This window comes from Ammospiza nelsoni, chromosome 5 (assembly GCF_027579445.1).
Source record: "Ammospiza nelsoni isolate bAmmNel1 chromosome 5, bAmmNel1.pri, whole genome shotgun sequence".
NCBI lineage: Eukaryota > Metazoa > Chordata > Aves > Passeriformes > Passerellidae > Ammospiza > Ammospiza nelsoni.
In genome coordinates, this window is record NC_080637.1 from 40,968,594 (window position 1) to 41,256,951 (window position 288,358).

Below are 288,358 nucleotides of genomic sequence, written 5' to 3' on the forward strand. Positions count from 1 at the left end.
GCCATCAACCAGGACTACCAGGTCGTTTGCTGTGGTGCTGCTTTCCAGTAACCCCTTCTGGATGGATTAATGGATTTCCTGACTGCATCACCTAGTTTTTTGTTCTGGAGACACTGAGAAAGGTGCCTGATTCTTCTCAGACTGGGGCAAATCGAGTACATTCAAGATTGGCCCAGTCTGTCCATATATCCAAGGCTGCCCTATCCCAGGTGCAGAATCTGACACTTGGGCCTTTTGCATGCAGGTATCATTGATATTCTCAGTGCATATAAATGACACTTTTTCACATGCTGCATAAATGTAGAATTAGTATTGCATCTTATACCTTTTGAGCCTGTCACTGTTATTAATATTCTGTCTTAATGTTAGCTCAGCGCTGAATTTTACCTTAAAATATTGCACTCTAGAATATGGTAGATTATAAACTCAGTGATACCAGTAATTAACAGCTATACTAGTTTGTGTATCAAACAGCCATTACTATTTTTTCCATATTTTTCAAAAGGTTTCATGATTTAGTAATTCTAAATCACTTATGATCCTTTTCAACATTTTTTTCCATTTTATTAAATGTAACCTCTTTAGTTAAAAACTGTAGTAATCTATTCAAGAAAACAAAAATATGCTGTTTCCAAGACTAGCAGTAGGATTAATTAAAAAGACAGAGAGTAAAGATGTTTTATATAAGTTGCCTATTATTACTGATTTTATGATAATGAATATGTTGAGGAACTTCAGCTGAACAGAACAGAGCCACTGGCAGTCACTGTGACTTCATATTGCTGCATCATTCTGGCTGCTCTTAGTTCTCTAAGAGATGGCATCTGGTCAAGGTTCTGAAGGAGATTTTGCCTTATTGCTCAAGACACAAATTATTCCTTTGGACATAGCAAGCATAGTAAGCATGGATTTCCTGACTGCAACACTAAGAAAGGCACCTTCTTCTTCCAAGACTGGGGCAAATCGAGTACATCACAAGCATTGGGCCAGTACAGAGATTAAAATAGTTCCAGGGACACTGTCGTTTGAGGGTATGGCTGGTTAGGGTTTGAGATTGGTGTTTGAAATTAAATTTTCACTAAATTGAAAGTTTAGATATAATTAATGGAATGGTATAGTGACCATAATTTCTTCAGCAGAATAAATTAAATAAGTACCTTATTTTACTCAGAGAAGAAAGAAATAGCATTCAAAATATTTAGATAGATACAAAGTATCACATAAAGTATAAGTGTAGCCATAAACTTACGAATTTTGGTTTAGAAAGTAATACAGAACCTACTGCTTGCTAAGGAATGCTTCCATGTGTTGTATTCCTCTATGTAACACATTTTGAGAACCTTAGAAGCTATAATCTCCTCTGAGACCCAGTGCTTACCATAAAGTCATAGCAATAAAATCATACCCATGGGAAGTTCTTTCCAACCCCCAGAATTCACTGAGACTAGAAGAAAAAGATTATAGCAACTCAAAACTCTGCATGAGTAAAAAATAATTTCCTCTCATGATGTGCTCTATCTGAGATGATCAGTTTTCCAGAAAATTGTTAAGGATGTAGTTTTTTAAATAACTTAATACTTCTATGATAGAATGAAACAAGTAGGAACTATTATTTCGATTACTACAATTCAGAATACCATGTAAATAACAGAAACTAATATTAAGACAAAAGAAGAGCATTTATTTTCAGAAATCCCCAAAAGACTTTTACAGATTTAATCAATGATAAAATAATTTCTGTGACAGCAAGGAATAAAAAGCATAGGATGTTCAATAGCAAGCCATCCATGAGAGATACTTAAATGTATTTAGGCATGTGAATGGATGTTTCTATAGTGTGTTTGAGACCATCAAAGGAACCTTTGAAACTGTGCTAGGGCACATGGAAAATAAGGAGATTATTGGTAAAGGCCAACATGACTTCACTAAGGGCCAATTGTGCCTGATATCACCTACCTGTAACTGGTATTCCTCCTGGAACTGTACAAAGCATTTGAAACTGTCCTGCATGAATTCTGCTCTCCAGACTGGAGAGACAGATTTGGTGATGGAATACTCTGTGGATAAGGAATTGGCTGCCCAGAGCTGCAGCCAACAGCTTGATGTCCAAGTGGAGACCAGCGGTGAGTGGGGCACCTCAGGGGTTGGTTTTGGGACTGACGCTGCTTAAAATCTTTGCTGGTGGCATGGACAGTGAGATCAAGTGCACCCTCAGCAAGTCTGCAGATGACAGCAAGCTGTGTGGTGTGATGGACATGCTGGAGAGATGGGATGCCATCCAGAGGGACCTGGACAGGTGTGACAAGTGGGCCAATGCAAACCTTGTGAAGTTCAACAAGGCCGGTACAAGGTCTTGCACCAGGGTCAGTACATGGCAATCCAAAGCACAAATACAGGCTGGCTGGAGAATGGATCAAGATGAGCCCCAGAGAAAGGACTTGGGGGTGTTTGTGGATGAGGAGAGTGACATAAATTGGCAATGTGAGTTTGCAGCCCGAAGGCCAACTGCATCCCAGGCTGTATCCAAAGCAGTGTGGCCAGCAGGGTGAGGAGGTGCTCCTGACCCACTCCTCGGTTCTCATGAGACCCCACCTGGAGGGCTGCATCCAGATCTGCAGTCTCCAACATGAGGAAGACTGTTCCATGTAGGGAGATGTCAGGAAAATGACAGGATGTTGGGAGAATAGCAAGTGCTCTGCTCCAGAAAATAGAAGAAAAACAAGACCTCAGCCATGGGTGTCATTGCTACAGCTGTGCTAAAAAATACTTACCTTGAAAATTAGGAAGCCAGCAGTTTACTGAGTTGTTTTCTTTACATCAAAAATAGATATGTATTGCAACACAGCATTCAAAAAAGAAAATGTTTACATGGAAGTCTAATATTTTCAAATTGTCATATACTCAGTTTTAACACATTTTAAATTAATATAAACCATTATATATGCACACACATAGACATCACATAATAGTTCAACATACAGCTGAGCTATGTATGTACTGTCCTGAATGAAGGGAAAATGATGTCAGGAAGTGTGTTCTTTTTTTTTTAAGCTTGGAGAGCAGTCATCTAAAAATTATCATTGTTTGTAGAAAAATGCGTCCCATTTTAGGTATTATATTGAGGTCGCAGTTCAGAATGGCCTTCAGGTTAAATTCCTGCTTAAAAGTGCACATGGTACTTAGAATTGTTCCTTAATGTTTGAGCCAGTTACATTTTTTTAAATATAAAGTTTTGCTATGTTTTGGGGGTTTTTTATCATTGCATAAGGACATGAGCCAGAATGGAATCGTGGTGTCCTCAAAATGAATTGTAAAATTCTTGGATCTAAGATAACGTGAGCTGTGTTAATCTGTGCATTGCATGAAGAAAAGTGGTTTGAAGAGAAAAGTGGTTTAAAAAAGGTTGCAAAATGTCTCTTGTCTCATGAGATTTCAGAGCAATCCAGTTTGCCAGTATATTTTAACATATGTCCTGTGATGACAGGTTCTGGGCTTAGAAAACCCAAGCATATTTCTTAATCCCAGGACTGGCAGGGGCAAAATGTAAGGCTCCACTAATGTGTGCAATCCTGTGAGTCATTACTGCCCACAGAAGCTATAGTTCTCTACTTGCAGCCTAATAACTGGGTTATTCCATAATAATATAAAATCCATGTTAGATTTTGCCCATGTCTTACACACACTGTGTCATTTTTAGTTATTGATGGGCAAGGATAGAAATTACTTTTTCCTCCTGCATGGAATTTTGTTTAAAATCTGTTTACAAGGGACTGGTGTTTTCCATGTGCCTCGATCTGAATCCCTTATGAATCAACCACAGCTTGACCCTTGTGTCAAAAGACACAAGCAATTCATGTGAAATAATTTTATTTCAGTACATTTCAGTCATAAAGCAATGAGGATATGTAAGCCTATCGTACATTAATAGAATTAGAATTTAATTGTTGACTATCAGTTAAAGCCAGGGAGTGAGGATCAGGATGTGTGTTCATTCACAGGACTAAGAGACTGGAGGGAACAACTGGCATTAGCAAATCTAGATCTGTGATATCCTAGTTAACCTGCCTGGATAAACCTGCCCAAATTTATCATGTTCATTCTTAAAACTACTTTGGTTTCACCACTGCATCTTGCTGAAGTTTCTCTAGAACTTCTCTCCTGTGATGGTTTGAAACCTTTGAACAGTCACAGCTTATTCATCATTATTTTTTCTTGTGCCAAAAGGTTATTAAACTGCTTTCTGCCTTTCTATTTTATGTATCATTATGTATTTTTGGAGGGTCGCTGCATCGTTCCCTCCCTTTGTTTTCGAAGAGTAAAAACCTGAGGGTTTTTAGAACAACGAAAGATGATGCAAAACTAGCCTCATGCATATTAGTCATGCAGATCATGAAAAGATATTAGCTTGAGTCTTAAAAGGAGCAGGCATGTGATAGTTTACTCCAATATTGTGATGGAGAAGTGTTTGTCCTGAGTTGATCTGCTACATCTGTGTGGAACAACGAGTAGCTCCCCTGTAGCAGAGTACAGTGCTCATGCAGCACACATTGTTTCCAGTTAAATACAGGACCAGAACAAAGGTCCACCTGCACAGTATCTGCCTTCAGCAGCTAGATGTTTGCAGAAAAGCATGAGAAACAGTGCAAGTAGGACTTCTGATATTATAGCAAATGTTTAATAAGTTTCTGACAGCATTTCCTACAATTAAAGTAAAATACTAGTTTACTCAATAAAAAATATGAAGGTAGTATGCATGAATTATCCTTAGCAAATCCACAGAGCTTACCAATTTTTATTTCTCTTTGACTACGTTTTCTTTCAATTTGATTGAAAAATCAGCATATGATTTAAGTCAAATAAGTAGTCTCACTGTTTATCTTAAATATATATATTTTCAGACATATTTACTATTCTTAATTTATTCATTGTCAAAAATTACTAAGGAAAGTCTTAGAAACATGTATGAGAATCTATCATGCATAGTACTTCTTGGTATTCTGGGATGGAAATAATTTGGCTTTTTCCTCCCTTGGCTGTCTCCAGCTACACTTCCAGAAATGGAAGTTTTATTATTGAGATGTGCTCAATTTTAATCATTCTCATTAGCGACGCTGCCTTTGCCACCAAGAGTTGCACCACCAATTTTGCTGGAAGACTCTAGCAAGCTATCTAAATTTTTTGCATATTTTACTTCAGTACACCCTGTACGTACTCATTGCAAAAGTCCACAAACTTCTGTAATAAGTTTCCTAACTTCTTACTCTTGGCTCCTCTGAAACTCAAATGTTAGTTACGGAATTACTTAACCTCTGTGTTTATGTAGACCAAGTTAAAATTTTCAGTGGTGCCTTTAGTTTAGACTAGAAATTCTGTTTGGACTCCTAATTCCTTCAAATATCAAACTAGCTCACTCATGAAATTGAGATGTTGATTTGGTTTTTTTGGTTAGGTTTGGTTTTAGGGGGTTTGGTTTGTTTGTTGGTTTTGCTGTACTAAATGCAAAAATACCTATTGGTGTATCACAATTTCTTCACAGACATGATTTACCTAACACAGTGTCATCCAGCCCAATATCATTGTTATTTAGATTCCTCTGGGGGGATGTGATAAGTTTGGTTGTGGATACCTGTTCTTCCAGCATCTGAAAAGAAGAACCTTAGTTTAATCCAGACTCCTTATTTTGCGGCAGCTGGAAAAATTCTATTTCTCGCTCAGGCATTTTACATAGGTAGAGATATGAGATCCCAAGTTGTTAAAATGGTCTCATTATGACAGAAATATTTTGACATGAGTTTGAAATTCAAGCTAACTGGTTGTACACTTTGACTAAATCCATATTAATAGAATTTGTGATGAAGAAATGTTTGAAAATGACAGTGTTTGAATGACAATTTACTGCTAGGCTATGTAAAAATTCTAGTTTAAAAATAACAGGCTGTAGAAAAATAGACTTTGGATTCTAGATATTATTTTGCATCCTAAGTACTATATGAATACTAGAAAAAGACCAATTCAATTTGGGCATAAAACTTTCTCAAATTATATTTTTCTGAATATGCATTTACAAATGCTGGAAATTTTAAACTCTTATTTGCCTGAAAATAAGCACTATTTTCTGTACACAGAAATCAATATATGCAATATTTACACTGATGATATTGTAGAATGCTTTTTTTACAGAATACTCTAAATTAGTTTCCCCTTACTAGTAGACAAATGATGTATCAAGGAAGGCATTCAGCTATACAGGGTTTGGGACTCAAAAGCAAACCTTAAATGCACTTTTCAGAGGTGATAGTGAAATTTGTAGGGACTGAGGTGCCAGACCAAGATTTGGTGGCTGTGGAGACCTTGTTAGGTTAGTTCTTTCTAGTTCTTTCTTCAGGGCTGTTGCTTTAGCTTGGACATTACTCTGCACCTGAGAGCAGTGTGGGGTGTTCTGCTGTGGAATTGAAATCATCAACTAATGAGTAGATTGTTAGCTTAATTCTCTGTACATGTGCTTTTCGGTTCAGGCCTATGGCAGCTGGGATTGATCCTGTTCCTGGCAAAGTCACTGGCAAAATTTCCATGGTAAGTAGCAACTAGAGTTTCCCAATCCTTGACAGTGTTAAAATACACTTGAACAAAAGCTTTACTCTGCTGCAGGTATGAACTAGCAAGAAGCAAGTCCCCAGAGTAAGAGAAGTAGGCAGGAATGAGTGCCTCAGGGCAGACAGACACTGTACTTGTAAGTTCTGCTGCTTTGGGCACCAGACTTGCTTTAAGCCAAAAGCTCTCAGGAAGTCAGCACATGTAACCAACATTTCAAGTGGTAACTGGGAAACTTTGCTAAGGTTGACGTCTGTATAATCATATACAGGTGAATCATATACTTCAGGTGAAGTATATGATTAAAAAGACAGAAAGCTTCCTCATATTTACACGTTTTATTCACAAAAATAGTGTGTTCAAAATAATGAATCTCTTGCAAAAATGTACAAAGAGACAATTAATACTGAATGCATTACATGAAAGCACCAGTTAGAAAGCTGATTTTCCTGGTGTCTTATCTTTAAAATGCAGTGGCCCTATTTAAACATGACAAATGAGGACAAAACCCTGCAAAACAAGCCTTGTCTAGTTCGTAGGGCTGATATCATTGTTTAATCAATGAAAAGAATGAATTTTATTTTAAAAAGTGGAAATATATCATGGATTTCCGAAGGGATCCCAGTGAAAAAGCATGCATATAATATTGTTATTTAACCTGTAAAAGTAAACTGAATACAAAAAATCAAACTTTAGTTCTTAATTATGGGAAATGCTTATTCATATTGGGGCAGAGAATTACGATCATGTTTACCCAATAGAACTGATAAATGCTGCTGAATTCAACTGGGTATTTTTCCAGCTGTTTTACAGAGGATTATTTTCAAAAGCTTTTCATAAATCTGTCAAAATAAGCAAAAAAGTTAATGGAGGACAGAGTGTCTTGCTAAATAAATAAGCTCATTGATACGGCAAAAGTTGGGAGGATGAGGTTGGCTACATACTTCATGGTGGCAACTTGAGTGTTGTGTAATTTTGGCAACCAGATTCACATATGCATAAGAACTCTGGTGTTTGCTGGAGAATTAGCACAAATTGTGGATTTGGAGAAGCAGCAGCACCAAGAGTTAAGCCGAGCATATAGTGAAAGAGTCAAGAGTGGACTATGTTGAAAAAGGTGATTTAGTGTAGCAATTAAAGTTCTTCAAGTATATGTTTACGTGTTTCCACTTTTGGGTAAGTACCCAGAGCCCAGTTTTATTCCCTTCTGTGACAATATTGGAGGAATAGAAATGCTCCAATAGAGTGGGTACATCATCCTTTAGACCAGAAAGGAGGTCCAGAATTTAATTTTCAGCTGCCAGGTACAGGGTCCTGAACAAGGACTCTGGCAGGGTGCACACATTCTGCAGTGCCATGCAGAAGCAAGTAGAAGTTTCAAGTAGATAGCAAGCAGAAGGCTCACTTTGTGGTACCAAAGAATGTAGACACCTTCCTCACCTGTTTGCTCACCACTGGCTCATAACATGTCTTTAATGATCAGTTAGGAGTGGGAAAATGTTCGGTTTTTATTCAATAGAAATTATATGCTCATTTTTTGAAAACAGAGAATTGTTAAAAATCAAAAATTTAAAGACAATGCTTTAAAAATCTTAGATCATTTAAAACTGTTAATATTTTAGCCTAATTATTTTCTGAGCCCGTAGAATATTTATATATTTGACAATTTGACTTTGTATTTTAAAAAGCAAATTATCTGTTGTATAACTTCATTAAGCCAGCTCTCTTGTTCATGTGGTTTGAATTTGGCTAGGGTTACAGTACAGTAAATACTTGAGGGATTGGCATTGGAAACTAAAATGGGGTCAGAGGAGGGAAAGATGGCTTCAGACATTTTAGCTTTGCATATTTAGAAAGTTTATTTTTAAAAAAAGACTATTTAAAAAAAAGACAAACAGATATTCTTGTTTTCATTTTGCAGTGATTTAGCAGATTTTATGTTTAGTTTCTTTAAAATTTTCTCGCTTATATCTGAGCCAAAACACTGAAATCTCTTCTATGTCATCGCCTTTGATGTGAGAAATAGAAGGATTATAAATCACAAAATCCCTGTGAACAGAGTCTACTAAGTCTCTTGGAAAAATTGTGTAAATTAATTCGGACACACCACTGGGAAATCCAAACTGAAACAGCTTTTGTTGTAGGAAGAAAAAAAGATAGCTCTCACTACCTCACATGAGCCAAAGGAGGATAGCTATTTTGTGCAGAATGCTTGGTGGGAAAGAGTTAGCCATAGTTTATGAGTTAGCCATAGTTTTTATGCAGACTAGCAGGTAAAGGGAAAAATAGAAGATAGCAGGTAAAGGGAAAAATAGAAGAAAAGTGTTGTTTCTAAATGCTTCTGTATAAAATAAAACACCTGTGGTTCATATTCAAGTTCATGGAAAACAAATGAGCTAGTAAACATGTAGTGTTTGAATTTAGCAAAAGGATTTTGTTTTACCATAGGAGAAGAAAGAGTATGACTCTACATTTGTGGTACTTAGATGGATAGTGCTTATATTACTCATCATTGCACCATTTGCTTTTTTATTGCAAGTCTGGCAAAAATAAGATCAATCATCCCACAAATGATGGACTAACATGAAAACAGCTTCAAAATGTAACTCTTTTTGACCAACAGGTGTTCTTATCAGATAATACTTATAAAATTATACACATTTCGACTGGAGCTGACATATATTCTCTTTCTGTAAGACTGCACGCATTGTTCACCCACGTATACACCTGTACATACACATTTTCAGGTTTATGGATATCTGTGTCTGGGGTTGTACATACATACACTAACCTATGGATAGACCGTACGTTAGAGAGAGAATGAGAGAAAGGGGGTAGGAGGAGGCAGAGACAGATCCATCTGTCAGGTCCACCAACTCCTGCAGCTCAGCGCTGCTTGCCTGTGTAGACTGGGGCTGACAAAATGCTGTTTCTAAGCACAGAATGGATTTGCTTCAGGAATTATGTGCTGACACTCAGTGGTGACCGGAGACCAGCCAGGCCTGAAAGTGTGATCAGTGGAGAGAGTTATTCCAAGGATGGCATCAAATCAGGAACTTTGTGTCTCCTGGACGAACACCTTTCCATCCATAGCTACAGGGAGAGGCTGTGCCTCCCAAAAAGGGCATCAGGATCAAGAAGTGCATGATAGAAATGCTATTTGCTTTCCATATCTGCATGAGTGAATTCTTGTGGGAATTACTTAAAAACAGGTCAAAGGAGAGTGATGGTAAAACAACATGCAGAAAATCTACTTTATTGATATTTTTACTTATTTTATTTGATTGACATAATTCAGCAGCTAATGACAGATTCTAGACCATATATTGGATGACATTGTGTCTGTTGCATATAATCAAAAGAACGATATCCTGCCAGCTTCCCAGTTGTAAGCCACAAAATTTGTCTTCTGGCTACACAAATCTCAAATTTAAAATGTTGCCCTAACTTGCAAATATGCAGAAATTTTGCATCTTGTTGGACTAAATATAACATGTAACATTTATTGTTCATTATCCAGTTATTTCTTTTCCTGAGGAGTAGAGGAAAGTAATTCTGAAAGCTATTGGGGGTGAAGATCAGTGCCAAATTAAATCTGAAATAAAATCATCTGAAACAACCAGCAAAGTTGTACATTCCTCTGCCATATTTTGGTATACAGATAATAATCCTTTCCCTTAGGATATAACCCTGTTCTCTTAACAATAGGTATTTGCTTCTGGCTATGATTTCTAAAATCACAAGTGAGTAAGTTACTTCAAAGTATGATTTTTATCAGTCTGAAATGGAGGTATGCTTCTGAATTATAGATTCTTTAAAATAGATACTAAATTATAGATACTTTAAAATTGGTTGCCTTTCATGTAGTGAAATGTACTCAGATTCCCTAATATATGGACACAGACCGCTTTTTATCTTTTTACCTTTCTGTATATGAGAAAGAATATCCTGTCTGTCTGTCTGTCTGTTTGTTTGTTTGTTTGTTTGTTTGTTTTGGGTGATATTTCATTTAGATGATAGTGTAGGGAATATTCCAACTCACCCATAGGAAAAAATATACTTTCTGTCACATCTCAGATAAAACAGTGATAACAGTAAAATGAAAATATTACTCAGCCTCTTATTTAAATGACTGAATTGTCCAATAACCTAAAAGCAGGTTGCATATATGATTTAAAACAGACACAGGTTTCTGACCATGGAAACTTCTGAACTCTCTTTTATTATAACAATCAATTTCAAAATTAATTCAGCATTCAGGGTATGAGGAGTAGGAAACATTTTAAAAGTCAACTTGAATATACTATATTTTATTTTTATATAATTCAATATTTTTCCTTCTTTCTTATTTTTAAGTTGACCACTGGGCTATGAAATTGAAAAATATACTGCAAATACATTCTGAAGAAATGGGCAATGAGGGACTGCCTTAGAGTTACAGCTCTGTGGGATGAATAAGGCAATCCACAACAGGTTGGGAAACCTTGGAAGTATAGACTAGTCAAAACAGTTTGCCTCCCTGATGATTTCCATATACTCTGCAATAAAACAGTTATTACTCAGAGCCCAGTTTTATTCTCTTCTGTGAGTGACAATATGGAGGGAATGGAAAAGCATCAACAAAGTTGGATACATCATCCTTTAGACATATGATAACCAGAAAGGAGATAACCAGAATTTAAATTTCAGCTGCCAGGTTCAAGATCCTTAGCAAGGACTCTGGCAGGGTACACCCATTGTGCAGGGACAGCAAGAACAAGGTTCCCTTTGTGGTGCTAAAGAAGGTAGTCACCTTCCTCATCTGTTTACTCACCCACCACTGGCTCACAACACGTGTTTAGGGATCCCTTAAGAGCTGGAAAATTCACCAGTGCTTTGTGCTTTAGTTGGTTGGGGCTTTTTTCTGCTTTAACATCTTGTTAGGAGTATTTCATCATGTTCAAAGCTCTGGGCAGCATCACATGTTACTCTGCATGTCTTAGCTTGGCTGAAAGAGCTTTTTGTCTACCTTTTTTTTGCCTCCCAGCTAAGAGAAATTGCTCTGGCTCCTCTTTTCCATAACTGAAAGTTTGTTTATGTTTGGCTGGTGCTGTGCATTTTGTCAGCAAGAGTAAACTGCTTTCTTTTACATCTCCATTATTAGTACAATACCAGATGGATGTGTGTTCCTCCTGTCTCATCCTCCTCTCTTTCATTCTTTTTCCTCTGCTTATTACACAATTTATTTTTCATAGATTATCTTGATGTTCAGCCTCTGATGTTCAAGTCAAAATGAGTAGTTAGAGCACTTTCTGCTAGCTGCTTGATACTAAGTGTGTATTGAGAAATGATGCCCAAAATGTTACTAGAATAAAATTTTGCAAGTTCAGGGGTTTATAGGAAGGGAGAGATCTGAAATCTAGAAATAAAACCAAACCATGAGAGATTTCCCTGCCAAGGTGATGATAGTACATATGAAAAACAAATCTCAGTATACAACCCTAAAGTGTGCTACTTCTAGCTCATTTACAACACACCAGTACTCACTATGAGTAATATTGCTTGGCAGTGAAGAGAAACAACTGAAGTATAACCTTAGAGGATAATTAAGAAATAACGTTGGTTTTTTTCTTTTGCTTTCCTTGACATATTTTTTTTACGAGACTCTATTCAAGTTTAATTAAGTTTTGCTTTGAGGCTCTGGACCTGGAACAGTGCATTTTTATTTTCCTTGTAATATAACCTTTACCTTGCAGGTAACAAAAAAAATGAAGTCTTGGGGCTATAATCATCAGATCATAGAATGAAAGGATAAGTTTTATACAGGCTAAAAAATAAAACCTTTGATTTAATTAGCATTTTATGAGTTTCAGGTATCTGTGAAATATCAAATTAATAGGGTTTTATTCTATTCTTATTAGGTGTTAGAAGAATATTAAGTGAGAAAATGTAACTCGTTCAATTTAAGAGCTCTTCAAACTAGGAAGATGTTGGAAAGTGATTAAAACATAGACTCTGAAAGCTTCACCAACTTTAATAGTTTAAACTACTATAAGCCAAAGGTTTGGGGGGGTTAACCTGAATAAGATGAATAAAAATTCTACATCAAAAAAAACACCCTTTTAAACTGAAATATCTTGTCTTCAAAGTTACTTTTATATCTCTGATATGAGCACTATAATTTCTAATCTTTCTTTTAAATGTAGGATTACAAAGCCTATACTTCTGCTCGTTATCTAATCCTTTGAGAGATGCAATCGAAGCAAGTGAACTAATCAGTCAAAGGTAGATGAAGTTGCAGCTCTGAAAGATCACAGAGCATGAAAAATTAGTAATGAAGCACACATTCTCTTGTATATTTAACAGGCAAATCATTCTCATTTATACTATATATACATGTCAGGCATTTTAAAGACAGTATCAAAATTGTAATCTAATTTTGATCATGAAATATGTTAAGCATTTCTGCAGTTTTATTTTCTGCAGGTTTGTTGGTTTTTTTTTTTGAGTCACAACAATATTATCTTCTCTCATTGTTCCAACAAGCAAATATGAGTTTTCAACACTCAGAGAGACTTATCTCAATCCAGGTATGAGAATCAGAGATAAAGGTTTCACTGTCCAAAGCACAATCTATTCTAAATTCCTGTGCTGAAAATGCAAATAAGGAAATATTCACTGTACATGGTCAGAAACTCAAACTGATGTTATAGTTTTTCTACTATGGGTATTATAAGTGGCCTTTTCATGTGATTTCTGGAACAATATCCCATTAGCATCCTATTGCTTAAATGAAAAACATGAACAGATAGTGATCATTCCAAAAATAAAAAGCCAAACTACAAAATGGTCACTTGAAGGGGTGCGGGAATGTCAAAATCAACATTGATTTCAGAGAATAGGTAAAAATTGTTAAGAGAAATTAATTAGCACAATCCACGCATAGACAGTGTTACTTCATCAATGTAATTTTGATTTCCTGCTAAAGCCCTTGCTCTGAGACAGAAATTTTGTCAGAAACAATGACACTAACTTAGCTTTGTGCCCTTGTGCTCTGTTACTCATGAATTTAGCTTCATGATCCACCAGCCAACTTTTCTTTCAGTGCAGCAGCTTGCTACAGCTTCCTTTGTGAGGGGAAGGTAGAGATTGTGGAACAAGGTAAGGGCTTGGAAAAAATTGCAAGCTCACACAAACAGGAGAATCCTTCAATATTTCAGTGTTTTATCTGGTCAGCTACACAGATTTCAGAATCTTGCTGACACGTTAAAGAGGCCTATTTCTATATGAATTTATGACTACAGGCTATGTTTTGAACTGTTAAAACTATTCCACAGTTGAATGCCGATAAATATTCATCTGTAATTTACACATTATTTCCTCTGTGAAGATCAGCTATTATGCTGGTGCTGACTTTGTTTAAAAGGTAAAGTCATCCTCCTTTTTGTTCACTCCTCCGATCTCATTTGGTTTCCTTATGTGACTGTGAAAACTTACTCTGACCTGAACATTACAATAACATTTGAGTAAGACACATTTTGAGTAAGGGTTTAATATTGTTTGATCAAACATCAAGATGTGATAATAAGCACCTTTTAATGCAGATTTCTTCAGTGTAGTCCATGCCCCTTGACTTTCTCCTTTACTAATCCATGAGGCACTATACACTCTGCTGCATGTTGTTTGCTCAGTCAGGGAACCCTGTGCAGCTGGGGGAACAGAACCATAGCTCCAAACACCTCCTTGACCTCTTTCAGGATGCTGCTGATCAGATCCATCTGCACCACAGGACTGCAAAAGCACTGAATCTTGCAGAGTCCAGGACAATATCCTCATCAGCATCTGAAGAAGGCTAACCCATATTTCCCCTTCTTTGTTCAGAGCTGTTTCTACAAAGGGCAGTCAACAACAATCCATGCATTTGCTCAGCAGCCCTGCTATCCTTTTATCAAAGTGCTTTTCAGTTCGTAGCTTCCTCTCCAATTTGCTGCAATGGCAGCACGTGCATAAAGTAGGAATGGAAATTTGGAGACACGTGGTGAGGAAAGGACCATGGTAAAGCAGTGTGCTGTTCCACAGCATAAAGCAGCACGAGCACAAATTGCAGGACATTTTATAAAATGGCAGCAGATGTTTATCTTGACTACACAGACTAAGGTGGGTTTTTCCCCTAGCCATATAAAATCAGTATTAAACAGCAGAATGCGACATCAAATTGTACAAATTAATATGACCTTCTACACAGAGTTGAAGAAAAAGGACTGTCTTTCAAAGTGTTCAAGCAAAGAGAAGATGGATTATTTTAATAACAGTATCATGCAGGTTCTTGTCCTGTTAAAATATTTTTATTACTACTAATTACTTATGTTCTAAGGGGAAAACAATGGTTTCTCTGTTCATTCTTAGTCTATTTCACAGCCAGAGTGCACATGAGCCAGCTTATATTTCTTAAACCAAGTAAGTGCAAGCTGTAGTCTTGATGATAATTAAGGTGCAAGACAGACTGAAGATTCAACTAGTTCTATATGGTTTTCTCTGTAAGAAATGTGTCCTATGACATTTTAAATTTTTTATTTATACATTTCACATTGTCTTAATAACAAATTCATATTTTTACAAATTGTATGTATTTTCCAATAGGCTCATAAGGCTAGATCTAGATATACTTAACTTTCTCCATAAGGATATAAGAATTTCTGAAATCAGTTTTATTTGGTTAAAGTGACAATAGAAATTCAATTTTGAAACTAGATGTGCAGATTTCAATTGGAGAAAAACCAAATTAGGGGCTTTAGCATTCCTATCTTTCTGCCATCTGTGTTCTTGAAGGTCAGACCTTCATCCCTCAGTGTTTTTTACTGAATGTCAGTGATTTCTCAGTGACACCACCTCTGGCAGGTCCCTAGAAACACAATCTGGCAAGGCTGACGTCTGTCTGTCCTTGCTGCCCACTGCACTCCTTAGTGTCTATGTGAGACTGAGCAGTTCTTGCTGTTGCCATTTCCCCTCTATAGTTTCCACAGGAAAGATGCAACATCCCTCCAGACATCCCACTTGATCTCATCTTGTCAACTATAAATAAGGTCTCTTCAGACCAAGACAGAGAAGCCAATGTTTATCATTATTATTAATTATTTTTACTTATTTATTATCATTATTATTGTCTGTATTTGCCAGTTTTTTTTACCTTGTTACCACTTAAAAACAAGTCTTGGTCTCATTGTGCTAAACACTGCACGAACATAACTAATGAGATAGTCTGTGTCCCTAAAAGCTTTCAGTCTGAAGGATAGGACATAAATAGCAGATGAAACAATCAAGTCAACTGGACAAAAGGAAAACATGCTCAAAAAACCCCCAACAATCCCCAGTTTAATGTATTCTGCATCGCGGCCACAATTTTCCCATCTGTTTCTGACTGATAAGAGGCTGAGAGATACCATTTCCCCTGTTACTGCTTAATTTAGTAAAACATTACGTTCAAAAGATGCCTCTCTGAGGGACATTAGTGAAAGGAATACAAGTGAATACAAAGCTTAAGAGGTTTTGGCCTCCCAGTCATTCCAAAGGAAAATAAATGCAGTAAGCATCAAGGTGATTCTTTGCTGCCCTATACTGACAACAAAACTGGTGGTTCAAATAGCAGGCAAGTCAGAGAAGCAGGTACTCCTCAGTCTTTCAGCCTTTCTGAGTGTAATCCCACCAAAGACAAGAGCTGTACGGGACAGGATTCAGTCATAAGAGGTTGAAAATTAGTTTCAATTCAGGAAACAGATGTAAATAAACCAAATCAGAGTGTAAAGAAGGAAGAGATTTCTTTTTCCTTTATCTTTTCAGAGGAAGGAAAAAATGTTTTAAATGGTACCATCTAGCAAAAGTAAATCTGAGCAACTTTTGGTTAAAATAGCAAAATGTATCATATATTTGAAACCTTTTACCTGTCATTTAATAAATACCCATAGTTTTTTCATCAGTGGAAGCCACCAACTTATGTCCATTATAATTATGATTCACAGTAATTTGTTGCCTTAAAGAATTTTGGCAAAATTTGCAAAGGAAAGAAAGCTAAAAGAAAAATTAAAGGCAATATTTTTATATTTATTCACCTTTGAAAAAAGATTAATTTTGATATAGTAACGACATCTAGACAATATTCTTTTTAACATAAATCTTAAATTTTAGATTTATATTCCAATGTAAAGGCTGCGATGTAGAGAATTTGAGTCTTGTTTAGCTTCATAAGCAATATTTAAAGGTTCAGTTTTATTTATCAAACTGATTTTCATTGATTTTTTTTCTTTTGCCATGCAGCTTATTGATTTATTTCTTTCTACTGAAAATTGTCTGTCAGCTGTTCGATTTGGCCACATGACTTTTCAAAAACTTGATTAGGAAGCAAACACTCCATCCTGGGTTATGGATGTGAGAACTTCTGGCAGAGGCAGAGGCACACACACATCTGGGGCAACGGCTGTTTGCGAAGTGAGCTGTGCCCAAGCCCAAGAGCGCTGTGTGCCTCTGCTGCCACTGAAATTCTTCCCTTCCCTCAACCAGTCATGTAAAGATGAATCAAGCTCCTCTGTCTTACATTGTGATCATGATAGTTATAATATATTGCACAATAATTTACGATCGTTTTGGCGCAATAATTTATCTGCATCTCAGAGGACTAGGTTGCTTTTGTGGTTCTCTCATAGGTAAGAAGAAAAATGTAATCCAATCTAGTAATGAATTTTATAGCAAACAAGTTTTCTGGCTGCATTTTGATGTGTCTTCACTTTTTCTTTTCTTTCTTTTCTCTCACCTGATCAATAGTCTTTGATTTGCCAGTCAGGCCATCTCGTACTTGGCTGCTAATTTAGAAACTTCCGGAAACAGAATTTTTCACCTTCAATTTTCTATTTAACACATTCCAAGCACCACTTCTCAGGTAAGATGAAAGATAATTTCCTTCTCATCATAGGAAAAAAGGAAACTTCTAGCTATCTTCAAAATTATTCTGAAAGGATGGAAGCTTTCTGCAATTTCTTTCTGACTGCATTTCTTTCTTTTTGCTGGTTTGAGAGTTTTTTCTTTTTTTTTTTTTTTCTCAGAAGTCCCAAAACTGATTAAAATTCAAGCTATTGAGACAAATTTTGAAAGATTAATTTGATGTCTTATATTTCTTTAGTATCCTTTAACCAATCTTGGTAATTAAAGGATTCTAAAGAAATATAAGACACAACTTACCCAATAATATACTGAATAGCATAAACTACACCCATAGGAAACCTATGAAGAAATTGTGCTCCTTGCTTCATTTAATTTTTTTTTTTGCTTTTAAATATAGGCAGGGTGAAGACACAAATATTTGTGTAGTTTATAAATAATTACAATTTTCAGGACTAATTTTTTTCAAGATTTTGCTCCCAATACCAGAAAAACAGGATAAAAATCATAAGGTGAATAAATATCAGAACTTCTGACCAAAAAATCGCTGCTAAAATGCCATGAGAAAAGAAATAATAAAAGATGCAGAAGGGATAGAAGGAAAGGAAAATCAGAAACTGAAGAAGTGAGCTAAAACACTAAGAGAATAAAAGAATGGTACAAGAATAAACTTGCCTGTAATTTCTTCTCAGTCTTGGCTTACAAAGTTTACTTTTAAATACTATTCCAAACATAATGATTTAAATATATCAGATTATGGTCTCAACAGATAATGAGATTACCATATACCATTTCACACATCAACTGTTAATTTCCTAGTCAGTATAGATCTTCTAGTTTAAAATGATTCACTGATCTTAAAAGATCTTAAGTAGAGATTCAACATACAATTAAACAAGCATACAATTAAATTCTGGTCCCTGTTTTCTTTTACTGATGCTACTACCCTCTCCCTATGTTTTAGTAGATTTGACTGTGTTACTCAGTGTATTTTATTTTGTTGGTAAAATATATAGGTACATATCTATTGCTTTTCCCTGTATGCATTTTCTTGAGAAATAAGAGAAATTGCATTTTTATGGGAAATTCATTATGAATTGGTAAACATTTTCCTTTATGGTTGTGCTGTCTTTTTGTGCTATATGCTTATATGGAACTTGCTTATTGTTATACAGAATTCAGAAGTAATTGAATTCTGTAAAACACATCATATACTTTAAGGACAACAAGAGGAGAATATTTAGCTATACAGTTTATCCAAAATGTAAGTAAAAGGATCTCTGATGAGTTGTTTTAAATATATCACATTTTCAAGGTAAAAAATGTGAATCTTTATTTGGTATTAGATTATTTTGTAAAACCTTACTGGAATCTTTATTTCTGCTAATAATCATAACTCTTTTGAATTCCTTGTCACTATCATATAAAGGAAATTATTTCCTTTTCACAGAAATATATACCAAAGCCTACAAAAACACCTTAGTGTGAGGCAAAATTAATAGCAGTGACCAGTAGCAATATTTCAGCCTCTTGTCAGCTTGTAGCTGATAAAATATTAATTCTTATGTCTGTCACAGAGAATTGAGATTACTGATCTACCACACTTGTCAGCCATTATCAACTACTAAATATTTCATTAAAATTATGTAGCAAATCAGTGCTCTTAGGTGTTGTTGTGGGTTTTTTAGGCATTGCATATCAATATATCAATACTCCTAAAGAGGCCAAGAAGTTCCACACTAGGACACGTGCAACCCACAGCATTCTGCCACTTAATGCTAAACCACGGGTATGGGTGCACTGCTCAGACAGCTGCTTTTGAATTGCCACAAAAGACAATCTGACATATTACAGAAAACTGGAATTGATGGCAGTCTATTTTAAGATGTCAGACTGTAATCTGCTGTGGTCATTAAACTGAAAGAAACTAGATTTAGATTCTTTACTGAGGGTGGTGAGGCTCTGGAACAGGTTGCCCAGAGATATTGTGAATGTCCAGCAGAGGAAGCATTCAAGGCCAGGTTGGATGGGGCTTTGAGCAACCTCGTCTAGTGGCAGGTGTCCCTGCCCACAGCAAGGGGCTTCAGAGCAGATAATATTTACGGTCCCTTCAAACTCAAACCATTTTGTGGTTCTACAGAAGCAGCTGAGCAGCCCCAGAACCTGTCTGGTTCCTGACAGGAGCAGAGAGAGGCGGGTTAAGCCCAAAGCTTCCACCATGGGAGACAAAGAGCAGAAACTGGGAGGATGTCTGGGACTCTGACACTCCTCTGTGGAAATGTGTATTTCCTGTGTCCTTTCCCTCTTCCCCAGATAGCCACTTGTGGCTACTATCGCAGGAATGTACTTACTCTTCTGTTACCACCTCTTTCAAGTATAGTTAAGGAACTGCAACAATACTCCCACTAAGTACTACAGGAATAGGGTTAACATTAAACTTGATTCCTGGGAACTGAAAACTGTAAGAAATTACTGTTTCTGTGACCTGAAAACCTTGATATTTTAATTACAATCCTTCTAATTTCTGCTTTCATTCTGACCATAACATGAGTCACATGCCTTTCTGATAATTCAGTCTCTGCTAGCTCTATTCTGCTTCTCTGCACACTGTGATTTCTGTGTGCTTACTTATGTCATGCCAGTGATTTCATACACTAACTGAATTGCTTATTGAATGGAGACATCTTTTCTTTCCTGTTGTTTTCCCCTTCACTCAGGCCTACAAACTTCACAAGAAAGGCTGCTGTGTTCCATGAACCCCACAGATGGTGCACATGGTGGTCTCTGAAATTATATTCAAGTACAATTGGGTCCTTGAAGAATATTTCTCAATCAGGAAATATCTTTCAGATTAGGTATTATGTTGCTGAGATTTTTGAATTATACTTGTGATAGCCTCATTTCTAAAAGTGACCGGGCTTCTGCAATTCTAGAATTCAGAAGAGTATATATCCATTGAAAAACTACACATGATGTCCACTGCATGTGACTTTGCTCCTAAACTGAACAAACTCAAAAGAAGATTGTCCATTTCCATAGAGTTTTATGTGTTGGTACTGCTATATCTCTCCTCCACAGAAAGCCAGCATTTCAGCCATCATGAATGGCTTGTACACACATGATTTGGTCTTTGAATTCATCCATTCTCTTTACAATGGAGACTGGAGCTGAGGTGTTTTAATGCCGTCCTATATGCATAGTTATACACAGATGATGGATAGATAGATAGATAGATAGATAGATAGATAGATAGATAGATACATACATACATACATACATACATACATACATAGATGCATCGATAGATACATAGATAGAAAAATAGATAGATAGAGCAAAACAAACAAAAAACCCCCCTTTTGTTGAGTCAAGTGTTTCTCCCCTGTAGAAAAATACCAATGCACAAATTCAAATCTTCATTTCCTGTATATATATTTGCATGTTGCCATTTCCTGAAGAAAGACTTTTCTATCTGTTCATGAGCCATCAGTCCTTTAAAAAGGAATTCCCTTCTCTGTAAAATTATGAATAATTGCATTCACATAAATATGGTTTCGCAATTTTTTCTAATTATGATAACTCATTATATTAAAATATTGAGGTGAATATTAAATTTTCTGTACTACAAAGGAGAAATAATTTGAAATTGTACACAGAAAAGGATTTGAGGCCCAGATTCATTCACAGTGCTTCAATTACTTCTTACGATAGGAAATCATGGGAAGGAATGGTATGTAATAGTGCATATGGAGTTGGATCTCCCTTTTGTTCTCTTCTTGTAGCATTAGATGAAGGTATATCATACACGACAAATTACAATTTTAATCCTATTTTTTATGAAAAAGACTTGATTTTGTGGAAAATTTAAGTGCTGTCCAAAATCCCATACAAATTTTCCAGCTTTTCTGCTACAGAATGTTTTAAAAAGATTACCCACGTGTGCTGAAAGGACCAAAAAACCTGAAAAGCAGAGACTGAAATAAAAAATAGAAGAAGAACTTTAAAACTAATTGTAATTTTTTTTTGGCTAGTTATTTGTTTGCAAACATTTATGGCTTTTTAAAATAATTTTTGCAATTAAAATATTTATGTTTATGGGAATAAAAGCAATCCTGATTCTTAACTGTTTGGACTAATATGCAGAAAAAAATACATATATATGCAATATACACTATGGTCTCATATGTTTTTAATATATCTATATTGTCACAAGTATTGTGTTGTGTTTATTTTCAGATTTGCCTTTAGTTGTCAGACAAGTTCATTCCAAGATGTAACTTCCATCACCTTCCTGTCATAAAAACCCTGACCCCAACAGAGCTTTCAGGAGCATGTCCCTCCACTGTAGAACTAAAAAGAATTAAGAATTGTTAGGATTTGCATGAATTGTTTTGTATGGCTGACAAAAAAAGGGCAGGAATGCCATTCACTGTACCACATATGACCCCAATAAATTGAAAAAATCCATAAAACAATTACATTGAAAATATTTAGGGGAAAAAAAACAATGAAAAAAAGCCCGAGATGAAGATAGTAAATATATCTCTTCAGTTGGAAAGAAATCTGTCATTTCATCTTTAAACTTGTATAAGAATGTAAATTTGCAAGGAATGAAATAAACTTAATGATCACTACACAGAAGCCGAACAGGAACATGACTAGGATCTGTCTCACCACTATCCTTTAAAGGTCATCTTGACCTCATACAAATTTATCTTTTTTATTCTTCACCCTAATTCAGTTCTCTCAGACTTCACAAATATATAAGTTCATACAAATGGTGTCATCTCTGACACCAAATCGCACACTTACTGCAGTTCTGAGACAGAGGTGTTTATGTGCCATGACAACGCTTGGTTTTGATTTAGTAATGCCTGATTGGGACACATAAAATACTTATCTGCAATAGTTTTATCTGTGAGATTTTAATTACATTACATTCATATCTAGGCCAACTTTGCTCAATATTCACATGGCGATGTCATTTTAATTTCATATTACGTAAAAGTGCATTGAGTATTTTGAATGAGAACAGAATACACATTTTCATCATTCACTCACAAAATGTTTATTCCTTTATTATGTCTCCATGACTCATGCTGAATTGTATATTATCCCTCAATGAGTTCTATAGCAAGCCTTTAGCACCTTGCAGAAAGAAGAAATTTAAAGATGCATAAAATATTTTGAAATGTCTGCATTTCTTATTTTCTTAATGTTTGTACCAAAATGTACAAGCTATGAAGTACAGCGACCTGGCAAGAGCCAGGCCAGAACTCACTCTGGTTACCCATGTTAATAGTTCTTTTGGTGTTTCCCGGGCTCTGTCCATGCCTGTATGTATGCAAGTAGATACACATAACTGTAAAAACTGCCAGGCTGTTCTGTTTGCCCGCTACATGTTTAAAGATCACCTAGGTTTTTCTTTACTCAGCAAGCTGGAATTGATTCATATGCATTTCAGTTTAGTTAGTGTTGAACAATCCAGAAAGTCTAATTACTTTTCCAAGAAGTCATTTGAACAGAAATTCATGAAATGAAATTAAATACGTTCATCCAGGTATTTCTTGGAGAGGTTTTTAGAACCACCAGGAAACTTTTTGTGTAGATCGACTAAAATTTGTGATGAAGGCCTGGCACACATGAGGCTGCTTGGTTAACCTGTTTTAGAAGGAATGCCACTGCATTCCTACAGGCATTTTATTCACTTTTGGTTAAACTTTGGAAAAGGCATGCTAAAGGCTGTTGGTTACATGGTATCATGCTAGGGAGGGGGGAAGATGGTCTTAAGTGGTGTTCGGTTTGTTTTTTGATTTTCCATTGCTGATTTGTAGTCCTATTCAATATTGCTGGGGAGCAGTATTTATATAATTTTCTCTGACTTTGTTACTCTTTTTCAGGAAATGTCCTAAATACAATATTCATGTGTCACTCACTTTCTATAGCAAATGTCTGCTAACTGACTTCTCAGAAATATTTACACAGATCTGTAGCCTAACGTGGATTAAATGTACAAAAGGTAATTGCGATTAATTACAATACATTCTTGCTGCATGAAGATACATGTTCAGGTAAATTTGTCTGCCAAAATAATTGAATGTTTCTTCTTTTATGAATTTTTAATTGAACATAATTTTCAGCATCTTAATATGGCTACAGTTCTTGAAAAGTTGCAGCTATACTTGTACACATAACATAGAAAAAGGAACTATTTTTAAACTATCTCAACATTATGGTATAAATTTTATTCCATTGCTTGATGTCAAGATGGCAAGAAGCTGAACTTTTTACATCCATAAATACTCTGAGTACCTTAAAAAAATCTTGCAGATAAATCTCTTTCATCCTGCTTCCTCTTATAAAAATTATACCTATGCAAATGCTAAAAGAATTAAATGTAGAAAAAAAACTGATCATCTTGTTGCAAACTTCAAAAATAATCTGTGTTTTGTTGAGCTGTCAGAGAAGAGCACCCAGCTTTCAGGGACAGAAATGTTTTCTGTTATACTGACAGTCCATTAGCAATCTCCATTCTATCAGACTCTTTCTTTTTTTCCTCTGCTCAGAAACATGATACAAATGTTATTGTGTCAAACTGTGTTTATGACACAAGCTGCGGCAGAAAAAAAAAGTTAGTTGTTTTAATTTTTGGAGGGAGGAGTGGATGTCTTTAACAAAAATGTTAGAATTGATCCATGGGCCATCACGTTTTAAACAGATTTTTCAGCACACAACTTATTTCATTTGGGAAGCTGTTATAAAAACAGCAGAAAAAGCTTGGGTTTGGGTGGGGTTTTTTGTTTGGTTGGTGTTTTTCGGTTTGGTTTATTTTTTTGTTTTTTGCTGTAGCAATGCAGATTTGAATGTTACAGTACAGCTCTCATTTCCACTCCAGACATCACTGTATTCTGATGTGTTGTGCAGGTATAAAATTATAAAGTCAAGAATATACTCTGAGTGCCTTTCCATTTAGGTTACTTTACTTTACTTCCCTCAGATTCAGTGGCTGGCCTGCTGTTGAGCTAGTAGTCTGAAATACTCACATGTAAACCCTGTGAAGTTGACTAGAGGCATAAATCTTGCTAAGCTGGACACTCCCTTTTTACCCTTAAGAAGCTTTTGTTGATGGTGGAACCTCTAGCCACTTGGGATCTCATTTGCCAGAAGAGAAGCACATGGTAACTATACCTACCTTATAGCTGAGCAGTGAAGAAGTTAGAGCACTTTCTTGGGAAGTGAGAGGCCTGGCTTGTAGATATTACAGAATCTACAGGTCAAGCTTCATCTTCCCCCCAGCAGATGAATGGTAGCCCATGAAATATCTTTGGTATGGATGCTGTGGGGCATTCCTTCTGAACTTGATGCACTACACTTAAGATTTGAGGGTGATGTTCCCCAATTGAGTAACAAGAGCAAGTTTCTCAGGAAATTCTCAACTGAAATGCCATCCTAATTCCCAGACCTTTCATTAATCATCTGTACAATAGTCACATAGGGAAAGTCTCCCAAGAAGCAAAGTGAATATCCTGCCACTGTGTTCACCTGCTGCACGGGTGCGCTGCCAGCAGGGCCTCAGCCACAGAGTCTCAACCCAAGACCAGACACACTTAAAGTGGTCCTCTGTGCTGTTAGTTTGAGATATATAAGGACATGATGCAGTCATGTAAAAGCAGGCATGTCCAGAACTTTGTAGTAGAAATTATTGAATTAATTTTTTTTACAGATGGCTTTCTCAAATTTTGTGGTTCTCTGTATGGCATTCTTTAGTAAACACACTTAATGTCATTTAGAAGACTCCTATTTTCAAGTTTCAATAGCGCTATTTAATGTCAAAAGTGTTTGCATCTTTCAATAATATGATGAACTAAGAACACATTTGCAGCATATGTGGTGAATTATGCTATCACGTGTGTTTACAGTAGCTCTCTCTCTTTAGGGGACATCTGTAAATCAAAGGTGCTTATTACTTCTTTCAGCCATTTGAGTTCATAAGTTGGACATAAACTGTTTGTTCTCTTTTGAGTATTTTGAGCTGATTCCAGCCATTTCTGTCATGCTGGACTCTTAATTTTTTTTATCATTTTCCCTGCAACACAATGAGTTAAACATTTTCAGAGAGTGTGTTCACAGAAAACTCTAATTCTTTAGCAGATTTTTTTAAAGTGCTCCCCTAAGGTCATCTTAATAATTCTTCATCCACAGTGTGGATATTCACATGATGTTCAACATTCCTCTGAGAGACCACAATTTAATCTCTCTCATTTGTTCCTCTGTGCCATTTTAAAATATTTATCTTGAATAGTCATACAAGAAGGTTGAAAATATGTGATACCATAGCAATCTTGGAGAACAAATAACAAAAACAGTTATACTCTTTGAAACTGCATTTGAAAGACAGAGAACTAAAACTTTTCCATCAGTATCTTACATTTTAATCCATGACCATGAAACTATTTTCCTGGAGAAAAGGAAAAGGGGCAGACATTGATCTCTGTGGTGGCAATAACAGGACTTGAGGGAAGTTGTGTCACGGGAGGTTTAGGCTGAATAGTAGAAAAAGGTTCTTTACCCAGAGTGTGGTTGGAACAGACTCCCTGGGAAATGGTCACAGCACCAACCTCACAGAGTTCAAGAAGAGTTTGGACTATGCTCACAGGCACTGGTGTGATGCTTGGGGATAGTCTGTGCAGGGCTGGGAGTTGGCCTTGGTGATCCTTGTGGGTCCCTTCCAATTCAGCTGATTCTGTGATTCTGTAATTCTTATTTAAAAGAAATGTGGAAGTGTTTTTATGTTCTCACTAATCTTCATAGATTAATAGCTCTGTCTACATTCTGCTGATGCACTTATCATCCAGTGAAACAGCCCAGCAAGAGGAACCAAGAGCAGGTCACTGTTCCTCAGTCTAGGATAATCCCTGTGGTTGTACCGTAGAGAAAAGAGAGGCTTTATACTATAGATAGCAGATAGGCTTCTTTTGCCACTGGTGATCAGTTACTGTATTTTTAAAAAAGTGAAGACATAACCAAATCATTAAAACAGAACTCATAATAAACATATGCAGAGAGTTTTTGTTTTCAAATCCAAACTCGCATCTTCTTGGATATTTTACACTGCCTCTTTTAAGAGGAGATTTGCAATTAGTAAAAATTAAATCCAATTGAATCAAAAGATTTATTTTTAATACCTAGCTAATATAAACTATTTCTGTCAAGTCTCCTTATACAGCCTGAGCGGCTCAGACATAACCACAAAAAATCCCTTTTGGAGACTAATTTATAATCTGGTCTGGTGTGTGCATATGCATCTGTCAAAGGATATTTGTCACCTGATCACCAGGTTTCAGCAACAGACTAAGAGCCATGTTTTCAGTTCTGTCTTGAAAGCTTCAGACATATTTCCATGTCAATATTATTGCCATAAACTTTGTAAAATATGAAGAAAAAAAAAGGTGCAGAACAAAAACCAAAAAACAGTTATGCAACTCAGTTGTCCCAAGGCTTCTCAATAATGAGGGCAGAAGAATTTTATCACTGCAGAAATGAGGGACTACGATGAGGATGGATATGCCATGGCAAGGAGAGGAAACATGGGAGGAGAGGAAAAGGAGTAGGCATTGATACACTGTCCTTTGAAGCATGGGAATTTTGGACTGGATGACTACAGAAAATCCCCCTTCTCTGGTCTGGCAGATTTCTTCAGCAATTTTCCATCCCACTTCCTCCTTTCATAGCTTACACAACAAGTAAAGTAGAAGTAAAGATTGTTTTCTGACAGTTGAACACTGATCACTTAAAAAAAAAAGTCAAATCCCACAGGTTTTATCAGAAAATAAGTTAGTAAATCTGCATTCTGAATTATTCCCAGGATAAAGAATATCTTTTCGTCCTGTCCCAGTCCCACTGAACTCAAATAGCAAAATTCCCATCAGATTAATGGAAAATAGTTCCAGAGTCTATTTAATGAGACAAGTAAGTGTGTTGTATTGAAATGATGAATTTTGAATCAGGATGAATTTTCAAATATAACATCAAAAATTAGTTCTGCTATTGCAGATTGTAAGGTTATATGAACACTCAGAAAGCTTATAATTGGGGGCTATTGAAAAATATTTGAAAAAGATAATTTAATGACCACGTAATTTTACTCAGATGCTCCAGAGAAAAGAAATGAGTCAGCGTTGTAGTTGTTAAGAGACACAGGAAGTATCAGATATACATTATAGATGGTGTACAATGAATGTTACTCTATTTTATCTCAGTAATAAGATTAGATAATATAAAAAAAAAATTAGCCTTCAGAGAGCTCTTTAGCAATAGAGAAAGGTCATTTTCACTTTGAGCAATGTGGAGAAAACAGAGACCCACTGCTTTTTAACCTTTTGTTTTGTTTTTTTTTGTTTTGTTTTGTTTTTTTCCCAGAACCTGGTGAAAAATCACCACATGCAGGCTCTTTATGAAACAATTTTCTGACAAAACAGCTGCCTTTGCCTCACTTTAACCAAGGTACTGATCTGGGCCTTCTAATACCAAAGGTTTTAGACAGCCAGTGGAAACCCCAGATCTGGAGCTTATTTTACCTTACCAACAACTGTGTCTGAGAAATCACATTCCAAAATATGAGTGCGATTTATTTTTTAAAACACGCTTTAAATTTTGGGAAATTCAATTATTTTTGAAAACAGGCTTGGGGTTGTAAAACTTGTCTTAGCCAAGCAAAGATAATGATTCTCTGGTTAACAGGAAAAGATGTGTATATTATGGACATGTAATATGATCTTCTTATTGAGAAGACTTCTTTGACCCTCAAGAGAGAGGAAAGTAGAAGTAAGTGCATGTGCACTCCTCCTTCATTTCTGTGGGGAAGAGAGGTGAGGGGAAGGGAGGAGAGAGTTCTTTTTCTCTCCCTTCTCTTGAAGCAAGCAGTTCTTTTGTCTTCCTCGTCCTTAAAAAAAATTCATGCCTTCTAACAAAGTGCACAGACTTACACAAAAATGTCTCAGCAGTCTCATACCTATAGGTTGCTGCTGATGTATGCTGAAAGCAACAGTTAAAGGAAACACCTGTTTTTTATATCCAAAACCTCAGCTATTAACTGACTCTGCTTGAGTCAACAAAGGATTTATTCCTTGGGGCCATTGGGATTTAGAGGACACAAGCAAAATCTAGTGGAATATCCAGTTCACAAGGGACTTAAGTTTAACTCTAAAATTTAAATTCTTAGTGATCAAGTTTGAATTTAAGGGAAAAAAGGTCTTGTACTGCCTGGCTAAAGGATTTCTTCAGTATCTCTGTTTTCCTTTAAACATTCACAGGCAAGCCTAATTTTTCTTCTATAACTAGAAATAGCAAAAATAATAATGAGTCTGATCTAGGTCTGCCAGCAAGCCTGGTCTAAATGAGGCTTTCATGCAGCGATCAGGATTTTTGACTGTTTTATCTCTAGTCTTGCCCTTGGCATTTGAAACGCTGCCAAATGGACCCTGACAAGGCTTCATGGCCCCTCTGCACTCATACGCTCAGCTCTCTGTGAAACTGGGCCGTAATTAAATCTGTCTCCATCAACAGTCATAAGAGATTTTCTTTGGCTGTGGGGCAGGATGAAACATTTCTGGCTTCTAGTCTGTTTATATAATGATCACAGGTTGAAATTAGAAGTCTCAAAGATTTCCCTTTCTCTTGCTTACACAGAATCTTAAATTCACCAGAAAATGAAACAGAAGATAGCAAATTTTGATCAAAATTAATACAAAAGCACCAAATAAAAAGGAATGTGCAGAAAATTAAGGTGAAATCCTAGTTCTGTTAGAGTTTAAAGCAAAATACATAGCTGTCACAATTGAACTAATTTTTTTTAAAATACTACAAGTGAAAATGCAAATAACGAATCTGTACATTTGCAAAGTGTGGGGTTTTTTATCACATGCTAGAGAAAATTTTTCTTGAGATGGACAGCTGAACAAAATATCCAGTTAATGCCAACAGGTGACTGTAATCTGAGCAATCAATAACTAATTTCAGCTGTAACTGAATGACCATCTCATGTAGTAGGATGTCATATACACCCATTTTCCTCTTTATCAAAAATCACATTTTTCTCTGCCTTTTCTTCTTTATTTCTTTTTCCCCCCTCTTTCTTGCACACAATTTTCTAACTGGTAGTACTCCTAGGGTAATTTTACTTGAATTATGACTAATGTTTTGTTTGTGTTCACACTCTCAGATTGCTATCAGTCTGCAACTCTTAATAGTTTATTTCCCTAGATGGGGTTTTGCAAAAAAGGTAATTCTACACTTTTGATTTATTCTTATACTGTATAACTTTGAACATAAAAACTTTTAGAACTACAGTGAACTCATTACTTTGGGACAGAGCAAATATCCATCACAGATCTCAAAATTACGATTTTGTTTAGTCAGGGTAGAAAATATTTAACTCACTTTTCCCATGGACTTTTATTAAGCAGATAACACAACCATTTGAAAACCTTCACCACTGCCAGTGCTTGTCATCTCCAGGCTGCATTGGTATAAAGCATCATATCTCTGGTTTTGGCTGGGATCAGGACAGAGCTCCAGCTAGGTGATATGGGACAGGCATTTCCTCAATTAGCTGAGCCACTACATTTACCTCTAATACATCCATCAGGTCCCAATCACCTCCCATTCCCTATGCAAGATGCTGCATTGCTCAGCCTCCTAACAAACTCAAGAATGTATCAACACTTTGCCTCCAGCAACAGTTTTTCCAGATTTGCAGCGCATTTCATGATTCCAGAAGGAATTAAACCTGTATTTGGAGAGAATTTCTGGGGGGTGATGGGTGGTGGGGAGGGGGATTGTCTTGTAATGAATAAATACTATCCTTCCTCTCCATTTAAAAAGGAATAATTTTATAATTATGACCTTCTCTTGCTCATAGGGTCAGGGCTTGCAATTCTGTTCTTTCCAATTCAGATTATAAAGGTAGTTCCCCAGTTTCTCAGGCTACATACATAACTGGTTTTCAGAAGGATACTGTTCATAAGATACTGAGATGGAAGAAATACAGGCTTATGTCCTCATTTGAAATCATTACACTAAGATTTAAACTTGGGAATCCTGTTGTGTAGTTTGTGGCTTTTACCACATGTCCATGGTCTGTAGGTTGTGAGCATATATATAAATCTATATTTCTCCATCATATACAGAGAGGATCTAGGTAAATCAGTGACTGTACCTTCCCCTATGATCTATCTCAACAAGAAGGAAGTACAGTTAACTACAGTAAGCACAAAATAACAGCAACTTGGACAAATTATTCTCTATAACTGCTCAAAGGCATGGGACTTCCACAGCATATTCACATAACTGATGAAGGGGTAGATGCCTCCTCAGCAAGTTTGCTGACAACTCACAAGGCTGGGAGGAGTGGCCAATACTGCCCTTCAGATACCCCAACCACTGAGGAGGGCCCCACCAGGCTAGAAAGATGGACAGCAAAGAACCCTCTAGAATTCAACAAAGGCAAATGCAGCATCTTGCACCTGGGAAGCAATAATCTCATAAGCCAGCACAGGCTGGGCTGACCCGCTGGAAAGCTGCTCTGCAGAGAAGGACCTGGTGAACAGCAAACCCTCCATGAGCCAGCAGTGCCCTGGGGGCCAATGGTATCCTGGGGTGCATTAGGAAGAGCACTGCCGGCAGGTGAAGGGAGGTGATCCTGCCCCTCAACTCAGCCTTAGTGAGGCTCATCTGGAGTGCTGTGTCCAGGTCTGGGCTCCTCAGGACAAGAAAGGCACAGAGCTCCTGGAGCAGGTCCAGCAGACGGCCATGTAGGTGATAGAGGGAATGAATGGAGCTTCTCTCTTATGAGAAAAGGCAGAGGAAGCTGGGCCTGTTCAGCCACAACAGGTGACTGAGAAGACACCTCATCAATCTATTCAGGCATCTGAAAGGACCTGTCAGACGAGGTTTCCAGGCTCTGCTCAGTGGTACCAAGCAATAGGACAAGAGACAATGGGCAGAAACAGATTCACAGAAAGTTCCACCTGAATATGAGGAAGAACTTCTTTACTGTGCATGTGACTGAGCACTGGAACAGATCGTGCAGAGAGGTTCTGGAGTCTCCCTCACTGGACAACAGTCTGATCACAGTCCTGTGCCATGTGCTGTAGGGTAACCCTGCTTGGGCAGGGAGGCTGGACCAGATGACCCACTGTGTTCCTTTCCAGCCTTACACATTCTGTGATTCTGTGAAATTATTTGAATGCTGGCAAATTTGGGTCGTGCAGATACAGAATAAAAGTAACATTCTTCCTTTCCTGGAGTCTCAGCAATTTCTTTAACTGGGTTATAAAAGTTGCATTCCAGGGGCTCTGGAAAGTATTTCACTCACATCTTTATCAAAAGAGCATCTTGATAGAGAAATGGAATTACTTGCATGAAATAAAACATGAAAGATCACAAAAAACTTGGGCCTCTGAATGTAAAGTTCATAATGTGTGGTTTGTTATGGAAAGGGTATTTTCTTTCTACATTTTGTTCTCTTTTTATTGGAAGCTTGCTGAGTGAATTGTAAGTATAATGGAGATAAATAGTTTTCACAAGTCCTGGCATGCAGCAGGAATGATTAAAAGTACTCAAATTTAACCAACAAAGTTTCTGTATTTTGGAGAGCAATTATTTTAATTGGTGATTGAAAATAAGAATTTGTTTGTTTTCCAAATCCAGGCCTATGGCATAATTCAGAGACTCTGCAACTATTTAACAATTTCCCACTTTTGTCTTGAAGTGAAAAAGTCCTTTTTATACATTCTTGCCCCAAGGTAAGTGTACATATCCTGTGTAGTTCAGCTACAGAAAGAATACAGGGGATGTTTTTACACATGAAATGAGATGACTGTAACATTTCAGTGTGACTAGTCCTCTACTCTTCCTGCTGTCACATACCCAATCTTACCTCTAGCCACTGGTCAGAAGTGCAGGCTCAAATCTATACTGACATTTCCATCCAGGCATTTGAAAAGACAGGCTATAAGGACTTATTTTATGCTGATTATTAGATGTGATTAATTATGGTGAGGTGTTCAGCTCTTTTGATAAGCATTTATTGAAAAGCAGTTTCACATTCAGATCATGCTCTCATTACTTGAAATGAGAGCAGAACTCAAAATATACTTAATATTCACTCCCTCTAAAGAAAAAGAATAAATACTTCTCGTTTCTGTATTTTTCTACAGGTTTCCAGCATTCTGGAATCTATGTTTAGTATCCTAATTGAAATTGCATAAACCCAGCTGCCAGCAGCTCCTATCCTAATCTAGGTCAAACCCTTTTGCCCTCCACAAGGAGAACCAGATCTTCTGGGACCCCCATACCAGAAGTCACCTGCTGGGATGTCTTTGAGTGTCACTAGATTTACTAGAAGTTGGTGAACCTGAAGATAGTTTGGATAAAGTGTTTCAAAGGAGCCAGTACTAACAAATGAAATCTGATTTATTTATTTATTTATTTGTTTGTTTGTTTATTTAGAGAAAATCTCTAACCAACTCAAACAGTAAACATAAATATTTACTGATATATCAGATGTTGGATTTTACTTATGCTCTTATGCCTTTTTGTGGAACACAAGAAAGTAAATCTGAAAACCAGATTTTTATCCAAAAATACTCACTGTAATTTTCATGGTGCTGACAGAAGCTCATCTCAAAACTGGGTCTTGTATTTCTGCCAACACACAGCATGCTTGACCTGCAAAGCCCTTGCTATTCCAGAGCTAAGCCTCCACTGAGAGAACTCTGACAGTCATGCAGACCATGGCAATGTGAATCTGTAGCCAGTTAACAGGAAAGTAACATCAACAAATTATTTGTGATTTGTGACATGGAGCAGTTCTCCAGATAAGCTAGCAGAGAGGCACAACTTAGTGTTCCCCAACTTATAACACCAGTGCCTAATAACTGGCGTTCAGCTGGCTGCAACTTTGAAGTGAATACTCGAAAAATTTGATTTGATGATGAAACCAAAATGACATACCTTCACAGCATGAATAATACATTTAAAGCAGGACAATAAATTTTGATTAGTTGGTTACCCCTTCCTTTTAGCCGAAAAAGTCAGTTGTATTTGGTGCAGTTCCTAAGCAAGTACATCACGTTAAGGAGGAAAATATTTTACTTTTGACTGGCACCGGTACAGTTCTTGGGAGAGCATGTGCTCATGACATCAGCTGAAGCAATTCAAGGCGAGGCCATGGCAGCCTGTGGTGTGTGGGGCTGGCCAGTGAGAGTGATGGCCCCAGTGTGTGACAGCAGCCAGGGCAGCCAGAGCCGCCTCTGAAAGGCTGCGCTGCACATATCGGTCTGGACAGCTGGAGAGCTTCCCCCGGCCTCGCAGTAGTATTGATTGATAATTCTGGTGGAAAAGAGGACAAGTACAAAATAACCAATCCTACTGGCAGAAGTTCTAATTAATTTTTTCGGTGTCCTTCCAAGAATTATTTATTAAAAAAAAAAAAAAAATCACCAGGCATACTTATCTAACATTAGAAACATTAGCTTGGGTTTTGTTTTTTTTTTTTCTTTTTCTTTTTGACTACTATACGATAATGTAAGAAAAAAGAATGACCAAAACATTTAACAGAGAAATTATAATATATTTATTTTTAATTTTCTTTATCTTATTTATTTAAAGTACATTTACATTTACATTTTTATTTATATTTCTAAATTAAAGAATGAAGTAGAATGTATAAAGATGTAGGATTTATTAGTTTTCCAATATCCTTTTATCCTCAGGCACTGAAATACTGATTCCGAACAATGCTGAGAAACCGTGCTCATAGGCTGCAAATCAATTATTATTGATATGATATTATTCAGATATAATATAGATATATTATTATTCAGATAATAAATGTGCATTAGCCCACTGTGCATGCCATACATCTGCAGCTTGGCACAATGGCATGCTCCAGTCATATCCCAGAAACTCAAAATGATCAATTCCATTTTCATTCATCTTAAATAGGTAGGTCTCTAGAAGCATTATGTAAGCAGAAAGTTTAAAATCTTGAAGTATAATAATGTTATAGCAGAAAATTCTATGCATTATATTTTTGATGAGGCATCATTTGCAATATAAGAAGTCAGGGTGGTCACACAAGCTGGACATTTTTTCCATGTTGCATGTTTCAGTGTTTTGATTTTTTTCCTCTGATAATTGAATTTTTAAATTTGTTTCTAAAAGTTATCAGTCCTTGTTCAAAATATTTTTAGATATTTTAGTAAATTATTTATTATTTATAAATAATTTTAAATTTAATTTCATATCATTTAATTAGTTTTTAAACACAAAAGTAAGATTGCCAAACATCAGCAGAAATTATATTTCTTTTCTGCTCATAACCTTATGCTTGCAGCAAAAATTTACCTGTTAGTTTACAAAACAGAATAATATGTTTTCTTTTTGCTCTATTATTTCTGCCAATGTATATAGTTGACAGATATACTTAACCCTACACCTCTGCAGTTCTTATGACTATATGCCACTAAGTATATATTACAGTAATTAATTATGGACTGTGTTCAAATAGCAAAAGAAGAAAAATCTCTTGGATATCTGATGGATAAAGCACTTAAAGTAAATTTCTCTGAAGCATTTTATTGGAGCAACTTTAGTTTTTGTATTCATCAGAGTCATTTCTAATAGTAACAGCTTCTTTTTTAGACTTATGTATATTTTATTTTAAAATTAGAATATTCCCTGAGGAAATGCATTTTTTGACAGAAATATATTTTGCAAGAACAGAAATAAATGCAAATCCTAGAAACCTATGGTATCTGACCATTACACTGTACAAGTATTCATCAACTTGACTCAGTCCTCAACAGGATTTTTCCATTAGATGTAGCAGAGGACCTAAGCAGGCAGATCTGAGATGCCTAAGCCAAAAAAATTTCCCTTATACTGCCCACTCAATGGTGTCTGAACCTGAAAGCTGTTAAGATCAGTTGGTTTCTCCCTGGTTGATTTTAGCGTTCTCTAAACTCTTAAAATTTTGTTCCAGTGAATCCCCAGGGCTTCCCCAGCCCCAGGAGATCCTTATCTCACTCCTAAACCTGATGCAGATGTGAAAAAAAGGCATTTGTCTCCCAGGCTTCTGCAGGGTCTGACACAGGCTGACACAGGCTCACAAAAATGTTGTGGCTGCTTTCCTTCCCTTGCAGCTGAGGGGAAGTGCAGTGGCCACAGACATTGCAGCGTTCACCAGGAAAGAGACACTCTGGATCAAGTTCTCTCCTTTGCCTGAGGGATTCAAACTGACAAAACCTACCTCCCAGGAGGGTCATGTAAGAACTAAGCTGTAGGTTGTTTGAGGGAACAGAAGCAAAGCAAGTATGTGAAGATGTGCTCTTGAAATATTCTGGCTGCATTTTACTGCCAAGGGTTAAAAACAGAAGGCAGATGAATTTATGGGTTCTTCATCTGAGCAAAGCAAGTGTGTGTCATGTTTGATTAAGAGTACAGGAAAAACCTTTGGAGAACAAACCCACAAAATCCTCCAGCACATCAGCTTACAGCACCAAGTCCCTCTTTCGTTTATGAATTTCAGTACTAACACAGGACAGGGACAGTGAAATGGGATCTAACCACGTACATTAATCATTGCTCACTGAATGTATGGCCTTGCTGCCTTATAAGGAAACTTTATGGCTTTAAACCTCTCTTAGTAAGGAGAACTTTGGACCCAAGCAGGCCACATTTTCTAAAAGATATGTAAAATACCACCTCTCCATCTTTCTTCCTTCTCTTTTTTTCCCTACCACTCTCTCCCCTTCTCTTTCTTTTAATGAACAGTAAACCCCACAGCCATATAAAAGACTGAATAGAATTTTCTGCCGCCATTTATATGTACTCACCTGGAACTTCTGAAAACAAATTATTCTTGTGGAGCCACTGTTCTTCAGCAAACCTCTATTTCAAATGTACTGTTCCTCAGTGTGCTGTACAGACTTGTGCTTCACCAGTGTCTTTTCCTTTCTGGATCCTATTCTGAAACAGCTTATTCTCCTCTTCATCTTTATTGGAAGCCTAAGTGTCTCACTCAGAACTTAATTTCCACCAGGATAAAAATGCCTAAAACATAATTAAACATGCATATTTTTAGCTATTAAACACAGTTCTTCATTAAATGCAGAAATTCAAGAAGTGGAAAGAACCTGGCTTAATGCTTCAAAGCATGTAAGTAATTAGAAAAAAAAAAACCCAGAACATTATTTCACATCAAAGCTAAATATTTGTGATATGAAAAGACTTGCATTACTTTATAAATTAGATAGCTTTCTCATGAGGCTTGCTTTCTTGGTCCCATCATTACTGGAAATCACCTGTAAGAGAAATTTGGATGCTGCACATCCAGCCAGTTGCACTCAAAAGGATGGTAAGGGTGAAAATGAGATATCAGGTTGAAACTGAATTATTATGGCTTTTCCCCACTCCACACTCACTCAATGCGATCATATTATGCAGTTTAATTCTGTGAATTTTCATATAACTCATCTCAGTGTTCCTCTCTGATTGCTTGCAGAGCAGCAAAGAGGGAACCTATAATGCTTTGGTTTCAATATACCATCACCACTTTCTGGACATTTTCCCTGCTACATGGTATCACATGATTGGGAAATTCATTGAAGGAGGAAAAGAGATTATGGTTATAGTAAGTCCAATAGTTATAAAAGTTCTGCACAGTTTAGCACCAGGAGGCTGCAATAATTTCACTGGTAGAAAATTACAGTGGATAGCAACAGGTGCAGATCTATATATATATATATATATATATATATATATATATACAGTGATATGAATATATAAGTACCTATTCCATACAAAGAAATGTAACAAAAAGGATTGTGACAAATGTACTTGCTTTACATGACAGATAGTTTCTTCCTGCTTTTCTGTTTCTGTAACTTCATATCCTTACTTCATATCCTTAAATAGTCTCATCACTGAGGTTCCTATAGACAAAATTTTGGTCAACACCCAAATTTATAGTTGAATCTTGACTTTTGGCTTGCCTAGTGTAAGTGGCATTGTGTACCTTTGGGTTGTTGTTTCCCTGAAAAATAATGTTCATAATGAATGAACAAAAATAAAAAATATTTGTAGAGTCTACTGCTAGGCAGAATGATGTCATTAAGTCTTTTATCATTTAGCCTAGTTTATTGGAAAGCCTACAGGTAAGGGAATATTATAAAATAATTTACCTGAACATTCTGTGACATGTGTTCTGAAAATATTTCTCATAGCTTAAGAATTTTAAACTGTAGCAGATCTGGTCCAAAGAACCTAACATAACTGTGATTTGTATTTATATAGGCAAAGTACAGGTCAGTAGACTTTGAGAAAATAATCATAATTGTTGATACTTAGGACCAACTTATGCCGAATTTTTGGAGGGGCTTAAGAACTAGATTTATGGTAAAGTATAAGTTAAAAAAAAAAAAAAAAAATTAAAAAAAAAAATTTAAAAATAAAAGGACTTTACACCCAGAGTTCTAATTCCAATTCAGACTTTCTACATCTTCTCTAGATACACAAGATACAGTATCAAAAAAACTTGATTTTGTTCTAAATTCTACAAATTATTCCAAATGCGTGTAATGTAAGAAATTGCCAAAATGGATAAAAACCAATTAATTTCCTTAACCTGTTCTGATAACATTTCTACGTCCTCTAATGCTCTTTAATGCTTTTCAGAGATGCAGCAGAGTTCATAGGCTGAGAAGAGGCAGCCAAAGCAGTTCAAACCCCTGGACTTCAAAAAGGCATTTAATGCTGTTTGCCACAGCCTCCTCCTATACAAGCTGGCAAGATACTGACTGGGCAGGTGGTCAGTGGGATGCACTGCAAGCCGGCTCACAGGCTGGAATCAGAGGGTGCTCATTGATGCTTTTTTTTTGCTCAGCCTGGCTGCCTGTCACACACAGGTCCCACAGGGATCAATACTTGCCCCCACCCCATCCAACATCTCCATAAATTATCTGGACAGTAAGTTTGGAAGCACCCTCACTAAGTTAGCTGATGGCACGTGTAGAGTATTTATTGCTCCAGGAAGTTAAATTTCTTATTGTAAGTGTTCGATAGAGTACTTTTTGTGCTGTTTTTTTATGTCCAGCTACTTCTTTAGCTACTTCCATCACTCCCAAGTAGTAAAGTTGCTACCCACATTTAGTCAGCGCTGCTTTTCAGATTTTGATGTTGCATAAAATCTGCTCAGTGGTGGTGGAGAAAGGGAGCAACAAAGAAAGCAGTTGTGTTCTATTTTTTCACCAAAAAACCCGTTTTTGATGGTTTTGTAGTAGCTCTTAATATTTTATCTGAGTCAGAAATTATGGAGCCAATTTTCCTGTGTAATTTTGTATGAGAATCAGATTCTTTGGTGTCTACTTAGGAGTGTATGTAGAGTTTGGAGAAACTTTCCTCTGTGAAAGTTGTGTATTTTCAGAAAAGTTCAATTTCTATGAATATAACTGTTTTGAAGCTTCTGTTTCACTTTCATATTTGGTACTTTCAAATGGCTTCAAAAGAAGGGAACATGCCTCCATAAGAACTCACACATTAGGTATGACTGCCTAGAACTCTTTTTCTTAAGGAAGGGATTTCTGAAATCCCTTTGGAGTAACAGTAGAAGAAACATAGAAATACTTTTTATAAATATTATTTTCATTGTAAAATATATAATCTCTTATGAAGCAGTTACTTTTTTAAAACACAGTTTATCCATAAATGTTGCCAGAAGTCAAACTCAAGTCTTCAGAAAGGTGTTATGTCTGATTAGAAATCAGGACTGCAAAAGATGCTGTTTTATTTATGGATGACCTGAAGAGTTCACCCAGTGAGAATCACTTCTCACCATGCAAGAGCTGCAAATTGTATCTGAAAGTAGTGTTTCTGATTTAAATTGGCACTTCTGAGCCTCCTGTTGACTAACTTCTGTTTTCTTAAGCAGTAGCTTTATTTCAGCTGAAAATATCCTCAGCAGACATGCTTTCAAGTTCTGTACCTCATGGTGCTCTAATATTGCAGGAGGAATCTCAAACACTTATCCCAGACACAGCCACCAAGCTATGGAAGTGCCTTGACTTTTTTCCTGCCATTTTTGCAGCTGCTGTGCTGAAAGAGTAGTCAGTGTAGTAACTGAAAATTTCTGCTTTCTTCTCAGTCAGTGTCTCTTGCGATTTTTTGATTACCTGCTCTTTTACTACTGGCTTGTGACCACTGGCCTTTCCAATGCCAGCCCTACTATTTTATCTTATGACACCATTCTGATACATTTCTACAATTTCTGAGAAGCGTTTTAAGATACAGCAGCAGCCAAGCTACCATTGAACTATTCATCTTTGGACTAAGGATCATGTCTTCCTGCGGTTTCAAAGCACGAACTCATGAAGTCAAATCAAATATTCTTCTAGGGATGAAAAGGCAATTGATAGTATATGTTGTTGGATATACTCCCACTCCTTGCAGAAAAATATCTACATTCACATATATTTTTTCTGCATTTGTTTATGCAACAAAGTAATATTGTAAATAATTTTTGTATTTTGAACATAGAGAAATCTCTGCATCTTTCAGAGAGAATAGTTTTATTTAAAATAAGGCATTCTGAAAGTGCTGGTTTAAGAAAGCTTTCATTAGGAAAAGGAAATTTTGCCACTACATTTTTTTTTAGTAATTGATTCAAAATACTTTTGTAATTAGGATAATGAATAATACTTTCTTATGTATTTTTCCTGTAAATATGGGGGGCAATACATAATAAAAAGAATATTCAAATTCTACCACAAGCTGAATTCACTGATTTAAAGTTCAATCTGTTCGGTTGTGCTGCTGGAAGTGATTACTCTGATACATAAGGTAGCAGAGAATAAGGCATACGTCTTCCTCTGCTGTGCTCTGGCTTACAGAAGCAGATGTGTTTGGTGCTCTGTTCCCTGCTGCAGCTGATGGGGACAGTGTAGGGGACAGCCTCAGGAGGGGAGCAGGAAGTGTGCTGGTCCCAGATTCCATGTCCTGTTCTCTGCTGGGTCTGCTCTAAGCACAGGCATGTGCAGCAAACCGCAGCACAGCTGCCAACACCTCAGGAACTCCAGCATGCAGACAATGATATCTGACCTGTTTCCTGTGCTGCAGCCGTGGGGCAAGAGCTCAGGCTGAGCACAGGGGTGGGCACCAGCGAGCTGGCTTGTAATGAACACAGATAGCTGGTTATGAAAATAGTTTTTTCTTTTGATTTTGCAGAATTTCCTCTAATAGTTACAAGCATATCTTTCCACATCTCCCTTTTTCTGAGACATCAGTGTACATCAATGTGGCAGGGACAAATTGTCCCCTTTTCTAGACATTTTAGTTTGATTGGCACCCTCTTGGTCCATCACCTCCATGTTGGTGGTTCCCATACCTTATTGCAAACTTCATGTATTTTCTACTTTTTAAGTTTTTTTCTCTCCAACACTTTATGATAAGTTGAGAATTTAAACTTTTTTTTTTTTTTAATCATGTGAGCATCAAGTCAGACAAATGATATTTTCAGGCCTCACTCATGATTTCATATGCTTGGAGACAGCACAATTAACCTCTCTTGCCACCTACCCACTTCCTGATCAGCTGCATCAGCAGAACAAGGGAGACAGAGGTATAATGCTCCTGTTATCTCCCAGACCCAGCGTTATCTGCCTTGCAGGACCAAAGTGAGGTTCAACTTCTTTTCCTGGTGTCAAGTGAGTACAGATTTCCTAAAATGGAGGCTACCTTTAAAATATGAGCAGAGGCAGAGAATACGGTTTAGTCAGAGATTATTCAAATTATTGAGCATTACTGCTTTCTTATTTTTACAGGAATAGCTCCTGCTTCAGAAACTAAACAAGTCTATAACTTTTCCTTAGACTCATTCTACAGATAAAAAACTGCAAAGTTAACATTTGCAACTCCAATTTTGTTACTCAAAACTGTAACCCCTCACAGTAAAATCTTGAAACACTGTGCAGGAAAGTGAAATGGCCAAAGCTGGGAGGCTGAGCGGCTATTTTTTACCTTAATTAACACTATCAGAATGTGCTTTCTTTCTCTTGGGAGACAATGCTTCTGAATCCTTTCCTAAAGGGTGTTACCTCTGTCCTTCTGTCAAAGATGAAACAGAGGTTGTTCCTGCCTTCCAAAATCCTGCTGTAGATGGTGATAATTCAGTGGTTTGAACATTTAGACTGGCTTGCCTGAGGGCTGTCTTATAGCCTACCAATCCTCCAGCTGCGTCTGGGCCCTGCCCGCCACACATGGAGCTTCCAAGTGTGTGCAAGAGGGCAAACTTCACCTCCACCTTTGGAATAGCAATGCTCTGTAACAAAATGACACAATATTCGGGGAGCACAAGCAGGAGACAAGGGAAGGCTGTTGCACCTACTTATTTGCTTCCACCTACTGCGGTGTCTTATTCCAGAAGTATGCACCACGTCTGTGTATTCAAACACATAAAGAACTGCTGCTGCTCTTCTCCTCCTTTCAGTCATAAAGAGAAAATACAAAATTAGCCATTCAAGGTGATCAAACCTCTTCAGCTGAAAATGAAAATGTTTATTCTTTTTATCCTTCTCTTCCCCTATTTGAGTTCTGTTGCACTTGCTTGTATGGCCCTAACTCTTGAGTCTGACATTATTTCTTCCCTTCCTTTTCAGATGCCATTCTGTCATAGTAAGAGGGAAAGCAAAGAAGAGAAAGGAGAAAGTTGCTTCTTTGGTGCAAAAAAACCCCAGAGCCATGACCTCGCTGCTTTTCTCTGTCCCATTTTTGCAGAGCTCCATTTCCTGGTCCTGTCTCCACCACATCCAAATGCAAGGGCCCAAAAGTCCTTCCTGTGCTGGATAACTGTGTAAATGCACCCAAAAATGTCCTTGTATGGTGTCCCACATGATCCATGAGAGTTAACCAATTAACTTCTTAACTGACTGGGTTGAGCCAAGCTAATGTACAAGACGTCCCTGGTGAATTCTGGTCAAGGTTAGAGAAAAGCAACAATCTGAGCTTTGGTCATGGAGATGGATGCACCTTGTAAGTTCTCAGTTCAACAAATGATAGCAAGAAGGATTTTCCAGACCCATGGCTTTGGTTTTCTATACTGCTTATGTTTCCTATTTTTCCTGATATTGACTTTTGCTATAGATTCTATCTGTTTAAAATTTGGATTATCATGTTAACCTGAGGGTACTCAGACACTCCTGTAAGTTTGGTTATTGCTTGATCTGTTCAAAAGAACACCACTTTTCCTTTACTTGCAAATATTATCATTGTCAAATATTAAATGATTTCCTGAACCATTGTGTAACAACATCCTATAATGTGTTTGTCAGTGGATATATTTAGCTGGTATGGCCATTGTATTTTAACAAATAAATTACATATCCTATTTCTTTTAAACTGAAAATATTTGAATTTAAATTAAGCCTTATCAAGCTGCTACATGTATAGATATGAAGAGGCTCCTAAAATACCTTTTAAAAACATGCAGAAACTGCAGTAATAGGAGAATGGCATTCATTCTTTGAAGAATAGGAGTAGCATCAGCTAGTAAAGCTATGAGCCTCCTATTTGACCTTCAAAAATCAATCAAATGTTTGTTTTGGTCTTCTAAATAATTTGGAAATAAATTTGTAGATGTTGATGTAGATGAAAGTTGATGTTAGGTATTTTAATAATTTTGTTTTTAGTTTTACATCTCAAGATTTGTCTCCATGAAATGGCAAAATTTCTGGATTTTTACTTGTTTTGAATCTACTGAAGATATGTAACACTACTGAAATCAAAAGTAGAACTTTTCCCCAACTAAATTAAGTCCGTGATTCCCCACTCAACTATTTATGTCCTTACATTTTATGTTCTTAGTTAAGCATAAATTTTTATCCTCATCTCTTAAACATGAGGAAATTTCTTGTTGACCTCTGATCTGATGGTGTGTAGATTCCAGGACTGTGTGTGTATATTACACACTGTGTGACACAGAGAAAAATGTCCATGCAGACATGATTCAAATGTGTTTTACAAACACATTGGGGGTTTATCGGAACTTCTGGGAGAAATTCAGCTTATTATTCAATATTTAAGAAACTTTGAGGATCTAAACTTTTTCAGTAGATATCCAGAGATAAATGAAACATTCAGTTTTAATGTCTAAGCAGTTTGTTGGAGAAAAATCTTGTTCACTGTTATCAGATTTTTCCATCAGTCATTTATGAATGTCAGAATCCAAAGGCATCACTGCACAAGTAAGTCATCTATTCAGGTTCAACAAAATGTAGCAGACATCAATCTTGTTTTAGTGCATAGGACAGGTATAGTGCAAATACATTGCCAAGTGATATCTAGCAAAGCTTCAATTCTTTAAGGTGCCTTTAATGGCAAAGAATCATCAGCACTGTGGTGAGTCATCCATGTAAATAGAAATCATGCAGGAATCTTAAACCTCTGCATTACAAAGCACAGAAGAAAAATGGTCCTGTTTGGGAAAATTACTTGAAGTTAGAGCAAAATCTTATAGATACTTCTCTGTTAAACATGAAGCCTGAGCTGAATGCGGCCTCATTTATTTCAGTGGAGTTGACCTTCTCATCCTGGAGTTTCAATGTGTTTCTTTAGCTGCTGATGCAAGAAAATCATCGGGAGATGCTGTTAGTCAGCTGCCCTTAAGGCTGGTTTATAATTACTGAAGACAATTACAAGATATGTCAAACTATTATACGATGTTATCTGAACAGGTTAAAACTCATTAGAAACCACATAAAATATTTTTTCATTAATGCCATAAAACAGTCCGGTACCTCATTTTTGTGTCATAGGCAAATTTCTCTGCTTTTTGGAACACACCCTCCCCTGTACAGTATTGGCCTGCAATCATGGCCAAGTAGATTAAGTATAAATTCAAAATCATTAGATTTGGGTTATAATTCCTTTCCCTACCATTAAGGTGTAGGTTAAGAAACAAACTTTCATAGGGATGGTCTGAGTCTTTTGCTTCTTCACTCCGTGTTCAAACCTGCTTGCTCTTGCTGCCTCGTTGCTTGCTGCACTCTGCCAGCTGCAGTTTCTTGCATAATGTACCCATGACCTGGGTCTCTGTGTGTGATCTTACAGACATAATTTACACTCTCAGAAATACAGTTGATAGTCATCAGGGAGTGCAGGGAAATTTATTTTTGTTATGTGTATTTACAATTTGTCTGCAAGTTTGGTCTTAGTGGATGACTATTGAGTGCCTGGCGGGGCTGAACTTCCAGCACAGCTCAATAAACTGTCCTGTTGAGTTAGTTGCTGGCTGATGATTTTTCTCACATTTGGAAACTCTACTTCACACAGATTTCACAGATGTTTTCTTTCATTTTGCACAAAGTAAAAGTTTGTAGGTTAAACACGTTTTTTTATTTTTTCTATGGAACCGCATGCTTAGGTGCATTTAAATTACAAAAGGTAAAATAAAGATTTTAGGTGGAAAAAAATTAAAAATAGGTGTCTCCATTTCCTAAACAGAAGAATTTTAAAAATAATTAAAACCCAGTCATGCCATGAATTACAGTAAAGAAGCTGAAGGTACAGAGCTAAGGAATATAATATTAACACAACTTTGATTTGGGAAATATTTGTGCTAACATACCACTTGGCACACTCAAGTAAGCAAGGTAAAAAGTACCTGAGTGAGCTTATAGGACTCCATTAGCTCTACAAGTCTTAGACCTGAGATTGTGGCAATAAGCAGGTTTTAAATAAAAATTTCAATTTTTTTTTCAAATTTTAAGTAAAATTTCATCAGGATTCCAGTTCCTATGTTTCTTAGTTGAGTGCTTGTTTATCTTCACCTTGTATTAGATAAGTAGAAAGCAAAAAAAAAAAAAGTGTTTGCAATTTCTTCCTCAAAAATGGCAGAGTTGAGCTGCAGCTTTCTATTTCCTTCATGAAAATGGAGGATAACAAGATAAGGGCAAGAAAGTAATTGTTTGTTTGAGGGACTTTCTGGGGTCATCTCTTTTTCTGGCTGTGGAGAAAAAAAAACCTGATTAAAAATTAAGAAAAAACATCCAGAGAACTTCAAAAATAGTGTCAAAGCTTTTCTGACTTGAACCAAATCTCGCCACTATTTATGGAATAATTTTATGGGATTATGAAAGAACATGATAGAAAGTAGTATATATGAAAGAATTTCCCAGTTTGTCAGTGTTCATACTTCCAGAGGAGTTCTCATGACACAGCTATTGTCTAGAAAATTTCTGTAAACTTAATTAGCTATGAAAATCTTTTAAAATTGCATTTTAGGCAGCTTGCTGACCCAGTTCCCCCATACTTGAGGTGAACTTGTAAAAACATTTAATAATTTCTATGAAACATAAGGTCACAAGTCTGACTTAGATTGTGAAAAGGCAAGAGTTGAGATTTTCAGATCTGTGCCCAGGTTAGTTAAACATCCAGATGATCTCTTTCACCAGAATACTCTCTCAGCAATATCTCAGGGATACTGAAATTAATAATCTCTACTGAAAAAGTTCTTTAAAGGCGCTTTAACAGGACAAAGCAAAAATAAACAGCCAGACTGCTAAAAAACCTAGACCTTCCAAACAGGAACCATAACATTATCTCAGCATTTTCTCCAGTGTACTATATCTGGCAGTAGATATCTCAGAAGAAGTATTTTATTTTCTGAACCTTCATTTAACTACTTGTTTTTCTGTGCCTGATGCTAATGAAAATGTCTACAATAATTTACCCAAATAGAGCAGCAGTAAAATACATTTGATAGCAATACCTTGTTAATATAAACAGAAATGCTATTCGAACTTGTGCTTTTTTAGAATTATTATTGATGGTATAAGCTTTGTGCAAATCTGTGGATGAAGCTGTCTGGCCTTTGTCTGGATTTAACTGGATTGAAAAAAAGAGCTGAACACCTTTCTCCCTGCAAGAGAGGAGAAGCACTGATTATTGCTGACATTATTATATCTGACAGGAGCAGATACAACTTGCTGGATTTTAGGCAGCTTCATTTCAATTTTATAAATTACTTTATTGTGATCCTTGCATGTGAATTTTGACTTTTACCATTGGATAACCTGACCCAAGTTGCCTTTTGGGCAACAGTGAAACTTCTATCTATTATAGTAGTGCCCAGCGACTCCCAACAAAGACCACTAAACAAATATACAGAGTTAAAAAGAAAGCCACATATTCAAAAGACATAACATTTCAAGCAAATAAGTCATGTGAAGACAAAGAGGAAGTGTTCTTTTGCCATTTGGTGGCTTTGGAACAAAAAGAGATGAAAAGATTTGCCAACAGTGACCTAGTGTGTCAACGGCAGAAAAAACCTCAAACCTAGAATTTCTGAATCTCTGTCTATTGCCCTAAGTGCAGCACTTCAAAGATGCTTTCAATAGTTTATTTCTGAATCAAGATTCACTGGTGGTCTCAAATAACTTTTTTAGTTTGGTTTAGTTTTTAAAGCTTTTTTGAATGTCTCTTTCAATTTACAATTATCATAATCCTCACAATTGTTCATCCTTTATATACATAACCCATTAAGTATATTACATGACGCATTTTATACGAAACATTATCTCATCTCAATATGAACATGAACAAATAATCATCTCGTGAAGGCAACCAAGGGAATACATATCTTCAGTTTATTAGAGATCTCTTGTCTCTAAAAATAAAAAAGAAAGCTGGAGAAAGAAAGCTTTGTGATTTCAGGTTTGTCCTTGCTCACGCTATTTTCCATCTTGAGGAATGCCACTAAATGTGATGGAGTAAGATGTGTGTGAACTTGGGTGAAGAAGAGAAAAACCTGGCCTTTCTTTCCTGAAAAATTCCTCTTTGTGTATAGGACACAATGAAATGCATGCAATGCAAATGAGCCAAGCACAGCATTATGTGAAAAATATTTTTTTATATATTCGTGACACACTTAATATGTTTTGATGGGAGAGGAAGTTGAAAAGGATGTAAATAAATATGGAGAAATACTCCAGTGTTTATTTTCTTGTTTGCAGAGTCATGCCAACATACTAAATATGTTTGTTCTTAGATTTTTGCATTTGCGATTATTATTTCTGTAAAACATAATAAGTATGTGCAGAAAAAAAATATCACCACTTGGAGGTTTTCAGCTAGTGCACTGAAGAAAGAATCACTGAGAAATCTATGATCTTCAGCAGTGACATGACACAGCACTTTGTAAAGAGAATACCAGTGACTCTGTTACTTGCTTTTAAGTAATTAATTTTAGTTTCTCTAAAATATAATTACTTTCTAATATATTAATGAGACCCTTAGCTATTGTAAACTTCACAGGATATTTAACTTACCAGGGCTATGTTGAGGATTTGAAAATTATTAGTGCGCACAGCTATCTTTCAGAAGTAATGAAAAAGAATAGTTTCCTTTCTGGTAAAGGAAAATATCGTGGCTATTTCAGGCTGCTGCCACACAGTCATCGCCAGCGTGATGAGCGTGGGAATCACATCATGCAGAGGTGCAGGGCAGCAGATGGAGGTGTGCTAACAGTGCCATGCCTTAGGAGCAGGAGACCTGCTTGCAGAGCCCTGCAGTGATGGCGTGAGGGCGTGCGGGCACTGGTGGGCAGGCAGGGACAGGCAGATACGTCCTTGCCTGAGTGCCCATCTGTCATTCCTTCCCCAGACCTTTAGCATCTGTCACCACTCTCAAACGTACTTACCAGAGGAAGGTCTGAAAGGTTTGACAATCTTAATGCTCTTGCTAGAGTAATGAACATGGATGACTGACTAGCAGTCCCCTCGAGGAAGGGCTGCCATGTAAACACACCCTGCATTAGAAACATAAAGCTTGATCCAGACAAGAAATGGTCACAATGACTAAGCACAAGAAAAGCTACAACTAGGCTTGTTTAGGACTAGCAAAATGCTTTCAAGACTGAGGCTAGGAAAATTTCAACTTCTTGTTGTTTTTACTTCCTGCAGTGAATGTAGGGATATAACCAAATATTTTTATTCCATTCCTCTGAGCTTGTTGATGATTTATAAGTACCTGTGTCTGAACTAGTAAAGGAAGTAAGATGTTGTCACAGAAATATTAAAAGTGTATCTAATCCACCCAAACATATGAACTATCACTCTGCTAGTGACTGATGAATGGAACTATTTATAAATAAGAGCATGATGGACGTGACACGAGAAGAGGTACCAGCCCAGAGATATTGGAGGTGAGGTACTGAAGGTTGTACCAGTCATGCTGATCAAATAATTAAATCTGAAATTTGTCCAGACTCAAGAACCATTAAGAAATTCTTCCTTCACATTCTGCCTTTTTTTTTTTTCCCTGAAATTGTAGCTATTAAATGAAGCAATACAATACTAAGGTGTGCTGGAGACTTTGAAGAACCATAACTAATTTAAGTGTAGCCATTCAAATAGAGGAGTGTTGCCATTGATAGTCAGACTAGAATGATGTTGTCCAGGATCATGCACTCATTCTCAATTCATGGTGTTTACAAATAACATTGTGCCTAAAAATCATGTGTTGTACTAGACTTCAATACTTTATGCCAACATGTGCAATCTCTATTAAAATAGGACAGAGAGCCAGATAGTAAACTTGTGACTTCTGCAATACTGGGAAAGTGTGGAATTACAGGCAGAGATCTATGTGGTACTAGGTAGGCTGTCTAGGGAAGTGGCTGAGTCCCCAACCCTAGAATTATATAAAACACATGTAGATGTTGCACTTGGGGATATGGTTTAGTGGTGGACTTGGCAGTGCTTGGTTAATGATGAGACTCAGTGATCTAAAGGTTTTTTCCAATATAAACAATTCAATTACACTGTGATTCTAAGTCTCAAAAAAGTGTAAACCACTGGCATTTATTTCATAGAGTGAAGAGGTTGGGGGTGCACCTTCCAGACATTTGGCACATCATTATATTCTTTATTCTACACTCAACAAAAAGAGGAGACTTCCCTCACTACACTTGTCTCACTTCCCATGGACATCATAAATGCCTAATATTAGCAACCTGTTCCTCCAAAGCTGTCATGACTTTTACCTGCCCTGGGAAGCCCTTTAAGTTTGCCCTACACTTCATAATCTCTGGTCACACCAGAATGGAATTGCATTTGGGTAAATGTATACTAATTTTGCAGTTACTTCCCAATGATTTAAGATTTTGACTACCAGCGCATAAGAACACTGATTTTTATTCACAAAAATATTTTAGGTGGTCATTTTTGGAGTAACAAATTCCAGTAAGTTTCAGGGGGCAAAAAATCATGTCTTTTCACAATGTTTAAATGCTTTATCTGGTTGATCAGTAAATACTGACATTAAATCTTTAGAAACTCTTTATTTAATTCAACATAAAACAAATTAAATTTTGTTTAAAATATTTCAAGCTGGGAAAAATTGAACTGTAAACATGTACTGTTCCCATCACTACATGACGGGAATCTAGCTGGGGAGATTTTTTTAGAAACATGAAATATACAGATCTGATATTCTAATCACCTTATTGTCATAAGGAATAAATGCCATGAGTTGTGTGATCAAAGAATTATACAAGACTGTCTGCATTTGTATTTAGCATAATTGAGGCTTAAGAATGTTCTTTAAAGAAACAAAGGTCACCTTTTCTTTTGAAACATCATTAGATCACTGGGATCATATGTCAATGTCGCCACATCTGTTAAAGCAAAAGGGATATTATTTACTGTACTCCTCTTGGAATTCTAGATCTTTTTATAAGAATGGAGAATGGGAGCTTGGCTAGTGATTCTTGAAAGATCTAGCAAGCTTGACTTATTAAAAAAAAGATGTTCTCATTTTCTCATCTTACTTTTCTCCTTTGTGTTTTGATGCTAAGTATTCCTTTTTTGGGTTGGGGCTTTGTTTTTCTGTTTTTGGTTTTTTTGTTGTTGTTAGTTTTATTTTGGGGGGGGGGGATTTTTTTGCTTGTTTTGGTTTTGTTTTTTTTCTGTTAGTGCATAATAGTTTTCCTACTATTAGTATTCATATAATAAAAAGTGGTTTCAAATTTTCATTACAAAGAGTCATCCTAGACAAATTATCTCTTTAATCTGTCCTGTTCTTTTGAGTTGGGATGCTCAAATTCTTGGATGTCATACCTGAAATCATCCAACAGGTTCTACACCAAACTAGTATTTGAAATAGGTAAAGCTCTTCACCTCTTCTCCATGACTTTTCTGCTGAAGTAGCTCTATCGACAGTGTTTTGGGAGCTTCCCATTCAGAACACACACATGACATTCACAGAACTGACATTGATTACATTAGCTTTGGAAAAGTACCAAACACAAATTACAAATGTCCTGCGGGAACTGCAGATTCTGTTCCCTCAGGAACTGAGCAGTATGAGCAATATAATTGCAAACCAAATAACTACAATTTCTATTTCTTTCAGAATATGAAAACAAAATAACCAGGTGGCAATCACACCACTGTTTTTCTAGGGCTGCCTAGCCTTGTAGACAGGCATATAGTTAATTTGTGCCTAACTTGTCCAAAAATTTTCTCAGAGCTTCAGTGACCATGCAGTTTTAAAGCGCCTGCTACATTTCTCCATGTCAGCTAGCTTGTACCTGTATCCCTATAAAAATTCAAGTCTTAACAGAGCAGTTTAGGATTTATTCAGAGGCACCTGAACTCTTCTTATGCCCCCAGGAGAATTCTGCAAACATTAGTCACAGTGAACACCACGACTATTTATTTAATGTGATGCTGACACTGATCCCATTACCTTATATTATCTAATGTTATAAAAACTGGAGAACCAATTACAGAGATAGACAACGTGTGAAATTTCAGTCTCATTATCCTCAAAAGGTTTAAATCATTTTAAAATTTCAAGTCATGAGACACTGAGAGTGCACTCAGAGTAAGATTCAGTGCTCTTTTACTGAAGATTAACCATTGTGCACCCAGGCATATAACAAGATGGGGCAGATATTAAGAAAACCAGACTCTAATTTTAGGATAGGATTTAGAGCACACTATGTACAGAGAGGACGAACAAAAATTCGAATCCCTGCAATGTATATATATTTTACACTGAACAAGTATATATAAACTATATATATTTTACATTGACCCAACAAACCAACCAACAAACAAGCAAACAAACTACAGAATCCAAACCCAAAATAGGTAACCAAAACAAACAAAAAATTGAATAAGTGGCTACTTTATTGCAGAATTTTTTTTTTTTTGACCCATCAGAGCCTTGGATCAGTACCTCGCAGAGCTGCATGGATACAAGTGCCAGTGCCCAGCCAGGTCTTGAAGGCAGTGGGACCACCCTGCAGCAGAAGAGTGCTTTTTAGCCAAAGGAAAGTGGCTGTGCAACCACAGTCTCTGTTTTCTCTCTTTACTTTGTATAGAGCATTTATGCAGTTATGATTTCTACCTGCTCACTTGTACTAATAATTCCTTTAAGGACATCTCCTCATTTTAGTGACATAGCTTCTTAATTAGATGAGTTGGACCCACTCATTAGCTTACAGAGCTTTAACACAGCTACTGAGAGTTGTTCGCCATGCCATTCCTTTGAAGCACAGTCTTTCAAAATAATTTTCTCTGTTATACAGTACCATGTGGCCACTAGCTTCAGACTTATTCAATTTGTTTTTAAGTGTGAACTATGTATAAATTGTGTATTTATGGCATCTGCAAATCTTATTTTTGTCTATCTATCACCTGCATTATTCCTAAGCTCCCTGTGTCCTCTAGTGGCTACCTATCACAACTGCATAAATTGGCAAATACTTTTTTCCATTTTCGTATCTCAAAATATTAACAAGAATAATTAGCTTTCCATCCAATAAATTTTATTCCTTTTTTACTAAATTTTACATTAAAAGTGATGTTTTATAGTTATTCCTCATAAGCATCAGCAGTATATGTGGCAGTACTGACAAATTTATATATAATTTTCTTGCACACACACCTTTGTCTATTGTCTAGTTATCTGTGTGCTTGCTGGAGATTTTAGCACCAATTATGAATTTTTAATGGTTATACGGGTCTTATCAGGTATTGTGCAGCATTTATTTACATACAGAATATATGTACACACATACATTCTTCTCTCATTTGGGCATGCCAAGTTTTTCCTTAGGACTCTAGAAGTCACGTTAGTCCATCCTAAGACAATATTTGTGTACAAACCACAGTACTCTTATAAATAATTTGTATTTCAGCCTACTGTGAAAAGCCAATAAGTGAGCACATAATTCACAAACATTCTAGAATAAAGATACTTTAGGGACAAATGCAAATTTCACATGTAACTTTATTTGGGAATTTCTGAATTCTTGACTACATATTATCAAAGTGGAATCCAGTTCATTTACTGTTAACCATTTTAAGTTGTAAAAGCTGTAAGTTAGGGCAAGTAGGCTCCCACTCGAGCCAGCAGAATAATGGTACTTCTAAGAGGATGTCATTCTATAACATTTACCTAGGAAAAAGGATTAATTGCTGCTCTACAGGAGTACCTTGCACTTCCCATGCACTAGAATATTTGTCCAGCTTTACATGGCTGCACTTAGCCAGGTAATCTCATCCTCAATACCCTTTTGAAACGAGGGACATGATTGATTCTTTTAAGTGTAACAAACCAGTGAGACATGAATAGGTATTTATTAGATTTGGATGTAATTTACTGTGCTAGAATAGTGAAGAACCCTCCCATGTGGACTGAATAGAAGTATTTGTACATTTGCAGAAGCTGCTTGACTGAAGTATTGTATACTTCCCAAAATGTAACTCTTGAAGGGAAGGAGGCACTTCTTTGAATTTGATGTTCTCTATGTAGAAAAATCTAGCACTTGAAGTGGAATTATTTTCATTCTAAATAAAAAGAAGATACCAAATTTATAAGGGTCAGAAAATTGATTACTGAAAGGGAAGTTTTAGAGAAAAAAAAAATGCTACCACATATGCTTGCAATACTACACCTTCCTCTGTTCCCAAGATGTTTCAGGTCACCTCATTGATCAGAGGATAAAAAATGTTTTATGGTTTCAAGACCACTCCACTCTGAACCACTAAATCCATTTGATTAAATTATTGGTAAGAGACACTGAGTAAAAAAAAAAAGATGTCAGCAACAACACCCCTTAGGAAAGACCTGAGGACTTCAATATTTATAAGACTCAGGGAAATTTTGTGAGATTAAATTACACAACAGATAAGGACAAAACACAGAAAGACTGGAAGGAAAAGCAAAGGCCTAAGGAAGCAACATTTAGTAAATTTTTTTCTTGACCAAATCTGATAAAGGGCTCCTTCTATTTCAAAGTGCAATGTATTACATAGTACTATTTACATCGCTTTGAACAAGTTGATCCAGGCATTCAAGAAACTAATATTGAGCTAATCAGGAAGATTTGTTAACTAGCTAGTGAATAACATAGTACTTCAAACTTTAACACCAAAAAATTGTGTAGCATACTACCATAACCATAGGCATGAGCAAAACTCAAACATATTAAAGTACAAATGTTAGTATGATCACGACTACAACAAGTAAAGACTAATCCCAATTGTAGTGGAACTAATTTCAGAGACTGTCATAAGAATGGATCAGAGAATTATTGCACCACTGCAATGCTCAGGAGAGTTCATGATTCATTTGCCCAAATATTAGTCTTCCTGGCTTTTTTAGATAGCCAGTGAGTGCAATCAAAAAATCTGGGAAAGGAAAAAGGGTGAGATAAAAACAGCAAAGAAAGTGTTCAAACTCACTCATGAGTGAGCCAAACTGACAGCCAACTGGGCTCCTATAAATAACAATGCAGAGGATATAAAGGAGAATTATCACAATGTCTAAAGACACAAGCTGAATTTTCTGCATCAGTACAGACCTCCTATATGATGTCCAGAAAGTGACTTGGGTCCACATTTCCAGAAGTATCTTGAAAGCTATTTCAGGGGACACGTAATTCAGTGTTATTAAAGGTTTAACTACCCCATGAATCCAAATATGGTTGAATTAAATGACCTTAAAGGTCTTTCCCAAACTAAATGATTCTATGATTCTTGGTCTCAGCTCTTGAATGGGGATAATAGATCTTTGCCATCTGACAAGAATGTGTCAGTGATAGTATATTGAGGATCGTGAGACAGTCATGATCTGTGCTAGTGAGGATTAGGTGAGTATGAAAAAGAAATTTTTCATTATTGAACTGCCTCACTTCATAGTCCAAATATTTTTACTACATATATCTATAGGAAGCTAGACATATGGAGGAGGTAAAATAGGCCATGCTTTTAATTGTCTTAGTAAAAATGCACTGATTTCATATTCAACATCACAATTTTGGATATTATTAAAAATCCTTCTTCCTGCCTTCTGCCTACCTTCAGGGTATCTGTAGAGTGAACAATCAATTCTTTTTGCCTTTATTCATGTGATTTTGTTCTGATATTGAAAGCGATGCTTTTTGTCAAAGAAAATTTTCTCATAGATGTGGGAGAGGAGATTTCTTTGTTTTGTCTTGTTTGATTTAGTACACTCATGAGTAGGTTCTGTACAAACAGAGGACAAAAGAGGTCTTGGTGCAGAGATTTGACACACTTCTTTAACCACTTCCTGGCCTTGAAATGCTGTTTGCTTTCAGAAGCCTGGTCATTTGCTTCATTTTACAGGCTTTGGACAACATAATCTCTGATAGTGTTTGAATATATGGCAGATTGTTGGTAAACAGTGCTTTATCTTTCTTCTAATTAAAATTGATGGAAATATTATAAAAATTTGTAGAGCACATCAAAACCAAATGGCACTGGATTGATTTTTAATCCCAGTAAAAATACCAGCATTTTGTGGGTCTTTTTGCTTAGAAGCAGTCTTACCTGTGTGGTTAGGAGGCTGATAGTAATTTTGATTAAGGTAAGAGCATTGTTTCCAAACTATGTGTTTAAATGTTCTTCACATCCCTAGGCAAACACATAAAAAGGGATGTAAAGAAAAATCACGTCAGTTTTGGAACTTATATTGCATCTTAATAAGAACATACTTTTAAAATATATGGAATAGTGCCTTTCTGTATGGTATGATGGGTTCTTGTATTTACTTGCCAGAAAGCAAATACATCAGTAATGTTTACTGGGGAATATTAGCTAGAGTATTATTTAAATTATCTGAACTAAGCTGATTGTTCACAAGAAAATTTGACATTTTTGCACAGAAATGTTCCAGAACTGACTTAATCAAAACAGATTCTGCTTTTGTATGTGTTTAACTGAGAGATTAATTTACAAGTAAATGTTGAAAATAATATTTACAAATTTTCATTGATCGTTATGAATTGTGCATCCTGAAATGTATATGAGTATGTTTCAGGTTAAAATGTATATTTATTATATTGTTTTTTAAAACAATTGTCAAATTATAATATAGATTAAAATAGGTACAAATACAATAAAACATATATATAAATGTTTTCTATACTTAGAAGTGATTTTTTAATAATGCCAAGGCTTTGTAGAAACAGGGAGGAATTCAGAACTGCTGATCAAAACTAGACAAGAGCAGATGTCATTGGACAATTTCCCATTATCTTCTGTTTTGCTTCGTCAAGAAACAACAACTGCCCTCTGCATTTTTGTTGTCATTGGCTGGTCCTCATAACCCTGTGTGGTTTTCAGAAGAGGTCACAGAAAATATGTGTCACATTGCTCCAGCCCAGGCGGTGATATCAGGTGGTCCTATGCAAACCGGCCCCTTGATATTAAGATGCATGAATGCTCACATGGGCTGGTCTCACAAAACACATCGTATTTCAGTGTCTTGCTCATTCCACTTATCCTGTAAAGTATTGGAACTACTCTGGAAACAAATAATACAAACTTGTAGAGACATTGCCCACAATTACAAGTGGAAAATGCACTGTATGCTCTTTATGTACTGCACTATGTACTCTTTACATACTGCCGCTTTCCATTGTCATCATTGATTTGCACAGTGTGGGTTTATGCCAAGATGCTTCATAAACCACTTCTAAATGTCCCTGTGACTTTGATCAGGCACAACTCCTGTTCTACTTAGAACATCCTTAATTTAGAACTGCCTACATGACTGACAGCTAACAAGTAAAAACCAGGGCTTCCAAGTGACCAGAGACAAAACAATGAATATTGTTAAAACTTTGGCATTTGTAAGCCACATCTTGAAGGAAAATATGTTTTGTACTTCTTTTTCTAAAATCTATTTAGTAACAAAAGTTACGTTCTTCCAGACATTTTTTTTTATTTCTTACCATTTTTTTATTTCTTATTCACTGTATGTTGAATCCCTTGGGACCTCACATAATCATTTCTTTAGATTGTAATTTGTGCATGGACATGGGAACTGAGTATTATTTTTCTTTGTTTAGTTCCTTTTCCACTGTGTGGCATTGCATCTTCCACAGCATTTTATCTACAACAGAAATCAAATGAAAACACAGAAACTCGGATCTAGAACCTTCAATATGGACCAAATTCTGAGAATATTTATTTATACCTTTGTTCCTTTTAATTGGCCAAAATTCTCCCCTCTGAGATCTTTAGCAATATCCTTTTTCCAATTCATTTTAGTAGCAATTGATCTGTCTTCAACAGGTAGCTCAAACTTGGAGGACAAAGCAAACACTATGCAGTGCTCAAATAATTATCAGCTAGCTCTTCCCAATAACCTACTTTAATACCAGTAAAACAAAAGCAAACTAAACTATGAAAAAGATGGGAGAATGGAATTCTTTTCATATAGAAAATTCCACGAAATTCTCATTCTGAATCATGATGGATCTTCAGAAACACTTGAATTATTTTATGGGATGAAAATCTTCCATATTTTAGCTTGGAGATGCTAAAAAACAACATGTAATTTTCATGTTTTAAAGGGTCAGTTCAAGATCTATTGCTTTTAAATTTTGAAAATTAGATAACTTGGCAAAAGTTGTCCTTTCTCTGTATAGATATTCCATTTCAACTGCTCATGGTTTTAGTTTAAATAGTCACCATCTTTAAGCAGTTCACTAAATATCACCAAGAATATATAAAATGCTATTAATGGACTTTGTGTTTTTGTCTTTCTCCTGGCAGATGCCAATGATTCCAGTAGCTGGGTAGGTGGTGAGTCTGTGCTCCTACAACACTCCAATAAAGCTGCAGTCAAGAACACCAGCACATAGTCTAGCTGCACCATTGGCATAATGGGGTCACCACTAATCACTTGAGAAATCATGAACGCAATGAATGGATTTTCAAAGAACAGATTTTAAAAATACATTGCAAATGCATTTGTAATCTTAAGACTAGACCTATATGCTTTTTGATTTATCTGGAATCATCTATTATCTTCAGCACTCATTAAAAGTAATGTAACTCTGCCCTGGAAGAAGTCATATTAAGGGACTCACAGTTGATCCACAGAAGCATATTAAAACCATATTAAGCTGCTAAACTGTAGTGTTTGTAATTAAAAGCTCATAATACAGATTAAATTTCAAAGGTGGATAACAGATCATTGGTCAAAAGCATTCCTAACTACTTCCAATATAATTGACAGCATCCAAATGTTTTAAAAGACCTTTCTAAAGAAATAAGCAAATTACCTGCTGCCAGGCCACAGGAAATATTTTGAGTAATACCTGTTACGGGGCTTGCAAGGGTTTCAGGGTGAAGAGAGAGGCGAGAATCTTGACCTCATATTCAGAAGGCTGGATTTATTATTTTATGATATATATTACATTATGACTATGCTAATAGGAATAGAGAAAAAAAGTCTCAGAAGCTTGCTATGCTAAGAATAGGAAAGAAATGAATAAGCAAAGGAGCTCTCTCTGATTTTGTCCCAGAGAGAGCTCAGTCTTTGATTGGCCCTTAATTGTACACATCCAACATGGGCCAATCACAGGTGCACCTGTTGCATTCCACAGCAGCAGCAGATAACCATTGTTTACATTCTTTTTCTGGGGCCTCAGCTTCCCAGAAGGAAAAATCCTAGAGAAAGGATTTTTCACAAAAGATGTATGTGACAAAGTAAGTATGTCTATTGAAAGTGGTAATTTGCAAGCTCATTTTAGGCCTCAAGCACTGTTTCTGAGAGTCTCAGTGCAAAACCTATTCAAATTTTCTCACAGGAGGAGCTTTATTTTGACCTCATAACATCTCTGCTTGGTTCACGTCAGCCTTGAGACCTAAGCAGATCAAGTGTTTTATGGACTCTAGCACTGTAAAAATACCAGGACTCCCATTAACTTTTTCAGGTGCAGGAATTTTTTCAGCTTTCAGTGACCAGAACCCTCTGTTCCGACATAAAATGAGAAGTTCTTCAAGAGCTTAATGACCCATATAACAGAAAGGAATCTGCCAACCCACATCAGATAATAGCAGCACATCTTGAAAAATTAATCCTTTACCAAATGAGATTTTTTTAATAAGTTCTGATTGATATACACATTTCTGGTGAATGCAGTATTTTTAGAGGTCATATTCTGTGGGGGTTTTCCCTCACATCGTGCTGCAAGGCATTCAGAATGTTCCACACAGATTCCTGCTCAGTCAGACTCTTATTCCTGTATTCAGAAATAAAATCATTAATTCTGTTGTTCCATCGATTGTGAACATGTTAATAAATATTTATAGCACTTAGTATATGCATATTGATAAGAGTGTGGTTGGAGAGTACAATCCTTGATCTTTTATTGATATTCAGGCTTCTTCAAAGATTACTTGCAAGCAGCAGACTTTAATCAATTTGCCAAACATGACCCAAGACACCTCATAGCCATTGCACTAATAAGAAAATTGTAATGCCAAAGAGAAGGATAAATTAAGCAACCAAATCACATACACAGCACAGGCAGGCACAAGATGATTTGCCCAGCTGGAGCCAGGAGAGCCAGGAAACACTTTAGTTCCACCTGATCTGTCCTGAAATACTAAATCCTACTTCTCATACTTACTTTTAATAAGCACAGTACAATATTATAATACGAAGAAACCAAAAATTCTGGACCTACTGTGACACAAACTTTTGTGAGTACCACAGAATCTGGCCAGGACATGTTTTGCCATAGGCTGGGGGAATGAACAGCTCATATTTACCCTAGATTATGCATTTTTGCTGAGACTGATAAAATACACCTTCAACAGCAAGCTCATCATAAAGAGTCTGACTAGAGAGACTGTAGCAGGGAATGTATGCAGAGGAGAAATCCTAGGCCACTAAAAGGTTTCATTACAAAGAAATGAAAGAATTAAACTCTCCAACTCATTTTCCTTGCTATAGCCATCCTAAAAAGAAAATTCAAAAGCTTTCACAGTGAATGATGATGTAAACATCACTATACTTCAGCAGCACTTAATGAAGGTTGAGATCAAGTGTAATTACAGTTGATATAAAATAAATTTAACTTCAATTTTTCAATCAATTTTTCTAGCACAAATAGCTGACTCCAGAATGCATTATTCCTGACAGTTTAAATCTTTCAAAATATAAAACCATTATATAAAACAGGTATGATTCGATCATTAGAAATCAACATTTGATAAAGAAATTTGATTATACAGAAGGACTAAAAATAGTTTATTTGTGCTGTACTCTGCCTGAATAGCAGCAGGCTTTGGAGAACCATATGAACCTTTTGCAAACACTGTCACTGGAACCGTAACTTTTGAAATTACGGAATAGAAAAGTGGCCAGGCTGGTGTTGATTCAGTACAGATTACCTTCCACATAACACTGTGAGAACTACTCAAGCTATTGCAGTTGCTATATGTAGAAAAATAAATGACTGGTGAAGTTTCAGAGTGGATAGTTACTAGAGACAACAGCTATGTAGGTATTTATTGTGGTTTGCTGTTGTTCAAATTGAAGAGACATGTTCCTTAGATTAGGTCTTTGCTAAAATACAAGTCCAAACAATAAAGTTAATCATTCATTGGTATATTTTGTCTGCCATGATACCAGTAAGTCCCACTATCAATTGCACAGGGGACAACTGCTGTCACCTTCCAACAGACACAGCGCAGCATCTAACGCTTCCTCCCATGCCTGCAGATACCCAGGACAGAAGGACTTCCTGGGTAATCCCTCAACAAGAAATAAAGCTGTCCCTTCCACTGCTGATGCCACATTCCTGAATTGGAAGGGTGTGGTTTTTTTGGAGGGGAGAAATTGGAAATATATTTTCATGCACTGCCATTTACTATATTGAACCATGCTGAATTCCTCAAACTAGGTCATGTTCTAGTATTCCTGGTGAACATGTAAAATAGTCAGCTTCAATCAAATGGCAATGCAGTTTACAGTGAGAACTATTAGACATGTTTTAATTAATTGCACAATCTTTAAGTTATCATCAGTTCCACATAATTTATTTACATATTTCTTTTTTCATCATTATTAGCACCAATATTGCCATCTGCATTACAAATACCAGAATTTGAAAACTCATATACTGAAAAAATGCACAAATCCGAGCTATGTATAAACATTATTTGGAATGAGTGAGTAATAGAGTAAAAAATTCCAGAACCTCATGTACAGTCCTTCATTACTATTATTTACAGTGATTTCAACAAAAATAAGAATTTATTTTCCTGGAAACCTGTGCAAAGTGACATCATAGTCTAAGAAGCAGATTTCAAGCAGAGGACAACTCACTGTGATGGGCTTAAAGACACAGCCATAACTGTCTTGGAAGTGAAGAATGAAAATTGTTTTTAAGTGGCTGTGCTTCGCTGAAGAAGATTTTTATTTCTTTAGTTCCTGTATAAAAGACAATGGGACCTAAGTCCCATGCCTATTTAAGAACTCCTTTGATCTATAAGATGCAAATTAAAAAGATAGCTGATTTTGCTTATTTCCAGTGAAAACCAATTTTCACCCACAGTATTTAGATGCTGTGATAGTAGATGGCTCCATGGAAGTTGGAAATGGCACACGTATTTTTCTTTCATCACCTAACAAATTGTGAGGCACACACTACATGCCTAGGCAGTAGCAGGGAGAAAGAAGGAAGAAGGGAAGAAGTTTTCTGGTTCACCTGGGCTTCACTCTTTGTTGTGCAAATTCATATTTGTAGTGCTTAACAAATCAATCAGTAGCACAGTTCTCTGCTTCAGCCTTCACACAGTCTAAAACAGATCTCTCAAAAAAGGTGACAATAAACAAAAGATGGAAGAAAAATGGTGTCAAAATGATAAAATGCAATTTTTCAGAAATAAAAGAGTTATACCCTTAAAAAGTAGGAATTTTATATAAACACAGAGTCTTCAGTTTAGTCTTGATAGGTAACAGATTTTTAATTATACTTTGATATTTCAATATTGTAGCCATACTGTACCTACCTTTGCTTTCAAGTTTCAATATTCTGGACCAGGCTTTTCTTTATGTCTTCAACATATACTAAGTATTTAAAAACATCTATGCTAATAAATACAGTGGTTAAAATCTTTTCTGCATAAAACTGCAAGTATTTGGTCATTGAAAACTTTCATGCAGTGATATGGAAAGATCTTCAGAGGTGAGAATTCATTTGAGCCAGGACTTTAGATAAATATGTCTTGCTATCAACAAATTTGTATGTGGAAATCACACCAAGACAGGATCACATTTTTCATGCACACAAAATTCTCTTTCATTTTACAAGAAAGTTGGAGGCTGATTTCCACGTACTGCAACCAGCAGTCATTTGATTTCCACAACACTCCAAGGACTCCCATGGCTGATGTAAATATGAAAATAGATCCAATGCCAAGTTTTATACAAGAAAGATATGTCACTGGCTAGTTCTTGACTGAAGAAACTGCAACACAGTTCATTTGTACTGTTACTTATTTTCCTTTTATTTTTATGAGACTTCCACTTACACAACTTATTCCAGAAAAATATCTTTGCAATGCCATTATGGAAAGGATGAAAATAACAGAATTATAAAAGGGTCTTCTTCTTCTTCTTCTTCTTCTTCTTCTTCTTCTTCTTCTTCTTCTTCTTCTTCTTCTTCTTCTTCTTCTTCTTCTTCTCCTTCTTCCCTTTATTCACAGAAAGAAAAATAAAGATTTTCATACATTTAGGCAACAGTAATTACATATGAGATGTAAACAGAACATTCTCAACTGAACAATCTGAACCACTGACAAGGAAATCAGTGAACAATTACAGTTCAAATTTACAGATTTTTTTGTCTGTTTGCTAAGAATTATGAACACGTGCAGATCCTACAGGGAGACAGAAATATATTTGTCAATAAATTAAAGATTCAGTGCTGTCCTCCCTCTTTGTGAGTGGCCACTTTCTCCTCTGCATTCCAACCATTTGTGCATAGATATGGAAGGTAGCAGTGCTTTCATTACTTCCAGCCCACCTGTTTTCTCCCAGAATTACTGCCTTGGATGGTTCCTATGCCATTAGTTTGGAACTGACACTTAACACAGCCAAGGCACTCTGCTCTTTAAGAGCACATCTATTGTTATGTGACCCAAAATGTACTTTTCTTAGGGAAAAAAAAAAAATTATAGATAATATGGGAAAAAGGAAGATCCATATGGAAAGGCCATACTGTTATTCATCCAACATAAATCCTCATGTAAAGGATCTATCATCTCATAAAATGCAGGTCAAATGCAGTCTGGTAAATGATATAAAGAAAATATGAATAGAGCTGATTTATTTCTCAGTGATTCATCTACAAGGTGAATATAAGTACATCAAGAGAATTGATGTACTTAGACAAAGAAGCAAATCAATTGCATAAATTATAACAATATTCAAATTGTAGATATAGTAATATGTTTTCTCCTGTTTTGATAATCACGCCACGTAATGATGGAAAACATACTCCAGAGGGAAAAAAAAAAAAATCCTTACAACCATGCAGCTCAATCCAATACTGCCACCTTGTGAAAAAATATCCATTATGACTTCTGTCAATTACACAGAGCCATACAACCATAAAAGGGTTTGGGTTGGAAGGGACATTAGGGACCCTCTACTTCCAACACCCCTGCCATGGGCAGGATCACCTGCCACTAGACCAGGTTGTTTAAAGCTGCTTCCATCCTGCATTTGAACACTTCCAGGGATGGGGCATTTTCATTCTGCAATAATTTAAAACAAAAGAATAATTCTATTTATACTGAGAAAAAAACACCAAAGAAATTGTTTCTCTCAAATAAAAGCCACAAGCTAAATGCCAAAAGCAGAGCCTGATGGGAAGGGGGGCAGAGGATGGGAAGGATTGTTTTTTTAATTAAGAACTTCGAAAAAAAATTTAAAGCTACTAAATAAGAGAAAGAAAACAGATTTCTTGCCAAGAAAATTCCACTGAAGATATTTAAATAGCACTTCTGTATTTGGTTTTTATCTCTTATTTTCATTTTTTTTGTTTTCAATTTCAAATCACAGCTGAAAGTCTAATAATATATTCAGTTCATTATGAAAAAAATATAAGTACTCTTATAAATCACAATGGAACTTCGTTCCTCCAGATAATATTTTATAAATTTTAAGAGTATTTTCAGATACATTGAACAAAAAATTAACGGCAGCAGTAGGAGCATCAAAATGTTGTGTAGTCTCCTTTGCCTCTGTTACACTGTACACACACATTTTTGTTCTGTTTTTCTTTTTGTTTTGGTCTTTTTTATTTTAAATTGCTAAAGACATTTGGAAGTAGTATGTATTTTGGAAGTTTTATATGGAAGATTTATGTAGCCTGGCATACACTTGTTCTTCTATTCTCAGTGCACTTACTAAATAGTAAGAATACCAGCTGAAACAAAGAGATGACAAATGTGAAGCTTCTGCAGTCAAAATTTGTCTTTCATTAACAACTTATTTTACATAGAAAACACATTACATGTGTATAAAATTTCATTTTTAGAAGAAAATATTCAGCAAACACAAGCTTAGCCTGCCCTGTCAAGATCCTCAATGCCTGGATTATAAAACTTCTTCTGCTGGATTTCAGCACAAAGAGAGCTGCAGTACGTTTCTCAAACAGCTCTGCAGTGGAGAGGAGTCAACAATGGGGTCAGCGATGCACCTTGTAAAACAATAGACTGGATGAGGCAACAGGCTTTTCAATTTCCCTGGAGAAGTTTCACTACCTTTAAGAATCATTGAGCTTTTTCTTGGTTTTCAAAAACAGTGGCATGATGCATTTTTTTTTTAGGAGAAAACTCCTGAAGAGTTATATATTCAACATGAAAACTGGAATCTGCAATAGCTCTCTTGTGTTGCCCATGTGGTTTCAAAGATTTATTCTGAGAAATTTTAATAATACTTCAGTTCATCTTAAAACACTTACCTAAAAATTGAAAATATTATCCTTATAAATTAACTTATATTTTATATTGCATTGTTTCTACACAAGAAAATCTTTACCAGGATTGAATATTTCCATCCTACCTTACAGAGAATGGTCAATCAATGATATATTTCTTCCTGGAGTCCAGCATAACCACATCCTTAGAGAAGTTTTCTTATGTTGGTTAGCCCTGACTTTGTGGATACATGTAACAGGTTTTAGAAATTTTCAGCTCATTTTGATGCACTTCCTGTCATTCCATGCCATACAATTGTTTCCCCTTCATTTCCAAATTCATGAAATGAAGAATTTTAGCTACAGCACAGCTCTGTTCACTCTACAGTTTTGGAATCAGTGCCAACACTGGTGATGGGGATCTCAGCAGCCACAAGCAGCTGCACTCAGGGTTGGTGTGAGGGTTCAGAGAGCTGCAGGTTGACCGAACAATCCACACCTTTCAATCTGTGTAACCCGCGGCAGTCAGGAGATCTGCACAGCCCCAAATGTCACTGGGATCAGGGTTAGGGTTAGGGTTGGTGTTGAGTGAGTCAAAGAGCCTCCAGCTCCAGGAGCACAAGGGCTGGAAATGGCATGCCAAGGCAACCCCAGCATGGCCCCAACATTGCTGCTCCTGCTTCTCCCTAAAATCAAGCAACCATGGGTGTTGGAATCCACAAAATTAATGAGTTTTGAGAAAGTTGTGAAAAAGGCAGGCCCCAAAAGACAGTAAGGACAGTGAAATGCCAAGGCAGCAGAAAAAGTTTTCTAAGCTGTAGCGCAGATGGGAGAAATAGAACAATAAGCCTTTGTGATTTGCCTTTCTAAGTTGCAAAAAGCATATTTTTAGTATACATTTAGAAAGTTAAATATGAATGGGGGTCTGTGCTTTGTCTTATAAACGAGGCATAGTATTAGAGAAAAAACTGCTATTGTTTTAACCACAGCTACGTGTACTTCAGGTGATTGCATAGAACTACTGTCAATATGCTTTTGCTCTGTGTGGTTGGATGAAACTTGGACCGAGACTGTCTTGTGTTATGCTGTAATATTAAGCTTCCTTAGCATTCTGTTTGATCAGTGAGCTGTTAGCATCTTTCCTCTCCATTGTCATAACAATGTAATGGGACTGATGCCAGAAAAAGAAAAGCTCTAGACGCTGATTTCAGGTGTCCCGTCCTGTTTGTGGCTGTATATAAACTGCCGTCGGAGCAACGGGGACTGGGACTTTGGGGTTAGTCTGAGGGCTAGGGCATGTTCAGGCTGAGGATTAGGGCTGAGTGAGTAAGAGATCCTACGGCTCCAGGAACAATATGGCTGTAACAGGAATGGCAAGGTGGTCCCAGCAGGGCCTCAGTATTGCTGCTCGTGCTTCTTTCCAAGCTTGACCACCCATATGGATGGGGTTTTATTGTTAGGGGTAGTGCTGGGGTTAAGTTTAGGGTTATATTTACGATTAGGGCAAGGGTAAGAGTTAGTGTTACATTTTGCCTTAGGGTTGAGTAAGTAGTGATTTGACAATTCTTCATTTCATTTGATGAAATTAAATCTTTCTATGATTTCTATGAAACGCCTCTTTTATTTGCAAATTTTTTTGCTAAGACAGGATATAGGTTTTATTCAGTATGTGCACAGCATAACTCCACTACAAAAGAAGAATTAAGTGTGCATTCAATCAGTGAATAAAGAGATGATCACGTTGAAAAGTTCACCAGTGATATGATTATATAAAAGGATGGATTTCAAATGGATACATTTCCATTTTTTAATATTTATTATCATGCTTATCCATACCACTGGTGATAAAAAGGTAATCAGTTGCTCTTGAAGCAAATATTTTTGAAGCAAATATTTAACACTCCTAAAATGTTCAGAGAGGTACTCAGCTTATTCTAAGAAAGCAGATGGGAAAACCCCTACCATTTTTGGCAGATCCTTCCCATTGCCCCCAAAATGTACATTTTCTATGTAAAACTTAAATTTATCTTTTAGCTTTTAAGTTTTGTTATACCTGTTTTTGCATCTTGCTATTTCTCATCAGACTCAGGGTTAGATATGCTCCCTATAAACACACAAAAATATTATTATCTGTACCCTGCCTGATCTGTGTAACTTTTCCTATACTGAAATTCTATTTAGTCTCTAATTCTCCAACTGGACATTTTCTCCAGCTTTTAATAACCAGCGAGGGACTTTTACACAGGCAGGCAGTGGTAGGACAAAGGGGACAGGTTTTAAGCTAGAAGAGGGCAGATTTAGATTAGATGCTACAAAGAAAATCTTTACACCACAGAGGGTGGTGAGGCTTGAAAAGAGGTTGCCCAGAGAAGCTATGGGTGACCCATCCCTGCCTTCAAGGCCAGGCTGGATGGGGTGTCGCAGACATCTTCTTGTGAAAATCCTTTTCTTGGGATTTTTTTCTTCTTGAGAAGCTGAGAGGCCTCAGGAACAAAATGTAAACAATGGCTATCTGCTGCTGTGGAATGCAACAGGTGCATCTGTGACTGGTATCATGTGCCTGTTTCTAATTAATGGCCAATCACAGTGGAGCTAGCTCGGACAGAGTCTGAGGCAGCTGCCTTTGTTATCACTCTTTTCTATTCTATTCTTAGCTTAGCTACCTTCTGAAATGAAACTTTTCCTTCTATTCTTTTTAGTATAGTTTTAATTAACATATATCATAAAATAATAAATCAAGCCTTCTGAACATGAAGTCAACATTCTCGTCTCTTGCCTCACCTGAAAACCCCTGTGAACACCGTCACAGACAGGGCAATGAGCAACCTGGTCTAATGGAAGTTGTCCCTGCCCATGGCAGATCATTTGGAAGAAATGATGTTGAAGCTTCCATCTAACCCAAACCATTCTATGACTATGAATTAGTATTTACGTTGCTCTCACTTTTTTTTTTTTTTTTTTAACTCCTACTATTTGCTCCCTACCTGTAGCACTGGCAGGGCCATGCTGAGCCACTGATCTCCCTGCACTTGTGAGGACGTGCCAGGCTGGCCATGCCACAGTCCCGTGCCCCATGGTGGCCCTGGTGCCAGCCGGCCCTTCTGAGCCATGCCCCAGCCCCAACATGGGAAGACAGAAGGGATGCCTGGTGTGTTTTTATAAACCACCTTTACTGTGGCTTTAGCATGCTTTTATTTATATTTTTTCCTGCTTAATTGCCTCTTGCAATTTATTGTGAACACTGAATTCCAGTCTATGACTTCAAAAAAAACCCAAACACGAACTGAAAACAAAAGGAATATAAAAATACCATAAAAAAACCAACAACAAAAACAACGAATCCCAAAAACAAACAAACAACCCCCAAAATCCAATATTAAAGAAAAAAACAACCAAAAACCAGAACCACGAACAAGGTGCTGCGGGGTTCTCCGCCCTACGCTGGGGGGCGCTGCCTAACGCCCCCAGAACGCGAAACGGCAGCTCCTGGCGAAGTCTGGCTCCTCTCGCTGCCCGTCCGAGCCGCTGTTTCCCGTTGCCGTGGTGACGCTCCCGCGGTAGCAGCGCGGCGCGGGGCTCTCGTCCTGCCCGTGGAGCTCCTCACCGTCCGCTGCTGGCGGATGCGGAATTTCTCGGCGGAGGGGCGGCCGGTCTCCAGAGGCGGCCAGAAAGGCGGAGGCTCCGTGAGGAGCGTGACCGAACGACAGGTGAGTGGGTGCATGAAGTAGACGGGGGGGACCGGAGGACTGCGGGCGCTCTGAGCGCTGAACTACAACTCCCAGCATGCAAAGGGGCGGAGCCGCTGGCCTCTGAGGAAGCGGCTGGGGGCGGTGCTGCCCTCCGGGCGCGGTGCCTTTCGGGAGATGTAGTTTTCTCTCAGCCGCTGTCTGGTGTTCGGTTTCCCGGCAGGAATGCGCTCCGTGTGCCCGGTGTCCCGCTGCAGGAGCCGAGCTCGCTGCCCTTCCCCTCATTGCAGGGGGCAACGAGTTGCGAAAGGAGGGAGGAGGGCCGGTTCCCCCTGCTTGCATCCATCCACAAGTTTTACCTCTATGGGTTACATAATTTCTCACCATTTCTCTCCCATCGTCTCTCATCATTTCTGTGTATCATTAAATCTTAGCTTTATTTTGAGGACTCTGTTTATTTTGGTTCATACTGTATTGAAAGGTATTACTTTTTTTTGTGTAGCTCTCAAAACAGATAAGACGCTGTGGGAAGTAGAATGTCGGAAGATATTGTAGGAATTGAAAGAGAAGTGGAAATTGAATTAGGCAGAATCAGTGTTTCCTCGTTTGGAACAGATGATCCCGAGGCTGACACGGAGGGATCAGAGGAAGCCTCGAGTGACAGTGAGCCAGTAAGTATTCAGCGAGGGTTCAGTGAGCTAAAACTGCTCCCTTGGATGAGGGAGCATCTCCCCAACACACCCAGCCTGAGGCTGCGATCTGAGCAGTAGTCTCGGTAGTATTGCTTCATGAAAAATGTAGCAGGACAATAAGAGAGGTGGATATCAGCATGCTGCTTAAGAAGATCACACCTGGAGATTTTGTTTTCTAATCCTCTGAAGCTGGAAGATTTGATGAGGTAGATTAAATCTGGATGAATAAACCCATGATTCTTCACTGCAATCTGTATTTTAATCTTACAAGAGACTGGTTTAGGAGATTCCTCCTAAGATTTCCAGATACTAATTGCATATAAATAGGTTCTTCAAGTCCGCTTTCTTGGATGACTTCTTTTTCTAAGCAAGTGGCTTTCCTCTGAATTAAAATAAGTTATTTGGGTTCTTTTCTGCCATTTTAATCTTGCAGATTCGTAGCATAGGGATTGGTTTGTAGGATATTAGGGTGATAATATTGATCATAAATCATGTTTCACATGATGTAGACAAAGGCATCAGTGATAAGAGTGTAATCACTCACATACTGAACATCAGCAATGTCTACCACAATTTGCACATCTGAGTGAAGGCAGGCCATTTTCCCAAAATATTGACATTAAAGGCAGTCTTTCAAATAGAAAGTTTCTATGTAATAAAGAATACTGAAGCATTGGTTCTACATGCATACTTTAAACATAAGTAAATTTAAAGTTTATTTATCCTGAAAAGAAAAAGATCCTGTACCTCAGAGGTATTTTCTAATTTTTATCTCATCCTCCTTCTTTAATTTCTTGGTCCAACACAGTTTTAAACACAATAATTTATTGAAATGTGCTTCTGGAGAGAGTGCAAGATACAATACTAAAATTTAATTTAATTAGAATGTAATTAAAATGTATTAATTAGAATGTAATTAAAATTGGAATTATGAATTGTTCAGTGGGTGGTAAGAAAATGAGAAGAGTATAGGAATTTGGAAACATTTTGGTGGAAATTGCTGCTAAATCTCCATCAATTCTTTATAGGTGAAGCCAAAACAAGTCTTTATTGTCTTATTTCAAGTATTTACCTCTTTTCACGCCTGTGAGACAAAAATGTAGAACACATGTCAAAGGTTGTGTTTTTCTAGGTTTCAGGTGACCTACCAGAATCAGTTCTTGCCTATTTGAACTTTATCAAGAGCAGCAATCAAGATGCTGAGAAGTTTATACTGCAGGACTTAGGGGATGAGCAAAGCAGAAGTAAGCATTAATCACAGTTAAAATGTTTGTACACCTCATATTGCCAGTGGACATTAGACTAACAAGCATCCATAAAATAATGCAAACTTTTAAGTACAACAAGCAGTGAAACCTATTCCATCAGCTTCTGAATGCATGATGAAAATCTCTAGGAATAAAGCCATGCAATGCTATCTTCTTGAATTAACATCTGAGCAGAAATTAAACTTTTTTAAAAACTCATCTAATGTTAAAGAAGGCAAGTTTCAAGGTTAATCTCTGAGACAGAGCCCAGGCCAAACTCTTCATAAAGTCTAAAATGAAGCCAGTAGGAGCTGAAATGCAGGGTTCAGATACAATTGACTCCCACAGGACATGTTTAAAGTCTACCTTGAGATGCCCAAGCTTGCATTGGATGAAATGGCCATTAATTGGCAAAAAATATATTGCTGTCAGCTGTGTGACTGAAATCAAGCTCTTAGTTTATATGTCACTGTCTGTTCCATTAGTGCAATAGGCTTGGTGACCAGAAGTTCAACATTGACTACAAATTTTGAAATCTGAGGAACATCCCTATTTATTCTTTTTTTATAATGCAATCTTACTCTTTTTAATTGTTCTTTGTCAGCTTTTGACCTATCTGATACAAGTGCTGCTGTATTTTTCTGCACAGAAAATGTTCTGCTGTGTTTCATGATGTGGAATTTTCTTTCATATTTGCTATCACTGTATTCTTACAGTATCATTGTGTCTGTTTCTGTTACACACATTTCCTGCTTTTAATGCAGAAAAATGATTCCCATACACATTTAAGTAAAACTGGGGGAGAAGGAAAGGAAAAAAACCCACTTTATTTTAGTTTAAACATATTGAGTAGATAAACAGTGTAGTCCAAAACTGAGCATTCATAAGGGATTTTCTCTCTGTGGACTAATTTTTTTTTTTTTTTAGATTACATTTATGAAGTCGTTTCTTGCCATCCTTCTGAATTGAAAGAAGATACAAAACAATTTAATGAAAAGGTATTTTTAATTTATACGTTACTTACAGGGAATAAAATTCTTTTAAATAATCTAGATAACTTAAACTTGCCTTAGTGGCCTGCTAAGGAGGTCTATAAATGTGTCAGGTTTTTTTTCTGTAAGACTATCCATAAGGTATTAAGATGAGTTTCTATATAAAATTCTTTAGAATTAGGACATCAACTGTAATGCACCATGTCTATAAGTTTTCAAATTTGAAGTAACTTATCTGAGATATTGAGCACAAAAATAAAAAAAATTAAACAAAACTGAATAATCCTTTATTGATAGTTATTTGGAGAATATTATCTTAATATTATGATAGCACTTTTAAGCTTCTCTAATCTTAGTTTTTTATGATGATCAGGAAGATGTACTACTATTAACCCTACTCCTAATATATTCCATTATTTTGTAGAAAATATAAACATAGCAATCTCTGTGCCTTTCAAAGACAATTCAAGAGTTATGAACATGAGTGCTGCTATATTTTCATAGGATTTGACTGAATAACTCGCTGAAGTTTTCTTAGAAAAATATAAAACTGTATTTAATTTATTCACTTTTAATTTGCTGCCTGGCTTTTATTAGTGAGCACTCTTGCAAACATGATTTTTTGTTCTCTGAAGACTATTGTTTAAAACAGCACAATTACTTCATGTGACTTCGGCTGCATTACAAATATTAATATAGGCCCAAAGCATGTGATGAACAGATGATAAATGAGCAGGAATAGATTACTTGCCAGTAAAGAACAATGAAATAAATATAGCAATCCTTCTGCCCATAGTATTATTTTGAAATAGTCTTCTTAAAAATTTGCTCTGTAACTAGTTCTTCCCCAATGTGCATAACAGTATTCATGCATATTTCTTGGTTTCCCAGAAAGTAAAATAAATCTCAAATGCAAGACATTCATTTTTCCAAATCAAAATATTAAATATATTTTAGAGACACATAGAAATAATATGTAATTTGATAAATACTACAATATTTGTTACTCTAGAAAACAATATTTTGACTGATGTGTTAGCATTATTCAATGTGTAAGGATTCCAGTCAGTAGGAAGTTTTACCTTGTTGTACAACAAGGTAAAACTTACTACTGACTGGAATCCTTACACATCCTTGTTCTGGAAGATTTTTATAATGTTCTGCTTTTAAATTTTTTTTCTTGTTTTTTAATAAAAATTTTAAACTACATTAGATACCACTTGAAGTTGAAAATAAAGACTTGCAGCTTGCTACAACACCTGATTATAGTCAGTCCATCAGTGATGAAGCAGTCACTGATGACCACTTACTTACAGGTAAGCAAGCACATTATTAATTTGGTTGGGTTGATCTTTAACATATCACTATTTCCTACTTTTCTGTTGTCATAAGAGTCATAGCATGTTTTAAAAGGCTTTCACATTGCAGTATACAGCAGGGCTTGATACTTGATGGATTTGACATAAACAAACACTTTTGCCTTTATCTCATTTCAAGATCACAAAATCATCATAGAAATTAGTGTCAAAAAATACCACTCAAAAATGAAAGCTGCTCAGAGGCACTAAGCAGGTTCTGCTTTGGCCACAGATTTCTGTTGTTGTTTTGGTTTTTGGATTTTGGTGGGGTCTTTTTGGGGTTTTTTTGTGGTCACATTGGCTGAGAATGTTCCTTTGCCATGGCCTTTGGATGAGTTGTGCTGGAGCATATCAGTGCTAAAGCACTAAAAGCCACAGGAGACATCCTCTGCAATCCTGAACTGTATGTTTTTAGAATAAGCATAGTAGTTGCAGAGTCAGTAAGTGTGGAACTTACTGAATAATAATAAGACATCTCTGATGGAAAGGACTTGTGCTGCAGTTCTGATTTCCTATATATATTATATAATACATATAGGAAATCAGATATATATTGCTGGCTGTACAATCATAGGATCTTCTTCTTGTCAAATACCTTAAGACTGTTTAATGTTCCCCAGTGCGTATTAGGAAATTAAATAAAATGTTTTCTTGGTTGATTAATAGCTGATCTTGAAATGAGAATAAGTCTTGCCCATTGTGAAATAGAAGAACAGTGTAGACGAGCACTTGAGCTTGAAGATGAGAAGATGAAAAAGTGGAAAGCTGAAAGAGAATCACGGGAAAAACAGAATGAAGAGGAACATGCAAGAAGGGTGAAGCATCTGGAGCAATTTGAGGCTGAAAGAATAAAGTTAGATCTTCTTCATAAGGTAATGAATGATATTAAGCCAATCTGTTCCAGTCTAGACTATCTGAATTCTAGCTCTAATGTGAAAAAGGGGCTACTATCTCAAACTGCATCACTGTCCTAAACCATATCTACATGTGCTGCGAGTCATAAAATGCATTTAAGTGCAGTCCATTGGCTTTTATGTGCTTACTGTTTTAATCAATAGTGAATGAATTTACTATGCTACATTTTAAATTATTCCTTAAGCTTTGCCCTTACAAAGTTTTTATATTATGAAATCAGCCAAAGTACTGGAAATGAGAGTTGTGCTGAAATTAATCACAAATGAAAAATGGTCGCTGTGCCCTAATAGAAAATACTTAACTAGTTTGGACCTCCCACCCCAATTTCACATTTCGATGTTAAAGTCTTAATGGAAGTAATCAGAACCAAAATTATTCAGTTCAGCAATGCTGGTGTTGTTCTTCACTAGGTAAAAGTTACAATACTTGCTGTCCCTATCTTTATCTGGGAAACTTACTCAGGCTTCATCTACTGATGAATGCCACACCAAATGATGACTCAGCACGTTGGCTGGTTGCACTCTCAGAATATCTAGTCATGTTTTCCTGTAGTGGGTGGAGCATCATAAAGGATAAAAGAGTGTAAGAACATGAAGAAATTTAACTCTCAGATATTATACTTGTGAGGCCACAGAATTTTATTATTTAGCCTAAATAAGTGTGTTTTGAAAGATGCATTAACACTACATATTCAGTTAACTAATTTGTGGCTTTCTGAAGAGGTGGGTGCCTTGGCAGTAGCAAGGTAATTCAAGTTACCAGTAGTAAGGAAGGGCTTAGTAAATGCAAAGACTTTTGGTCTCTGAAGGCCAGTTCAATGTCTGCTATAGCTCTCTTTTCAAAAGGTCAGAAAAACTGATAGGCCTTCTTGACTCTTTGCTGTCACAAAACATTTTTGGATGTAGGATGGCTTTCTCTAGGGAAAGATGAACACGGCCATGTTTAAGCACTTTGATGCTGCTGTTGCAGGAACACTTCTTTTGCAGGTGAGAAATAGAATCCAACTTTCCTACTGCAGAAGGATCTAGATGCCCGGTCTCTCTTGCTGGTCTGAACAGCAGGCGTCTGAATGCCCATGAAAAACAGTGCTTAGACATGTGGGAGACTTTAGGCTCCAAGTTGAAAGTGGTTGCTGTTACTACTTCCTTCATATCCTCCATATTTGATTTGGTTGAAAAATCTTGGTTCCACCAGGAGTTATGTGGATCTGGATCAGCCTGGTTTTTAGTTATTTCCCTAAGTGACTTTCTGGCTGCTAACTTACAGTCTGATTGAGACTTTTTCCTGATTGAGGTTATGTTGGGCAGGGGGGGAAATGCTATTTACTTGCAAATAGTGAGAAAGAAGGCTTCAACTTTCATTTTCCATTTAGAAGCAATTTCAGTCAGAAAAATTTTTTAGCTTTACTGAACAAAATTCCCATTTGAAGGATTTTAATATTATCAGTACATACCAGTGCAATTAAAGGGAGATTATTTATGCTATTGTTCAGATATGTTTCTGTTTTTTGCCTGTACTTTGAATGATTTGGTAACTAGTATTCATCTTAAATAGTAGTACAGATCTTGGAGAGGAAAGTGGCAGGTGTTTGGGTCAGTACCTAGATGCTGACTTTCTGAAGGTATGCATCTCTCAGTGCTTGACAAAATCTGCATTACTGATGCAAGTGTCCTGTTGTTTCTTTTGATCCACACATGGCTCAGTTTCTCATTTAAATTCAGGCATTCACAAAATTGGATTGTTGGAAAGTCAAGAAGATGGGTGAGATTGGAGAGAGAGTGTTTTGTGTTGTTCTGAGTTTTGTACAGTATTCATTTAAGTTAATTTGTTTTACAGAAACGCCAGGCTGCAATAGAAGATGAGTTACAAAAAGGGGAGGAAGCTTGGAGAGACAAAATGAGGCGACATGAGGTAAGGTTGTACAGTGAGCTTTTGTCAAATGACTGTGAGGTTACTGTTAAATATTTGAGAATAAGTGTTATCATGGAGTGCCTAATATGCTAGATTCTGTTTGTGAATGATAAATACGTGCCAATACCTGTCCCATTTTAAAAGTCGTTGAAATCTATCCTAATTATTTTGGCCTAGGAATTGATCATGAAACTACAGTTGCAAATGGAGGAGGAAAGAAAGGCCTTGGAAGAACAGAAAGCAAAAGAAAGACAACAAGTGGCTGAACAACAGAATATAGCAGCTGTGAAAATCCAAGCTAGATTTAGAGCATTTTTAGTCCGTAAAAAATATGCTCCCATTTTAAAACAATGGAAATATGAAATGAGAAAGAAGCAGAAAATACTAGAGGAAATAGAGCAAGAAATGAAAGAAGGAGAGGAAAAACTGAACAGGGAAATGCAAGAAAACAGGTTAAAGAGAGAAGAGGAAAGAAAGAGGCAAGAAGAACTTGAAAGAAAACAATATTTGAAACAGGTGAGGAGGCGTGAGGAATATGAGAAAAAGAAAGAAAGCCTGAGATTGGAAAGAGAAAAACAAGTGCAAATAAGAAACGAAGAACAAAGAAAATTAGAACAAAAAAGAGCAGAAGTTGTGATGTGTGAAAATGTAGAAAATAACATAGAAGACATAAAAAAGGATAATGTGACAGAAAATATGAAAGTAATTAGAGAAGAGAAGGAGAAACTAAATAAACAAGTAGAGGAACAAAAAGAAAAGCATGCTGAAATGATGGATGAAACAATTAATTGGATGATTCCAGCAGAAAGAAATTTGACACCAAGCGTGCTAGGCTCTGAGAAGGAACACCCTTCTCAAGTGAATAATGAGAACTTATACATTAATTCAGTAACACAAGTAGAAGAAAATTACTCACAAACAAGTTATCTTGATAAAGTTTCAAATGGCCATATTTCAAAGGATGAATCTCTTAACTTTGGTGCTAATGTCATGGCAGAAAGTAAGGCAAACTGCATATGCAGCAGCCCTCCAAATGTCCAGCCAAATGCTAATAACAGAGAAAATACAGATAGATTTTCTCATGAAACTATGAAGAAAACTTTATTTCTGATGGAAAATGCTATTGAAGAAGTCGGAGACACCTGGGACAGTAGTCAAGATGTGGCAGATTCTTCTAATAAAGTAACTTTTCCTGATGATATTGAAAAGAAGAGACTAAACTGGATGAACAGGTGCAAATCTTGGTCTAAAATATATGAAGAAAACCAAAGAAAGCAAGTAACTATAAGAAAACGACTAAGGAAAAGTTCATTCAGCAAGATGCCTCCACTAAGTACAGACAAGATAATTCATAGTGGCCCTTGGAGTACTTTGCAACAGGTAACTGGTAATATGACAGTTTGAGAATGAAATGGAAAACATACTTCCACTTTTTTTCTTATCTTCTCTTTTGATATGTTGGCAGAATGCTTTATTGTTGAGCAGGAAATAGATATTGTGACAGGTCCTTTGCCCAGGTGCAGAATAAGTGCAACGGCAATGACTTTTAAATTCCAGTGAGTGCTCTGGAACAGACTGATGTGGCATTAGTATTCAAGTGATTGATAATATTACCCTTTTAAAAGGCAAGATCTCTTACATTCTGCTAAATTAACAAGGTTTTGCCTTTGTATAAAGGCCTACATTTCAGTTCCTGTTCCCTTCAGAGTTTTAAGAGCAATAGTCTCTTCTAGAAACAAGATATTACTCATCAGCTTATAGATAGTGTTTTGCCATAAAGGACATCTCCTGGTTGCCAGGACTTACTTTTCTTACCACTTATTAACTTATTGTATGCTTGCTCTGTGCTCTCATCTTGATTTCCATTCTGAGATGGCGTTTACACACTTCTAGTCTGAATAATTTTTGTCTGTTCTACACTCATGATTTATGATACTGTGACTATTGTTTTCATGCTTGCCTCTCCCATTGGACAGATCAAACCTATCATTGCTATTCTTTTCTATATGAAAAGATTAACATTAGTTGCTTGCATTTTATAAAGCATTAGTGGTTTGTAGTTTTGTTTTCTTTTTCATCCCAAAGAAAATTACCATAATATGATGTTGTGCAACGAATATTCAATATACAAAACATTATTTTTATTTATCAATAAATGCATGTAGGTCACAACGCTTACACTCGAAGATTTGCCAGCTTGTAGCCTCTCAACCTTATCTGAGTGTTCAAACCTTCAAGTTTTGACTCTGAGGCGCTGTGGACTGGTTGCTCTGGAAGGACTAAGTAGCTGCAAAGACCTGAAGTATATCAATGTGGAGGTACCAAGCATATTTGATTCTTTGTTATAACATGGGGAGAACTGCCAGTTTTGCTCCTTAGTTGATTGTTCAGTAGTCCAACTGAATATGTAGCTTTTAGCCTTAAGAGCATAGGAATAGTAACAAAATACTCCCAAATGTTAACAAAGTTATACAAGCAGATTTACAGTGCAAATAACAACAAAAAACTACATGCTGCAAATGATTCAACCTATACTAAGAAAATAGCAGGCTGTGCTTAGCGTTGGTATAGATCTTTGTTTCCTCAGTCTCTGATTGATGAGTGGGCAGATGCTGCTCACCATAGCAGGTGCTCAGCTGGAGCAAGAATAGGTAGAAGGAAGAGTCCTTTGCAACATGAATACATGTCACATGTATTTTTACATGTAAAAGTACACCTTGAATATTAATTAAAATTAGTAAAGTATATGCTCAAGGAATAATACATATAGTGAGTTATACCAGAGGCCTAATGTAAGGTGTTCACTACTGTGCTGTGTTTTACATGCCTTGTTTAATGACTAAAGAGAACTTTTTCTCTGTAATGCATCTTTGTTCCAGAACTTGGCAGTTTACATGAAACAGCTTTGTTCATATTTTTAATTTCATGTGTTTTAACAATGCCATTTTCCAGATGAAAAGACCAAGCACAGCAAAAAGTGAAAGAAAAATCTGAGGAAGTCTTATTAAAATGGCCTGGGGAAGGGGATGTTTAAAAAGCAAGATCCCTTGGAGGAATAATATTAGCTTAGAACAGTGTTAATGTTTGTGACCAAAGTACCTCTAAATGCAGACTTTTGCTATTAGTAAATAGGATTCCAGCAAAATTACATTTGTCTTCATTAGCATCTAGTAAATATGATGTTTCTGTGCAGTTTTTAGTTCAGTCTCCGAGGGTTTCGGGAGGTAGGAAATTGTGTATGGAAAAGACTGCTCTGTTCTTAACTTCTTTTATATGCTCTTTTTGTTTCAACTTTGGGCATTTTCAGAGCCAGAATGAAGTTCAAGATACATTCTTGTTCTGTTTCAGCAGGACTCATCTTTCTTTTTCCCCCAATGGAAAAATAAAGATGCCCTTACTCCTAGCTAAGAGTTTAGGATAAAAATAAGCAATAAAGGCAATATACTATGTTTTACTCAGTTCTCCACTTCAGAGGCTGTTTAATATTCTCATTTTCTTTTATTGCAGGACAACAACATCCAGATAATTGACTGTGCAAATCTGGAAAATCTCTGTATTCTCATTCTGAATAAGAACCGTCTTTCATCAGTTTGTGGCTTAGATGGATGCAAAAATCTCCAAAATCTTGAACTTTCCTACAATAGAATCACTCGAATTGGTAAGAAAATTATTCCAATTTGTATAACAATATTTATGCAGTTTATATTCAGAATTTTACACCCCTTGAATTTAGAGCCAGTCAGCTGCTAAGCCCAAAGAGACAGACTTGGCAAAAAACCTTCATCTTAAAGCATGGCTTAGCTACTGCCCTGTATTCCCTCTATATATATATAGGTCTATATATATATATGACAGTATAACTATTGTCAGCCAAAGAGAATTAAAATCTTTCTGAAAGGGCCACTCACATTGTCTGCACTGAGTACAGCTGGAATATGAGAGTAGGCTGTGTTCAGCTTATCTATAGACATAATGAAAGCAAAGCCTAGCTGTGCAACTGCAGGGAGCTCCAGTGTGTTCCTGACTGACACAGTAAGTAGTTATATAGAAATTGTCTTGCCTGTCTTGAGTCTGCTGGACAATAGAAAAATAATTAAAACAATTGTTAAGCTCATAGACTAAGCAAATTCACATAAGATTTGTAAATAAGTAGTTCCACTGTTAAATAGCACTATGAACATGGATAATACAGTTCCATGATGAACAGCAAGGGTGTAGCAAACAGAAAATGGGAAAGCTTAAAAAAATCTGTAGATGTAGAAACTTTGATGAAGATATAAATATTTTTGTTAATATATGTAAATGTTAGTACTCATGAAGAAAATTTTTAATACCTGAGAATAAAAGTCCTGGGAAATCAATGTTTACTGTAAAAATGTATCAGTAGTCTAATGAAGAAAAATAAAATAAAACGGTTAAAAGTTTCATCTGTATTGTTGTGGCAAATAGTGCTTGATAAGATTCTTATTCAGATTGATCTTATTTGATAAAAATGTCTGCAAAATTACTGTAAGAATGGCATCATTTTAGTGGATGACATTTAAGAATGTGGCATCTGTGTGGAGTGTGGCAACATCATACAGGCCAAGTGGACTAAAATTCTCCAGTACTTTCTCTTTTGTGCAGAGTACTGCTACAATTACTGAGTCTCTAATGAATTGAAGTGGGTAAATAAATGTTCACAAAAGTCATCTTCAAATGTGAGTTTTTTTCCTCTCCAGAATTGCTTTGAGGATTTTATGTTAAAACAGATGCATAATACAGGATGTATTTCATATTGAGTAGTTACACAGAAAGCGTAGAAATGGATTTGTGAGTACAGATAGTTAGCATATCACTCCCATCTCTAAATCTTGCAGGATGTCCCTTAGCAATTCTGGAAGCTCCAGTACTGTGTAGTAAAGCTTATTTACGTTCGTAATATTTACGTTTTAATTACTTATTGCAAGAACTTTCTGGCATATTATGATTTCTCTTTTTATTCTTTTCTGCTGTCATTGAAATATAGCATCAATAGGGGAAAAATTAGAGTTGCCAAAAACCCCTTAAAATAGCAGTAAGAGAAATAGTCTCAATTAGGCTTTTTCCCATAGGAATACATGATCACAAATTAAGTAATTGTGACAGTAACACACCAAAGCTGAGTGTGTATGCTTGTATTTTGAGGATGAATGCTTTATTTAAAAATTTTCATGCACAAAAAGTAGCATTTTGACTCCAGATTTCAGATAGGCTTCTGTAGGGTGTCTGTACTGCCATAGAGTGCTGGGTAAAACCCTGGCAGCTCAAGGAATAGCAATGCATAACTATGGATGGTCATAAATGCTGCTTTCAATATACACAGAGAGGAATTTCTTTTTCATCAGACACTTTTTAAATTTATGTTTTATTGTTTGAGGATTTTATTTTTTTTTTAATTTTTATGTTCACTCTCAGCTTTCCCTCTGTTGTTAGTTGTCTTTGTCACACATAGAAGTGACTTCAGAACTGCATCAATAGCTGAGTCCCTAGCTAGCAGACTTCAGCTGCACTTTGCAAAATGCTGAGAACTTCCATAAAGGTTCTCCTTGAATCTTGCTGAAACCATGTATTTGTCAACAGAATGCTTTTCCTATGGCTGCTATAACTTTTGTTTGTTGCATTGTATGTAAAACATACAATGTCTTCTGAAAATATGCAGAAGACTTTCATGCTTATATTTAATTTTGCATGTGGTCAGAAGAACCAGTAAAATTCCATTTGTTTGTATTACATTATTCTCTCTTGTGTATTTTCGGTGATAATTCCAGAATATTCTGAATGACATTCAGGTGAGGAAGAGTAAAAAAAGGTGATTTGTGCAGCATGCTGAGAAGGAAACTTCCAGATTCTGTTTTACCTTCTTGCCTTTTCTTATTGTGTGTGCAGTCTCTCTTCTTGGTCCCACTCCAGGCTCATAGAGTGCTTTTAAAGTTTCCAGTGCTGCTAAACTGAATTTAAACGAATTTAAGCTTAAGGTAACTTAAGCTGCTCTTACGAGGAAGTCTTGGGAGCAAACACACGAAAACGCGAAAGTGTTTCTGAGACCACTAGATGGTGCTGATTCCTTTTTTATTTTCATCCAAGCACGAAAGAAAAACACAGATCAGGATCTTGCAGACCGGGTATTATGTCATGGACATGTTTGAAACTTTTCAGAATAATTAAAGATTTGTATATTTATTTGCTAAAGCACACTTTTGAAGTCACACTAAAGGACATGTGTGATATATTTAAGATGATACCACTTTAATGTCAGATAATTGCATTCTTTTCACTAAATGTTTTCCATTTTTAAAATAAAATTATTGGAACACCTATATTGGGAATTTTTAAAAATTTACTGGTTTTTTGGTATTTAATGCTTTGCTTCAGTTTTCTCCTTATCATTAGTTTTCATTTTTAATTCCTCTTCTGTAATCTCAATACTCTATGGTGCAAACTGATACCTGGTTTCTAATTTTTTGTGAAATAAAATATATAATCATAGTTTGTTGGTTTTTTTTTTTTTTTTTTCCCCAGAGGACAGTCACAAAGAGATTCACTACTGTGAATCCAGCTAATTCAGATTCCTTTGGGGAACTTGTGAAATTTTGGGTGAGATAAAGATGCGACACAGTGTTCCCTCAAATAGTCCTAAATTAACTAAATTATCAAAGAATACATGAAACAGATGTAAAATCAGAAATTCCGTATTTTAGATATGGTTTGTGAAGGGTATCGCTTCAAAGGCATTTTTAATACAGAGATACAGAAAAGCTGCTTGGACCTGCAGCAAGTTAGATGGATCAGTGCCATTGCATGTGTAAGCCTGTGGGAAGACAATGTAATTTTTGCTGTTGTAAGGATAATTTTAGTTACATTCTGTGAGAGAAACAGATGCTCATCAGAATTCCTTTGCATTTCTTTGTGTGTAGAGATAGCATGCTCTTTAATGTAGATGGCAGAAGTAAATTTCTTGAGTGGAATGGCTACAGTAGCATAGCTTTATTCTTAAAGGCACTAAATTTTATTTATAAATTTTGTTGTTAAATTTGATATTGGTCTAGGTCTTAGTACAGTTTTTTCTAACCTTGCTAATAAACTTTAAAAAAACTTTAAAAATGAAATAATAAAAGCTAACTTTTAAACATAGGGTTTTCATTCTAATGGATGATTTTAAGAGGGCTGTTAGCATTTCACAGGGTTCAGAGCAGCTGTGAAGTGGTTAAAGCATAGTAAGTACAGTTTATTACTAAGAGAATAGTCTCTTCCAATGGAAGTACCTAAGAGATTATGAACTGTTATTATTGCTTGATTAAGAGGATCAGAGACTTGTGAACCATATTAAGAGGATCAGAGAACTTGTGCTGTATATGTGATTGGGTCAAAATACAGTAATTCGTTTTAAACCCTATAAAGAAGTAATATTAATTATTATGTCAGAGAATGTACAGAAAATTCACAGTTTTCTTAATACTTGAACGACAAAAGATTTTTATTTCATCATGTCTTAAATCTTGAATTTTCAGGTGGTCTGGAGTCACTGAAAAATCTTCAACAATTAATTGTGGACCATAATCAGTTGATCAGCACAAAAGGTCTTTGTGAGGCACCTACTCTCATTCACTTAGACTGCTCTTACAATTACCTTGCACAAGTTGAAGGCATTGAGAATTGTGGCCTACTTCAAGTTCTGAAGTTGCAAGGCAATAATCTCCAGGAGGTAAAAGCTTTGAATTTAGTGGCTGTTGTGCATATGTCTTTGCTAACAGTCATATTCTTCAGCATTTCTGAGTGGGTGCTCTTTGATTGGTGTGGGATATTTCATGCTCCTAGGTAAGATTTTTTTTCTCCTTATCAGAGGGTGATTTTTCAAAGATACAAATGACTAGCAGTTAATTGTTTTCTTACTCCCAAATCCTTGAAACATTGGACTCTCAGTGATTATGGTTCCTCCATCATTTATAGCATTTGTTTTTTTTCTAGTTATGGTTCTGATTGTGTTTATAATGTAAGAAAATATTATTATTTCTTATAGGTCTTGTTATAATAGGAAGATAATTATATCAGGCCGGTAATAATGATATAATTGTCATTACATATAAGTAATTGCTCCTTACTCTTACTTGTATATAATGATAATATTATTATCACCCTGATGATAATCATACTTATTTAATGTATGTTGATTCTCCAAAACTTGAAATTTGTGCTGCAGTATTTAAAATAGCAAAGTTGTTTGCTAAACATATGCTTCATCATATTTACTCACAGTTATTCTCCTATGAATTCAAGAGATGAAAAGCATTGTCAATAAGCAGCAAATAACTAAATAAATAAATAAAATTAATAAAATAGTAAGGTTGTGACTCTTGGGCTCTTGAATTTCTTTTTCTTCTTTAATTATTTATATTAACTGTTCAGGTGTGATAGAAGACATTAAAAAGTATTTGCCACCTGATATATAGAGATTATGTGTGGCAACTGGTACATACATAATAAGGAAATGACTCATATATCCAAAATGTCAGTTTTTCTTGTATTTAGTAATGATTTATGAAAAGCATCTGGTAAGCATTCCATTGTTGTTTCTCTAATTTATACTAGTCTTAAATAACCATCTCATTTCTATTTAGGTTCCAAGACTGGAAAATCATGTTCTCTTAAGAGAACTATATTTGGATGACAATAGCATTTCTTCTATGAGAATGCTTTCTTTGTATTGGTTGCCTCTATTGCAGATTCTTTTGCTGTCTCAAAATAGGTAGGTGAGAAACATTCTTCCACTTACAGGACTGATCCAGAGGAATTTACTAACATCACACTTGTCTGAAAAGTATAATTCTCAGTATGGGTGAAATTTCACCATCTTTTTGGGATATTCTTTAAAAATAAAAATATGTGGTTGGCATGTAATTACATTGGCTACCTCTATCTAAAAAAATTTGAAACAGCATTAACTATGTAATTTTTTTTCTCTTGGATATTATGTGAAAATAATTCTTGAGCATTGTGGCATTATTAAAACCATGGTGGGTTTCTTTCTTTCTTTAGCAATTGTTGCTAGAGTATGTCTGTCAAACTTCATATTTCACAGCTAGATTATTCAAAACAGACTTTGAAGGCTAAGTTAAGGGCAAGTACTAGAGTTAAAAAGGCCAAATAAAAATGTTTTTTATTTTACATACATATGTTAATACCCTCCAAAACAAGTATATTTGCTTTAATTTTTCACTCTTATGGTTCTGCTTAAAAGGTATAAAATAAAGAAGAATCAAGACAAGCAGCATAAAACTGGTTCATGCCCTCAAGTACTCTGTAATTAGTTTTTGTTTGTTTTCTAAGATAATCTATTCATCTTTAGAAGTTGAATAACCAGATATCCTGGATTTAAAATCTTATTTTCCCCACCCCCACTTTTTCTCTATTTAAATTCTGCTAAAAAAGATACACAAGATTTATTACAGTTTGCAATATGTTAATAGGAAAATTAATTTTTAAATAATATCCATTTTTTTCTATACTGTGATAATTTTGTTCTGGATAAGGCTGATCTCAGCTTAACAAACAGAATGCTACATACCATATATAGAAATACACTCTCAACTCTTTACTTCACTCTCCTGTTAGTGAATAGATGTTTTTAAAGGGTGATTCATCTGCCATTTTTAGCTGTTTGCTTTGAGACTAATCATAGCCTAAAAGTGCCTGTTCATCTTCATTGACTGTTAAAAAAATCAAAATGACCACTTCATGTGTAGGTGTCTACATCTGAACAGAAATGTTGCATCCTATGTAACATTTAGTTCAGCACAGCCAATTGTGTCTGGGAGCCTGTGGGAAAAAGGATGTATAGGACTGAGTCTTGTTATTATAAGCAATGTCCTTCATGGAAATTGAATATTATTTAAGTATATACAACCTATATTTTTATATAACTTTTCAGATTGTTTTCATAACATCTCTAGTGAAGTACTATTCATTGAGACTCTTGGATAAATAAAATATCTACAGAATCTAATCTTCAAGTTCCTGATCAGGCTTCTCGGGTTTGGGATTTTTTTGTTCCCTTATTAATTCTTCTAGAGTTTGGAGAAAGTGCTTCCTGCCTGTGATTAAGCAAGAGCATTATATGATAAGCATTAGGTTTTGAGTCACGCTGCTTGACTTAATTCTTGTTTTTTGCTATCTTTTTTCCTTGTCCTGTTTAGCTTCTTTGTGGATAATGTGGCTCTATATTGTAGTTTCCTCTTCTTCCTCCAGTGTAGCTATCCTGTGTGTAATAAAGTGTTTGCAAAACTCCTTGAAGTTCTCACGTGCTTGCTAGGGTCTTGCAAGCACAGTTTCAGGGATAGCTCAAATGCAGCCTCTGGCTTTAGGTTGTGCTGGACTGACCATGTAGATTACCTTAAGTCATTTGCCTATCCCATCATCTTAGAGGTTTTTAAATCCATTGTAGTGTGCTTGCTCTGGTTTTCCCGTAGCCAAGCAGAGATGCAGTGTTTGATCTGCTGAGTTCCTTTTGCTCAGCTGTGAGACAGGACATATTTTTGCATCAACAGACTGGATGTGCTGAAAATAAGTATACATCTTGGCCTCAAACAATTCCCCTTCTTTCCCTGATCTATCTATAGCTTATGTAAAATCTTTGTGACAAACAGGACAAGATAGCCTTAAATCCATATTAAAAGCCTCAAAATTCCTGGCATTTCAGTAGCCTGCTCTGTTACACTCACTTTATGTACACTTATAAGCAGCTCCATATGTGTGTGCTATAGCATAAGTAACTTGATGTTCTATAGAAACAGCGAATGTAATGGAGTAAGCTGTTGAAAGAAAAGCTGTTTCTTTACTTTTATCCTACAGCCAGTGCAATTTTGTGAATTTTTTCCAAGTGTGCACTGAGTGCCACTTCCTCTTTACTGATTGCAGGAAGCCAATATAATGATAATGCTATGAATCTGTATTCTTTCTGAAAGTGAAATACTGTGAACAGAAAATTCTTACACTAATTTACAGGACATTTTTATTCCCGAGATGCTTTGTCTGCATCATAAACCAGGAATTGTCAAAGGTAAAACTCCAAAAATTATTTGGTTTAAATTGTTTTAAACTTACAGTCCAACAAGAAACTAAAACAGGTAATGGCTAACTCCGTCAAATAGAAAAAAGACAGCTATTTCACCACTGCTGCTTTTATTGAGTGTTTTATTGTGGCTTTTATATACAAACCATATTCTTGATCAGTGCACAATTGACCAAAGACAATGATGAATATCCTCTTGACTTGGTTTCTGCAGAGCTGGGACCATGAAGATCCATGCTCTATTTTATAGCAGCTAAGGACACAACTGTCAATTTAGTTTAAGTTTTCTTCTGTTGTGGATAAAGACTTCGGTACAGGAGAAAACAGCCTTTTCCTTGTGTAAAATTAATAAATTTTTAATATGTGTTCAGAGTGCATGTGGCATTTATATTTACATGGAATCCCATTTAATTATGCAACCCACTAGTTAATGTCTTTTTCATTTAAAAGCTTTACAGTGCGACGCTAAACATGCTGTTCTGGTACCATTTTTGTTCAGCTTATAGACAAAAATAGAAAAAAATCCCTCTTAACATTTCTAGTTTAATGTAGTATTAATAAGACAAAATTCTTTTTTTTTTTTGCTATCACTTGCTTTTCACTAAGATAACCTAAGGGAGATAGATAAAAATTTAATATTTACAAAAATGCAGTCATCTGCAAAAGTTCCTTTTTATTTTGGGAAAATGTTTTGGCCCAAATCAAATTTGTTGTGAGCATGTTGCGCCCATGTTTTTGCAGCTAGATGCATATTATTCCTAAAAAGCTTATATTAGAAATGCTAGAACGTTAGTTCTTTCTTAGGATGCATTGTTCTCTCAATTTTAAATATATATGGTATCTGTGTTTTTAACTGAATTTCTCAGATATAAGTTCTTTGCAAGTTCCTTGTTTTGAAAATTTGTCCACTTTTCCAGAATTATCATAACTAATCTAAATGTCATTGGATGTTGAAATAAGTCATTCATGAAAAAAGCTATACCGGTATATAGTGGTTTTCTCCATCCTATCCTTACCACACTAGATTTTTTAAAATAATTTTCAGTAATTCTTTGCTGGTGAAAAGTTTAAGTATGTGGCATCATGGATAATGTATTGAAGTACTGTCTGCTAGAGTATTCAAGAAGCTAAGTGGCTACCTGACAGATTTCCTATATTCTGTATATTTGCTGCTTATAAATATGGTGATTATTGCAAACTGAACTGCCTTTATTTTAAGGAATGAAAAACCAATCTGGTCTTTACCTAAAGATCTAGATTATGATAAATTTATTTTAGTTATTTTGCCTTGCTTCCTGCTAACCGCTTATTAACATCAATGTTAATTTTTCTGGGGAAAAGCAGTTGCACAGCAGGATTTAGACCATCTTGAGTAGTAACTGCTATTCATGTTCAGAAATACAATCTTTATTTTCTGTGATGCATTCTTGCAACTATTCTTAAACCTTGTTTTCTGATATAGCCACATAAACTACATAAACTCTATCTCTGACTGTTCTGCTAGTGCCTTAAATGGGAACAGAAAAAGGAAGCTATAGCTTGCTTTTTTGTGAATATCTTTTACTTTTGTGTCTTCTTTGTAATTTATATCTCTCTTATGCCCAGGGCTAATGTGACAAGGTCAAGTAGTATTAAGTTTTCAGTAATGTCCTTTGTCTTTCTGGTTTGAATTTTCTTAGGAAAAAAATTAACAAAGAATGTCGGTAAAGGGAAAGCTATAGAATGACGGAGAAATGTTTTAACTCTCATAATGCCAACGGCAGGCAAGGACAGTCCAGTAGACAATTTCTAATTCACCACAGCGTATGCTGAAAAAGATCCAGAGAACTCATTATAAATAAAAACCCTGCATTATCTTTTGTCCCTTATGCGTTTGTTTTCTGAATATATTAATCTATGACTATTCATGAATTTTCGGTTTTTGCAGCCATACTATTAGCCAGTAACATCTATGATTATATTTGCTACGAATATTAAATATACTTATGTATACTTATACATATATAAATGTACTTATGTAATATGATGAGAAACTAAAGTGCTGAAAATTGTATTACTGTATATACAGATCTACTTATAAGGCTTCATACTTTATAGAGTCAATACTTGTAATTCTTGTTTGATTCCATGGAAAGCTCCCATACCATGAAGGAAATAGACCTAAGTAGGGTTAGAACCAGGACAACTTTACAATGTAGTTTGAGAAATAAATGGAAGTACAGTGAGTTGTCTTTGCATCTGTTGCATCTGTTTCTCTGAATTTACTCTTAAAATGTTATGCTGTCGTATAAAAATACTTCTCAACTGAATGTGGAAACTAGTTTTTTTTTTTTCCGTTTTAAATTTGGTTGTATTTTCAATGAGATTAAATAATCTATAAACAACATTTAGTTAATAATTAGTGCACTAGAGTAAAATTCAGCTCTGCCTTTCAGTTGTAAAGCCTGTGCTGGAAACACAGTGTAGTTATACCTTTCAGCAACAAAGACACATTTTTGTCCCTCAGTAATTTTGAGTACATTTCATTTTTTGTAGGGTCATATTTTAAAAAAAACATTCTGATTTATACCTTTTAAAGGCACTACACTCTCAGAAAATACTACTTTCAGTTAAAATTGGCAGTCAAAATCTGACCACATACAGTGCCATTTCTGTTACCATTCTCCTGTTATGCTAGGGCCTTGCCACTACAGGGATGAAACATGTCACCTAAACATGTATTTCTTTAAAAAATGTATAGCTGGTGTACCATGTGCTTAAGCATTCTAGTTGTAGTTGATAACTGGTATTCTTTGCATCTTGATTTTTACCTTTTCCTGCCTCTTTCGTATTCAATGTAAACTAAGATAAACTTTTATCTGAAAGTTAATATTTGGCAATAGCCTGGCAGCTGAACAAACCATACAACATTTATTCTTGCATCAGTGGAAGTTTGTAAGCAAAGAAATAGCACTGAGCCTTAATCCTTTAGTGGTAGCTATAGCACACATCTTACAGTCCCAATCCCTTCGTATAGATGAATGTCAGATCAATTTCTTTACTCTTCAATACTGCAAACAAGAATTTTGTCTTGTCTGTAGAACTGCAGTCTGCAACCTGCAATACTGCTTGGCTGCATTATTGCTCAAGAGAAGCTCTGATAATACAAGAAGAGCAATTCCATAACCAATTCCATAACTGTCTCAGTAATCAGCACCTATTTGACACAATCTGACAAGTAGTAAGACGGAGGAAGCACTAAAAATATATTACAGGATAGTGCAGCCTTGACCTGTTGAAAAAGACATCCATAGCAACAGTTATGCTAGTTTTAGGATCTAAGAAGAAATGTGCTGACTGGAGGAGAGAAACAACCTGATAAGGAGTTTGAGCAATGAGCAATGAGGAAAGAAGCCAAGCTTTTTTTTTTTTTCTCCAGAATCAGGACCTTCTATTAGTACCATTCTAGTTACAGTGCCTAAAGATAAGCCAGCTGACTTGTGTAAATTTTATAAGACTTCAGATATTCAGCACTAAATGCAGGGAACAGAAATAAATATTTATCAGATGAAAAAACCATTTATGAGAAAGTATTAAAAACTGAGGTGCTGAGAAAACTAAGAAATATTTTCGGGTTAAAATTTCAGTAGTTAGTCCCAGCACCCTGGATAGATAAATGGGCATTTTCTTACATAAATAAGTAATTTATCATACCTGCAAAAGATTCTGGTGCCTTTCTGTTTATGAACTGCTGTTTAAATTAAATTTTTAAAATATCTTTTCTGTTTTGTTCTTAGATTAACTGACCTTGTGCCTTTAAATTCATTTGTATTTTTGGAAAAGCTAGATATCAAAAATAACTGCTTGTCGGGTGAGTTGTCTTAAAAAAAAAGAAACCAAATCAAATAAAAACTTAGTTGAATTATAAACTGATTTTAATGTGACTGTCCTATGTATTTATAAGACACATTTATGTGTAAAATATACAAATATTTTCCAAACATGAATGTTATAGATAATAATTAAAACTATACTGTATAGATAGCAGTCTTGCTTTTAGGACTGCATGATGTTGGTACATTTTACATTCATGTAAGAATTTATGGGAAATAAGATGATTCTTCATTCAGACATATTTTGGTTTCTTTCTGCTATACTACAGATCTTAGAGATGTCCATACATGGTTTAGTGGCTGCAATAAACTAAAGGAGTTGTCATTGAGTGGGAATCCTCTTCTCCAAGAAAAGAACTGGAGGTAAGAAAAATACTTTAATTTGCTAAATCAAAAAATCAAAATCAGACAACAGATAGTTGTATGTACCTTAGTTAAATAGTGGAAGCACTCCCACATATTGTGTGAAGAGTCTCAATGCTGTGACAGGTTCACATTGCACATAGCTAGTGAAGGAGTAGTGTCTGTTAGAAGAAAAAGTCAGGATGAGTGTTTGATTTTTCATTAGTAGTTGAAAATTCACCTTTTTTATGCTTCTCCAAATTCCTTATCTCTACATCAAAAAATGTATAGCCCTTATAATTATGAAAGAGATGTAAAAGTAATGCTGTCATTTGCTCTTCAGTATTGCCTGGAATCATGATCCAAGAAGTTAAAGAGCTAGTCCTAGAGACTCTGATATGTCTCTGTATAAAAATGAGTAAGGTGGAAAGGAAACCTGACATACAAAATGATATGCAGTTGCCATGATTCCTGAAATGAGTAGTTATGTAGCTTCGTAAGCCATAGGAGTAAAATTGCAAATTAATAGGTTTTTTGTATATTTTTTTTTTGCGTATTAGACATAGTACTTGAGGTGTGTCCTCACTAGTGCCAAGTACAGGGGCATGATCACTGCCCTGGTCCTGCTGGCCACACTAAAACCTAAAAAACCAAAACCACCCTTACATTCACATATTCCATTTGAAGATTTTTGTACAAATTTAGGATTACTAATTAAAAGAAAAAACTCAACTATTTCAAACTTTTAGTTAGAAGTGTTTGAGTGCTTTAAAAGATAGCTGTGCAAGTACATCTTGGTTGGTTTGTTTAATTTTTTAATGAACAGACTTATTTGCACCCTATGGTTCCTGCCAGTAATTTCATTCATAAAATTCTGTGACTGTGACAATGTTTTAAATTTCCATTTCTATTGTTTGAATTCCCACTCTTTCAAAACTAAGTGTTATTTCACTTGTAACCTAGAGGGAAAAGCTCTCTGAATTTCAATTTAGCTATGAGAACTGACACTTTTGGTTGCTTAAACCAAAGACCTTTTATGATTAGACAAGAGATTAATTTGTCTAAAGGATTTAAAGTAGGGGATACTATGAAATATGGATTTGCTGAATACAGCATTGACTAACTTCAGACAATATGTTCCAGTGAACTTTACATAACCCCTTGATACCAACAAAGGAATTAGTTGTAAAATTTCCCAATTGCTTTCAAACTTTCATGTCCAGCCAGTGATAACACCAACAAAAGTGAAGTAGTAAGAAATCTCTTTCTGAAAATTAAACCCTGAGATCAGTCTGAGCACTCCCAGGGGAATATGTTTCAATGCTGTAATGATTAATAGAGCCTCTTAAGTGACAGAATATTCACCAGGAAGTTTTCACTAAATGAAATATTGACTCAGCCCTTCACCAGGAGAAACCCAGATGGAAAAATGAGTGTTGAGATCCCGCAGCTCTAAGAGACAAAGCTTCCTTCACTGATGAACTTTGATATGTCACTGTTTTGGTGTATTGCTATTCAACATCAGCTTTGGTAATTTCTCTCTATATTCAGCAACTGTTGATCTAATTCCATAATTTTATTTCAGACGTACTTGAGATGGTCTAAGCCTTCATTAATGGGCAGTAGAGAAGGAAAGTTTTCTATTAGCAAAAACTGATATTCTGTTATTTGGAATATTATAACTTTCTCTGTTTTTAAACTTAGATTTTCTGTGATTTTAAACTTAGTGTATGTTGTCTCAGCTCAGTAGTAATCCTTTACCTTCACAGGGAATAGTCAGGGAGTTCCAAAGTTTTGAAAACAATACTATCTTTTTCAGTAATAGGGGGATTTACAGCCTACAATTAGTATTCTTTCAAGAGTTCGTGTTACTTAAAACTGAGTTAAGGAAAATATTGAGTGTTGATATAATTTTACAGTCTTCAAACTTTCAACAGCTTTGGTTTGGTACAAGAAATATGTGGAACAAGATTGCAGTACCAGTTTACATCTCTTGGTAACATAAACAAAACCTCACTCATGATACATTTTTAATATTTAAGTTTCTCATATGTATTTTTTGTTACATCAGTGGCCACAGCTGTCATTTTTATAGCAAGGAAATTTCATCTTTGCTCTCATTCCTTTCCCTGACCCAAATACACTTGTTTTTTTTTCCTGTCAGTACCAAATAGCATGTCAGTATATGTATATGTGAATGATAAAGGGAGTAGAATTAGTAAGGTTTAGTATTTTGTGCAGTTTTAAAATTTAAGCTCTGTGATGTGTCAACAAAATCAGACTCTATCTTTATTCTATGATTTAATTTGCTGTGTTGCCAACCAATCAAATGAATTACAGGTCCCTATACACAAATGTGTCAGATTTTCCCATTAAGGTTTGTGTAGGTAAAATTTTAGCTCTAGTGATTTGAGATTGGTGCCATTGACCTTCTTGGTGTCAGTATTAGTATTTCAGCAGTGTTCATTATACCAATGAAGTATTAAGAAGTCTTACTATATTCTGTGTTTTATTCTTTATATTATTCTTTAATTTAAGTATAAATTCTTAGTTAATATGTTAACATATGAAATAAGGACAAATACATGCAAGCATTTAGAGGACTGTCTTCATGTTCTGTATTTGTTATATGATTTTTATCAACAAAATGGGTGTTTTAGCATAAGGATTTTTTCAAAAATCTAATTAATATTTTTTTTCCTAAGGTCTTCCATGTTGGAGGTCCTTCCTAGTTTACAGTTGCTTGATGGTGAAATCTTAACCCATCATACTTCACCCACAACTGAAAAAGTCAAAGCATCAGAATTGGGAGCTTTTCTGGGACTTTGTCAAGCTCAAATTGAAGAAAATACTCAACTGAAAAAAAAAGCTGCTGTATTGGAGTACGTATTTATGTGAATATAAATTACATTCAGAAACATTTCTTTATGTATTGTTGCTGAAGTTCTTGTTGGTGTATGAATTTTACTTAGGGTTTTTTGCCAGTAAATGTATTGGGATAAGAAAGAGATTAGAATCATTGACTTTAGAGCAAAATTTGTTTTAGACTTTAGAGCAAAATTTGTTTTAGACAGATATTAAATTATGATATATATTGAGTTTTGTTTCTCTAAATTTGAGAAAACAGGTGGATCAAAGCCTGCAGTGAGTAGTAGTTGAATGAATTCATACATGCAACATAGTACAGTGCTATGCAGGAATTGTAGCTTAAATCCTGAAAGCTGAATAATCATATTACATGATTTCCAAATTTAACTTAATCAAGTCTAATTTGGCTGTTGGCACAATATGCTGTATTTTTATTTCTGTATTTTTTTTCCATGTTTATGTTATTCACATTATTTATTTGAAATTATTGAGAAATAATTTTTATTTTAATAATTTTTTATTTAATAAATAATGTTTTAATTTTTTGTAATATCTGAATATCTCAAACTTCTCATTTCTGCACTTGGTAATATTGCATGGTTTGTTTCTTTCATAGTTCCTTTTCATTTGCTAGAAGGTTCACAAAATCCTTATAGTCCTTTGAATATCCAACTTATGTTTTAATTTTTGGAAAAGTAGTTTTCTTGATTCTGACAGGTACTGAACATTAGCCCAGAGCAGGTGAAGCACATGCTGTTTTACATTGTTTTGTTTTAAACCTTGCCTTGCATACTTTGGTGGCTTAGGAAAAGTATGCACTTTTTTTTCAGAATCTGGCTATTTTGTGTTTGCATGTAAGCCTGTATATTCATGGTATGTTGTTATTAGCTAGCAGTTTATTACATTGTGGTATTAGTGCAGCTTTAACTAAGCTGCAATAAAATCTTCATAGCTCAGAATCAGATTAACTTGAAAAGAGGTTTGTATCAAGAAGTAGATTGAAATTAGTTGGGAGAAATTATATAGTGCATTTTTCTATGACAGATGTAATGTGTAAGTGGTTCCTAAGAATCATATGTTTCTCCATTAAACCATTGAGATATGTCTCCTCCACTTGTGTGATTTTTGGCTTTGGGCTTGTAGGTGGGAAGCTGATATTTCCTAATCTATTTACCATCCTGAAATGGTGTTCTCTCCTTCCTTTTTTATAAAAGAAAATAAAGCTCTCCTTTTCTGAGAGAGACTGAGAAAATTCTTCCATGTCTGATATTTAGACATTTAATCCTTATCCTTTTGCAGAAAAAAAAAGTTTATAATTAGGATATGACTTGTGAGCAAACTGTAGTAAAATCTAAGGACCTAAGTTTCATATACATTTCTGCAGAATGGTACAAAATGAGAGGGAAAAATGATATTCCTAAAATTTAATTTTTTTTATTCTACATGTATGAACATAAGAAAAATAAGAAACATGTTGGGTTGTCAGGCTAAGACCATCCATTAATTATGAATAGTATGTGGCTCACACTCCTTTGTGGAAGCTGACTTGTACTTCTAACATCTTCTGTCAAAGGCTGGGAGCAGGAGATGGAGTGTGCACTTACTGTACTTGCAGACCACAACTCTTCAAAGGCAATTGTTGAGGGCAGGGCTAGCAGTCAGACACAGGCAAGGTGGGAGGACAGGTCACCAGGAACCTTCTAAATTCAACAGGGACAAGTGCATAGTGCTTTACCTAGGAAGGAGGCAAAGGAGGGAGGCCTTCTGCCAACTCCCAGGCTGCTTGCTGAGTGGAAGAAAGAAGGCATTGACTCTGTCCAAGCACTGTTCAGCAAAACATCAGTGTTTTATCAATACAGTTTTGGTCACAAATCTAAACAACAGCATTATATGGGCAACTGTAACAGGAATTAATTCATTCCAGCCAGAAACAATACAATTTGGCATAAGGAAAAGCCTTTTCAGGGTGGGATAGTGATGAATTGCAATAGGCTACCCAGAATGGTTGTGCAGTCTTGTTCTTGGAGATTTCCAAGACCTGACTGGATGAAAACCTGAGCAGCCTCGTCTGCTTTGTGAGCTAACTCAGCTTTGAAGTAGAAGACTGAACCAGAGACCTGAACTGGAGGTTCCTTCAATTGAGAATTTTTCTATTATTCTATGTAAATTTTCAAAGAGAAGTGTTTGAAAGAAGCTGCAGATGTTTGAGAAGAACAGTAGTGGAAAGAGGTGATTATGTAAACATCTCTTCTTTCCTGAATGTACGGTTTGGGTGGAGGGAGGGCGGGGAATGCAGAGGAGGCAGGGTTGTGGGTTTTTTAAGCTTTTGAGAATACATTTGTGATTTTGTAAATCCCTAAATGTGACATGATTGAAGCATCTTGCATCAGATTTGGTCTTAAAATTAATTTCTTGTGTGTTAAAGCCATCTATTTTTTATTTTGACTGAAGTAAAATTTATGGATGACTTGAAAACCATTGCAAACTGCAGCTCATAAAAGGAACTCTAAACAACTTGTTTGTATATAAGCCGTAGCAGCATAGCTATTATATGTACATATTGCAATACTTTGACTGAATTAATGTGACATTGCTAAACAGCAGGCCAACAACAGAGCAAACTTCTGTCTGTTTCACATCTTGCTAAGTTATGAGCCTGTGTAGGTGCGACCTCAAGTATGTAAGCTGCCAGAAGTAATCACGGCTTGCTTCCCTAATCTGTTTCATACACCAATGCTGCCCAGTTTAATTCTCTGTGCTGTTTCTTCCCAAAACCTCTCTGTTGCTGCCATGTTTAAGAATAAAACTGACTTTAAAATTTAATTTCTCTATTACACAATATTTTTTCCGTCACATAACCTTTAGACAACTTGTAATAAGTAATCATGTACAAAAATATGATCACTCTGCTGCAGCAATTTGTTTTTGGCCATCAGATGTGCAGTTGTCTGACTAGTGGAACTTGAACTTTAAAAATACTGTATGTATTTTACAGTGAAAATTACAGAAATTGCATAAATGGTGTTGTCAACAGTGACCTGTTTCATGTTCGTAGGGGACTTTGTTAAACTGCAGTTGAAAATCAGTAATGATGCTTGTAGAAGTTTCCCTGAAGACATTAGATTTTACCCCACACTATTGCAAACAAAAGCTCACATAAATTGAGATGTACTATTTGAATATTCCATGTATTATAATTCTGAAAGTCACAGTAGGGGAAAACATGATATTAAGCAAGGTTTTAACTAGCACACACTAGCATAAGAAGGGGTAGAATATTAATTATGAATTAACTACAAGGGCCAGGAGAAAACTGCCATTCCTGCTCAGAACTGGCTTCTTTTTCCCAAGCCCGTCATTTTTGCCTCTGAGAGATTTGTTCTGCTGACTTTTCCAGATTTACTGTCTCACTCTGAGCAATTATACTATTTGAATAAGCAGGCAGACAGTGCAGGTGTGATTGCAGTAGAAAATTCTATACATATGTGTTAGCTCTACAAGCAAGCCTCTGCCACCACTTTAAATTTCATAAATAGCAACGTTTTGGCTGATTTAATCTTCACTGGAAGGCCTTTAGCATAAATAATTTGTCCTTTTCTGTACCTGTTAAGTCAGCCTGTGCATGGATCCTTATGCATCCTAGGGGCAACCAGTGAGGCTTATTCTTTCCCTTCTGTCCTCCTCCATTGCCAAACACAGCCTGGGAATTGAGCAGGTTTTGGTGTAAGTTAGCCAGGATAGTCTTTATGAACTGGTATGAGAATTGAAGTTGTAACAGTCCTTAATAAATGCCTGACTTAAACTTCCAAATAAATTAAAATCTGATTCTAATGCTATTATCTTTCCTCAAAGTCATGCAAAATGCTAGCACAAATAGAGAGGTATCTGGTAAAAAAAAATAGCTACAAGTAGTTTTTTGCCCTTCATGGGTTTTTTTTGTGAAAATAATGTCTTGAACTTTAGTATCAGGGCCGCTAGTTTAGCACATTTGTACAGAACTGCAAGATTCAACCCTTGCTCTTCTGGCTTATTGCCCCTTTCTCCCACTGCAATAGCAGTGGTTATGCTTTGTGGTTATGCTAAAAGTTGCATATGGCATAAATCACTTTCACTTGTTATGATCAAAATAAAGCCTGGCAGCAACTGAACATGAAGGAATGTGCTGGTCAAAACTGAAAGCCATAAAAATTTTGCTGTTGCAAGGCTATCATATTTATCTGTATTTCATTGCATACTAAGCAGCCAGACACTATGGATACTGATGCTTCCATAGGATAATTCCATTTCTTGTTTTATCTGGGTGACAAATTATGCTTAAAACCTTGGTCAGATCTTAACCAAGAAGCAATTCCAGGTTAAGTGTGACCAATAGCAGTGAAAAAGGTCTGAAAGGGAAACAATGAACTTACATTAATTGAAAAGGAAATATTGTGGTATCTGAAGTCTTAATGTTGTCATATTTTTTACTTTGTCTTCCTCTCTTTCCTTTTTTTTTCCATTAAGATGTAAACCAGTCCTGCATATTTTCCATTACAGCAGCTTCCTTTCAGTGGTTTGAATAAGCAATCTTCAGGAACACTTCTCTAGTCACAAGAGTGCAGTGCAGTTGAGACACTGAGAGAGTTGCAATGTGTTGATAGGATGTTGATATATCCCTGTTGACTGAGGGAACCACCAAGCTGGCTGCCACCAAGGTGGTGCTCAGGCCCCATCGTGACCTTTGGTGTCTGTGCATTGGAGCTTTATCTTGGCAGGAGAACCTCAAACACACCAAAACACTTCACTGCACATCAGCCTCTGAGACACCACTTCAGCTTCCTTTGTAGTTTCTTCAAACTTGAACCAATATGACTGAAAAAGCTAAACTGAAAAGCTACTGGTACAGAGGGTGGCCTAGAAATCCTGCAAAACCGAAGTATAGTTGTGGATTGCCAGGGAAGGTGTGGGAGAGGGTACATGCCCACAGAGACAAGATGGTATTTTGCACCCACTGCTTGGAAAAAATGCCCAAAAAGCAGCCTCTGTAAAAAAAACCTAACACATGATCCCTGGTGACCACAAAATCATTCCCTGCCTGAATTTTCACTTCCTCAATCCCTCTATTTCTGCTTGACATATTCATAGCCACTGGAAGGATGAAACAGCTGCTTGAGACCCTACCCCTATACTTGTCAAAGGAGAGGATTCACTGTTAGAGTGGTTTGTTTTTCTTTCTTTCTGGTTTTTTTTTTGACAATGAACAAGGATACTCAGGATGCGGTTTTTGGAGGAATTTTTTTTGCTCAATATATAAAACATTCTAGGGTTTCCTGCAATATTTTAATTTTTATAAACAAATAAACCAACAAAATAAAGCCAATGAAAGGAAAAAGAAAAACAGGTGGGAATGGATTTTTCCATTTTTCCTTTTTTTCCTTTTTTTTTTTCTTTGGTCTTCTCACCATATTAGGTAGAAATTTGGTAATGATCTTATACCAGACTTTTTTTTTTTAAATACTTTAACTACTGTAATATATTTAACTAAAGAATTTAATTAATGCTTTGACTATTTTCTTTTAAAGTAATCTTTATTCTTACTAGGTAGCATGTTAGATCCTTAAACAAATTTATGGATTGGTTTAAATATTTTTAAGACTTGTAAGTGTGGAATTAACAGGAGTAGGAATAATATTTTGTAGTGGACAATCAAGTGTACACAGTGAGTTGTGTGCCTAAGCTGTGTGGGTCAATTTACCCTTTCAGATTTTGTCCAATAGCACTGAAGTTGCACTAGCAGTGGAAGAGTTGGAATCCTTTTTACTCTTATAGGGTCTGATTGATTATGTTCTTAAAGACTTCACTTATGTTCTTAGTTGAACTTCACTGAGGATATAATTAGAATAGCAAAAAGTCCCCAGAACTTTATAAAAATTTCACCTTTCCAGAATGATGAACAGGAAGGAAATTTCTTTTATTTTAGGGCTTAATTTTTCCAGACTAACAAGAAAATTGATCTTATTTCTATTTTTCTCTTGGATTGCTATCCTAGAATTGACTTTGTACTCTTCTGAAATTAACACCAGATTACAGATCTCTGCATCTATCTACACTATTAAAGAAAAATGTTTTCATGATCCTGGAACTACCTGTTACCTAATAAAATGAACAAACACCATCCAAAGTACAGACAGCCATCTGAATCTGTAACAAGTAGTTCATATTTGCTCTTACTTATCCTCATCATTTAGACAGTGTAGCACAAAGAACTAATGAGAGCCAGACTTCTTAGATTACTGTTGCTTTAGTCTAGCACGTTGCCTTATATTGATAAAAAGATCTGTACTTTAAAGTTTGTCTTCTTGAATTTTCTTTAGACATTGTAGTTTCTTGGTTTGAATCTAAGTTTGGAGTTTGTTGCTTTAGTTCTTATCTAAATTTTAAAATTACTCTTATTTTTGTATGAGTTTTTATAGTTGCCAGATAGGAGTGGATTGTTAAGGCAAAATTGCCTCAAACCTTTCAAAAATTTGGGCTACACGTGCTCAAACAGTACCCCACTAACCACACAGAAAGTTAATAGTGAAATGCATGGTGCAATGGCTATTTTAAAAAGACTGAACACTTTCTCTTTTAGGAAACTCTAAGTAAAATAAGAAATATGTGTGATTATAGTTTAAATATGTCCAAAATAAGATAAAATCTGTTAAGATTTGTAATTACTGGAACTGCATTTCCAAGTGCAGTAATTGCTATTTGCTGTAAGAGTATGGAAACATGTAAGAATACTTGAAAATACAAGCTATTTTAGAAATAGTAGAAGGGGGTTTTTTTAAAGCATTCTAACAGACATGTAAAATTTTTTTTTTTTTTTTTTTTTTTTCAGAATTACTTCTTCTGTTGATTCTGTGCTGGAACAATGCTGGTATTTCAATCAGTTAATGAAGCTTAGTATTAAACATCGATATGTACATGAGTATGGTGAACTAAACATTAATGACAAAGATAGACCAGAAGCACTTGAAAATCATTTAAAGCAAACATCCACTGGCTGCCTAGAGGAGAACAACCTCTTTATCATGGGTGTGACAGAAAATAAGCAGGTCTTGTTGGATCCTTCCAAAAGATTGAATACTACTGGTGATATTCAGGCCACATTCATTAACTCCTCCATACCTGCGCATCAGAAGGAAAATAGAGGAGATCAGAGAGTGAAGCAGAAGAGCACTGAATCTTGTATTAATTATAGTGGGGAGAGCAAAGGCAACAATAACATGTCAGACCAACTCACATTGCAGCAGTCAGTGATAGCAGCAAGTGATATGGGAAGAAATCTCCAGCACTTTGGGAATGGTACAGAGAGGTAAGACAGATGTCAGGTTGCTTTCAAATTGATTATGTAGATAGACAATAGAAGTGAGGATTTTTTGTTTAAAACAGAGACACAGAACTTGTAAGGTAATATTTTTAAGCTTATTAGGCAATAAAGAGTTATAGTCACGTGTTGCACACTAGATTTCCATATTAACAATTAAGAATCCTTTGTGGTGTTCTCCCAGTTGGTATGTTAGGATATAGATATTTATGTACCTTAAATAACGTTAAGAAACCAGTTCAATGACACATACAGAGTTAGGAATGCAAATGACAAATGTTTTGCAGAAACTTTGGAGGAGATTAAGTAGAAACTAGTGTAAGGTTTTTTGCCAAAATTATTCATTAGACATTCCAGATTAATTTGTGTAAACTTTACAGTCAGTACCATTTAGAAGGCAAGAAGAAAAATTGCTTAAATCTACCATCCTAATCCCTTGATTTTGGCCAGTCTTCTGCTGTTGTGATGACTGAAGAGCTAATGGCCTGCCCTGATTTTGGTACTTCTCCAACATGCCTTAACCTGCTTATTAAAAGTAGAGGCAGGGGTGAGAGGCCAGTTGAACTTGTTATGTGTCCCTAGATTTTCTCCTGCATGAAACAGGCTGGTTTGTTACCTCTTTGGAATGTGTTTGCTGCTGATTTGTGTTGTTCTGGATGTACAGACAAGGGAAACAGAAGCTGGTTTTTTGCAAGAAATCTTCAAGAATTGAGTTAAAATTTCATAAGAATTCAGTTTCAAAAGCAGGTATCTTGAGAACAGTATGAAAAGCAAGCGTGGCAGGTGTGCTTCTTTGAGCTGTTTAGGCTTATGGTAAATAGGAAACTGCTTAGTAAGTACTTAAGACACTAATAATTTGTCATAAAATTTATGATTAAGGAAGACTATGCAATTCATTATCACCTCTCAGCAAGCTGAAAGCAAGAATACATTAGTCTATTACATGATATGAATACTTCAAAAATTTTTTTAAATAGTTCATTTAGTTTTTCTGTTAATGTTTTGAATAAATTCCGTAAGTGGCTTTTGGAGAGTTCTCTTCAAAACAGAATGCAAACCATTTTTTGTATTTGTCTTGACCTCTGAAGCATGATGATTTTTTTTTTCCTAACTAGTAGTCCTCTATTTAAATAGATGCACTACACAGGGAAAGGAATTATGTAAAGATTGGAAATTTAGATGTCTTTTCTTTAATACACTATCCAATTGAAATGCGTATTTTGTGGAGAAAAGAATTCCAAGATAGTAAAGATAGTAAAGTCATAATGCAGAGCTGACATTATACTTTTTCTCCAATGGTATGAATTAGAGGAACATACATTTAGAAATTGGAATCACTGAACAGATCTAAATAGTCTGTACTTAGTTCTTGTTAAAAAATGAGCAAAGTAGAAAATTTACACATATAACCAGTGGTCGCAAGTCTTAATGGGTAAAGGCAGGCAAAAGATGAAATTGTACTTTCTCTGTTTTTCTTGTCTGCTCCATTGAAAATACCTGCCTCATTCAGTTTTCAGTATTTATTCCTCTTTCATTCTTGGTGTTTGTTTTTTGAGTTTTTTTGCTTGGTTTGGGGTTTTTTTTTTTGGATTTTCTTTTTTTTGGTATGTTCAGTGGAAATAAAGAGACCTCTCCAATATTTTATTCAGTCATTGTCACACCACTTTTGCTCCTAATTCTTCCTTTGACGACTCTTCCTCTACTGTGATTGTTCGTGGAATAGAGCCCAGTGGAGATTAGTCCTTAGATAATTGGATTCAGAAGTTATGTGATGTGAATATCCTCCAGCGAGCATATATATCACATCTTGATTGTAATTTCTTGTTTAGTAGCACAACTTTTCATTTGTCTCAAAGCACAATGCTATGTTTTATGGTTGAAGTTTGGCAGATATGATAATCCAGTTGTATTGGTGAGGCTATATGAGTCATAAATGTATTTATTTCTCCATGAGCCTACGTATGGAAGCATCCTCGATCCAGTCCTTTTGGCAGCAATACCATGCTCAGAGGAAAAATGACTGCAATAAAACAGAGAATCATCAGTTTGTAGAAGCTTTGAGACAGAAACATGAAGCTGCCACAGTAATTCAGGTTGGTTTATGGTATTTTCTTATTTTTTAAGTTTAATAATAACAAAAAAAAATCTTTCTAGTTTTGTGTCATTTTCAGCTTCTGTCTGTTCTTGCTTGTTATCTTATTAAGTTTCATAATTAAATATTTTTGCTTTATTTAAGCAGCATAACCTTGGCGTTTCTAAAACAGATACTTCTTGACAAAAAGCTTTATAGAAACATATTTTCCCTTTATAGAAAAATATTTTCCATTTTTTCACCAAATATTTCCCTGAATTATTTTTACTTGATATAATTCTTAATATTATGCTTAAGAGATACAGTGCCCATGTTCTTACTGGGGCTTGTGTATGCTATGAAACTGATGGATGCTGTGTGACCCGTGTTGTGTCTGTTATCTATGTGACTAAATAATCTTCCTGTCTCTTCTATCCTAGCTATCCATTTCTTTCCTTCTCTTCCCAACTCCAAAACCCAGGATTGCTTTATCCATATTGTCCTTGGGAGCAGACCATGGCCTAGGCTGTTCTGTGGTAGATACTGAGCTAATAACAGTTAAACAAAGTGGGTAGCTATGGGCAAGGGTTGAAGTCCACACCTTGACTCTGTTTAGTTTGGTAACCAGAATTTGCTTGCCAAGTTGACAAGGTTCATGGGGTTATTTCCTACATTTTGAAACAAGTCAACTCAGTCAATTTCATATTTCAAGTTAACTTGGAAACATTCCATACAGTAGGTCTTATATACAAATTTCAAAAGTGACAAAGGGATTTAGAAGCAAAAATTTGTTATTGGAGTATAATGTGTAGCCAGCATATTAACAATTGATTCCCGAAACTTACTTAATCAATTTTTGAACTTATATTCCAATACTTATGTATTTGACCTCTACTATATTTAAAGTGGTGCATTTAACAAATCTACATAGTGATTAGTATGTGCTTCCTTTCATTTGTTTCAAGCATGGTAATTCCCAAAGAGAGTATGAAAATAAAAGTGATCTGTTATTTATCTTCTGTGCATATTACAGATTCTTAGATCTCTCATACATACATCCTTACATTCACCCTTTGTAAATAAAATTTTCATCTGTTTAGTCTCTTTTCACATTTCTCTGTAGTTCTCTTTATCCTTTTTGTTCCTCTCTGAACCTTTGCCACGATATGTTACAATCTTTTTTAAAGAAGCAACAAGAACTGAATTCCATAGGGAGATATAGAATGAATTTGTACAGTAAGAAATTTTTTATTTTGTTTCTTAAAAACTACTACATGTAATTTTTCTTTGATTATAACTGAACACTGACTTGGTGCTTTCATAGATCTCTGTTAGCAGCTACCTCACAATTTAGCTTTCTGCATATATCATTAGGATTGCTTTTCTCCTTTGAATCTGTGAAAGATAATTGCCTTTGTTGAATTAAATATATTTGTCATTTGATCACTCAGTAATATCAGGAAATTTTATCTAGATGCTTATAAAGGTCTGTAGAAAAGTAACAACAATGAAATGATAAGACAGCAGTCCTAAAACTTTTAATAATTTTATAAATATCAGGAAATATGTGTGTAAAATAGTAAAATTTTCAATAATTTATGGGGTTAGACAGACTTTTTCTAAAAATTAATAATCTAAATTTTAAACCAGATTATGAGATTTACCCTTCCTATTTTAGTGCCTTCATTGCAGAATCATTGAAAGTGTACAACACCACTTCTTTTATGACAGCGAGAATATTTTGCATGGTGTTTTAAACACTTGGGGCATCTTGAATTCTAATGATGTCAAATACTGATTTCGGGGGAAGTGGCCATCTTGTATGCAGCTTTCTTAATTCCATGTATCTCATTGTGATTTCTGAAGTGTTTTTGCTGGACGTGATGCTATGCTTGTCATGTGTTCCTAATACCCTTCCTAGTTTTCTAGCACTTTATTTCCTAATGTGCTCCTTTTTCTTAGAGATGATTATGCTTAGTGGTAATATTTTTTTTTAAGTAAAGATCTTAGACAGTTAAGAGAGAGTAAGTGACCTAGGTCAATTATATGAGATGTCTCCAAGAATTGCTACTTGTAAACCATAGGACATTTAGTACATCTGTATTTTTATTCTCAGTAATTTGATTGTTGGCACTCAGGTTTTTCTTGTGTAGGCTTTCCTTTCAGTTTTTAATAGTCCCTGAAGGAATTGTCATATAATTAATTAGTTGACCCAGGTTTGTAGTTAAGGGAGTTGCAGGATTCCTTTCTGCTTACTTGTGGAGAGCCTCTTGAGTACTCTAAGCTTTAGACATATGCTGGCATTTAATTTGTCTTGTAGTTTTAAATGTCACATAAAGTTCAAAAAACAGATCATTGAGCTATTAAACAAAGGCCCAAGATGTTTTATCTTCCTAATGGGATAACATAGAGAATCTGGATTTGGGTTTGATCTATGGCTATGTATAACATGCTCTAAATTTTTTGTTTAGGCATTTTGGAAGGGATGTCTTTTGCGAAAGAAACTGGCCAGTGCTCTTGCAGATGTTAAAAGTGATGAATTGGAAGATGAATATGAAGAAATTAATGTGGATGCTTTCACGTTTTCTGAAGTAAGCACAGTAGTTAGCATAAAGTCTTCACTATTCTTCTTAAGTAATCATGTAGGTGTTGGAAATAAAAAATATGGAAAGCACTACCAAGGCTAGAATTAACACATTGCATGTCCAGAAATAAAGAAGCATTTCTTATTTATAGCTGATTTAAATTTATTTGTCTTGGATTAACTGCTTCCTGCTCTTTGAGGTGCTCTGGTACTTTACTATTAATGTCACACTCACTGTAGAATGCCTTATATTTTTACAGCTGAAGGGCAATCAAATGAGAAAAGGAAACAGTTCCTTTTGTTGCAAAATGTTTATCTTTTTAGTATTTCATAACAAATTATAATTTCAGTTATATTTTAATGTGTATTTTGTTCATTTTCATGATAGAATGAGATCAATTTAGAAAATAACTGCAACACTGAATGTCAGCTATAATCCAGTAAAAAGAACAAATCCCCAAGGCAAAAGATGAAGCAGGCTTATTATCTTGTGTGTAGTGTGCTAACAAGATCAGAGGTTTAAATACAGTAATAAATTAATGTATGGTTAAGTCAGAAAAAAAACCCCAAAAAACCAAACCACGCATTAGCAGCTCTGTTGTGCCAAATAACCAGAAATTATTACTAGTTATTTTTACAAGTTATGTAGAGCTAGAAATGCACTTTCAGTTTCAGAAGGATTGAAATTGGATGAGAAGCTTCCATTCTAAAAAATAAAAGTGGGCTCCAGAGGAATTTGAGGAATAACATAACATTCAAAACTGAATTTAGCTATACTTAAGTAAAAAGTAAAAAATATCTATGGGATCAATATTGCTGTTCAGTAAACAAGAAAAAGAATCTTTAAAGAAATATTTTCTTTATAGCCTCAAAAGACAATCTATATGGGAAGTTCTAGAGACACAGTATGCAGATTATTTAGTAAGGCAGCTGTTGATGAGTCAACTGTGTACTTGTCTGTAGAGCTGCTTTCTCTAATTGCTCACATTCATTGGCTACCTTTTTTTTTACTGGTTTCAGGTAAAGCAAAGAAAGCTAACAGCAATGTGGCCTTTTGAGACCTAAGAGGATATAACTAAGATTTTTTTCATGAACCCTTGTCTCTGAATGTGCTTATTCAGGTGGTGTGTCTTTGCAAGAGCCATTTATCAATATTCCACTGTAATGTTGCAGAGGAGATTGATGCAATAGCCCTGCTACTGGCAGGGCTAGGTCCCATTTATAATTAGATGTTTGTACGGATCATGGGAGTCATGAAATCAAGTATGCTGTTGGTTGGTGCAGTGCAGTTTACAGTTGATCAATCTTTGGTCATCTGATACCAGGAGGCTTCTTTTGCCAACTCCTCCCCATAGAAAATAGCTGGGCTTTGTATGAAATCATTGCCAATGAGTTCATGACTTAGGGTAATTTTATTTTTTTCTTCTACTTTTTAGCAACTATTTTAAGGTACATTTTCAGAATTACTGCTTTATTTAAGAGTATGCAGAAGGTTTGAGGCAGAAGTTCCAAGAATCATTTGGTAGACGGGAAACGTGTGTGTGTAAACATAGAGATCTGGCTTAAATTTTAGGATTTTTTTATTTTAATTTGAAATACATATACAAAACAGTTTCATTAGTTGATGTTCTCTGATCCCTGGCTTCTTTCTAAAATAATAAAAAGCAGAACGTTGAAGGTTTTATTTCTTCACACAGGAAGGAAGTATCTGTTCGTATATTATGGAAGGAAAATATCCTGGTTTGAATTACTCAGCCAGTAGGCCAGAGTTTTACACGCAGTAATTCAGTTGAGCCATTCCTGTTTCTCTCTGTCTGGCCCAAATAACCCTGTCATGTTTGGTTTTGGGTTTTTTTAATTGCTTAACTGAAAACTACACTGACAATTCCATCGTTCTGTCAACAAGACAATTGCATTTGGGCAGGTGTTCCTGAGGCCAGGGAGAAAAGGAGGGGATGGAGAAGGCAGGAGAAAGAAGCCCAGCTGATTTCAGAAAGATTTGTACTGTATCACCCTCTGCTGTTGCCACACTTTTTGTCCCCCCAAATGATTATTGAGTTTATCAGTAATTAAAGAAAACATGGATTTAGGGAAAAATTCTCAGGAAGTGTTTACATTGAGGTGATGACAGGTGAACCGTGAGCTAACATTTGAATTTGCACAGCAGGCTCAAAGGCTGAACTGTGGACTGATGTCAAATAAGTTACTCAAGCCCTTAGCTTCTTGTGATGAAAATGATGACATCTGTTTTCTACAGAGCAGTGTATATGATAAATTTACAGTGTATGTTTATGTGAAGTATATTTTTTTTCAGTGAATGAATATTTCAATGTTCAACATTGATGACTGTAACTAGAATTACACCCTGCAATATTTATCCTATTTTTTCTTTCTCTTTTTTATTTTTTTTCCCAAATGTATATATTGTCTGTGCTGAAAAGTTGATTTTGAGAAATGTGTGGCATAACTATACTAGGCATATAGTATAGGCATCTGCTCTGTCTAGCCTAGACTAGTTACTCAGTACTAGGTTGTCTGTTTCCATGTGTCTGTAGCTGTTTCATTGTCTGCAGTTGGGTAATACCAAATCATGTGGACTTCCTACTTCTGGAGAAACAAGCAGCAGAAACTTGGAACAGTCTATACTTCCTATTCCTTCCTTTCTGGTCTCAATGTTTTGTAGCAAAGTGCTGAAACAGAGCCAAGTAATGACACATGGTATCAGTGGCTATCTGTTGTGTCTCAAACAAGTGTGTGGGGAGGAGTACAGAATGCTGGGCTAAGAGATCCCATATGCTGGGGTTTGAAGGAAGAGAAAAATATTTGGATACCATTTTGTACTGCAGATTTCAGTGTTGTATAGGGTGAGTGAAATGAGAGAGAAGAGCAGAAAAAGCTTTCCTTATTGGAAACTGTTACAAATGTCTTGTATAAAAGCTTTTTGAATAGTTACTATTTTGTGTTGTCGTGGTTTTGCTTTTTCTTATACTGTTATGTAGGTTTCAGTCATTATGATTTTATTCAGTGTTATTTAACATTCTACAAAATCACTACTGTGCAAGCACCTTTCTAAACCATTTGTAAATATCACAGTGTAATAGGTCATTAGGCATCAGTCTTCACAAAAAAATTGTGTAATATCTTCATTATAAGCTCAGTGTACCCAGTGTTCCATGGAAGGTGAGATTGTGAAACAGCATGGGGGAAACCCTAGTCTTTCACAAAGATCTTCTCTTCATTTATGCCCATTGAATAATAGTAGATTTTTACTACAAGTTAAACACCACATCACATGAAAAATGCATTGCATGTGATTGGGCTAGAGGAATGGTCTTTATCTTTCTAACAATATAATACTAGTCATTTCACCTGAACCATTGCTGATACCTTCTTGTATTCACATCAGCTCCCAGCCATTGCCAAAGCCATTCAGAGGCAATTGATGGCAGTAGTGTTTTGTGCCTGTTTGAGTGTGCGATGTCAAACAGGCTGTCCCAGATGACATGAATGATCTGGCCAGCAGATGTTTTACAAAGTATGAGCCTGGTATTTATGATATCTTCACGTCTTTCATGTGGACTTTGGAGAATTCCAGCCTACATGCTCCAGAAGGCTGATCTTAAGGCAACCTTTCATCAGCAGTCCATCCTTGTAGCAAACAATCTACAAGGCAGAGCTCACTTTAGCTCTGGTGGATGAAATCTGACAGCACATTTGCTTGACACAGCTCTTACTTCTGTACCATCTAAATATGGTTGCTTTCTTGATGTAAATATGATATGAGCCAAATGCAAAATGTCTAAACATGCCAAGGTGTCATAAAGCTGAATAAATTAAATATGATGAGTTTTTAGACAATTCTTTACCCTGAGCAGTGACCACTGAATAAATTACCGTTTTCTACACTGAATAAATGTATGGACGTATCTTATTCTCATCAAGAGAAATATCAATATTGATGATTACATGGCACACCAAGTAAGTACTCTATTTTAAAATCTTCATTTTTAATTTAATTTAAATCATTTTAGTCATATTTTGTCAAAAAGAAAGTCACTTTATAAGTTGCAACCAAAAAGAAATCCATTACTGCTTAATAATAACACTCATGCCCTGAGACAGTGTTATTCTTTTTCTGAGGTTGATTATGTAGATTTTTTTAAAATCCCAGCCTTTTTGACAGGTTTTGAAATTATTGTTCAGGAGTTTCCTTCTTGTTTTTTTTTTTTGCATATCCATGCTCAGGCACATAGCCATTCTTAATTTTTTGCTTACCTTCCACAGCAGGTAGGTAGCAATTTTATTTTTCTTCTCAATTTTTCCTTTCTGAGGGGTGAGAAGAATAAGAACTAGCTCATGTGTGCTAACTCTTAATAAGTAAACAGTAATTAGAAAAAAAAATTTCCTCATGTCTCCCATCTTTAATTTTCTTATCACATGTCCAAACTAGACCCATATGATGTGTTTTGTTTGCTTTTCTGATAATCCTTCATAATGTGGTTTGTCTCAGCCTGGGAGCTTACGATTGTGAGCTTGTGACAGTGATAGCTGTTTTCTGGCTAGTGCCAGGAAATAAGTGTAGCCCATGGATTAGAAGGTCCCCATAACACTTCTGGTATCTTGACACTCTTATGTATGTCTAGCTCCTGTAATTGCTTATGAATGTCAGATCAGCATCCAGCTTTTCTGTATTGTATGCTGCAAAGAATATGATCTTTTTTTCATCAAATTTCACCTAAATTACAGCTTTACAGGAAAGCAGAAAGGTGTCTGTTGAAAACTTCATTAAATCTATACTCTTCTTTTAAAAAGGAGGAAAAAACTCTCTGCTAAGCAATATATTGGGGGATCAACCTTTTTTCATGAGTGTTTATCAATAATCTCTTGCTATGCCCCTCTTGCCTCGGTGGCTGTGTTAGTGGGTTGCATGCCACTCATAGTCTGTGGCATCTGCAGATGCATACAACTTCCACCTTTTTCAACAGTGCTGCTTATCGCATTTTCTAGTTGCCTCAGACAGTCTGGGAATAGGGGTAGGTTGTTGCAGTCAGTACCTGAAAAAATAAACACAACCGCAGCTACTAAAGGCTGTTGCTAACACTCCCAGCTTCACAGCTCATACAGGATGTGCTCTGGTTGCTTTCTCACCTTCCACCATGAGATCTCAGTTCTTCCTACCACCTGAAATGCTGTTAAGTTTTAAATCTATCTTCATCACTTGTCTCTGTTCATTTCAGTTCTTGGTTAAATAGCCAGATTCAAACAAATACTTCCCAAAAGATAGCCTACTAGTGATGCATGGCACTACAGATTTGGAACCTACAGGTAGCAAATGGTGTTTAGTATTTTTCTAAATCACATTTAGCTTCTCTGACATACTAAAGGATAGCAATATCATTAATTCCTAATCTTATATCTCTAAAGGCAAAGTCAAGCATCAAAGTTGAATAAGCAAGACAAGCAATGGAAAAATGTAAGTGGAAAAAAAAAAGCTTTAGTTCTTTGAAATTTCTATTCACTACTGTAGTCTCAAAGGAAATTTGTTCTAAGCCAAAAGCATCATTATAAGTGGAATCAATAACACAGTCATAAGTTTTTCTCAATGAGTACATCTCCATCTGGAGTCTCTTGAAAGCTGCGCTAAGGATCTCTAATCATTGAATACATCTTCCCTAAATTCTTTAATTTTTGTGTAGTATTGAAACTGATGTTTTGGTAGCTATAGGTTGTGTTTAAAATATCTAGTTAAATGTCTAATATTTAGCATGTCCACATACATTGATTTCCATTGAAAAAGATTTTTTAGTAGTCCCTATTTACAAATTTCAAGAGCTAACCTATTTGATCTGTCTGTGTTCTGTGAGAGGAAGGTATTGATTCGGTGAATATTGTTATTGAGTAAAATTGCAGCTCTTATATGGGGGACCAAAGAGGAATGTGAGGTGTCAGCCTCTGATCCTCTGCACTTGAATCTCTGCATGTCTCATTGCCTGGAGCTTGAAATCTTTTGGGTTTAGATGAAAACAGATGTTATCTGATTGCAGTACAGCTTAACTCCCCTGAACATATGCAAGTTCAAGGGAACAGATAGGATGCATCCAAGGGGGTTGAACAAACTGCCTGGTATCATTTGGAGGTTACTCTCTATCATCTTTGAAAGGTCACAGCAACTGGGGTGGTTACTGGTGACTGGAAAAGGGCAGATGTTGCACCCATCTTCAGAAAATTGAAGAGGAAGATCCAGGGAACTAGAAGCCACCAACATTATCTCACTTTCTGGGAATGCTTGGAGTAAAGAGATTCAGAAGCCATTTCTAAAGCCATGAAAGAAGGTGATTGTGAGAATCTAGCATGGGTTTACCAAGGGCTCGTCATCTTCATTGTTTTCTGTCACAAGGTGAATGGGTATAATGAATTATTATGAATAAGAAGTGTGCGGTGCATATTGCACGCCTTTATTTCAGCAAGGCTGTTAACTATCTCCCAGAGTCTTATTCCCCAAATTTATTGAGATATGGGCTGGAAAAGTAGACAGTAAGGTCATTGGCAAATTGACTGGACTACCAGGCTCAAATAGTAGCATTTTGTGGTGCGAAATTACACAGTCATAATTACTGGTGGACAGTAATTAATGGAGCCCATCATGGATGGTAGGGGGACCACCAAAACAGTAAAAAATTGAATCAGCAACCTGTCTGATGGAACAGAATGCAATCTCAGGAGTGCAGATGACACTGCATTGAGGGCAGTGGTTGGCATGGTGGAGGATCAGGGTGTTCTTAAGAGCAGCCTGCCCAGGCTAGGTAGACAGGCTGAGCAGAGCCTCATAATGTTCAACAAGAGCAAGTGCAAGGTCCAATATATGGGCAATACTGCTGGCTAGGGTCTGACTTTCTAGGAAGCAGTCTCACAGAAAAGGATGTGTAGTCGTAATAGAGTTTCCATGTAATGCTTTAGTTTCTAACAGTGTGTACAAAGAATGGTAAAAAACCCCAAACACCTCATATGCTATAATACAGTCTTAATTTAACTAAAAGCTATTTAAGTTTATGTCTAGTTTGTCGTGGAATAGTGAGCTAAGGAATTCTAAATGCTAAATACTGTCCTACTACTCGCTGTAGTATTTTTTTGGCATGAAAAAAACTTAAAAACTTTTTTTTAATATAGAAATAGGAGCAGCTTTGATCATTTAATGAACCAGGAAAACATCCCAAAGAATAAGCTTCTTTCCAAAGAGTATCATTACATGTCCCAAAAGATTTAAGGCATTGAGAATACAGGCATGAATGAACAAATTTCAACTTGCAGATTCATTTATGGATAATTTACTTCAAATAGAAGAGACAGTGCTAGAGACATATAAGGAAGACAATGTAAGTGAAGCTAAGAGATGATTTAGATGTACTTCTTGAGAAGTAAGGATTTGGTAGTGTAATTAGAGGTTGGTTAACATAAATTGCAAAAAATCTCTTTTTATAACTCAGCCCTTCTTTCCTCTTTAGTTTCCAAAACCTTTTTTTTTGTTCTTGTTTCTGAAATAGGGACTTTTGAGCAAAAAGGAAAAGTTGTCTTGAAATTGCATCTAATCTTTCATGTGACCTGAACTTTGAAACATGTTAAAGGTTAAATGACTATAAACTTTTGACTAGTCTATTTTTTATTACCCTGTGCTTCTGCATGACTTCCCTTCTTTAGACAAAACTGCAAGCTGAAGCACAGTTTTCTTTTCTATTGTGTTTTAGTATTCATTATCTAAGCTGGATAAAACATTTTGGGTTATGTTCCTTCAAAATTCTTTGAATGCACAGTATTTAAGGGGTAGGGTTGAGGGGTTCCTTGGATGGTATTTTTTTTTTTAAGTCTTTAGCTCATTGCCCCTTGAAAGTTTTGTTTCTTTGTTTTTCATGGAAGTAGAAAAACTTCACAAAGAGTTTATAGAGACATAGCAGCAAAAATATGTGTAATGTGCCAGAGTCAGAGAGGAGAAGTCCATTTTAATGGGATAAACAATGTCTGGGTCTTAGACCCATTTTGGGGAGTGGATTGAAGGTTCCAGGACCTTGATATTTATTGAGATGGGTGGAAGTTTATATCTCAAAAGATTTTTAAAGCATACATTTCTGGTGCTTACTTGAATCATGTCTAACCTCTGAAGCTGAGGTTACCATTTACCCATCTGTATTTTTTATTCCTGTATTCGAAGAAAGGACACAGAGCTTCCTTTGAATGCTGTCAGGAGTAAGATAAAAAATGTATTTTTAGAAAAGTTTAAAGTCACCTAGGTCATGAATGACTGGTGTGAAATACAGTAAGATTCCTGGTTTTTGAAAGTTAATTATGTATGTAGACATTTAGCCTTTTATTTGAATGAAAACTTTCATGGTCCTTGAAATTTTCATTGTTCATTTACTTTTCCACAATAAATTCTTCTCATTTTATTTGTATTTGTGTTAACACATTGGTACATGTATTAAATGTAAGTATATATATTTATATATAAATATATGCATTAGAATTTTAGAGAACAGCTAGTTTTCCAAGCTTATTAAAAAATTACATTTGGGGAAGACATTCTAGGATAAAATTTTCTTTAATGTTTTTGTTAACAGTATGTGATTTTTCCAGTAATTATCAATTTATCCTTGGAAATGGACAACTCCTCATTTTCCTACAAGAATGTACTCTAATAATTAACCAGTTTTTATAAGTCTATAAAATCTCTTGAGGTCAATTAATCGTTGCAATGTTTCTCTGGAATTCATGTGATACTACTTTTTTTGGCTTGAAACTTTGTTTGGTTTTAGCAGTCATAAGAATGCAGCTGTACCCGGATTTCTTTTCTAATGTATATAGATTGTCCAATATAAAAACAGGGTTAAAAAGAACCATTGCCAAAGGTTAAAATAACCTTTATTAGGGCGCTAACCTATTTATCTTCAGCACATAAAATATGTAAAAAATACTGGGAGGCAAACTCAGAGAAAAGGAATGTTTTTCCTACTGTTTGAAGTTCAGATATATATTTACTGTAAAATGTGTATCCTCTAAGCTACTTAATTAAAAAGATTCTATAATTTTTATAATGTTGTTAAGTGCATTTACATGTAGATTTAAAATGGTAGAGTTCAGGCTGAATTTTTGTAGTACTGCAAGTAGAATAATATTGCAGCTAATAGAAGATTCAGTTGAGAAAGTTCATATCTGACATTTTCTTAGCTTTGGAAGTTATTTATAAAGTCTTGATCTGAGCTGATGTTCAACTTCCTAACATTGAGCTTAGCTTTACACATGAACTTGAGTTTCACAGAAAAACTAGTCCATAGAGTAATCTGATTCCTCAAAGGAATGGATGAAAGAAAAGGCTAAATACACAAATGTATTCAGATCTTTAATTTCAAAGGAAGTTTTCAATCACAGTCTATCAACAATATACAAAAGAGCATAGAAAAGTGATCTGGTTCTTCTGTTTCAGCTATAAGAGCTAAAAGTTCATAATTTCTTAAGAAATTTGTTAAAACTTATTTAGGATTTAAGAGAAGAATTTACCAGCAAATACTCTGGCCTTGGCAGAAAAAGGTTTAGTTTAAAAAGAAATGAAATATGTTTTCCTGGACTAGCATGATATTTAAATGAAGTATCCTACAAAGTGAAATATGTTTGCCAGGAACCAAGAGAGAAAGTTACAGCTTTCTACCAGATGAAAGACAGTTCAGTGGCTGGCTGTGAGTATCTAGAGCGTTAACCTTCAGCACAAGATCCCTCGGCCTCACCACTCCCCCTCCCACTCTGAGCAAGTATTTAACCTAGAGGATGTTTAACATCAGGAAAAGTTGTTCTTCATGTGAAATGTATTGCCCCAAAATAATTTTTGTAAGTTTATTTAAAAGAGTCATAGAAGGATGTTGAAAGTTTTGCCTTTCATTTGTCTTTGCTTTTACCTTTTTTATTGTCTTTCAGTGAACCAGACTTTAACTGCACTATTCAAACATACTCACTAAAAACCAGAAGTTAGGGACATCACCAACCTGAAGAACTTTATTCAAGTTTGGATTCTATAGAGAAGACTTAATGGAAAGATTCATGCTGATTCATTTATTGGTTTACTCTAATTACATTGTATTCTTATTGAAAACAAATTTGAATGTGAAGAGGGCAGCTACTTTGTAACATCTGGTTGAAAAAGGGTCATTCCTCCCAAGGATGGTGCTGATGGCCTACCTCACACAGGGGAGCAGAAGTACAGAAAAACATATTGAATAAAACCAGGCAGATGAACTGGAAAGAAGAGGGAATCTTTTCTCAAAGCACAGGATTCTGCACACTATTTCTATGAAATTCTAATGTGGAAATACTGTTTCTGGTAGAGGATTCTTTTTCTTTTTCCCTTGCCATTCTTCCTGTTAGGTTATAATGATCAGGAGCCAGTCATTACTCTTAGTTCATGGGATGTTTTGGATGCTAGCTTGCTTCTGCTTGTCTACATTTTTGTGTAATTTACTTGTTTTTATCTTAAAATACCATATAATTAAATGCACCACATGAATATAATTGTTTTTTTCTGAATAAGCCATCACAGTCCTGAAAACAGTGAATGAGTCAATGAGGAGATAAAAGAAGAAAGGAAAGAGGTATAAAGAGTTAGTTTTCCCTGATTTTCAAAGATAGTTTCACTGTTTTCTTACATGGTGATTCTGAGATCTGCCACGCTTGGAAACCTGGGGTAGCTTCAGCTCCCATGGTGTCCAACATGATGTCCTTTTGAAGTTAATCTACACCACTTCAGCAGTTGCATCCTATGAGTCATATACATGATTGGCATTCTTTCTAGGTTGATATAGAGATGACATGGCAAACATGCTGACCAGATAGTTACATTTGTCATTAGAAAATAGGTAACTGCTTTAGGTGAGGAATATTTGCCTAGATTTTAGCAGAAAGTCCTTAAACCACCAGTTTTCAAGGTCTAAAACAATGTACTAAAGGAAGGATTGTCCTCATCATGTCCAGCTTTTTTCATTCTTTCCTCAAGCAGCTGTTGCTGAACTCTTCTGGAAGCAGAGTAGTGATGTAGGTGAATATTTGCTCTGACTAGAACAGAGTTGTTAGATGTCAGATGCTGGCCTTTCTTTTCAGCCTGTATTGTTAATGCCTTTTTGCATCCTCTGCTTCAAACCATAGTGCAGTTTCAGGAATTGGTTTGGTTTCTATTATGCTCTTGTGATCCTCCTTGATCTCAGAAAGATGAAAGGCAATGTGTGATGGCATTATTCACAGTTTGGACAGTTACTTGTGGAAGTGCTTCAAAGCCTGAGTGTAAGTTTGACGCTGTCCTGAGAACTGTTTTGTGTTCATGGTGTGAATGTGACTCAGAACAGTCCTAATTGCGTGTACAGTCATGATATATTATAAAAGATTACTTAGCTCCAGAATGTAATCCAGAGCATATAAAAAATGCCTTGGATTAGATTTTGTAAATAACGTTTGCACTAAAACTTGACTTTTGGGCAGCTCACTCAGACCCAATTAAAGTTAGCAGAACCATTCTCACTCACTTTGTTCGTTGTAGGATTGAATTCTGTTTCTGAGACTACAGAAGTTCAATGCTTGATTTAAATAGTCATTGCATTTTGCAAAGGAAACAATTGAGTAAATACTGGAAAAATGAAGGAGGAACAAAATTAAGAGGATATATAGAATATGCCATGAAAAAAAATCCCTAAACCTCCAGAGTTTGGTAATAAACTGCACAATCAAAGGAGGAAACCTGTAATATTAGTGTGTCAAAGGATAAAAAATGCATTTTGAATCAGGATAAAAAGTTATTGATCCTGATGGATAAGTGGAAATAGCTAACAATATTAAAGTTTCATTATTAAATTAAAATTCAGAGAGAAAATCCTAATGCCAAATAGATTCACACCTCCTTCCTGAAGAGTAGTATCATGCACAATTGGATTGTGTTAAAAAAGTGCAAAAAATAATAGAAAGCTCTATGTACGTTTTGTGTGTTTATGAAACTTGAAACCTAAAGTAATTAATACAGACCTTTTTGAAACAATTCTGGAAATAAAGTATAGAGGATGCAAAAGCATAAAAGGATATATTCAGATGAACTAATATGTGTTAAATAAACTGTGTATGATTTACACATATGAGTAAAGCCACATTGTATACTGCATATTCAGGAAATGACTTAATTTGGCTTTACAAATAAATACAAGTATAGCACACCTATAGCTGTTTGTATAGGCCATACAGTCAAACCTGACATTTTATTTGCTTTTTAATTCATCTCAGCTTTTTAATTCATCTCAGCTTGTTGTTTTTTAATCTTAGTGAACAATATCTGTACAAACAGATCTAGTTTTAAGCCTTAGGTGTTGGTAAATCTGTCATAAACTTTTCATTAGGACTGTATAGGGAAGGTGTGGGCAACTGTTTCTTGGGCTTGGTGCTGTGAAAATGTCCAGGCAAAACATAGTGGGAGTGTTTGAAAATCCATTGTGTTTATTTTTGTGGACAGAGCAAACATCAGTGTGGTATATTTTTATGATATGCTGTACATTTATAGGACTAAAAGATGTAAATGGTAAATAAGCTGTCTTTTTTTTTATTGTTGTGCATATTTATACCTTTGATTCATTTTCATTCACTTTTATCTTTTTACTGATATTTCTTTTCAACACTTAGGACACTGAATTACATTTTATAGGCTACAAAAGAAATAAAACCACTAGTAGTACTAAATTAATAAATGGCAAACACTGGGCTAGGAAAATATTAGTGAGACAAGTTTCAATATAAATACTAAGAGTTTAATTGGGTTATGGTACAACTATAAAACAAAATTATTCTATCGATGTACTGTTAAGTGATTCTTGTTCCAAAAAAATTGGCTACATCTTTGGAGTGTTATTTCTCTTTGGGATTTTTTGTTTTGGTTTCGTTGTTTGTTTGTTTGGGGGTTTGTTAGGTTTTGATGGTTTTTTGTTTGTTTTTTGGTTTTTTTTTTTTTTTTTATTTTTTCAAAATATTTCATCAGAGAAGTAAAAATTCAGCTAGCCAGCATGGAGGCTTGGCCTGAAATTTAATATTAGAGCTTGCATAATATTCACTGCTACTGGAAGACCTTTAAGTACTCAGGTCAATGGACACATCACTGTGCACACAGATTAGGTTGATGGACATTTAAATTGTGCAAGAAATAGAAATCTACCTCTCTCCAAACTCTATTGATTCTTTTGCAAATGAAGGAGGAAGAAAAATTTCCAAAGTTTGCTATTTTCATATACCTGTATATACCAGCACTGTTGACTGGATTGTAAGCCCAGTCTTAAAAAATAAGTGAAAAATTCTCATCTGAAGAATTAAAAATTTGATTTGCATAGTGCAATTGAGAAGTAAATTTAAAGAGAACTAGGAGCAATAATATCTATTTTCAGTGGAAGTTTTCAATCAGATGTTCTACCTTTTTCATAGCTTTTCTTTTTGACCATTTTGCTGGAATTGTTGTAGCTTTGTCTCTACTGAGATATGAACTTGTCAGTCTTCTATGTTCAAATAGTACCAATGTCACATATTTAATTTATCACCTCTGGGATTTGATTTACTACAGTCTACTTTCTGGTTTTTTTATTTTTTTTATGACAATTGTGTGAATCAACCACTCAGTGGTTATCAGCATAAGAGTAATCACATCACTGAGGAGAGATAAATTAGTGGGTTGTAGATAACTGTTAAATTTAAAGAATGTGATAAGTTTTATTTGTTACATGCCTCTGCAGTTTATTTGTATAGAATTCTTAAGATACACAACTTCCCAAGAGAGGAGGTATATTAAAATGGATAATGTTATGTATTTATCATGAATTGAAATGTTAAGGAGTGGAAGAGTGGTTATCTGTTAATAATGAGGGCATAGAATTTTTCCAGATTTATTAAATAAAGGAATGAAACCCAAAACATACTGTAATCAAGTAACAGGGAATTCCAGATGCAGGGAATCAATCAGATGCAGGAATTCATCCCTTTTAACACATGAAAATAAAATCAAACATTATTTTTCAAATCTTGTTCAGTATGGAAGCAAAAAGAGTGGTCTCAGAGCCACTAAATCATCTGACCAGTACCTGAACTAACCCTTCAAAATACCTGGAATATGATTCTTTGGCCTCCCAGAATTTCAAAGGCCTTGGAAGATCTTGTTCACCAATCTAAAGCTGTACAAAGTTTCCACAAACTACACAAAGTAAGGTATCCAAACTTAGGATCATTTCTCAGGGTCAGAAATCAGTAAAATCTGAAATGTTTTATGAATGGGAGAAAGATAGTCCAGTTTTATAAGTAGATATTTCCAAAAGAATGAACCCCAGGTTCTTTGCTGTTGAAGCAAGAAGAACCTGAATGACTGAGTCAAGCCAAATTCTTCAGTGGTATTGGCTTACTGTGTGGGAGTGATGTGATTCTCTTACTTATCAAAATATATTGAAAAGACATCATAAAAAACTTCAAGGACCTATAAGAAAACCAAGTCATATACAGGCTGGGTTTGAAACAAAGTCTAGAGTTTATTTTTATGAAAAAAAAACTGAATTCTACCTTAAAGTGCTAAGAACACCAGTTAGCAACTAATTCTGTCACCCTTCTTTATTCCAGCAATTATTTCAGTTTCCCATTTAATCCATTACATCAGAAATAAAACTACATAATTGAAGCATGTAGCATTATATAGCATTTACTTTTTAACCCCAAATTTCAATGAAAATTACTCACCACTTCAGTTCAACAAAAACAAGTTTGACAGAATCAGGCACCTATATCCAGGACATAAAATAGTCAGCAACAGCACAAAAAGCTCTTCATACTCCTTATGCCTTTAAGAATCTTAGGTCTGTATTTTTTCAAAGTTTGGCAGTCTTTTATAATAACTTGGGTTTACTAAAAAAGTTGGCAAAAAATTACAGTAATTTGAGAAAGAGGGGTTGCATCTTATGCAAAACCAAAACCCAAAAAGGACCTTCACAACCTACAAATATTGTTGATTTGTTTAAAATAAAACAGTACAGCACAGCATCTCTGAAGGTGCTTTTAGTCTCATTGCTCTGCAGGTGGCAGTTCTGATGTACAACTTGAAAAGATGTACAAAGTATGTAAGACAATTTAAAAGAGACTTTGCAAGAGTTATCAAAACTAAACTGATTTTGTCAGTGCACTATTTGACTTTGCTCATTCATGCAGGCTGCATTAGAGAAGGAATGGCTAACTCTAGATTCCACCCGTTTCCCTTCAAAAACACTCCTGCTCTCAAACCAGCTGCACTGGCCAAAGGTAACATGTCACAGAAACAACTTTGTCTTCAGTCTTCATTCATTCTTTAAGGAAATGCTATTCTGAGGTGATTAATATGACAATTTAGTGACTTAAAAACACAATTACTTTTAGAAGTCTCAGACTTCCTCCTCATCTCCAGATGCAATTTTTCCTTTAGGTTTTCTTTCATTTGCTTATTTTTTCTTTATTTTGGATTTATTTCAACATTTTACTTCACAGTAGCACAAAAAAGATGATGTGCTTCATCTGCACATTTGGCAATGGATTAAAAATTGCTAGTTGACAAACTACTTTAAAAATACTAAGATCTGCATTATATGACAACAGCTGAATGCTTTCAGAACAGCTAAAGGTCATCGAACTGTAATGTCTGCTAGATAAACTCTGAAATTTTGGCTTTTTGTTTTTGCAGAGCTTTGTATTCTTATAACAAGCATAGTATTGCTAATGTTTTGTTTCCTACAATTAAGAGAAAAGAGTCTTAAAAATATACAATTTATTCTATTTAGGGATATATGTAACTAAAGTCCCCTTTTTGTCCTATTCAGTTAGTTGAAAGTAACGTCTGTAATGGGCATATCAACATTAAGAATCTTTTTAGTTATAGTGATAAACTCTGCAAGCCCTGGTGCAGGTTTTCCTGCACATTTTAAACTCAAACTTATGGGGACAATCAGCTGCATTCCTTTTCTTTCTCTTAGAAGTTTTCTAGGCCTTCAGATTCCAGTGAACATTCAAATGGTTTGCCATTAGCACCACAAGAAATTTGGCAGTGTGCTAACAGACCACAGTCATACTCAGCAGAAAAATACCATTTTCATAGCAGGTAAGTTAAATTATATTGTTTTAAACTGTATTTAGTTCATTTGGATTTGACAAAAATAAAAAGGAGAATAAGAAGCTATTTTCTGATGCTTTTGCTCCTTTTGGTGAATGTGATATTACTGGAGTTAAAATGTATTTACTTTCTAAAACCAAATGTATTAAATTCGGTTGTTATTTTTCATTGACTACTATAATTAGGAATATAAGAATATATATGTGTAGTTTTATTTATTTAGGTTTGACTATAAATCATAAAACTTCTATTTTTTCATATATGTTATGAAAAAGATGTTGAAATAGAGATCTTTAAGACTAGATAAAGATTAAAAGGGATTTCTTAAACAGCTGCATTCTGTGAAAGGACTGAAATATGCTTCAAGTAATTGAAATGTAAACATTTCAAATTGATGGCAGACTTTTATTACTCTCAAAGATAAAACCTTCATGGAGTATTAAAAAGGAATTTTTGGTATCATTTCCAAGCTTCAAAAGTGCCTTTAAAAGGCACAAACAAGTTGCAGAATAAAAAAGGCTGCAAAATAGTGTAATCCCAGACCCTTTCATATTTACTTACCTTTCAGTACAGCTCTCATACTTTGTTTCCAGGGCAGGGAAGGAAACAATGTCACAGCTTCCTAACTGTAAAGAAAAAAAGGAGTTTTTATTTGTGTCAGAAAAAGAAGAGAAAATATCAGAAGAATGGTATGTTAAGCTCTTTTATTTACACAGTGACTTCCAAGAATAGGTATTGTATAGTTGGCTGTTGTTGCTTACTTTCTTTAAGTTCCACTTTTGAAGAATCTCTGTTTTCTACCTAATAAAAATTATTGTAATTATTTTTGTGTCTAGGAACCTATCTTAATAAGTTGCAATAATGTAATGTTAAGATAGGAATTGCAGCTATCTCTGTAAGTCAGTACTGTGGATCAGTACTACACAGCAGTATTCTTTTTGAAAAGTGTATTATACAATAATATGCAGCTGGTGTAACATAATACATGTGAAATATTTAGTAAGCTATTTTCTTCCCTTAGGGGTTTTAAGGATATTTCTACTGCACAGTTAATGCTGAAGAGGGCCCATAAAATGCAACCTAAAAAATACAGTAATAAAAGTTTAGGTAAGTCAACAGTTAAAATAATGGTTATATTGATGTAATTTTTCCATTCTTAAAATAGTATATCTCTTTTAAAAACTTTGCTTGTACAACATTAAACATTAATTTGAATGAAGACGGAGTGTGATTCAGTAAAAACAACTCAGTTCAAATCAGCATATTTAGATTTGAAAAACTATTCTACTGGATTTTGAAGTTGAATATTTGACAGCTATGGTAAGCAGAAGTTTTATTTCTTCCTGTTCATGTATCTCGTCTTCTAGATGTGGAATTTGTATTTCTGCATTTTGTGTTTCGTATATTTTCTTCTTCAGAAAATCTTAGGTTAAAAATTTTGACTTATGCAAGAACTATTTATGGAAATAACAGTTTGATATATTTGAAAGTATATCATTAAATATTTTAAATTATATATTTAGTGTGGAAATAGATAAAGCTTATTCAGCTTCTCATCCAAGTGTGTTCTGGTTCTTGTCAGGTACTTCTAATGTCAATGAACCTTTCTTAGAGGTTGTTACTATGAGATGCTAATAGAAATGTTGCTGGAATATATTAATAAACATATTAGTCAAATATTGGTAGTACATGAAATATTTAAGACCCTAGGTGACAATAGGACCTAACACTAAATGGTCTTTAGAAAATGCACCCTTATTTACTTATATTTTGTATCACAAGCAACACTCTTCTACATAACTTTGCAAAACTCTTCTGTATTAAGTGTTGAAAATATTGAAAGATGTTTTGCTCTTTGAAGGGAAAAAAAAACAGCCTACAGATATATCTAAACAATATTTTTTCTGTAATTTTTTTCTGCTTTAAATCTCATAACTATGACTAAGACTAAATAGGATAAAAATTATCTATAATTTAAAAAAATAATAAAAGGGATAGGTGAAAAAAGACATATAATCTGCAAATCATGCTTTGTGGAAATGAGAGTATATGGATAAGAAGTTAAAGTTAATATTTTGAAATCTTCATAGCTTTCCATGGTGCCCTACCATCTTACCTTATTAAAAAAATGTAATAAGTGTTTGGTGTGCAGCTGAGGTTTTTTATATATATTCCATTTTTGGGCCTCTCTATAATTTTTCAATGAGTAAAACTTATTAGGTTATATCTTCTTTTCTCCATATGCTGTCTGTCTTATGTTAGTAATTAATCCAGTCAGTGATGTTGGATTGAGCATATCAAATTTGCTGTCCTATTTTTGTTGTAGTTCCAATGGATTTCATGGGTATGTTTATGTTCACTTTGTTCAGATTATTCAACATGATGTATGGGTGTTGAGCTTTTTAATGTAGTGCTTGGAATATTCTCAAAGTACATTGCTAGTTTTAAAAAAAAATGAAAAACCTTTTGCCCAATGTTTTTGTAGTTTCAAATTTTCTCCTCTTGACACATAGAATTTTTTTGTCTTGCTGACTGTTACATCAAGCGCAAAAATAACCTGTGTATATAATTTGCCTGTATGATTTTCTCTGTCAGTCATTAAAATCACAGTGTTTTTTTCAGATGAACAGAAAGCATAGTTTCCAGTATCAACAAATGTGGCTGAAAATATTTCACTCCATTCCTTTTCAGTAAAAAGGTTATCAAGCTGACTGTTCTTTCTCATACAGCACACTGACAGTTGACTGGTTCCTTCCTTGGTCTGTAAGGAAATTATTAATGGAAATTGATAATGGAAATTATCAATCAAAACAAGTATTTTCATTTTTAATTGATCTTAAAGCTATGATCTTATACTAAAAAAAAAATTAATTATCCTGATAAAATATTTTCCATGTGAAAAGAATCTCTACATATATAATTATGTTTTCCATCAGGTATATTCTCTGAAAGAGGTGAGAGTAAATCAGGGTCTTTTTGAGGGTCTGGTGGAAGAGAGGGACTTTTCAGCCTTTAAATTAGAGTGGATACACCCTATCCTGAGGCTACCAACTCCAGATCAGGAAACTGTAACCAGACCCATTAGGCTGCCAGTATCTTTCCTAGTTCTCTGTCTGGTACAGCTCATGCTAGGTTACTTTTAGCAATTTCGGTGTAACTGGGGAGAGACAGTTCACACTGGGAAGCAATTGCTTTGAGTTTAGCCCCACTGAAGCAGGAATTACAAAAGATATTTGACTACTTCCAATATTCAAAAGCAGATTGAAATTCATCTGAATAAGTAGATGTCAACATTGTCTTTTAATGTTCCCATAGGAGGTACCATCCTATTGCCTTCATCTCCACTGAAATGAAGTTCATTTATCTTGCACTTAGTGATATGCATATGGAGAGTTGTAGGATTTCATTTTAGCAATACTATTTCTGTTCTTTCTTTTGAATTTCCAGGTCTTCAGTGTTATACTTACAACTGTTTCCTTTTTAGCTTTCTAATTGAAAGTAGCTGAAGTATGCTAACTTCAAGAAAATAATTTTTTTGTGATAAACATTCATACCTACTAGAAAGTAGGCAACCAGCAGCCACTTAGAAATGAGAATTATAAGGTATAAAGAAGCAATTTTTGATGCTATACCTACTTACACATCTGACTTAGAAGTAAAACTTCAAGCTTTGGGAAGATGCAAAGCAACAACAACTCTAAAGATTCTAGATACAAATAAATTAAAAGCTCTTCACATTAAACCTGCAGCTTTTATGTTGAGATTGCACTATAATCCCAAACATCTTTTCTGTGCTATTGATCATTGAGTGTAAAGATCTCATTACTTGCAGTAATGATAAGGTAATGATGCATCCTCTTGGAACAAACTAGCTGTCAGAGTATGTTGTCTGGTTCCATATGCTGTCAAAGTCCTTTGTCTTAGACCTGAGATTCACAAATGCAAAGTGTTAAACCAGCTTGCATTATCAGAGAGTTATACAGTTGCTTTTTAATATTTTCATGACATATGCTGGGTTGGAACTTGGACTGGACAGCCTTGAACATCATTGATCCTTAATCTATTCAGGTGTGGAAATTATTCCTTTTTATTTTCCTTATAAAACAGTTATCTTCTACTAGTGCAACAGTGATGGTATCCATTTGATAATTATAGAAGTCCACATCTGAGTTAGTCATCTGCATTGTTTTATGGAAAGAAATTTCCTCTTAAAATATGATTCAAAAACAGGCTATTTGAGTCTCACTGTAAAAGCACTTATAGTTCTCCACTGCCTAGGCTCAAAGGCTAGACTGAATTGCTGAAGTACAAAGTTAAACTCTAGATATGTAGAAGTAACCAAGGAGTATCTTACCTCGTATGTCTGGCCACATATCTTCTCAGTAAAGAAAAAAGTATGGCAAATAGTAGCAAGTGCACTGAATTTGTATTGTATTGCAAGGGAGAGAGAGCTTAAAGTAGCATAGCCTTATGATAGGGAGTGATTCAGGCAAGGTTTATATTGCAGCAGACCAGTCCCACCAGCTGATGGCCTTAAGGCCTGTATGCCCTAACTCACTGATGTTATGTATTCTAGTTTATGTTGTTGAAGAAAGTTGTAGCCTGCATTTTACTGATATGAAATGTATGCTGTGTCTGCTTCAACTGTTTTTACTATACATTAAGATAATACAAAAAGTGTGGGCAAGAAACCAGAAAATTTGAAGCCAAGTAAAACTGGAATAATGTCAGAAATATTCCTGTTAACCTGGGTGCATAATATTGTATAGAAATTCTAATTCAAAATCTAAATACTGCAGATATTATTGCACCTCACAGTGCTTAAGTGGCTGTGGCTCATAACAATCTTAGCTTCCTAAAGATGCCTTGGCACAATAGTACCACATTTCTTGCTTAACTTGGAATTTCCCTCATTCTGTGGATTTTATATTAGCCTCTCCGTTAACTTCTTTTTCTTCTGAGATGGCTGAAAGCTTGCCTCTCCTACACTGGTGTATTACTTCTTGCTTAACCTTTTCCTCTCCAGAAAAAGTTCTCTTATCAGTGGCTCAGGCCCAGACAGCATGAATTTAGAAAAAGCAGGTCCTGCTTTGGCCAGCCTAATCTCATTTTATGACCAGGTGACTCACCTGCTGGATGAGGAAAATGTTGTGGATGTTTTTCACCTGGACTTCAGTAAAGCCTTTAAAACTTCCTCCCAGAGCGTTCTCCTGGAGAAGCTGGCTTGGACAGGTGCACTCTTTGCTGGGTTAAAAACTGTCTGGATGGCCAGGCCCACAGAGCAGTAGTGAATGGTGCACCATCCAGTTGGCAGCTGGTCGCTAGTGGGACTCCCCAGAGCTCAGTATTGGGGCTGGACCTCTTCAATCTTAATCAATGATCATGGGTGGGGGTGCAGAATCGAAGATAGCCTCAGTAAATTTGCTTAGATGACACTAAATTTATCTGCTGGGGGGCAGAAAGGCTCTGCAGAGGGATCTGGACATGCTGGATTGATGGTCCAAGGCCAGTTGGATGAGGTTCTACAAGGGTGCTGAAGTGCTGGGTCCTGCACTTGGATCACAACAACTCCTGGCAGCGCTGCAGGTTTAGGAAACAGTGACTGGAGAGAGGCCCAGAGGAAAAGGACCTGGGGATACTCATTGACAGCAGCTGAACGTGAGCCAGCTGTGCCCACATGGCTGAGAATAGTGTGGCCAGCAGGAGCAGGGCAGGGATTGTGTCCCTGTACTTGGCACTGGTGAGGCCACACCTTGAGTCCTGTGTCTGGTTCTGGGCCCTTCACTGCAAGAAGGACGTTGAGGTGCTGGAGAATGCCCAGAGAAGGGCAACAAGGCTGGGGAAGGGTCTGGAGCACAAGTCCTGTGAGGAGTGGCTGAGGGAGCTGGGGTTGTTTAGCCTGGAGAAAAGGAACCTTAGGGGAGGCTTAATTGCTCTGCACAAGGCCTGAAAGGAGGCTGTGGCCAGGTGGGGGATGGACTCTTCTCCCAGGCAGCCAGCATCAGAACAGGAGGAAATGGCCTCAAGCAGTGCTGAGGGAGGTTCAGGTTGGAGATCAGGAAGAATTTTTTTCACTGAAAGTGTAGTTAAGCATTGGAATAGGCTGCCCAGGGAGATGGTAGAGTCACCATCCCTGAAAGTGTTCAGGAAATGACTGGATATGGTGCTTAGTGCTGTGCTTTACTTGGCATGGTGATGTTTGGTCAAATGTACTTATGATCTTGGAGATCTTTTCCAACCTTAATGGTTCTAGGATTCTGTGGTAATACTTGTTGCCACATAGGCAGGAAAAAAAATTTTTACAGGGTAAAAAGCAGCTGAAGTGGACTTTGATCACTAGAACCAGAACACAATGATAAAGATATTTCATAGATGTCAGCATATATTTTTCATTTGAGTTTAGAATTTTAAACAGCAATTCAATACTAGTTAAAAAATGAAATAAAAACCAGTAAAAAAACTCAACCCACTTTCCTCAAATACACAACCCCAAAACAGATAATTCGTCTTAACAGTCAGAATGAAATTTGTGGCATATTATTGTTCCTTATTACACGTTACATGAAAGACTATTGATCTACATTTTCTTAGTAACTGAAAAAAAGCTACTTTTGTTGTGATTGTCAGTTCTGCATAGAAGTATCTTCTGAGAACTCCAGCCATGGATGAGTTTGAGTTCTAATTGCCAGGCCATTATGGAACAAAATCTGGTCTTTCTTCCAAATGAATTTTAAGTATAGATAAGCATCTGTTGCTGTGTAAAACTTTGTCTTATCATCTCTTTAAAGTTGTCACATTATGTTTTCCTAATTGCAGGTATTGCACAACAAAAATTAATGGGAAATATTTTAATTTTTCAGTTTCATGTATTAACAAGAAGCTTAGGAATGTAGTGCCAGATCAGGCAGTAACTACTCCTTCCATATTATCTCCATAACATATCTTGTATTTTTCCAGCTTAACTTTGCTATTTGGAGGCAGCCAAGGAATGTACATTAAATTGTCTCGTTGGTTTCTAGATTGAGAGCACAGATCATCATCTGATAAGCGCATTTAAATGAGTATGCCTGAATCCAGGAAGATATTTCTATGATTTTGAACTATTGGACTCTTTCACAGCTCTCTGTGTGAAATCTAAAACATTTGATTGCTCATCATCAAAGCATACATGCAGTTCATTTCCCAGTTCACTCAGAGACTGAAAAGCACTAGTATTATGAAGTAATCTATGTAATATTGCTTACATTTGGGACTAGATAAAGAAAAAGACTCATTTTTAATAACAGAAGAGCTGTAGGCAATGGCTGAGGTGATCCAGGTATGTACAAATTCAAGTAGATGGCACTGTGTTAAATCCATATAGATTCTTTAAGTTATTTTGCAAAGATTCAAAGATAAATCTTCTGATGGAAATCTCTTAGAAGAACAATTTCCATTATTTGCCCTTCTTCCCAGTTCACAGAAGACTTTGCTGTTGATATCTTTGTGCACAAATAAAAGTTTGAGAAATTGAACTTGGGAGTAATTGCTCTGAGTGACTTCACCAAAAATCTTTACTATAGTTTAACTTTGGACTTAGTGTTTTCATAGAATTGGGTGGGAGGTTGGTAAGGAAAGATTATATTTTTAAAACATTTTGGAGCAATGTCAATAAGCCCACATAGGAAAAAATATAATATTTCGGGAATTATTTTAAATTAATCAAAATTAGTTTGGAAATTTTCAATTGCATTTTGTCTTAAGTTTTATATGATTTTGTCAATTTTTCTTTGGTCTTTTATTGAAGAAAGACACTGGTTTTTGTAATTAGCATAAAGCTGGAAGAAGTTAGAAATCTTTTTTGTCAACTCTGTAGGCTAGATGTTGGAAAACTTACAATTATGAAAAATTGTATTTGTACATTTTTATCTGTGTGCAGGATGTGGATGGCCATGTATCTTAGAGCTATACATCAGACAATAATAATTCATGCTTAAAATATTTTTTATAACTTCTATTATCTAAAATTTCAAGGAAAAGTTTAGTGTAATACAGTTTCAAGGTATTTTAGTCACAAGTCTTACTGTGATTCACTATCCCAAAAATTTGCTACCCTGATGAACACCAGCCTGATACAAATTTTTTTTAGCTGGAAGGCTACTTTATCCATTTATACAGAGTGAAAGGATCCACAAACCTGGCAATACAGTTTGTAAATGAACTTATCCTATTATCAGAATCATTCTAATAATCACCTTTGAAACTAATGGAACTAATCATTATTTATTTTGCTTCTTGGATAGTTTCATTGAATTTAGCTAGTGAAAATGAGTTAAAATTTCTCTAAATATGATATCCTGTGAGTTAATCTGAAAGCTGTAATCATCCTACAATCATATGACAGAGGCTCTTGGCCAATTTGAGATAACAAATTGTAAGGCAACGCTGATTCTGCTTTGTGAAGAAGGCATGACCTAATTTACTCCCTCCCCACATGCCACCGTGCCTTCATCAGTCAGGTTTGCTGCTTTGTGAGAGGTTAGCACCATTAAGAACATTTTGTCAACCACATGCTGCTGCAGTGTGGGCTGACCAAAACCACTGTAACATCTTGACGTGTTTTGCCAATGCATTATCTCTTAGAGCACCACACCCCATTAGAGATCTTCTCCAGGCTTGTAATTGATCTTCCCATTCTCTGGGAAAAAGCTGGGCTCTTATGATCCCTTTATGTACCATTAGTTTGTAATTGAAGTGTCTGCTACAGCTGTAGATGGCTAGTCAAAACCACATTTACAAATTGTTGTTAAAATTCATAAGAAGTTGCTCACCATCTTAACAGGATATTCTGGTCATTCAGAAATAAGAAAACTGACAAACAAGAAAGATATTTACTTTGCTGCAGTACTGTCATGGTCTTACAAACTCTTTCACTAAACACTAATGAGATAAGTAAGGGACTCAAAATGAAGACCGAGACATAACTAGTAATTTCAATGTATTATGTCTGAATGCTCTTTGAGTCTTTCCATAACCTGTTTTTCTGCTCTGTCTGCTCTGGCAGTGTCTCACATATTCATTTTTGCTACATGCAAATTCTTTGAGAAAATTTAGATTGCCATTTCTACTTGCTTGATAAGCTCCATTGCTTTTTTCTCCTCGTTACTACTTTCTAACCTTTTTGAACTGTTTTTAGTCATCTTTGTAGATAAGCTTCTTCTGCCTCATTGTTTCTCATATTCCTGAGAGTGGATCTATCTGTTTGGGCTACTGTGTTGTTTTTAAACATATTTCTTTTATCTTTTCTTTGGCATTCTGTTAATCATATTACCTTGCTCCACGGCATACCTACAGAGCTCTTTATACTTTGCTCATCATTGTGTGTCTGCTTTTGTTTCTACATTCTTTTCAATCCCTATTTTTTTTTTTTTTAGTATTATCACTGGTTTATTCTGCATTGTGCCCACAATTTTCGCATTCCTTCTGATGCACTGTTTCCCTTAAACTCTGACTTTCCTCTTGCGCCTAGCAAAAAATTCTTCCTTCATATTGTAAATAACATGTGAAAATTCTTCTCCCAACCTGTGTGGTTTTGCATCAGTGTAGCTTTTGTTAATGAAACTCTATTTTTTTGCCAGTCTAGGAATATGTTTATATTTATATACAGATTTATATACAATTATCTGCTCATCTTTACCTCTTTGCAAACTTTTAAAAGTAACAGTTAAGAAATGATCAAAATTTCATACTTCAGCATGTAGACTTCTGGGTGTTTTTTAATTTCAATTTTTTAATTTCAATTAGGATGGAAGATGGAGGAAGACTAGGTTGTTATCTAAAAGCCTAGCCTCAAAAAATAAGCTGGCCCCTGTTAACATTTTTTAGGTGTAAATGTCTTAATTTAGATTGCTGAATAATTCTGACCCAAAGCTTTTAGAAATACTGCTTGATATGTACCCTGTTAATATTTCTCCTTTAATTTCAATCTTAAAATCCAGATTTTTAAAAAATACTTTCTGCAAATACATGCTTCAATTTATTTTTAACTTGTAGATGAATGAGCTGAAAGATCAACAGTGTTAAAATTGCAAAACAATGACTTTGATTCTCAGTTGCATGTGTATTTATATGGCTTTATTTTAGAAAGTGTAATCCTTTGTGAATATAAAACCTACTTTTAAAAGTATTTTCATTTATTAAGTGGCTAAAAGGTGAAAAAGTGCTTGAAGGAATGAATGAGCCTGGTCTGACCTTTGATTTTAACTTGTTCTTGTCATCTAGACCCAGCTGTGCGACTGGCGTTGTTCAAAAACAATGAAAATAAACATCTCTCTGTGAAACCACCAGGGAAGACACAGCCTATAAGTGCTGGAGACTTTGAAGGTATGAACAAGTATTTCATTTTATGCATATAAGCATATACGTTTTGCAACGTCTTTTAAACTGGCTTACTCAAAATATAAAACATTATGTGCAAATAGAGAAAGGCAGAAGTTTAAGGAACTTGTCTGTTCCTCAGATCACAGCAGTGAAACATTTCAATTTAAATTCATTGCAGAGAGCAAGAGGTGCTCCTAGAGCTTAATTTATAGGGAGATGGAGCTTAACTTATTTATTTATTGTTTTATTATTAAATCTTCATCATGAAAATGTCAAAGCATGTCAGAGAGATATGAAATACAAAGTACTAGAATAAAACTTCATAAATGAAATATCACTTCAAATTCTTCATTAAATTGCTACATTTTCCGAAGCTAGACATTAAAAAATCCTTAGCATGTTTTTTGGAAAGTACTTTCATAAATATTCCCCAGAAATTCACCATTTGACAGAAGACAAGGAAAGAACATTCATCATGTAAATATTAAATTCTTTTTCATAAATATTTAAATACTGATGTAGCTTTTTTACTGTTGAAATTCATGTTAAAACACTCCTTGGTTTCTGTACAATTAAAGTAAGTCCAAGTCTATTTAAAATGCCCTTGTTGTAAAAAGGCAATCATCTCCAGAGACATTTTTATATTGTTTTTTGCAATAAATGGTGTACTCAGAAAGTTCTCACCTCTATCTTTTTGTCTTTTCCAAAGACATAGCCATATGCTATCTGATCTATTCCTAGTTTCGCAAAGTAAAACTACAAATTATACTGTATTAACATTTGCTGTATGAGGATAAAAATTAGAACATGTCTGAGAGAGGTGTGAAATAAATCTGAGTCTACATGAATTGCAATTCGGTCAATTGACTCAGCTGTATGAAAGCCTAGATTTGCCTCATGAGTCCACGCTCAAATTTGTTCAGAAACAATTATTGGTAAATTCTGAAGAGGAAATATTTTCGCACTATTATTTGCCTCGGATCCAAGCATGAATCTACCTTGACTATAGAAAGTCTGTGTGTACTGCACCTGACTGAGCATTTCCCAGTATTTCATATATGTTTCTGTGGCATATGCTTGTACACATCAGAATGTGGCGTATGCTGAAGAAACAGGACAGGCAGGCTGCCTGTGAAAAAGTGAATGTCCAATAGAAACAACTGTAGGAATGCTCAAAACCATATCAGAGTTAAGCCTTAATACAAGTTTAGTACCCTAAAGTCAGTGTAGGTTTAGGCTAGCTTTCCTGCCACCAGTTTATTTATTCCTGCCTGAAAACATTTCCCTTTGTTTTGAAAAGCCGATGTACGCATTCTAAATATTACTGAAGTTACTTTTGAATTGATGGAGAGAAGATACCAAGGCAGATTGGATATCAAAAGGCAAGCGTAGTGGTAGTGCTCTTAATTATCTCTATCACGCTAATAGACAGAAACTTTTTTCACTACTCATTGCTGCTCACATGTAGTCTGCTGAGCTTTCAAGACAAGGAATACTTTTCTGCTTGACCAGTGGAGAAATTTGTCCTTCTACCAGAGGCATTGCTACTTCAGGCATTATGTCCAGAAAATTCTAGGTTGAAAGAGCATTTATTTATATGTATGTGAGGTATCATCAGACAGAACTAGGAGTTTCTAAATTTAGAATTAGTAGCACTTTGCACCTCCATAGTAACTTCACAGTGTTATCAGAGATGTCTTCTCTTGTTTCCCATTTCCCCTCTTACCTTTTAAGTGTTTCTTCCTCTTTTGCCAGCAGTAGATCTTTTTGGGTCTGTTCAGTCATTGGAGTTCTTTCTGTAACAAGAAGGTGGAATGTTTTCACTCTGTATCCATAAATCTTGTGGTCATTGTATTTTAATTCAGTAGAACCCAGACCTGTCCTTTATGTGGTGGAAGTAAACTTCCTCCATTCAAGGCCTTTTACTTTCACAGACTTGTAGTGGGTAGAAAATTTGAACTCCAAACCATCTTCTTTATAAACAATTAAATAAAAAAAGCACATTCTATATATTCCTTCTTTATTTCTTTAAATTGGGAAATAGAAGGGAGAAGTCAACATCAACAGAAAAACAGCAAATACACACGTGTTATCTGTTAAATAACAGAATCACTACTTTTGAAAGGGGATGCCCTAGGAAGTAAAACAATTAGAACAGTTTTAGATTTTAAAACTGGAACACATCATGGTAATGAATATTTAAGAAGAAATCTAGTTAAAATGAATGATGAATGTTTTTTGTCTTCATTGTGGTTTTGTGTGTAAGACTACAAAGAAAACAAAAACTAATAGAAGCATAAGAGATATAAAAATAGTGAAAAGAAATGAGGTTAATATCTGATGATTTTTTTTCCCTGAGATTTTGTTCTGTCATAATTTTCCTTCTTATTTTCCTGCTACAAAAGTTTTGATAAGCTGATATGCACTATGCAGTTAACAAATTTTGAAAACTTGTGCATAACTTTAATCCCGTAGGGTAATGCACACATCTCTAAGTTGACATACATGTTGTTGGAAAACATATTTTCAAAACTGGATTTATTTATTCGTAAATATTCAAAATTTATTTATAAATTTTTATTAAATTTTGGATGAGTCATCCTGCTTTTCTCACTTATGTTAGACAAATACCCACCAGGGACCATTATTTCACATCTGAATCACAGCAGCACACAGAATTTAGTCAGAAATAAACCCCTTTGTAATGCAAACACCATGCCAACGGCATGAGGAGATACTATTCTCACAGAGAAGAGCTTGCCATTTAAAAATACAAGCAGTGTGTGAAGGAAGAAACCATGGGAATGCAATTCAGTGCATTACTGTATGTGTCAATAAATCTGTCAATATATCTGTGTCTGTATGTGTCAATGTATTTACATACAGTACATGTGTCTGTACTCACACAAATATATAAGCATATGCCAGGAGTATAAGTAGATAAAATAATTCAATAAATGTAATACTTATAACTTTTTATTTGTATATTTTCAAAGGAAACGAAATTATGAACAATTACTGTCTGGTGTAATTACTAGCATCCACATGCATTTTGTAATCCTTATACTTTCTGTCAGATGCAGTTTCAGTTTCTTTAAAATTAATTTAATGCATGTGGTCATTGTACTGTAGATACATTAAAACTATTAGTTTAATAAAAATATATTTGAATCTTTTCTGTGACATTAACTTGAGTAGGCTGTAAAGTCAACCATAGAATATGCAAGTATAAATATGTATTTACTGTTTCTCATAACAAATTATACCCTGATCAAAAACCTGAAGAAAGATGAAAGCCTGACTTGAAGTACTCCTGATGATTTGCTGGACATTTCCTGGGACTGTGTATATTACCCTGCTCTCTTTGGTGAGATAAGGTTATGCTTCCATCATGGTTGTTGAGTTTCATTTAGTGTCAGGTAGCTGACAAACAAAATATGCCTTCTTTAATGAATATTCTGGTTCAATGAATGTTCTTGAGATATTTTTGTGGTTTGTAGATGGTGACATTTCAAAGGTCTCAAAATTTTGGAAACTTTATAAGGAACATAGATAATTGTCATAATTTCATATTTTGCATCAAAGCATATTTTTTAGAAAGCTTTACGACTACTTGTCCACTTCTTGTCTGGAGGCTATTTCAGTTGTTAATTTAATGTAAAATAGTCTTGACTGTTTTGGGTAAAGTACATCAAGAACTGAAGGAAAAATCTATCCTTGACTCCTCTTGGGAAGTTCCAATTAGTCCTGGCTGACCATGTAACAGAGCATCTCTGCCATCTGTGGGTCTGTAATTACAGGATCTGTAATTTCATTTGCATAGAGGAAGGATATTTTTCTAGCCAACAGTGTGAATACTTAGTCCCAGTACAGCAGCTGAGAACTGAAGAATGAGCCCTAAGGCCAAGCACACGTTTTTGCTACAAGCTTTGCAAACCATGTGTGTCTTTTTGGGTCTTCTTTAATCCAGTTTCCTCAATGGTTTTGGTGGGTTATCCAAATAATTTTTGTTCAGTGGATTGGGAAGCTGAATTTCAATCTGTGAAGCAAGCTGGAAGAATGCAGGAGATCAGATGAAAATCCATTCAAACTATCCAAGTATTATTTGGATATGATTTACTTTATTTCACAGGTTGTGCTCATTTAATTTCATAGATTGTGCTGTATTTAATTTTGTAGGTTAGGTGAATTATTGGCATATATACTATATTTATTTTTAGTCATGTCCATATCCATCAGTAACACATCTATACCATACACTTCAAAGTGAAAACAGTGCAATGTGACTTCACCCAAAAACGTGAACAATGATTTATGCCTGGGGGTTTAACTATATAAAAAATGCACCGGGCTGTGTTGACAAGATATGTTTGCTGTAGTTTGGGAATCTGTAGTTCTACTTGGCAGTACTGTATTTCCTGTCATTTTATGCTCATGGTGACCAAGGAAAATGCAGTGGACATAGTGTTAAGACTGATTTCACCAATACAAATTTGATAATGAATAGATTATGCTTTCTTGGGTGACTTTTAATTATGCCAATATTTATTTATTTCTGTAGAAATCGTCAGTTGAAATAACATTTATTTTTCAAGAATAAGAAGTAAAGTGAGCTTGTGATTATGTCATAAGATTTGAAGATAAATATCATGGAAACCACTTAGTCATCTGTTTTCCAGTTTTATAATAGTTCCTAATTATGAAAGTCCTTATAGTCTCAAGCAGAAATTATTGCAAAATATTCTTATAAATTATTATTACTAGTGATAATTGAAAGTGCAAATGTGAGACTTTGGAAAGTTGGAATTTAAAGTTGGCTAATTGTGAGAGATCATTAAAACATTGTTGCACTTGATCAACATAGTTTCTTAGATTTCCTATATTATAAGATATGAATACATTTTTAAAAAACTATGTATGACATTTAATAGAATTGGTATTTAATCAAATCACTGATGCTTGACAAATCACATCTACATGACAGTTAAGAGAAGATACTGAGTCTGGAATGCTAGTATTCATCTTTATATGGGCTTTAAACGTTCTGGGTTTTGTTATTTAAGAGCATGTAAAAAGACATTGAACTGTAAGTGAAAATTTGTGTTAGCTGTTTTCATCTTTTAGAAATCAGCTCTTTTTAATTGAGAAATATTAATGGCATCAGTTCCCAGGAATTACAGTGTTTGTAAACGTCTGTTTCTAAAGAAAGTTGTCTTTTATTGATCTGTTGTCTCAAAAGGATTAATAACCACATTTGAAATCTGGGCTTGCTGCTATTCTGAGTTGAGTTGCCATGTTTACAGTAAACTGTAACTGTTACATATCTCCCAGGCTCTAAATTTGTATGCCACATTAGGGAAGCAGTTTCTAATCCAGACAGCACTGACAAAAATGACAAAATAATGCATTTTCAGAGAATGTAAGATCTGTCCTGAAATGTAATGAAAATGTGTTACAGAAACTTGCAGTGCAGAAGGGATTGTATCTTTTGAATTCATAATTCTATGGCTTTTTTTCCTATTATTTAGTTTGAGCTCACACAACAGAACTCTTGCATTGAAATATTTTCTCATTTTAAGGAATTAATGGCTCTCCACCAGCCCTTCAACATGTAAAATGAGTAGGTTACTTGTGTCCAGTACATCCAAAAAGAGCCAGGATAAAATAAACATAAGGAGTTGGATATCTTGGAAAAAATCTGTCATGGGTTTGGGTTAATCATCTCCAGAAGAAATTCAACTTGATGCCTGAAATGTAAGACTTCTTGGAGAAAGCAGTAAGGCCTGAGGCAGTGTTGATCTGAAGGAGTGCTCTCCATGGGTCAGAGCTGCTCTGCTGGCAGAGTGCAAACCCAGTTCACAACAGCGGTACGCTCAAAACTTGTAAAGGACTGCAGGGGCCTTACAGTGCACGCACTCAAGCTTCAGTTACATACTTCTACTGGTCCAGTTTCTTATTATAAAATAAAACTGAAAAATAAAATCTGTGCCTAATTTTCTAGCCTCCTGTCTGTCAATGATAGTGTAGGATTTTTTCAGTACTCATGGAATGAAGCAATCCTGAAATTATGTTTAAAAATAAATATGTAAAACATAATTTATGTGGGTTTATGCAGTGTACTTCAGTGTCTGAGTATTTATAAATGATCTAGACATATGAAAGTTTTATTAATATTCTTGCTTTTCACTTTCAATTACCAAAAAAAAAAAAAACCAACCCAAAAAAAACCCACCAAAACCACTCACACTTTATTTGCCTGAAGTTCCTGGATAGGAGGTACTTGCCATAGATACATACCAGCTAATATTATAAATTCTTATTGTGGTTCTAGTCTTCAGAGTTCCTGTATTCGTATATTCAATGTTTCTGACCACATATTTGACCTGCTTGTGTACTTTCTCTTTGTTCCTGACTCTGCCTTTTTGCAGACTGTTGTAATTTGTGGTAGCATAAGGATTTTGTTAGAGTATCAGATATGAACGCGGTCTCTAACCTAGAGAGCATGTTTGTTTGTTCCAATAAACTTCCAAAACTAGGATTTTGTACAATGTATAGGTGGTTACCTGTGCTTTCATAACATATTGATTTATTAGTTTTAATAAACCTAAAAGAAACTGCACCTAAAATAAAGGAAAAAAGTCTTATTCTTCTTTTGCTAATAGCTACCCAGTGATGACTACAGTAGGAGAGAGATTTCACCTAAAATGTCATCAGAGGTGGAGAACTACTTCTTCTTCTTGAATAAGATTATATAATAGTTCAGATAGTTTTATTTGCATCTCCTTAAATTTTGCCTTTCTTTTTTCTCTTCTTCTTGATATTTTATGTCCAAAATTTTTGTAGTGTGACATCTGCATCTCAGCCAGTGTAAATTTAAACAGGTTGATTCCACACGCAGATCCACAGCTTTTAGTACTGCATAAGGCAATCGTTTTAGATGAATAGATCCCTGAGTACCAAAGCATTTCAAATCCTTTTTCATTTGACCATTCAGTGACCTGATAACTATTTCCTGTCCCTAAGTAAGGTCATGACCCAGGTCTTAGAGTGCAAAAGACAGATAATTTTAGCAACAAGTTAAATCCAAATGGATTTGGTTGGAGGGGGTAAGGGAGAATAGGTTTGGTTAATTTCCTTTAAAATAAAGTGTTACAAAAATTGTATTTAGCATGTCCTGTTAAAAGTAATTATTGAATTTGTTGCTGTCATGTTTGGATGCCTGGGGACTGCAGTCAATATTGGGGTGGTTTGTTTATTTGCTTTGCTTTCACTGGGCAGAACCCAATAAATTTTTTTACACTTCAAAAAACAATTGCTAATTGTTTTTTGAGGTCATTAAAAGTGCATATTCAGATATATTCAAAGAGCTTTCCAAAATGTTTGTTTCAAACACTAAAATCATATTACTATGCAAATGGTTTTCAAACATAGGCCATGGACTCTGTCTGTAAAAGTGTCACGAATGTTACATTGCACAAATGTTCCTCTTGCAAAAGAATTTCCATTTGGTATGATGAGATGAATAAGGAAAATAATGTAGCCTTAGAAATATTTTATAGGTACAAATCTTACTTCAATTGGGATCTATGGCATATTTTAAATCACAGTTAAAAGAATGTTTCCTATAGCTGTAGATTTTAATAATTGCATTATTCTAAGCACTTTCAGAGGTGATATAAAGGAATGCCTTCACACCAGAGCTTTTAATTAATTTGAAAATATAATTTATTAAAATTTTCTTTAAAGAAATTTCTTATTCTGTAATGCGAACTATGGTGTTGTGTAGAATTAGTATTATTAATGATGTCAGAAATCTACAGCATTCCAAAGAGGCCATTTTCACAAGTTTAATATTAAACGCACATTGAATTATCTTTCTGTTTCTATAACTAATAATGTTGTTGCTCAGATACATTTTTCAAGCAAAATATCAAAACAATACTCTAAAATTGAAATAGAGGAATTTAAAATTTTATACTGCTCAATACTAACTCTTAGAGCAAAGTTCTATAGCTTTTATAGATTTCATCTATTACAGAATTGAATGTGCTGTGGACCTACCTAATTTACAAGGAATTCCAAGTAACTCAAGTATTTTAATGAAAATGTACAATCATGCAGTGATAACTATGTAACTTTTATGTTGTGTTATTTCTGTAATGTAAATTTTCCTACTTCATAACTTTGCAGTTCAATTCGTATCAAAATATGTTAGCAATTTCTGGAAATTCATAGGTTTGTGCTAGTTTGATGTATTCACTGCAGATATTTTATCTGGCTTGTGAGTATAAAAAAGGTAGAAGTACTGAATTTTGCAGTTATATTTTTTTTTCATAGTGGTAAGAAAGACTGCATTTCAAGACAGTATTTTTGAATACAATTTTGTTTACATGACATTCTAGAATTTTTCTCTCTTTTCAGGTTTATTGTCAGGTTCCCAATCCAACATGGTTGGATTGTAACTTCATAAATTAGCACATTTATAGAATGTTGTAGATAATGAGTCCAGACAACGAGATAAAGAAATCCAAGTACCCAGACAAAAGAACTTCATTTTCATAGTCATCATTAAACAAGCTCATTATGAATAACTGTATTTTTCAATGGTTTCTAATTGCACATTGAGCATCAAGCTTACTAAGACCCTGACTGTGGAAAGGTATTTCTCTAAAACACATGCATGCTTTTATTTTCTGGTAAGCAGCAAGCTCAGCAGTGTTCGCTTTATGAAGAGACCAGTGATATCTCTTATGAAAGATAGAATGCAACTTTTAAAAAGGAAGAATTTAAACTCTACTGCGTATTTTTAAGTTAAATTTACTGAGTATTTGCTTTAGTACTTGATGTGTATTTTGTAATTGAGAAATTAGCAGTGAATGTAAAAAGAAAGGAAGCTATGTGCCAGTAAGCCAGAAAGTTCTGATTTAACCTACCAATGACCTGGCTTTGTTTGTTCAGATGACAGTTCTAAAAGTGTGCAGAGAATATTCCCTTTTAATACAGTTATTTGCCGCAAGCCGTGACCTCAGTGCCTGTCGGGGAGCAGGTCTGAATTGGCCCTTTCTCTGATATCGTGACATTGCTTCTGTTGCCTCGATTGTGACCTCTGATTGCATGATACCCCTGAGAGTTCAATTTAATAAGCGTGACTCCTGACTCTTAGCCAGGTCTGCCTTCTTAGGTTTTGTCAGACTCTACTTGTAGTCTGGTCTACATATGCTAAAACACTGCATAGGCTGCCATCATACTGTGTGAGTTGTGTGCACTGAATTCAAAATTCTCTTTCAAACGCCTCTCATTTATTGCAAATGCAAATGTTTATAAAATCTTTCTTGGAATAAATTTTAGAGGTTGTTTCTTTCACATGTACGACTGCTTGGGATTTTTGGGTTTTATATCTTTGTACAGATAGTTACTAACTCTTTTACTAAATTACTAAGCATGTGTGTTATCCATGCATCATACTAATTTCTTTCTTCAAAATTTTATTTCCCCTATGAGAGTGTTCTATATTTTTATGACTTCCCATAAAATATGTTTGTTCAATATAGAAATATTAGGGGCAAATCTCTTTTTCTCATTATGTAATTAGTACAGTCTCACAACAAGGCAGTACTAATGAGCGCTCAGAGCACTGTAAGGTGCAGTGACCCAGGACCAGTCAGGTGAAAGCTGAAGAATCTGTTTGGAATCCAGGAGAAGGTGAGTAGAATTAAAACATTTTAAATACCATTGAAAATAAGTTATCTTGGGTTTAGTGACAATTTTGCTATATCATTGCATTCTTTTCTCCTGTTTTCCTCCTATTCTAGCCAGAATGCTGAAGAAGAGTCTGTTCTGAGACCTGGATGCCTTGAGGGTGATGATGCTATTCAGATATTTCTCCAATTTTAGTGCCCCTTGCTGCATTCACTGAACCAGAATATGGAGAAGTTTAAAGATTGAAAGAAAGTTTCAAGAACTGTGGTACAAGTTACAGACAAGTTTCTGTATTTACTTACATGCATTTTCTGTATTCTCATTGCAGATGTGTACCCATTTTCCTAGCCTCTGTATCAGTACCCATAACTTAGGGCTTCTAAAAAAAATATCATTTCAGAAGAGCAGAAAAATCTTGCTGAACAAAATAATGCTTTGAGCTTACTTTTGTAGTTACATTAAAATTTTTCTGTAAATATTACCATTTAATACTTCTTTATTTCTTCAAGTACTTTAAAGAATTTTGTTAACCTTTTCAATGAGATTAATTTTTATTAAAATTGTTTATTTTGTATGAAAACTATATCAGGATCTTTCTTATAAACCAAGTTCTATATAAGGCAGAAAATGGGTATTTTCTTCTTCCACTCAAATTTGACAATGAAATTCTATTCCTTCTTCATGACAGTGACTGTTTACAGTGAAGTAAAATCAAGTAATATCTCGGTTTGGCCAGGTTTTTGGGTTTGTTTTTTTTTGTTGTTGTTGGGGGTTTTTTTTATTTGTACACAAATTCTCATGTAAGATTATGTAATTCCTATAACTCAATTTAGTCTCTAAGGTTTTAAAAGTCATAATATAATCATCTCTTTCCTTCTTCTGGAGTAAATAGTGTAAGATCAGCTACTGAATTTCCTTAATCTTAAGTGAGGGTTTGCCTACCTAATTGAAATTTATGGGATTTCACTCCCTCTCTGGATCAGAGCTTAATGCTCTGTAAATTCCTGTGCTATTGGCAGAGATTAGATCATCAGCTGCAAACAAACAAAGTTACAAGCAAACAACTATTTTAACCTGTTGGTAGACAACCGGTAAAACAAATTACACTTTAAAATTAATTAGTTATGGCTGTCTCAAAAGCTATTGCAAATATAAACAGAATGCAGATGAGGCAACTTCACCTATTTGGAATCATCATCATATTTAGGTTGTTCCCTCCTTTTCAAACAAGTTTTATATATATGTATGTAGATACATATTAGGAGAGTTTAGATAAAAAGTAGCAAGTGGGTAGCAAGTTTAGATGAAACGTTTAGTAAAAAGAAACTAATTTAAACACACCTACAATAAGCATAAACCGTTTAAACTCTAGATTAGGGACAGTTAAATTATGTTCACAAATAGAACTGGGGGGTTTGTGTTCATCTTCCCACTAAAAAGTAATTTGAATAAAGTTCTAAACAACATTCTGTGAAAGAACAGGAGGAGTCAGATCTAATTTATTCCTTTTTCAACTGATTTGCTCGTTCAGTAGGTAAATCATTCAAACCTTCTCTGCATGGATAGAGAAAACCTGTGCCATTGTAACTATAACTGATCCAAAATCAATATAAGTCAGTTCCATACCTGGGGATATGTGTTGATTTCTCTATAATTATACACAGTGTTTCGATTCTTGTTTGTTTTCATGTGTTTTCCAGCTGAAAATTGCAGTTTAACTAATGAAGAAATCTATACAAATATTAAGCTCTATGAGACATATGTATTGACAATTAACCTAGGGCAACTCATAGGCAAACCGTGGTTTTCTTTTGCTTTTTTTTCCTGACCTTCTTTACAAATTGAAGGGTTTTGTTTTTTGGGGTTTTTTTTCATGGATCTACAAGACACTGGAATTTCATATTGTTTATTGTCTTCTGTGAAGTATCAACCAATTAAATATAACTCAATAAGAAGAATTACTTTTATGTTTGTGTTTATTTATAGACACTCATAAGTCTAATGTTTATGGTTGTTTTTAAGCTGGATATAAATATATAAGAATTACACATAATTAGGGATTAACTAATTTTAGATGTAGAGTCTTAAGAAAAAGAAAAGACTCTGAGTCTGAGACTTTTTTCCCACTTAATTCCATGAACATTAAATCAAGTCTTGTTTATACAATGTTTGGCATAATGATAGGTCTGATCTTCAATATTACCTCTTGTTTTTGCTATGAAGTAAACTAAACAGCAGCCTTGCACTCAGTGTAGACTTTGTGTGTGTATTTGACAATGGAGAGTAGTTCTGCTGTTACACATTACTGTGCTGACAGAGCTGTGAATTGTTGTCACAATATGTTCATCAAATACCAATAGGTATTTCAAGTCTGCATCAGAAATTGAGCCAGAAATAGTTCTGCTCAAGCAAAACAAAACTCTTTTAAATAGAAAAATATGTCATATTTTAATCCATCAGATATATATTAAGTATAGGGTATAGATAGAAAGGATAATCAATCCAGAGGCTTTCATAACTAAACAACATATTAACATTAGTACAAAAATTTCATTATTTCACTTTCAGTGTTGCTCTGCAATAAGTACCAATTGTGCATGATCATGCATGGTACTTCAGCACATCATATGTGTTGATGAGCATGAGTTCTTAAAACAAGTTCTTCTATTATTCAGATAACTTTCTAGGGAAAATATGTATTCTCAATAGTTAATATAATAAAGACTTTTTTCAAATGAAAATTCTGAAGCTGTGACATGAAATTACATGTTTTAATTATTCATAGAATGTATGAGACAATTATTAATATCATGTAAGTCAGCTTTACTGACTAAATTCATGCTGTTCCAGAGTAATGACAGTTCTTTTGTTCCTTTTAATACTTAGCATATGTATATTCTTGTTGCATAGTAGCCTCCAGTTTTTATTTTGAACAAAAGTTTTGTTGGATTTGAATTTTTCAATTCCTTTCTTTTACTTTTAATATCTTCACTACAAACAAAACCTACCCTAATGGTTGTCACACTCAATAAAGTTGATTGTATTGTGTAGGTTTTGTCCTCTCTGTAGTGAACAACATAGTAGTTAGACCTCCTGCACTCTTACAAAATGTTCCTTTGTACTTGTTATTTTGAGAATTCCTTTGGAAGATCTTATGTCTTAAATAATTTTACTTGGTTTATTGAATTTAGAGAAAGATAATTCTCTGGTTTGGACTACATACAAAGTGATATCTCTTCTTGCTTGGAAATACGGTTTCATCACTGAGCAACAAAACACTTTTGTTGAAGTTCTTGATTGCTTCTGTCATTTAATTTTAAGAAGTGGGAATGGATAGAAATAGGATCTATCAAAATATTCTGTGAAAAAGGGGATTTTATGTTATGCATCTCTTATTTTTCTCCTCAACAGTAAAAATTCCTCTATTCAGTAGAGAACACCCATCATTCGGGGGTTTATTAGTTCCCAGAGTTTATGAAAAAAAATAGAGATAGGGTGCGTATTAGGCAGATTTGAAACTTCAGACAAGAAACTATGTGAGAGTGTAGGCACCAAGGATAAACAAAATAGGCTCAATCTACCTCCATCTTAGTTATACCTTACATTTACTCGTGGGTAACTAAGCATTGAAATGCTGAACATGCTATTTCAAAATAGTTTTTACTCCTCTTGATTTCTTCACTTCCTCAAGAGCCTTGACTATCCAAAGAACTCTTGGCTGTGCTCCAGACTCACTTCTCAGCAGAGCTGTTGATGAGATTTGCCTGTGCGGAGTGGCTGAAGCGGGGACTGTATAGGCTACACAACGCTGTGCTCATAGAAGACTACACAAAAGAATAATCTGCAAGTGTGGAATAGCACTGCCAAGTCTTTCATGTTCTTTTTGAATTTGGAAATGCCTGAGTGGATCCTGAAGCATGCTGATTGCCGGTAGCAGTTTACATCAGGAACTCTTCTCTTTCTCTGCATGTGGATGGCATATCACCTCTGTAGCTTCTTAATTTTTGGTTTTGGCAGGGATGTTTTTGGGGTTTTTTTAATAACCAGCTTAGATTTTCAAACGTAAAGCAATTCCATATTCAAACAGTCATAAATTAGCAAAAAATTTGAAATGAAGAGTGGCTTGTAAGGCAACTTCCTGTACATACCAGGTGAAATAGTTTTCTAGGTTTATTCCTCGATGCAGAAAAGTGTCATAGGTCTTAGGAAATATCACAATGTGAAATTGCTGTTTGTTACAAAGAAAATTACAAAAGATAATTAAGAAATTGTATTTAATGTAAATAGAGTACAGAAAGTGATAACAACCCATAAAAATTGCAAGAGTTGATCAGATTGGAAGGAACAATGTTTAATGATGTCTTGATGTCAGTGCTAGGAAAATGAGTCTTATGAAGCAATTCAAATGGAAACATGGAATAAAAACCATGTTACATGAATATGTGAGCATTTTAGTATAGAGTGGTTGTTTGAATTGTATTTTTTAAGTAATCAGGAGATCCTGGAAGAAGTTCTTTGATATTACTGGAATATGAATAGAGAGAGAGAAATAACTTCAAAATTATGTGTTTTAAAGATATGCCATTGAGGATGAAATAAGACTTAGATTTGCCTCAATGTGGGAAAAAGAAAATGTTGAGTTTAAACTGTAAGCTAGGGACAGATAAATAGTAGTGGTGTATTCTATAGGGGCAGGAAGATGTAGCAAAACAGAAAATAATGGAAAGGTACAAGTATGAAATCCTGTTTTCCTTGCATTCAGAAGCTGAAATTTGTACTTTTTCAGTGATGTAGGAATCTCAGCTAAAAGATTCTGCTTTTGCCTAATCTAATAATAAGACATCAAAGAGAGAATACAGAAAGCACAGTCTGAAATATGATAACTGCTAAAATAGCATTAACTTGTTGGGGAAGACATTAGAGAAGAAAAGGAGGTTTGTAGATCAAATAGTAACATAGTAAGCCTTACTTTTAGTTTGAAAAAAATGCAAAATACCTGGTAAAAAGGGAAAAAGGGCTTAAGTTTTAGGAAAAAAAATCTCTTTTTAATTTTTTTTCCTGTTGGTAGTTGCTTTTATAATCTTTGAAAGACATTCTCTCGTATATTGATCAGCACTCCCATTTTCAAAACTCTCCTTATTGATTGATAATTGATAAAGTATTTGATAAAGCATTTTTAGGCATTAAAAATTATGTAGGTAATAACCTGAGGTAGTATTCTTGTGATACAGTTCTATTTCATATTTTATTCAGCTATGAACTCACTCAGACACTTCTACAAATATTTTCATTTCATTCATTCTGGTCCTAGAGATGGAAGTTGATATGGTCAGAAGTCACTCAGATGAAAAAATATCTTCTAAAAGTCCCTAGTATATCAAAAGAAAATGTTTTTAAGGTAGAAATGTATATACCCCATTATCTGAAAATTCCAGCCCTGAGCTGTAGATAAACATCTGGGGATGCTATAGGTTTCAGTAAGAACTCTGTACCAATTTCTGCCACACGATGTTGCCGACTGTCTGGGAGTCACATATGTATTTCTACCATAAATGTACTCACAGAATGCCTGTGAGCATGCTACAGACCACTCTAAATACCACTCTTTTTCCAAAGCAATTTGGGGCCTGTTGTGATTGCTGTGTCATGGATGGCAGCATTCAGGGACTCCTGACAAAGTGCACTTCTGAGAAATGTTTCAAGTTCTCTGTGGAAAAAAAAAATTCCAATCATTTCTCATGCATTCTAGTATACGAGTGTTTTGGGGGTGAAGGGCAGTGGGGCTTGTAATTTTTTAATGATTGTTGTTTTCCTGTCTATTTCCAAATACTTCACTTTTTTACCTTAATAGCAGGAACAACTCATGTCATTCTTACTTTCTGTTCTGTGTGTATTATACAGACTGTCTCAGAAATAAGGCTTTTTTTGTTGTTGTAACATGAAAAACTGAGATTAAAAGGTTGGATTTTAGATTTGGGATTTCAAGGTAATTTATAAATGTGTAATACACACATTATATAACTGTATAGAAGACAGTAGAAATTACAAATCCTCAAAGGGTAGATAATTTTAATACTCAATAATTTTATTTTTTTCTAGATTTTGTGCATTCATACACATACTAATAGACATATTCCCTCAAATTATATATTTCTGACCAGTAATTTATGCCACAATACTGACAGAGAAGAAAAATGCAATATATTAATAGCATAGACAATAATTTTATACACAAGTTGAACTACTTAATTCCTTTATTAAGAACACCGATTCCACAATACATATTGAGAAAATTAACTCTGGTCACAGATTTTTTTATGGGAGGAAAACTTAGAATGCTGAAGAATTTCCAAGCCCTTCTTTCACATTGTAGGTCTTAGGTTTCTTAGTCTTTTATTTGTATTGTATTCCCTATAGAGCAAGGTTTGAAGTGATTTAAATCACCTTCTAAACACAAGATTTGAAAGATTCAATGCAATGCAAGCTTCTCCATATATTTATCAAGAAGCATGATGTATTAAAGTTCAACCTTTTATCTTCCCATCATCAACAAATAGATTTGGAAAAAAAAAATCCTGTGTTGAATCAGGTTCTTTAGCATCCCTTTCATTATGAATTGATGAAGAGTGGAATAGCTGTAATTTGTAATTTATAACAACAAGGATTGGTGTTTTCCAGGCACAGAACTTGAGTTCTCCCTGAATGCCGACACTGTGTAACCATCCTCCTTCATTTTGTGTGCTGACTTGTTAACAACACTTGTCCTACCACAGGGGAACTTGGGTCTCAAGTACCCCTTATCCTGATGAGATTTGGATCTCCAGATTCTATATGCCAAGCTGTTTCCTTGGCTGTGTTTCAGTCCTCTTAACAGTGACAGCTACAGCTGAGGACACAAGATCCATATATCTTGGAGGAAAGAAAGAAAACTGACTCCATGTAAAATTTAGGGCACTTCACCTGAAGTAGTTCACAGATTCTTTGCCCTTCTCCTTTAGTTCACTGAATGGATTACCTGGAGATAGTATAATTTAAAGCACATAATAGCATCCATTTTTTAAACTGCATGTGAGTTGTCTTGTCTCACAGCACACCCAGCGAACAGATTTGACTGATGAAGTATTACATTTTTCTTGATATCAAAGTTCAGGTTCTTACAGGTTTGCATGTGGATTTGGTGACCCAGAAAAGGCTTTGTTACTTTCCTGTAATATGCAGTTCCAAAGATATTTCAGATGGCAGGGCTTTTCTAAGTTCTCCCTATTTAGATGCTCAGATTTTGTAGGAAATTGCCAGTAGGTGGCCCTGACTGCTGCATTGTATCTGGCCTAAATGTACAGTATCTGTGTGGATGATTATTTGGCAACACCTAAAAATCATTACTGTATTAATGCCAAGTGTAAGACAATTCCAATCTTAAATTATTAACATGTGTGTCATGTTAAAAAAAAAGGTCAAAAAGATTGAAGTCTTAGAGCGATAATCTAATGAGGGTATGATACTTTAAATACTTCTGAAATTAATTTGGGTTTTGATGCCTTCTTTGATGTATTTCTATTTTCTTTGATAGTCTTAGAGTTGTCTGCATTTAACAATTAAAGATTATGGGTCTGATCCATTTCAAAGATGCAGAAAGCTTACAGCTCTTTGGAACTTTTATGAGTGTTAATACTTCTACAAAATCAGGTCCAGGTTTTTTAAAAAACACATAGTCCTAATTTAAGAAAGCTACCAAGCAAATGCATGTTAATGATACTGGTACACCAGATTCTTGAACACATGATGTTCATAAGTGGAAGAGAAAAGTGATAATGCAGTATTTTAATTCATAACATAGATTTATTTTTGGTTAAGAATTAAAAAGCTAAATACTTTTTAAAAGCAAGGATATGAAAGAAAATAGATTACAGTTTTTGCAACGTTATAAACAAATTATTGAAGATCATCTGCCCTTTTGAGGAAGAAAAGCCACTATTAAGACTAATACAAGAAAGAATTTTCTGTCTAATAACTTATATAATTTTAAGGAAGAAAACTCTTGTTTGTACTTTTACCTTGATGACATTTTTGTTTCGATTATGTTTCAATAATCAGCATGAAAAAATAAAAATATATTAAAATAAAAGTTTATTAAATAAAAACTGTTCTGTTTCAAACATAATTAAATCAAAAAATGAAACTGCAACTAAGGAAAATTATTAAAAATAACTTTGGAAAGTAGATTACCAAGTTGGAAGTATTTATATTTTTGTAAGCTTTATTATAGCTTATTGTATGTTCACCTTCTTTCAACCATTGCTGACACACAGACTCAGACATGAACTTGTAATATGGGTTTATCCCCTACATTGATTTCCCTTTTAATAGGGAAAAAGATAAAAACAATTTAGTGAATGCATAAATAATACAAATCATTTTAATTGCAAGACATATTTATCCTTAGAAAGATAGGAACACTGGGCTAACTTTTCTGTAAATACAGATAAGAAAAAAATTAAATATATTTTCTTCAGATATTATTCCTCATTGGAGAACAAATGTAGAAGGTTTAATCTCCAAATGAAGTGCTCTTAGGAGGTCACTCACAATGTGTCTTGTTTATATAAATCAGCATCTGTCTTCAAATGAAGAGCTATAAGGATACCAGTGGACTTGGAACCTATAAATTTTCAAAATGGAAAGGTTAGATGACTGTACTCCTGAACCAGAAAGGCAGCATCATAAATTTAGAAAATATAAATAGTCCCCACTTTAATAAAGGAAGCTGATGAACAGTGTAATTATCAGTGTTTTAATATTTGGCACTGATTAAGTAATTCATTGCTTGACTTTTTTAGTCAGCCCTCACACGCTCATTTCCATAGATACAGTGACTGTCCATCCAAGATTTTCATTTTCTGTCTGTCTAAGGTGGTAAATGGGAGTTCTTTACATTAACTAAGGATAAATTCTTCTGCCTAAGTTCTAGTCTGTGAGTGACTAGCAAGACATATGTAACTTTATATTCTGGACCAGGACCTTGCCTTGAATACATTCAGCCTAAGGAATGGATTTGGTTTGAATAGAGACTCCCTATACTAAGACAAATAAACAAAAATCATTTGTATTTCAGACTATGAAATAAGCAGTTTTGATACTTTAACTTGAAAGCAATGAGCTGATGGCAAAGCTAGGTAAAATGCCAATGAGGCAAAACCTGCATATTTTGCAGTTTATGCAAAGTAAATGATACACTTTAAATTTTAATTTCAATTTTAAAAATACTACATGTAATGTACCAAATCGCTTGAAAGGTGAATTGTTGAATATCCTAGAACTTCAGTTTATAATGTCAAAACATGAGTGAAAACTTGGCACTTCTGATACCGCCATCCCCACCCCTGCCATCCCTTTGGAGTTACTGGAAGTTAAATCATCCATAGTCAGCAAATGGACCTGATGTTAAGTCATCTTTGCTGGTTCAAGAGTTCCTGCTAAAAACCTTCTAGTAGCTGCCATATTGACCTATCAGTGAGCAAAGAATCTTTGAAAGAAAAAAAAGGAATAATTAGCAAAAGGATGATAACTCAGTGTTATCTGAAATGACATCAAAGAGAAAAAAACTAAATATTTGTACCAACTAGAAAAGGAAAAAGTTTTCAAATGTCTCATAAAAGCCCTGAGTTGAAGGTGCTAAAAAGATTTAACCTAGAAAGTTTATGTATGAGGATAGAAAATTAAAAATTATTCTAATCCATGAATGTTGTCATGCAACAATGATGGCTCCTCTGTGCTCTGTTCTAATTCTGGTAGCCTCTTCCTGATGCTCCTTACCATGTCTGTTATTCAGCAGAATGATCCAAAAACTGAAGGATCTCCAGAACTGGACGTTTTGGGTTTTTTTCCCCATAATGCCACTGTTTTATTCTCTATCTTTAGATGCTATTTGTGATCCAAAGTAGGTAGTAATTTCTGAAAAATGATATCATAGTTGCCATTGCTTTGGAATCCAAATCAGAAATTGCCATTAAAATGTCTTAAACGTTGTAATAGACCACATCAGTAAAAGACAGATAAGAGTAATAAGATTGCCATGTGTCGACTCTTGCATATAATGGTGATTTGTTTTTTTAACCTTACAGATTGCTAAGTAGAATTGTAAGTATAAATTATTGCATATTTTAATTATGGATATACCACAATAAGCAACAATCATGGCAGCTGTGGCAAGCAATATAATATATACTTCTATATTAATTTCATAACAAAGGATAGCTTCATTTCCCAATAAAATAAATTTATTCAGAAGGCTAATATTACATCCCAAAAGAGAAAACAAACCATAAAATTAAAACTAATATAAAAGTATTTCTTAAATATATCTGAAGAGATTTTAAATAGTTGGACTCTGCATGAAAATGAAGTAATTGCCTTTTTTCTTTTCCAAGAAGTCATAGGTTCCAAGTTTATCTAGGAAATCTTAAATAAAATTTATTTTAAAATAATGGTGAAAGACAGGAGTATGTCTCTTCCTCCCCAGGTAAAAAAATTTCTCAGCTGGATGCTACTTTAGATGAGAAATTACAGAGAAAAGACTTCACATACCAATGGCTTCATGAACAGCTTTTGGATTATGAAGCACCCAGTTCCAGAAATACAAAGTGGTGAGGTCATTGCCTTTAAATTAGATTTTTTATTTATTTGAAATTTGTCTTGTAAAGTGAAACCTAAGTAAATGGTTCTAAAGCAAACATGGCTTTGCAGCGAGCAGACAGTACACCATATTTCCGGGTCCCAAATATGGCACCCTTTAGAACTGGCTTAGTAGTCATTGTATAGATACTTCTTCCACATTGAAATTGAAATTATAAAATGTTTAGAATCTTATCATAAGTAACTACTTAGATTTACTTTAGCAATGCAGTGGGTTTTAGAGTGAAAAGAGTGTAGAAAAAAGTGCTTATTCATCATATATTTTATAATGCTATTGACATATATTATGGTTTTATGTAATTAAATCAACTGTAACATTAGCTACATTGTTAGATTTGATTAAGGAAGTAAAAAAATACTTTTTTTTTAGGTAAAGAGTGTGTATTTATATTTTGTCTTCAAAACATAAACCCAGCATTTACGTCTTTATACTACACTGTACTAAAATGTTGTAAACATGTTCCTTCTGTGTTCAGTTTTGGTTATTAAACAGGTAAAATGTCAATACAATTAAGGAAAAGGTTCATATTGCCTAAGCTAACATGAAGACGTAGTAAGTGTATTTTGGTCATTAATTCAATATAAGGCATTAGTTATCTCAGTGAAGTCATTAGTAGACACAATGCCAAGCATCTCTAAGAAAACCAAACAAAGTGTCTGTAGGCAAGCAATGGGTTTAGTATATTAATTTTATCATTATTTTCATTAAAAATATATTTGCAATTAAATGGGCTGCAAATTGTTCTGTCTTGTGCAGAAAAATATGCCACATACCCTGCTTGTATCAGTGATTGTAGAAACTATATGAAAAACATGTTCCTTAGGAAATACTTGCAGAAATATTTCTCTTTTAGTTGTGATCCATAATAGAGAAATACTCAAAGTGTTTGTTTAAGATCATTTCCATGACTTTTAAATTGAATGAAAACACTGGAATACAACAGGTAATAATGTTTGAAAGTAAGACACAGAAATTTATAAAACAATTTTCTTAAATATTATTGTGCTACCTCTGCAGGTGTATGCTATGCTCTAGTATTTGTACTGACTTTTTTAAGGATCATGATATCATCTTTTAATTTGCCAAAAGTCCAACTGATGTCCCTTCAAACTTCATTGGTAGACAATTTAGAACAGCTTATATTCTTTTTCAGCTGAAAACAATTTTATTCCTACAAAAAGGAATATGAAAACTGACTTTTCTGCAATTTATTTCAACACATACAAAAAGTCATGCTGGTTAGAATAGTTTGACTGAATGTTCTATCATTTGAATAAACAATTGTTAATTATTTTTAAATCAAGTACAAAAAATTAATAGTAATTGCTCTGATACTTTATCAGTTAATATTAATTTCCCTGGTATATCTTAATAACGAAATTATTTGAAATATTAAGCAAGATTGTTTCCTGAAAAGGATCTGTGCAGGTATTTTAGTGAGCCCAGTACAGTGGGAGTTACTGAAATTTCTATTCTACATTTTTCCCAGCTGTCGTTTTTTGCCCGAGTTAGATCCTGCGATATGCGACAACAGACAAGTACAACTTGTGGTAAGAATTTGTTTCTTTGTGGGATTTTGCAGAATTCAGGTATTTTCAATCCTTACCTGGTGTAAAAACGGGATACTTTTTTGGTTAATATAATTCAGTAGTGTTATCTCTGTTTGGCAATCGAGTCATCCCCTGATGGAGATCAGAATAAAATATTTTAGCAAAAAACCCCATGTAGGTGCTTTGGGTTCTAGCACCATGATCTGACACTGAGTTTGTTTTTAAAACATCAAATGCTACTGTGTGTTTTTTAAAGCTTCTAAATCTGCATTTTCAAAAAAAGTTGAAAAAAGTTAAATATGGTTCAGTACCAACTACATTATTTACTGAAAATGTGTATGCTTGTAAATTAAACAACTTTAAATATTCTCAAATTCTGTATATAACATACCTAAATCATTCTAATATGCTTTCAATTTCATTTATTGAAATACAGTAAGTTAGAATTGTATATTAATATGTTGACATTATTGAAAACATTCAATGAAGTCAGACTTACTCCTACAATTTCTTTTTTTATATTTCTTTACCTCTTAAAATGCCTCCTTCTCTTTTCATGATTCACTCTTTTTCCAGCATTTAAAAAAAATGGATTTTCTGAAACAGGTAGTCATGTAAGTTGGCAGGAGGGGAAAGATGAGCAATTTAACAATTTGAAGATTTACAAAATTGAAAGACTGTGTTAGAGATACCCAAAAGTTCCTTTAATAGCAAGCAGTTGTGATGCCTCCAGGCCAATGCATACTCACTCTATTTATATATATATAGACTTTACATTTTAATGCCATATTAGCAATATTCTTATTGATAAGATTTTGTACAGTGCAAAAAATGGGGCAACATTTTAGAAGCTAGGTGGAATTAGTATTTCATACTCATATACATGATGTAAAATATTGCATAAAAAGGATTTCACAGTTAGATTATGTCATATGCCTCATTTTGTTCTCTGATCAGTCTTGCCCCTATCTAGCCTCTTCCTTCTTTAGCTTCACAACCTATGCAGTTTGCATGTTTTGGAAATGATTCCATAAACTCCCATAAAATTCACCTTTGAAAAGAATTATTTTAAGCCTTACATGTTACTGTTACTGTTTTCTTTAAGACAGATTTTGTCAAGTATTTTTCTCTGGCAAATGTGTCCAATTCTTCAGTTCTTCTAAAATTTAAAGGGCTGAAATTGTGAACAAACTGACTGTTGTGGGGTTTTATTGGTGGAGTCTAAAGCAGTAATTTGAGCAAATCATAATTTAATAATGTTATCTAAATTACATATGATATAATTATTGGTTGTCATAAGTGCACATAGGTAGATTGTGTGTTATTTACACTAAGCAGTTCTCTCCACAAAACACTGCTGCAATCCCACAGTAGTATTATGTGGTGTGCCCACATAACTGGCAAAGTTATGGAATTGTCACAGCCTGTGCCACATAATAACATAACTGTTCCACATGAATGAAATACAGAGAAAAATGCAATAGAGGGTTCAAGAAACAGAAAATAGAATAAAACATATCTCTGATGCAGAAAGCAGTACTATACAGGCAGTGAAGTAATGGTGTGGTTTGTACACACAGATGGCTGGAGAATTTTGGTTTTAAAATTTATATGAGTTCTCTTAAAGGTTGAAATGTGAACATGCTCCTACTGTTTTGGCACAGTAGCTTACTTTAAAAGTATGAAATCATGATAAAAATCAAGTTAAAAGCTGCAATCATTATTTTAAAAAAAAATTCTTGTAAACTGAAAAAAATTGGAAAATATGTATTAAAAGCAAAGAGAGAGGTAGGAAGCATTAGGAGAGGAAAGCATTCCTGGGCATTTCCAGTAGTTTATTCCTATGCCATATAATTGAAACAATGAAGTTTTCTGATGTGCTAGACAATCCCTGCTTGTTATGTGTTCCATAAGCCTGCATTCTGAAAGTTTCATATAGTTTTCTAAATGATATTTGTGGACATTCCAGTAAATTGAGACTTTCTTTTTCATGGATACAAAATTGCATTTCAGTGGTTACATATAAACAATGAAGTCTTCTCACTGGGGATTATTGCTTTGTAGTAACCTGCTGTAAATCTAAGGCCTTATTATGTTAATCTTAGTAATTTTGATGATTTTTCTCATTAGTAATACCATTGAAGTGCTTAGGAAGGCATGTTTACAGTTAAAATTATTTTAAATGAATATGATTTTGTGGAATAGCCTGTAGGATAGACTTCCTGATTCTTCCTGTGTGAAGTTTAAGTTACCTACAGGGTTAACCCCTTCACTATTGATCAGTATCTTCAATCATTTATATGTAACTTGAATTCAAAAGCACCTTTTATCTCTGAAGGTGACAGAACATCTTGATAATTTTACCTAGAAATAGACAAATATACAGATGCAAAGTGTTCAAGGCAAAGATTCCTCCTGATCGATATTAATTTTCAATTAATTAATGAGAAAGGTTTGTGGTAGTAAAAAATGGCAGCAAGTCTGGAAAGTTAACTATGGTGATCACTACAGATGAAAGTCTAATACTACAGTCTGAAAAAAACTGTGCCAGTATCTTAAATTTCTTCCAAAATCTGGTTCTAAATCATAAGCAAAAAAGGGAAGATTTTATTAGCTTCAGAGGACTTTCAATCAGCTTCTTTAAAAGGCCAAATTCAGGTTTCTCCAGTGATTAATACAACCTTAACTATTAGTCTGACTGTAATTGGGTGAAAACACATTTGTTTGAAATAAAATAACAAATACTTTACATCAGAGATAAGATAGACATAGTAAAATCTAGCATAAAATCCTGAATATCATTGTCTACAAGATGATGAAGCCTTAGTATCTGTGATGGTAGGGATTGGAAATAATACAGTGGAAATGTTACGGGTATAAAATTTGTGCCTTCATGGCCACAAATCTTTGGGACTTGGAACGTTAAAAAGACTTTTGTAGTGTGTTCAAACAGGTTAGATAGAAATAAGGATGACCATTTCCATTGGTTTGAATCTCTTTGAGCATCACAATCATTGCATTATTTCTACTAATGAAAGACTAAAAGTTTTCAGTTTAAAGATTTTGAACATAGGAAGCTCTCACAAGCTTAAAGCAACTGCAAATATTAAGGTCAATAAAATAGAAACAATTGGCAGGATAAAACATTTTTTTTCAAAGTTGCTTGTCACTGCTGTGGAAGAGAAAATAAAATATTGATGTTAACAGCAATAATAAAGACTAGCTGTGCAAAGCAAAACTTTAAATTCTTCGTCATTAAACATATAAAAGGTAAGCATCAGAAAGCAAGGGATAAACTTTCTGTGCGGACACAAAGGGAATGCAATCACTAAGGAAGAGTGTAAAATCTCTGTATCTTTAGAGGTTTTGGTTTGAAAGTGCTTGGATTTTTTAATGAATTTTACATTAAACAGTGACTGAGTAAAGACAAGGAAATGAAACAGGTCTCCATTTCATCTGAGTTCTCTAAGTTAGACTCGACTACAAAGCCTGTCTGCATTGGTGCAGTGCTGCTTTTGGTACAGTGAGGTAGTTTGAACAGGAAGTCTGGAAATCGTCTCCTCCAGAATGGCCTGCAACTTCACAGTAACAGCACTTTGCTGAGAAAAGGGGAGCTGAGGGCTTTGTGCCCCTGAGGAAGGAGCTGAGACCCGGTCTCTCGGTACCTGGTTGAGCAGTCTTGCTACTACAATGTTAGGCAAAAGTTTAATGACATTACCACTAGCAGTCTCTTCCTTTCCTGTAGTTTGTTTGGTAGTTTGTTTTTACAAAAGAAATACCCAGTTAGACGCGTAGTTCTGAAAGATATCCAGCTCTACAGCCCAGAGAGAGGAAAGACTCAATCTGCTCTTCTGGACTTCACTTCTGAGCGTCCAAAGTCTAGAGGAGTAAATCCTTATGTTCAGTACTTCCAGCCGGCTGACTCGGGATTTTTGTAGACTGCTCATCAGCAGTGTCTGATCTTTCCCCATCATTGTTACTGGACCTCAGTGTCTTTTTATTTTAGAGGCTGCTTTTGTTGCTGAACAGCTTTTCGTTTCATTCTTCAGTAAACGTGAAGTTGTTTCTGCAAAAATAACAATCTGCAATTTGCAGTGGGAGGTATCTTCCCGGTCGGTTTTTAAACTTTGCCCTACATGTTCCCAAAACAGCAATGCTAAAATGAAACACAATTTTCATTTTTCTTTTGTCATATTTGTGTGCAGGTAACATGCCTCATGTCAAAACATACCACCACTGGATGTCAGAAGTTTATAATTAATATAATTCTCTTGCCTAAAGTATAATTAAAATGCTGTCTGATGGTTATGGTTAATTAGCAAAAACCTTAAAAGATTAAATTACTCACTGGGCCCATGACTGATTGAAGTGATACGTGTCCTGGATAAAGCATAAATATTGCAGGAAATAATCCAATATGACATCTCTGGCATTCAACTATAACTTAAATTATAGACTGGTCAGTAAATGATCTTAAGCTGTTTAAGGTTTCATCAGCCCTCTGCAAGATTGATTTTCTTCAAAATTACTGTACTAAAATGTTTTCTTTTGTTGTTGCATTGACTCAGATCACAAACCACAATTTTAAGATCGGCTCTTATTTACAAAAATGCTTTGACATAGTGCATTTGTTCAGCCTAGGCAACAAAAAAGGATTGTGGTATCATTTTGAAGAAGGTTGTTTGACAGACCCTGTTTGTTTATTTGGAGTAATGTGAGCTACATTCAGAAAATGTTATATTTTGTTTCATGATTGTGTACATTCTCTCCCACTGCTTCCAGGCAAGCTCTGTAAGCAGAGAAGACATGGATTTAGACCTTGTTTCCATGGCCAGTGGAAGTGCTTTGACTGAGAACAGAGAAAAAAATAAGCTGCCACACAGACACTCAGCAAGATCCTCAAGTAAGTTATGGTTCTTTTCAATATCAGTATTAAAGATCACTTTAAAATGCTAAGTAGAACTGAGCATGCTTGGAATCCGTAATAACACATGCTGCTTATCCTTCTGTTTCTTTTTTGTCTAAAGCCTTTTCATACATTTACTGCAGTTCAGTTTAAAAACTGTGTTGTCAATAGACTTTCCTCTTGTGATTTTAATGGGAAGTCCCCTGTGATGTATCGTACGTCTTCTCATGGCTGAGTCTTGAGAAGATATTCTTTTCCCTTAAGTATGAAAACAATTTGTTTTAATCTTCCTCTTATTTTATTTCCAAAAGAGCTTTGAAAAATGCATGTTTTATTACCTGAGCACCAGAACACATATCACAAATCAAGGCAGAGATTTCTGTTATGTTGATTACCAGTCATGCAGTAGTTTATGATCCCACTGAACTCACTACACCTCAGTATTAGAGGAGCCTTTTAAAGCCTTATATTTTTACCATTCTAATACCATAGAAGGTAACAAAAGACTCTATATGTTGAAAAAAAATTCTTGAATGTCATAAAATTATAGAATTTTGTTTCCTGTCTTATTTTGTATAACATAACTGAAGAAATTTCAATATATTTCTGATAATATGACATACTCTATTTTTCTATTTGTGTACAATGTTTTTTTCAAATAAATAAAAACCCAAACCTCCCAAAAGCACATTACGGAAAATTTAAGCTGTATTAAAGAACTTTGGCAAAATTATCAAAATTCCTAAAACTTTTTAAGTAGTGAAGTTTCTTGAAATGTTGTCAAAATAGTAATCAGGTATAATTTATATATATAAATTGCTGGATTTATTTTGTGATTATGTTTTCATATATGCTGAATTTCCACTTTCAATTAAAAAATTAAAATTCAAGAAAAACATGTAAAAATACTTGAAATCTCTATTTTTCTGACATACTTTATAAAGGCTTTAGAATGAAGATTTATTTACATTACTTCACCACAAGCAAAAAATATAGTGACTCAATATGTTTGTTCTTATTGATTTGTTTTACATTCCTAAAATTAGATTACATAAAATTTATCATCATAGTCTAAGTTAATTGTACCAATGGAAAAAAAAAACATAATTCTATCTTTGTGCCTGCCATCTTAGAAAAGAACAAATTGTGTCCTTAGTTTTCTTGTTTCTCTCCAATGGCTAGTGATGAAGCCACACCATTTAAATTAGATGAGATTCCTAACTGCTAAGATCCTGAATTTAGGTGAGATAACTCTAAACTACTGATGTCAATGACAAGGTTATCATTGTATTCATGTATCCAGAATAGAATGTGTCTGTATCTTGAATAATTGAGTCAAATAGTATACACTGCATTCATATTAGTGTATAACTGTTGTTTAGGCTGTAACCTATATTGTAACTCCATCCAAAAGTAAATTAATATGAACTCTTGCCTGTGTGAATCTTGGAGAATGGTTTTTTCTTAGGAAAATAAAAAAGTGCCATTGCATTATACCTTCAAGAAGGAGAGATTAGGAAGGGAGCAGGAAAGAACAACCAACTGGCAGAGTCATAAATGTGAGGGAGCGAGGCTGGAGAGACAGAGAGTTTATAATGTCTGCTAATCTAGGTATGCTCTCAAAAAATACATACTGTGCCCTACCTACGTATGCATTCTTATTTCAATAGTCCAGGAACGAAGGAAAAAAAAAGCCCAGGTGTTATGTCTCTTTAAATATGTTTCTGCATATGTGTCTTTATAAATATTAGCACCACGGACTTAAGAAATTAAACAGTGATGATACATTCAATTGTATCACTTCTGATATATAAAATCACATATTAGTCACCTTTTTACATTTCGTATGCAATATAGAAACATGGTTATTACATTGTTTCTCTTTGCCAGAGTCTGTTGCTTTTCAATTATCAGAATAAATCATTAGCCCCATGATATCTTTAATCTGAAAATGTTATAAATTTGCCTTTGCTAAGAATATATTTGTTATAGAATGATTTCTTATTCTATAATGTCTCTTGGTTTTGCCTTCTGGAATAGTAAATGAAGTTGCCTAGGAACTGTTTCAGTGATGTAGTAGGTGTGTTCCCTTTGAGTTAACCTGAAGTTGTATTAGATTGTTATAAAGATGCAGTGTCCTTAGAGGTCCTGTCATTTCAATAAATTCTTAAATCAAGTTCTTGTACCATTTTTTCAGAAGATCTCAACCTCAATGATTTGACAAGCTTTATTAATAAAACATTATTGAGTTCACTTTCCAACATCCATAGTTGTGGCTGTTCCTCAGAATTCAGTTATTGTTAGGAATCAAGAGCTGTTATTTGGGAGTATCATACACATTCCTTATATATAACTTGTAATTTAGAAATCGTATCAATAAATTGTTGAGATCTTAGAGACTGAAAAGTAAAGTCTAGAAATACAAAATAATGGATTCTTAAATACTAAAAAATCCTGCTCATATTCATGTGATACGGAAATAAAACACCTCTTATATATATATATATATATATATATATATATATATAGGGAAATGTATGAATTTTCATGTCTTTGTTAAGACAAAACATACTACACTTCAAAATTATAATCTTTTAATTTACCGGGATTTTAGAAAGGCTGAGTCAAGATTTTAAGAAATATTTTGTGAACTTCCCAACTTTTATGTTCTTTCTATAGATTTTTTTTTTTTCCAATGGCACATTCTTTGAATTCTGAATTAAATTACTTTAAGTTTTTTAAAAGCCAAATTTCCTATTTTTTCTGAAAAATTTGGATGGGATAGATTAATCCTAAACTAATTTAATTCTGTTCCTTGACAAAGCTAAATTAATTAAGTAATAAAAGGAATGCTTTTAACATAGAATATCTCAGTTTAAGGAAAGCATTTGCTTACTTAAAAGTATTTGATTTGCTTCCCTGTTACATGTTCAAAGGGAAAACTAACTGTTCATTAAATTGACCAAATGTTTAAAAAAAAAGTATAACCTAAAGAAAGAGTAGCCATTGTTCAGCAGGAGTAAATAGTTATCTGTCTAATTTAGGACTTTGCTTCTGTTAATAGCCAATATGTTATGATCTAAGAACATACTTAAATTATGTTCCGGAAGGAATATAATATTCCTTCACAGTTATTGCTTTATGCTCCCTAGTAACTATTTTTTCTTTTCTATTTCTTGAGGTTATTTTTTGGGGTGGGGCTGATTTGGGGGCAGGGGGTCTGAGCATTCTTTGCAATTTTTGTTAACTCCATAAACATTGGTGTGAATTTCTGGTTGTATTTTTTGTCTTAATTCTTTCCTGAACACTAGTACTTTAGTCAGCATGAAGTTGCAAGATAGGCGTAGAAATATTTTGCAAGATTTAGAGGATAAGCATTTTCTGTACCTATCTAGAGAGTATGAGTTTTTTGCATATCCTAATATCTAATTTGTGAGTAGGCTATGACAATCAACTACCTTCTATCATCCTAATCTGTTTATGACCAACCAGTGTTGGACATATAGATGAGCCTTCTACATATTTTACATTGTCTGTCATCATAATTTTGTGGGTTTTTTTCCTCTGCAAATTTAAACTTCATTTGCCTTATATTTGCCTTGGAAACTGCAATCTCCTGACCAAAATTTGAAAGTGAAATGTAATGGGAGCTGTGCCTCTAACTTTTATTTGAAATACTGCCCAGAATTCTTAATTCTTCTCTTCCCTGAATTTGAGCTTTTCAGGAAGCCTCTGATATCAGTAAAACTGCTTTCCAGGAAAACAAATTAAATAAATTAAAACCTGAACCTTGTAATTCCTTTATTACCCTTAATTCAAAAAATGGACCCATGTATATTTCCACTAAAAAACATTTATCAGTTCTAGTTCTCCAGTAAATTCACACTTTATATTCTGCTACTCAGTGAAAATAAATTAATGTCCTTTAATTATACCTTTCTTACAGTGAAGTCTTCCAACTCAGAAAAAAACACAGTAGCTTTTATTACACTTCCTTCTTAAATCTTGCTCAATCCTTTTTGTTCTTGACAGAGCCCACACCTTGATTTTTTTTTGCCTCCCTTTCTTTCATGAGATTGGTAGAAACCCTTAAACTTTGTTATAAGCAGTGTATAATACAGCTTCACGTTAGAAAATTCCTGCTTTCCTGTTCCTTTCTTCCCAGCATCACTATTGTCTATATATTCTAGTTCAAGGACTGCTGTCTTTCATTTAGGATTTGTAAACTCTGTGTAATAAGCATCTCATTTTTAAGCACTCTGTGAATTTGCTCATGTTTTACCAAGGGGTTTCTTGTGCATATTTCTTTCATACATATGTATTTTTCTCTGTATTGGTTGACTATCAAACAACATATACCTAATCTTTTTGAACAGCCTACACAATGACATCTTAAAAGACACTGCTTAATTGACTTTGAGGTTGCATATTAAAAAATTACCTAAATGCAGATTTTAAAGGCATGTAGAACTTGCTTTCATTGAATTTAAGAGGCTAGGGAGAAAAAATAATACAAGAGCTCATGTAATTTCATCATCTGTGCTTCCAATTATGAAAATAATTCAAGAACAGATACACAGAGGCCTATTCTAAATTTTAAGTCCTTAATTTTACCAGCCTCATACTCTTCTACTAGGGTTTGGGGGTCCTTCAGTGTGGATTTTTTTTTAAGAGAAACTAGCTTAAAAAAAAAAATCCTGTTCGAGATATTGGCTTATAGTTCACTTAGATATCCATTTAGAACCATGGAACCATTAGATCAACAATAAGTATTTCTGTCCTATGATTTGAGTAAATAATAACAGTTTTATGTTTCCTTTGCTGTGGGGTGTTTTTAAGTAGATTCAAAAATATTCTCAAGTCAGTTCACTGAAAGGCCCAGTAGTTTATGTTTGGCTACTTCAGAGATTGTTGCACTGGATGGTAAAGATCTATAAGATCTTCTTTTCCAAGGCACTCTTACTTTCCTTGCTTTTTCCTTCTAATTTGTCTCTTTTTCATTGCTGTTTTTTCCACAACTGTGCTCTATAATCCTTTCTTTTACTATGAATGGTTCTTCTTTCTCTCCTCCAATTTATTGCAGCCCAAGCTTTCTCTCCCCTCCACTCTTCTTTCCCACATATGCCATCAAGTCTTCTGTTTGTTTCTACAGATCCCAGTCTGATTACTTTTTTCCCCTCTCACTCTCTGTTTCGTTTTGAATCCAAACTATGCCTGACATTATTCCTCAGATTCATCTTCTTCTAGTTTAGACTTCCTCCAAATATGGTCTGGATTAGTGTACTGTTTAGGCAAATCTTAAATCCAGTCTCTTAATGTAGTTATTCTTTGTGTTCTTCCTCATTATTACCGGTATTTTTACTTCTTTTAATTATGTTAATTATGAGAGTTAGGAACCATCTAACGCCCCATAATCCATCTTCTTTATTCCTACATTTTCCCTTTGCCAATTTACAGTTTTCTTCTTCACCATGTTTTTCTCCCTGCTCTGTGTCAGTCTCTTTGTCAGGTCATTCTAGTCTCTTGTGCCAGCTGTGCCAGGGCATTATTTACCAAGTTAGCTTTAGCTCTCTCACCTTGATTCTGAATCAGTCTCATTTCTCTCTCAGATTTTCTTTGCAGCCCTTTGCCTCTTCCCTCAGTCTTCTTCCTGCAGGAGTTTTGATTCTTACCCTCTCCGTGGTTCCTGTAGCTATTCTCCATCTGCCACAGACAGCATGAAACGAGCAGGCTTTTAAGTTCCCTGACTTAGCACCATTATGTTTAAGAACAGCCTTGCTTAGGTCCATGTAATATCATGGAAAAGCGTGTTTCCATACTGACTGGTATTTTAGTGAAAATAGAACAAAATATCAAGAATTCCTTCTCTGATCATGGAAAAACTTCAATTCATATATACTTGATCCAAATTTGGACATATCCTAAAAGGAAGGCACTGTTATTTGGTAGATTTCAGATGTCTGCAAAGGGCAGCCTTAATATATTATGTATTCTCTTAGAAATGACCAACCTTTTGGAAAATTTTGGGCAGACACTCAGTTTCATCCTAAATGGTCAAAAGTGGGGAAATAGATAAGGAGCTGAAACACAAAATAAATATTGAGCTTTAATAAACAGCGGTGCTGAAAGTCTTTCTTGTAATTAGAGAAGAGTTGTATTTTATGGGAATGTATTTGAAGCACTATGTTTATTATGTTTATTTTATTGTGTGGAGTGGTAATTAATAAATGTTTATTCTTGTGCATTGTTATCTCTTTCAACTCTATGTGACTGAGTCACATTTTGGAGTTCAGATTATTCAAGTATGTAATTGTCAGCATGATCTAGTTAGAAGAGCATCAATCTTTGATAAGCAAAGAAATTTAAGTTCATTGTTTCTATAAAATTTTAGAACCAGTCTCTTGTCCTACCAGCATGAAGTCATGAAGATTTTCAAACAAAATTTACCATTTACTTAAAAAAACAAAATCATGAGTATGGTCTTTTTTAAAATCTCCATACAAAAAGGAGATATATCTTTACATATCATGCGGTATTTCATATAAATGGATCCCCAGATTTTTCAATGCTATTTCAATTTTATCTTAAAATTAGAAAATATAATGTCAAATTGCAGCACAATAACTATGCAAGCAATAAAACTAAAAAAAAAAAATCCAACTTTAAGATAGCCATAAGTAACACTATTATAAAGTTAAACCTTTCTGATATTTTATCATTTACCTTTTTCACAGACCTGCTGAACCTACCTTCTTTCCAGAGCTTAAATTGATGTAAATGCTTTGCTGCTATGGATTCGTTCTGGTCACTTTCATTAAAATGTTGAGGTTTTTTTCCTCCATGCTTTCTTATGCTGTATTTGCTTTTAAGTAATACAATATGGTAAGGACTTTGGAATAAATTATATCTCCAGACATACAATGTTAGGCGGATCGATAAATGTCCTATGACGTTTACTATGCATCATAAAATTTCTATCATAACCCTTTTAACAAAGCTTTTCTTCTTGGACACCAAGAATTTCATTCAAAGCATTTTACATATTGCATTACTTATCAAAACAGTGGATATGTAAACCTTGACATTTGTTAAAAGACCCAGGCTTTAACAAAAAAAAGACCAGAACAAATTGATAGCAGAAAACAGATTAAACAACCAAAAAGTTACTGCCTGGAAATAGAAGCATGTGACATTATCCCAAGACAAGCTTTCAGCACATACTCAGAGTAGGTTTTTGCTATATGCAGGCATCTAAATGTCTCTCAGACTTTACTGGAGCTTCATATATTAAGTTGTTACAAGTAAATGAATGTACAGTAAATAAGTGTTATAGCCTGTCTTCCAAAGCCTGCTTTAGTGTAGCAGAAATTAAATTGTTTTTCTTGGCTAAGATTTGTTCCCGCATCAGTTGGTATTAGAATAACCATTATACTTATACAAATTATACTTAATATACTTGTCAAGTTCTATTTAATTCTAGTACAAGTAGTAGTAATAATAATAATAATAATAATAATAATAATAATAATAATAATAATAGTACTGTGTATAGTAAACCAAATGTAATTGTTCTAATTTACATGTAGTAAACATGTTAGTTTATATTTAATATATACACCTAATTCTATTTAGTAAAGATACTAAATATAGTATCTTGAGATGCTGTGAATCTTTCTGTTGTTGCCTTTGGGCAAGGCCCACTACAAATACACTTAAAGAACATAACATGAACTAAAAGTATTGTGATTATGCTTACAGTTATTAATAAATCATAAATACACAAATCAATGTGTGTATTTATGCATATTAATGAAATATATACCTTTTTATAGCAAAATATGACTATGTAAATATGTCACCTTTATTTTACCAATTAGGAAATTATGATAGCAGTAATGTGATACATTCACATGCTAGAGTTCTCTTAATTAACTCACAAGCACAACCATTCATTTGCAAGATACATTGCAGTTTGGGGGAAAATGGAGACATTGCAAATCCAAGCATGCTGTAAAGCTGTTCACATTATTAGTAATGCTGTAAGAGAAATATATAAGGTCCTTCAATAAAACTCCCAATCAATAAATACAAGAGAAAAAATATAATAAGGATTCATTTTGAAATGTTTTTGAGGGTTTTCAGAAAGTTAGGTTTGTTTTCTGGTTTGTGACTTTTTTTTAACAAGACTGTTTTTGAGGACTATTTCTAGATTCAGTCTGTCAATTCAAAGTGCCACTGTCATCCCTTACCAGACTTTTTTGTCTTCTCTCAGTCTCTTGATCTTGACAAAATTCTAACCATTTCCTAATGGAGGTGTCTTTATTGAATATTTCTGAAGAAAAAAAAATTGCCTGTTTGTAAATCAGAATCAGAAAATCTTTTGTAAACACAGGTATTGACAACAAAGTTACTGAGGTATTTTTTAGTTTATATGCAATTTTTTTTTTTTTACTTCTTGCGAAATTCCATCTAGATGCACATTTTACACTTAAGTGCAAAGCTACTCTTACTTGAGCACCTGTGAAATACTCCTACCTAGATTTTCACTGGAATAGCAAAAGCCATGAAGTAAGTGTAGTAATTTGTGGGCATATGTATGATCAATCAGGTAAATCCCATATTTGCAACATATTCTATTCATTATTGGATTATCATTATTGGATTAGATATTAGGAAAAATGTTTTCACCAAAGAGGTGGTCAAGCATTAGAACAGGCTTACCAGAGAAGTGGTGGATTCACCATCCCTGAAAATGTTCAAAAAACATGTGGATGTGATGCTTAGAGACATGGTTTAGTGGTGGACTTGGCAGTGCTGGGTTAATGGTTGGGCTCCATGATCATAGAGGTCCTTTCCAGCCTTCATGAATCTATGATTCTATTCTTATTTTTCATTAATGTTTCTGTTTGGTCTTGCATTAAACTCTAGGAGAAAGAACTGCAGCAAAACCCTTTCTCATATTTGACTAAAGCCTTTATTATACTTTTGCTTTAGGACACAATTTTTCAATCATAAATAATATTTAACCACTAGCAGTTACAATAACCACGAGTGTAACATCTGAGAAATAGCTGTGCTCTGAATAGGAGTAAGCAAACTGCGTTATGCTGGTGTGATCTATCTGTCCTTGAGAGCTCTTCTTCAGGGAATGGTCTTTTGGTACTGCACTCCATACCAGCTCTGTCTTTCATCACTCCACCACTGATAACTGGAACAGCAGCATTGATAATATTACTCATCTCGTAGTAGATATTTAGTAGATATTAAAAGTGATTTATCAGAAGTGCAAACATGATTATGATCATTTCAAAGATGGGACAGACAAAGGGAATGATTTACAGTGATTTACATTACAGTGATATTTCATTCCAACTTAGTTGATCTTTCTCTACAATGGCTTTATTTTCTTTGGATGAATAGTGCTGAGAACTGTGTAAAGGGAGGAAAGAAAGAATACAGTGTTAGTCTGTGCTTCAACAGGTCACAACTGTATAATAAAGTTTAAAGCAGATGCTAGGAAGTCTAACAAGAGCAGATTTAAAAAAAAAGAGACCCATGACTATCAGACTTTGAGACAGCCTCTGATGTATTAAACCTGCATATAGCAGGACTTTGGGATTTTTTAATGGAGCAATAATAAATATTTCATACTCATGTAAGGATGATATATTCCTTCAAAGCATTGTATATAATTACAAGTGGAGAGGCAAAAACCTTACATGTACAGATTACTGAAATCCATCATGAAAATACGATTTAGCAGTGCCCATATGTTCATAAACAAGTGAGGTTGTTGGTCCAGAAATAATCCAGTCAGGCAATTGGGATTAGGTTGACTCTCTTCCTATATTGACTCTATCACTACTAGACTCGTTTTCAAATTCATTTTTGATAGGCTCTCTCCAGCATCTGTTTTTATTCTCTTTTAAAAAGAATGTAATAAAATGTATTTTTTGTCAAAATATACCAAAAAAATTGTATGTCCTCTCTACCTATATTGTGGATACCATGTTGAAGATGAGTGCACAGACAAAGCATAAGTTAGCCCCAGTTTTGTTTTCCACTTTAAATGTGCAATAGCAATTTCCTTTTCAGTTTTATTTTAACAAAAACTTCCAGTCTTAATTATTTTTGTTGTTTAACAATGTTTTCAATTTCATAAAATATTTCTTGAAATTAAAGACATGAATTTAAAAAATATTATTACCATGTTAGATTTATTTTGAAGTTTCATTAATTAACCGCTTCATTTACTAATTTGAGGGTTTCAGTCTTCAGTGAATATGCTATGGTTCCCAGGCAAAACAATTAATGGAAGGGTTACTGTTTGATTAAATATTTTCTTTGCTCTTTAACAAAAGCCTTTCTGTACTAGCCCTTCTGCTACTATTTGAGATGTTAAATAAAATAAACCAAAGGGAAGGAAACTGGGAATGTTGTAAAGGCAAAATATCAGAATTTTAAATCTTTAGGAGATACATCTAGAGTAAATTATATATTTTAAGAAAAAAAATAATTGGCTACATCTGCAGAGCCATAAGAAGATGAATGGAGATAATGTTAAAAATACTTGAAAGCTCTTGGTTGCCAAAAGAGAGAACTGTTTATTAAGATACATTTACAATAATTTAAGAATTCATAAGAACGGGAACTGTAGGCTGGGAAAACCTTCTGACATTTAGATCTAGAAGCCAACAGGAAATCATCTATGAGAAAACAAAGGAACTTTTACTCTTTGAAATTTATAGCTATGTTTTATAGATTGGTACATAAAATGATGTTCTACTTTTTTGTCCTTATGTATTGTGAGAAATTTAATTTTTCTATTGAGCAGTCCTAAAATTTAAAATATCAAAAATACTGAAACTATGTAGGTAATAATATTTTCCTTTGGTAAGTCGCAAAAGTTGTTCATAAAATATGCATTTGATAAGCTAGCATGTTATATATATGTATATATATATATATATATATATATACACACTCACAGGCATGAACTGCTGTATTTTGAACATTATATCATTCTCTTGTGAAGTTTGGGTTGTCTTCCACAGACGTTTTCCTTCTTACACATGCCAAAGAAAGATATTATCAGGTGTAAAATGTTCAATTATTTTAAATAAATATTATACCTTTCATCATGCCTACTGATTATTTTATTTAAATAATTGTCTGAAGAGTTTTTTAGAAACTATTGTCTAAATTACTCAAGCATCTGTATGAATGACAATGAAAGTGATTGTTTCACATATTCCTATGTGTTCCTAAATTTTTCTGTGGCATCATCCAGCATTTAAGTATTCCTGAGCTTTGAACAAAAGAAAACTTTTTTTTTTATTTGATCTAACATAACCACAAAAACTTGTTAATTAGATATATCTTCTGAACTAGTTCTTCATACACTTGAAGGGTGAGTTTCTATGTCAAAAGCATTGAGTATCTCTGTAAGTGTTTAAGTTCAAAATGGACAGATAATGACACTTCTAAAAATATTATCATTTTGATTAGTAATTTTACTGTCTTTTTGGATCAGTTAATTTTTTTAAAGTACTGGCTTATTAAACTACTTGTGTTACTTTTAAATGGTGAGTGATACATAACTATAAAAATTGTGTGCTTTTCAATTAGACCTAGAAATATTATTGTCTTGAAAAGAACGTGGTACAGTGAAATCTAGGGCGTTTTGGTTGGTTGTTTTTTAATTTCATGTCTGTTTTGTTGTTTAGAAAAGAATATTTCTACTCCAGAAAAATCATGTTTGGGTCCATCTCATGCAGAACGGATATCATTTCGAGACCATCCAGTGCAGCTAAGTGGAGGATGGGGAGCAGGCAAAAAAAGGCAAAAGCTTAAAAATATTAGCTGAATATTGGTAATAACTAGTTGATTTAATCAAACACAGTCAGCATATGGAGATCTGTTTCTTTTTAAGCCTTTGAATATCAGTTGTTGGATTTTCATTTATTACCAATAAACCAGTTTCAATTAACTACTTTTGACTTATTTTATTATACATGGTTACGGTGTTTGGGGGTTTGTGGGATTGTCAAAATATTTTATACCTGTCAGTAAATTATCATAGTTTGTGTTTTCAATTGCTTATATGTTCATGTGGTATAGAATGCAGAACTGATGAACTCTACAAGGTTTGTTGTACAGTGACTAAGTTTAGGCTTGCTTATAAGAACTGAATGAGAAGTCCAAGTGTAATAAAGGTTCATGTTCATGTGATATATGTCACATATTGAAACACTGGATTATCATTTTCTCACAAAATAAAATGCATGCTTGCAAAATGTGAGGTATAACAGGTGGCAATGCCATTCTTAGAGAAGCCTGTTCATAAAATTTTACTGAACCAGTATACAAATGATGAGCATGCACTTTCCTTTTATTGGGAAGATGAGTAGTCCTTCATCTAGATCTTTCATCATAAGTTATTGTTATAATATGTTAAAGCAACCTGTTGTGGTTTTATACTTTCAAATACTTCTGTTTCCTAGAGGACTGATTAAAAATAAATGGTTCTCGTTTTATACTTGGATAATGTAAATTCAGATCTATATGTTACTGTTAACCCAACTTAATTTTTTCACATAGACAGGCTCCTTCAGACCCATGTGTAAATGTTTTGTGGTGCAAGGAAATCTAGAGAAAAAGAAATACTGTTTCTACTGTTCATGGGTATCTAACTCATTACTTCTAGTCAATGTTTTGTCCATCAGCATACAGGACAGAAAATGTTCCTTGATTTCAAAGCCTAACATTATTTTCATATTTTCCACTCTGAGGGTATAAGTTGTTAATTGGATCTTTTAAAAGGCTGACTTTGGTATTTCCTTTTCCGATTTTGTAAGCCACAACCCCCTGTAGATGGGGAAAGAGGTAGAGAGAGTAATGGGGCTTGAAACTTCAGTCAGTAAAGAACATAAATTCTTACATTGTGGCTGGTTTTAAAATGTACTTAAATTAACATGGGATGTTATTTTGTAAAGTGTTTTCTATGCTAACATACTTTTCTAACTATGGATTAAAGGCATTTCTCTTCATTTTTGTGAATACTTGCCTTCATTTTCAGATAAAAAGATGGCTGATCTCATGGAAAACCTCCAGCAAATAATTTTGCTTGTTTGAACCACTGTCCTGATTTTATTATCACTTTGCTTTTGAAAAGTCAGTGCACCCTATTTCAGAAAAGATTCCTTTGCCTTTCTGGGGAATTATGGTCAGGTTGCTTAACCTGACTATAGAAATCCTATGGTTGTCAACAGGGTATAAAATGTCAGTAGATGTTTATCTCACCTGTTTAATTTTCCAAATGTATGTAGTGTTCAGCTTGATTTTAGGATCTGCAATATAATGACTTTTAAATGTCACCAACAAATACTGGAGCTTTTGCGATTTTGCTTTTAACATCAAGGTTATAATTTTTTTAGGAAAAACTTTGTCATTTCAAAATGTCCGCCCCTACATCTGGCAGACTATGTAGCCACCATTACAGGTATTAACTGGAAATCAAAATACAAAATCAAGAGCTTCATAGCTTAACACTTCTTACAGATTGTCCCCTCTATTTGTCTAGAGTATCCATAATATATGCACATCACCAAAGCTGTAAATAAGGGATATTTCATATTTTATGCTTCTTTCTATATCTCTGTCATCTATATCTGTATCTACATCTATATCCAAAAAAGTGTCTGCTGTATAAAAATCATCATACCAAATCTTTTTGTTTTCATGGTGTTTCTGAATGAGAAATACCTCCCAGCCTAAATAAAATGTTTTGGCAACATTTTTTAAGGCCTTTTATTTTGCAAAGATAAATGGTAGCTTTTTAATATACAGTTTACTAAATTATAAATTGGAGTGACGATATTCACTGACAAGCCTTTTCATGACCTTACAATGTGTAATAAGGTGAGGTCTTACTGTATCCAATACATTTTTCTCAGGATTGAGGTGTTCAAAGTACAGTATGTTTGACCAAATACAGAAAAACGTGCAAGGTACAACTTCTGTTCAAGCTAGCAGAAAGACCTTTATTGCATTCAGGGATAAGGTGAAGCAACCAACACCACCATGCCTTGGTGTTCACCATCACATCTTGGAGTGTGTAAGGTCAGAGGTAGCAGAGATTATACACGTGGTGGATATTTATGATGCGAATTTTTCAAACCCTGCTCTGCAAGCAGTTTTATGGGGGGTTTTGTGTCTTTGGGGGATTTTCTTTTAGTCCTTTCTTTTTCATTTCGGAGTTTTTTTCCTTTCTTTCCCCACTTTTCTTCATGTCCCCCATACCTACCCCCTGATGCAGTAATTCCCATTTAGGACAAGAACAAATTCTTAAAAGTGTCTCTGTCAGTCTGTTCTGATGTTGAAGTGACAGTGAGTCAGTGACAGTCCAGCAAAATTTACGTTACAGAATCCTGAAACTGCATCCCTGGATGCGCTGCTGCCTTTGCAGTGCTGCAGGCTTCTTCCAAGCTCGCTAGCCTCATCTCCGCGACCCTTTTTTTCTGCTCCCTGAAGATCCCTTAAGATCCTTGAAGATCCTAAAGATTCTCCTTTAAGGAGGAGGGACTTCGTATGAATGAGCTCGTTTAAAAGATCTCCCTTGTATGTACGAAGCTTGAGACTCGGGAATGCAGGAAAGCATTCATTTGAAAGAGAGAAGAAACGACAAGGTGCATTTTTGTGTTGAACCCTTGATGGGCGTTACTCGCCAAAGCAAAGTGAAGAGCTTTCTGCGAGCTCTCCTGAGCAGATCCCTGAACTGTCTTTTCCTGTGCAAATTCCCTGAAGATGTGCTCAGGAGTTCTTTAAACCCTCTTGTTTCAACCGGGGCATCAAGAAAAACACCTGCAGCAACAGGGGGAAAAAAAAAAAATAAAAGAAAGGAAAAAAAGCTCCCCAAAAAGCATAGCCTGCGTCTTAACGAGGTGCTAATGTCAGATCACCACACCTGAATGACAATAGTCTGTGAGGAAATGTTTCTCGCTGAATAAAGGGCAGATTTATCTACTTCAAACACAGTACCCGTGCTGACCCAAAAGATAATTGCTCAAAGGCAATTAAGGCATTTCGTGTTTTAACAGATGTACAAATAGCCAACGTATAGCACTGACATGGTTTTGGTGCAGGGTGAGTTAGTGTTACATTTTGACTAAGTAAATCGTTATCTTTAATTATTAATAATACTATTATTCGCGCACATGCATTCATCAAAGGTGTGTCCACTGTACACAGTGTTTACGTTTTTAAAAACCTTGCCACAGGTGGCATCCAAATGTGGCCTCGGACACATGGCTTCAAAACTGTGTCTTGCTCTTCCATTACAATCGTTAAAAGCACTATGAGGAATATACTGGATTAATATTTCTTTGATTTTCATTTCGGATTCTCATGATAACAGCAATATATGTTTATGAAGGGACAGTCTTTCCTTGATACAGACTGAAATTCCTTCTATTAGCGTTCATGGAAGCCAGACTAATATCGTGGGTTACTGTGCAATCTTAATGTGCTTTTCTTTTGTCAGAAAAACACATGTGAAAAGTAGCTATTACCACATGGCCCCAAAAAAGCAGGAATAGAACTCTTGATTGTATTATAAAATATTGAGTTGCCTGATGTTACATCTGAGTTCCAAGCAGTTTGTACTTAGCTGTATTAGCTGGAGAAAAAAAACAAAACAGCCAAACAAACCAATTCCCAGCAGCTGGGGGTTTTAATGTTCTGTTTATTTTTTCTACCGTCATAAGTGAAAAATTAACTAATTTTTATAGCAGTTGTGAAATAGTTGTGTTTGAATATTAATCTGTGTCAGTCGCTGCAGGTTTTAGAGCCTGTGTGAGAAATATATATCTATAGGTTCATATACACTTTCATACCTACTTTTGCATATACTTTCATATATCTATATCTTTATAGATATGAGATTGGGATGTCAGCTGGTCACGGATGCAGGTGTGGTTAAATAGGAACGGGACACCTCTCTTCTCACACAAAGTCAGAAAAATATGCCAAGTGTAGGGGAGGAGGCAGGTGTGGCCTGCAAGTAAAGCAGGATTGGGTCTTGCGGGCATGTGGACAACTGCTCTCCTGGTTTTCGAGGCAGATGCTGGACAAGAGAATGCTGACCACATGTCCTTGGCTACATCCTGAAGGCACTTTCTGGTGCCAAGTTGTGCTGAAGGTTTGTTTGCAATAAAATACCCTTTGGAGAGATGTTCATGAGGTTCCATGACGTCAAATGAACAGAGACTGGATTTCTGAAGAGATTTTTACTGGAAATATTGACTAACTTCGCCAGGCTGACCAGCCTTACAAGGACTGGAGGCTGAAATTAATGACACTATGAGCTACACTGTTATTTACGGGTCATTTAGACAAGTGAATTGTCCTTTATGGTCACTTTCTCCTTTATTTTGGTGACAGATGCAGACATAACAGCTTAGTACCTAACTAGCTGCCAAAGACTAGCATTTGTTCCTCCCCTGGTCTTCATTCCAATGTTAAATACATTTGTTTAGAGTTAGTAACCTTTTCTTCATTTCATAGTTTATTGATTGCTACTTATATAGCACTTTTTTTTTCGTTAAATAAGCCAAATACCTAGGAAGATATAAAATTACTTCTGGCTGAGATGCAATTGATAGCTCTTTAGCAATAAAGCTGGTAAGAGCATTTTATGTGGGTAACAACAAATGCCGATTCACAAAGATAAGTGATAAAAACCATGTTTGTAAGAACATAGCTAACAGTCGGGTTCTCTTTATTCCTAACTTACTCATTTGTTAAATTACACTTATACAAAGAAACCGGAGATTAACAATTTATTTTTTTTTACGAGGCACTACTTCAATCCTGAATGCAAATAAGCACCACCAAATAGTTGTGCCACAGCCAAAGAGTTCCATATATATCCTGAGATGGAAGACAGCTTTTTTAGGAGAGAGTGCTATAACTAGTTGAATTCTAACACAGGATAAATGCCTCTGCTTCAAATCGGCACCATTTTCTAGGCTTGTGAGCCATGATCTGAAAAAAAAAAAAATGGAAAGTACACAAATAAAATGGGCTTTATATTCCTTCTACATTCCGATCAGGAGATGAGAGCTGTCCCGTCCAAATAGTGTGGGTTTTGTCACCATTTCCGGGTGGGGAAGGTTCGAGAGGTTGTTCATGGCAAGAACACAGGTCAGCCGTAGGCTTGGCTCATTTGTTTAATACCTTGCTGTTCGTGCGACCGAATACACTTCTCCAGCAGTTTTTCTTTAAACGATGATATCCTGTACACGAGAAAAGAAGGATTGTTGCGGGATTAGGAAAGCATGGCTAGGAGATAAAATATCGGCCTCGCAGTCTCTAGGAGCGGCGGTTTCTGGCAGCTTTTCTCTTGCCTGGCAGTTTTGGTTCCGATTTGCGGGTTCTGCGGGAGGCGCGGCTGCGCGCCCCGCTCCGGAGCGACACCGCGGGGCTGGGCCGGGACACCGGCGCGGGGCCGGCTCCCGCTCCGCCAGCCTGCGCTTCGCCTCCCACCGCCGCTCCAGACCCATGGATTTATATGCCACATTGGGCCGAAAATAAATTTTTTTTAAAGCAGCAAACGAACAAAGCAAAAACAATAGCAAAGAGCTGCATTTTACACAGCCCCTTCACGTTTGTGCCGTTTACATTCGTATTTAATTTCAGGTAATGACTCGGGAAGCTGTTGCCTTTCATGTAATGTGCAGTCTGGCCGTGTGCTGCGTTAAGCTCAGAGCCTCGGGCAGGGCCATGTGGAAGGATTTGTCCCTGCTCAGGAGAGATGCGCGGGCTGTGGTGGCAAATGGTCCAAGTGGGGGGGACCTGCTCTCACCTGGTGGGCGCCTCTTGCCCTGCCAACAGGAGGCGAGGCAAAGATTCAAGCTTACGCAGTTTTGCTCTACCTGATTTCTTGATGACAATAAACATTTTGTGCCTTGCCACAGCACAAATGCAAACAGAAATAAGAGGATTTCCTGCTGGGTCATGTCATCTCGCTGCCCATCGCTGTCTGATACAGTCTAAAAAGAGGCAGCACGCAAACGGACTAGGAAAAATGTCTCTCATGGTGACTGACGTATGCTGGGTATGGGTTTTGTCAGGAAAAGTGAAATATTTGGAGGCAATTTGTAATACAGTGGATTAATTTGGATTGCCCAGGGTAGAAACAAACAGAAGACTGTCTCTAACCAAAGGCTGGGGGCTGGCTTTATTGGCCAATATCAATATTTGTGTGGAAAGCTTAAAATATGATGTTTTTGCAAGAGTTGAAGTTTTAAAGGTGGGGGGGAAGAGGGGGGGGGAGGAGGAGAAGGAGGCCCGTGGATGAAATATTAGCAGCATATCGGTTAACCACTAAGCTCTTTTTTGTATCCATCTAGCCGGTTCTGGTAAGAAGGGCAGAGAGTCTAAAGGCTCGGGGATAGATGCTCCTTAGTGCAGGCTAGCGTTTCAAAAGATATAGGCAGCTCTCAGCAAATGACAAAATAAGGCTGAGAGTGTACAGAGGCGGTGCTGAAAGACCGGAATAAAATTTCTCTGTGGCTTTCAGCATCGCTGAATTATACATTTTTAATCGCATCTAGCACACATCGCATTGGAGGAAAAAAAAATGCAAAAAATAAGCAAGGGTTCTTTCAAACGAGGTAGCCTTGAAAACCGGCAGTCCTTGTCAAAGCAGCTCAATGCATCCATTTGTTAGTACCTCCAACTTGAACAGGGATCTATTTCTTAGACCCTGCCCCTTCTGTCTCACACCTTCCTTTACCTTCGTGCTTAGAAACCACAATGTCGACCCATATTTCATGGCTTAGAAGAAATCAATTCATCTGAGATGACGAGGCAGCCCCCCACACATTCTCCAGGCCTCTCGATGCATTCAGAGCCTCGGGTCGCTCCGGTAATGTAGCCCTTATATTTTCGGAATTGTCGCAGTACCAAGCTGCCGTCAGGGAAGGCTGGGTAACTTGCAAAGGACCTGCTTTCCTTTTTGTCTGCTCCTTGCATAGGTGCGCTAATGCTCAGTGCCCTACAGCCCGGCGTGGGTTCGCGACGGGAGAGCGAAAGGGGTGATTTAGAATTGCTCACTACAAACTCGCTCTCAGCTCCTTTGGGGGACGGCCCGCTCCTTGGGAATAAATTCCAGGGGTAAGGGTGGGAGGAGAAGCAAATGTTCACCCCTAAAAACGCAATTACGTGCTTTTTCACGTCTAGATTTTTCTTCTAAGGCGCCTGTTTCCGTGATGTGAAGAACGGGGTTTGTCTTTTGCCTTGGGAATATGTCTATAACTTGTTGGAAAGCTTGGCAGAGGGGGAAGGGGCCAGGATTTGGCTTCTGAAGAGCCGCTCGGGCTGCTGGAGCGCGGCTCGGCCGGAGCTGCCAGCAGCTTTGTCCCCCGGTAAGGGCGGGGGACAGCCCCGGGCTGGGACAGAGCAGCTCTGTGCTTGCCTCACCTAACATCCCCAGCCACATCCCTCTCGTGGTCCAAGTGCGGCGGCGGGGGAGAGCCGAGGGGAATAAATACGTGTATGGTACCTGAGAAGCATCTTTAGGAGCAAATCTCTTCTTTCGGGTGGTGCCAAACTGCACACGGGGCTTTGAGTCCCACGACCCAACTTTCAAATCCTTTCTAAACTTGATAAAGAGCTACAATAGCAGTCCGATGAAGCGTAGATTAAATTCGTGTAGGGTTTGTTTTTATAACACATATGTAAGTAGGATTCATTATAATTTGAACTAGATCAAGATAAGAGATTAATGCTTTTATAGAGCATCTCTGCTGAGATTTCCTATAGAGCTAAGATTAAATCAACACACTAAATATTATCTCATTCCATTTTGCGTTACAAAAAAAAAAAAAAATAAAGTTTAAGAAGCATCACTACGTGTTGCAAGAAGAAAATTGTCGAAATTTGTCCAGTCCTGACAGCAATCAGCAATCCTGCTTCCCTAACGGGGTAACTTTCCCATTCACCAAATTTCTTGCCTGTCGCCTGAATATGCCTGTGAGGCGCAAAGAATCTTTATTTTGTCTGTGCAGGTGTCACACGGGGTATGTCCCTAGCAGCTGAGCGGGGTATGTCCCTGCTGTCCGAGCCAAGCTGCAGGAACCGTGACATGCTTGCTGTCCTTACGTTCGGGCTGCTCTCTGGACTGCGCCTGGAAACGCCTGAGCCTCGAGCCTGGCTGGGAAAGCGGGAAAGGCTCCAGGGTCGGGCCCAGCCTAGTGAGAGGTGGCACCACGTTCCCTGTGCCAGGTGAGCGGGGCTCAATGGACCCGTGTGCTGCCCTGGCAGAATTTAGTTACCGAGTAGAGGTGCAGTCGATTTGCTCCTACACTTTCACTGATCTCTGATCCTAGAGATCCCAGGTTTCTGGTAAAGTCACTCCAAACAGTGTCAATTAAACATTTCCTCTCCGAACGGAAAATCTTAAAGCTATCGACGTACACCAGAACCGATTTGTGTTTGCTCAGGTGAACAAAACCTCCTTGTTAGGAAGAAAGTTCGTTAAAGAGGACTTGGATCGGGACCTTTTGCAGCCTGGCTGCGAAATCCAAAACACAATCTTCATTTTCAGGGATTAAAATAAAAATAGCGATGCTTCACATACACCCCCCCCAAAGGAAAAAAACCCCACGAACAAAAAAAACCCCAAAAGCCCAACAAAAAATACAAAACAAACAAACAAACAAAAAAACCACCAACATTAAGAAATCCATCAGTCCTCCAAACTCAACTTCTTTCAGTGTTTTTTGAGAAGCAATGCACTTCTTCTTGCTGGCAATAAGAATATTTCACATGATTCGTCTCAGAAACAGGATGTCTGGAAAATTATTACTCAGCCAAGCTAGGTTTTGGATTGTAACTGGCAATTCGCTGCATTCCACAGGGAGAGAGATATGGAGCGGATCACAGAGTGTCTTTTTACACCTTTTTTTTTTTTGCTTGTGCACACCAGTGGCAGGACGAAGTGGCAGAGACCGAGAGGCTAATTTCTCAGAGGGTATCTCTGGAGCCTACGCCCATCTCATACAACAAAATCTCCGTGTCTAAACATGAAATGAGCTCCTAGGTAAAGCCTCAGCAAAGAAAACAGAAGGCTTGTGGAAATGCTGAACCATTGAGCACCTGTTTTTCAAGACAGACAGTTCTCTTCGTGTTTCACACACCCTCCCGCCCTCCACTCCCCATCCCCCCCGGCGTCTATTGGGGTGCTTGATCCCATTCAGGAAAACATAAACACTTCCCTTCTTCCCCTATAACCATCCCTCAGCCGCCCCTCACTGCGGGGCCAGCCCTCCCGCGGGAACACCCAGCCCGTATCTTCCACAGCTTCACTGTCCATTTTCCCTGACAGCTGCAGTGTGCGTATGTGGAAGGAATTGAATAATACCCCCGAAATTCGTTTAGCCGAGTCCCAGGTAGAGCGAATTTCTTCCCGTTCAATCCTTACATAAATTTCGTGCTTTAACTCTTCTGGAGGGAAGAGAAGTGTTGGTGTAAAAAAATTAAAAAATAAAAATCTTCTTTCTGTGCTACCATCCATAGTTTAAAACCGATGTTAGAAATGGGGAGGGGGGGACGGGAGGGGATGGGGATTCCTGGAGATTTGAAAGGGAGATCACCGCCCGTGTTGCTGCCGTTCTCACTTTATTTAAACAAACGCAGGGGTGTGAGGAGATGCCTTCAGCACGCAGTAGCTCTGCTGTTTCGGCTGGAAGCTGCCATCGCGAGCAGCAGCGGCTGCCGACCCAGAAACGGAGGTCCGAACCGCAGCCACGCATTTCTTTTCCCAAATTCTTTGGCTGTTCGGCAGCGAGACGTTGGAAATGTATGCGGGATCCTCGTTCCTGCGCTTGGTCTGTAACTTGTGCCGTCAGGAAGGGAAGGGATTCCAGGACGGCGGGGCTGAGGCAGCCTGCATCCCCCGGGAGAGCGCAGCGGCACCGCAGGGTCCCGCCGGGTGCGCGCCCGGCTCGTCCCGGGGACAGGCTGCCCCCGAGGAGCTGCAGGGCCGAGCTCCTTCACACCGCCTCTGGCCACGAAACGTCTCTCCATCACACATAACACCCTCTCACAGAAGGTTTGGGAGATACTCCATCTCTGGAAACACAGCGGCACATCTGCATGCAGCTCTTAATAACGGGGCTGCCTGGCGGAGGGAGTAGGTCCCTGAAGAAAGATGCTTTTCAAAGCTGTCTCACCTCAGCACAGAATTTGTTTTCCCTTTGCCGCCTTCTCCCCCGGGATCTGTCCAACCCCTCTCAAATGGTTTTAGCCCGCTGAAGTCAGCTTTCTGTTTTCAAGCTTTTAAGGAGAACGAATGCCATACGTGGCGCCAATTCTCCCCTAGGTTACATCTCTCCTTCCCTTTGAAGTCCGCTGGGTTGCACAGAGGTAAATGAGAGTCGAATTTGGTCCCTGAAGCTAACAGTGATGTGGAATCACTCTGATTTTTATTTATTTATTGTTTCCTGTTGAAGAAGGACGGGTTTTAAGACCCGGTTAGAGCGGTATCGCGCTCTATATTTAACACTCAGATATTACAAATATATATATTCTCATATATAAATGTCGGAGCTAATCTCGGCGGGGAGAGCTTCGCAAAGACGGGGCGATGAGGGAGAGGAGTCCCCGCTGCGGAGAAGATGCTGCAGGCGGGTGGTGTTTTCTCAGAGGAGCGGGGGTGAAGAGCACAGAGGACGCCGCAGTCCGTCCCCATCTCGGTCCCCAGGCGAGGACAGCGCTTCCACGGCCCCGGGGGTCAGCCGCCGCCGCCGGGGGGGCCCGATCCTGCCGGGAGGGAAGGGGTGGAAGGGGTGGAAGGGGTGGAAGGGGTGGAAGGGGTGGAAGGGGTGGAAGGGGTGGAAGGGGTGGAAGGGCTGCCGGGGTGCGGAGCAGCTCGGTGGGAGCGGGGGCTCCGCGCCGCCAGCCGGACCCACGCATCCCCGCGGAGGCAGCCGCGCTCCCTCCAGCCTAGAGAGAGCCCTGCTGCTGCGGGCAGCTCCGGGGGGTTTGCGTTCGTAGGAGATGCTCCTTGTCCTCGGCTTTCCTGGAGTTTAATAGTTGTCTTTAAAGAGGGACATTTATTGGCATAAAAGTCCATTGCAGTCTGCAAAAACTTTGCATGTGTCTTTCATTTAAAAGACATCCAGAGCTCCATTTTTTTCCCTCTCCCTCTCTCTGTCTCTCTTCCCTCCCTGCTCCCCCCCTTTTTTTTTTCCCCTTCCCCAAGGCATTTAGTCCTTTTTAGGCACAGAGATGAACACGCTGCCGAAGTGCCAGCGCACTGAGCTGCAGGGGCAGGGAGAGGATCCGGAGGGTCCGGAGCAGGCGTTGCTCCAGAAGGTGCAAGGAGGAAACGTGTCGTTTTTCATGAGAAATCCGGGGACGAGAGCAGCCCTCGGAGCGGCCCTGGGGCGGGCTGCAGCCTCTGTCCCGGGGCAGGCAGCGAGCCGGCCCCGCACCTGGCCGCTCGTCCTCCCGCCCTCCAATCCCTCTTCTCCCGGGTCTCACGGAAACCGCATCCCCTTCTCCCTCCCCGCCAAAGCGACATCCCCACGCCACAAAAACTCCGGTCCCATCCCAAGTCCCCGAGCACCACCGCTGCGCTCTGTCGCGACAGGGCTCCGCGCCCCGCAGCCCCAGCCCGGTGGCGGCGGCAGGTAACGCTGGGAGCTGGGACGGAGGCGTGGGGGTAGCAGCCGGTCCTGACGGATGACAGGGAAGGGCAGATTGTGCGTGTGCCGGATGGTGCCCGCAGCTGCTCGACAGTGGTGGCTGAAAAAAAACATCCCCCTACCCCTTTCTCCGGGAAAATACCAGGTTAGAGACCAGCTGAAGAAGGAGGAGAAGGTGCCTGCCGGGAAATATGCTGGACCCGAATTGGCCTTCCCTTCACCTTTGGCTGGGTTCACAGGAAAGGTCTCTAAGCTGCTCCGCAGCCCCGGCCGGCCAGTGCTGCCCCGGCGCTTCAGCCGCCCATTAAAGCCTCGCTGCTTCTCCCTCCCCGCCCCAGCGGGGGAAGGGCCCGCCGAACTGGGTTCTGAAACAGCCTCCGTAGAAAAGACAAGCGCGGGCCCACGATGCTGAAATCCTCCTCTGGAGTGATTGCAATCTCGGGTTCGCTTTACTTCACAGAATGCTCCTTTCCCGAGGAGGCACGGAAGATCTTTTCCGTAATTCGTGCCTCTTCGAAATAGTCCGCTATCTCTCTCGCCTGTGTTTTAAATCTTATCAATGTGCGAAAAGACCAAGGAATTCAACACTTCAAAGCTCACACATTGGGTGGAAACCACCCGCTTTCCCAATATCCATAGGAATGCATGCATATATGGCTCATTTCGTTTTCTTTTTATTACCTAAGACTTGAATAAATACTTTCATTTAGAAACAGTATTGTTTTTTAATGATAACATTTCAGGAGATTTAAAATAAAGGTCGGTTTTAACCACTTTTCACAGACGCATACACACCTCCAACCCCAAACACACACATAGAGACAGACAGATCTGTTTCATAGCAGACAAATTCTCTTTTAGGCCAGTTTTCTGTTGTGAGAGAGTTCTAGTTTTAAGTTTCGCTAGTTTACATTTCCTCTACACAAACAACTGCCTACAACATTTCTTTCTCTGTTTGACTCTAGGACAAAACTTCTGAGCTGTTTAATAAAGAAGGAACACCGGTTCTTAATTTTACAGCTTCACAGAACAGGACTGCAGCTACCGACGTATCAGTCAAAGCGATTAAAGAAGATCCTTTACTTATGGGTATGTGCCCCTGAAATTACCTCACTCTAAGCCTCTCAGGGAGCTGGGAGGAGAGGGAGGGAGGCGAGGGATTACTCTTTCCAGGATCCCTGGAGAAATGAGAATAGGTTGCAGAGGGGAAATGTCCTTTTTATTTGTCCTCCCTCCCTCCCCTCCCTCCCTCCCTCCCTCCCTCTCTCCCTCCCTTTCTCCCCTCACCCTCCCCGAATGCTTGTGTGTGTCTGTCTGAAACAGATCTGTCTGTGGAAAATGGGCCTGGAACTCCCTCCTGTGTTGGGATTAGGTCTTCGGGGACCTGGGGTGGAGTTAGACTGCTTGCTTATTTTCATATTCATTAGAAATGGGAGGTTGCACAAGAAGTCCTGCTGAGCTTCAAGATATAAGAGCAACTTCGGGTTCCCCTTTCAAGACAAGACAAATCAAAGGCTCGGAGGCAAAACAGCTCTCTAAGCGCTGAACGCCTCTTCCTCCCTCCCTCCTTCCTTCCCTCCCATCCACTCACTCTCCCTCCCTTGCTCACAGTCCGGCCTCTGTCTAGGGAAGAGGCTCTCAAGCAACCTTAGATGATTATGGATTTTCTGAGCGAGAAGTTTGCCCTGAAGAGCCAGCCGAGCAAGAACAGTGACTTTTATATGGGAGCAGGAGGCAGTTTGGAGCACGTTATGGAAACTTTGGACAATGAGTCCTTTTATAGCAAAACGTCAGGCGGCAAATGCGTACAGGCCTTCAACCCTCTGCAAAGAGCTGAGCATCATGTGAGGTTGGAGACGACATCGCCCTGCCAGGACACGAACGGTGAGTCGTCATCCCAGGGCTATTCCCCATCCTGCAGATGTACGGGGGAGGGCAGGGATTCTCCCGCCCAGGGAGACCAAAGGCAGCTGCGCAGCCCTCGGATGTGGGCAGGCGGGGGCTGTCAGGTCGTAGTGAAATAACAATAACAGTAACAATGCCTCTGTTATAATAGAACTATCTCTACTTAAAAAAAAAAAAATCAAAAAAAAAAAAAATCGGGGAGAAGGCAAAGGGCTGCTTTGAAGAGCTCTTTTCCTTTCAATGCAGCTTTTCAGCTGCTGCCTTCCCCACCGGCCCCGGCCCGGGTCTCCCGGCTGGCCGAGAGCGGAGCTCCCTCCGGGCTCGCCGGCACAGCCCGCCCGTGGCTGGGGCAGCCGCCCGGGGGCGGACGGGCCGCCGGGTCCCGGAGGGGCTGCAGGACACGGCCGGGTCCCGGCGGGGCTGCAGGACACGGCCGGGTCCCGGAGGGGCTGCAGGACACGGCCGGGTCCCGGCACCCTCCGGCACACCCTGGGCACCCCCTCTGGGCTCCCTCCGGCCCTCCCCCGGCACTCCCGGCCCCGCTGCGAGCCGCGGCGCTTTCCCCCAGCAAAGTCCCGGGAAAAGCATCGCCGGCTCCGGAGGGAGCCCGCGCACGGCCGGCTCTGCGGTGCCGGTCCGGGCAGGGAACGGGAGGCAGCCTGGTCAGCTCTGCTGCCCTCAAATACCGCCCTGCGACGGCAGCGGGGCTCGCTGCAGCGTTTCCAATCGATACGGGACGGTGATTTTCCCGAAAACCCCGTCGGTCCCCGAAAACCCCGAACAATAGTGTTAAACATTTTAACAAGTATTAAAATTTTCTAGCTTATAAGCAAGGAGAATGAGGAATATTTTGTTTTTAAAACATTTAAAATCTTCTTCATTATTTTCTTTATGTTAGAGCGATTTTCATCCACCATGATGAAAATCGCTGTAGAAAAAAATTAAAAACTAATTTCCTAGAAAAATCGGAAAACATGGTTAAAATCAGATGCAGTAAGACTGACAATATGATATGCTTTTTGACTTCATATAGTCATTGAAGTATATATATATTTCTTTTTTTTTTTTGAGAAAGTTCTTTTGTTTGTACGGATAAATGGTGAGACATTGATAGATTTCTTCAAGTGTAATTTAAAAAAAACAAAAACCGCTAGGAAATTGATTTATACATTGAAGTTTTTCTTAATTAGCTAATTTATTGTGTGCCTCGAGGGCTTTGGGGCATTTCCTACCTATGTATATGTTGATGGTATGTATCTGAAAATTGTGTTTCATTGCAATCAGCTCGAATTGAAAGAAAAGAAATTACTGAGAACGCGAGACAATCTCAAAACAACTTCATTATGTTACATAGCATCGTTGTAAGTTTTAATTTCTACAGAGTTTGAATCTTTTTTTCCACCTTTCTCTTAGATTTTTTTTTTAAATTCTTTAACTTGTCTCATTACTTTTCCAGTGACGTGTGATAAGTAAAAATATTGAAAAGTAGGAAATGTTTTCATTTCTTATTAAGAAGCTACTGTGGAATATTTCTTATCTCTACCACTCAAGTTTTACATAAAGACAAATAGTTCCTGTGATCCTTTTACAAATTATATGAAACTATCTCTTTTAATGAGTTAACATTTTGCAGAAATACCCTGTGTTTTGTAACCGTAACAAGCCTCATTGGAAACAATTCCGCTTCACAAATGCAAAAGAAAGCATATGGAATTTATTGAATTTTAAAAGCGAGTTTAATTTTTGGTTTAATTTGCTTCCTGATTTGTCAGTTTACAACTATTAAGCTTACTTCACCGTTAGTTTGTATTTTCATACAAATAGAGGTTTTTTACATTTGCTTCCAAATTTAAAGGCACATTTGTCAATAGCTTTGTGTCTCTATTATGAAAATCTGTTTTGGGCTAAGATTCCTTATCTGTACAACTCTAGCTGAGGCTGATTTCATGCATTGTTAACTACTTTAGCAGCAGTAGTGGTAGGGTGAAAATATCCAAGTCTCTTGCACAGTCTTCTTACTCTGTAAGTTTCCAGATGATATTTTCAGATATCATTCTCAGTTAAAATTTAACGTGACTTAGCACTTTTATTCTATCTGTAGTTAATATTACAAATTCCTCTTCAATGATGTCATAAAGAAATAACACTGCCGTGGTGGAATCTGGTTCCTTGTGAAACTGTTTTATACGAACTCCTGAATCTAAACACCTCTCCTTCCCCCTTGATCCTTTATTAACCAGCTGTTAACCCCCCTTGCATGCAGTGAGCTACGGGATTACTAAAGTGGAAGGACAGCCTCTTCACACAGAGCTGAGCAGGCCCATGGACAATTGCAACAATCTCAGAATGTCTCCAGTGAAAGGGCTGCAGGAGAAGGGGGACCTGGACGAACTTGGTGATAAGTGTGACAGCAATGTCTCCAGCAGTAAGAAGAGGAGACACAGAACAACTTTCACCAGTTTGCAGCTGGAGGAACTGGAGAAAGTATTCCAGAAAACTCACTACCCCGATGTCTATGTGAGAGAACAGCTAGCTCTGAGAACAGAGCTCACTGAGGCCAGAGTCCAGGTAGGACCAGATTTCAGCCTTCCTATGACAAATTGTGCATTGTAGGAATGAGTAAATTACACTCTCAGGGATTGTACAAAACCCCATAAAGCTAAAGTAAACAGCTCGTTTTGCCTCATTTTTTTATGGACATGAGCTCTTAGGCTGTAGTGCTAAAATAACTTGTTATTTTTTTAAATAGCTTGTGTTGCAGTTCTGAACGCTTGTTTAAAGGACGAGAAAACAACATCAATAGTAAAACTGTCTTGATCTCTTGTAGAATTCCAGGCAGTGAAAACATAAGTTGTTATGTGTAAAGATCCCACTAAAGACTTGTTGCATGTAGTTCAGACTGATGACAATGCAGAACTCACAGGATTCTGTGTGTGGCATGAAAATTACAGTCTAAAAAGTAACCAAATTCCTTGTTTCTATCCAAAGACTGTGCAGTGAAACTGTGCATACATAAATGTGTATAAGTATCTATATATCTATATACTTTACATAGATATATGTGTGTGTGTGAGTTTTGCGCCTGTATAAAACAAGGACATAATCAATTCTTCTTTTCTGTATGGAATGATCTTAGAAATCACAAAATTAGGAGGTGCAATTTCTGGTTTTTAAATTTCCATAACTTATTAATAATGCTACTCTGGTTTTTGTAACAAAACATACTGGTGACCACTTAGTACATTATTTGAATATTGTAACTGCATACTAATGTCATTCAGTCAGTATGCGCTCACAGAGCAATCTCAATAATATTTATGACTTTTGATGTGCAATGGTGAGAAAAGATGCTAAATATCTAGGATATACAGCCTTTCCCTTGTTTAGAGGTCTTCTGTTAGAAAAGGGTGTGAGCCACATTTTGCAAGTTTATCTTCATTTTAGATATCTTTTCTGTTCTGGTAATAATCATTATTTCAATTTAGAGAATAACAGTTCTGTTGATTCTTACAGACTGGGATTAATTTTTTTAATTTAGTGACTTGAATATGATAACAACTTCACAACTTGTAATTAAACGCATACTCACACATGTACGTAGAGAAATAGACAGCAGTCCACATGCATACAAAGTGAAATGAAATCAGAAACACTTTCAGAAAAAGTCAGCTAATTAATTTTATAAAGAAGTGTTCTTTTCATGTCTATTCAAGCAGGCATCACATTTGCTGTTGTCATCAGAAAATAGAGTCCAAAACTGTGTGTTCAGTTGCATCGATGTGATATCAGCAATGCCGATGGAATTTGGTTCAGTGGCTTTTAACTCTTTAGGCTCTGCACAATTCCTTTCCTGAATTTGGTACAGCTTTCCAAGTATCACTTTGATTCACTGGGATTTAGTCTTGACTTAAAAAAAAAGAAGGTAGCATAATGTTACAACACCATTCTAACAAGTGTATAATTCTGGAATACAGAGAACTACTTCAAGAACAAATTAATAGCGAGAATAAGGAGGGGAAAATTGAACTAAAGTGTGTAATCTGACTTTTTTATCACATTTTTTTCCTAAGATTTAGAGGCTTCACATGGTAAAAGTATTAAAAAGAAGATAGTAAATGAAAAATGTATGCCTATATCAGACTCTCACAGTGTATTTATTTCTATTTTATTTAAACATGTTCTTACCTTTCTTAAAAGATAACTGATCTTTGCATTCTTATATGGTTAATATGGAAGGACATGTTGATCATTTCTGTCCAGAGTAGCAAGAGTATTCCATCACAAGATTAAGCAATTTGCAAGGCCTTACGTCATTAAAGGCAAGCATCTGGCAATTCAAGGATAACAAGCAGCAGATTTCTACATTGCTTTGTGGAGGCAAATGGTTACTCTATCTCTGCCAAGAGTAAGTTTCTAGTAAAGTGGTGTAAACAGAAACATTTTGGGGGATTGTCAAAGGAAAAAAAAAAGTGCTTTTTCTCATTTACTTCTATGAATTCAAGCAAATTGTTTGATTTAGTGTAGCAGAGTGATCAGCTGGATACCTTACCCACAGTTCCCCTCACCACCATTTCGTCAACATCCAATTTAATATTTGTCCTGCACACATGCAGAGAGAGCCAACCTGAACCTAATTTATCTAAGTTGTTCTCTTTCCTGCTTCATGTCAGTCCAGTAATTGGTACCCATTTTAAGAAGATTGTCAAGGTCTTTATTCAAGGAAAGAACTTCATGACTAAATTTCCTTATCGTGTCCTTGATGCCTCTGTGGAGACAGGAGATTTTTTTTGCCTTCCCTTTTCTTTTTGCTGAACCTCAGGCATCATAAATAAAACATATTTACCATCAAGGCTCCTAAAATATATACTCAGGAGTTATATGCATGAGCTTTGCTTTGATTGCTGAATCTTTTAAAAGATGGCAGATTTGCCACAAGTCCTTGGGAATCAAAATGAGCAAAATTATGCCCTGGGTGCTTAAGAGCAGTATCAAAAGACAGTTGAGTTCTCCAAAGATCAATGCAAGAATGGAATTACAACCAAACAGTGTTATTTTAAATGTCCCACAATATGGAATCAGAAAATGTCCCTCAAAACACAGGAAGTATCTATAAATAAAGCACCATTCATGCATGTATATATCAAAATTAATTAATGGTCGATTTAGCTGGATGACTAACTAATGCCATTGTTGCCTTTAAAATAATAATGATTCAGTTAAAAGTGTGACTTAAAAAAGTCTCAGTGAGCTTGCTTACCCAGAACAACGACTAGTTGGCTATTATTCTTATACAGTGTTACTTTTCTTAGCAATCCCCTTTATTCATCAGGATAGCCTAACCAGTCCAAAATAAACTGTCTGTAAGATAAGAATAAATTATTAAGACTATGGGACAATGACAGTTATCAGTAACAGAAAGAAATTGTCATATAATGGGTTTTTGATATAGTACTTGACACTCAAAATATTACAGAACAGGCCAAGGAGTATAAACAAATTTAAGCATAAAATCTAAATTATTCCATAGTTGAAAGTGCAATTCTTTTGTCTTCCATTATAAGAAACAGATATCATCTAACACTAAAGTAAAACAAAATTCACAATAGTTCAAAAACTGTCTGTGACGTGGTGACTTTTTATTATTTTCCTGGCCTTTTAGCCTTCCTTATAGGAACTTTTCCTGCTGTGCAGACTACTGTCCTTGTGCCAATTTTTCCTGCCTTTTTATTACTGCACTTGATAAAGGTCATGGACACCTCTAGGAGGCAGATTACGGATAGTTATAGCAAGTCAGTGGGCATGGGAATTTAAGGGAATGTTTCTTTACTTACTACAGACTGATCTTTCTCAGGTTGTCTTTGTTTTTGTTTGTTTGCTTTGTTTGTTGGTTTGTTTTGAGGAATATAAATGAAACAATATGTATATTTAAAATAGCCAGCCAAAAGTTAAGCAGGTGTGACATTTACAAGACTGAAACAGTGAAAAATTAATTTCCAGGTGGAGAACTTATCTTTTTTAGATAAACAGAAATTTTCAAAGCCGCTGTCCAAAATCTCTTATTTTCCTAAAACCCTTTGCACAGTACATAATTTAGTTTACCCTGATGACTCTTTCCTTGTATACTCTAGGTTTGGTTCCAGAATCGAAGAGCAAAATGGAGAAAAAGAGAACGCTATGGTCAGATCCAGCAAGCCAAGAGCCACTTTGCTGCCACCTATGACATATCTGTTCTTCCAAGGACTGACAGCTACCCTCAGGTACGGTAAAGACCAAGCAGTACTTTGGTTCTACATTTGGCAGCTTTCCTAACAACTCTGGTTTTGTATACTTTGCTAAGGTGAAGTATAAACTACCTGATCTCTAGACAGCTTCCTTTTGATGTGTCAAACATGGACCATGTCCTTATAGAACTCAACAACCCATTAAATAGAACAAGTGTCCTACTAGCATGAAATTGTAATATAGTCCTACAGAATCAGAACTGAATATATATCACTGGGAGAGAGAGGCAGAGGGATAGGACAAATCTCTCATACCATTGGAGTTGGTTGAATTTGGGTTTTTTTTTGTCTTTTTCAGTTCCCTGTTAGTAAATAATAAGGTATACTGCATAATGAAGTAATAATCTTCTGTCTCAGTTCTCCACTCCTTTGATTTACTCTTTGCCTCACTCTGCTTTTGTTTGTCTCCTTGCTTGTTTTAGTACATTGAATATCTTTATTTTAGAGCCATTTTTTTCATGTCTCTGGCTACACATTGCTTTTACCACATAATTAATTAAAAAAAAGCACCATGCAAAGCAAAAATCTCTTGCATGGCTCCCTTCCACTACTGGTGTTTTGGTGCTGTTCAGCTTCATTAGGTAGCGGGGTCTCTGCCAACCTTTAAAAAAAAAATATATTCTATGTGAGCTTGCTTTGGTCATGCTCTAAATTGGCTGAATGAGGAGTTCCTCAGGGTTGGGGAAGAGTGGCTGGAAATTGACTCAGCAGAGAAGGGCCTGGGGGTGGTGGTTGTCAGCAGCTGAACATGAGCCAGCTGTGCCCAGGTGGCCGAGAAGGCCAGTGGCATCCTGGCCTGGATCAGCAATAGTGTGGCCAGCAGGAGCAGGGCAGGGATTGTGCCCCTGTACTTGGCACTGGTGAGGTTGCACTTCAAATCCTGTGTCCTGTTCTGGGCCCCTCACTATGAGAATGACATTGAGGGGCGGGAGAATGTTCAAAGAAGAGCAATGGAGCTGGGGAGGGGTCTGGAGCACAAGTCCTATGAGGAGCAGCTGAGGGAGTTGGGCTTTTTTGCCTGGAGGAAAGGAGTTGCAGGGGAGATCTTATCACTCTCTACAACTGCATGAAATGAGATTGCAGCAAGATGGGTCTTGCTCTCTTCTCCCAGAGAGCAAGTGACAGGTTAAGAGGAAATAAGCTGAGCTGGGGGAGGTTCAGATCAGACATCAGGAAGAATTTTTTCCCTGAAATGGTGGTAAGCACTGGAGTGGTGGAGTCACCATCCCTGGAAGTATTCAACAATTGACTGGAAATGACAATTAGTGCTATGCTTTAGTTGGCATGGCAGTGTTTGCTGAAGTGTTGGACCTGATGATCTTGGAGGTCTTTTCCAACCTTAGTGATTCTATCATTCTATGAATGTGATTAGCTATGAACCAGGGATCTTTGGCTCATGTGCCATCTACTCAGTTTAATGTGCTTTACCTCTGAAGAGGTTACATATTACTAGGCTTGGTGCCTGGGCCAGAGCTGCCCTGTGCTCCAGCAGCTCAGAACATGGACACAACCATTTCAGCTGTTGTGGCACTTGTAAGCCATCTGGTTTTATTTTAACATGTAGCAGGGCAATAACCCAAATTACATTAGCAACCACTGCATGACTCTGTGTTTAGGTAAGTGGACACAATCTTCGGTAGCCCCGGGTAGACTCACAAAGCCGTAGATCTGCATTCACTCACAGATCTCATTTAAGGTGGTCAATTCTCCTTTCAAGGTCTTTCTGACTTACCTATAGCATCACAAGTGATACAATGAACAGTGCTGAAGCTTTGGGATTTCTAGACTAAATTTGTGTCTGCCAGCTTATCTTGTATTTTTAGTAGGATTCCATCTACATCTAAAATGATTGTCCTAAAATTAATGTTTTTCAACAATCCCACATTTTTAAACTATACGATAATATGATCTATAAAATTCTAATCCAATAAAAGATCTATTCTGTACTTTCAGATTGTTAAAAAGATTAATTCTCTGCATTTCTGTTTATATTTTTTGGCAAAAAAATCTTCTAGGCAGATGACACAACTAAGCTTCAGCCTGACAAATATTTCCATTACTAATTAATAAATTCTTAAAAACAGAAGATTGAAATGCAAATGCTTGTTCCATCATCTTAAATCAAGCATCTCTAGTGTGTAGAAATACAAAACGTGAATATACATTCACAAGCACCAATGCCACATGCTCACCTACATGCACAGACTAACAGAGTGCAGGTAAACAGAGAGGCACAAATGTGTAATTTGTCTGGTCACCTGCATGAGAATGCTGCCTGGTGCTGTTCTGCTGTTCTTGCTGTTCAAGAAGAAGGAGCTGAAGGAAGGTGTGAGTGCACTTTGGCTGTTTCAGCTGAAGGCTTGCACGCGTAGCTTGGCTACGTTTTAAAAACAAGGTAGTCGTCTCCTCAGAGAAAAATTTGGCTACTTTTCTGTATATGAGTAGGTATCCAGGCAATTACCACAGAGCATTTAATAAAAATTTGTAGTCTTGCTAACCTCGTGGTAGTTCTTCATAGTTTTCACATTCTGAAATCCTGTTCTTCAGTAAAACCACATCTCTATGATATATATAACATTTCCAGTGAGAGTGACTGAGACAATGAAAATCCGTTTTAAAAACATGACTACTGACATCACTGCATTCAAATCTTTTAACATGACTACTGACATCACTGCATTCAAATCTTTTGAACTAGATGTCCATTATTAAGTGATTCACTTATGGAAAATAAATATACGGCTCCTGACTTGCAATAAATTCATCAATCTATCTTACAACTCAGGCAGCAAAGGTATATAAAATGATTTCATTTTAATGCTATAAATTGGTTTCCCCAAAAAGTCCTTTATTTCATTGTAGTTAATGTAAGAGAAGAAAACAAATATCCTTTTTCCCTTTATTTTGTTCCCATATCACCACCACCACAGGCACTCTTGTGACTATGAAATAAGCAAATATTAGACAAGCTTTGCCATACTTTTAAATAAATAATTTTTAAATGTACTTTTAAATAAGTAATTTTTTTCTTGTGGATTGTGGAACACAGATCACTAGAGTTTATTTAAGAAACAACATGGAGAAAAACAGACTCCCTGTTGCTGGAAGAAAATATAGGTTGAATGTTGAAAAAGGATGAAATCAAGCTGAGAAGTTTACAGCTTTATGGCAGAAAGAGCAGGAACAAATATGAATTTCTGGTGTGCATTATAAGGATTTGCAGCCCGTGGATTTTTCTGGTTTGAGTCCAGCCATGGATATGTTGAGAAAACACATTCCAGCAGAAGCGTCAGTCTCTTGCAGTCGACAGAGGGTGTTGTGGAGACTTCTGCTTAGTCTCTTCACCAATTATCTTCATCAAATGGAAATTAAGAACATCGTGCTGCTACACATTGCGTGACTTCATAAACCTGAAACGTTTCTCTTGTGAGAAAATGAATCTTTCAACTCATTTCAGACAGAAGGTTGGCTCTGAATAAGAAAAGGGTTGAGGTAGGAAGTGACCTCTGAAGGTGATCTGGTCCAACACCTTTGTCTATAATCCAGTCTAATTTTGCTATAAAATCCATGTCTTTATCTTCACAATAATTACAATTTAGATTTTTTTTTTGGTAGATCATAATTCTTTGCTTTGCTCTTTCAGTCTAATTTTAATGACTTTTACAGTATATTGACTTTAGATTTTTTGTTTGGTTGGTTGGTTTTTTAGTTGCTTGTCTGAGAAATTGAATATCTCCTGAATTGAACCTGCCAAGAAATTGAATATCTCCTAAACTGGCCAAATTCTGCATGCATATATCTTTCATTGATTATACTATCAAAACCTGGGTTACAGAGAAGGGCTGTTTGTACAATATTCTAGAAAAATCATCTGTTATTTAGATTTTTTTTCAAAGCTCTAACAACATTATGCCGAAAATCAGATTTTTCTAGGAAAATTGTATGGACAGTGATTTTCTTTAATTTTAGCAAAAGTTTTCTGTTTCCCTACTTTCAGTGTTTGAACTTCAATGTTTTCTTGCAGATACAACACATTGTGTTCTTAGTCATCTTAAGTGCACTCAGGAAAACACATATCCTAGACATTTTTACCTTAACTAGCAATGTCCTATTGCTATGAAAGTGAAGATGGAACATCATAAAAGCAGTGGGGAAATGAATGCAGATTCCCTTCATGGGGAAGTTTACTTCATTTCACAGGAGTGAATGTTAGTAAACAAGCCTTACTTAATTTTGTCCCTTAAATACAGCATAGAGTGTTATTAAATATGTCTCAGGATATCTGAGACACTGTTGAAGTGTTGATGAACAGGATTTAAAAGAAGGATCCGGCCTTCATTTCAGGCAGCCATGGTCAGATAAGTATTAGACATTTGTGTTTAGGAAACTTAACCAAAGGAACTTCTATGCCACACATGGGTTCTCTTTACAGCTGTCAAAAACTCTGATCAATTAAAATGTTTATTCCTAAAATGTAAGGTGTAAAATAGGTAAGATGATCTGCCAACATTTTTTTTATTTTGATACCTGGTTCAGCTGCAGTCATTTGTAGTTATCTACACAGATGTATAAATATGTTGGAAGAGGAATAATAAAAAAGCCTCTTTAGCTTTGTCCTTCTCTTACCTTATTGGTCTTCATTTGACTCCCTCTGGCACCCTATGTTAGTGGGAAGGCTCCTGTTACAAAGGTATTTGATCTCATCAGATTTGATGATTACCTATGAGAACTAACAAGAAAACCTGAGACAAAATTTCATTTTACCCCTCCTCCTCTATTTACACACACAAGAGCCTATTCTATTATCGCAGCTGTCCCTGTGTGAATCAAATTGATAAAGATGTTATCCTTATAAGTGCATCAGTATGTAAATAAACATTAAATTCAGGTATTGAAAGCAGATAAAAAAGGTGAATATTTTCTCCCATCTAGGCTCCTTCCTTTCTTTGCATTTTCCCTCCTTATTTGTTCTTTGAATCATGGTAATTTGTTGTAATTTTTCTTCTAAGTCCCTTTAAAAGGATTAATTTTGTCACACCACTCAACTTTCCTTCTTAATACCACATGTAAAATGTTTGAGTATTTTTTAAATTTTCTTGAAAATGCAGGCAAGACTTGGATAGGATAGAATTTAATTTTTTGTTTCAGTTGAAAATGTCCAATCTAGTGCAAGGGGGAATCCTAAGACAACAAAAGCTTTTCAGAAGTATGGGAACAGGAATGATATAGAAGGTCTAAAAAGAAAGGAAACTGCTGAAATCTCATAAATAGAAGGAAGAAGCTGAAATTTGCATTCCATGCACCATAATGATAAATCAAATGAATATGTTGAACAGCATGGCATCACATGATGTGTTGGCAGTCAAAGAGTGTAGAAGCGGTATCAGCATACATGTGTTAAGTACTAAGTCCTTGGATCCTCATTATCGTTTGCTCTAGCCTTGGTACATATGGCTAATCCTCATTAGCAATAATCAAAGTTACATGCTCCAACTAAGTGTTCATATGGAATGTATTAGACGCCACATGTTATATGACTTAAAATTTCTTTTAACTGTAGCAGACACATAAATGACAGTTAATCACAATAGTTCATTAAGGCTATGGGTACACTGATTGAGCACGAGTAGATGTGGCAGACATCTCTGAGCTGGCTTCAAAGAGGTTTTATCACTCACTCATGCTGTCTGGCTGTGGCAGCGTGGGGCTGGGGCTGAGCCACCACCTGCGTGGTGTGTGTCTCCCTGCATGTGTGCTCACTGCTGTGGCTGATCTTCCAACAAGAGGGGAGTGACACTTCCAACTTTTCTGGGTGGTGTCTGTTCCACATGAAGTAGCTTATGCACTGCACTTTTATTTTTTCTGGGTAATAAACCACCACTGTATGTGGTCCTCTTCATAGTCTCAACATTCAGTTTGTTGCTCTGTGGGGTTTTTTTTTGTGAAACATGTATTTCTTTAAGCGTGAGTGACTTTACTGGGGCTTAATTACTTGGCAAATTCTTCTTTTTTTCCCCTAAGATACACAAAATTTTTAATAGTATTTTTCAAAATGTGAAATATTGTATTTAACTGTATCATAGAGTTGAAATATAATTAATCCATATTATAAGTGGCCTCAAGATTGCAGTAGGAAGAATTTACAGTTTACAAAACATCCCATAAAGGAATGAAAGCTTGATGACTTTTTCAAATCCTACATTATTTTGAAGCTTAGCAAACTTAAGTGTGGAATCTAATGGTCAGAGTTTTATTTTGTTCACCATGTGTAAGCCAAATGTGGACTGAAGGGGTCTATCACATATTTTAAATCTGTATCATTAAGCCTCTCACTACCAAGTGCTAATTAGCATTTTATTTGTATCTGCAAATTGTGTCCTGCATCTCTCTCATACATGAGCCCAATACAGCACAGGTGATCTTCACATGTGCACTTGCCCATCAGCTCCTACAAAACAGTCACAAATTAAACACTGGGAAATGTTCTGTCTAGATAAAAATGTAAAAATACAATGATATAAATGTAAAAATACAATGAATGGTGAAGCATTGGGGCAAATTGCCCATAGAAATTAATGAACCCTTGCAGCTGGAGTGACTCAAAACCTGGCTGGATGGGGTTTGAGTAACCTTATCTAAATTTGAGAGTAGCTGCAAGCAAGGGTTTAGAAATATCCCAGAGGCTCTTTTTCGGTTTGAATGATTCTGAGAATCTACAAATTTAGGAAGTATAGGCAAATTTCTACCTGTATTTTGGATGCTCTAAAGAGGCACCCAGAAAAAAAAGTGGAAATTTACAGACCAAATTAATTGTGGTGATGGACTAGGGATGACAAACAGATACAAGCTGTGAACTAGTAGTTTTGAGTAGTTTAACAGCTATTGCATTTAATCTCCTGAAAGTAGCTTCTTGTGCTAGCAAAGATTTGATATTTTTTGGTAGTGCAAGGAGAGTAGCGACAAAAATTTAGCAAATCAGTCTGACATTCACATGTTTTCTATAATTACACAAATTCTTAACTCTTCATTTAGTGCAACTCTTGTTTTCCACAGAGGATATGTGTAGTTTCTAATTACTAGAGTAATTATAATAATATTCAGCAAGTATAACATTTATTATGTAATACAATAATAACATCTCTTGATATGTAGAGGTCTTAAAAGAAATTAGAATTTTGTTTCCAATGTGAAGCACTAAAAGGTGTGCACTCAAACAGAGATGGTCTCTAGTCTGGATAGGCAGGCGACTGAAATAACACAAGTCAAGAATTTGGTGATGGGAGAACCAAATCTCCCATTTGGTTCTCCCAAAGGCTAGGGCAGTGATAGCAAAACTCCCAGAAAAATTTGATATTTGAGTTTATGTGGTTTCTCCAGGGGCTGCATAAAAAGGCTGAAGCTCAGGGAACTTGAAAGTTTAGCAGAAAAAAAGCAATGACACCAAGCGGGATGACCAATTACCTCAGCTCTTTTTCCTCTGCAGTATCTAACAGAAGGTCATGTGCCTAGGAAATTATATCACAACCATGTTAACAACCATAACTCTGCAGTTATGTTTGTGTCACAGCTATGAAATCCTATTTCTTTTTCGATCAGGAAGGGTGTGTGTGCATGTGTATGTGTGTATAAAACATACAGTAGGTAAATATATTGAAGGGCTCTGGTAATTTCATGGTAACCACAAGAGCAAAGCTCAAGTTGTTTGTGATGTTAACAGAAACCAGAGATGTGCTGTATGTATGGCCTCATTCACAGTCTCTGAATTGCCTTTTATATAGTTCATGGATCACACAAGATTTTAAGAGGAAAAATATTTTCTTTAAATTCATGTACATAATGTCGCTTTTCCTTCTAACATACCAGAAGAAGGTCTGATGATTTTGACTTATTGTGAAACATTACTGTATTTATTTTTAATACAGGAATACCTTCTGTGCCTAAATTTCACTACAAGATATTTATGTTGTAAATCCTTGTAAAGAAATGAACATTTAATACCAAATGTGAAGTCACTCAATCAACTAAAATGAATAGAAAATTGATATAACTGAAAACATTGTTTTGGAAGGCATAACTGCCTCATGAGAGAAGATGTAAAGCTCCCCTAGAATCTTGTGGCATTCCCAAAGTTAAGTTTAATAATTTGAATTCCTTTCTCTAAGGAAGAAATCTAGTGCGCTCCTTTAAAAGTTTTAGAAATTAATAGCTTGTTCACATATTTCTTGAAAAAGACATTGGCACATTTTAGGATTTGCAGCTGAATTTGGTTCTCATTTACACCTGTGCAACCTCACTGAACCTAAATTGAAAGAGATTTGTCTGGAATAAAAATATCAGGGAAATTGGTGGTACTAAACTTAGTTTACTGCACACCAAACTACTCAAAGTATGGAAAGAAAGAGTGATTTTGTGATTCCTCCAGACCACATTGGTTATTGGGCACTTTCTAACTGAGCCTCTGAACCTTTTGAAGATTTCCCATCATGATTCTATTAAAGGCAAACTTGTTCATGTTTGTATTTAAACTTTTTTTTAAAATTCCTCCCCTAATTATATCTATGCTGCCTGGGTAGCATTTGGCACGGCATTTCTTAGAAAGAAATTTCAGTAAGTCAGATAAATAAGACTTTGTTGCATGTAAGTTAGCTTTGGAGATTATGAGCTCCTTCAGAAATAAGTCATGTATTAGACACTGCATAGGTTAACTAGTTTCTCCCTGGGGAAATTTGTCTGATTATAAGTCAAAACTGGCTCAGGTAGGTTAATGAAGGAGTAATAAAGCAGCTGGGAATCATGTCAAACTGTAGAGCATCTCCCATGGGCTGACATTTGAGTCTTCTGAAAAGTGATTATGAGAGGTGGTAACTGGAAAGTTCTGAAACTTCTTTTAGATTTCCTCATATAGATGTCAGGAGGCCCACAAGAAGGAAAATTCTTCCATATCCTTCCTCAGTGACCTTACTTCCTCCGTTGCCTCCCAGCAGATCACCTAAAATATGCAGGAGCAGAAGCCTGGTGTGTGCCCAGCTGTGTGGGTGTGTGTGGAAAGGCACATCCATGAGTGTGTGTGGAACTATAACTGCATGCATACACGTCTGTGTAAACAAGCTGAGCAGACCCAGAGTTTGGGGAGATGAGTTGCTGCCATGATTTTTCCCCAGGTTTTCAGAGGAAATCAAAATGGAGCATTTACTGGATTATGTTTTTGCTGCTGGGCTTCCCAAGGAGTCCAGATTAGTTTGTCAGCTCCTGATGACCTTGCTAATATAACTGTTTAAAATAAGACTATTTCGTCCTTCCTATCTGCACTAGATCTCAGCTAGAGGAGTTCAGCGAACCATAATTTATCGCTTTAGCTTGTTGGTGGTTTGGTATGTGCTGTTGCAAAGTGATAGGACAATGGGAGAAAACACAACTCATCAGCCTTAGAAACATGTTTTCATTCTGTGTGTGCATATGTGTGTGTCTGTCATAATTCATTACTTCCTCTGACCTCTACTTTGACAGAAAAAATCACTCAGCTAGAGAGATAACCTTTATATCTTAAAGTCAAAATTCCTTTGTCTGTGGATTTGGAATGTGAATGTAGAATTAAGTTTGAAGTGGGAATTCACTTTTCAGTGCTAACTGAAGAGTAATTGAGTTACTCCAACACATCACAGAGAACAAAGACACGTGGGCTCAATTGCAGTGCATCAGGGCAAGGATACACTGAACAGACAACAGATTTTTAGAGTGAAGACAAATTTAGCAAAGGAAAACAAATAGGAAAGGATATAGTTACTGGCTGACAAGATCTGTATTGTGAATGGGGGCTAAAAATGTCTTGCCTGATGTTATTTGTACATTAAAAAAATCAGCATTCAGGAGAGGTATATAGGTAAAAGTGGAGAAGACATACAAAGCTGTAAATTGTATCATGGCATGTGTAAATGAGGAATGACCGAGGAAGATTGAGTATGGCAGAAATTATACCATATGCAAGTAGTACTCCTAGAGAGAGAGTAGAGTTTGGAGAAAAAAAAAAGGGCAGTTGCTGAGTGTGAAGCATGATCAAATCAAAGTGAATAGAGCAGGAATGAAAGACCATGCAGTCTGAGATAACAATAAGAGCTGACTCATGTTAGGTCTTAAAAGTCTTTCTGCCTGTCCATCTAGTAACAAAAAAGTGAAAAATACCTATCCATAAATACCATCTATGCATAGATGGTGGAAGGCCTGAGACTCAGAATGGAGCTTTAAGCAACTGCCAAGTATAGAAAGGATTATACATCAAGGCTTGAATACATAGTTGCTCCAGGCATTGATGGTAACCACAAAGTTTGTGTCCTAGTCTGTCATGCAATGTTTTCCAGGGATGTACAATGCAGCTTCTTAAGGCTGAATGCTGAAACATATATGCCCTTAAAGTATATTTTCACATGAAAAGTCATGAAAAGAAATTTTGTATCAAATCTATCTTTGAAACAAATTTAAGAAAAGGTCTTGAATACATTATCAGTAATTTCTGTGTTTTAGGGTTTCATTTGTTTTAAAGTAATTACGCAAGGCTTCTCATTATTAATTTTTTTGAATACTTGTTGGGCTTTATCTCTTGATAAATCCAAATTGGTTTGTTTTGTTCACCCTTTTCCGACCATTACAATGGGAATTCTAATGAGGAGAAGCATTTATGTTGAAAATATCTATGATCTTGTACACTCTTTTGACACGTTTTTTCTGATATCAGTTGTGTGTTTCCATTAATTTTATTGACTGGCTGGGCTGATGGCATCCTGAGGTTCAACAATTGACATATATATGGAGCCACAGGACAAATGGATGGCAAAGTAAGGAACGTGATTCATCAGCCCTTGCTCTTAAGTGAACGATCTCATATTTTGTCTGATGTGATCTCTTCACACTATTTTCTGACATGATTTCAGAGAACTTGTTGAACAGTTGTTGCATGTTTCAGAGGGGAACTAATTATATGTGAAGTAAAGCAAACCAAGCATTGCAGAAAACAAAAGATGAACTATCTGAGTTTAATTGTGTTCATTTTATATGTTCCAGATTCAGAACAATCTGTGGGCAGGGAATGCGGCCAGCGGTTCTGTGGTTACCTCCTGCATGCTGCCACGAGATACGTCCTCCTGTATGACACCTTACTCCCATTCACCCCGGACAGATTCTGGCTACACAGGCTTTTCAAACCACCAGAATCAATTTAGCCACATGCCCCTCAATAATTTTTTCACTGACTCGTTGCTTTCTGGGGCAACCAATGGACATGCTTTTGAAACCAAGCCAGAGTTTGAAAGGAGGTCCTCCAGTATTGCAGTTCTACGGATGAAAGCCAAAGAGCATGCTGCCAATATTTCTTGGGCCATGTAATATAGCAGTACCCTCTCTCAATTTTTTTTCAAAGCAAACTAAAACCATTTTTATTTCCCATATTTAAAGGGAACAACAATAAGCTGCTGTGTGTGGAATGCTAGAAATCACAATATACACGATGTCTGCTTTAAGAAATGCAATATAATATTTAACAATAAACCAAGAATAAACCAAATAGATTTACCATGCATCAAGCTCAACAAGCCCTCTTTGTTTTGCTTTTCATATATGTTTTGTTGTACCAGTTGATGAAATATGATTATAGAACATGAAAAAAAAAATAAAACTACAAAGCAAATGTGTCTACTCCATGGTTTTTAGCAGTCCTGTATAAAAAATTCATGCTTTACAAATGAATACTTCATAAAGGAACAACTTGGTAAAGGAAAATAAATTTATTATATTGAACCCATGATGTAAATCTCTAAGCACACCATGCAAAGAGGGAAATATATGACCACTCATGTAGTAGGTAGAATTTGTAGACTGAGTTCTCTCAGCGCTGTGCTGCTGCTCTAAGCCAGCTCTGCTGTTTTGCTAAATGCATGTTGAGCTTGTTGAATTTATATCAATGAACAACTAATGTAAAAAGAATATAAGGTACTACTTTATCTTATGGACCTGAGTGTATTTCTATTAAAGATAATGAGAGTTTTTTGGTCACATATAACGCTAAAAGTAGGACCACATTGCTTAATAGAGTTTTAAAAGATGTGCACAGATTATATGTCAACTAGTAAATTTAAATTAAATCTTAAAGGTTATAGATAGGGTGTCATGAAGCTTGGGTGACTAATAGACAGCATGGAATAGTACTCCTACACTTTTAACAGAATTCAGATTAGGGAAAAACAACAAACAACACAACACTGGGGTCTTCCAGTACAGTCCATTTTACTGGGTTTTGCTACTCTATGGTCAAATTGAAACCAAAAATTCCAACAAGGCTCGTCAGTTTCAGTTTGTATCTAATCCTAAAATGATGTTAGAGTAATGTAATTTTAGTTTTAATTACATTTTGTTTAAGCTTTGCACATATGCTTTCCAGAGTATAAGACTAATTTGCTACTCTTAAAGTATATGAGAAAAATCTTTTTGACTGCAATGGCAGCAGGACTTGGCTCTCAGCTCTTAGCCTATCACAAAGGAATTAAAATGTCAGCAGACTTTCTGACATTTCTGGTGGAAAAAAAATAGAGGAGAAGAAAAATACTTTACATCTGGAGAATTGATATCTGCTTTGATTTACTTCTCCTCCCTTTCCCCTGTCACATTCCAAGCTCCTTCAGATGAGTGAAATGTCAGCCTCTTTGAAAGCAACAGTCAGTCTCTCAGGTTCATAAAGGCAAAGTAAATTAATTGAAATAAAGAAGGACTTGCATGGCTGTGATTAGAACAGGATACAACTCTCGGGGCACCCCCTGCTCATTCTTGCTTTTCTTTCTGGCCATTAGTTAGGAACAGAGGGTGCATGGAGGAAGATGGGAAGATCAGGAAGCAGATTTCACCACAGCAATTGCAGAACTACCAGTACTCAACAAAAACAAACACACAGGAATCTCCAGATTTTCTCTTCTCCCACTCATGGGGGCTAAACTTGGAACAAAAATAGGAGATGGACTCATTCTGTAGTCTTTCAAGAATAAACAAACTTGACTTTGAAACCATCAGGATCAACTAAAAATGGGATTTTTACAGCAGAGTCTTACACAGCTGAAAGGAAGGTTGTCCTATTTTCCACTAGTAATAAACTCAGATTTTAACACATACATATACTCCAATTTGTGGTTTCCTGATTCGATTCTCCTTCTAAAAATTAGCTTCTACTTTGGCCTGAGGAGCTGGAAAAGAGCATTCTGGCTAGAAGTTATCGTTTCCATTTTTTATGGTCTGTTTAGAGAGCAGTAAACTAGACTTATGTTTTAAAGAAAAAAAAAAGATTTTATTGGTACAGGTAGAGGTATTCATTTTCTATAGACACTTTTGCAACATGCAGAAGGATGAAAGTGCTGGAAATACAATGGAGTTTTTAGCAAACTGTTTTCAGTTTTGTTTTTTTTTTTTGTTTTTTTTTTGTTGTTTTTCTTTTTTTTTTTTTTTTTTTTTTTTTTTTTGTTAAATTTTATTCAGTTTCCACAAAATTTCTTTTAAGGTATAATATTTAGAACATGCCAAAGTGATTTCCAGAACTTTTTGTTAGGGTTTCATTCGTGGACAAAGAAGGAAAAGTTTAGCTGGCAATCTCTGATCCATTTTTGTTGTTGCCTCTTTCAAGTTACTTATTTATTTTCATAGCAGAATTTGCTATTGTTTTCTTCTGAAATGCCCCCAAAATAATTTGTACAAGTTTTTTTTTTTTTTTTTTTTTTTAATGTCAGGAGTAAAATGCAGCAATTCCTAGGAATTTATTGCAATTGCAGGTTTATTACAGAATTAGTATCCATTTTCAAAATATTACAGCAATTTTAGGTGCTTGCTGCTTCCAAAATCAAAGGAGAAAATAAAAGACCATGTCGTCTTCCTGCTGATTTTAATTAAGTGGAAGGGATGCAATTCTAATTAATTCTTCACTCTCAAATCTAGCAATGGAAATTTTTTGTTCCTTGTTGCTAGCATAACTTTATACATTAAATAAATAGGTATTCAACCCCTCATTAAACCTGAGGTGTGATAAGTTGCAGGCCTGCATTAAGCTTGTCATGCTCTTGCATCAGCCTCGTCTCGAAGAATGAATGATAGCCTGTTGGTTGCAGCGTTTCATTTAGCTAATGAAAAAGTGTCTTCGTGTTAGATGTCAAGTACTACAACAGGGTCACATTCTGCCAGTTTTATTTAGTAGTGCTTTACTCTGTGAGTAGTGGCATTGATGGGAGTGAGACTACTCACATAGGCCAAATTGTGAATCACTTGTAAATGTTTATTCACAATGGCCCCATTCATGCAAAAAAAAAAGCCTCTCAGCACAACATGAGCAATCGGTTCATAATCAGGCCCAGCTTAAGGTACTATTCAGCTCTACTAAGGATGGCAGGATCTGGCCCATGCTGGCTAAAGGCCAGACTTGGATTTTTAACCAAGATGAGTAGCTCCTTATGCCACAAATAGTGCAAAGAGACCCCACAGGGCTATTTGTAGTGTTCTCTTTTTCTAAGAAAATTCTAGGAAAGAGACATTTCAATATACATAAATAATTTAAGTTTCTATGAAAGAGATATGATTTTATTTTCTACTGGATTATACTCCCACATTTGACGGGATTTGTGTTCTTGTGCTTTGATTTTATCACTTAATGATTTCTTGAGCAACGAATCTTTTCACTGCTTCTTGAACATGTGGAAAACGCACTAAAAACAAAAGGAGGTGATTTACATAGCCTTCCTGCCAGGCATGCTAAGTAATGTTTGAGATATGTGATCATCATGCTATGCTGAGAAGTAAATTTATAGAACTTTTGGGAAAAGAGTCTCTATCCTGTTAAAAGAGAAAGTGAAATATTGTTCTAATTATTGATGCTCTGTGTTTTCTCCTGTGATTGATTCATCAACATTTTGAAAATCTTAAGCCAATGTTTTAAAAATTTCTGAACAAATGTAAATTTACTTATGAAAAGTAAATTTATTTATATTATGATTGTTTCAGACTTGTAAGTGATGGGCAACACTGCATTTGGCAGCTAAAGATAGCCTTCTTATGATCAAGATGGTCAGAAAAGTTTGACAAAAATTCAACCTACAGTTTAACAGTGTTGCATACCACCAGAACATATCAATGAAAGCATCTTCTGTTGCTGAGAATAAGTTTGAATGAGCTATATTTCTCATTTCACTTCTTTACTGTCATAATATTTTGTACAAAAAGTGTTGAAAAAATCCAGTTCAATATGTTAAAGGCATTTTATTTTGACTTTGAACTTTATGGTAAGGCCCTGAAGTATAAAATTCAACAAATATAACCTAAGTTGTGCATTTAATGAGATAGTTTAGCATAATAGAAGTACATATTTGTTTTGCAAACAATAAAATATTACAGGCTTTTTTTCCAAAATTACAAAGGTTGTTTTGTTGATAAATTTCTACATATCTGTGCTATTTCAAAATCAGAGTTAAGTCAGGCTGATTGGAGTTAGAATCCATTAAAACCAGTTATATTTCTTAGTCTCAAAATATTTTCGAGGGGGGCTCTTTCTGTAAGAAGTATTTCTTCCCTGTAGTGGTTTAAGCCAGCCCCATGCAGCTGCTCGCTCACTCCCACGCCAGAGAGACTGGGGAGAGAACCAGAAGGGTGAAAGCTGGAAAATTCGTGGGTTGAGATAAAGACAGTTTAATAGGGAAAGCAAATGCCATGCACACAAGCAAAGAAAAACAAGGAAATAATTCACTTTTTTCCGTGAGCAGCCAGGTGTTCAGCCATCTCTGGGAGAGCAGGGCCCCATCACAGTAACAGTGACTTCAAAAGACAAAGGCCATCACTCCAAATGTCCCCCCGCCTTGCCCCCACCTTATATACTGCCCATGAAGCCACATTGTAGGGCACATCCCCTTGGTCTGTTGGGGTTACCTCCCAAGCTACCAGGCACCCCAGCCTCCATGGCAAGGTAGCAGTAGGAAAAGCAGAAAAGGCCTTGGCTCCAGGTAAGCCCTGCTCAGTAGTAACAAAGCCATCTCTGTGTTATCAACTCTGTTCAGCACAAATCCAAAACACAGAGCCACGGCAGCCACCGTGAGGAGAGTTAACTCTACCCCAGCCAAAACCCAACACATTCCCACAGCGCTTTCCAACCCAAATAGCAAGTGGCTCACTCACTCCCAGAATGCATGCATCTTATTCTCCTGCAGTGATCTTTTTAGATTTGGCTGGCATTAGCATGATGAAGTAGTGTGCAGTGAATGGGAGTATGATGGCTGGGGACAGAATAATCTTCTGAGGGGAGCGTCAGAGAACAATGCTGGAGTAAGGGGAAAACCTAAACCCAGTGAAAACCTCCCTTCCCTCTTTGCCTAAACCACTCCTCCTGAATCTCACCAGGACCTGGCAACATAAGGCTCATTCTATTGCCACCTTTCCAGTATGGGTTTAAGCAGGAATATTAAGAATCAAGAGTAAGTCTTGAAGATGTAGGGTTGGTAGGTGTATGACTGGCATTGGCAATAAATACATACTGTGAAATCAAGAGTAGTTTTATGAAGAAACATCTCTAATCATGAATTTCAAGATTTTTTTTCTCTGCATTTTTGAAGCAACAGGAGGACAGAGCATTAAAACAAAAGCACAGTGATGATTCAAACAGTGATTCCACAAAATTCCTGAAGCACAGCTATTCTCCTTTGCACCACACGCTCATGAAAACTGGTATGGCTGTGGCATGCAAATGAAGGAATACATCACAACACTACCACATAAAATAGATTTGAAATATTGTCTTGTTCCGGCCAGTTGTATTTGATCTGTTTAAATAACAGCATAAAAATGACATAATTCCTCATCAAATCTTTTCAAACAGTCCAAACAAGACATATAATATAAAGAAAAAAAGACAAAACCAAGTAGGGAAATCTTCAAAATCTATTATTGCCTCAAAGGGGTTTGTGAGCCTTTATACCTGTGAGGTTTCACATTCAACAGCTCAACTTCAGCTTGACTCATACTGCCCAACTCCATAACAGTGATTATTCCCACAGGAATAACTAGTGCACTAGACTAATAAATACATCAATGTATAGGAAATAATACTGGTTAAAGTAATTGATGTTAGCATGGAAAACATAATTTCAAAATTGTAGGTTATGGGATCAGGTCAAAAATAATTTCTGACTGGCTTATAGAGTGGAACTTGATGGTTCACAAGAAGCTGTTACAGGAGTGCTTTTCTATGCCTTAGTTCTAACTATAGCAATCCTCCATAATCTAATAGCCATCTGCTTCATCTCTCAGAAGCTGGGTTCTGCATTCTCTAATTATGAAAACAATTATGAAAATTGAAATAGGCTTGGTCCTTCCTGCCTCGTCCTACTGTGAGAAAATCCATTTATGTGTATAGTGACTGCAATTTACTTTAGTCTCACTATCATTACAGTGAAAAAAAGTCTTCTGCTTTAATTTAGTAATTGCAAAAAAATTTATTTTTGATATTATTACTGTTCTGTGAGTGAACACTTTATTGTTATGGAGAGGAATGACTGAATTGTGTATAATCTTTTTTTCATTAAAACCCAAAACCTTAATTTGCTTGGTTTTAGTTGAATACAGTGTGATTATAATTAACAAACTGCTTTTAGGTGGGATAAAGTCCTAGTTAACACTTTCATAATATTTTTGTCCACCAAAGAAGAAAAGGATATCATTAAAAAGAAGCCTTGTCAAACAGCATGTTCAAAGACAGGCAGAAGTAGCAGAATCTTTGTAAGACTCTATTTACTCAGGTGTGTTTACTGAAATGATTTTGGTTTAATCATTAAAAATGGAAAACAGCTGAGATCTTTAATGGAAAATAACAATATAAAACATGTTAATTGTATTTTTCTTTCAAAGTGATATTGGAGAAACAACTGTTCTTCTAGTGTACTAAAATGATTTTCCTCATTACTTGTTATAAACATTTTAGTATATAATGAAATACATATTTATATATGGAAAAACCTGTATGATATTACTTAAACACATAGGGTAAATAAAATACTAAATGATTTTGGAGGTCTGTTAGAAAAAGATCTGGGATAGAGATCAGTTAGTGAGTATTATTTAGCAAATGCTTAAGTAGTGTATACAATGAGCAAAGAGGAAAATACACTCATTGGCGGGCAGTTTATTGAATATTTAGAGCCAGAAAAATCAGTGTTGGCAAGGAGGAATGAAATTTTCTTTACTCAAAAATCCCCTTATGATCAAATCCTAATTGAAGTTAACAGGAATCTTGCCAGTGATCTCACTTGGGAGTAGGATGTGATCCCTAATAAACACTTAATAAATTTACTATGATAAATTGAATTGTCCTGGAACAACGTTACTCAGTTTATATGACTTTTTGATAAGGTAGTCCATTCATCTATTTTTAAAATACAGAAATTATTAAATCAGTGGTTTGCATCCAATTTACTACAATGGTTTCCATATTTGTGTCTGATTTTTTTTGCAGAATTAGAGAGACCAGGATAGACTGAGCAATGCTTTTTGTTTTTAGGGAGTTGTGTATTAAGAAGACTGTTTTAGTGTGAAAACAGTTCTATGCATATGCTAAATCATTAGTGCAGAGGCATTAATACTTGTATAAACACATTTGACTAATTCTCTTCTGGAATTTGGGCAAATAATGCAACTGAGATAAACAGAGCTGCTTACATGTCCACATTTATCTACACTTTCTATTTATACTGTTAAATGCTTAAAACAACACTGGCCCATAAATTTGCCTTTTTGTTCTCATTCTTTTGGCAGTGTTTCCTACATGCTGCACTTTTAGAGTGCAGTTTGGTCTCATCTCAAATAAATAAGAGCCGTGGAAGGAAAAAACTGCAGCTACAAAGTAGTTCTAACCCATTAAATGCAGATGGCCCACAGGGGGTTTAATCATAAGAGAGAGAGCACACATCATGCTGAAATATAGAGCTGTTTTCTATCACTTGTTACCATTTGAATGTCTGTCCCAGGAAAGTGAATTCAATATATCTTCCTGGCCATCAGTTGCCCTCTGAATACTCCTTCTCTCTCTGATGTAGCTAGATTTCCCTTTAGAACATACAGAGATGAATGAGCTCTTACCACACGTAGAAGTGAAAGAAAACATTTCTTTCTGCACCAGAACAGATGAGATTCATCATTAAGAGAATGGATTTGACCTTGTCAAGTGGACCAAAGCAATTTATAAACAAACTCCTACAGGGGAGGCTACTTTTGGCCAAGTACTATATTAGCGGTGTTTTACTTATGCCTGCTGCTACCTTACAATAACTTTATAAACAGGCTGACTTCCTGAAATATAGAGTGCTGAGAGATATCACAGATGGACCTAGAAACACTGGGATAGCATAGGGTTACTTCCCTCCCTAGAGACTGAATAGAATTATGTCCACCCAACTTGCTTTCTCATTCTTGGTAAAAGTTGCTAATCACTATCCAAATTAATCTTCATTTCCAGTTTAGATATGCATCAAAGAACATATTTATACTTCAATTTGCCATTGTTATATTGTTGTTCATATAAACAGCAGGGTGATAGTGTCCAATAGCAAACTGAATGGCATCTACCTACCAGAACACTAGCAGAATAACAAAAGCAATTCAGTGTGGGTCTATTTTATTTCCAGCATCAGAAAAGGAATGTAAAGAGTCAATAGTTAGCTACAAAGTTATTTAGATCAGATGATGCTTCTACTAAATATCTATAAAGTTTCTGCCTTTAATAGGATTTTTAAACTCCAGGTAGGAATTTTATCTCTCCTCCTCCCAAGTCTGTGCCACGTATGCTTTTTAAGTGAGAACAATCTTTCAGTGGTAACAAAAGTGTAGTGGTAACAAAAGTGCTCAAATCTATTTGTTCTGTCCAATGACCATAAGAAGGGAAGATAAAATGAGGACATTCAGTGGCTCAAATATAACTCTGCTGTATGGAAAGAGAATATTCTGCACCAGTCCAAGGGGATGGTTGCATGATGAAGTCTCACTAGATATGTAAACTACATGTACAATTAAAAAAAAAGTTTTTCTATGACTTCTGGGACTTACATCCCCATCTATATCAATCTTAGCCATGCCAGCAGAGCTGATAGTCTTATAATCTCCTCTATGTCTACAAAAAGAGAATCACAGAACATTTGCAGAAGGGGACTGATCAGAATATTCAGTTTTCTTTGACTCACTTTTCCTGTGGCATGTGTCCAAACAGAGATGCAGTTGCAGATGCAGTCACTTCCTTCAAAGACTACAGAAATAAGCCTGTATAAGTGATTATTTTTTATTTTATTCTTTGTTGATATTGCCTTAGAATAATAGTTAGGGTTGATGACAGTGAGAAGGAGCTCTTTTCATATTAGAAATTTAATAGACTATAGGTGGAGGCCTTCAAGACATGAAATTTCCAAAAACTTCCAGGAGTCTCCATCATTAAGTGAGCCTTATGTGAATAGCCAAGAACTTGATACACATTTTAGCTCAGGAGAAATCTATGCTGTCCAAGTCTTGTCTGCTTCATCGTAGAAGCTCTTTATTGTTCAAAACCCAAGACCACAGTCTTGTTCCATTGCCAGGAGATAACATTTCTGACCCTCTTGAGGTCAGAACAATGAAAAGAATTTCCCAAATCCTTAAAAGGCATTATGTTGCATATATTCATAGCTGCATAGCAGATTTATGCCTTATTTTCCTGTAGGCCAAGTTCCCAAGGTCTTCTGCTATTAGATTGAGAAAAGAGAAAAGGCCACTTGCTTGCTTCTTATAGCAATTATTCACTATTCATGCTCCTCTGTGTGTGTGTGTATGCGAGGTGCTCCTGAGTCAAAGATGGAGATGAGGTACACAGTTCTGATATTAGCTTCCTACTTTTATAATCACTTCTCCACTCTGATTTACAGAAGCATAAGGAAGGATCTTGGGCCTTGTACCCAGCATACTTATAGTGAAAATATACGATTTACAGAAAAAAGGGAAAGATTATAACCAGTGACAGAGTCCTACTGTATGACTCTATCTTGACTCACATTTTTATAAGCATGCATTTGTTTACACTCTCTAAGAGGAAGATCAAAGTTCACAGAGAATTTTTATTACCCTGGGAAGAAATTTATCTCTTTTTAAAAGAAGAAAACATGGTTTATTATCTGCCTTAAATGAAACAAAAACAAATCTGTCCCTCTCTTCACTTCAGCACCAGGCAGTAAGCATCCAAAATAGGTGACACTTAGTGGAAGGTCTCAAAATTTCTCCAAAAACTAATTCATCCTGAAATCAACCCTCACAGTTTTGATCAGCCTGAAAATTCATTAGGATGTTTACAAAGAGGATATTTGGCTGTTGAATTTGGTCCTGTGGACTAATGGGGTAATCGCATTTCTATTGTCCTTTAGTTTTATTGATTCTGCTATAAACCACAGCCCAGGATAACAAGGGCTATTTGCTATTTATTCTATGTGTCAGTATTCAGATGGGGGTCCTTGGGAAGTTGTCAGAGGCAAGACTTCTATAAACTGCAATAGCTTGCTACAGAAGACATTTTATTTATTTTAACTTCTCCACCTCCATTCCTTTTTGGCATCCGATATGCATATTTAAAGTGTTGCTGCTACTTTCCAGTTTGACTTTAGAGCTCTTTGTTTTTATATAAAATAGTTCTGTTGCATTCCTCTAGTATGTCAAAGCAAAATCAAGCTTGTTTTAACTTTTCAGGGCTTTATAAATCTCTGCTTTCCTTTTTTTAATATGTGCGCTGGCCCTCGACTGTTGTCTCTGTTTCATGGATGTTAGCAAGTTGTTGCATGAAAACTTGAATGCTCCTTTCACATAGCCCTGATATAGTATTAGAGCTCTCCCATGCAATGATTTGTTTAACCCAAAAATGAGTTCTTTAAGTTGTCTTCCTTGGTTTTGTATGATGTTATGGATTCATACAAAAGTTATCTAGTGTAATTTATTTTCCTGAGTGTTCTGCTTGTGACATCTCAAAGCAGAAACTGTCCATAATTTTATGCAGAATGATTGGCAAAAAAACCTCTGTAAAATTGTTTTTGTAGGTCAACAGATTTATGACTTCTTCTGCTTCCTCACTTTTAGTTCAAATTCAGAAGAAAACTTGCATATTCACTTCCCATTCGATATTGTCCATCTATTCAACTACCTGACTGTCATAAACTAGTCTTTTTTAAAGCTATGCTGATTCAATTTTCTCAGTTACATCCTTCTTTTCATTGGTCTACACCAATTTCAGCCTGCAGCCTTGATATGGTTTTCATGTTTTAGGATTTTTTTACAAGTGTGCTTTTAAGTGTGTGCATTTTTTGCTGTTACTGATGCTGTGTAGTATGGGATTCATACTCAAAGACTTCTTCCATGTAGTGTTTACCACAGAAGTGCTGTCAGCATCTAGCTTTTACTAATATCAAACTCTAGTCACAAATATATTGGTAGTGGGAAAATCATGGTAGAAGGAAATCAAGCACAGGTTATATATTTTTCCCTGTGAATCCTGGAGGAGAAGAAATTGACACCTCTCTGGATCTGGTTAGTTATTTGTCTATCAGCTGCCCCTCTGTAAAGTTCAGGAGGCATGGGGAAAAATACTTGATTGCATCGTTATTGCAGAAGTATCTCCTGAGAAGATTCTCTGTATGCAGCCTTGACAGACAAACATATGAAGAAAAATATTATATGCTAAATATGGTGGAAAGGGAAGAATTATATGAAATATATATTTTCAGATGACTAAGGTTTTTGGTTTTGAGTATGTTATTCAAGTAGAACAGATTGCTTTTGCACATCACAGAACAAAACAGATTTTCAGTTAGCTTTAGCAGTCACGACATATCATTTTAACTTTTCTTTGAATTTCAAGTAAAGTTCCCAGTTATCACACTTCTTCTGACTTATTCCACAGATACATAGTCTGTGTTGTCCTCTCGCCTTTCTAAATAAATAATACAAATAAGATTTTCCAAGATGGAATTAGAAACCATCCTATATGTACTTGACCTGTTTTTATTCCTTCTCCCTTGATAATTTGCCCAATGAGTTTTACTTTGCTTGGATCACAGGAGGTAAGAAGTGGCTTTCTGTCTCTTGTCACAGGACTTAAACTGAAGCAGAGAAACCTTTCTTTAATATTGAAAACCTCATGAGGAGGCATGACAAAGCCATCATTTAACTCAAGGCCATCAAAGGCAATTTTGCTCGGTGAAGTATTACAAAACTCCAAAATTTTTGTTCCAATGAATGCTTGAAGAATCTGGCAAATATTGGTGGAACAGGATGGGGACTTAAGATAAGAGTCGGCTTGCTAGATCATAAAAATAATTCTCATTAATGTTTGTTCTCCTTTTACTCTTCCATGGTGGTTTCTTAAGCTTCAGTAGAAGTTAATAAAATGACATGTTTCCCTAATATATCTGACAGCTTATTGCAAGGATATTTGGATAAAAATTATTATAATTTTTCAAGTAGAAGATGAAGCTAAGCCTGCTGTCATGAAAAGCAGAGGTTAGTAATAATTCTACCTGTGAGAGAGGATTTGCGATGCAGAAATGACCCTGCATGTCCCAAAAAGCCTGTTTTCCATATATGCATTACACAGGATTTAATATTTATTAACATATTTGTCAATAAATATGTTAATATATACAAAATATTTATAAAACAGTGTTACCATGATTAAGGATATCCAGACTGCATCTTCATGTTAGACTATTCAAAGACAACATGACACAGTACGTTGTTGATATATTCCAAATATACAGGTACATATTTTAACTGTCATGAAATGTTTTGGTTTGAATTTCTCTGTGTATATTTCAAACAGTAAGTCAAATTCTCTGCAGAAAGGTTTATGAAAGATATTAAAATGCAGAAATTGAAACTATGTGGCTTTTCCAAATAGGTGGTATTTACAGTGAATTGTTGTTCAGACAAAACCACATGAATCTGAAACATTTACAAAGTGGGACTTGTATTCAACTTCAGAGACAAATTTTCATTTTTGACTTTGTCTTCCATGAAATATGGTTTCTATTTCTCAGATTCTGAAGAGGCTTCAGATCAGTCGTGCAAGCAGTTGCAAGTTCTGGGTGGAAGCAGTGACTCATTGGTAGCTGGAACTTGCTTTGATGAGAACACTTGGTGCATGTTATTAACAAAGACAAAATCTCAATGTCATAGTGCTGACTCTCAAACTTGAGTACCAGGCATTGGATTTTGATTTTGGCCCCTTGTCATGTTAAAAGCTGTGTTGTGTGTAGACATGCAGGGGCTGGCAGTGGGGGGCTGCAGAGGAGACCTGTGGGAGGAGGGCAGCATCTCCCTTGTGCCAAACCCTCTGCACAGCACAGCTGAGCCCAGCAGTGAAACTGGTGGTGCCTCTGAGAAAACACTTGGGAAAAGGCAAAATTCCTGAACAGAGAGAGGAGGATGAGGTAACAAAAGACTGAAAAATGATTGAGGGAACACCACAATCAGAGGAAGAGGAGAAAGAGGGTATGGGTGTGGAGATTCTCTGGGCACCAGAGCAGCTATCCATTGCAATCTGAGCAATGAGCTGGGCAGAGATACTGCAGGAGCTGAAACTCCAGCAGAGAATCCATGCTGGACCAGAGTAAGGTGTGATAGGGAAGGAGCAGAAGAGAGGAATTATTACAGATTGACCCTCATCTCCTCATCTGCCCTGTGCCACAGTTGGGGCGTGTAGAGGAGTTGGGAGTGAAGGAGCAAAGCTGAGCCTGGGAGACTGGGGAGTTTAGTGTTTGCCTTTACTTCTCACTATCCTAATCTATTTTAACTTTAAAATTAGTAAAATTTAGTCAATTAGGCAAAGTTTTAACTTTAAATCAGTCTTCTTCCCCAAGCTGAGCTAGTTTTGCCCAGCACAGTAATCGGTAAATGATCTACCTGTCTTTATCACCATGTGAAAGCTTTTAATTCTAGTTTCTCCCCACTTCTTGCTGGGATTGGGAGTCACTGAGCATCTGGGTGGGAATTTGGCCCTTAGACAATGGCAACACATTACAAAACTCAAATTGTATCTGGGTCCAAAAAATTTGGTAAGATATGCAGTCATCAAACTGAAGATTCAGTTTTCAAGGGATTAAAAAATGTCTTCCACTGCCCATGACAAATGTTTTTCACTTTTCAGTCTTTCCCAGTATGAAACTTTTTTTCATTGTTTCTCAAAAAATGTTCATCAGTCCCAGTTAGAAAAAAATGTTTCCCAATTTCATCGGGTAGTTTACTCTTTCATTATTACTTTGATGACCACATCTAACACTCATTTATGCCATGTTGGATGGAAAACAAGTTTCACAAGTCTGAGTCAGAGTCTGAAGAAAAGGTCTTTCTTATTTTGTGTTTAATGTCACATCTTTGAAAGATCATCTCCCAGTTTTACTCTTTCACCTTTGTTTACAAAACACTGGAAGCCATTGAAAGCAGTGATGAGAATTTACATTGCAGAAGACTCATATAATGAGGAATTAAACTAGTCCAAAAATTTACAGGGTTGACAATACTGCAGAACCAGGTCTTTGCTGAGTAAATGGCACTACTTTAAATATCACATTAGTCATAAATAGAAGTATAGTATTATCTCAGGAGCAGTTGAACCAAAATATATACAAGTAAATGTTAGAAGTAGCAAAAAACACACTGTAAAAACCATATCAATCATTCAAGAAGGAGTGTTAAGAACAATTCCTTTCATGGAATATTTTCTGCCCTATTTCTACCTGCTAAACATTTTCTGTGTATCCTAAGTCCTTGTGTATGAGAACAGATGTAAAGGATGTTTCCCTGATGCATTAACAAGTGCAAAGGGGTAAAAGGTGAGTTGTATAATATCTTCTAACTCCTGTCAACAGAGATGTACCAATGTAACATCTTCTGCAGGAAATGAGTGTGGCAAGATAAGGAAGCAGCAATATTCTACATTGATAGAAAGAATATTTCTGTACAGGGAATTTTCATATTAATGGAAAGTGACCGTCTCCTCAGACACTAAACACAGATATTAAAGAAAACTCCTAACCAAAATTTTTCACATCACTGGCTATAGAGGAAGCCTAGGAAAGCTGGCCTTGCTCATCTGAAGTTAGTTTTATGAAAGCAGTGGTTTTATTGAAGCCTTATCACGGATTTACTAAATAGAAGGTATCTTTCTGGCTACAAGTCATGAGGAGGAAAGGTGGTTGCAGGAGTACCAATTAAGTACTAGTACCAATTAAGGTGTCCCTAGGTTTGCAGTGGTTTTCTGCAGCCCATCCCAAGATGATTATGGGCTCTAAGGCAATAAGGTGAACTCTGTGCTGTCTCTGTCTGAGTGCTCAGTCATTTTCCAGGTTGGAACTCGCTCTCAACCTGTACCAGGTGTAAGAGCAAGTTTGGTGCTGTTCATTCCACATGAATCTGCCTTCTCTGGATCTCTCTTTTGTAGTCCTCCCTCTCTATTTTGTGGAGCCACACACAGAGATTGTGCCTTCTCATGAGAAGCTAGAAAGGAAATAAGAAGACTTTCACAGCTCTGCACATATATAACATATCCCACAAAAGTTATGAGAGTTAGGTGTTTAAAGCTCCTAAGGGTCTTTATGTTCTGGTGTTGAGCAAGTTCTCTTCCCCTGTCTATAAAGAGACAGGAAATCCCTCTGGAGAGGTCATCTGTGATGTTCATTATCTCTGAAATGCAACTATTTTAACTATTTTATAAATCAGGTTCAAACATTTTGGAGTACACAAATGTATGTAAACCTCTGAGGGCAAGTATGTGGAAAGGTTCCTCCCTCTTCCTACTTCCTTCTCCCTCCCCACAAGCAAGGCTTGCAGATGTTTTCTTCTGCTTTTTATTCCTTTGTTCCTGTTTGGCTGTGACCCTTACTCCCAACTGATTCTTTTTTGTCAAACTTTGTTTTTTCCTGAGCCTTTGATCCTGTGCTTTGACTCTTGCAATAATGCACATGACACTATTATTTTGTTAGATTAATTTTATGATTTCTTACCTCTCAGAATCCCCTCAAGCAATAACATACTCTTGTTTTGTCAGTGTCTCGCAGCAAAAGAGGGGGTCTTACAAAAACTACAGCCTCACCTACGGACAGGTGAAATACAGCTTTTCATATGTAGACTGAATACTTAAGATTATGCACTATAGCTGTACATTTGATTATCCAGGCTATCTTTGTTTATATATCTTCAGTTTCCCAGCTAGGGGAAACTAGTCAAAGGTTAAAAAACATGCTAGTAGAACCAAGTATAGAAGACACATAGCAGACAAGAGGCTGGGGATCCAGCACTGGGTCAGGAACAACAGTTAATTGTTCTCAGAAAGAAATGTTGCCTTATGCCAAAATTGAAGATACCCTTAAGTCTTCTGGTGACTTTTCCCCTGCTTTCTTTGCTCAGATATCTCAGTTTGATCAAGAAAGGTGGGAGAAAGAGGATCTTTCTGTGTTTCAAGGAAAATAAATATACCTACACAGATAAAGTTATGGTTGTAGTTGAGAACCTGTCATATAGTAGATGATATATGCTGTGAGAAAATCATAAACCAGGAATCCAGATCAACAAATCTAGACTCTGCTAGCAAACTAGAAAGGTTTTTCTCCCTGAAACTGTGATTCAGATACATATATTGAGTAGCATACGTGTGTAAGAATAATTATAGAAGGTATAGCTCAAGAAAATTTGCAAGTATATCTTTTCATACACCTCCTTTCAGCTGCTGCAGTGATTTACAGCAATCTTCCCATGCCTGGCCTTTGAAGTAAGGTGACTTTCTAGTCAACACAAAGCTGATCAAGGAGGCTGCCTTTCTTTTGCAACAACAGTGGAGGAAGTTATTTAAGGTTACTACTGTCAGCTCCACAGAGATCTTCAGACTATTTTAATTTATGTCATAGGCAGGCAGGCCCCAAGCTGTGCTCAGATGATCAGAAGCAGCAGTAATAACTTCAACATTTTTTCTCAGGTCTATGTGTTAAATACAACTCAACTGGAACAGAGGGAATCTTTGCATTTCTAATTTGATTGTGTGAAAACAATAATCTATGTGAAGAGAGGTAAGAGAAATGATACAGATTTAGACAGTAAATAATTGCCCAAAGATTTCTTTTCATGCTTTTTTTTTTTCTTAAATAAGTATTTATTTAGAGGCAAAAATCTAGTTAATGTGTAATAAAACTCCTAAGAAAAGACCAGTAAAGAAAGTTAAGGATAAAGGAAAGAAGGGAACAAGAGTCTTTTGATTCTATCCATCTTCATAAAATACCTTCTCATGAAACAACCCCCAAAATGTAAAAGCAACACTAAAAGGAAAAAAGAAGTCCCATAGGATCAAGTTCATATAAAGAAACATATCTCTGGCAGACAGTAAATCAAAATTGCCCAACCTGGTTCACTCCAAGACTGGTTGTCTACAAAGTTGGCTGGAATTAAGGGAAATGCTGGAGAGATCTGTAGTTTCAGAGCTCACACTGATGCATCCAGCTGAGTCTCAGACAATTCTGTTTCTGTCTTTCTGACCCATAACCAAGGCAAGGGACATGCCCAGCTGTCAGTGCCAGGAAAGATATCTAGTGCTTCATTCTCTAGTGATTATCTCAGTGTAATTTCATATTTATGTTTCCCAGATATAGGCAACAGAAAACACAGTAGTACTTGTTGCAGAGCTGCTGGCAGAAGTAATGGATTATATACAGACTGTATATATATATGACTATATATATCTACATATATATATAAGTATATTTTAAAATATATATTTGACAAGATAAAAATACCAAACAACCAAAAGCCTCAGTACTGGTAAATTGGCTGGATGCTGGCAATCCTGGGTAGGATTACAGGAAGGTTTTTTCTGGGTAACAAATTCAAATGGCATGTATACTGAAATCATGATGTTGAACCATTTCCATACTATAGGACAAACACACATGTTTCTGTTAAATTTTAAATCCTAAGTTAGCCAAGACATGGATATAGTTCAGCACTTCTTCAAAATTTAGAAATATTCTGAAACTTTATGTAGAAAGTGACAGAAAGCAATTGGAGACAAGAGATTAGAGCTGCATATCTGTAAGTAAACTTCATGAAAATGCAGGCAAATTCTGGCTTGTGATTACCTTTTCTTTCAAGAAGAAATTGTCTAAGCACTTATATAGGTTAGTGCCAGATATTAAGTAGGCCACAGATTTATTCTACTGCACCCTAGGAAAAAAATTTAAAATTCTTAAATTCAGGAATATGGAATAGAATATCCCTGAAGTTTTTAATGCTCCTTAATGTAGATATGTTTTAAGGTGTATACAGAACGGAGAAGATTGAATCCTGAAATTAAAGTAAAACCTCCCCAAAATCCTAATATATTTATTCTTGTTCTGTGTCATGTCTGCTATTCTATATGCTTAAATTGTTTTCCACAGGCCAAATGCAAAAGGTTTTGCATTTCTCCTCTACTTAGGATGATTTGTTGTCAAGCCCTGAAATTAATTGTCACGTTATTACTTGCAGATTTATAGCTCAATCAGCTTTGTAGTAGCCTCTTCTTTTATGGGTGTTCTTTCTTTGAACATTATAAAATATCTGTTACATCTTTCCCTTTTTTTTTGGTTAGAACATTTTTCAAAGCTCACTAACTCTGCGACCAAGAGAACGTGGATTGCATTTCACTGCTTAACTTAGATGATGCACAAACAACTTGGCAAGATCCTCTATTGAAATGATTTTTCAAGGTATTGCCACACATTTAGTGCTCAGCAGTGGAACAGCTATCATTATTTGAAGTGCTTTTGTTCAGAGATAACAGCTGGGGAAGAGGCATGCTAGGCCTGTCTCTCAGAGAGTTTTCTCCTCAAGCTCTATTGTTTGTTGATATAATAAATCCAGCTTTCTGAACTTTTGGATAAAAAAGCACCATGGTAACACAACACAAAATATTTATTTGATGTGGAGTCAGTTGATTACTTTAAACTTAACTGATCACTCAAAAAAAAAGAAGATTTTTTTTACTTTTCTTTCCTCTTTACAGATATCTGTTTAGGTCACTTTGTGATGTCTGGCTCACACCAGCAGTGCAAAGCACACCAACTTTGCCTGTGTGAATGCAGGAAACACTATCCCATACTCATTCTGTGATAAGATCACAATAAGGTAAATGCCACATAATTAAGCCACATTCTAGATTTTTTCCTAACTTACTTCTGTGACTTTGTCATTAATATTGTCATTTTTCTAATTAGTCTTATCTAGATAGAAGATTTTGTTCAGACACTTCCTGTGTGACAGCAAGCATATTTATAAGTATCCTGGAATTATGCCTGAGCATTTAGGGTTAGATTTTGAAGTCCAGACTTCTTGGTCTGAGCTTCAGCAGACTCAAGTCATTTGTTAGAGACCAGAAAATTCTTGTAACACTTCTTTGTCTTTAATTTACTCTTCTTCTGAATTATTAAAAAAAAATCCTATATTTTTCTATTTAAGACTGCCATCCATGATTTTCCTGTTTTGGAGAGAGCACTTGAGGCCCAGTAGGTAAGTTTAAAACATCAAGGTGCATTGACAATCTAACTTCCAAATGGAGTGCTTATGAAATTGTCACCTTTGTGAGAAGAGGTGAAATAAAGCTCATCCAGTACTGAGCTAAACTTGAAATTCCATCCCTAGAAAAACAATCTGTAGCTTACACTTCCCTTGACTTGAGTCTGGTACACCAATTAAGCTTCCCACTAGTTATTAGATAGTAAAGGAACTTAAGAGTGATTTCTCTTTTTTTTTCTTAAATTTATTTTTAATTATGCTATAATCACAATTATCCCAAATTAATGAAAATTATATTTTTGAAAATTATATTTTTCAATTCTATATTGTTAATTGATCAGACGTTTTAGTTACTATTTATTTTTTTTCTTTCTCACTACTAATGTAAACCTAGGCTAGAAAGAGAGAAGGAAGTGCAGATAAATTTTTCCTTTTTCTTGCTATGAAGCATGCAGGCATGAAATGTATTGTTCATTGTAGAATGCTTCTAGGTTGGTTTTAATATCCAATAACTTCAGTGGACAGAATTTGTCTCCTCACACTGGTAGTATGAAATTGGTACCGCATATACATACATATATACGTATGTACATATATATATATACACACACACACCCCCCCCCACACACACACATATATATATATATATATATATATGCACATTGCACACATTGCAAACTTCACAAAGGTGAAGGGATAATTTTGTGAATTGCCATTTTAGATAAAAACTAAAACTGTAGCTCCCAATCAGCATAAAGCAGGAGTTGATAAAAGTGAACCAGTCACATACTTAGTTGGCTTGTGGAGCAGCAGATGGAAACAACTGAGAATATGTATTTTTCATGAAATATCTGAATCCAGGATTTAATCAGGGAGATGGTCTCGTATATTAAAGAAAAACAGTTTATATGTTAGCAGAGACTGTTATCTTTGGAAGAGTTAGAAACAATAAGTTTGAGCAAAGAAAACTATTTTGTACCAAAGATGACACCTGAAACAGAGCCCCTGTATGACCTGTGGTGTATATGAAATGGTGTTATTCCAGCATGAATCTCTGCTTTCACTACAGCATAAGTGAGCATTGGTGTTTCTGATCTTTGGCATGTTCTGGAAGATGGGAGAAACCACAACATTCATCCCAGGAATGCACTGTTGGTGACACACCGATGCTCAAGATCCAGCCAAGCCACTTCATGAAAGGCAAAGGGCTGTGCCAGTCAGGCTGCATTCTGAATTCTTGCTGTATCTGAGCAGGGAGTGATGGATGAGCTGTGTGCAAGAAATGGCATAAACACCTCTTAAAAAACCACAGCTGCACTTACATCAGTCCTAAAAGGCAAACCAAGGGGGGAAAAATCATGAAAAACCGAAGAAAAATTGATTCATTTATATTTACAGAGGAAACACTTAATTTTCAAGCACATATAGAATACTAAGGTAAAGTACAAAGTAGTTGGCATCCCTCTTTATTTCTGCAATATTGCTGAAGTATTTCAATGTCTCTTTCTCATTATTCCTTATTTCTGTTGTGAATGTAGTTTTATTTGGATTTCCATGGAGCAGTGAAACTGGGATCAGGTTTTTTTCTTCTTAGAGAAGAAGAATGCTCTTGTAGTAAAGGTTTTACACTCTAAGAGCTCAATCTTACAACTGGTAATACACAGACAAAGACATGTAGCTGCTGAGGATAGTAACACAATCTCAAATATCATGTTTTTTTAAGTGACACCCATAAAATTTCATTGCCTCAAGCATAATTGCAAGTTGCAGCCATCATTATTCCACACTTTCTATTTCACTAGCTAGAAATACAAATGTTTTTAACAAGACAAATAGCAACTGGGATAATTTTCTCACAGATGTGATGGATTCTTGAATGCCCTACTAAAAGCTGCTGTACCTCCTGAAAGCTGCTATATACAGGTTTTGGACCTCATCTCAGTAGGTGAGTTTCTAATGCCTGATTTTTGCAATCATGGTAATCAACAGAGGTGATATCTGACTTTAAGATATACACATTTGTCTACCGAAAGAAGAAATGAAAGGAGAAGTGGCAATTCCAGAGTTTAATTCATTAATATATTCATATGTATTTCTAAATATTTGGAAGCATCATTTTGAAAACTATGAGACAAAATAAAAAAAAAATCTTGTGACAGTTTTAAAATTTGTCTAATGGTTCTTGTCAATGAGTTGGTGCCAGAGAATAAAATACACTTTTAATATACATTTTTAATTGCCCAAGATACTTGGACAATCAAACAACAAAATAATAACATAGAAATTCCCTCACAATGTTCCTGTATTATTAGTATATTGATCCCTGAGGTTGGATTGCTGTAGAAAAGCTCATGCACTTCTGCCTCTAGATCTAAGCAGGTTTCTGACAACATGACTGGCTTATGCTGACTTCCTCTGGGTTGCTGCTGCCTGCTCTAGGCTAAAGAAATCAATGATGATTCTGAGTTATTTTTTCCATTAAACAATCCTGCAACTATAGTCCCTTCCCACTGATAACCATTAGAATCACATTCAAAGCTGCAGGAAACCCAAGGAGAAACATAAAGTGTCTCAGAGGAGAATGCTGAAGGATGGATGAAATGCCCATTTAACTTTCTTTTCAGGATTTTCATATCTGATTGTTTCTTGGGAACAGTTGGCCCACCTGTGCCTCACACATTGAGAGGGCAATAAAGATAATTAGTAACTATTATCATGTTTTTCTTCTTTCTATCACTCTTTATTGGGTTATTTTTACACACTCTGGTATTTATATAGGTGCAACTAAAGAAAAATTGGTTGCCTTAATACTCATACAGTCAATGTTCTGAATATCTCACACTTGTAATGCTTATTTTCAGTAAAAAACTTACCTAAAGTTGTCTTATTTTGCAGATGAAATACAGCTATTGGATGAGTTTCTTCTGTGGAATATTTTGTTTACTTAGTTTAAATTCTTTGCTTTTTAACCCGCTTGTTTCTGTACCAGGAACTGAGGTACACCCACCCACACCCAAACATACATGCATTCCACAAAGAGGCTTTCATTTTATGTGCAGAAACATCCATCTCACCAGCTGTGGAAGGGAAGGGAACTCACTCAGGAGTTCATTCCAAATGCAATGTCAGGTTTACAATAAACAGAATAATTGCACTGTTTACAGGGTTTATTTTATTACTATCCTTGTGATTGCTGCAATTGTAAATAAATCTGCTCCTTGCCACAAATTTATTTTGTTTTTCAGAAAGAAGGACAGATTTGCTTCCTTTGTCTGCAATTATAATAATGAACAATATATATTTGTATTTAGTTTTCTTTAGCCAGTGTAAGCCAGACAGCCAGGCAGCTGTTGATCTTAAAGGATTATCACAGAACAAGTTCACTTAGCTTTAGATAGTAATTTATCATTTGTGGCAAAATCCTGATTGTGTTTTTAAAACAGTTGCATTTTTTAAATGGCAACTCCAAAGTATAAACAATATCTGAAAAATTATATACTCTTGCATGAGAAAGAGCAGGGATTCATGGTGTTCACATCTGAACATTCAGTGAAGCTGTCAAGATAGCCTCATACTCACATCAGCCATGCAGCAATTGAACACAAAAGACCAAAATGTGCTGGCAAGAAAGCAAATTTTCTCCTGTAACTTCTGATTGCCTTGACTTAGAGATATTGGTTTTGCACCATCTCTTCCCCCCAAAAGTGGAGAGAAGATTAAGGCTGTGTAGTCCAAAACTGAAGGATCTCCCCAGGACCCTTGGTGGCTTTTGGATATCAGAAATGTAATATTATTTTTTAAAGAGTCTGATTCACATTTGACTTAACCTGTATGTAAATGGACCACTAATGTAGGCCGACATACAATCTACCAAATCAACTGACATACCATGTTCGTTTTGTGGTCAGTTCTTTAGGTAGTAGTGGCTCAGGAGGGATTTATTGCTCCATAGCATCAGCAGATTGCATGGTAGGACTGAAAAACTGTCTCAGTGCAGGACAGCCTGTCAGAGCAGAAAGTCAGCTGCAGCCTGCTTAACCTCTGTCCTCGTGGTGGAACAGGGGACAACAGAGAAATGTTCCTGTCTTGTGTCAGGCTTGGCCACACTTCTGACTTTCGCCTAATACCTTTAGCAATTAATGTATCCTGAAGCAGTGTGAGAATTTTCAAGCACGGAACAGGGGAAAAAGCCTCAGATCATTTCATTGGAAACACCCAAAGATGCCATGTCATGGCAGCGATATGTCCAAGCTGAAAAATAAATAAATAAAAAAAAAAGGATAGGGAAGATTGAATTAGTTTCAAGATGCAGACAGATGCATCTCATCTCAATTTATGTAAAGATTAGAGATCCTGAGTTTCTTTCCCCAGAGGAAATTTTTTACTTGAATACAGATCACATGCTTATTTGAATTAAACTCCTGAGAAATTTAAAACTCTTCAAAAATTTTCTGTCATTAATATTTTTTTAATTTGGGCCAAAAATATTTTATTGTGATATTTTTACTTTATCAGTCCATAAGAAACTAGAATCTTGCTGGAAGCTAGTTGGACAGGGTATTAAGAATTTTAAAATGGTATATTTCTAGTCATAAAATGGATATGAGTGTAAAAAGTCAGAAAAAGTCAAAAAAGGTAGCTAGATATTTTATATTTTAAATGGAAATTACTAAATATACAGAATACCATTATTGTTTTTAATAATTGATTTCTCTTGTGCACAGAAAATGTGAGCCATGTTCTTCTCCTGCCACATGTACATATTCATCAATCCTTGTGTCTCAAGGAGTTATAAGTATTTGTCACCACTTTTTTCTGAAAAACCTTTACAAACAAACAGTTTTTCCCTGTTAGATAATGGGTAAATCCTGTGGCATTTTACTAGTATGCAACACAGGACATCATTAGCAGAGGAAAAGAGTCAGCAATAAAATCAACTGGACATTAAGCTCATTCACAAAACTTAAGTCCCTGTTGAGTGCAGTGTTAAACATGCTTGATTGTTTCATTCACTAGCACAGCCATTGATGGGGTCCCAGAACCCTAGTTAAGTTTTTATAAGGCTTTTCACTAGAGAACTTCACTAGAGAACATAATTGTTATTTCCACATACCTACATTCAATTTTCAGGGATTACTTTTAAGTGTGAATTCTTAGGTATTTCTTCCAGCTGCCTCCTGTCAAGCCATAATCCCAAATAGTGAGTTCAGTCCCTGCAGGGTAAGCACTTGATCCTGGGTCAAAGGTCCTTTAGCTCTTGACTAATGCACCTCATTAGAAGAGGAAAGCAGAATGTCTCCAGTAATTCAAATGTCATGAGAAGTAACAGAACTATGTATTTTTAATTGTGTTAAACAGGATTGTTTTATTTTAGACACAATGAAGAAAAAAGAAAGCTGAAGGTTTCCCATTTGTAACCACTGGAAACACTGTCTAATTTGTTGTGCATCCATCTATGGCACAGAGTGTGCAACTAAACTGGAAGGAAATTAATTACCAGTTCAATCTAGTGCAGTAACCTTTTTTTTGTTGTGGTAGGAGACTGGTCATAAATTCATAGCTATTCATTACTCAAGTATTTGGACTAAAATGAACATATCAATTAAATGAAATGCTGCTTTTCTTAGTACTTTACATAAAGTAAAGTAGATATGTTAGGTAATGGTTTTATCCTGTGCTGAAAAAATAATCACCTCATAAAAAGCAGGTTTTGATTAAGCAATGAAACTGAAACTTAAGTTCACCTGCATCCTTAAGCAAATGCAAGCTACTGCATTTTCCACATAAGCTTTTCTATGGGTTCACTGTAGTTACAATATATTCCTTTTGCTTTGGAAGTTGAATGTAGTTGTTTGCATTTTAATGTTTATATTTTGAATGCTTTTTTACTTTAATTTGAAATTAGCAATTCTAGCTGGTTTTCACTCTTGAATTCTGAAGGAGCGTTGCAAGGCAATTATGTAAGCCAACTTGTTTGTAAAATTGGAACTGCAATTATTCAATTAAAGAGCTGCATTCACCGCAGTAAAACCACTTTTGCCTTTGCATTCAAACAAGTTAAAATAAAGAAATGACAGTTATAGTTTTACACCAACTACTTTTTTTTAAAAAAGCAAAACATTTTGTATATTAATTGAATGGAGATATAGAGCATGAATTCCTGATGTCACCAAAGCCTAAAGCATTTTTACACTGATTTCAAAATGAATTGTCCCCAACGTTTGTTTCATCAGGCCTCTGCCTGACAAGCATTTTGGGACTGTATGTGGGATTTTCTCACAGTTCCAAACATTTTCTGGAATACAGGTAAGGTATGTGATTTTAATAATTGGAGGAAAAAATAGCACAGGAGTAGATGTGATGACATGATCTCTGGTTTTATATAATGATTAAAAGTGGATTTCTCATAATATTTTGATATCAGAAAAACCCTGACACTTTTGCTATGGGTAGCTGCTTTTAATGTAATGATCAAACATAAATGTGAGAAAGGGTTATTTGATTAACAGATAAATTTGAAAAAAGTTGAACAGTTCAGGCTCACAATTCTTTCTTTGTCTTGGGATTGTCACAGTTGTAACAACTGTACTTCTATGTCTTATTTAATGTCTCCATTCTGAATAAATTGGGATTTCACACTGTTTTAGAGATGTATTCATATTTTTATTATCACTTAATGGAAAATCTTGAAGATTTGTTTGCAACATGTTAGGTTGGTTAATATTATGAATAATACATGTATTATTTTACCTTCTCATAAGTTTAAAAGACTGCACAAATGGATTTTTATTTATTCCATGTGGAAACAGAGAAACTGCACAGTAAATTTTCTTTGATTATTTTTTTCTGTTTTTTAACAAAAACTCACCAAATGAGACCCCATCTCCTCCAAAAATCTCTTTCCTAAACAGAATAAGTGCTGTCTAATCAGGTATTTTCCCTACCTACATCTCTTTCAGCTAGCACCCCTGTTGAAGAATGTTTTTGGTTATGGTGCAATTTTAAGCTGAAATCCAGGTGTTTAAGCTGTACAACATTTTATTTCAGTCTTTTTTTTCAGCGTGTACAGCTATGATTTTCTATCCAAGTTCAAACCCCAGCTCATAAACTGTGTGTACTCTGACTATTTTCTGCTAAAACCACTTGGCTCACACCGTTCACTTCTCTTAAGCAATCTTCCACTTGTGTCTTTCTGCTAGCAACTTCTTTAAATGAAAATCAGTAACAGCTTTCCAGATCAGGGAGGCTAAATCATCCTGTAACAATAACATGGTTTAATTCAGGCTCTAGCAGCGAGAGCAGCGTTACTGGACAAACTCATGTTTGTCTCACCAGTACATATTATTTCAAAGTGTCATTTACTACAGCTGTAAACTCTAGCCTTCTGGTTTGTAAAAGTTGCATTAAACTCATCCTGCTCATTGAAGAAAAACAGTTACATCTGAGGTAGCTTTCACTACTGAATTGTTTTGTGCATTTATTTTCCTGCTGGCTGTTGTTAGCTGCTATGATTCCCTCGATAAATCAGTAAAACAGCCTTGTTGGCTCTTGGCCCTCTCTTAACTCTCTTACCTATCCTAGCCTTGCATTTAGTTGCACACACTAATTTACACATAAAAAATCTCAAGGCTGCTAAGAGAGGAAATTTTCTCAAAGGGTTTTATTGATGCTTATTTATTATAGCTAGAGATGTATATTTGGAGAGATTTACCTGTGTACATTTAATAGGTCCATTTCTAAATCATAGAATCATAGAAAGGTTTGGGTTGGAAGGGGCCTTAAAGATCACATCGTTCGAACCCCTCTGACACAGGGGCACACCTTCCACTACATCAGTTTGCTCAAATGTTCCACACAACTACTTGCTTCCTCAGGATTTAGCAATGTTATGTCTCTAAATAAAGACAATAGAAATTTTTACCCTTCATTTCACTGGGCTTGCCATCCAATTCATTCTGCTGCTGGTCCTGCTCCTTAACTGTCAGAGAAGCTGACTGCTGACCATGTAAAGCAAAAAGCTGAAAGGGCCACTTGAGGGCTGACAGTGCTTTTCTGGGTCTCCCATGGTGCTGGCAGGTCAACTCTGTTTATGATGAGTAAGTGTCTCCCTTGTCTGTTCCTCAAGAAGCACCAAAGATTTCCTGTAGGTATTCTGTTCTGTTCAAGCTGCTCACGCAGCAAAAACAAAGTATCCTTCTATGGAGGCTACAGATGTGAAAGCAGAGGACAAAGTGCCAGAGAAATAGATTGGAAACATACTTAGGTTAACGGAATACTTTCTCTCCCTCAAAGATGTTGAAAGGCATACATCTCTACCTCATTTTCATTATTGTATTGATAATGGGTTTATAGAAACAATGATTAAGAAGCTAAAATCTCAATATTAATGCAAAAGCTATATATTTCATATTGCTACTGTTCTGCATCTGCAGACTTCCTCTTATGTGTCCTACCTTATGAACAATATGTATGCTTTTGATTTAGGAACCAATAACATTTTAAACTCTGACACTAAAGCAAGCAAAAAAATAAAAAAAGGAAAAAAGGGAAAAGAAAGAAGGGGAGAAATTATTGAATTACATAGAACACTTTTTTACCCCTTTTAAAATGCAGTAAAACATTCAATAGTTGAAATTGCTCAGGGGTGATCATATTTCCTTCAGAATGTGCTCTGTATTGGGGCCAGTGTATGTATCAAACACTGCTGATAGTTCAGCAGATTTTTTTTTTATTTTATTGAAAGTCACAGAAAAGAGTTGCAATAAAACCTGCGTTAACAGCCAGAGCTGAAACTGAGGCTGTCTATTGATTTATGCACTTTCCTTTGGTTTTGATCTTTTCAAGAATGTGACTTGCCACATTATGTACTCCTCTGGGATTTTCTCCCTCACCACTCATTACTATACTTTCACTGTCAATCTGATCATGCAGTTTCATATGATTCAGTTAAAAGAAAATAATCTACCAGCAGTCAGCTGTGCATGATTTTGGCTAGGGCTCTGATTCAAAGTGCAATCAGATGAGTGAGAGAACACTGGTTGTTTTTAATGGGCTCTGTATCGAGCTATGAGTGCCTTTTTAGGGCACATAATTTTAACTTATTCTGTGTCTGTAATTGTTCTTTTTAAATGCCCTTTATCTCTACACAAAGCTAGTCCCAACAAATAAAATTTTAAAAATCTGCAATTTATCTGTTGTTTAGGATGGACAAGAGGATTTTCCCCCTTAATTTTAAGGAATATTATTTCTTAGGAACTACCTTATTCCAGAGACTGCAACATATGGAGGGTTCTTCAAGTACAATCCATAGTTCCTATTTGCATTTGAGACTCTGTGCAAGTTTTTACATTTTCACATTTGCCTCCTGAAAATAACTTGGGATAAGAATAATTTTTCAAATGTTATTAATAAATAAAACATAATCCAAGGATAAATACTTCCAGACTGCTGCTACTGTATGTATCTAGGCTAGACACACATATCTCAGTGTTTTGTTTTTTCAGTCTGACTAACTGTCTTTGTCTTTAATGACTCTCCTTCAAATGTCTGCTTTATGTTTCACAAATACTTAATCATCATGCTTTTCTTCATCTGTGTATTGATAGAGTTTAAATGTGCACATATGAACCAAAATGACATTAGCTGAGGAAGTTGAGCAGAAATCTGGGTTTTTTTTTCTGTCATTCAAATAAAATATTTTCTCCTACCTGAAACAAACAAAACAAATCATGTCTTTGTTCCTTTGCTGTAAATGCATGAATAAAATTGCGTGGAAATGTGAATCGTTATTAGAGCATACATAAAATACACTTAAAAAGTACCCACAGGAGAAAACATCACTGCTCAGGACCCCATCCTGGCCTGTATGAATTGTACCAAGAGGACCAGTGAGCCTACTCATGCAAGTATGCACTGCACACGTGTTTAAAGCTAGGAAAATAGTGTCTCATAGATGGAAGCTCTTTTACTCTAATGAAACACCTTTGAGTATGATATAATGTCAATGGAACAGCATGTGGCTTTGGTACATATAAAAGCAATTATGGAAGTAATATTACAGGCTGGCTCGCCTTTTTCCTTTGGTTTTAGGGCTTCAGATTCCCTACGAGCTGAGTCAGAATGATAGCACTTTCCTTCTTGTCATCATCTCACAATAAAACTTTCCATTCTTTTAATTGCTCAGAAGCTCTTCAGATATACCATTTGTACTTATATTACAGCCATATACATTAGCTAATATTTTGCAATTTACTCTGGGCTGTTTTGTTTTGTATTTTAGAAATTTTAGATAGTCTGAGATAGTTTAAATAATAGCGATTAGGTTTCTAGTAATTTATTGACTTTTCCCACATTATGTGTCTTGAAACTAGGGTATAGCACATGTCTAGATTTCAGAGAGGTCCAAAAATGTAGTGTCAGGTGATATATACAAAGAGTATGTTATGTTGACCATATTGGCCACTGATAGCCTGCTCCATCTGTCTTGCCTCTGACATGTTAGCTAGACAGGGTGGAGATGAGGCAGCCTCTAAAAACAGAAGTCATTATGAGAAGAAACAGCAGCCCAGCAGCAATCAGGTATTTTGCTGAAAAGTTCAAAAGATCATATTTGTTTTTTTTCTTTTTTTACCTGCTTTAATGTCCATAATCATGGCAAACATGGTATTTCCTTAGTGAGTTATAGAGGATGACTCAATCTTTCTAAGCTTCAGCAGTGCAGTGTTGTTGGTTAAGAATCTTGAAGCCCAGTTGGGCTTGTCTCTTCCCTCTGTTTTTGTAGCACAGGATGTGAACCCTGATAAACTCTGGCAGAGTTATACTTCAACACTTCATACCTAGCCTCCTCATATGTCTTTAGGGTGAGCTCTTCTGCAACTAATGAATGCTTGCTTCCCTTCCTTTTCCTCTTAAACAACTTTGAATATGTCAAGCCCATTAATAAAAAAAAAAAGTCTTTGTATGCCATACATTATGTAATTTGTTATATTATTCTGTATGTCAGTTACATGCTCACATACACATGCATGAATAATAGTTAAGGATTAATATAATTTTTACCCTCATACATAGAAAGTATTAATTTTTAAAATGTTTTGTGATGTAGATGATATATACGTCTTTGTACATGGCATGCTACACTGCCTAAGAAAATACAAGTTTTTTTTGGTAAGAAAAATCTGTTAAAAATACTTACAAAAATGCATTTTCCTTCTAATGCTCGAACAGAGATGGAAACGCAGTCCAAATTCATTGTTTTATTTGAAATTTTCATATTGGTAGTTCACATCATGCTTTTTGGCTACTGACTAGATGAAGTGAGAATTTGAAACAGCAGAGTAACTGTTTGAATACTTCAGAACTTAGCATAAAAATCCAGGGTGGGGGGAAGGGGAAAATGTTGAAAGAAAAATTAAATATGTTATACATGCCAACTATTGACCACTTACTCATATCATGCTGCGTTTTTAAGTGGTTCTTTCTTTTGGTTACACAATAAACCCACTCCATGTGTAAAAGGAGTATAACCTCCTATTTAATGGAGAAAAGTCCCCTGTGGATAGCAAATTTTACCTCTTCTCAGACCTACTTTAAATTTTTACTTCCTTCTTCAAATGATATTGAATTTTAATACAATAATTGATGGCCTGTGACACTTTTACTGAGATGAATACAATTCCAGCTCTGCTATTGTGCTTTTGAAGCTCTCCTAGAGCATCCTGTGGAAAGAGCAGGAAGATTTGTGCTAGTGGCTTCTATTTATTCAGATATATTTGGTTTAGTTCCTCATCCTTCTGGTTTGAAAGCTAGCACTAGCACAGTAGATGGAAGCTTTCTGGAAAATTATTGTAAGCTCCTAAACCCCATAATTACAGCCCTACAATATCCCAATGTGTGGGAAATACCCAGAACAGCTACTGTAAAGTAGTCATTACAATGCCACTTTTCTCTCAGAAACATGACAATTCAGTTGCTAGTAGGTAGTTCTGTTCACAGCCAAGGTCCCTGGCAAAGCCCCTCCCAAAGATCTGGGGATGCTCAGGGAGTCCCCAGAAACAAAATGTAAGCGGTTCAAGAACACAGACAAAACAGTGCTTCTTACACTAAAAGAGAAAATGTAGTAATTTCCCAGCTTTAGTCAGTCATCTTTGCCACTTTTACCTGTGGTCTCACGAAGACCTCAATAAGATCTTAATAATGGTGCAAGTATTGTGTAACAGCTTTTACTGGCCCCCCTGTGCTGTATTCTTTCTTAGAATGAGCCCTGTTTGCTTAGGGACTGCCTACCCACGAATGCTAATCATTTGTGATCACATAACACCATCCCGCCAAATATGTGACTAAAATTAAACTACAGATGGTGCCCACAAAGGTTAACCTTAGCCTGGGGTGCCAAATCCCCTCAGAATCCCTCCACAGTCAATGGGAAAAGGAAATGTCTCCTTTAACACAGTATTCCTCAATCTGTGCTCTGGGAAGCAGTAGTGATCTGGAAGACATCTGATGGTAGTTCATGAAAATGTTGGAAACGTTTAACCTTCCCCCACAGAAAACACCTCCAAACTATATACAGAAATTCCTATGTATGCACACAAGCAAACAATCAATTTGGGAGATTTTAAAAGTAATAAACAAAGCTTGAAAGGGCATTTGGCTGTAAATGAAAACCATTATGACAACACTTCATAACAGTACTTTGATTTTTTTTTTTAAGGTTGGGTAGACTTTCAATTTGAAAAAGAAAAGAACTGAAGCTAATTTTTGAGTTTCTTTCCCAGATGACTACACAAAATTATTAAGGAAATACACTTGACTTTGGAAGGTTTTGTTTTTTCTAAAAGCCCTTATATTTTGAAATATCAAAATATGAAAAGTGATGTCCATGGGGTAGTACATACAGCATGGTACATTCCATCATCATTTCTTGAAGGTTCATCCATTGGATATTAACATTATATGATATCTTTCTGAAGTATGGTTTAAGAAGGTAATAAAACCCCAAAAAATTAAACAAATTAACTTTTAACTGAGTGATATTAGTTCCTTTTTTTTTTGTAATAAACCTAGTGATGTTAGTTTTCAATGAAAAGAATCAAAAGAATCACTGAAGTCACAGTCTTATGCTATGTCACATGAAATTATTCTAAACTGCAGCTTGTAAAAATATAATCTAGTAAGTGAATGTTTTCACTTTTTAATTTGACTAAAGATCTTGTTAATTACAACAGCTTTATGATTGCTTGTATCAAGTAGAATTAATTCCCATGTGGACAGCACCATGAGCATTTCTGTCTAACAGATGGGCTTCTCATGCTTTTAATTCCTTTGAGAAATCTTAGATTTTTTGTACATGAAACAAAGAAGGAACCATTGTGAGGGACTTTCTTAGTGCAATCCTCTTCTGTTGTGACCTGCATGAGGGAACAAGTCTGATGCTCTATTCAGTGAGGAGACTAGGTTAAAAACCCCAAACCCTTTTATTCCGTCCCTTTGGGGGTTCATCATATTTTTTAATTTTATAATTATGTGCTTTTACTATTTTTTTGCTCAGGTTTTTACTCTGACAGTAAATGATAGTAATTTATACCATGATAAACCATAAATCCCATAGTAATTAGGAGTTTCTTCCAAACAACCTGTGATTGGGTTCTGATCCCATTCCAAAAATTTCTCCTTGGGACATTTGTTTCTCTTCATTTAAACTATGCCAATTCATCTCATGAAGTGCATTGCTTACATGTCTCAAGAGATCTCCCACCATAAACTTTCTGAATGTTTATACTTTCAGGGAAAAAATAGTAGAAAGACAATCTATATTTGAACAAAATAGTATCTAATACGGCTTGGCATCTCCAAATGTCTAGATTTTCTCAAAGATGGGGAAAGTTTTTAAGTAATAGACTAAACACCAATTCTAAGAAGCAGAGAATTGGTGGCATAATAAACTGATACAATTTTTTCATTCTAATTTTAAGGAACTGTCTGACGACAACTTTAGCCTAGAAATAAATTAACAATTGTAGCACACAAATCATTTAATCAAATGATACATAGGATCAAATGATACAAATGACATCCCAGGATGCCTGATTTTGCAGATCACTCACAATTTGGAGTACTCTGTGGCTGTTTGCTAGAGAGCCAGTTCAGAAAGGGAATTTCAGGGGAATTCTAAGGAGCAAGTGAGGGCAAAGACTTCACGACTGAATTTGTCCCACCATGGAGAGTTGCTGTTAGCTGAGGACTGCACCAGAACCAGGAGCTGTAAACACATGCTCATTGCCTATGGGTAACTGCAGAAAACAAGACACAAAGAACAGATTTGTGAAGTCCTGTTGTGAAGCCACCTCCATTCAGAGGTGATTGAATGCCTAATTTTTGCCTAGCTTGATAGTAAGAGTCCCTGATATTTTTTTTGCATATTCAAAACAAGATAATCTTGGAAGTGGTGAAAAGGTAATCCTTTCAGAAAAGAATATGGAAAGCAAAATTTAAAAAAATCCCAAAACTAAATTATTATGAGTATATATATTAAATGCAACAGAAATGCATATGGAAATGCATATGCATATACACCCAACTGAAATCTTGCAGGAATATTAAAATGCCATCTGGCAAATGATGACTGTTATAAGAACAAGCTCTCAGTGATTCTATATAGTCCATAAATGGAATGGCTAGGATTGGGTAAGTTTTGTTTTTGTTCAGTCAAAACATTTTATTTGAATTTGTCTTGCATGTTCCATCACAAGATACAAAGTTTCAACATGGAGATAATGTTGAAAAATAAGAAAATAAAAGGTCCTGAAAAAAGGACCATATTTTGACAAAACAATTTTTATATTTTGCATTGGTTTGATAAGTATTTTCTACAAAATTAACACAATTCTGTGAAGCATTTTTATTCCAAAGATGCATTTTTTCAAAAGATGTGAAAAGATTTAACCAATCCTTAACTTATGGCTTTTCAGATAGAAATACTACTTTCCTCAAGGATTTTATACTTAATAATTAAAAAGCAATAATTATCCTTAGAAAAAAACCCTCCTAAATAAGAATTTGCTTCCAAATACACAGAACATGACTGCTGGGCAAGTGAGCCACTGTGGAATAAAAGGGTATATTAGAGAAATGAGATGAAGAGATTTTATAGATTCACCCGCATGACAGAGTGAAGCACTATGTAGAATTATGTGATTTAGTTTCCAATGAGAAGCAGGGATATGAAAAAATGTTTCTTTGAAAAATTCCCAACTGGTTCTACAACGAAGTCAAACAGTTCACTTATCATAATGCTATTATAGTACCCCCTTTAAAATAAAGATTAATGGCAACATGTTGCATTTTTTTCTTAAAGATAAAGATTTCCATTTAATAAGCTTACTGTGAATTATACCCTCAATGCAACCATTTTCCCCATCTCTTGTAAAAATATCCATCCTTATTGGCTTTTAGTTGTAATCCAGGCAATGTCTCTCTTGCATGCTGCGTGCATTTTTCACAAACATGTCAACATAACACTCCTCGAGAAGGACATTGTTTACTTTGGATAAACCTGCCTCATGGAGGATAAAACCATTCTTTGTGAACACTTATGAAGGACAAGAGTGTGTACGCTATTTATGAAATGTTTCATTATGCAGTATGTGGTTTCCATTATATAAATAATTCTTTCCCCCTCATCCACTTCTCTGTGGGAATATTGAATAAATAATTAAAGGGGAAAAAAAGAGTAGGAAGAAATAAGTATAAACAACTTGAAAGATGATTCATAAGTTGAGTTATGTTAATTGTATTTCCTACTGAGACATCAAAGTACATTTGGTAACATGAAATATATGCACCTTTCCAAGATTTTATATTTTGGCTTTCTTAAGGGTGCTGATAATTATCCACAATAACTTCATGGAAAATATCTCCAAAAGCTTTTTTTAGTGTTTATTTTCCTAGAGCAAGACATCACTTATAATCTCATTTTTTATAGAGTTAGTTCTTTGCTTTTTGTTATAGTGAAACACACTGCCTAGTCCACAGTCAGAGTATAGAAGTGCTTATCGCAGTCACATAACTTTTCTTCTTATTGCCTTTAAGAAACTCATCAGCCACAAAAGAGGGAGAAAACCACCCTAAACCCTAAGAAAACCCCCACAACACTGCCAGAGCACCAATAAAAATGACTGCATTTTGGCTACCCTCTTTGAGAATTAATATACACCAAAATAATTGGGGTTCATTTATATTCCAGTAATATCTGGAGACCTTGTTTGGAGATTCAGGGTAATATTTTCTAAAGTGAGTAACTAATGCAGCAGCTACAGCTGTAAAATAGCAAAGGCAACAGTTTCACAGTTTCGTTCCATAAGTCCAAATTTCAGATACTTGAAGCCTATCTCAATTTTGTTGCCCTGGCTGAGTTTGGTTGTCTGTGTTTCTGCTGCTGTTTTTTTGCAGAACTCCCCCACCATTTACAACACAGAGGTGATTAAGCTCACAGTAACACACCAGGAGACATGATATAGAATTTCCACCACATATATGTCCTGGTGGGCCTGCTCTAGAAGACAGTTCTTACAAAATAAGAGCATTCCTATAAAATCTGGATAGACCAGAACCAAACCTCAGAAAGCAATATCTTCCTGCGGCTTCCTACAATAGAAAAAGATGGAAAAGTTAGGAAATTGGCTATTATGCATAAAACAGACATTATCTTGTTGTATTTTCTGGAAAAAGTTGAATGACAGAAGTTGCTGAAAAATCATCAAAAGGATGGAATAATACACTTTTTAATTTTTTGCCACTCTTCCCTAGAATAGGGAATGAACTTGGTTGGCATTTGCTGCAGCTGGCTGGAAAAGAATCACAGAAATATTCTGAGGTTTTAACTGTAGGTTTTTTATTCTCTTGTTCTACCTGAAAAGTTGTCAAAAGAGAGAATTTCCAAAGTAAGGACGGGGAGAGAAAGCCCGTAAACACCCATCTGAGCTGTAGCACATCCCTTAGTGTTCATGGTCTAACACTATGTGGTTCAGAGCAATGAATATGTCTGCTGTGTGGCAAGGAGCTCTCCAAAAACCAGTTAATGAATATTTAATGAGGGCGAAATAGTTTCAATGGGAGTACTTTAAAGACCGAACAACTCGCTAAGCCAGGATGAAGTAATGTGCTAGGGAAGAGGGAAAGGTTTCACATCAAAGTCATCACTCAGGCTGTGTTTTTCTCTAGAATATTAAGTTTCAAAAAATGCATAAACCTGGCTCTTCAGGAAAATTTCTCTAACCTCGAGGACTACTGGCTATTCTAAGATCTCATTCATGCTTTCTGGCTTCCATCTAAATTTACAAGTGACATTGCTGAGAAATGTATTATAAGCCGTGGTTTCTCTAAGAAAAGCTCTTAGCTGGCTAAACTGTGGAATTCCTACTTAGAACTTCTGTTGGCAAGAGCATTGCTTTAAAGATGGAGGAATTTGTTTTAATAGAATTTGGCAAAGGTAGTTATTTTCTCAGTGAATAACATAAAACTGGTATCATCAACACCAATTTTAGACATACACATAATAGTCTATCTTCTCCTAGCTGAAAATGGTGGGCTTCAAAATAATTGGGCATACTGTAATGTATTTTGTTTTTCACCACATTTAAGGATATATTTGATTGTTTCCCCCACTGATGATGTTTAAACTGTAATTTCTCTATTTGAATAAGGCAGTTTGAAATCAGGCCACAAGTAACAGATTGCTTTGCTTAAACTGCTTTTACTTTCTTGGTCTTATCTTGTTTTATGTTTCATGTGCATCAGCAGGATGCACAAGAGATGCTTTATACTATATGCATTTGGAATGGCTGCTGTGGAGGGATTACCAGCCCAGCTCTGGCATAAAGCTCCCTTTAGAATTTGTTGACTACAGCACTGTATCCCAAACCTACTGGCAATGACTAGGAAACCAAATTTGTTAAATCTTGCTATAGGGCCTTCTAGTTAGTTCAATGGAAACTTTAGATAGCTTTCACCAAATTTGCTCTTTCTTCCCCAATCCCCTCATCCCAGATCTTCACCTAATTATTGTTTATTTTTATTGCATAGCATTCTATTGTTAAAAAAAGATATATTATCAAAATACCATGAAAATTTTTAAACTGTTTTCCTTACTTGGGCCTTATTTCCTTTTGTATTTGGCTTGATTAAAATCCATTTTTTCTAGCTATAAGGTTCTTGCTGGATGGTGGTTCCTGTGCCTGCCACGAGAAGTCTCTTCCTGTGTGAAAAACCTGAAAAGTAAGAGCTGAACTTACTTACTTTTCCTGACTGCTCTTTCAAGCTCAAGTTCTCCTTTCAGTGCCAGGGAAGCTTTAGTAAGTTTGTGTAGACTATTAGTAATGTTAATACTACAGCTTGAAAAAACTGCTCTGAGCATCCAACAGCAAGTAGATGGCCAGATTTTATAAGTAAAAAAGTATAATCTCTTTTCTATAAATTTATCTTACACCTTATATGTGGTAAATGAAGTGGTACTTACTATCAGTAATACAAAAGTAAAGGAACAAATTATCCCATATCAAGCATACCGATGTTTTCTTTCTTTGTTTTTTTCCCTATGGTAGGCTTAGGCAAAGTCTAATGGCTGCCAAAATAATCAGAAAAAATTAATGTGCCAAGTACAGTGGATCAGTAAAAAGTTTTAGATGGAGGGAAGCCAAAATATTTTTCAAGGAAAATACTGGGGCTGAAGGTTTGGGGTGAGCTCATAAAGAACCATCCTCTGGCAGGCTAGGAGACAATCTTATTTAAATTCCTCCTGCTTTTAATGTCAATACTTGGCGAAATTCCATTAGTCAGATAAAGGCGCCACAATTTCAAAACACTGTAAACTATATATGTTACCTGATAGCATGCCTCATTTGACTCCCCTTTCCACATCCACTCCAAAAAGAATCACACAAAATTTTATGGAGAGACAAGTTGGACTATTTTGGCAGTCCTTCAAAACATAAATTAGGTTTGAACAAAAAATACATGTAAGGAAACAATTTGGTTATGCGTTCTTATTCCAGAATTACTGTATTTTGTTCTATATTATTTAGTTTCTCTTGCCTCTGGGGAAGTATTTTCCATCCATGAAAAACTAATTTCTGATGTTGTTCATGCACATAATCCTGTTGTTTTCCCATAACCTTTAAAGGATGCTGGTCACTTTACAGCTTATTGTACATTTCACCTTGAGTTCTGCAGAGCTTGGAAAACCAATATAGAACTTTTGTAGCCAGCTGCATTTCTGCCAGTAAGGGCACCCTGAATAAAGGGCGGGCTATGAAGTTATGCATCCTAAATAGGGAATGAGAATGGCTTGAAAGAGAGGGCCCAGAGTTAATGAAGCAATTTTTTTTCTGGGTTGCGATCATGACAATTACATCAGTTCTTTCTACCCAAAAGCAGAACAGACCTGAGTTTTTATTTGTTTTGAAGCAAGTGATATTTTTCACCAAGTTAAAAGCACTACTTGAGGGAATATTTATAAGAATTCTGCAAAGGATTTTCACTGCCACAGCACAATTATCAAATTATACAAAAGCCTTGAATACTACTTACCGATTTGACCAGTCTCTAATTTTACCAACAGAAGAATGAAAACAAAAGTACAATCATCCAACAGAGCAATATACTGATGAATAGTAAATACCTAGGGCACTGCCAGACTGATCTTAAAGAAGTATGTACAACATATGTGGTCAGGAAATAAATTGCATTTATCATCCACCTTTGCTTGCCTCATTCATCCATCTCTGCCTAGACTACCTTAAGCATTCCAAACACTGTGTTACATCAAAGTCTCTGTCCAAAACAAAAAGAAGAGAAGGAGTAGTAAGAAAACAATTCGTTTTCCCCTTGACTGGTACAACGTTAATCTTTCCCTACAAACTATTGACAACTGTTGCTGGTCAGATTTGAAATGCAGCAGCAGCAACAAATAATGATCTTAGTGTCTAGATTGACAATTCATAGAGCACTTGACCTAAAAAATTATCGACCAGTTTCTTGAAATTTTGTTTCTTAAACTCATTTTTTTGTTAACCAGGTGAAGAAATCAGACAGAATAAACTAGATCTGGCAGCGGCTTGATAGGTTATCTAATTCATCCCCCTTTGTAGGTTTCTAAAACTTTTCCCTTTTATAGTTGTATATTATTATTATTATTTATTACTTTTATAGTACTGTTAGTCTCCATGGACTAAATATTTCTAAAAATATTACATGGACTAGGATAAAAAGCTGCAAACCAACATGAGTTCTGGAAAACCACAGATTGTTGACTCTTAGCTTTCTCTCTCTCTATTTGCTCTTTAACACTAAGTTCACTTTCTTGTCAGGTATTTATTATGTTGGAAAAAAATCTCCCATCCTCTGCCTTGCCTTGCCTCACCTCACCTTCCCTTGTATTTACTTGTCCCCTCTCTTCATATCTGAATAATGATATAAAAGTGTCACAGGATTCATAAATATCTCCCAAATTCTATCATCAGACCAAAGTTTCAGTGATCCAAAACCTCTGGAGATGAGGAAGGACTTAATCTGAGACCCTAGATTAAAAGTAGAAGATCTTGATTATTATGTGTGTAATTGGCTTAGGTTAAGAGATGTAATGAATTAACAGAATCATCCTGTCCAAGTTTTGAAGAGAGTGAAAACAAAGAACAGAATTAGAACGGGATGAATGAGGAAATGCATCAGGTGACTTCACCATCACATCCTCCCATGTCTGCAGAACTAGGAGGAATACATAAAACAGCAGCTTATGCAGGAAACTGAGGAGCAGAAATAGTTTAATAGGATAGTTAAGAGGAATAGATGGACATTTAAATTATTTGCTAAACTTGCAACAACTGTCATTTAAGAAGAGTGAAGACTTTGTGCAAAACTTCTTTTGAAGATGACAGAATAAATATCAAGTAGCCATAGCACAAAGTGCAATTCTTATAGGAGACGTATTCCCTTGCCAATTCACTGCCTTTCCCACCTTCTCCTTCACTCTTTAGCTTGCTTCCTGTGTCCTGCTCACACGGTGACTTTTTATACATGCTTTCTTCTTGTCCTTCCGAGGCAGAAGTGACTTGGGATGGGGAGTGCAAATGCCTTGTGCCCTCTCTGTGGCGTCTCAAGAAGTTAAATACACACATGGAGCCTACCATGGATCCCCCAGCACTGAGGTCTGTGCTCTGATACTTCAAGATAAAAAATTAAGAGAAGAGCTCTGGACCTCACCAAAGAAGTGAAAACAGTTTAATTCCAAAGCTAGCATAAAATACTACATTAGATGAATCATTATATATAGAGAACCATTAAATCACTAATCACTGCAGCTAAAATACCAAGCAATGACAGATTTCAGCATTCTTCAGTAAGACAAACTTAAACTCAGAATTGTTAAGCATTTTGCACAGGAAGGCAGGGTAGGGACTCAACAATGAACAGAGATGCTGTTATCAAATTAGCATAACAAGCATATCACAAAACCTCAAGTAGTGCTTTTGTGCAGTTCAAACCAAGAAGTAAATGGTGAACATCTTAACCAAAAAAATCCCATCAGTAATTCATAACCACCCCTTAAAACAATTTAGAATAATGCTGTGAGAATGCTTTTATGGACAATCTGAAAATTTAAATTAGTCATTTGAGTAACTGATTTGCTCAGTTTACAAAGGCAAATCACCTATCCCAGACCATGGGATTTTTTGCCACATTAGGCTTCAGTAAAGCTTGTGAAGACAGAGCCCATAATGTTGCTATTAGCATAAAATATCCCTTGGATTTTTTACAAGCTGTACCCAGAATTTATAAAAAAATGGACTCCATGTGCTGTTATTTGTGGTACTGAAGACACAGCAGTGGGTTAAAAGAGATGTTTTTAATAAAGCTCCGTCTCCAGCCTGCTATGAGGCTTTAACATCTCCTGCTATGAGGCTGGAGGATGTTCAGGCTGTATCCCACTGAGAACTTCCACGTGGACCTAGAATCCCTCTGGCGAGACTTCTAATTTTGCCTGAAGCTAATTAGAATTCATGTTTTCTTAGCGAATTAAGGACAGTGATAGCTACTCTCACTCTAATTGCAGTTAAGCCTAATGGACAGCTCAGGATAGGTAGGTACCCAAAGTATCTATCCAGCAAATATTTTGAGGTTTTTCTCCATTTCACATTTACCACTGAGCACTCAGCAGGTGCTCCCACTTTGGAAAGGAAGTGCTAATGCCTTAAATAGCCTTCTTATTCTGACTAGAATGCATCTAATTGATGTCTCACCTCTGGGAAAACAAAGACAGTAAATTCAGGTTAATGATCCTGAATATTGGGAGACATGGCTAAGTCCATTAACCCAGCCAAGACCAAAACACTGACACCTACAATAATATAAGGAGAAATTACAAGATTCCTTAGAAATACCATCATACTTCACAAGTAGTCTCCAAATGGTGTCAGAAAGAAATTAAGAATAATGTTTTGGAATTAGTCTTCTCATGTTTAAAGGACATTTCAATAAAACAAATGTATTTTGTAGAATAAACCTGAGTAAAAAACAATGTTAAGGCCAGAGAACTGACGCAAAAAAATTAAAAAAGATTCTTGTTCCTCTCTCTGCTTCCAGTGAAGAGCTACACTTTTTCAATACTGAGTTGAGGGTGGTGGATTCTCAACAAGACTGAGAAATCCACATTATCTAACTGTAGCTGGCCACATTTCAGGCCCTGGGGTAGATCTGGAGTAGTCATTCTTGTCTCTTATCATCTGAAGAATGAAAAAGGATTTCACAGCAGGATTTATCAGCTTGTTTCAAATACCGCCCCTGCGATGAAATGTTTCACAGTTTGGATGTGATTGTTTCCCTCTACTGATTACAATAGTCTGGACAACTCTTTCAGTTGTGGTCTTTCACTTGCTATTTATTTCTCATCTATTATGATGTTTCTTAAGGAAATCTGGTATGCAATTAATGGTATGAGGGTATAAAGAGAACTGATATTCAAGATACAGCTGTAAAGATAAATATTAGCTGAGGAAACATGGTTCACTCTAGTAACTATGGGCATTTATATTTATACCAGCTAGAAGCTGTGCCAGGGTGATGTACAATTCAGAGCCTCAAAAATTTGTTGGTCTCCATGATAAAAATACATCTTAATGCTTCTGTAAGGTAGAAGTCTCTTATTCAGAAATATTATTTGCATTTAGTAGCTTATTTCCTTACAATGTGTTTCAAGAATTACTAATTCATTACACTCTAGAACCTACAAACAGATGAAAAGTAAAAGGCATAAAATCATATTTATTAGCTATGCTGAATTACTTCTTTAAAAAATAAATTTACAGTTTTTGCGGAGACAGGTGTTCAACATTGCATTACTAAATGGTTCGGTTCTCAGAAAGATTTACTGATTTACGTGGTTCAGGGTTAAACAAATCAGCAAGCAGTAATCAAGATTCCATAATAAAAAGGTAATGGACTAAGGCTGACCTTTGTGCCATGTGCTAAGGAAACAACTCTGCCACATTTATATCCAGTTAAACCACAAAAAGTTGTTAGAAACATGCTTTTTTATTATGTGAAAAAGGAAATTGCAGGTAACCTCAAAAGAAGGTAAACACTGAAATTTCAGAGATTTTCACTCTCCTGGCTTTTTCTCTCTTAGTAAAGTCAGGTATTGTCCCTAAAGAACGGACTATTGGCTGTGTCAGTTCCAGACAAGACTATGACATATTGGAATATACTGTTCATGAACTGAATCTCAGTTGCTTTCAGTGTTTGGGAAGTGGACAGTGTAATGAAAATAGTACTTCAGCTTAGGGAAGAAATGAGGTCCTGTGATCTCACTCCCTTCCACAATCCCTCCTTAAAATATGATGATTCTGTGAACGACAACCCTATTGCTCCACATTCACAGTCATCTCTGTATTTCCAATGTTTTGGCTGGAGAGGCATTATCACATCCTTCCAGGTGAGGCATGGAGTGGTTATTTTTTTTTTAAGTTTTTTTTTGGGTGGGTTATTTTTTGTTTTGTTTTTCTCATTTTACAGATTACATTGTTTAAACTCATTTGGATGAAAAAGAGTTCACAAATACATCATAATATTGTCCTTATTATTTGTACCTGCTGTAATATAGCTTTATGAAAAAAGGCAATTTAAAGATAACCAAGAAAAACATCCTGCCATGACCTCTTCATTTATGCTTTGATGATACTCAATAAATACTCATAGTTTTGCTTAAATCCAACCTTTTTGTCATTTTTGTCATGTTTGTCATCTAAAAGACTCAAAGATATCCAAAAGAATCCAGAAGGAACAAAACACTGATTAAGGACAATCCATGAATAATCAACATTTTTTCTTACAGCACAGTTGGATACCAATATAAAAAACTGGTTCATATTCACGTTTTCATTTAGAATGTACATCAATCTTTGGCCTCGTTGATGCAACACCTTGTGCACAAATGTCCACACAAATGCAAAACCCCATTATATTTACATACACACTGGGTTGTATTACTCAGCCCACAGGGATGTAATTGTGATGACAAAGAAATAGTGATTGATGGTTTTCAGTCTTGATATGGTAACTTACATAATTTCATATGAGTTTGTATTTAACATTAAAATGATGTTGAGCATTTTGATACCAAGGCAAATAAAATCACAAAAGTGCTCTTGGGTAAAAATATAAGATACAAAGAAATGGCCTCCTGAGTGGTAAATTAGTAAAAAAAAAAAAAAAAAAAAAAAAAAAAAAAGAAGTAAGAGCAAAATGTTACTTTGTATCTTTGTATAAAATGGAAAGAGATTTTTCTACAGTTTTCTTACAAAATGAACAAAAATCAAATGCGAGCAAAACTACTCCAACCTCCCATCTCTCTCCAAAAGTTCCAAATTTTCAAATGAAAACTGATATTTTGACTTAGAAACAATTTGTTGTATGTCCTAAGAACTTTTTGAAATTCCAGAAAAGAAAAAAGACAAAGTGACAGGCTTAAAGTTTAAAGTGTTTCCCATCCCTTTTTTAGCCACCCTAGTTAGTCAGTTCCACGGTACATCCATAAACATTCCAAGATCCCCAGAAACTCACCTTTCACAAACAGATTTCTTATTTATTGAACATCCAAAGTCTTCTGTTGAATCTGGATCACATCTGAAAATCTCTTCACTATCAATTTGATGCTGTAACAATGCAAAATTATTTTTTTATCTTCATTTATTCAGTGAGAAGAGAGAATTTGAGCCAAAAACTCAATGTATTTTAGTTAAAAAAAAAGTTACATAGACAAGATAGAATGATGACCTGGGATTTTTTGCACTTCATCTGTCTTGTTAGGAGTGATAAAACTATCTTATTGATAGCATATTATTGGTTGTTTCTTCCAAATATAACCTTGCATATCTTACAAATCTGGCAATTTATCTATCATGTCAAATGATGTACAGAACTTTGAATAGGTGTTATTAAACAAATTGACCTTGCAATAAATCATATAGTTCATTGACTACTTCAGTGCATAAAGACAATCCCAAGAGGTGGATAAGATAGACAGCTCTAACAGTGAGTGGATGTGTGGAGCACTGGTGTCTATGGGATCTGCTGGGTGCTGAGCAGAGAGTGTTGAGGTCTCAGTTTTTGGCTGGTGGGGTGGGACAATTGAGTTTGTGGAAATTTCTCTGAGGCTTTTTCCTACAAAAACTGATACTGATTATTTCACCCATTTGTTGATGACTTCCAGTGACCATCCTCTCCATTCCACCCAATTACTCTGCAAAGCATTACACTGCTGTCTCAAGTGGAGAGAAATCTTTCATTGAATAAATCTATCCTAGTGCAAAGTGCTGTCCCTCTGAAAGTGAAATTGTAGCTCTTCTGAAATCAGTGTTAAGTCTTTCATGGCCCTCACAGAAGCTGAATTTCCCCCTGCAGACTACAGAGACTAGCTGTTCCTCCTTCTGTCTGGGACAACATGATCTGTAACTGTAGGCAAGTTAGAGTCTTTTTCTCACTTATCAGACAAATGCAAGCATAGCAAATATTATGCATGCATTATACTTTTCCTTTCTTATTGTCAGCTTGCATGCACATTGACAACACAGTCCTAACTCATCATAGCATTTTAAGCACATGTTTAAACTTAAGCTGCAGTGAAGCCTATTCTCAAACACTTTGCTGAACGAACATCTCTAAACACATCATCATGGCTATTTTTTCTTTCCAGCTTGGCACACGCTATGTTGGAGAGGGCCAAATTTCAACTGTACTATTACATTTTCCTCCTTTTGGAGCAAAATTATTTTCCTGAGGTCTTAATGTGCAGATGAACTAAGATTGTATCTCCAGGCAAAAGTGATTCGAATTTTAAGGTAATTGGATTTTGCAGAATTCGGCTTGCTATGAAAGTCTGGACCACTGGATAGGATGGTAATATTTAGAGGAATTTGTAATCCAGTTTTGCTTCTGCCATTCATCTAAACTCAGTAAAACACAGGACTGACAGTGGATGTATTTGGGAAGGAAATAAGAAAGTTAATATTGCAACAGTGTGATTGCTATCTGTCTTGTATCGACACTCCTATTTATGTTCCTAGGTGTAGCTTAACTGAATCCATCCCAAAAGAGGGAATAAGAGAATCTGTTTACAGATGTCATCTGTTGTTGAACTGCTATTGCAGAATAGCCATTCTAGTCCATTTTGTTTTGCATAAAAGACAGTCTCAGTTTTTATATACTGGAATAAAACTGGTTTTGTTTCATATTTGCTTTGCTGGTTTCCTTTTCTGTGCAGAGGGATGTTATCTATGTGAATCTACAACACTGAAGTCTTCAATGCTTCAGAAACGTTTGAGACTAGGAAATCTGTGTGTCTTTTATCCTCTGAATATGATTAATGATGCTTTGTGTTTTGCAAGACATTATTAAAAACAGAAGCCTATGACTTCATTGTCTCTGACAACGACTTTGAACATGGGGTCAGCTATTCCACTTTTACATTTCTTTGCAAGATTAAAAGAAAGTAAAGACTATTGCATTGGGAGGGGGGGGGATCTTTACACAGATTTAACAAAGCAGAATACACACACGTTTTCAATATGCTTCTTCCAATGAAAATTCACCTCCTTCATACGATACTGCTGGTAAGCAAACACTAGTGACAGGCAAATCTAGCCATCAGGAAAACATACTGGGCTCAGGATTATCTCAAGTACCACATGCTAGAATTGTTGAAAATGTTAAGGGAAGAGTTCAGAGTTTGACAGAGAAAATTACAAGTAACAGATACAATTTTTTGGTTCCATTCATGGACATTCAGTGATGAACAAGAAAGTTATCAAGCAGAACTGAAACAAACTGGGCAACAGCAAGAATTCATTTGAAAATATTAGTGAGCAACTACATGTCAGCGCTTTTTTATTTTAATGTAAAATACACTACTTTCACAAGCTGAATGTGCTATACCTTTATAAAGTTTATATGCAGTACTGCATAAAGTGCTGGAAATGCTAGGTCTCCCTTTAATATCTAAACAGGAAATTATTCTCTCTTTTTAAGCTATTCTGTTCATCTGTGATGCATTATTTAATTGAATTTCTGCAATGTAAGGGTTCTTTTTTTTTACTGATATCTTCACCTTTCATGAATGTCAACAACATTCCCACTGTACTAAAAGCCTAAAAGGGGAACTGAAAACCTCACAGAAATTAATGGTAAAATTCAAAATTATTTCAGCAACGTTGAGGTTTTGCTCAGTTGAGCTGAGAATATGGTTGCAATAAAACCACTATTGCTTTGACCATTGAGAGAGGAATGAATGTTATCTAACACTGGCAGTTTTCTGCCTTCAGAACACTCATGTAGAGAAGTCAGGAGAAAATCATGGTACATTTCCAGCTGGTTATGCTTTTCACTGTCTTTAACTTCATTGTAAATTTTGTCTGTGGAATGAACCTTGCTGCAACTGGCTTGAATAAATATGAGACTCTATTACTCAGTTATAAATTTATCTTGCATATTATCAAGGCCCCTTCTTTGAGGTCTGCTTTGACCTTTCAGGGTTTCATTTGCTTTCAATGGTATTGTAAACAGAGAGCAATGTAAAATAAATTTTATTCAAGATATGGTGAATGAAGGGGTGGAAAAATCAGTAAATATTGCATTGAAGATTATTTTATTTAGATGCTGTCTGCCTTAATCAGAAGATTTTTCTGATAAGATTTATCAGAAATCTAAAATGTCTCCTGTAATATGATCTGCTTTTTCACTTTTCACCCATTCAACAATTTTAAAATCACATCTCCCCACCACTGGTTGCTCATGAACCAATTAGAAATCATTATTATGCGGTTCACGCTAACACCAAAGCACAAGAATTTTTTCAGAGATAAGTCTTGAAAATGAATCAAAACTATGCAGAATAATAGGATCCCTTTTCTTTCTGTGCATTAGAATAAGAAAGAATTGACTGCTATTTGGAAGGGTAATTTTACCAGCTGGACTTTTGGAAAATGGAAGTATAGTTCTTAAATTTGCAGAAATTTTGGCCTGCCTGATTCAAGGTTAAAAGACAAACATTTAAAGAAAAGAATTTCACTGCATTTAATTTCACACTGGAATGTGCACCATGGATCTTAATATTACCACTGAGGGTTCCCCACCAGCCTGTAAACCCTACAACTTTAGCTCCGATTGATCTCCTGCACTGCAATAAAATTTATAGAAGGTAGATTTAGTAAATTGCTACATTTTTTTAACAATACAGAAAAATCTGAAAAATACCATTCACAAGAATATTTTTCCCTGATGTGTATTTTATTAAATAGGAGAGATGTACATGTTTTCACAAAGAATAAGCACAAGGAGGTATTCTAATAACCAAATAAAGGTAAAAACCGACAGCAGCTTTTAAACTGTTGCTCTACAGATACCTTTATTTGTGTAAATAACAAGTTTTCTACTATAAGCAATGGTTTTATTATTAGTCAGAAATATGCAGCAGCCAATGTCGTATTGGGATGCTCTGATACATGAAGATATGTCTTTCATACACACAAATTTTATATGATATGTAAAATAGATAAAACACATATACATGAACATAAAAGATCATTTTATTAAAAGTGTAATATAACTGTGTCACTGTTATCCTCTGATGCATTCTTCATTTTCTTATCAATAGTATAAATCTAAAGAGGTCCATTACTTCATACAGTAATAGAGTTGATCTAGTTTTAGTTTAACCAAGAGCAGGCTCCTGTCCATTCTTCCTGGTTTCCCTTCATAATCAGTTTCAGAGTATTACTGTTCTAATGTTACATACACCTCACTGGTTACCAGGCCACAACCTGACCTTAAATTTGTATGAAAAATTAAGTGGAAGGCAGACGATTGAGCTGTGGTTTCTTTCAGTTTCATATCATTGCCCTTGCATCTGGTGGGGAGGAAAAAAAAGGCAAAAAAAAAGGCAGCTGCCTGATACCAAAATGTCACTTTTAAGTTTTACACTGAAAAAGCACTAAGCAGGGCTTACTCAGAGTCATTTTTCAGCCAATTCTTCTTCCTGGAAATGTGATGATGTGAAGACAGACAGAGCTGAGGGAAGAAACAGTCCAAAAGCCATCTCCCTCACTCTATTATTATGAATCACCCCTGTTATAGAAGGAAAACTACACATACTCAGCATGCTTCAAAGAAGGAAAATGATGTGACAAAGCCATGAAGTTAAATTAAACAGATCTGATCTACACAACCAATTTAATGGCTGCATATTTTTCCGTTTAATTAAAAAATAGCTTAAGACCTTTGTTACAGTATGTGACATCAAGTTAATATAGTAAATCAGAATGCAATTAAGTAGCACATCTGTCCAAGAGAGCTTCATAACTTGAGTTTGGTTGATTAACTTAATTTAATTAAGATTTTTCTGTAGGGCTAAGGTAAATCTAGCTTATAAATACCAAGCACTTTGAATTAAAGTTTGTACAATATTTCAAACCCATTGTCTTAAAACCCATTACTTTAGGATTTTAAAATATTTGTGCACCAGAAAGTACATTTACTCATACTCATACTGGCATGTGTAGAATTAAACAACATGTGACTTTAAAAATGAGACTTCTCAATTCTCAGTTCATATTTTTCTTTCTCTTTTGTAATAAGCAAATTTTACACATCAGAAAGGAATGCAACAGACTTATTAAATAACACATTTCTTTTAAGCCCTCAATGAGGCAGATGATCTGTCAAATAAGTCATGTGGTATTTATAAAAATGTGGACAATTAGCAGCAGAGAAAATATTCATGGCTACATTGCTGATGCATTAAAAATTCCTTTGAAATTTACATAGAAGCATGCAGGGGACTACCTATTTCAGCCCAAAGCCACTTTGCAAGAGTAATAGAAATGTTCTCCTATGAGCATTTAAAGACAATTTTACTAGCAAAACAACAGCAAAGTGAAAGAGGTTTAGAATGTTGACAATAGATATGGGAACATGATTTACCTAGAAAACTTAATCAGAAAAACAGGAATGGATTCTCCATTCCATTATCATCTTTGAGAGAAGGTATCACCCTTGGTGTCTCTCTTGCTCCTTTCTTGGGCATGGACTGCAGGCTAAAGAGGAAAAAGAAACAAGAAGGATTATCTTTAATACATACAAATCACCTAAATATATTGTGGCCTCCTAAAAGAGAGTGTGTTGGTGGCTGTGGACCAGCACTGCTGACTTCTCTACCTGAGTTAATAATATAAAGCACCACACTAATTAGCAGATTAAAACCAGAACTTGTAAGGTAGGATTTGCCTGACCTATTTGAGACTATACCTATACTTTATGATAGAATTAATTTGCCCTAGCTGTTCCTGCCTGTCCTCACTGATTTGCATAATGAAATACATCTCAGGAAGATGAATTAAGTTCCTAGAGAAACGGCTTAATACAGCTTTTGAGAGGACAGCAGATGATATGGCAGCAGCTCTTTTCATGTTATTTTTATTAACGTCTCTGCCCAAATTAAAGTTTACACTGGAAAATTTGAAGAAAAAAAGCTTTTTCAAGGTTTGTTCTCCATGGTTTTCTACCATTCCAATAAATTAACTTCAGTGAGGTCAACTCAGTCTTCAGAGGGTGATAAAGCAATTAGGTCCATTTTTTCCTACTGACTGCTCTCCAAATTCTAAGGACACTGGACAAAAGATATTTTTGTTAAAATGTCAGCACTCTTCCCTGCAACTGTGATGCAAGACTTCACAATACACTATTCTGATCTTTCCCTCCTTACCCTCTCAAGCAAAATTAGGATGCATCTACTCAACAGTTGACTATTTTTAAAAGAGCTTGGCTGGGAAGATAAGGTGTGAGGTAACAGCTGTAAAGATACACAACTGTTTGCATACGGTTTCTGTAGAGAATGTAGAGCACTACTGTGACCCAGATAGATTGAAGGATTTACTGTCTCTGGGTGTGCTACAAGTCTCCAGACCTTTCCTAGTAAAATTTTAGTAGGATTTTTTTTTCTCCCTAGCTATTATCTAGTTCATTGACTTCTGAAACACTGCTGACCTTCACACTTTCTCACATATCAGCTTGTATGACATTTAACTGATCAGACTGAAAACAATATTGATGCTGTGCTCTACAGATTCATGGGCCAGCACTGACTGTGACCTCAGTTATCATCCATAGTCATGTCACAGTGCAGAATCAGTGATCTTCCTTTTTTTGTTCTTGTGTTCACTCAGGCAACAACATTGTCCTATGACCTATTTTAGCTTGTAATGCAAAAACAGTCAAGATGACTCAAAGTGAAAAGACTAAAGCAACAAAACTTCTTGTTTCAATAAACATCCACATTCCTTTCCAATGTATGTGTTACTGAAATTTGAAGAATAGAAAAGTAGATAAAATGTGGCTTTGATTAAAGCCAATATTTGTTAGGGTTTATAGCTTGGTTATGAAGAGCCTACATAATCAATAAGTTCAAGAGCATTGGTTAGTTATTAAATTCATTCAGATGAAAAATAAAAAAGCCAGGAATATTAATCATGACTTTGGAAGAATTTTTTTTTCTAGAAAATCAATTTTTAACATTATGGATTTGGTTTGTGGTGTTGTTCTTGTTAATGAGAGATTCAAATTAATTTCAGCTGATGCCAGGGAAAGAATATGTTCAGCATTGTTGAGTCATACATATGTGAGGAATATCACTGCTGTTTTATTAGACTGTGAAATTATTACTCCCTCTTACAGAATAATAAAAAATGTATTATGGAAAGGGTCTTTATGCAATTTCTCGCTATAAATGATGGATATGTTTTGTACTTGAGGCAGTAATATTTTCTCTAAATGCATACCATATAGCACTTCAATTTGAAATGAGGGAATAGCCTACCTAAACTTAAAACCATATGCTATGGATAATGCCCTGTGGAATTTGCAAGCAGACTTTTAGTATAATTATTGCTACTTAACAGCATTATGGAGGAAAATGAAGCAATGGATGACAGGATTCTAGGTACTGTAATCTAATTTAGATATAGAATTCTAATTATTGATTGTTTTTTGATCTAATGTGAAAATAAAGGTTGGTCAGAGAAGAGAGAGGTTTGAATTATTTCAATTTATCGAACCATTTCTCAAGAAAGAGTTGCAATATTGCTTAATTAAAAAAAAAAGAAAAAGAATTTCATTTCACTTGGGGAAATAAACCTGTGGAAACACAATTTAAAGAAGATTTTATTATCCTCAGTATACTCAATATCCTGTATTAAAAAGAAAATGGAGTGAACTTTTGGCAATTATAAAGTGCTAAATTTTGTATTTCTGTTAGTGTAAAGGAATAGAGTAAGTATTGTATATTTTAATAATCAGGATATACAAATTTCTAAACTTACAGCATTATTTCTAAAATTTTGCTGGGAAGATATGGAAAGCAGAAAAATGTTTTAACATTTTTTTAGTTTCACTGAAATTAAAATTTAATAAAACATATGTACTTAATGAATTACCACTTGTATCTCAAAACCACTCATTAGCTTTATTGCACTCAGATATTACATGATAAGGAAAATTGCTCTCGAAAAATTTCTTAATTAATGCAAAGTTTTTATCTTCAGAGATCATAGAAAAGCTAGTTTAACATTTTTATAAAAATTTTTATACAATTTCTGTTTTAAATAAAATTTTAGGGATTAAATAAACAAATCTCACAGAAAAGTTCATGTCCTTCTGCTCTATTTATTAAGATTTTTACTTCATATCTTTGCTTTCCTTCATTTAGTTATAGTTAGAACCCCCCCACTGCTGAGGTACAGAGGCAGAGATGCTAAAAATGATAATTGGAATAACCTCAAGCACCTACTGGGGCTTTGTGTCATGTGGACCTGGTCTCTGAAAGGTTAGATGATGACATATATATATATATATATATATATATATATATATGTAAAAAAGCTGAAAATATCCATCATAAGCCAGCCTGTGTTCTTCTTTCTATGACCTGAATTACATCAATGGGAAATTTTTTGTGAACAGGAGGTTGTGTCAAGATATATTAAAAAGCAAAAAACCAAAAAAACCCCAACCAACCAACCAACCAACCAACCAACCAACCAAAAAAAAATCAAAAACCAAAATGTTAATCTCAGTGGAAAGTGCCTTATTTTCAATTTGGTGACTAAATACGACAAATGTAAATTAAGGATGTATGTTTGAAATTACTCTACTCATTTTCTTCCCTAACATTTACTTAACTACACAGTCTGAAACACATTGATTTCTGGATACCATTCAGTTATTATTAAAGTTAATTTTGGTTTTTAATTTAGATTAAGCAATAGTTTCTTACTAAGAGTTCCAAGATTTCCTTGAAAAACACAATCCACACCCAGAAATCCTTTTAAAAGACCTTTGTTACTATCCAGAAACACTGAGGGCCAAACCCTAAATAATTTATACAGCTATTAAGATTGAACAGCAAAAACCAAAAAAGGGACAATAGATGTAAGAACATCCAATAAACCGAAGCAAATACAATACAGAGCAAAAAGGGAACCATGAAAGTTCATGGTTCATTTTGAAAAGAACTTAATAAATTTAATTATTTTCCTGACCCTGTGGACATGTGGTCATCTTACATGTAATACCTTTCTCCTACAATTCCATTTGATAACAGTATTGGAGATCCATTCAGAGCACTAAACAGCTCACCTTTTTCTTTCATTCTTCTTTTTAAATTTTTTTTTTCCTTTTCTCCCAAGAACCATAGGTAGAAGGGTTGCTTTCTCCTTCTGTTTTTTTCTGCAAACTTTTTTTTCCTCGAAAGCCACTTCTGAAAGTTAAACCAAAACAAAAGTTTGGTGGATGCCTGTATATTATTAAAATTTGGTTAGAAAAAATTTAATTATCTACTCAGACTTAAATTTGAGGCTTAGCTTAATGGACTGAAATGTTTCTTTAAAAATACTTAGTTAGAAGATTAATTAAAACAAAACTTCTTTCCCACCGGATTAAACCATATATCTGCATAGTCTGGATATCCTGTGGAGCTATTTGTGTACTAGTTAGCAGTGAGTGACAGGACTACCCAGTGTGTCAATGTGTCTCTTGTTTTGGTTTATCAGATAACTGGTGAAATGTAACACTGATGGTGTCAGATTCCTATTTACAATATTGTTGGATAAACAAAAACTGCGTAGGGTTGTTTGGGATTTCTCACTCATTTGAATTCTTAAATTGTCCTTTCTTGTAATGTCCCTGTTTCTAATTAACAGCATTTAAGAGGGGCTTAACTTGCTTTTTGCCTTACTGAGCAAACCCTGTCCAGTTTCACATGCAAGAAGAGCTTTCTACTGTTATAATTCATGCCACAGAAAAACACAAATAAAAACACGCAATGATAATTTTTCTTTACTTCCAGGCTTAGATTGGCCACCTCGATAGAAATTACTTGTATATGAAAACAATTTTATACTGTGCAGAATGAAGTTTATACTGTGTGGAAAGAGGTTTTTGGTAGCATAGAATAATTCAAAGGCTTCTTCTCAAATAGCCTTAAATAACTCAAATAGCTATACTGACTGAAAATTCCAGCAGATACTGGAAATTCTCAGTTTTGACTCTACACAACTAGGAGGGTTTAAAAATCAGTTCATTTTACTAATGAACTTAGTTCACCCTACATTGGATAAAAGCAAAACGAGTAACCCAAAGAAACCTGACCTTAGATTAGCTACTCCAGATATCTAGCTGCAGTAGATAATAAGAAACATGAAGTCTCAGAGAACTTCCATCTCAGAAATGTCTTTCCAAGCTCTTATTATTTAGGCAACAGCTTGTGACATGGTCTTCATTATTTATATTTTATTATGGCATTATTAAAAGATAATATTTAGTATGCCCAATATAATACTACACTTGTACTTCTGTCAGAATAGGCAAATAATCTCCAAATTTACATATGCAAAAAAATTCTTTTTCAAGAGATCACTAAAGTTTACAGAGGAGTAAGATTCGAGAATGCTGAAATTTACTGATGTTATCAGACTTCTCTCTGTTGTTTTGTCAGTTCCTCAATTTCCATCAATTATCCTGCACTAAAAATACAATGAAAAGCCTTAATTAATACAGAAATGGAATCTGACAGATATAATTTCTATTTTGAATTACTCAAAATTTACTTCAATGAAACGTAAATAGGTTAAATAAATTACTATTAATCAAATACTTTAAATTATATTTACCCAACAATAATGAAGTATATATAAGTTATAGAAAGGTAAAGTGCTTTCCGTTCAAATCAACACTCTGTTGTCCTTAAAAAAATTCTACAATTTCTATTCATTTGCATTATCTTCTCCTGAAATCTGAATCTGAATATAATTAAAGTATGACTCTAGAATGTAATGCAGAGTGACATGATTTATAAAGCAATCCCTCTGTATTGTAAATACTGCAATGCTTAACATGCTGATGAATGAAATAAAGAAAGAGGACTACTGCTGACCTGTTGCACACAGAAGGGTGGAGTTAGGATTACTTTTTGAGGATCTTACAGTTACATTTTTCTTATGAGTCAAGCCATTGGCTGACATTCATCTGGAAGTTCATGCGTTCCAAAGTGGTGGTGACATCTCCTTTTGTGATGTAGGAGAAACCACAGGATGCCTTTCTCCTTATCCTTTCATTGAACATCTTAGAGGACTCAGTTCAAAGTACTTGGATAATACCTGGGACATCAGCTCGAATCTTTCATGATGGAATGAATCTTCCATGAATCTCTCATGATAGATACTGTGCCCTCAGCTAGCTCGTTGTGTTTCTTCACTTTGCAAGTTTTCTCACTTTGGAAAAATGCTATTTTAGTAAAGCAATATACATTATAATGGAAATCTCTTGCTATACTTGGAAGTATCAGCTTCAGATAGGTGCACTTATACCTTTCACAAGCTATTTTATTTTATCTTACTTGCATGACTATCAAGTGTGAGTAACTGTTGTGGGTCATCACTGCCAGGCAGACAAGCTCCGTAAATCCACTTGCTCATGTTCCCCACAGTGGTATGGAGGAGAGATTTGGAAGGGCAGAAGGAGAACATTCATTGATTGAGACAAAGACAGTTTAATAGATAAAGCAAAAGCTGCATTCAAAAGTAAAACAAAATAAGGAATTCACCAACCACCTTCATCAACAGGGACATGTTCAGCCACCTCCAGGAAAACAATGTTCCGTCATGCCTAATGCTTTTCTGGGAAAACAAATGCGATAACGCTTTCATTCCTTCCTCTTTCTCTCAGTTTTTATTGCTAGGCACAACATCACATGGATTGAATATCCCTATGGTCAGCTGTCCTGGCTGTGTCCCATCCCTTGTGCACATCCAGCCTCCTCAGTGTCAGTGGTGGGGTGGTGTGAGGGTGGAAAGGCCTTAATGCTGTGTGAGCACTGCTCAGCAGTGTCTGAAACAGTGGTGTGCTGTCAACTCTGTCTGCAAAAAATCCAGAACGTACACTATGTGTGCTGCCATGAAGAAAATTAACTCTCTCCCAGACATAACTGGTACAAAACAAAATGGCATTACATGAGATAGTTCTCTGGGCAAAAGAACTAAAAATTCTTGCAAAGTTAGGATAAAAACCAGAAAAACTTCCAGAGGTCTGTGAAGCATTCTCTAAAATACTTCAAAACTAAACTCTAATCCACATCAGGCAGAAGCAGACCCAGTGTACCAAATAGTGACGACAACATAAGTTAATATGCTCCTCATGCAACATAAATTATGCAACATAATCCAAAGATTAAAGTATTCTCTGCTGTCCTCTATTAAATTATAGGATCTTGGGAAGAAAAAGCAAATAAAGCATGACTTCAAAAGAGAAGCTGATGTCCAAGAGAGGAAAAAATAATTTTCTAAATATGTAGGAAGGAAATTTTGGGCACATTAAGTCAGTCATACCATTTACTCACCTACCAACATATCCCTTCACATAGTACAGCTTTGATCTATTTTAGTTTCTCCTTCTTTGTATAAGTTATCTAAATAAACTGAAAACTGATTTGCTGAGGGATAAGAGGTACTCAAAAGTGTTGGTAACTTTCTGAATGGCCTAAGGCAGAGTGGTGAAACAATTTTCAAAAGTGAGAATTATGTCCATGTTATTAATGTAGTCAATATTTATATGGATTAACTGAGCAGGAAGAAAGGAAAAAGAAAAGTTCTCTTACAAATCAGAAAATTGCAAAATTTCCATGAGAGAACATGAATGAAATTGAGTCACTCATGTTCTGGAAATCCTGCACTAGCTGAGATGAACAATCATGGTGTCATAACACACTAACTGAATTCTTTTATGTTCTGAAAATTCAAATCCCTGATTTGTGAATTTAGTTTCAAAATTTCATTTTCTAAGTGCTAACTCCTTGAGATTTCCTGTAATACCAAATGAAATTATAAAAAGAGCAGCATAGAAAGAACTGTACTAATTATTTCTATCTATCACATCTGCAGCATTATTGTTAACTTTGTGATGTTTCTGGTGAGACAAATATTAGACAAGTCTAGGAATCTGAGTGACTGTAAAGCCTGAAAACAGGACCAATTATTGGTGATAGACTCTCCATAGCTTATATATGTAAAACTAAGCTGGTTTGCAGCGAAACTCATTACTTCACACTTTGTAGAAAAAGATATGGTTTATGAAAAAACTAATCTGTTTCATATTCAAGAAAAATTATACATACAACAGGAAATTGTGAATAGGAGTTAGTGGTAACTTTTTTTGTGTAATTTCCTTCTCAAGCTGCCAATCAGCTACAATGTATGTCTTTCCATGCTCAAGGAGCTGTCTTTTTAACACTCTCTACACACCAATAGCAATAGTATGGCAAATTTACAGAAAAATTATAATGCTCCCAATTTTATTTAGGTTCTAACAACCAAGTTTTTTATTACTTAACGACCTCAGAAGACAGAGGTTAGGGGGGACTTTAGTTATTTGCAATGCTTAGTATCACATCTTTGCTACATATCCATGGAACAATAGCTAACGTAAGGATTGGAGACTCCTTAGTGCTAATGTAAATTTAATTAATATGAGGATCCTTCTCACTTTGGAATCATGTATTGTTTATAGAGGGTTCATATCATATCAGCTCCAGGAACCCAAGACCTGAAGCAGCAATGGCTACTTCAGGTTTACAGTTCAGCTAGATTTAAGACTGATGAGGTCTTGGTTTTTCAGTGAAGTGCACAGGTTCACCCATTGATTTCAATGAGCAGAAGAGCAAGATAGCAAGATCAGGGTTCAGATTTCCTTCCACTTTTAACTGTTAATTTGCCATATCAAACATTGCATATATGGACATGAGACTTAGTAGCAGCGAACCCTTTGAAGCACACAAGATGATTGTTAATGGGTTGAAGGCTCCCCACGTCTGTCTTCTAGCCATTAAAATCTGCAATTACAAGAAAGATCTTGATCTCTGGAAACCATGCCTTGTTAAATTTCCTTAGCAGACAAGATGGTACTGTGTAGCATTACATGTGGTTGCTGTTAGCCACATCCTTGCTGTAAGTTACCACAGTGAAGCCAAGGTAATAAGATGTGACAAATGGCAGCATGGCAAGTCATTTTGTGGAGTTTCCTTTGGAATATAAAAACTAAGGAGAGGATTACACTGACTTTCAATATCCATTTGTTCATGAATGTAGTGAACAATGATTAACTTGAATTTGAGCTGCACTGATTTACAAAGAGGCAAGGGAAGATCCCAGGGAACAGCAAGAAATCTGATAGGGACAAATGGCAAAGCAAGGCAGAGTGAGATGCTGCAGAATGCGTATACATCTTGGGTAATTTATTTGGATAAAATTACTTAAAAATAGACTTTAAAACCTTATTTTTTTAAAATCAAACCCTAATTTTTCTCTTTAGGTCCATGAAACTCTAGGATAGGGTACCAGTTGCCCATGAGGTAAGATTTTGCTGTTGGGCATGTGCAAAGCCAAGAACAATAGCATGACTCTTTTGCTTTGCAGTTTTGACCTTGAAAAAGAAGATTGACAAGGTAAGAAATTTCAAATCTCCTACATTTTTTCCATCACAGATACAGTGTGGGCTTTTTTTTTTTTAATTTTTTGATGATTTTATTAACTGCCATTTAAATTGCTATTACTCGAGAGGGTTTTTGAACAAAAAGAGGAGCCTGCAGGAAATGATAATTTTCTTCTGTGAGAAAGGAAAATACACAGCACTTCTTAATGATAGAAAGTTAGAAATGTTTCAAAAGGCCTTTCACAGCTGTTTGCCTTCCCATAGATTATAGAACTACCAGAAATAGCCGCAGGCAAAAACGACTTCAGTGATTATTGGAAGCGTGGACAAAATGTTAAAAGACACATAGAATTCAGTTATACTCTGTTGTTTAGATACAGCAATATAAAACAAGCAAACTGGCAATTATTTGGGGAAGATTTTTTAGCCTTGTTTTTAAAAGAAAAAATGAAAACTTTTTGCTAAATTTATTTTCTGACTTCTGTTGTATAAAGCAGGTTTGGATTTTGTAAAAACATGTGATGGGAGAGATAAAGCTTAATAGATAAATATGAATTTTCAGTGGACATCATATTATTGAAATATAATTTTTTTTTAAAAATTGAGGTCTGACTAACAACTCCAGGCAGAGGAAGTGACTGTTCCACCTTGTTCAACTCTTTGCCAGGTTACTGACCCTGGCCATTCACTTACTTTCTTCTCTCTTCTCCCTCTTCCTTCCAAGATTGCCTTCATCTTATTCAGTTCCGGCAAGTCTGGGGCACAAAAATTGTGCTAAAACTAATAAACCTGTTGACTGTGGAACTGAGACCAGACTAGGGGCACAAACGATTTTACAGTGATCAGTGAGAACTAGAGCAACATCTCTGACTCTGTGATCTTTGTACAAAACTGATGCCTTATGCCCACTTAGACATAATCCTTAGACGTTCACCCTCTGAATACTCATCTGTTTCACCTATTGTCCTAGGGTTAGAAAGATTTGTAGCCTACAGCTAGTCTTACGTGTTCCCCTACTTATTTTTTACTTTCTACATACATTTCATTTTCTCAGTTTCTAACATAGCTCTGAACAGTAACAACATCAGTGAGTGTTCTATCTTTTGCTCTTCTCAAGACATTCTGGTTATGAACAATTCCCATTGGCTAGGGCATGCATGAGTCTTTAAAAAGTGAAGAAAATGTCACCATAAAGAGCATGGTGGAATGTATGAGTTGGGCATCTTCTGTGCTTATGGATTTGCCATAGTCAGTGCATCCTGCACATTGAAGGGATTTGGAATAGCCAGGAAATATTAAGCTATTCATAGTTGCAAGAGGATACAGGCAGAGGAATGTGCTTTTTTACAGCCCTTTTGCAAAGCATCAGATTCAACAATCTATTTTTCTGCCTCCTGTTCTAAGAATGAAAAGTACTCCTATTGTGTTGTTGAATTTATTAAACATTCTACAGTCATCCTGAATATCTGAGTAGAATCTGCAAAGAAAGTGATTTTTCTTTGCTGAATTAACTCAATTTTGGTAGACTAGATGGTTAAGTTGGAATAAGGGATTAAGAGCCCCAAACAACCTGATTCTGCCTTACTCTTCACTATTTTGATAATTATAAATATTAATTTATGAAACTAATTTAATAATTTTTTCATAGAGCCAGTTGCTGATAATCAAAAATTTACCTTCAAATATTAATTCAATAAAATTATTACAGCTAGTGTCATATGGGATTTTTCAAAACGTTTTGGTTGAATTTAAATTTTTTTATTTAAATCCCAGCTAATTTGTTCTGTGTTTAATTTAGGTGCGTGAGAATTATTTTTAAATACCTCACCTGATTCATTTACCAACCTACTTGCATCAGGTTCATCTCCATAGGACATGCATACTTTACAAGTCACTGTGTGCTAGAAATCAAACAAATGTAGAAGGAAATAAAGATGCATTTTAGTCAGTAGCTATGTTGCTGTCATTTCATTTCACATATATATATAAGGCATTTTAGTTAGCACATTGAAATGTATTTTCTAGACAATTATTTCCAGTCTAAGTAACCATAGGGAAGCAGAAAACTATTTAAAAAATGAAAATAAGATGGTTTATATCACCTGCATAGCTTGTTTTGTTCTCTGCCTTCAGGCTTCAAAACCCGCTTCCCATATTTTTTCCTTTCTTTAAAAATAATGTACATCAGCTTAATTTATCCCAGGTCCCAACAGAAGGATCAAATTTTAAGCATTTAATGCTGTGGTTTCAAATCCAATTTTACAGTGTTCATCGTTTCTGAAGTGGCAGAATCCAAAGTGAGCTTTAAAAAAAAAAAAAGAAAGAAAAAGAAGCAAAAAAAAATCAAGCTGTTTAGGGCATGCACTTTTTTTAAGGTAAAGTTTTACTACAAAGCTATAACATGAAGAATGTTTCTAAAGGTGTTAGTTAGGAATATTTCCAGTTTTAAGAACTGTTTTTTATTGAAAAGGAGCAAAATTTCGAAGGGCAGCCTTCTGTGTTTATACAATTTTTTGTGTATTTCTCATGTGTCTGACTGAAACGAGTGCATAGGAGGACAGTACTTCAGGTTTTAAGGAAAAAAATCCAAATCTTCTTCAATACACAATTATTCCTTTGCTGCTGAATGTTAGAATGCAGAGGCTGGTATAATATGATTCTTCCTCCTCAAGGGATGGTCTGAGCAGTTTTGGCTTGACACTGTTGTAGGATACAGGATAATCCTTTTTATCTGCTGCCTTTATGGCATGTGCCTGGGGACAAGCCCTGCCATCTGCACACGAGTTCACTTCCTTGCTGGTGAAGTCTACCACCATTAGGAGGTTGCTCTCTGAATTTCCACTATCTGTAGGGTGCAAGCCCTACAGCTAAGATCCTAAGCAGAGTAAAGAATACCCTTAATGATTCATTGGGCAAAAAATTGCAACGCTGCTTTGGGCAGGCAACATTTGCTTTGTAAATCTTTCCATGCTCCTCAGTGAGTGGCAAGTGCTATTCACAGGGTGAATTCTACTGATTTCAGAAGTGAATCTCTTACTGAAAACCAGTGTTTGTCTACAGGACAGAGAACTGCAGTGAGCAATAATTTGGTTCTGTGTCAACATAGAGCTTACAATTGATGGACACCAAAAGGGACCTTGCTGAGAAAAACTTCCTGACAAAAAGGCTTTCACAAGAGTAGTAAATGACTCCCAAATACCAGACAGTGATCATCAAATATCTGCATGAAAACAGAAAATATACATTAGTGTTGGATATCTTTTTTCCCTTCCCAGAAAATCCTGTTCTTCTCCCTTGAGGTATTTTCTTCCATGGAAATTTGCTGCTGATTATAACCTAAATATAAAGCTAATGAATAAGATAGGACTTGTGAAGTTAAATTAGCAATACAGACTTTCTTAAGGCACAAAATTGTCTGTTGGAGGAATTTTGGGTGCAGTATCACAGCTGGGTATAAATCAGCAGTGGTGGTGCCACTGAGGCCTCAGGCATAACAGTGAAGCAGCACCTTTGGGATCATTGTAAAATTGCATAAGTTGACAGTCAGCTTCTCAGAGGCTGTGACAGAAGACTGCATGGATAACCTGATTTTGATGTTGGAAAGAAGAAAGATTTAGTGGATACAGAAGGTGAAATACCTTTTTCCCCATGAATGGACTCCTACAGGTCATGGTTCAGACACATTAGTGAGGTAATATGACAAAGCCTGTACTGATAGTGCTTCTAGGGATGTTTGGACAAAGTTTGTCATCTGGATGTCATAGACAGCCCTAGACAGCCTTTATTTTAAAGTGGGGGGAAAAACATTACATCATCCACTTTGACATAGCAACCCCTTCTAGAGCATTTTAAAACAAGAGGGAAAACAGGATCTGTTTTTTAAACTGAATTATATCTATTGTTTATATGCAGTTTTTTTATATGCTCTTCTCTTCTACATTGACTTTTCTTTGTAAGGTATGTGGAATGTTAAAATTCATTCCTTTTTAAATAAAGTGTAGCCAAAAATAGCCTGGACACATGATACTGAAGCTGCTCTTGTGCTACCCATTTAAGTTATGTATCAAGTCTAAATTTAATCAAGGCCACATTTTTTTTATATATTTCATGCATTAAACTCATTTAAACATTTAGTCAGATTTCATTAGGGGAAATACTACCGCACACATCATGCAGTAGTAAAGCTAATGTGCTTCAGGAATTTGAAAGGATTTAGAGATCAGAGGGTCTGATTTCAAAATTTCTTTTTCTTTTTCTGCTTAGTGCTTGGAGCAGGTCTGTATGCTGCACATAGTTTGTTTCCTAGGACACTAATACAGTCAGCATGGTCTGTACAAATGTGTAAACACAGACATTCTCTGTAATCAGTGCATTTGGTGTCTTAAGGCAAGATTATGTTTTTTTAGGAAATGCAATTTATGTTCAAGATTAAATTTCTCCTCCAGACTGATAACGTCTTGAAGTTGAATGAGATCATAAATTTTGTCTCCTGACTTCTTTTTCTCCATCTTAGATCTTCATTCTCTTTCTTAGTGTTTTAGAAAAGGGGAACTGGAAGAAATGCATCTATAATGATTAACCTTCATAAAAATAGTCTGCAGGGATTGATAATGTGTAAGTAAAAGTTTAAAAATCTAAAATTATGGAAAACTGCAATAAATACCTCTCCTAAACAACTTCCAAGTTTCATTTTTACTCCATCCAAGATTAAAAAATTCCCCAACCACAGAAAAGATCCCACACATAAGAAAAAATATAACACCGCCTTAACTGAATTTAACTGCTGTGGTTTGTCAGGTCTCTTTTGGTCAGACTCTCTCTGATGCTTTTTCATCCCACTGTCTACAAAGTTGAAGAGACTTCATGCTGTATCTTTATTGTAACTCAGATAGAGATAATTATATTTTTCTGATTCACGAGACAGTTTCATTTATCTTTGCTGGAAAAAAGAAACAAAAGAGAAAATAAAGAAAAACATTAAAAAGGTAAATAACACATACATGCATCATGTGCATTTTTTTCAGCAAAGCAATTGGACTTTATTTTAGTGTGGGTTTTTTTCCCTCCTGGTGCAATTTCACCACAGTCCTCAAGAACGGAAATTTGTCATTCGTATATGCATTGAATCTTACAGTGCTGAAAAGCCAGTACATGGCAAAGTTTTAGTGACCCAGAACTTGTGATCTAGAGATGAAAGGCTTCATATTCAATTTCCAGTCCCATGACTCATCCAGTTCCCCAGCATAATTTTGGTTTGGGAAAGAAATTTTTGAATTATGAGTGTGCAAAGAGCTTTCTGACAGAATTGCAATTTAAAAACAGAATGGCCTGATTTACAGACATGCTGAACCCTCAGGGTCCCACTGAGTTAAGACTATGCAACAGTCAGAAAACAGACCTTACTTAGCACCTGTCTTCAAAAAACTCCACAAAGTAAATATATTGCTGTAGGATCTAGGTGTGGTGATCTCAGAAGCAGATACAAGGCCAGGCTTGGAAAGAAATGAGTTGTATAGCATCTTTCTTTCTCTCCTCAGCCTGTGAAGAAACCACTACAAAGGAGCTTTTGAAGACTGGACATGTGGTGTGTCCTGAAGGACTCATGAGACAAGGAGCTCTGCCTTCTGTCAGTAGAGACCACATCTCTGATCTCTAGTCCTATCCCTTTTCTCTTCCATGTCTTTCAAGGAAAAAAATATTTCTCTCCCTTTTAACAGAATTTCTTATGGTGGAAATATATTTTCCCCAAGATCAAGTACTTAGTTTCTCTGACAGAAAGTTTCTTTGCAATGTGGAATCAGAAGAGAGGGTGCTAGTGCTGCACAAAATAAATTAAACCTATCCTCTTTTGTAGGTTACTCCTGTTCAGTTCTCAAGCCAAATATCTCAGTGTCCCCCATGTCAGGTAAGTCAGCTCACCCTCAGAGGCAGCAGCTTCTCCAAGGGGATCGTTTCAGGCATTCATGCTAATGCTTAGATCTGCTTCATGTTATTTAATGTACTTAGCAGTATAAAAACAGTTTGTGTGAGCTATGTACCGTAGTTAATGCAAAGCCCATGCTCATGCACAGCCAACAAAAGCAATGTAATTGTTCTTGTAAGTCTTAGATAACCTCTTAGCAGTTGAATTCCCCTGTGAATACACAGTCATACCAACCATTATTCCTCACAGAAGAATTTTTGGAATGTGGTAGCTAAGTTAAAAATAATTTTCACAACAGTATTCAGGAGAGATGTTGCCAAGACAAAGAAATCATGAGATCAGAGAAGCAGCAAAATAACTTGAGGGATCTAACCAGAATCTTTATCAGCTCCTCACCTTTTGCATCTTAAGCACCTTAAGCACTGTTTATTGTGCTTTTATGTACCCTGCTAAAATTAAAAATAAATTATTCCTGGCTTAACTAAAGTAAAATAAGCTTCATTATAACACAGATTAATGAGCAGAGGCATTGGAACCACTACAGCAAGCTGTAGTGGAAATTCTTTGCTGCTATTACTGGGCTTGCTTTGTGAAAGTGGATGTTTAATTAAACTTTAGTATAGCCTAAAAAAGATGTATAATTCAGTCAATTAAAATTACCAACAGAAAAGATATCTGTAGTAGATTTGCAGTTGTGCCTCTCCCTCACTGCCGCTGAATGACACAATATGATCATATTGATTTCACAAAATTAATTTCTCTTGTTAAACAAAAGACAGCAGTTTCCTATAAAGAACTGGAACTATCATTATATGAATAATAAATTAGATAGATACAATTTTTCAATAGAAGTCTTCAACAGAAGACTTACTAAAGCACCTTGAAAATAGAAGACTTTGAAAATAAAAATAAACATTTGAAAAATTTCTGGCTAGTCTCATCTGAAGAAGATTACATCTATAGGTCAAATTACCAGGGAAAGTAGAAAAAAGGACTTTTATTTTTGTACCAGAGATTCAGATTTCTGCAGAGGTTTAAGTTGCCAATAATTCCAATTGCTGGAATTGAGTATGCTCCTTTTTCCAGAGAGAACCCAAATATAATTGCTAGGTTTACAACAGTTTTAGACAAAACTATTATTCTTTCTCCTGGTCTTTGGAGGAGAAAGCAGCTATTTTTCAGTTTGATCTGTGCTCTCTTTTACTCCCAAAAGTGGAAATAATAAAATATCTTGGGCTGACACTGGTCATATTTTTACTTTCAATTGAAATCCCAAAGAACAGGAGTTTCTTGTATTTTATATAAAACAGTTTACACAACCTGAATGCATTTTGAATTTAAAAACTCAGATATAGGCATAATAAATAATTTTTAAAGCTGGAGTGTTCCTTTCCTCCACTGGGTGTCACCACAAGGCAACAACACGGCTTGGAAATCTCAGTGAAAGGTTTATCGGATCAGAGATTCTGTATTTATTCCAGAAGAATGCAATGGAATAATCATATTTGCCAGTTAACCACTGAAGAAAGCCCCACGTAGCCCTAAAGGCCCTCAGATGGATGCCTGTATACCAGTGAATATCAGAACAGAACAGAATGGGCTTAGCAAATAAAACCCCAACCAAAATGAACAAAAAGCCCAACAGCCTGTTTCTAAGAAATTATGTAAGTGGATTTTAAGATTTCTTTCTGGTGGTCATGAAAGAAATTAAATGGAAGAACCTCTCTGAAACACTGAATTCTTCATTGAAGTATTTTATTTGGGAACGGAGGGTGGGTTTCAAAAATTGCTAGAACAGTTACTGTAGGGAAGAGCATTTGACCTGACTCATTTTACCTAATTCAAAGTCATAATTATTCACAATTTGCAGCATTACTCCTTTCCCCTGGAACAGTTGCAGCTGGATCTGATTGTCACCTAAACAGCCTGTGGCTATATCCCAGAGGCATAAAAAAAGAAAAGGCAGCCAATAACCATCTATTTTATTTTTTAAAGAATATACTTTTCACAAACTGTATTCTTAGGAAAAAATTAAAAACCAATTCCTGCCTCCCCACCATTTCTGAAGTATTTACTTAATTAGTTTTTATTCTTATTATTTTCTTCTGCTTTTGTTAATTTCCCCCCACACAATAATGCCTAATGGCATAATCAGAAGTCTAGACACTAGTTGGTTCTATTAGGTTTTTTTTTTGTTGTTTGTTTGTTTGTTTGTTTTACTTATTCTGGAACCTATCAATAATTTCTCCAGTGTTTGATATGAAAAAAAGTGAGAATTTTGGAAACTTTGTCTACATTCAAATCCTGGCTAGACTTTAATTACAAAACACAAAGAAAATGTTTGTGGTTTGATTCTTTGCTGAGCAATTTTGGTTAAATTATAAAATTCAGAAAGAGAAAAAAAATAATGGAAACATAAGCCTGGCCCTTCCATCCCACAGTCTCAATCATTTGTTTGGCTGTTTATATTCAAGGTGAATAAACTGTAAAAGATTAGGGCTACAAAACTAAAATGTATTTGAACACTCCAGACATGTACAGATAAACTGATAGTAAAGTAGACAACATTCATTTGCTAGTTACCAACTTTGAATGCAAATGGAACGCTTTCAGTGCAACTTAATACTTCCTTCAAGGATTGATGAATCCTTCCTCTATGGGGCCCGGGTAGAATGTATTATTTATTGGAACAGGAGTAAATATTTTGTAAAAGCTGTTGAATCTTCACCTTGATGTGACCAAACCAGACTTGGAAAAAAGAGAAGGAAAAAAAAAAGGTAAAGAAAGAGAAAAGGTTACGCTGGAAATGCTAGTAGCACCCAGTAGGTCAGGATTACTACCTGGAATATCTCAGACTGAATATCTGCTTGGAAATTGGTCCCCATCCCCTCCAACCACCCCAAGAAAGACGACAGCCTGCTCTGTAGGGGTTTTGTATATATACTGAGGCTTTCAGAAGCTGTTGTGGTTATCTGTCTTAGGGAGTGGCCAAGCAGAAGTTCTGGTCTTGAGCATCAGTAACATGGCGCAGAAAAGATTCCACCTTCCTGGTGAAATCTTCAGCTTTAGGGCTGAGAATTTCTTCATTAGTTATTTGCTGGAATAAGTACAATTTCTCTTATTTTAATTAAAACTATAAGTTAGCTCTTTTTTTTTCTCTCTCTACTAAGGAAGAGCAAGTGTTGCCAGCTTCAGGTGATCCTTATAATTTCTTTGAAAGGATCCTAACCCTCTGCATGTACTTAACTCATAGGAGGGTATCAGATTACTCTGCTAAACAGACATTATAGTCAGGATTGACCAAGATCAAGGGAAACACAATCAGCACAAACTGTACTTGAACAGTTCCTCTGAAAATAACCCAGATTGATTTTGGTGGGATTTGAGATCCAAATACTTTAGATTAAATGCACTGTTAGGGGTATAATCAGCTAGACTTCCAGCTTAGAAGGCAGATCACTGCTGGAAATTTGTAAGCATTAGGACTTACAAAGCTACGAGTCTGATGTTTCAGTTATTTGAAAATCCAGTGACCTTAAAAATACCATGCAATCCATACTAATGACAAGGAAATGGGAACACAAAGCTACAAATAGCCTTAGACTTAAAAGGGGTTATGAGAATTTTTCTAACGTGAAGCCTGACCATGAATTTTATGTAAATGATGCTCGATGTAGCAAAAAAAGAGTAAAATTTAGGTTGCTACAGAGCAATACATTGCCATTACCAGGCTACTTGTTCAAAAATAAAATAAACCACTTGTTTTTTCATTTTTTAAGTTATTCTGATGCTTTTCCCTCCAACATAAATATGTATACTGCTGCTAGAAAAGAAATAAATACAGGGTGCAAGTCACATCTGAAGTTTTGTTAGATTTCAGTGAGAACTTGCTCTTCAGAGGAAGGGGATAGAAGCAGTAAGGAAACTTCCCAGTCAGAGCATTCACGAGATTCTCTGTCAGTCACACTGCCAACACCGGAGACTATCACTGCTGGGACCAAAGCCCCTCCACAGTTCCAGTGAGCCCACAGGTGTCCCACACACCCCACTCACAGTCAGACCAGGTCTCCTGAGCAGTTTAACCCCAGGTTTTCCACAGCAAAATCTGAGATGTGTAATTCCATAAAGCAGTAACACCAAAACAGCCTGGGATGGTGCCTCTGAGGAGGAACCCCCAACAAAGGAACCCCTGGACTTTTACACCTTCACAGTCTACTGAGGCAAAAGTCTTGCTCTTTTTCCCTGAGTTCTCAGCTCCTGCTGTCTCCCAGCGTCCATTCACCTGGCTGGCACCATCCTCTTCATGCCCTTCGTTAACCAAAGTGTGAGAACTCACAGATTCCTGTCTGGGGCTCCCACCCAGAGCCCATCTGCATCTCAATCTACAGCTTGCAAATAGGTGCACCACTGCTCCAGCCAGATGTATTCCTCAATAATCCTCCCTTTGAGTAGCGACCATATATACTAAATATATATATTTAGTATATATATACTAAATATATAAATATATACACTAAATTATATAAATACATATATACATTGAGCTAATATACTAAAAGGAAAGAAATAAATGTTCAAGGCCTTTATCCCTTGCCCTTTATATATGATGCTTTTTGTAAGTAACAAATGTATTGATTTAGGCTAACAGGTGTATTGTACAAAAAAAATCTCCATCAGCCCTTGGCTTCATATATGAATGTGCTCTGTGAAAACAGCTTTGCATCAGTCTGGAATATTTTAATCTTAATATCTCTGAGCAAAAGCCTAAAACTGCTTTTTGTAAGACTATTCAGGTTCCGCCTTGAAATCTTCTGCCAGTTTGCAAGAACAAATAAGACTACTAAGCATTCTTGATATAACAGAAAACTCTACCTTCTAGTAGTCAGTTGTTGAAGAATTTAGGTTGTTTAATATACCATATATAAATTTGTTTGAAAACAAACATAGCAAGTTTTGCTGCTAGAGCAGAAACATCTTAAGTTTCATAGTAGACAATGAAGCTTAAGGTTTATTATATCCTGCAAATTCCTTGGTGCCAAAATCAGAAGGCAATATCACACATCAGAGTAACATGATCTTTTTGGTAGTAACCAGATGCACTTATCAGTAATTATGTCTGATGCTAGGAGGTGGACAGAGTTTATGAAATGGTCAGACATTTTATACAATGGGAACATTTCTTGGCATTTCTGTGAAGACATCTTGTGAGTTATCTGGCCCTTGTCCAAGTGCCGAACTGTTCCACAGGATTCTTGCCTTTGGTAAAGGCAACAGCTGTGCTCATTCTCTCAACAGGAGAATTTCTGAACAGGAGAGAGATGCAATTTCTTCTTCCTCATCTAGATAATGAGAAAGTATGAACTTCAGGTAAAGACTTATGGCTCACTGCCCTAGGTAAAAGAAGTCTGTCTGCACCTTACTTCTGGCTTCTCATCCTATGGCTGTCTGATGATGAGTCAAGGGAGTCCCCTCTGAAGATGCAAGTTCAGTGTTGCTAAATTTTGTAACCCTAGCTCCCTGACTTTGGGTAGTGATTTTTGCTTGATCACAGTTGGATAGTATGATGTAGTCACAGAAAGTTTTCTGCTTCCTGGTCATGTAACAGCGATAAGAGGATGTCCAGCCACAGGTGAGCAAATGTGCTAGCTGTTCCACTACTGCTTTTCACTTCCCTTGCTCTTCCTTGCAAGCCATAGTTCCTTGTGGTCACATAGAGGCATATGTTATACAGTAATTTATTTTCTGAGCACCACTTGCAGCATTTTTGTTTCCACCCTCAGAAGTTTTCTCCTCTGTCTCATGAAAGCAGTTGTTTCCACCTTGTCCTGAGCATATATGTCTTTTATCTTTTTCACCATAACCTTTCACTGCTCTTCAAGGCTAATCATATTGCAAAGACAGTGAATATTCTGATCTATAATCCTCAAAGAAAGATGGCTATAATGCTTTGGAGCCAAGCAACTCCAAGGTTTTGTCTTCAGTGTAACAGCTGCCAAAATTTAGATGGTGTGGATAGCTAAGGAAATTAGTATCAGGTGTTTGGGGCCTTTTAACAGAATAATGTAGATGTGACCTTCATAGGCCTGCCAAACCACATATCTTCAGCAAGTTTCCTTCATGTGAACCATGTCAAAAATACTTTCAGATAAAATACAATGAAAACAATTGCCTGTGATATAAAAGGCTCCAAGAGAGGTCATATCCCAAATATTTGTACCATGCTGTTAGGCTGAAAGCATACTGGTCAGAGTTTTCAATCAGAAAATGAAAACTTTGTTTAGCTATAAATTTCTTAGTAGCTGTTTGCCACATGATTGGAAAGAGATAAAAGCACACTCAATGAGGGGTAACAGAACACCTTGTTCAGCTGTTCACCCACTCCTCTTTTTCTCTATGTTTTTGATTTTGCAAGATATTTATGTCCATGGGTCAGTGTTTTGCTGCGCTGAAACCTATAATTATAATGACAACACACTTCACAATGAAATGTCCTGCAAAGCAAAGTAGTTTCATGTACTACCTGGACTCTGGCTCTGAACTCCACATTTTCTCTCCAAGATTATTACTTAGTTATTACATTTACAATCACTGTCATCCTGAGACCAAGACGAAAATAATAATTTTATATGCATATGAGTAGACACAAAGTGCTAGGAGTCTAGGCAGCTTTTACAGCTAAGTAAAAGCTCAGAGCTGCTCTGATAAAACAAAAGGGCTCCTCATGCTTGGAAAACTATCCAGACTACTTTGAGTTACTCCCTGTAAAATGCATACTCCAATTGAAGGCGGCTGTTTTTAATGCTGGCACATAAGTGTTGGCTCGTAGAGGAGCTGATGCCCTCCTAGGTGCAGAGCCCGCTGGCACACCCTGGCAGGCCGTGCCCACCGGTGTGACCAGGTCTGTCACTGCGGGGCCGGGCAGGGCAAGGCAAGGCCGGGCCGTGCTCGCCATCTAGCGAGCCGCCAAGAGAGGGTTCACACAGACTGTGCTTTAAAAAATTATAAACCTTTCAAACACATCTAAGGAAACCCTCTCTTTTCTGCAGAAAAGGAAAGCTTGTTTATGGAAAGTTAACCCTTATTTTTATTTCTGCCAATAAAAATCTCCTAATGTCTTAAAGTTACTGAATATAGTGATCAATTGGCGCAGTTCAATTTCAGCAAAGGCTTAGCAGACTGTTATTATATATATAATCATGTACTGCAAAAATTAAAAGTACTTTTTCAAAGACTAATTATGTCCTCCTAAAGAGTTATCTGTTTTGAAGAGAACAAGAAGAGTAGATTTTATTTTCAGAAAACCCACCGCTGCTGTATCTGACCTGATCCAGTAATCTATTTACATGAAAGTAACAAGGTAGATTAAAATGTCCTGTATGTTCAATGTGATCACTGCTCACTTTCACTATGGCAACATAAGCTCCAATTTTCCTGTGTAATGAGTGCTATTCCTGTTCACTGTACTGTGTGTTATCTGCAAGATGGTATCTAAATCCACCTCTCTGCTTTTCCTCTCCTGTTATCTGTGTAGCTCTTAAGACATTTCCCTTTCTAAGTTCTCTGAATCTTTCTCTTACTCTTGTATATATGCCATCTTCCATGTCACCATTACCACTCCTTGAAAATCTATACCAGTTAAAACAACATCCCTTTGGGAACTCTCTCAAATAAGGAATCCATTATTTGAAACAGAGCAATGCCAATCAGCCTTGAGACCGCCCAACTCAAATGACTGCTGCACTCAGTATTATCTCTCAAAAAGCCTGTATTACTTTCAAAAGTAGGCAGTATTCTAAATGTAAAAAAAGTCCCCCAAACCAAAATAAGCCAACCCAACAGAAACAAACAAAGAAACCAGACAGGGAAAAATACAGTCTCATATTCCTTTAATTTTTTTGTTTATTTTGCTTTCATTTGGAATTTTGTTTGTTTCATTTTTTGTGTGAGAAATTATTTAGGACAATCACAAATCTTTTTAAAACACACACCTGTGGTGAGCCTTGTTGTTGACAGTGCTTCATTTGAAGCATTACAAATGAGAAGGGTTTATAGAAAACATTTCATGATATAAATCTAGGAGTACCTGACAAACAAACATAGCCTGATTGCCACAGATGCAGCATGCAGAGGTCTCTAACTTACGTGACAGGATTTGGACAAATGCTTCCAGAATAATTTTCAAGTGCCTCTATTAGTGCAAAAGATAAAACACAGAAGATTTTCTTAGTGGAGCTTTTAATTTAAAATAAATGAACTTGAGGAATCACATTTGTACTGAAACCTTAGTTCCAGAATTTCCTTGGCTTTGGAAGTACTCTTTCTACTGAAAAAAGACTTTGATCCTCTCAGGGATCTGGCTGTACCTTGACAGTCACAGTTGGTCTGGGTGTCCACGTCCATGATGGAGCCAAGTGTTAGGACAGGAGCTCAGCTCTTGACATTCTTGTTCTTATTATAGGCAAACTCCCTACAATTTCAACACCTTTATAGAAAAGGAATTATCCTAATGTATGAGGTGCAAAAAACAATGCAGCCTTTTGCTAGAGAATTTTTCAAAGCCATATTGTTTATAAAATGATATTTCTAGCTTCTATCTATGCATAATGACCTTCAAACAATAAATTCATGTTCACCATGGAATATAATCTGTATGTGGGTCATACAGAATTATTATACAACTGAATTTTCTGTAAATACATTCTTGTACACCTGTAGAAAATTTTGGCTATTTGTCTTTTTCTCTGAATATCTGAAGACATTTTTAGACCTCTGGTTGTATCAGATTGCATCAGCTGTGCTGTTTGATGGATGGGCCTATATAGTATTCAGGCATCTTTTAGTCACAAAAATGGAAGGCAGAAAGCAAAAGTTCTCTGTAAAAAAGAGAAATTACTAATCTTGTAAATTGTGAAAAAAATGCCAAAAAACTTTATACATAATTTGGAGCATCTTATTTTAGTTAGCATTTCTTTTGTGTCCTTGAAAGTGGGCTAGTAAATGTAATGCTATCAGAGTTCTGTAAGGGTAATGGCTTCATAATACCAGGCCATATAGCTATAAGTAAAGGAAATTGAAGAATTTCTCTTTGAGACCTGGACAAACAAAGCATGGCTTGGCTGCACTTAGAGCCAATTTAACAGCTCTAACTCTCAGAGAATCACACAGAGACAGCTAAGTAAAGGTGTTGTTGGACTTTTAATGTACTTTCACCAGACCTAAATGCATTCTCTCACACATTCTTTTAATGTGACTAGATATTGATTTACTGGTTCATTGATACCTATTCTCTTAAAAGTATGTGTGCTTACAACTTTCCCCTTTTTTAAACCTCTTCTGGTCATATATTATACTTACCAGGTCTCATACCTCTTGAAGATTTAAGGACTTCTGGATGTTAGTATAGCAATACAAAAAGGAGAAAGGACCTTCCTATTAAAGCCAGATACAAATCTGAGTGATAAAAAACCAGACAAGTTAATTAAAATATTTATAACAGTTTTCCAAAATTTAGAGTCTGAGATCAGATTCTCAATCCTGATCACTGAAACTAATCTAAATCTATCAATACAAAACTAAAGACTGCAATAAACAGTCATTATGGTGTCCTGGGCAATTTTAGTGTGGCTTGCCTAATTTTTCTTTTAGTTTCTCTTGTACAGTCTGATGAAGTCAATAAAATGAGGTGAGATTACACTTTGCCCTTGATGAGATGTACGCATTTTTCCATTAGGGTCAAATGTGTCCTCTCATATAACATTATATGGAAGTTGCGTATACATAGGAAGCAGTGCAGTACAGTAGGAGTGAGTCTGAGATGTATTTCATCTCAGATGTTTCAGATTAGCTCTAAATTAGCCCTAGACCAGTAGACAATAAAGTTATTAATAATTGAAACCCATTAGATATGGTATTAAAGGGTATCTAATTTAATATGTAAGGAATCCACTGATCACATTGAGAACTCTTCAGGACATGAGCCAAAGGCACATAAGGCAGCAAAATCCAGGAGATTCCCTGTCCCCAAACAGTCATCTTAACAAGAATGCTAATATCCTCAGAAATATCCCAAGACACTCCAGTTAGTTTATATTATGAGTGTATAAGGAATGTGTCCTGATTTCATAACTACTTGCAATGGCAAATGCTGATACTGGTATGCAGTGCTAACCTTTGCCTAACTTTTTAATAGAAGATTCTTGATTTCTATGCTACAGTACGCAGGTGATGAAAATAACATCCCCAGAAAGACTGAGTGGGACACAAACAATAAAATTGTAATGCAGATTAGGGAAGAAAGTTCTGCAGCAAAGAGGGAATTCTGCAAGTGCTGCTCAAACATTATATATTTTTAGGCATATTGTCATTGTATACATTCAAAAAATACATTACTTGTGTTATAAAAAGAACAGATTAATTACAATCCTTAATAAAATCTTCTATGTCAACCAGGTGCAGTAAACAGGACCTAAGGATCTTACTTAGAAGAATACTTTTTGAATCTATTCAATAATGTAAAATTTTTGGTTCTATTTAAATTTTTACAAAGTTTTAAATAAGCAGAAAAACTTAAACTTCAAAAATATTTACATCTTTATTTTTAAAATGTTCAGTTCTAAGACTTCATTTTTTATTTTGAAGCATGTGAATGGTAATTTTCTTCTTCCCTTTTCAAAGGTGTTTTTGTAACTTTTCCTTCAAAGCCACACATGACATCTCTACATTCTATATTAGAGCACATAAAACACTGCAGTTTAGAGTATCTGTATCAGATCAGCAGCCTTTTTATCAGAGGATTAAATTCTTTAAAGGAAATGCAGAAACGCTCTCTGTGTTTTGCATCTGTTATTCAATTGGCAAGCTGTATAGGAATGTTTCACCTGCTGCCTTGAAAACAGGCTGCTTTTTCTCTGGTACACCCAGCAGCAAGTTGAGGAAATATCATGCTGACAGAGCTTGAGGGAAGAAGTAAATGAGCATTGGTCTCAAATTCATTTTTGGCAGCAGAGCAAGAAGCTATAATCTAATGGCATCTTGTGTAAGTGAGTTTACAAGATGTTATTCTTAGGGATCATTCTCCTGTTATAAAACACATATAATAAGTAAAAATTTTAGGGAAAAAACTCACTAGTTTTATGCTTAACTCTTATGGTTTCTCTGACAACATATTTTTTCCATAGTTTTTCTCCTTTTGGAGACATATTTAGAACACATACCTGTCATACATGATCTTGTTGAAAGGCATAGGATGGGAATATCTCCCCCATAATTTCTTAAAATAAAGCCACATGCAAAACCTGTAAAATGGAAATAAAACTTTATTTATTTATTTATTTATTTATTAAATTTTGCCCTTAGACAAACAATTATACACATTATAATTAGTGCTGAAAATTTTGCAATAACCTGACACCAGAAAGTGTGTTGGCTCCTAGCCATAGAGCACAAAACATTCCTTATCTTTGGTAATCTTATTTTTCATGGTAATTTGCATAGAATGCAAACAGAGTGCTGCACAAATGTACTTGTATAAAGTTTTTCATTAGCAAAGTGGAGAACATTAATTAAAAAACTTTTTTCAGACATGATAATTCTTATTGAAAATACTTTTAAAATATTGAAATTTGTACAGGTAACATTGGTATGTAATGTTTCAATATATGTGAAAGGATGTGGTAACACAATAATTTGTGGATTCATGCCTTTACCTTCTCTTTGTCTAAGGCTGGGAATAGAAATTACATAGATTAGCAAAATGATTCTGAGAGCTTTCACCTTGTTTTTGTTGCTAAGGTAACCATTTCCTTGGCATCAATGCATCCAGCAGGTCTGTCTTACCTTCCTGTGAGCCCAAACAGAGAGAGCATTGTGAAATGGCATGAGGGGGGCAAAAAACCACAGAGATAAATAATGAGGGAAAGATCAACAAAAGTAGCTGAAAGTTAATACAGGGGTATTGCCTAATTGAATTGAATTAAGCCTTGTTTCTGTGTGGGTCACTTACAGTGCTCTGTGTACAAGTAAGTATCTAAGACTCCAACAAGGCTACAGCTAAAAGGCAAAGAAGAACAGAAATCTCCACACAAGAAAGCCCCAGATCCTCGCCCCTACCTGGGCCACTGCCCCCTCCCTCTGAAAAAGAAAAAAATAGAGGGAAAGGTGAAAAGGTGAAAGATGTGGTCTGGGTACAGTATCTGAGGGTAGAGATGTTGTTGTGCTTCCACACTTCTATCAGTCTCAAAATGGTAGACTTATTTTCAATAGAATTAGTTCTTCTACTGCTCCCATCACATAATTTACCTGTCAGATGGGGTATTCCATGAGAATGTAGTAATTATGCATATTTATTATCATAAATCAACATTTTTTTTGCTTTTACGCAGATTATTTTATTCTTCCTTTATTTCGCTATGAGTGTCAGAAAACCATGTAGAGAGAATGAGACAGATAAGTAACTCTTCTATCCACTCTTCCTGGCTGAATGAACAATGCCTCAGCTGTTTCCTTTCCCAACAATTTTCCTTGCAAATAACTTAAACTTTGCTACAAATGAAGTGAGCGTCAAGCAGGATACACCAAACACCACATTTGGCAGAAAACTGGGTGACACATGAAAACCTGTCAAATAAGTTATATTAGCAAACTGAAGGAAACCCCAAGTGGCAAAATGGTTGACTCTGAAATACAGTAGTGGCATGCAATCTCTTAAGAAAAAAAAGGAAAAATCTCTAAGACAGCTGTATGAATCTAGGCAAGAGAAACAGTAAAAGCATCATTGTCACCTTACAAACTTACATTCTGCCAACCATGTCTGAAGGCTGATAATAGTCTCTGTACAGCTTCATACTCAAAAGTCAGGCACAAAACTCTGCTATTAGAGTTATTAGAGCTAGGAGTATTTGAAGTCTTAAACTGAATGTTTCAAATGACTTTTGGTGTGGAAGTGTGAAGATACTGAAGCGGGTGACTTCAGAAAGTGAAGTAAGGAGAGAGATTCCCGATTCACTGACACAGTTTTAAGATACTTCTGTACATAAAATATGCACATTTTTCTGTAAATTTCAAGGTTAGTTTCTCGTGTTTATGAACACCTACTGGTAGATGTGGACACACTTACCTGGGGACTGTCCATAGCTGCAAGAGGGAGGGTGCTCCAGAGGGAAGCTGGGCAGGGAGCTAAGGGTGCCCCAGAGCAGTAGGGTTGTCAGTAATCCCCATCACCAGAGCACAGGGGAGCACAGCAGGGCAGTGGAGGCAACCAGTCCCACTGACACCTCATCAGACAGAGGCAAGGTAACCTCAGAAAAAGCTTCAAGATGGGTTCAGGAAAGACAAATGGAAATTCAACAGCAGATGACAAGACTGGATCCAGTTACACTGGCAATGCACCTCAGGCCAGCCCAGCCCTGAGTGTTGATAGACCTCCTGCACCAAAGAAAATGTGGAGTTTTGAGATTCCTCCTTGCAGGGAGCTGAACAGCTGTGTTCTTTTAGGGCTCTGACAGGCATTTACTGTAGAATGACTTGGAAAGTTTCTATTTATTCTGCCAGAATGGGTGGATAAAAAAAGAGTGTTTTGGATATTATCGGAAAATACATCAGAGCTAACCATGATATATGACTTCATTAGAAGAGTTTAATTACACATAATCATCTTAGTGTAGGCTCACAAAAAACTTTGTAGTTTGCCTTCACAGATGGAGAATACAAAGACACTTTGGGGATTTTTGTTCTATATGCAAGCCTAAAAGAAACAGCAAAGTCATCACTGTGACTGAGAAGAACAGAAGCCACAGCAACATTAAGTATTCTCTCACAATCCTCTGTGCTCCAGAGTACCACACCATACAAGAATAAGGTCCATCCCACTGCAAAGCAAGGATGGATAAGTAAGGCTGGGGAAAATAATAAAAGTCCTTTAAAAGTCATAGCAATACAATAACTTCTAGAAACAGAATAATATATTTTGAAATTTTATTACTGATTTATCTAGAACTTGGACCACAAAATAATTCAACTGTTAAAGAAATATTAAATTTACTAAAATTAGACACCTATCCAAGTTGACACCACCCTTGGCACTATCAATGGAACAGCGTTTGAAGTGATGATAATGACATCTTAAGCTCTTAGTTTGTCTTAAAACACCCAGATATCTACTCTGGAATGTTCAAACAAAAATTCCCAGTTCTCAAGTCAAGTAAAGTTAATAGTGACTGTCATATCTCAGTCTTCACATTGGGACTTATTTCTTCACACATTTTGGCCCTTGTTTTTGATAAGTTTGTTTGGTTTTGTTTTTGTTTTTTGGTTTTTGTTTTCATTTTTGTTTTTATTTTGCTTTTTTTTTTTTTTTTTTTTTTTTTTTCAGCAAAACCCCACAAAATAGACCAAAAAAAAAAAGCTTTAAACTTGTGCATTTGGCCAGATTTTGACCAAGGTTCTGTTTTGGCTCTTTGTCTGCAGTAATTTCTTATCGATACTAAATTCGTGAAGAAGGTGATTATTGCTCTTCTCTTTCACTTGTGGGCTTTTTCCAAAGCAAACTTACATCATCCCTTTATATTCTGGATTTTTGTGACGAGATAAAGTGAGGATTTTCTCTTGCATAAATTCATACACAGAGCAAAATTCTGGAGCTGTAAGATTTCTGTAGTCTTACTCTTCAGTAAGTAAAAAAACCTTAACCTGAGAAAAATCCTCTGTATGAAAGAAAGAAACTCCCTAGTCACACAGCAGATCTCCAATATTCATTTGTTGAGGATTATGAAAAACGTAGAGAATGTATCTAAAATTTAGAGGCTTCATTTCCAGAGAAAATTCACTTTATTTCCTATTTCTTCAATGCTATAGCAATTCAGATATGAGTATTTATTTGTCTTCTGTTTATCAACAATCAGCTTATATTTCTGCAGTTATTAGTACCAGTGTGTTGTGCAGTTTTTAAGTCACAGATAGACAATGTAGCACTTATCTTCTGAACAGAAGTTTTTATATGAAAATGAAAAATGTGCAAGGCAGTGATTTCTTTACCTGTCACATGAGAATGGGAATAGGCTTGACAAGAAACAAAAGGCTTGCTGTTGAAGACATTGTAGGCTGTTGCTTCCAACACAAAAAGTCCTGGTATCTCTTTCATGCCACCAACTCTCAGTAACTCAAACAGGTTTCGAGAGGCTCAGAACAGAGATCTTCTTTCATATTGGTGGATTTACTCAGAAGATTTTGTTCTTTATTCCAAAGCACTTCTATTATCTTGGAAAGTCTGCAAGGTTTAGCTGAGGGACTCGGTTGAAGAGAATGAATTTTAAATCACAGAAATGAAAAAATAGCAACCCTCAGATAACTAAGCATTTGATCTTTGATTTGCAGTTCTGTTGAGCTGCTTGAAATGTCGTTGGAGTCACATAGAACAGAATTGTGATGTTCTGAATGAAAAAGGAAAAAATATTATCATCACTTGCATATCCATTCCCACACCTTTCACTTCAAAATGTAGGATTGTCTGTCTTGGCAAATATATGGTGTCTGTGAAAATAAAAGATTTCTGTTCTATTCCTTTCACACATATATTGAACATAGTAATCTGCCCAGGTTAGGTTGACTATTTACAAATTTGTCCTAATTTTACAGACAAAATCTCAGACACTGAACTAAACAATATGAAAATATTTTATGACTCCTGAAGCATTTTCCAATTTTTGCGTACTTTGATTTCTTCCTTTCCCTCATTCCTTATTTAAACAGGAAAGACAGACAAAGAAAATAGAAATAAAATCCAAGTAATGGTCATAAGAAGTTCAAAAAGTTGCAAATGATAATTTATTTGATAAAATTCTGGGTCTTTTGAAGATAATTTGGATATAGGGAAAAGAATTTAAGAATGACCTTTATAAAGAATACTGACTTTTTGAAATCAAATAGAACATTTTTGCAGCTGACAGCAAGAAATCTGATAGCTCAATTTTGGTAGCTAAAATATTGGAAGTATGAATCTTTTTGAAACTGATATGTATTTCTGAACATATATAACTCAAACTTCCAGTTACTGAAAAGGAGTTTCAGATCATGATGTGTTCCAAAACAATTCTTATTAAAAAAAATATGTGCAATCTCTAGATATCTATCTTGTTATTCTTTCCTGCTGCTCATTGCTGCCCTGAAGTGAAACAGAATGGTAAACTAGTCATGATGGCCACAAACTGAAGGAGAATAAATCTATTTCTTTCTGTTTGAGTTGCCTCCTGGATTCTGCTTGATGAAAACCAGAGACAACAGCCTGAGAATAGAGCAAAGATGCTGCCTCAGTTGGCAGGATTATTCAAGGCATTTCTAAAACTGCTGTTTTTAAAGCTGAACATAAGACAGAACTTCATTAATGGCTATGAAATGGCAGTTTGAGGGCGAATCTTGCACTCTCTCTGAAGTGCCACTGCTGCAGAAGATGCTGAGCTACATGGACCATAGCCTTGTGGTCTGTGGCCCTCAGCTACAAACACTTTGCTCATGAGAAGACATTAAACATGTCTCAAAAATATTGAAAACTAAATCTGTAGCTACAGCTCTTTTTTTGGGGAAAAAAATCTTTCTATTATCTTCCTTTGTTCATATGAGTGTCTCCTTGGTAGGTTTCTTACTCACATAAAGAGAAACACATAAAGAAAAACTCTACCACGTGACTGCATGACAAAGAATAATATGTCTTGAGTTGGCTGCTTGTTAAGTTCTTATTTGTCTTGGGTTTTATACATTGCATTGAAGTGCATTTTTCAGGGACTTTTTATGGAGGCAGAAAGTTATTGCTCTCTTCAGACATGAATATATGTTGGGAAATTTTGCTTTGATGGGAGGCATGTTCATGGTGAAGGCTTGACCACAACTACAAGGAGCTCAAAACTGAAGAAAGAGGGTGAGGTAAAAAAAGGAGAAGAAAAGAGCTAATTAAAAAAATGTTGTGTGGTAACCACATCACTGAGTTATAAAACAGAAAATTTGGTGGGAAAACAGGTTTGAACATACAGTGAGTTCCCCTTTTGCAAAAGGGTGATCCAAGTGGGATGAAAAATTAGTAATCTAAACTATACCTTACTATAAAAAAAGACTGAGGCTTTAAATAAGCTGTTGTCTTAGTCATCAATTAAATAATAACCACTAAGTAAACTAGTTGGCATCTTTGTAAAATAGGAATTTAATTATAAAACTTGAATCTTGGCAATGCACTTGAAAAGACAGTTTAAACTGTAATCAGAAGTATGTTCTTATCCTTCTCACTTACTAATAACATCTCTCTTATTGAAGGAATTTCTTTTTCTTAATTAATCTGCACATTTGACCTATTATCCATTTTTGTGTGCACTTGAGAGAAGTATGTTCAAAGCAGTTTTAACCTTTGTATATTACCAATATATACCAATTTGTATACTACCAATTACCAAGTCAAGTAAAGTTCTAGTACATTACTGGATTTCTAACAGGAGTGACAATAAAGAAAAATGAGAGTTTTTTTTAATTACTCTTTATGTCTTTCTATGTGTATGTGGAAATATTATTTTTTGGTAATAATTTTCTGAACCCTAAGAAAAATCTTCATGGAATGACCATTCTTCTGTAGAATGCATAGAGCAATAGAACTATCACAGCCTTGATAGCCATTATCTTCCTTCTCTACCGTATTTTTCTGTCATTTGTTATTTCTTCAATTTTGTTGCAGTATATTAGACTACATTTTGTATTTATTCAATAAAATAACAGGCAACACACTGCTATACATTGGAGTATATAAACAATATAACCACAATTAACAATAAAATGAATTTTAAAAATTTTAATATTATATAGCATAATTTCAATTTTTTTAAATTTTACTTTCATAACTTACAGTTTTTAGTGATAAATAAATAAAATTACTAGAAAGGCAAAAATACAAACTGATGGTGTTTTTACTTGAAAGATATTCTGCCAACGATAGTAAAGTTCAGCTGTGTCAAAATTCCAGAGTTTCTATGATATAACAGTACTGTGTGATTCATCCATGTTTGTAGATCAACATCCAAATAGAAGAAAGCATTTCTACCAGAGAAAGGCATCAATGCAAGAGGTGGCTTCAAATAAAGATCAGAGTGTATCCATAGATGATTCTCACCTTCTTGTCTTTCAATCTTCTTACACCGACACATTTCTAGTCTAAAACAGAGGGGATTTTCTCTTTAAATAAGTGAGAATAAGGGGGATGTAGGGAGGGGTAATTGCCAGCACCAAGAGGGTGTCACAGCCTCTGCTGTCAAATTTCTGTCTGAGTTTACCCCGTGTCTCAGGCACCTGTGCAGCAGAAGATGGGCCTGAAGGCCAGGCTGTGTCTGCAGAACCTGTTATCTCTGCGCTGAATCCCTCTGTGGTCAGAAACTGCAGCATCTCCCATGGCACAGTGTGGCTTTTATCTCGGTCCAGAAATTGTGCAGGTTACTCAGCTTTGCAGAACTTTGAAGCATGGATATCATTATTCTCAGAAAATACTGCAAATTTTGATTTTTCAGAAGCAAATATGGCTAGAAATAATCTTATTTATTTAAGCCCTCTGAAGCTTTCTAATACTCTCTCAGACATTCCTGATTGAGGAGCTTGTGATTCAGAATGAAATGTTAGGAAAATAGCTTGAGGATATTAAGTTTATTCTTGTCATTTAAAAGCCCTTCTCAATTTTTTTTTTCCATTTGACCAAGTTTCATTGAACAGTTTTGGGTGAAATAGTACAAGAATTGCAGCTTTCCCTTTTTAAAAAAATATGCTTAAAATATTCGCCCAGCATCCAAGAAACTGTTAGAACCATGTTCACTCTTTATTTGATGGAGTAAGTCTGCACATTTCTTTTCTTGAGCAAACTCCCTAGCTACCACAGTAAAAAGGTGTTCTGGCCTCTACTGTTGACCATGTCCCATTTAGTTTAAATACAGATTAAGGACGGAATCTGTATGATTCATTAAACTTGGTAATTGAAGAGTTTACTTTAAAATCTCCAGACATGAGAATTTTGTGCACAGTTATTTCTTGCCTCTAAAGTGCAGCAACTCTTGGGACAAGTCAGGATTGTCCTATTTCTATAGTCAGTATCCCAGAATAAATTCAAAGTCTTTATATCACCAAAGATACAGTTCAAAATTTCATCAAGTAGTAGAAGTGGCATTTCTCCAAAAGTTTTGTCATTTTTCCTTCCTCCCCTTGCTCCCTTCACTCTTCTCCTCTTATATCTAAATTGTTAAGCAGAAGAATTGAGTTCGATGGCTGAAAAAAAAAAATCATTTAATTGCAAGATCAGTTTACATATCTTTAGACCTGTTTTAAAATTATGAAATCAAGATTGGAAATCCATGTTGATAAACATTTCACAAACACAAAAATGCATATACTTTTCCCAAATCAGGTTGTCTGTTGGGTTGTGAAAGAAAAACTATGCAAGCAAGAGAAAATTTTCTCTATATATCTCTTTATTTGCATAAAATAGGAAATTAAAACATGGCTTTGATTACTGACACACATAAAACATAGTGTGCACATAAAACATACTGTACATCAGCATCTTTTCCCCTCAATGACTGGCTTATGAAAATTAGAAAGGAAAAGGTGAAACCAGTACAGTTCCCCAAGATTATCCTCAAAGCACAGACTCTCTGAGACTCAAAGGATGCAGGTCTCAGAACATCTTTGATATTCCTGTGCCTTTGAAGTGTTGGGAAGTGATGACCAGGGGGCCGTTCCATATCAATGAGCAGTGGCTTTGACCTGAATTGGACTCCAGACAGGCAACTTACTTCTTTCTCATAGTTTTCTGAAAACTTACACTTTGCAATGTTTAATGTATGATCTATAGCTTGAGATGTGGAAAGTCTGTCAAAGATAATTTTTATTGCAAATCCAAATACTTTGCCTACTACAGACCTCTTATGTAATAAGATAATTTACTCTTTCTCTTTCAGTTTTATACTGTGTGTTTTTATCACATTTTCTATTTCTATGTCTCTGCACAGACAACCTGATTTTTTGTCCCCATTAATTCGGAATCCATATGTCTGAAGATGTGTCCATGGATAAATATTTCACAAAGTTGTAGTTTTAACTAGTATAAATATTGAGGATAGCTCTTTCCTTCTTTTTTACTTCCTAACACAAAACAACAGATACCTGATTGTGTCAGGTTTGAAACTACCTTTTTAGAGATTTGCTTTGAGGTTTTGGTGTTTTTTTTGTAATTTCTTTCTTTACTTCCTAATGCTTAGTCCAATAACAAACTTTGCCAGTAAATGTAAAATTCTGTTTTATAAAAGACAAACACTTCCCCTTCTTTTCCTCTTCAAGTATCATTATAACAATGGTATTGTTCAGACACTTAATTGAAAATAAAAAATAAGACAGTAGCATTTGAAACTCTGTAAAAAGTATAAGCACTTTAAATAGGTGTTTTTAAATATTCTATCCAGTTTGTAAAGTATTTTTAGAATAATTTTTTCAAACATTAATTATCTTAATGTACTTTAAAGTTCAATTTACCAGTACAGAATTTCTATATAAGAATCTTCAAATTTGAATTGATTGACTTTAAAAGTGATGTTTACTATAACAAATGCAATATAAATATGTATATAGCATTTCAGAATTTTATTAAAGTACTCAGGTACACTTTTTCATCTTAATCCTATTATTACTAAAAGTAATTTAAAAAATATGAAACTAGTTTTTATCACTCTTCTGTAATTAAATGATTTAGAGCTGTTTACAAATGTAAGAGTTTTTTTGAAGCATTCCTATAAAACCCTTTTTGACCAGCTCATGACCCAAAGAAGGAGAAGTCGATTTTTGCTTAGAGACTACACAACTATAATACAAGTTTTGTAAATTTTCCCAGAAGAGAAAGAAAAAACAGATGTTTTCAGAGCCATCCCTAAGGACTCTGATGCAAAGGAAAACTTCCTTTCCCAAATGCATTAGCGCACAGTTGCATTCACATAACACACATTGACTCCAGTGCTATTTCAATAGTTTGTTTATTTTTAGTTCATTTTTGCCACCATAATTATGAGCAAAAATATGCTTACATTTTTAATAGAATACAAAAAACAAGAAAGAAGTGTTAAGATCTATTGAAGTGATTTGATGTTAAGTGACATCAAAACTATAGCAAAAAGAATGAAAAGGCAGACTTTAGGGACATAAGGGACTG

The 288,358-nt window shown here is 35.8% G+C and overlaps 3 protein-coding genes across 4 annotated transcripts; 2 read left to right on the forward strand and 1 right to left on the reverse strand.

Annotated features, from left to right (window-relative positions):
* Window positions 1-5,089: 5,089 nt before the first annotated feature.
* On the reverse strand, window positions 5,090-63,929 carry TSPAN19 (tetraspanin 19). Its single transcript, XM_059472561.1, is given in 10 exon segments — window positions 5,090-5,169; window positions 5,548-5,641; window positions 55,416-55,499; window positions 56,944-56,982; window positions 59,062-59,177; window positions 60,940-61,009; window positions 62,230-62,261; window positions 62,264-62,361; window positions 63,697-63,758; window positions 63,834-63,929. Coding segments are annotated over 10 exon segments (771 nt in total).
* A 4,431-nt stretch (window positions 63,930-68,360) lies between these two features.
* Window positions 68,361-171,197, forward strand: LRRIQ1 (leucine rich repeats and IQ motif containing 1). Its single transcript, XM_059472727.1, has 27 exons — window positions 68,361-68,523; window positions 69,005-69,173; window positions 70,327-70,438; window positions 71,369-71,439; window positions 72,647-72,749; window positions 73,458-73,663; window positions 75,543-75,617; window positions 75,795-76,997; window positions 77,783-77,935; window positions 79,125-79,275; window positions 83,147-83,340; window positions 84,254-84,381; window positions 90,480-90,553; window positions 90,845-90,938; window positions 93,623-93,799; window positions 100,648-101,124; window positions 103,091-103,229; window positions 105,679-105,798; window positions 121,029-121,118; window positions 121,823-121,947; window positions 122,553-122,648; window positions 122,981-123,066; window positions 132,220-132,321; window positions 152,537-152,660; window positions 154,200-154,260; window positions 159,043-159,163; window positions 170,893-171,197. Exons 2-27 carry the CDS (start codon window positions 69,039-69,041, stop codon window positions 171,030-171,032), a joined length of 4,557 nt encoding a protein of 1,518 aa, XP_059328710.1. The 5' UTR covers window positions 68,361-68,523; window positions 69,005-69,038; the 3' UTR covers window positions 171,033-171,197.
* A 13,215-nt stretch (window positions 171,198-184,412) lies between these two features.
* Window positions 184,413-202,740, forward strand: ALX1 (ALX homeobox 1). Of its 2 annotated transcripts, none has more exons than XM_059472791.1 (4): window positions 184,413-184,761; window positions 187,046-187,350; window positions 190,911-191,039; window positions 202,119-202,740. In XM_059472791.1, the coding sequence occupies exons 1-4, from the start codon at window positions 184,530-184,532 to the stop codon at window positions 202,437-202,439; spliced, it is 987 nt and encodes a 328-aa protein (XP_059328774.1). In that variant the 5' UTR covers window positions 184,413-184,529; the 3' UTR covers window positions 202,440-202,740. The 2 variants fall into 2 exon arrangements, with proteins under 2 accessions (XP_059328774.1, XP_059328775.1); XM_059472792.1 differs by lacking the exon at window positions 202,119-202,740 and adding an exon at window positions 201,793-201,844.
* Window positions 202,741-288,358: the final 85,618 nt, after the last annotated feature.

What these genes read in the sequence shown, in the direction of transcription:
- LRRIQ1 (XM_059472727.1), top strand. Translation starts at nt 69,039, where the DNA reads ATGTCGGAAGATATTGTAGGAATTGAAAGAGAAGTGGAAATTGAATTA. An exon ending in ACAAAATGAGGCGACATGAG is followed by an intron (nt 75,618 to 75,794) that starts GTAAGGTTGTAC and finishes ATTTTGGCCTAG; the next exon opens with GAATTGATCATGAAACTACA. An exon ending in ACAGACAAGTACAACTTGTG is followed by an intron (nt 154,261 to 159,042) that starts GTAAGAATTTGT and finishes CACTGCTTCCAG; the next exon opens with GCAAGCTCTGTAAGCAGAGA.
- ALX1 (XM_059472791.1), top strand. Translation starts at nt 184,530, where the DNA reads ATGATTATGGATTTTCTGAGCGAGAAGTTTGCCCTGAAGAGCCAGCCG. An exon ending in GCCCTGCCAGGACACGAACG is followed by an intron (nt 184,762 to 187,045) that starts GTGAGTCGTCAT and finishes CCTTGCATGCAG; the next exon opens with TGAGCTACGGGATTACTAAA. An exon ending in GGACTGACAGCTACCCTCAG is followed by an intron (nt 191,040 to 202,118) that starts GTACGGTAAAGA and finishes TATATGTTCCAG; the next exon opens with ATTCAGAACAATCTGTGGGC.